Source organism: Miniopterus natalensis, chromosome 13, assembly GCF_054644295.1.
Source record: "Miniopterus natalensis isolate mMinNat1 chromosome 13, mMinNat1.hap1, whole genome shotgun sequence".
Lineage (NCBI taxonomy): Eukaryota > Metazoa > Chordata > Mammalia > Chiroptera > Miniopteridae > Miniopterus > Miniopterus natalensis.
In genome coordinates this window covers 41,277,507-41,517,761 of record NC_142093.1, presented here as the reverse complement: position 1 = coordinate 41,517,761, position 240,255 = coordinate 41,277,507, and the positions used below count along the sequence as shown (strand labels likewise).

The 240,255-nt window shown below is 45.0% G+C and overlaps 4 protein-coding genes and 2 pseudogenes across 17 annotated transcripts; 1 reads left to right on the top strand and 5 right to left on the bottom strand.

Annotated features, from left to right (window-relative positions):
- The first annotated feature begins 5,545 nt into the window (after positions 1 to 5,545).
- Positions 5,546 to 8,574, top strand: LOC107529198 (COMM domain-containing protein 6 pseudogene; annotated as a pseudogene).
- Positions 8,575 to 18,330: 9,756 nt separating this feature from the next.
- Positions 18,331 to 113,627, bottom strand: TET3 (tet methylcytosine dioxygenase 3). Of its 3 annotated transcripts, none has more exons than XM_087823642.1 (12): positions 113,608 to 113,627; positions 110,866 to 111,587; positions 96,348 to 96,404; positions 59,707 to 61,867; positions 42,944 to 43,034; positions 36,757 to 36,850; positions 32,983 to 33,191; positions 31,859 to 32,009; positions 29,346 to 29,435; positions 28,647 to 28,784; positions 26,737 to 27,073; positions 18,331 to 26,072 (listed from the first exon to the last, which is right to left on the bottom strand). In XM_087823642.1, exons 2-12 carry the CDS (start codon positions 111,166 to 111,168, stop codon positions 24,298 to 24,300), a joined length of 5,406 nt encoding a protein of 1,801 aa, XP_087679768.1. In that variant the 5' UTR covers positions 111,169 to 111,587; positions 113,608 to 113,627; the 3' UTR covers positions 18,331 to 24,297. The 3 variants fall into 3 exon arrangements, with proteins under 3 accessions (XP_087679768.1, XP_087679766.1, XP_087679767.1); XM_087823640.1 differs by lacking the exon at positions 113,608 to 113,627 and adding an exon at positions 112,410 to 112,497; XM_087823641.1 differs by lacking the exon at positions 113,608 to 113,627 and having other exon boundaries at positions 110,866 to 111,875.
- A 22,246-nt stretch (positions 113,628 to 135,873) lies between these two features.
- DGUOK (deoxyguanosine kinase) lies at positions 135,874 to 168,498 on the bottom strand. Of its 3 annotated transcripts, XM_016202573.2 has the most exons (7): positions 168,276 to 168,498; positions 157,729 to 157,841; positions 147,196 to 147,383; positions 143,175 to 143,322; positions 137,578 to 137,693; positions 136,563 to 136,662; positions 135,874 to 136,108 (listed from the first exon to the last, which is right to left on the bottom strand). In XM_016202573.2, the coding sequence occupies exons 1-7, from the start codon at positions 168,496 to 168,498 to the stop codon at positions 136,082 to 136,084; spliced, it is 915 nt and encodes a 304-aa protein (XP_016058059.2). In that variant the 3' UTR covers positions 135,874 to 136,081. The 3 variants fall into 3 exon arrangements, with proteins under 3 accessions (XP_016058059.2, XP_087679765.1, XP_087679764.1); XM_087823639.1 differs by lacking the exon at positions 137,578 to 137,693 and having other exon boundaries at positions 143,175 to 143,306; XM_087823638.1 differs by lacking the exon at positions 157,729 to 157,841 and having other exon boundaries at positions 168,276 to 168,355.
- Positions 168,499 to 172,428: 3,930 nt separating this feature from the next.
- Positions 172,429 to 183,131, bottom strand: ACTG2 (actin gamma 2, smooth muscle). 5 transcript variants are annotated; one of them, XM_016202574.2, is made up of 8 exons: positions 182,991 to 183,131; positions 182,475 to 182,603; positions 180,097 to 180,207; positions 179,752 to 179,836; positions 177,945 to 178,106; positions 176,942 to 177,133; positions 174,985 to 175,166; positions 172,429 to 172,588 (listed from the first exon to the last, which is right to left on the bottom strand). In XM_016202574.2, exons 1-8 carry the CDS (start codon positions 183,114 to 183,116, stop codon positions 172,445 to 172,447), a joined length of 1,131 nt encoding a protein of 376 aa, XP_016058060.1. In that variant the 5' UTR covers positions 183,117 to 183,131; the 3' UTR covers positions 172,429 to 172,444. The 5 variants fall into 5 exon arrangements, with proteins under 5 accessions (XP_016058060.1, XP_087679982.1, XP_087679980.1 ...); XM_087823856.1 differs by lacking the exon at positions 176,942 to 177,133 and having other exon boundaries at positions 182,991 to 183,116; XM_087823854.1 differs by lacking the exon at positions 180,097 to 180,207 and having other exon boundaries at positions 182,991 to 183,116.
- Positions 183,132 to 196,043: 12,912 nt separating this feature from the next.
- LOC107529199 (small ribosomal subunit protein eS26 pseudogene) lies at positions 196,044 to 196,360 on the bottom strand (annotated as a pseudogene).
- A 13,771-nt stretch (positions 196,361 to 210,131) lies between these two features.
- Positions 210,132 to 235,976, bottom strand: STAMBP (STAM binding protein). 6 transcript variants are annotated; one of them, XM_016202579.2, is made up of 10 exons: positions 235,938 to 235,976; positions 233,860 to 234,077; positions 224,343 to 224,418; positions 223,991 to 224,086; positions 222,492 to 222,855; positions 219,966 to 220,090; positions 218,957 to 219,094; positions 214,226 to 214,338; positions 213,550 to 213,649; positions 210,132 to 211,590 (listed from the first exon to the last, which is right to left on the bottom strand). In XM_016202579.2, exons 2-10 carry the CDS (start codon positions 234,060 to 234,062, stop codon positions 211,534 to 211,536), a joined length of 1,272 nt encoding a protein of 423 aa, XP_016058065.1. In that variant the 5' UTR covers positions 234,063 to 234,077; positions 235,938 to 235,976; the 3' UTR covers positions 210,132 to 211,533. The 6 variants fall into 6 exon arrangements, with proteins under 6 accessions (XP_016058065.1, XP_016058066.1, XP_016058063.1 ...); XM_016202580.2 differs by having other exon boundaries at positions 235,954 to 235,972; XM_016202577.2 differs by lacking the exon at positions 235,938 to 235,976 and adding an exon at positions 235,729 to 235,749.
- Positions 235,977 to 240,255: the final 4,279 nt, after the last annotated feature.

Below are 240,255 nucleotides of genomic sequence, written 5' to 3'. Positions count from 1 at the left end.
AGATTCAGTGACCTAGAAGCATGGAGCAGACGGAGGGATCGCAGAGGGAAGGCGGGGGCGGGGGAGCGGGTGGGGAGAGACGAACCTAAGAACTTCCACGCACATGTGCACAGCCCGTGGACACAGGCATGGGTGTGGGCAAGGCCTGGGGCCGGGGTCAGTGGGGTGGAGGGGGCCAATGGGGAAAAAGGGGGACATCTGTAATATTTTCAACAATAAAGATAAATTTTTATAAAAAACAACTTTAAAATTTTAGAGTTATAGAGTACGGTGTAGACTGTGTCAGAAGTGACAGGTGCAGATTGTTCCTGTCTACATTTGCCGTCTGAAATAAGGGCTCATGTTCAGGGGTATATGCGCTGATGTCAAGAACCTTAATTCGGGAAGGAGATTTTTCAATGAAATTTTCTAGAAGGAACTTGATTCCTGGGATTCATGGGTTGAATAGAACAAAAAAAACAAAACAAACAACAACAACAAAACAACACTTTGTTTTTACTCAGAAATAGTTGGCTAACTATAGCTACCTTTTGTTTACATTTTTACCTTAAAAAAGTTAGAAAAGGGACAAAATTAACCAAAGGAAAGTACAAGGAAAGAAAGAATAAGCGTAAAAGTATAAATTAATGAGGTAAGAAACAAAAGGTAGTAGAAATAATAAATCAAAATCCTGGTTCCTTGGGAAAAAATCAACAAGATCAACAAACCAGTAACTAAATGAATAAAGAAAAAAGAGGAAGAAAGCACAAAAATACAAAATAAGAAGTAGCCTAGGGAAATAGCCATTGGAATAGAGGAAACTAAAAAATGTGACATTATTTTGTATAACTTCATGCAAATAAATTTCAAAACAGATTAAAATGAATAATTTCAGAGGAAAATATAGTTTACCAAAATTGACCCCTGTAGAGATAGAAAGCATTAGCAGACCGATCTTCATAAAATAATAAACTTACTATATAAATAAACCATATATAGGGGGATTCTATCAAACCTTTAAATACCAGATCATCCCAATACTACATAAATTGTTCCAGACACTAATAAATGAAAGAAAACTGCCAAATTCTTTTGTAAAGCAAGTAAAAAATTAATCTATAAATCTGATGTAGCACTAAAATGAAAACTGTAAATCAGTCTCACTTAAGAGTTAAGTAAAATATTGCATTCCTAACTTAATAGCCCATTAAGGAAATAAATCTTCATGACCAAGTAGGTTGTGGGAAAAAAGCAGAAATAGTTCATATTTGGAAATCCATTAGTATAATTTACTATATATTCTCCAGGTATGCTGAAAAAGCCTTTTGACAAAATTTAATATTTATTTCTGATCAAAACAGTCAATGAAATAGTAATTGGTAGATTTTTAAAAGCACGATCATGTGTGTGTGTGTGTGTGTGTGTGTAAATTCTAGATACGGCATCTAACTTAGTGGGGATCATGAACAAGGGAAGGATGCTCATAATCTCTACTACTATTTAGCACTGTATTGGAATTATTAGCCAATGCAATTAGACAGAAAGACAATTAGAGCATAAGAATTGGAATAAAAAAGGTAAAACTCTCTCTATATGCAGATGGTATTGCATATCTGGAAATCCCAAAATAATGTATTTTACAGCTAACTCAAATAATGAAAGAATTCAGTAAATAAGCAATATACAGAATTACCATACAAAAATCAATAGCCTTCACCTATAAAAGCAAAACCAGTTAGAAGATAAAATAAAAGTGAAAGCCCCATTTATAGTGCAACATAAAAAGATAATATACTTAGGAACAAATATAACCAGAAACTTACATGAGGAGAACTTTAAAGCAGCCTCAAAGATATGGAAGCAAACTTGGAAAAATGGAAAACGTAAGTTTATTCTTGTGTATAGAGGAACTCACCAGCATAAAAATGTCAGTTTCAAGTAACTATAAATTTAATGCAGGTCAAATAAAACTATCAATAACTTCATATTTTTTCTGGCACTAGACAAGTTTATTCTAAAGTTCACATAGAAAAATAAACATAAAAGAATAGCCAAGAAACTCCTGGAAAATAAGAGCAATGAGGGGACACTAGCCCTACAAGATGTTAAAATACACTATAAACATTAATATTAAAATATACTATAAATATAAATATATTATACTATTAAAACACCAAGGTACTGGCACATGAATAGACTGACCAGAGGAACAGAAGAGAAATAACAGAGTATGGAAATTTGTATATAACAAGGTGGCATCTCAATTTACTGAAGAAAAGATAGACATTTTTTTACTAATGGTGCTGAGACAACTAGAGAACGATTTGGGAAAATATAAAATTAGATCCATTTCTTTTTCTTTTAAAATTTATCTTTATTGTTGAAAGTACTACAGGTGTCCCATTTCCCCCCCCCCAATTGACCCCCTCCACCTCACTCCCACCCCCTTCCCAGGCCTTCACCCCGTCATTGTCTGTGTCCATGGGTTATGCATATATGCATATAACTTCTTTGGTTAATCTCTTCCCACCCTCCACCCCCCTTCCCTCTTCCCTCTGAAATATGATTGTCTGTTACGTGCGTCAGTGTCTCTGGATCTATTTCGTTCATCAGATTCTTTTGTTCATTAGCTTCTTCTTAAAGAAGACTCTTCAACATTTCCTGTAGTGCTGGTTTGGTGGTGTTGAACTCCTTTAGATTTTCCTTGTCTGAGAAGCTCTTTTTCTAACCTTCAATTCTAAATGATAGCTTTGCTGGGTAGAGTAATCTTGGTTGTAGTTCCATGTTTTTCATCACTTTGAATATTTCTTGCCACTCCCTTCTGGCCTGCAAAGTTTCTGTTGAGAAATCAGCTGACAGTCCTATGGGTGCTCCCTTGTATGTAATTAACTGCTTTTCTCTTGCTGCTTTTAAGATTCTCTTTGTCTTTAACCTCTGGCATTTTAATTATGATGTGTCTTGCTGTGAGCCTCTTTGGGTTCCTCTTCTTTAGGACCCTCTGTGCTTCCTGGACTTGTAAGTCTATTTCTTTCCCCAGGTAGGGGAAGTTTTCTGTAATTATTTTTTCAAATAGGTTTTCAATTTCTTGCTCTCTTTCCTCTCCTTCTGGCATCCCAATAATACGAATGTTGGGCTCTTGAAGTTGTCCCAGAGGCTCCTTATACTATCTTCATATTTCTGGATTCTTTTTTCTTTTTGCTCTTCTGGTTGGGTGTTTTTTGTTTCTTCATGTTCCAAATTGCTGACTTGATTCTCAGCGCCCTCTACTCTACTGTTGATTCCCTGTCAATTATTCTTCATTTCAGTTTGTGTAGCCTTCATTTCAAATTGATACTTTATTATGTCATTGATTTTCTCAATTATTTTCGTCATACTCTTGCTAATATCCTTGAGCATTCTTATAACCATTATTCTGAACTCTGTATCTGTTAGCTTGCTTGGATCTATTTCATTTAGTTCCTTTTCTAGAGATTTCTTCTGTTCTTTCCTTTGTGACATGTTTCTTTGCCCCCACATTTTGGCTGCTTCCAGGTGTATGTATTAGGTAGAGCTGCTATGTCTCCTGGAATTTGTAGAGTGGCTTTGTGTAGTAGGTGTCCTGTAGGGTCCAGTGGCTCAGCCTCCCCAGTCACCTGAGCTGGGCCTTCTAGGTGCTCCCCTGTGTGGGCTGTGTGCACTGTCCAGTTGTAGTTGAGCCTTGGTTGCTGTTGGTGTCACTGGGAGGAACTGACCCGCAGACCAATCAGCTGCAACTACGGCCAGAGAGCTGCTGTGCTGGAGACACCCCTTTGGAGCAGGATTTACTTCAGTCAAGCTTTGGTGTTCACCAAGTGTGCCCCTTGAGTGTGTCACTTGTGGATGTGGTAGGGTTGTAATCCACTGTGGTCGAGTCTGAGCACCAGGTGCATTGTCTCTGGGGCCTCCCCGGAGGTGCAAAGTCAGCCTGTGCCAGGGCCTTGCCCAGGGCCACCCAGCATGAGCTACACAGCACACCATAGTTGGCTGCTACTTGTGCTGGGCTTGGAGGTGCCCAGGAGAGGCCAAGCTGTGAGCCAATGCAGGCTGCCGCTAGTGCCAGGCCTGGGGCCACTTATCAAGCCGTATGCGGCCCGCTGTTGCTTGTCTGAGAGATTTTAGGAAAGTCCTAAGCATGAGGCTTGGGGGCCACTTGCACAGAAAAGCCCCTGGAAATGGCCTGGATGAGCTGCAGGTGGGGAGGGGCAGGGCCTCCGGGAGTCACGGGGCGGGGGCCAAAGGTTGGAGTCAGGTGCTGGGGATTCAAACATGGCGGCTGCCTGCGGGCTGTGTGCGGGGAGGACTCGACAAAGGAGCCACCGCCTCTGCCAGCTCTTCTGCCTGGGAGGAAGCCGCCCCTCCAGCTCTCGCCCGGATTCCAGGCAGGTTAGTTCCTCCCCGGGGGTCCCAGGTCCTTTCCGGCTGCTGCCCGGCGCTGGGCTCAGAGGGAGCGTCCGAGTGAGTCCGTGCCGGGCCCTTCATGAGGAGCTGCTGGGGCTCCCGCAGCCTCCAGGTCCCTCAGGGACAGTCCCGCTGGTTTCACAGCCCGAGGTTGTGGGGCCGTCTCTTCCTGGCCCTGGAGCCCTGGATTGGGGGCCTGCTGTGGGGCTGGGACCCCTCCCTCCTCCGGGAAACCCCCGCCGCCGAGATTCCCTCCTGGGTGTGGGCCCGCGCCCGCGTCTCTGCGATTCAGCCCCGACCCGCCCGCGTCTCCACCCCTCCCGCCGGTCTCGGTGCTTCTTCAGCTCCCTGGTTGCAGGGCTCTGTTCAGCCAGATTGCAGGAGTCTCAGAGTGATGGTGGTTCTGTATTTTAGTTGTAATTTGATGTGGTTGCAGGAGGCGGCGGGTGTAGCTGTTGCCTACACGCCATCTTGTTTTCCGCCCCCAGATCCATTTCTTAAATATGCAAATGTATCAGATATCTAAATGTTAAAACGGTAATCACACAAGTAGTAGGAGAAAGCATATATAAAGAATTCATATAACTCAACAATAAAGACAAATAACCCAATTTAAAAATAGGCAAAAAAATTTTTTCTGGAGACAACCATCTTTATTAAAGATACTACCAAAATTCTGGCACACATTTGAAAACAGATTTGTAAACATAATGCTTCCCTTTTTAACTGGCAGCACTTTGAAAAGACAATACGGTAAGACAACACAACTTGAATCAACATTAGTTCAAAATCCTTATATTTTTGATACAACTTATGTTCCCACGTGGTAAACAAGTGATAGTTTAAACTAACGTCAATAGATAAACTCCATGAAATGAAAGTTTGTGCTGTTTGATGAATCACAGTATGTTATGGTTAAATATATCTGCTCTTTTTTATACTCCTGGCACCCAGGACAAAGAAAAAAATCTTTACATATACATTTCATGTAGGTAATAGCTTTTTTATATAGCTCTCCAAAAAATCCTTTATAGCAGTATGTAAATAGGTTACCTACATATTTAATTTTATAATTTTGCCCCAAAACTATAGATTTCTATTTTCATAATATATCAATTTTGCCCAACTATAAAGCTGACAAACTGTTGAAATGGAAATGCCTTTGTCTTCCAAAAAGAAGGAGCAGTTTGACAGAAAAAACAACAAAACCTACAGTAACTCATCAGTTGCTTAACCTGAGCACTTGGTCTACTGAGAGTAGCAGCTTTTTTCCCTTCCTGCATGCTCACATCCACAGCACCTCTGCACACGCACAGGTTGCCCACACACTTTCAGACGCTGGTAGGCCACAGTGTGTGTTCCAGTGTGTACTAATGATTAACCACTATGAACACAACTAGCAAACATTTTAAGGCAACCAATCATTGGGGGGCTAACTTGCAGGGCAGATTTACTGCTGTAGATGGAGTCAGCCTGTATAAATATATGTGTGTGTAGCTATACACATATACATACTTACACACTTTTCTATTTCTTAATCCTCAAAAAAAGTTTTAATTTTTTTGGTGTGTTTTGTGCAAATCTACCATTTAAGGCAAAGAGTTTGCATTAAGAAAGGTCAGAAAACAGGCTTATGTTTATCCAAAAGCATTTCACCTTGCACATTACTGTGTGTTTTTTCTTTCTTTCTTTTTTTTAAAAAAATATATCTTTATTGATTTCAGAGAGAGGAAAGGAGAGGGAGAGAGAGAGAGATAGAAACATCAATGATGAGAGAGTCATTGATCGAGCCTGCAACCCAGGCATGTGCCCTGACCGGGAATCGAACCCCGATCGTCCGGATCCTAGGTTGACACTCAACCGCTGAGCCACGCTGGGCCGGGTACTGTGTGTTTTTTTTTTAATGCACATAACTTGGAACTGTGGACACTGGATCCCCAATATCTAAAAGTCATTTTTAATTACAAGCAAGTTTTTAGAAAAAAACTGATTTGAAGTACAGATACTGGAACCCCAATATCTAAAAAAAAATTACTTCTTTTGACAACACAAGTCTTGAAGGGGGAAAAAGGACCAGTAAAAGCAGCTTCAAAAATGCAGGGAAGCAAAGAAAAATGGAAGCAAAATAAAAGGTAACTCAAATTTACAAGTATTGTGAATGTTTTTGTTTTTTGGGTATGTCGATGCTGTTGGGAATGAAGGCTTTCACTGTGGGAAAAGGGAGATATTGAGAGAGATGTAGCTCCTGACAGGCTACTTATAGGAAGAACTTTCTATATTTGGAAGTGAATATAAAAAATAAAAATAAAAAATACGGTACAAAAAAGGAAAAAATGGATTAATACTTTAAAATTACATTAATATATGTCTTTTTAAAAGGGGAAACCTAATAGTGCAATGAAGGCCTGGGGAGGGGGCAGGAGGAGGGTAGTGAGGGGGGGAAGGGGACATCTGTAATGCTTTCAACAATAAGGATTAATTTTCTTAAAAGGGGAAAACCTGTACCTACATGTTGGTCTGTCATAGTAATACATAATAAAATTATAACTTCTTTTTTAGTCTTCATTTTTGCATATTTGTCAATAACTTTGTCAAAACTGATATTTTGCATATTCATGCTCACCAGATGGCACAGACAGATATGTCAAACTATCTTCACTCATTGCTTATTAAAGAAATAAATGGGAAGAGTTGCGAACAAATGGATAAGTGGGGCAGAGATTTATGAAAATCCCATTTCGCAGTAAATCCCAGAAATTGCAAGAATGCCCATGTCTATTTTTTCAAGATTGATTCCAATGAGTTTAAATCATCTCTGAGTTAAAAATGTTAAACATACAGGAAAATTCCAAGGGGTGACACAGAATGACAGAATTGAAAGTAATCTAAGTTCTTCATTTCCATCTTTACAATCACTGAGCTACCATCATTTATTTCAAATGTACTATTTATTTAAAGGAGGGTGTGGGGAGGGTGGAGCTGGAGACACCTCAAAGCCAAAGGCGAAGATTCAGACTTTTACAAATTCTCTCTTCAAAGCCGGCAGCTAACAAAATGTAGCTTAATATTGGCCTGTAAAAGGAGTGAAATTGTGACAAGTTCTACAACGTGGATGGGCCTTCACGACATTACGTTAAGTGAATTCAGCCAGATACAGGACGCTTATTGTAAGGTTCCATTTATATGAAGTACAGAAGTAATCAAATGCATAGAGACAAAAAGTAAGAGGGCGGTTGCCAGGGGCTGGCGGAGAGAATGGGGAGGTGCTGTCTGGGGGACAGAGTTTTTCTTGGGGGTGATTAAAAAGGCCTGGAGAATTGCACAATGTAAATGTACTTGAGGCCACTGAATTGTAAACTTGTAAATAGTTAAAATAGTAAAATAAATTTTATGTGATGGACATTTTACAATAAAAAATAAATTTAAAAAATGGCTAAGTAAACAAAGCCAAGGGGAAAACCCACTTTAAACCAAACAACAGTAATCTTTTTTTTTTTTTAAAGCATGTGGCTGAGTCCACATGTTAGAGGCTGACTAGGAATTCATTTGCCTGCAGAATATAATGTTTATTAAAGAATAAGTCATTTAAAAATGTACTAATCTGAAGGATGCATATATTGTTAAAATGGTAACTGAAGCAATTGTTAGAATTTAGACCAACAAGGCTGCCTTCTCAGGGAGGCGGTCTGTCTGTAAGCACCCTGCCTAAAACAGAGACCCCAGCTTCAGGACCCCTACCTGCCTTCTGACTTCATGTTTCCTGCTTCTCAGCAGCACTTCTCACTGCTGATCCAGCAACCGGAGAGATGCTGTCAAAACACAGATCCCGAGCAGAAGTGTTGGTGGCCCGAGGACTGTCCACCTGCGTTGGTGGTGTGAGCCCTGGACACTTGCCAAGGAGGGTCTAACAAGCAGTTCCTGGATGCTAAGGCCAAGGTCACCAACCAGCTTGTAGCTTTTCAGTGGAAGCTGGGTATGGCTGTGAACTTGGACAGTTGCAGATTATCTAAGTATCCTTATGTTGTGGTGATGCTAAAAGTGGCAGATCATTCAGGTCAAGTAAAGATCAAGTCTTTTGAAATGACAATTCCACAGTTTCAGAATTTCTACCTATGATTCAAGGCAATTGCTGCAGTTATTGAAACTGTGAGAAAACTGATTACTTGGCTGATAAATTGAATGTACTAAAAGCTACTGGATTGAATACTTTAAAGGGGGAACTCAGTGGTATGTGAATTGTATCTCTGTAAAAAAATAAATCAGAAAAAACCCCCACACAGGTCTCATCAGGTCACTCCTATAACTCTTCCTGTCCTCTCTTTCCCACCCCCAACTCCCTTTTCTCCCACCCCAGTCAGCCCCTTTCCCCTTCTCACCTGAGCTAGGAGCCTCTGTTCAGTTTTGGTGCTGGCAGCTTTTTCCACATGACACACCGTTCCCTGTCCACACACAGAAAACCCTCCTTTTCTTTTACAAAACACACATTAATGTGATTTAAGTGTTAATTCCAGCAATAAAAAGAAACGAGTTATTAATCCATGAAAACACATGGAGGAAATTTAAGTGCACATTATTAAGTGAAAGAAGTCAATCTGAAAAGCCTATACATGGTACGATTCCAACTCTGTGACACTACTTACTGCTCAATTTTTCTATAAACCTAAAACTGCCCTAAAATAGTTTATTAATTTAAAAACAAAGTAAAAGTGCTAATTCATTTTTTCTTTTTTGTACCATAATATTTATCTCATGTATTCCTTTAGCAATGATATTGCTTAGAATTGCCAGCATGTAAGGATAATAAAAAAACCCAGCCAGACCTGTGCCCAGCGCAGCATCTGAGAGCAAGGCGCTCAGCGCTGGTTGTGGAGAGTGGATCTGAGACCTGTGGGTGGTGGGGCTGGAGCCTGCAACGCCTTGGAGGTATTGGTTCTCATCTGACCTCAGAGCACCCCCACGCCCCTAACTTTTATTACTGATTCCGAGCCATTTATTCCGTGTCCTTCATTGAGAACTCCCAGTATTCTCAAAAGGCATTTCCGTGCTCTAGTCCCATGGTCTTTTATGGCCGCATGAAGCTCCCTAAATATCCTTCGTGGCCAGTGTTCAATAGCTGTTTCCTGATCTGCTTTGATTATTCTGTTCTCTGCACATCAATTGTGCTTTTGGCAAAGATAATACTCAGTCTCTTATCTAGTAATCTCGCTTTTGTTGAGTAGCTGAGGTGTTCTTTTTAACCTTTTTGAAAATAGAGTGCAGTTGCTGTCTAACCTCTTACTTCTTGCAAAGGACTCATTGCTAGTCTTTGAATTCTTTTGTTTGTTTATTTATTTTTATTGTTGAGAGTATTACAGGTATCCCATTTTCCCCCAAAATTGATCCCTTCCACTTCCCTCCCACCTCCTTCCCAGGCCTTCACCCGTTATTAACTGTGTCCATGGGTTATACATATAACTTCTTTGGTTAATCTCTTCCCACCTGCCACCCCCCTTCCCTCTTTCCTCTGAAATATGATCGTCTGTTGCATGCATCAATGTCTCTGGATTTATTTAGTTCATCAGATTTTTTTGTTCATTAGCTTCTTGTTAAAGAAGGCCCTTCAACTTTTCCAGTGCTGGTCTGGTGGTGATGAACTCCTTTAGCTTTTCCTTGTCTGAGAAGCTCTTTATTTGACCTTCAATTCTAAACGATAGCTTTGCTGGGTAGAACAATCTTGGTTGTAGTTTCATGTTTTTCATCACTTTGAATATTTCTTTCCACTCCCTTCTGGTCTGCAAAGTTTCTGTTGAGAAATCAGCTGACAGTCGTATGGGTGCCCCCTTGTAGGTAACTAACTGCTTTTCTCTTGCTGCTTTTAAGATTCTCTCTTTGTCTTTAACCTTTGGCACTTTAATTGTGATGTGTCTTGCTGTGGGCCTCTTTGGGTTCCTCTTCTTTGGGACCCTCTGTGCTTCCTGGACTTGTAAGTCTATTTCTTTCCCCAGGTAGGGGAAGTTTTCTATAATTATTTTTTCAAATAGGTTTTCAATTCCTTGGTCTCTTTCTTCCCCTTCTGGCACCCCAATAATACAAATGTTGGGCTCTTGAAGTTGTCCCAGAGGCTCCTTATACTATCTTCATATTTCTGGATTCTTTTTTCTTTTTGCTCTTCTGGTTGGGTGTTTTTTGTTTCTTCATGTTCCAAATTGCTGACTTGATTCTCAGCGTCCTCTACTCTACTGTTGATTCCCTGTAAATTATTCTTCATTTCAGTTCCTGTAGCCTTTCAAATTGATACTTTATTATGTCATCAATTTTCTCAGTTATTTCCCTAACAGTTTGCTTAAACATCCTTATAACCATTATTCTGAACTCTGTATCTGTTAGCTTGCTTGGATCTATTTCATTTAGTTCCTTTTCTAGAGATTTCTTCTGTTCTTTCCTTTGTGACATGTTTCTTTGCTTCCGCATTTTGGCTGCTTCCTGGTGTTTGTTTCTATGTATTAGGTAGAGCTGCTATGTCTCCTGGAATTTGTAGAGTGGCTTTGTGTAGTAGGTGTCCTGTAGGGTCCAGTGGCTCAGCCTCCCCAGTCACCTGAGCTGGGCCTTCTAGGTGCTCCCCTGTATGGGCTGTGTGCACTGTCCTGTTCTAGTTGAGCCTCGGTTGCTGTTGGCGTCCCTGGGAGGAACTGACCCCCAGGCCAATCAGCTGTGAGGACCAGTTGCAACTACAGCCAAAGAGCTGCTGTGCTGGAGACACCCTTATGGATCAGGATTTACTTCAGTCAAGCTTTGGTGTTCACCAAGTGCACCCCTTGAGTGTCACTCGTGGATGTGGTAGGGTTGTAATCCAGCGTGGTCAAGTCTGACCACCAGGTGCACTGTCTCTGGGGCCAAGTCAGCCTGTGCCAGTGCCTTGCTCTGGGCCACCCAGCATGAGCTACACAGCACACCGTAGCTGGCTGCTACTTGTGCTGAACTTGGAGGTGCCCAGGAGAGGCCAAGCTATGAACCAATGCAGCTGCCGCTAGTGCCAGGCCTGGGGCCGCTTATCAAGCTGTATGGGGCCCGCTGTTGCTTGTCTGAGAGATTTTAGGAAAGTCCTAAGCATGAGGCTAGAGAGGTCACTTGCACAGAAAAGCCCCTGGAAATGGCCTGGATGAGCTGCAGGTGGGGAGGGGCGGGGCCTCCGGGAGTCACGGGGCGCGGCCAAAGGTTGGAGTCAGGTGCTGGCGATTCAAATATGGCGCCTGCCTGCCGGCTGTGTGCAGTGAGGACTCGCCAAAAGAGCCATGGCCTCCGCCAGCCCTTCTGCCTGGGAGAAAGCTGCGCCTCCACCTCTTGCCCGGATTCCAGGCAGGTTGGTTCCTCCCCGAGTGTCCCAGGTCCTTTCAGGCTGCTCCCAGCGCTGGGCTCAGAGGGAGCGTCCGAGTGAGTCCGCGCCGGGCCCTTTGAGAGGAGCTGCTGGGGCTCCCGCAGCCTCCGCGACCCTCAGGGACAGTCCCCGCTGGTTTCACAGCCCAAAGTTGTGGGGACGTCTCTTCCTGGCCCTGGAGCCCTGGGCTGAGGGCCTGCTGTGGGGCTGGGACCCCTCCCTCCTCTGGGAAGCCTCCGCGGCCGAGATTCCCTCCCGGGTTTCAACCACGGCACCAGGTGTGGGCTCGGGGCCGCGTCTTCGAGATTCAGCCTCGACCCGCCCGCGTCTCTGCCCCTCCCGCCGGTCTCGGTGCCTCTTCACTCCCTGGTTGCAGGGCTTCTGTTCAGCCAGATTTCAGGAGGCTCTGAGTATTTTAGTTGTAATTTTGATGTGGTTGCGGGAGGCAACAGGTGCAGTTGTTACCTACGCCGCCATCTTGTTTTCCAGTCTTTGAATTCTTAACGCTGTTGTTCAGTAGAAGATTCTCTTTAGTGTCAGGTAACCTGGCTTCCTGTTTATTTGTACTTCCCTGAGAAAAATTTTGTTGAGCTTTTTGTTCTTATTGATAATTTATTTGGAGTCGCTTATAGTTTATGTAAATATTTTAATGGATTTTAAAAGGAGCCAGTTCTTAGTGGTATTACTTGCACTGCCATTAGCTGGAAAGCCACTTCATATTTGAGAAGCCACTTGGGGGGTGGGGCATTGAAATAATCAGAGAAAGACACCAAGCGGCCTGCGGTGTTACTAGAAGTCAAGCTGGGGCCAGGTCCTGCAGGGTCCCACGACGAAGTTAGGATGTTGTACCTTATCCTGAGAGCTGTACCCCAAGGGGAGCATTGAGGAGCATTCTAGGGAAATGGTGTCATCCTGTCTGGTTGGTGGGAGATTATCTGGGCAAGGATTGATTGGCTTTGGTGAGGTGGGCAAGGAGATAAAATGGGGAATGTAGCCTTCAAATATCGGCGCCTGCTGAAAAAGCTCAAAAGAGCACAAGTCTTCCTGCCCATCCACCAGTGCCTCTTGTGTTTCCAGATCTCCAGGCTGCTAGCATGCCCTAAGCTCTGCTTATGGGTAGATTCCCGCCAGTGAGGACATTGTGTGTCCCTCAGGGACATGGCCCTAAAGATGCAAAAGAAACAGGAGTATGTTTGGACAGGGCATAGGCTTTAGTGTCAGACACATCCAGGTTTGAGTGTGGTTTCTGTCACTTAGCTGGATGGTCTTGGGCAAGTTACTTTTTTCTGTAAGACCTTATTTTTAGACCAGTAGGAGAGGCCTCTGCCTTGGGCCCCCATCTTTAGAGGACCCTGCTATGATCTTCTTCCAGCATGCACCTGCTCATGGGGGGAGGCGTCAATGCCAATGATCAAGGCCCACGTGGTAGCCTGTATGAATGGTGCTCCTCCAGACTTGCCTAGTGCACAGCCTGTGAAAATGCAGTGTAGGCTGCTAACAACAGTGGCAAGGAGGGCAGGATTGAAGGTGTTGAGGGGGTAGAATCCAGACTTGCAAGTGTCAGGATGTGACCAGGAGCATGATGAGGCTGTCAACGACCAGAGTGAAATTTGACAGAGTTGAGAAGTCAGTTTTAGGTATGTTAAGACTTTGACCCTCTAAATAGCCACCCAGAGCTATCTAGGTTCCTGAACTCATAGGGGAGGTCAGAGCTAGACACAGTTCTGGAAATCATCAGCACTGGGGTCATAGTTGACGCCTGGTAGCTGAACGAGGCCTCTGAGGGAAAGGCTATAGGCCATGGTGAGGATTGAGCAGATTCTCTTGAGGGCATCTGTATTTAAAATACATGAATGCACAAAGGGGCCATGAGAGGGGAAGAGGGCTTCAGGGTCCTGGGACAATGGAATGCTACTGGTGGTACAGCCCAGGAGTGGAGGGTTTCAGGGGTCAAGGCTTCAGAGGGGTCAATGAGGACAGGATCCTTGGCCTAGAAGACAGCTCTTTCTGGAGAGACAAGGGCACGGGTGAGTGGTATGGAAGTTGAAGCCAAGAGGTTGTCTACGCCTGCAGAAATGTAGCAATAGGAAGGAGTGAGAAAGGTGATGAGCATGAAGGCAGAGCAGGATCAGGGCGCAGACCTGAGAGCACGGTGGGGGGGCGGGGCTGCAGAAAGCGGCTAGTGGATGAAGCTTGTTCCAGAGAAGCCAAGGGTGCGAACCAAGAGAAAACATGGAGGTGGGGGAAAGTTAGCCCAGAGGAGTAGGGATCAGTGTGTGCGAAGAAAAAAGATGAAAATATGGGAAGATGTAGGGGAGAGAAATAGGGCAGCTCCCTGGGCCTGGGGTTGGGCTTCTGGGCAGAGTAGAACTGGTATCTGCCAAGGCTTCCAGAGGTAGCAGTGGGGATGGGCTTGGAAGGGCTAGATTTTGATGAGCTTTGGTGGTGTTCTTTGTGTGTGGTCCTCTTGCGTCTTCTGTGGTGGTCATGGCTCTGATGGAATGTGCCCTGTGTTGAAGGTATTTTCAGCAGAACCATGCCTTGGGGTATGAAAGAATTCATTTCCTCTCACAGGATGGTGAGTGCCTATTATTTTCAGAGTTCTTGGAAGACATAGATGACTGACAGTGATCCGAGGTTAAGAAGCCTGAAAGACTCCAGCTGGTGTGACTCAGAGGTTCGGCATCAACCTAGGATCTAGGCGATCATGGTTTGATTCTCGGTCGGGGCACATGCCCAGGTTTCGGGCTCAATGCCCAGTGGGGGGCGTGCAGGAGGCAGTCGATCAATGACTCATCATCGATGTTTCTCCTCTCCTTCCTCTCTCAATGAAATCAATAAAAACATATTTTTTAAAATCTTTAAAAAAAGAAAAAGCCTACAAGAGCATCAACAGAAGAACCTGGGATAAGGTTGTTGAGCAGGTTTGCGTAGCTGAGCAGGGAAAACTAATGATGACAAAATTAAGATTCAAAATGGGAGAGAGGATGAGATAAACAGTCCAGGTAAGATGGCTAGATATCAAGGGCTATGTGTAGAATTAAAAAGAAGATGAGCCCGGCCGGGCGTGGCTCAGCGGTTGAGCATCAACCTGGGATCCAGGTGATCCGGGTTCAATTCCCAGTCAGGGCACATGCCCAGGTTGTGGGCTCGATCAATGACTCTCTCATCATTGATGTTTCTATCTCTCTCTCTCCCTCTCCTTTCCTCTCTCTGAAACAATAAAGATATATTTAAAAAAAAAAAAAAAAAAAAGATGAATTGCATAAAGGCTGGGGTTGAGGGACCGGGCTTGGCAGTAGTTCATGTAGGTCACTATGTGGTTTCTGACCAGTCTTGGACACTTTAGTGCCCTATAGTTTTGTATATGTGACAAATAATAATGATAGCTTCTATTACCTGCCATGTCACGAATGCCTGAAACTTTTACGGCAGTATTTTTTGTATCGTTGTATCAGTCTTACATGGTATCATTAGCCTGTTTTATAGACAAAGAAAATGACATTGGGAGATGAAATGGCTCATCTCACATCACACACTTGGGAAGTGAGGGAGCTATGTCCTTTCCACTGAGCCACACAGCTCTCAGCACGACTCAGCTGCTTAAAAAGTTAAACCTGCCCAGCCAGTGTGGCTCAGTTGGTTGAGCATCATCCCATGTACCAAAAGGTTGCTGGTTCGATTCTTGGTCAGGGCATTTGTTTGGGTTGCAGGCTTGATCCCCAGTAGGGGGTGTGCAGGAGGCAGTGGGTTGATGTTTCTTATAGATGGGTCTTATCTCTCCCTCTCTCTGAAATCAATAAAATTATGTATTTTTTAAAATTAAAAAAAAAAAAGGTTAAACCTTGGTGTCTCTGTGCTTGACTTAGGCCAGGCAGATCCCATCTGGAACAAAGTGTTCATTTCTAGAAACCCCAATATAAGGATGCTGTAGGTGTTAACGACAGGAGAGTGGGGAGGGTAGGATAAGGTCTGGGGCTATGTCACATGAAAGTTCAGGGAATTAAGGATGTGGTCACATGGCAGAGGGATTAATTGGTATGCTTCTCTGAGTAGAAATTAATTCAGTGGGTGGGACTTGGAGGCAGATTTAAATTGGCTCAATTTGTAATTGCAACAAGTTGAGATTCAGAGTTCAATAATATTGTGGGTGATTAAATGCTTCCATATCCATACAATGAAATACTAGGCAACTCTTTAAAAAGATGTAGTTCTGGCCCGGCTGGTGTGGGTCAGTGGTTGAGTATCGACCCATGAACCAGGAGGTTCCGGTTTGATTCCAGGTCGGGGCATGCACCCAGGTTGTGGGCTTGATCCCCAGTAAGGGGCACACGGGAGGCAGCCCATCAATGATTCTCTATCATTGATGTTTCTATCTCTTCCTCTCCCTTCCCCTCTCTGAAATCAGTAAAAACATTTTAAAAAAATAAAAAAATTAAAAGATGTAGTTCTGTATCACTGATATTTAAAGATATATTAAGTGAATAAAGATTACAACAAAGTATTATTCCATTTAAAAATGTATGCACATATACAGTTATATTTACACACTCAGAAAACGTTTGCAACCAATAAATATGTGGTTCTCTTGTAGTCAGATTTCAGAAAAAATTTTAAAACTTTGGTCTTCTTATTTTTCTATATTTAACATGGAATTTGTATAAGAAGAGATGAAAGCAGATTTATAGTTACCCAGTAGTGAGTCAGCCCCTGCAGAGGCAGGAATGTCCTGGTCCTCACCTCAGGCCATGGACACCGGGCCAACACAACAGGGGCTGGGGAAGGGGACCGGACTAGGGTTCTTTCAACTCAAAAGATGTCAAGTGGGAAGAAACAGTTTACCAAACACAGTGTGGCCTCACTTTTGTAAAACACACAGCCGTGTGTGAGGATCCTGGATAGCTGTTTGTGCCCGGGCACCTCCAGGGGTTCCGTTGCAAGAGAAACAAAATGGGAATGAAAGCCTCTGAGCCTGTCAACTGGTACCCGGTTAGGATTGTGGGGTTATCACTCAGATCCCTCAGGGAGGCGCTCTCCTCTCTAGTGACCTAACAGGATGCTGGTATCAACTAGAAAGAATGCTGAGGTCTCTATGGATGGCTGGGAGCTTGTCTCTGAGATGTGGAATCCGTTTCAGCCAGACGTTTTAAGCAGGAGAGGACAGGTTCCCCTCCCAAGTGTCCTTTCTTTTGCTTTCCTTGATTTATAGTTCCCTTTTTAGGATCAGCCACCACAATTGGCAATCTGAATTGAGAGGTAGGTAGCCCCAAGCATGGGACCTTATGGGAAAGCTCCTTGCCCCATGGACAGCAGAAACTAGGCCCTATATTTGGCCCTCCCTACTAGACATGGGGTTCAGGCCATCAGACTGGATGGAGCAGGATTAGCAATCCTTTAGCAAACATAACATCAGAAGTATACAACTTTGATGGGGGCGGGGTGTTGGTCTCCAAATTGAATGATAAAAGGGAACAAAGATAAAAGGAAAAGAAAGCAAAAGGAGAAACACATGAGAAAAAGGCCGTCTCTGCTTCCCCCGTTTTAACAGCTGATAGCCTTTGAACATTACTTTTTGCAGGTGGCAGAACGAGACAAGGACAGGTTCAATCATTGCTATTAGTGAGGGCTTTGTTTGTGCATCTACAATCTGTGCTGGGCAGTTAGACAAGATCAGAGCAAGGATGATGGGCCAGGTACAGAAGGTCACCACCTACCAATGGGCAAAACTGGGGAAACAAGGACCTCGACCCCAGATGACTTTTCCTCCCCTAGATATCTCTGGCCATGCAGTTTAGACCCCCTGACCTTTCATACTGCTGGTCTTGCTGTTCAGATCCTCCCCTGGCCTTATGCTAGTCTTGCAGGTTAGACCCCCTTAGGGAACAAACAAGGAGGCCGAAGAATAGCCCTCAAGCATTAAGCCCCCAGGACAAATGAGGTTCTGGCCCACTTCAAATACATCTAGGCCTCAGCTGTGTTTCAGCTCCAGGCCCAGAAAAGCAGCAAAACCAGACAAGAGAGGCCGTGGCCGACCTCAGGACCAGTTGCACTAACCAAAGCACCCCCTGCCCTGGCACCAGCCAATCAGTGGTGACCGTGCCCCTGAAAGGACACAGCTGGAAAGCTGATGAATATTCTATTGAGATCTTCCCCTGGGACCTCCCATAAAATCCTGGCCCTTAAAAGTCCTGTGCTGGAGCACACCAGAGCCTTTCTCCTCTCTCTCTTCCCCTCAGGAATGTTACCTTTCCCCTTCTCTCTCCTAAACTCCAAGGGCCCTTTTGCCTCTGTAGCTTTTTTCCTGAGCCCATATCCTCTACTGCTCACTTCTTCTGTCTCTGTGACTTTCTAAATAAACTTTCTCTTATAGTTTAGTTTGAGTCTTGGCTCTGAATTCTTTCCTAGCCAGAACTCAAGTACTGAGGTTGCCGAACACAGGTGCAGTCTGACCCCACCTGTCTAACACCTGGTGCCATTCTCTCAGCCAACAAATCTATGGTATGAGAGTGGAATTAGAGTGAACCTTAAATACCCCAATCTGGGCCTGCTTCCAGGGAGGGAAAAGAAGGATCCACACTGAATTTGAGTGCAAAAAATAAATATAAAATTTATTAAAACACCCACAATATTTTAAAGATACCAGGAGTAATACAGTTCACAAACCCAGTTGTTTGTGTAAATTATAATAAAATACAAATCAAAAAGGATACATACTTGCAATTTCTAGGCACCCTAAATTAAATTTACTGAAACACTGGGGGAGAAGGGAGGGTAAGGAGGGGTAGCTCAGGAGGCAAACCAATAAAGTGGGAGGAAAAATATTAACAAAAAGGTAAAAATTATACAAAATAAAATTATCAGCATAAATTTACTGTACTAAGAATATCTACAGTTTAATAATACACATCCTATTGCCTTGAGACATTGCAAAAATCTACCATTCATCCATCAACCCCAGATAAACTTCATTTCAAGTAGCCACAGTTACAAAGTCAAGACGGAATATTCAAGTATGGTTGTTAAGTTCACCTCCATTGGAAGCCAAGTAACCAAACAGGAATTCAAAGAGAGAAGAAATAAAACACATCAAAAAGCTACAGGGATTCTAGAGTAAATCTAATGCATTTATATGCCTCAATACGACCTGACCTTGTTTCTTTTAAAATTGGAGTACATGAAAAAGAAACACCACCACTCCTGTTTTTCTCCTCCGTTTTCCCCTCACAACAAAAAAGTATTGGAACCAAGAAAATTTGGATGTTCAAATGAGCCAAATGGTATTTTTAAAATCCCCATGTGAATAGTGACAAGTTATCCCTGAATGATGGGTAGTCAAAATGAGAAAAGAGAGCAAATAATACCACTACACAAAGCATCCCTGATATCAGAATAGAAGCAGAGGAGGAAGTAGGCCACATCGCTCACTGATTCTTAGGCAAAAAGCAGCGTTAGACCTTGCGTTTCTTTCTGGGCTGCAGTCCGCTCAGGGGAGAAGCCTATTGCTTTGCTCTTGCCGGCAGCTCTGCGGGAGGAAGGGCTGGGAGCGCCAAGACCGGGGCCTCGCATGTAGAAAAGGCTGCAGGCGCGGGTGTGGGGCTGTATAACCTATGCTGGGGGCACGCACCTCAAAAAGTGTTCATTTTGGTCCAGGGTTATCTTGAAATTGGCCGTGTACTACCGTCGATGCAGGTGGCTAATACAACTAGGTTTTGAGGGAGTCATTTCAGATGACGGCAACAATGACTGAGAAAGCTCAATGAGACGGGCAGAGGAAATTCACATTTTATTGAAAAGCAAAACTTAAGAAGAAAACAAAAGTCAACCAAGCTCCTTCCTTTAGTAAGCGGGCTGCTGTTTTAACTGAAGAATGAAAAATGAAATGACCCCAGGTTCTTCAAGGTCAAGTACACCATCAAATGGACAAGCTGCAGGTATCAGACCCTCATGGAATCTACTTTACTGAAGTTGTCATGTTTTCGAGGTATTTAAAAAAAATTATTGTGACAGTGGATGACACAAAATGGAGCTTCCTGTTGAGTTTTTAAAACATCAACTTTTGTGGACCCAAGAAGAAATTTAGAATAGCACCAACTAAAAAGCAGCCTCAGTGGCATTGAGTGAGCAAAGCTCATTCCTTTAGTTTGAACATGAGGGGTGACCGATGAGAGGCAGAAGCAACACTGGGGCAAGGCTATGAGGAGCCAAGGAAGGAGGCCCTGCCCACCACGGCCCTGGCCAGGGCCAGGTGAGGAAGGAGATCCTCTGGCCCACCTCGGCGTGCAGAGCACCTGGGACTCTCAGAGAGGTCTACTTGGCACCCTGGGCTGCAGGAGAATGTGTGTCCTTGGCTATGAGAATGCCTGCCATGTCAGAAGAGACAGGAGACCCTGACCCCCTTCCTAAAAAAAAAAGAAAAAAAAAAAAAAGCCCTTCCTTTCTCATTAGGCCTGAGAAGACAGAAGTGGAACTAGAGCACCAGCCACACCAGGCAGGCCCACTGCCCTACGAGTCAGGGAGTAGCCGCCTTTGCGACTTGCCTTTCTGTATTTGGCCACCAAGGGAAGACCGATCAAACAAAACAGAAATACTGCTCAGAGCAGGTGACAGCACGGTAAACAGAGGTCTAAGGAGACAGCACCAAAATAGGGAGGGGAAAAAAAGCCAAGAGAGACTGGAGCCCACCTTGTTTTTGGTTGGTTGTGGTTTCAGAACCTTGATAGCACCTCAGCAGGACAGGATCGGGGACAGTCACATTAAAACACCATAGCACCATTTTATTGAGACTATTTCAATTCATAAAAATGCTTCCTAGTCCATAAAACACAACTTCAGTAACAAAAGGAAAGAGACTGGTTGAGGCACGTCAGGGATGTCATTTTAATGTTCCACCAGCTTTGCCTTGGTCTGAGATCTGGCGCTGGTTAACTGTCACCGAGTCTGGCGGGATTTCTCTCAATGAAATCAGGTTACCAACTACTCATCACCGACCGTCCTTGCACACCTACTGCTGCTAAGTACAAAACAGTGAAGCTCTGCTACTTCTTTCCTTGCTTTAGCACTTTAAAGATCCCTTGCTCTGCACACTACGGTATCCCAAAGAGGCTGGTGGAAGGACCAAGAGGGGGCAGGGTATGGCCTCTTTCCATGCACACCACTGTCATCTCCAGTGAGAAGGCAAAGCAGTGCCCACGAAGCTGGCGAGTGGGAAACTGAGGCCCTGCCAAAAAAACAAACCCAACATCAACAAAAACAAAACACCTCAAAATCCATGAAACACCTTTAGTCAAGATCTCCGATGGTTAAATAATGGTTTCTTGAGCTAGCACCAGTTATTTTGTGAGAACCTGCCGCGAAGCAATTTTTATTTTAAAAATCTCTTAGCACAGAACTTTGCAAGCACGTCCCTTGCACACACAAGACGGAAAAACTAAATGAAACGAAACAAGAGGAACCAATTGTTAGCACTGCATGTGGATGGTGTCTGTGGATGGGGCACACTGGGGAGATGACTAGAAGACATCGTTTTCTGTTGCTATAATATTACTCTTAAAACTTGGTCATGCTGTTAGGTTCTTCAGTTGCAATGGCTTTATTTTTCTTCTCGTGATAAAAATGTCTGTTAATCATCTTTAGGGCTTAAAAAATGATAGAGCCAGTAAAAAATAAAAGTTTGATTTTTCTCTTTAAGAAACCTTCAGCAGCAAGGGGGGGATAAAGAGCTGTGCATAGTTACTTTTTAAATATACGTCTAAAGCATGCTAATTTTAATGACTGAGATTTGAGGTAGGTTATACATGTAGTGTACAAATCAGCATGGGCTTGAGCATGGCCACAGCACCACCTAATTTCTGAAACACCATTCTCAGGGGATGGGGGCGTCCAATGGAGACTGCCTCTTGACTCACCTCTCAGCAGCCTGTTTGCTAATCTAGAAATTTATGCACCAAAGGCTGTTTGAGCTGGGGGGTTGGGGGGGGACAGACATCACATGCTTTGAGCTTGAATTGGATTCTCTTTTCATCTAATGGCTTTGCTACCAAAGGGTGGCGAGGGAAAGAGTATATTTAACATACATTAGGAAGATTCACACATGCCAAGTATCAGAATCACCTGGGTTACACTCGGGACCTTCCAAACCAACAGCCAACCTGGGGCTCTCCCGGGTCATACAGACGGTCACATTCTCCAAATGTTTCGTAAAATATTGTATTTCTTGCTTAAGATCATTTAAAATGAAGTTTTCAAGGCACCCCCGTATCTACCTAAGCACGGAGTCAAATGAGACCTGCATAAAAGTACTGATGCGATAAGCAAAATAGCATTTAAAGGACCCCATTTTCCTCAAAACTAGAAAATTAGCATGCTCATTAAAGACTCTGCTTCCTTTAGCTTGTCAAACTGAAGGTCAGAGGATTTCCTATAAATCTGAGTTCTGAATATTCTAAATCCTGATAAGCATTTGGGTATTTATTTCAAAAGCAATATTTCATTTTTGTCCGGTAAAATAAATGCAACTTTACAGAATATGGTAAAAGTGAAGGATAGACAAAGCACGTTAAATATTCAGCTATTATTTACAATTTCTCCCACAATTACATGTTAAAACATACTTTTTTTTTTTTCAAGTTGCTGTTTAAATCTAGGCAAAAGTGCTTAAAAAAATCTTTCACTATTTACAGTTAAAACCAGACCACATAAATGCTCAGGACGCGTTACAGTGACCCTCCGCCAGTGCACCCAGCGGGCGGTTCTCAGCTCTTACACAAGGCACCTGGAAGCTCAGGAACTTGCCTTTAGCATCGTCATCTGATTGTTAAACTCGTTTTCCGTTTTACGAAGACCCACATCTGAATAAAACTGCTCAGTAAATATCTGCCATTTATCTCAGGGCTTGCCATTCACTGTGTGGCCACATTCCCCTCTGTGTGTCCTGATGAAACCTCCCTCCCATTCACCACACATCCACATTGACACGATTGCTGCTAATATATTACCACAGGAAAAACAAACGCTCCAAGGAGTGTGACTTGCTGTCCACAAATGCTGCTTCCACCTGTCAGGCCCAACCTCTCTCAACAATGTTGTGAAAATTAAGCACCACATTCTCATTTCAAAGAACTGAACAAATGCACCAGAATTTTCGAACGAGTGTGTTAAAGTGGGTGGAGAGGGGAGGAAGGAAAGGAGAAAATGACAATAGAGAAATGGCACCAATTAGGGAGGAAAATCATAGCTACCAGTTGAAAACGTTTGACTCTTGCATTTTAAAATTAAGTGTAGGCCCACCCCCCCAAATGATAGCATGGGGGTGGGGTTCGGGTGTGAGGCATGCACCATTATCCAATGTGAAAATCCAGGAATAAGGGGAGATGTGTTAACTGCGGTTACACTGATGTGCTGAGCTCCCGCAGGACGCGACCTGCCCCGGAGAGTCAAGGAAGTCCCAGCACAATTCTACAGCACCAGGCTCTGCACAGCGCTGCACACAGGGCAATGCTGGCTTTTCACAGCTTGGGTTCAACTTCTTGTTTTTAAAGATACAGTAGCCCTTTTTCGGTATCAGTATGGACTTTGGGGCATTTTTTTGAAAACTGCCAATAAGACAAATTCCTTCAAGCCCAGTATTGAAAAGGCTCCTAAGGGCCTCTCAACTCCAGCTCCATCACCAGGTGCTGCCTAGGGAACCATGACTTCACGGGACTTGATAAATAACGGACAGAAAGGATTCAGTGTGGTGACTAGCAAGCTTGAAGCTGTCTACTTCCAACCTGGTTTCTGGGGAAATCTCCGTCAGCCTCTCAGGTGCCTGGCCTGGGATGCACCTGCCCCTCCTCCCAACTCCAAGCCAGTGCCTGGAAAAGAGACCCCAGATGTTTTTCTAAGGATTCTCCTATCCTACAGGAGAGGACAGAAGCCATCCTGAGGGCTCCCTCCCCCGAGAGGGAGGCATATCTGTCCGGAGGGATGGACTGGGTAGCTACAATCTGCACTTGGCTCATGAGGGGCAGATGGCTGAGAGAACCTCGTCAGCTCCCAGAGGGCCAGGCTTGCTGGGCCCAGAGAGCCTGGGCAGGAACGAGCACGTCTGGTCTTTCCTGACCATCCTTTACCATTACTATTGTCGCTTTTAAAAAATCCAATAAATACACATTTTAAATGGAATTTAAAACTACTCCTTTGTGAAAGGACACTATAAACTTTCTTTCCATTATTGTGATATACAAGGATAGAGTTTTAAAAACAAGAGAAAATAAAAGCCCCCCTAACAAGGGGGGGAAAAGCCAATGTGAAGATATAAATATTAAGATCACGAAAAAATCACCCGACAGCCGTAGCTTCTTCTTCAAAGTGCTGGGGAAGTTGGGGGAAGGGAGGGGCGGGTCAGTTCTGAGGTTTGGACCATAAATACATATATATGCGTATCTATATATGTATATATAGATAAAAAGACTTCTGCACCCCCAACCCGCCCCCAGGTGTGAGGGCAAAAGCACCACAGAGGCAGCTCGGGCGGGGCCCGACGCTGAGGTACGCTGGCACCCCGGCACCTAGATCCAGCGGCTGTAGGGACCAGTGACCTTCGTGTAGGCGTAGGAGGACACGGTGACCGCCGAGTCTGTGGGCACAGCCAGCGCCTGCCGGGTGGGGACAATCCCCTTCTCCTTATGCTGGGGCTCGGGGACCACAGCACCCCCCCACTTGCGCTTCTTCCCGTAGAGCTTGGCCTCCTGCTGGCCCAGGCCCAGGCGGGCGGCCTCCTCCTGCCGCGCCCGCGCCCTCTCCGCCAGCTGCTTCATCTTGGCCTCCCAGAGGGCCAGCCCGTGGTTGGGCTGATTGAGGTTCTTGTGCTGGTAGAAGACCAGCGAGATGCGCGTGGGGTGGCAGCGGTTGGGTTTCTTCAGGGGCGTGGTGGCGTGCAGCTCCCGTCGGGCGCACTCGATGAGGATGGAGCCGTGAGCGGGGGCCACAGCCACGCCACCGATGTTCTCGTCCAGGAAGTTGTGTTCACTGTCGGACCACAGCTCCTCCTCTTCCTCCTCCACACTGCCCTTCTCCTCCTTCACCGCCCCCTTGCTGGGGGGCTCCTCGGCGGTGCCCTCCTCCAGGCCGAAGGGATCCCACAGCTTCTCCTCGGACTTCAGGGCCCCGAACAGCTTCTCACTGGAGCCCAGGGGCATGCCTAAGGACTGCCAAGCTTTGTCCAGCTGGCTTGCCCCCGGAGTTGGAATCCGTCCCTCCTCCCCTTTCAGGGGGCCCCACAACTTGTCTTGGAACCCAGGACCACTTTTCAGGGCAGAGTTGAAATCCCCTGCCCCCAACCCCCATGGCTTCTCAGTCAGGCTGGACCCAGCCAAGGCCGAAGTGTTGTTCCCAAACTTGCAGGGGCTCCATGGTTTGCCTCGTAGCCGTCCTCCAGGCTGGGGGGCTGGCTGCTGCCCCTCACCAGGGAACAGCCCCCACTGGCCGTCTGAGAAGTGAGATGGAGTCAGGCAGCCAGCCCCAAAAGAATTGAGCTTATCGGGGACAATAGCAGGGCTCTCCGCTGGAGGGAACACACTCCAGCTGCCACTCACACTGTTAGTCCTCTTGGGGGACATGCTTGAGCCTCCTGAGTACTGTCCCCACAAGTGATTGGGTCCACCATTCTGAGATGCCTCGGGCAAAGGTGTTTTGACCATCTTACCAGGGTCTCTGGGTACAGATTCGGCCTGGACCAGTGGGTCTACTGGCTCTTGCTTGATGGATCTGTTGTAGCAGTTGGAGCTCTGTGCAAAAGGAGAGGGGCCCCTGGACACTGGGTGGATCTGGGGGGCCTTGGGAAGCAGATACTCCTTGGGGCCTGGATAAGCAGGCTGCTGGTGGTGAGGAGTGGGGTGGTGGGTGTCCGTGGGAACAGCCTGGCCAGGCAGCTCGGCAAACTCAGCACCACCGTAGGCCGGGCTCAGGCTGTTGTGCAGAGCGTGGAGGTCTGGCTTCTTCTCAAAACTGCAATTGCTGCCACTGTGCCCCCAGGTGCCAGGCCCCAGGAACTGAGAGGGGAAGACGGGGTTGCTGGATGGAAAGCTGTAGTAGCCGAATGACGGAAGAGCGTACTTGGAGTGGAAGCCATTGACGGAGGTCAGGCTGGGCTGTGCATAGTAGGAGTGGTAGGAGTACACACTGTTCATGCTGTAGGGGTCGGAAGGCCGGCAGTTGCCCAGCACCGAGTAGCTCTCCACCACCGTGTTGCTGCTGTACTTGAAGGAGCTGAAGTGGTTCTGCGGCTCCACCTTGAGCGAGGGCTTCAGGCTCTGCTGGGACAATCCACCCTTCAGAGACAGGCCTGGAGAGAACAGGGGTAAGACAGAGAAGGAGCAGATAGAACCACAGCTGGCCAAAGCCCTGGGCAGGACCCCTCCCCCCTGAGGTTTCCTCTGCAGGTCAGGCAAGACAGCGAGGCTGGACGTGCTCTGGGTGCCGCTCAGCATGGCCCTCCAGACCCCCTGAAGCCCTGGGGGAAGCGGCTCACAGAGCCCATGGCCCCTCTGCATCACTCCTCCTCCCCACCCCAGCAAACCGCACAAGTCCTCAAACAGCACCTCCCCTCACGCTGGCCACTGCAGGGACAAGGGCCAGGAGGAGACGGGGCCGGCCCACTCTGCTGGCCCCACTGCAGCCCACGTGCCTGAAGCCATGGTACCCGCCAGACTCTCAGAGAGAGAGGGCAAGCTGGAGGGAACCCCCAGCTCCTCTTTGAGAGGATACGATGACCTCCCTGCACTCGCTCCCAAAGTATCTCCTACCAGGTCTGGTGTCCTGGGGCTGCTGTGGCTATCACCCTGACAAAATTAAGATAATGGGATGATCCAGGTAAGCCAAGAGGGGCCCTGGGACTGTTCTGTCTGGAGTTCTCTCTTGAGGCAGAAATGGGGCAGTGAGGGAGCCAGCCGTCCAGGTCCACCACTCAGCACTAATGCCACCCCGGTGGGTGCCCGCTGCCCACACACCTGGGTCAGTGGAGATGCCGGCTATCTCCAGGGCCTCCTGCTTGATCTTCTCCGGGGTGCTCAGCTTCTCCTTCTGAATCTTCTTCTTCTCAGCTGCCGCCTTCCTGGCTTCCAGCTGCCGCTGGCGGCAAGACTTGGCGGGTTCTGGCAGGCGCCGGACCTCGCGGGGGAAGGCGGTGAGCACCTGGATGGCCCCGCTGCCCACCTTGGCGTTCTGGTTCTCCTCGCTGCCAAACTCATCGGTGGTGGCCATCTTGTACAGGGGGAGCACGTGCAACTGCTCGTCCTCGGGAATCTTGCCCACGCAGCGATTGTCTTCCTTGGTCAGGGTGCAGACCTGCCTCAGCAGACAGAGGAAGGGGCCCGGAGTTGGGGGAGCCCAGCACTGGGCAGAGGGGCTGAGCATCCCCCGTTGGTGAAATCCCTTCCCCACACAGCCCCTACGCCGGCCACACGCGGCCCTAACACTCCCTATTACCTCTTGGAGAGTCTGAAAAGCACCTGTCTTGGTTCACAGAGTAACAGTATCACCCACATTTAGTCGGCTCTAGAGCTTTCAAAGCATGCCCACTCACGCTGTCTCCTGTGATCTTAATAAGGCTGAGCGGGGATGAGATGACTGGCCCAGGGTCACATGGCTGGCAGGGGCTGGGTCAGGGCTGGGAGACATGCTCAAGCCCAAACCCCCTCTCTACACTCCCTCTCCCATTGACTGCGCCTAGCCTCGCGGCTCTAACCATGAACTATATGCTCTCCAGTCCCAAGTTCATTTCTCCAGATTCTTCCTCTCCCCAGCCTATTCCGTATCTCCACCCCGACATCCAGCAGGCATCCCAAAACAGAATTCTTGTTTTTCACCCCACAACTGGTCTTCTCCCATTATTCTGTATCTCAGTTAATAACACCAACACTCGGCCAGCTGCTCAAGCTGAAAACCTTGGAGTGGTCTTCTAGTCTTCTATCTTTTCATCCTATACCCAGTCCATCAGCAAATCCTCTCAGCCGTATCTTCAAAATCACCCAAAATCTGCCCAGTTACCCCCGACCCCCACTCTCACTCCTGCTCAAGCCCTGTCACCTCTGGCCTAGACAACTGTCCCAGCCTCCTATATGGTCTTCCTCTGACTCTCTCCCCCCTCCCCTCTCCTCCCATCCCACATACTTGATTCTCCGCCTGCAGGAGCAAGAGTGTGTCTAACTTTAGGAAAGAGACCTCACCATGCCCAGCTGAAGAGCCCTCCAGGGACTTCCCATCACATTTAGAGCACAGCCCAGGGCCCTGGGCCCTGCCTGCCCTACCCTCACTGCCCCAAGCCTCTGCCTGTGCCGCTCCTTCTGCCTGGAGCACTCCACCCCCAGACATTCAGCTCCTTACTCTGGGTTCATTCATGTCTCAGCTCAGGTGCCCTCCTCGGAGAGGCCTCTCTGCCTCTAAAATACCTCCCATCACTTCATCCCTTGCTCACGTTCCTCTTTTCCTCACAGGCTTCATCACTACCAGACAGTATGCCACATACTTGGGAAGGACTGCCTTTTATTCCCTGGTTTCTAGAGCCCTCCCTGGGCACAGTAAACCTTTGCTCAATGAGTGAATCAAGAGGGTATTTGGACTTCAGTCCAAGTGTTCACAGAGACCTGGGACTGCACTTTACGTAACTGGGTGGGGGGCTCCAGGTGCCCAAGGGGATGCATTCTGTAGCATCCACCTGATCATGGACAACAAGGCAAGCTCTGTCCGTGCACCTGGTGAGAGTTTTCTCAGAAAGGTGGGCAGCAGGGGGCAGTAGCAGAGTCTGAGAATCTGTCTCTGGGTCCCTCCCTACTTGAGCCCACCAGTCTGCACAGACTAGTTGGCCCTCTCCCAGGATGGACCCGTGGGTGGGGCTGTGTCAGGACACAGGCGTCCTTACCACTGTGCAGCCGTTGTAGAGGTTATGTTGATCCTTGTGGGCGTGGGCACAGAAGTCCATGCAGGCTGTGACTCCCGAGAACGGCCGCCCTTCCTTCAGCCCCAGGCGGCAGTCGATCGCTATTTCCTCGTTGGTCACCTGTGTGGATGACCATGGAGAGCCGCTCATGTTTCCTGAGGTGAGTGGCCCTGATTATGTACCTGGGTAGGCCAGGTCTTGGGGAAGGGATGTTAAGGATCACAGTCACCTTGCCTTTGGGCTGCAGGATGGAGGGTTTCTGGCCGAGAACCCTGCAGGAATTACTTCCTCCTGGGCTATCTCAAGTCCCCCTCAACTCCCCTGGGGGGCATTTCATGTGCCCCTTGGAACACATAAAAATGGTCTTTGCTTTTGAGTGCTGTACACTGTAGATTAGAGGCATGGCATGGGTGATGGGATAGAAACTCAAGCCTCACCAGCAGAAACCGGACTAGAGGTGGTGGAGGGGAATGAAAATGAGAGATGGAGGAGAGACGGTCTGGGATGCAGTCAGTGTGGGGTGGAAAAGGGACCTTATCAAAGAACTGCATCACTGCTCCACCTCTGGCTGGGCCTTTCCTGTAAGGAGCACAGAGGAGCTTATTCCCAGTTCCCTACTTTAGGCAGCCTGGGCAGAGATGTAGGTGACATGTGGGTGGAGAAAGGTCCAAGACTCGGTACCTGGTTCTGGTAGGCCTGGGGGGCCAGCCGCTTGTACAGGGGAGCGACTTCGGTGGCCAGGTCCTGGAAACTCTTCCGCAGCACTTCTTCCTGCGGAGAGAAGGGCCGTCACACATGCAGAGCAGCCCGCCTGTCCTGCCCCACACACTAGGCATTAGCCGGCACTCCAAGACCATCACTGGCTTCCACTGGAAGGACAGGAAGCCAGGTGCCACCAGGTGTTTTTACAGCACTCCCTCTGAGAGGGGTATGGTGCCATGTCTGTTTAAAGTTGGAGACACTGAAGCCCACCAGGAAAAGCTGCTGCCAGTCATCCTGGCTGCTAAGCTACTGTTCTAGCCCAGTGCTGCTCAGACCACGTAAAAATGATTCTTGCTTTCAAGTGCTCCACACCCTAGGTTAAGGGCGGCATGGTAGCATGTGAAAGCATGAGCAAAGAGTGTGGGTCCTTCCCATGTTACGGACACTGAGAGGGCGTTAAAGGTCTATACTTGGATTTCCATAGCCAGCCAGGTCCAGAGCCTGTCCTGAGCCAGGTACCCAGATTTCAGAGCTCCATCCTCTATACCTGCACCCTTAGGTGTGTTAGTCACAAGCCAGGTGTGGCTATTCAAACAGACATTAATTTTAATAAAAATTAAAATGCAGTCTGTCTGTTGCACTTAGCCACATTTCAAATGCCCAACAGCTTCATTGGCTCCCGTGGCTACTGCACTGGACAGCGGAGAACATTTCCATCACCACAGAACATTCCAGTGAACAGTGCTGCCCTAGATGAAGCAGCAGACCCTCAGCTACACTGAGTAGAAAGTTCTGGGTGTCTACAGGGTAGCGAGTAGGGCTGTAGAAGCCCCTAGCAGACACTGAAGAGTTTCCAAAAGTAGCATGAAGAGTTTTCATAGAAGAAATCAGGAGCAAGAGGGAAGGAAAAAAGAACCACGTTCATAGACTTAGAAGAGCAAGGCCAATGGCTGCCATCCATGACGGTACCTCTCTGGCTGCCACCCAGATGCTGCTGCCAGCTCCGTAGGCCCAAAGCCAGCACAGCACGAGGCAAGGCCCATAAGCTCTGAGGAGACCCAGGCCAGGGCTTAAACCCTGACTTCACCATTACTGCCATATGGCCTTGGACAAGCCACGTGCCTCGCCTGGAAAGTAAGGAGTAATGTGCCTAGGTCATCAGGGCATCGTGAAATTAACTGAGATACCTGTGAGGTGCTGGGCAGAGTGTCCAGCACTTAGTAAGTGCACAGGAAATAGCAGCTGATGAAACAGGGGAAGTATTTGTGAGAAATTAAAACAATGCATTTTCATTCCCAATATCTCCTAGTTCTCGGTGGCCCTGTGGCTCCTGCATTCATTGAAGCAACTGCATTTGCTACTTTGGGGAGAGCGGATGCTGTCCTAAATAAAAGCCCACTGTCAAATCAGACTATCAGACTAGCTCACACAGCAGTGTGACAGCCAGGCTTGGAGGGAAACAAGAGTTCTAAATTTGAAAATGCTTCCTTTTACTTCTGAAAAGCAAAGCTGGAAGTCTGAGCATAGAAGTTTATTTGTGGTATAGAACAGATGTGCCCCAGGGGAGTCCCCACTCATGCAAAAGGGGGAAGCCCCTCTGGTTCGAGGAGCTTGGAGAGATTTGAGATACAGTGTTTGGGGCCAAGGTGTTGCCTGGAATCCAGCGAAGAGACCCAGGATGCCACCCTTGCTCAGACAGGAGGGAGGCAGGGAGGCTGGAGGGGAAACGACAGAGCACCTATACAGGCCTGCACCTTCTTTGCATTTGGAATTCCGAGTAGAGACCACCTCCCGGGTGGCCTTCATCACATGGGCCACAGAGGGTAAGTGGCCTGACCTGGAGCTCCCACAGCCTGAGCACAGCTGGCAGTGGAGACCCAGAGGCCCCTTGTCACTGAGTTGGTAAGAGGCCTGGCCTCCAATGAGGACACTGCAGAGAGGAAGCCTCAGACCTACAGGCCATACCAAGTGGATGCCAGCCCAGTGCCCCAGGAGCAGGACAGACCTTTGGTAAAGAGTAAACTGGACAACTACACAGAGACTTCCTCCCAGCTGCCAGACGGGATAAGGGATGCCTTGGGAAGTCCAAAACTGGCCCAGAGAATGGCCCAAGGACCAGAGGCCCTCTTCCTGCTACATCTCCCACACCCAGAAAGAGGTCTTGGGAAGAAGAGAGGGAAGAAATTACCCTTTAAAAGGGTCAAATTCTGATGAGAAATTTGAATATTTACTTTAAAAAGATGGTTTTAAACTGGAAGAGTCTGAAGCACTTGTAAATGAGAAGCCTGATTTTTCACTTGTTGCACCTCTCCGCGAATTCCCCACATAACCTTATTTCACAGCGAGATAAGCTCAGTTAAGAAAAATGAAGCAAGGGCCATTTTCCGTCCATTTGAGCCATTGAGGTGTGTCAACCCCTCCTCCCACCTGGACAAGAAAGACACCAGGTGGGGTGAGTGGGAGAGTCCTGCTGCTCCCTGAGAGCTCCTCACCTCTTTGGGGTTGTCTCCCGCCAGGCGGAACTTGCGAGGTGTCTTGCTCCGAGCATATTTGCAGCCATTGAAGTACATGCTCCAGGAACAGCCGAAGGAGAAGGAGGCACCGCAGGTGTTGGGGTCTTTGCCTTGGCAAGCGCAGGTCCGGCTGCAACACACATCACGCGTTAGACACAGATACACTGTGTGTGTTGGTTCTAGAATCTTGGTCCTCCTGCGGGGGAGGCCCTGCTGAGGCCTGGCATCCACAGGACTCCCATGACTGGGACCACTGCCCTTCTGCACCCTCAACTCCTTTCCCAAATTTCCGTGGGTAGAGACCCGGCTCTCTGCAGCCTGTTCTGTTCCCGCTCCTGAGCCTGCTGTTGGAGAAGCATGTGGGATGTTTGAAACAGGTGGGGAGAATCTAGTCAAAAACCCAAATGGTGATACCGGCATGCAGTGGAATACTACTCAGCGGTGAAAAGGAACGGGCTACTGACACATCCACAGATGATGCTCGGAAACACTGTGCTCAGGAAACACAGACAGACTCAAAAGGCAGAACACTGTACGGCTCCATTTACATAACATTCTTGGAAAGGCAAACCAACAGGGGCAGGAAACAAGCCTGGTGGTTGCCGGTGTGGGGGGAAAGGCCTGCCTGTAAAAGGACACGGGGAGGGTTTTTTGGATGATGAAACTGTTCCATATCTTGATTTATGATGGTTGTGGCTACATGACCATAAACATTTGTCAAAACTCCACACTGTGTACCTCAAAGGATGAATTTTATTGTAAGTAAAAATACCTTAATTTAAAAAATGGGGAAAAAAAACACCCTGTAAGAGTAGATTTTGTGAATACCACTGATGCTCTATATTAGTGGGGCACTTACACATTTTTTTCACACTTTTTATCATTAGAGCCTCAGAGTTGATTGGGCACAACAACAAAGCTGAGTCACATCTGCAGGCCCTCCCCAGCCAGGACCAGAACCCAGGTTGGGACCCATGGGTGAGCATTGTTTCCACCCCAGGCCCAACTCTGCAGGACAAACAGGGCCCCGGATAGGACAGGTGCTTTCCCCAGGGTCCTGCCCAGAGTCCTCGCATCTGCTGCCCAGGGTCCTGCCCACATACTCGTCATTGAGGCCACATCTCCGGCTGGTCGGGTTCCCATACTTCCGGAGGGTGTCAGTGAGCTCCTGGTAGAGGGTGTCTCCAAGGCTGCGGGGGATGCCCTCCCAGGCCAAGATGAGGATGACAATGACGGCGTTCTGGCAGTGGTGGCCCGCCCGGTGCCGCACTAGGCAGAGCAGCTTTTCCTCCAGCGTGTGCCTGCGGATCACCTGCGGAGATGCGGGCGGGGCAGGCGCCGTTAACCCCAGGAGCCAGGCATCCGCGCTCCTCTGCGCAGAATGCTGCACACCCTCCCTCTGCCCACCAGACCTGGGGTGGCGTAGGTCTTTAGGGCAGTGTCCTGGGGGTGTCACCACCACAGAGGCTGAGACCATTATAATTAGGGAGTGAAAAACACAAAAGTTATTTTTTTAAGAAGAAAATAAATAATTATTATGAAAGCTAAATTATTAATGATTTATGTAGACTTAGGAATACAGAGATAAAATTGTAAGCCAAAATATACTGAGAATTTTATGTTGTCCTAAAACATCTGCAGAGAAAATGCTGCATATCTGTATGTTTTTGGTTAAAAAGCAAGGAGCCTGGTGCTGTGGAAAGCAGCTTTTGGCAATTCCTCAAAAAGCTACACATACAATTACCATATAACCAGTCAATTCCACTTCTAGGAATATAACCAGGGAATATATATGAAAGCAGGGACTCAAACAGATACTTGTAGCCCTGTGTTTCGAGCAGCATTATCTGCAACAGCCAAAGGTAGAAACAACCCAGTGTCCATCAACTGATGAATGGACAGGACAGACACAGTGTGGCATATCCACACACTGGAATATTATTCAGTCTTAAAAAGAAATGAAATCCTGACCCGTGCAATAACATGGATGAACCCTGAGAACATTATGCTAAGTGAAAAAAGCCAGAGGACAAACATTGTATGGTTCCACTTACACAAGGTACCTAGAATAGACTAATTCTTCGAGTCAGAGTAGAATGGCAGTTACCAGATGCTGAGGGGGAAGAAAAAGGGGGAGTGGTTGTTTAATGGATAGAGAGTTGCAAGATGGGATAATGAAGTTTTGGAAATAGACTGTGGTAATGGCTGTATAACAACATGCATGTAGTTGATGTCATTGAACTAGACACTTAAAAATGGTTAAAATGGTAAATTTTATATGTATATATATATATTTTTACCCGAGGATATTTTTTCCATTGCTTTTCAGAGTGAAGGGGGTAGGGGAAGGGGAAGGGGGAGAGAGAGAGAAACATCAATGTGAGAGACATACCGATTGGTTGCCTCCCACACATGACCCAGACTGGAGCCGGGGATCAAGCCCTTAGCCGGAATCGAACCCGGGTGGATTCCACGGGTCATTTCATGGGCTGACATTCTAGCCACTGAGCCAAACTGGCTGGGGCTGTTATATTTTAATACAATTATTAAAAATTAATAATGCCATATACCAAAACCCATGGAATTATATACTTTAGATGGGTCAGTAGTATGGTATGTGAATTATATCTTTTTAAAAATATATATATCTTTATTGATTTCAGAGAGAGGAAAGGAGACGGAGAGAGAGAGAGACAAACATCAATGATGAGAGAGTCATTGATCGAGCCCGCAACCTGGGCATGTGCCCTGACCGGGAATCGAACCCCGATCACCTGGATCCTAGGTCAATGCTCAACCACTGAGCCACACCCAACAGGGTTGTGAATTATATCTTAATAAGGCTGTTGACTAACAAGCCAGGGCCTTGAGCACCACCCTGCTTGGCTTCTCAGGAGCTGGCCACTCCCTTCCCCAGGTTCTCACCTCACCCCTCACTCACTCCTAAAACACTGTCCTGGCTCACAAGGCAGATGTCAGGGCAAAGAGTCCCCGGGAACCGGAGAATGTGGTGGCTAAATCTCCCCAAAGGATCCCAACTAATTCTGTAACTAGGTGAGACGTAGGTGCCTAGGAAGAGGGGAGACTGGGAAGGGCTCCGAGTGGCAGACTGAGGAACCAGGATTCAAGGTGGGGGTTCCAAGGACTCTAAGCAGGGAACTTACTTATGTAAATAGTTTCATGTTGCAGAAAGGGGAGCGGATGGTTGGGAGAGGGGGAGACTGGGAAAGCACAGGCATAACAACACAAGCATAAATGAAGTCCTAAACTAGGGCAGTGGGGAATGAAATAGGGAAAGGAATGGATTCCATTTAGGAGACATTTTGGGACCACTTGGCTCCGGGAATTGAGGGGCAGGGAAAAGTCTTAAATGATTTCCACGTTTTGTGCTGTAAAAGTGTGAGTAGCTGTTGTTTACTGGTTGTGTTACTGGTGGGTGCTGTTAGCGAGGAACATGCCACTGCTGAGGTCCTCTGGGACACCTAAGTGGCTATTTCTAGGAGGCCCAATAGAGTGGGTCTGGAGGACAGATGCCTGAGCTGGAGACAGACTTGGTCACGAGTATGTCAGTGTCGAAGGAGCATCTAGGAAGGTGATATAAACGAGGAAAACGGGGCAGATGTAAGACTAGGGAGCGGTGTGGAACAGGGCAAAGTGAAAAGCACTTGCATCTTCAAAGGAGGAAGCCAGGCCTCCTCTTCATCAACCACTGCATGCAGGGAATTCCAGCTCAATGCAGCTACCGCTTGCAATTTTGCAAGAAGAAAACAGAAATCCAGATTATTACATGAAATCTCCCTTAAAAAGATGTGAGTACCAAATCCATAATCTTTATTGTAGTAAAATATACATGACATCAAATTCATCATGTTAGCTATCTCCAAGTGTACAGTTCAGAGGCACTCCTCACCAGGCACGCTTCTACCCTCTCCTTGGCCTGTCTGACGTGGCCCTATATTCGCAGCCCCACGCACATCCACATTCTCTGGGAAACCTCGCCTGCTGCTCCTCCTGTCGCTCAGCTCCTCCTGCCCCTGACCTCCACAGCACCAAGTCTGCCTCTCAGAGTTAAACCTCGACTACCCATGCCTCTGTGATCTTATTACACGTCTTGACATCAGAGCAGTAGGAACATAGGGACAGAGCCTCCCATTTCCCCTGCATATCACCCTACTGTGCACCCAGCACAGTGCTGAGCTCAGAGCTCCCGATGACCTCACGGCTGCTCCTGAACACTCAGTCTGCAGTGGTTCTAGAAATCTCTTTGTGGACTAGAGGTGTAAGGTCAGGAAACTTTGTGGGGTTTTTTGTTTTTTAAGCCAGTTTTATTAAAGTATACTTTACATGCGATCAAGTGAACCAAGGAAACTTTGGGTGAAGGTGGGGTCTGAGTCACTGACATCTATCTCCCTGCTGAGCCACTCGGGCTGCCTTATCGGAAACAGTGGCTCAGAAGCAAGGCGAGGGGCAAGGCTGTCCTCAACCCTGCCTAACCCAGCCCATTCCAGACAGGAGGAAGAAACACCAGAAGCTCTGGGCACACAGACGGGGCAGAGGCATCAGTTGGCCACAGTAGGGCCCAGGCTTGATAAGACGCCATCTCCAGCTTCCCCTTTGCTTCTCTCCCTATGGCCCTGAACCCGGGGACAGTATGAGCTGAGTAAAATGACTGGAGCATTTCTGAAGCCAGCCCAGGATGCCAGGGGCTGGCATTTAAACATGAGAACAAATAGCTGGGGGTGGAGGGAAAAGGACCCCAACCAAGCACCAGATGCCAGCTCCAAGGTTCCCAGACAGCAAACACCTCTGCTTCCTCCGCACACCCCAGCCCTGGAGAAGGACGCTCTCAGCTGTGGCTGCGGGGCCACAACACTCACCCACTTTGCGATGGGGCAGCCGCGTGAGCTCTTCCCCTCCTTCCCCGTGTAGATGACCTTCTCGATCCGGATGGCTTTTCCCTTCTCTCCATACCTGCAGAGGGAGGCAGAAGCACCCTGAGCTCAGAGGAACCCAAAGAAGAGCAACTTACAGTGAGAAGGCAAGCCTCCGTGGGCTTCTAGTTACTGTGGGGGCAACAGAGACAAGAGAGAAAGGTGTAAATGTTTATTCGGTGCTAAGAGCCTCTGGGGACATCATGGCCATTTTCAGGTTCCCAGGCCTCTAATCCATCTGGCCCAGCGCTGTCCCAGGGAGAAATTCGGCAGAATGTCCCTGATTATTGCCTCTGAGCCTCCAGGAAGGTAGTTAAACCAAAGGCCAGACATAGGCATTTGTGTCTAGCCCCGTTAGCCATGTCACTCTAAGAGCTAGCTATTTATAAATTCGACAAACAAAAGAAAATAATCGGGGAAACCCTTATTGTGTTCTTTCAACAACTGCCGGCTGACATCCTAACATGATGAGGACAGCTAAGGACAGGAGAAGTTACAAAGGACAAACTGGCTCCAAAATGCCCCCAGAGAGTAAACAAGTACGGTTCTCACATACACTTCTGCCCTATGTGCACATGCTCAGGGATTCTGAGACCACCTGACCAACCAAAGCACCTTCAGAGGGGATGAGACTATGGCCCCCAGAGCTGAACTGACCTGTTCAAGGCCACACAACTACCTGGGGGTAATGCTGCTTAGAGTACAGTCTTGCAGGTCAGATAGGCTGGGCTTGGGTGCCAGCACAGCTACTTTCCTGCTACAAAGACTGTGAACAAATGACTGAACTTCTCCAAGTGTCAGTTTCCTCATCTGTAAAATGGAGATAAAAATGATTTCTTCCCTCTAGGCATGAAAAAAGATCAGATAAGGTAATCCCCATGGAGTGCATTATTTAAAGTGCTTTGAAGTTCCTGGCATGAGGGACGAGTCCAATAAACATTAATTATTCTTAATAATGTAAGAAGCCATCTTACTGAATTGTCTGTTTTGTGTGTGTTTTTAAGATATATCTTTATTGATTTCAGAGAGAGGGAGGGAGAGGGAGAGAGAGAGATAGAAACATCAGTGATGAGAGAGTCACTGATGAGCTGCCTCCTGCACACCCCCGACTGGGGATCGAGCCCGCAACCCAGGCATGTGCCCTGACCGGGAATCGAACCTCAATCTCCTGGATCCTAGGTCTATGCTCAACCGCTGAGCCAGGCCTGGCCAGCCCTGAATTGTCTTATTTTTAAGAGCTTTTCAGTTTTAGGTACAGGATCATAGCACCTGCAAATAGGGTCACTTGCCACCTTCTCCTTTCCACTCTCTATGCCTCTGTTTCAGTCTCTCGTCTCCAGTGCTTCTGAAATGCTAGCAGGCATCTTTGCTTATTTCCTGACTGTACCAGAAATGTTCCCAACCATTCATCACTGAGCACGAAGCTCACTGACTTTGGGATAGAGACAGGGACTTCCTTACTTTGAAAGGGTCTCCTGTTCTAAGAATTTTTAATCAAGAATTGATTTCCTTTATTAGCCAATGCCACCCAATAAATTTAATCAATTTTTTAAATGTCAAAAAAAGAACTGATTACTTTTATCAAATACATTTTTAGCATCTAAGGAGATAACTGGTTTTTCTCCTTTGGTCAATTAACCTGGTATGCTATTTTAACAGACTTCCTAAATCAAACTATCCTTGGATTTCTACAGTGAATCCAATTTGATCACAGCATATTATTTTAATATACTATTTAATAGAAGGGTAATATTATCAGAGCTACACTGTTATACATATTGTTAACATATATATAGTTACACATATGCTCTTATCACTCCACTTCTAGAAATCTCTACCTCAGAAATAATTATGCAAATACACCAAGATTTAGAAACAAGATATTCATTGTTGCATCAACACCAGAAAAATCAGAAACAACTTAAGAATAGGACTGGCTAAATAAAATATAACAGAATTTCCATACAATGGAAAACCATGTGGCCATGTAAAAGGATTTGACAGAATTACATGTACAGCATGGCAGAAATTGGGGGGGGGGGGGCAGCTGCAAAAACAGTGGGTACAGTATGATTGATCCCATTTGGTTCAAAATTTCTTTATATCCATATGTGCATCTTTGTAAATGCTTAGAAAAAAACTGAAAGGTAAACATTTTTTTAAAGTTTCTTCCAGGAAGGCAAATAGCTAGAGAGCTTTATTCACTCTAAACTTTTTTTAAAAGGCCTTTTATAGATGTTTTATTTTTGTAATTGGAAAAGAGAGCTAATATTTTTAAAACTGTTGGGCTAAGGATTTCTCTGTGTGTGTTCCCATTTCACTCCCGGTCTCAGTGAAGAGGCGAACCGTGTTTCTGGTCATTAGCACGCTGAAACGCCTCGGCTAGTCCCGTACGGAACGGCCCGCAGACAGCGCTCTGGGGCGTTTACACAGCGAGGTCTGGCTCAACGAGACAAGACCAGATAGTGCTGCTTTTGTTTGGGTCCCGGAAAACTTTAAATTCAACAAGATTTATCAGGAAGCGGCCCCCCCAGGGCAGAGGCTGGGCACCCGCTGTGTGCTGGGGTCGCTGGGGGAGGAACAGCCGGAGGTGACCGCACCGCTGTCACGGGAACGACAGGAAGGATATCGTGTTCCCCACAGGAGGGTGAGCTGAGGACACGGCGCGGGGCTTTCTGACCAGGACCTTCCCCACCATCCCACCCTTGTGAGAACGCTTCCTGCGGTGAACTTCAAAGTCCACAGCAAACAGAAGGGCCGAGCACCACCGATCAGCTAGACGTGTTTTTAAAAACCAGAGCTGTCTCAGTGTTTAAAGACAGCCAACCAATTCTAGATTTAATTCTTTTTTCTTAAACATCTCACTTCCCAGACTGTCGTTAAGAAGCCCTTTTCAAATACAGATGAATTCCTAGACCCTGAACAAAGTCTGCAACAGTCTGAAACCTTATTCCCAAGGGCAACCTGATCATCCCCGCCAGTGGCTCTTAAAAGGTGGTGCCAGGACCAGCATCCCTTGGAAACCTGCGAGGAATGCAGATTCCCGGGTCTCACTCCAGACCCCTAAGTTGGAGACTCAGGGCCGGGGCCCTGTGATCTGTGCTTCCACATGCTCTGCACACTCAAATTGAGGACCACTGGTCTAAAGTGGTGCTTCGTCAGGGTTCCCTCTGTCACCCGGTAATGAGACCAGCTCCCCAACACTTGGAGGAATAGCGCTGGTTCTTCATTTCTAGAATGAACCCTTAATGAGCCTCTAGGCTGCAGAGAATCCCCTTCCAACCAGAGGCCACGTGGCCCTGTGCAGCACACCATTCCAGGTATGGGTCTGAACAGCAGATTCCAATCATCAGCAAGAGTGAGGAGCTGGGTAGCCAGGAGGTACGGAACATGTAATAAATTGGGGTAATATTTTAGGGCTTCCTTCTGACTCCCCCTCCTTTCTCCCAATCTTTACCAGGTAAGCGAAAAGCACCAAAGTCTCCTTGATTTCAGTTTGCTTCCCCTCCTGCCTTTGGCCAACTCCTGGCAGTAGGGTGGTCTGGCAGAGAAAGGGGGTGGGGAGGGGGAGGGAAAGAGACAGCCTGAACCATTCACAAACTAGACCCTCAGCCAGGTTATTTTCATCAATCATTCATTCCCCTTCTTGCTCCAAAAGGAACTTAAAGAGATGCCTATATGATAAAAATAACAGGCGATGGAATCAGAGTAAAGGTGGAACAGACTGACATGAGGTTGGTACACAGAATGCAAATAGTGGGGTCTTGTATTTTTGAGATGAGCCTGGAACATTTTATCATATGAGAAATTAAGGAAGCTAATGAAGTCTCCTTAGGGTCCTGTCAAAAAGGAGTGAACCTGAATAGGCCCCCATGGGCCAACGATTCCTCCTATTGGGGGTACACAAATCTGGCTCTCGCTTATGAGCAGCCAACATAAAGATGCAAATGCAATCTGTTACATGATTTACAAGGTCCCCAAGATAAAAATAAACCAGTCGCTGAGGAAAAACACAAGTATTCCTGGTCTTGAGAGGAATTCCTCCCTTGGATCAGTTTCTGAAGAATCTATACTTGGCTGTTATTTTTAAAGCAATGAAACAGGAAAAAGAGGAAAAAAATCTCAACTTTATCACTATCTCTTAATCCTGGTTTCAAAACACGGTTTTCTATAACTAAAAGTTATTTAGACAGCTATCTAGAAATCTCATAAATTTGCGACCAAGAAACACACACACAAACACTGTCCCAGATCAAACTTGCACATTTTTTTGTTTAACGATATTAAAAAAATTTTTTTTTGAGAGAGAGAGAGGAAGGGGGAGGGAGAGAAACACTGATGTGCGAGAAGCCTTTTGGTGCAAGGGACAATGCCCAACGAACTGAGCCACACCAGCCAGGGCCAAACTTATACTTCTGACTCCCCAACAGCCCTCAACCTGCAAACATTAGTGTGAGAATTCCTTACAAAAGTCAATGGCCAAGATGATGCCCCTCCCAACCTTGACACTACAACACACACGCATGTGGGCACAAGCAGGCATGTGGGTACAACACGCACCCCGCTTTAAATCTGTTTCATCCTCATGGACTCAGAGGTGCCCTTTCAATCAGGCTTGAAGTTACAGATTGGGTCTCTGATCAACTGCTTTTCTGATGGGCTACTTTGAATGTAAATGTTTCCAGAGGATACAGGATAATTAAGAGTGATGACAGGAGATCACTGTCCTCCAGCCATCTTACCTTTTACTCATTCAGGGATGCTTGGAGTTATTCAGTTCGAAATTATGTCCCCTGCTCTATTAATGACAGGATTACTTCGGCTCCCCGGGTCAGATAAAATCTGGTTCCCAAATCTGTGGATATTTGGAGCTACTCAGCCTTCCACACATGTATGTGTATGTATGAACAAACATGTTTATGTCCACATAACCTTGGCGTTTACTATTGAAATACTAATGCTTATTTAAAAATGCAGTCAGTACATGTGTATATGAGGTAGACACTATGTAGTACTAATAGAGAGTGTTTTACATACAATTGATCTAGTTTATCCTCAAAACTCTCCTACAGCGTGTGCACTTCCATCATCATCTCCATTTTGCAGATAAGAAAATGGGGTCACAGAGCATCTGAGTGACTCCACAGTAAGTGGCAGGGCCAGGACAGACTGGACCACAGTCTTGCTCCAGTGTCCATGTGCTCTCAGTCACTGAGCTATTTTACCTCGCCATATACTGGAACTCACAGCATTTAATATCTGGTATGGACACATGCACAGACTTTAAAGTCTCTATCCATAAAAACTGCTTAAAAAAAAAAAAAAAGAGCTATTAAGTAAAAACCCTATATTCCTGAGTTTGAATTGGAAGTGTCAATATAAACTCATGATATATTTAACCATTAAACAATGACAAAAATAAAAAACCTCCACACACATCTTAGCTCTTTCTACTGAAATGGTCCAGAAACAGTGAGCACTCCAGTGGCAAGGAGCCTGCCTAGCACCCAGAGTCTGTTTTCTAAATTCTTATGCCCACAATAAAAGAAAGTGGCACTTTTTGGATAAATGCACAATGTGAGCCCAGAATATCTTGTCATACAAGAAATCAAGAAAGCTATTCAAGACTCCTAGGATCATGTTGAAAGGACTCAGGAGGCAAACACTGGCCAAAGATGGGACAGTACATTCCTCCTACTTGAGGTACACAGTAGTTTTGAAAAAAAGAAAGAAAAAAATCAATCTGATTTTGATCAAGCCTTTAGATCTAACTACCAATTTATTGGAATTAGGGGAGGAGACTGTGTTAAACGATACCACAGGAAAGCTAGCAGCAAAATCCAGACAATGGGAAATTCTATAGGACATACTGCCATTTAACCACATTTCTTCAATAAAAAATATTCCGAGAGAGAGAGGAAAAGGGGAAAGGGGGACCGATGGAGGGCAGACCTATAGATAGAAACCCAGAAGCAACAGGGGTGAGAATCCCACATTCCACCTTCCACAGCCTGAATATCAATATTCCTTTCTGTATGTTGTCTAGTACAAGGCAATGAAAATGAGAGATGCTTAAAATCCATATTCTATTAACAACTTGCCCATTTCTCCTTGGACATCTGCCATCACTCACCGCTCCTCCATGAGTTCCCGGATAGAGGCTACCGTGGGGCCAGATCCCAGGTGAGTGTAATACGGACCTTCATCTTTCTCCACTATTTGTTCTGCAGAAACACAGAGTAAACAGTAATTGGAGACACCAATTCATCAACATTCATTTGGAAAGACAAATCACCAACAGGAAAATTAATGGGCACATTACAAAACAGAAAATTCAAATGGCTTACAAACACGCGACTATGTGTTCAGCCCCATTAGAAATCAGGAAATACAAATTTAAATCACAATGAAATACCACTGCACGGAGGCCAAGTTGGCAAAATTTTTTAAATATGATAAAACTGTGTTGTCAAGACTGTGGCCCTACCACGCTGGAATTTAGTGTATCACCGTACATGTTTTAGACCCGGGGTCAGCCAACCACTCCACTCCAGGCATCCACCCAAATGGACTGAAAACAAGGACTCAACAGTACTCGTATGCCCATGTTCACAGCAGCATTACTCACAAGAGCCAAAGGCAAAAACAACACAAGTGTCCAGCAACAGATGAACAAAATATAGTCTAACCATACAATATTATTCTACCACAAAGAGAAATAAAAGTCTGGTACTTGATACAACACAGATGAACCTTGAAAACATGCTACGTGAAGCCAGACACAAGGAAAAATACTACATGATTCAACTTACATAGAACAACTAGAATAGGCAAATTCACTGAGATAAAAATGAGAGGTTACCAGGGGCTGGGAGAAGTGGGGAAAGGGGAGTTATTACCTAAAGGGTGCAGAGTTTCTGTTCAGGGTAATGAAAAGATTTTGGAAATAGACAGTGGTGATGGCTACATAATACTGTGAATGTAACTAATGCCACTAAACTGTACACTTAAAAATGGTGAAAATGGCCCAGCCGGTGTGGCTCAGCGGTTGAGCATCGGCCTATGATCCAGGAGATCGGGGTTCGATTCCCGGTCAGGGCACATGCCCTGGTTGCAGGCTCGATCCCCAGTCGGGGGCGGGCAGGAGGCAGCCGATCAATGACTCTCATCATTGATGTTTCTCTCTCTCCCTGAAATCAATAAATACTTTTTTTTTTTTAAATGGTGAAAATGGCAAGTTTTATGTTATGTATACTTTACCACAATTTTAGAAAGAAAGGAATGAAGTACTGATTCATGCTACAATGTGGATGCACCTCAAAAACATCATGTTGACCTAGGATCCAGGGGACTGAGGTTCGATTCCCGGTCAGGGCACATGCCCGGGTTGAGGGCTCAGTCCCCGGTGGGGGGCGTGCGGGAGGCATCCGATCAGTGACTCTCTCATCAGTGATGTTTCTCTTTCTCTCTCCCTTTCCCTTCCTCTATCTGAAATCAATAAAGACACGTTTGAAAAACAAAAACAAAAAAAAACCATCATGTTAAGTAAAAGAAGCCAGATGCAAAAGATCACGTATTATATGATTCCACTCATAGGAAAAATCCAGAACAGGTAAATCCATAGAAACAGAAAGCAGATTGGTGGTTGCCAGAGGCTGGAAGGAGGAAGAAATGGAAAGTAACTGCTTAATGGGGTTTTATTTGGGGTAATGAAAATGTTTTGGAGCTAGAGAGGTGGTGGTTGCACAACACTGTGAATGTACTTAATGCCACTGAACTGTTCGCTTTAAAATGATTAATTTTATGTTATGTAAAGCTCACTAAATTTTTTTTTAAGAAGGAAGAAACTATAGGTACATGCAACATGGATGAATTTTAAATAATTTTTTCTAAGTGAAAGAAAGGAGACCCAAAAGACTATTTAATAGTAACTCTGGAGAACAGTGTTTTGACTGGATACTATAAGCCTAAAAACAGAAAGAACTTTATACAAATACTGTACTACAGCTGGAAAGTTTGTTTCATGTCTAAGGAGACATGACAACTAAACCCAATGTGCTGTCCTGCACTGGGCCCAAAACAGAAATGAGACATTAGTGGAAAAATTGAGTTTCAAATGTACCATAATTATGTAAGACATTTACATTAGGGGAAGCTGGGTAAAGGGGATACAGGAACTCTCTGTACCAACTTTGTAACTCTTCTAGAAATGCAAAATTATTTCAAAATTATTTAAAAAAAAAATAAAACAAACAAAAACAAAAAAACTATGCAGGGGACCCTAAGCTGCTGATCATACATCCAGCCATGAGAACCGACAACTTGCAACAACATGGTTGAATACTTACTATAGTGAGTGGAAGAGGCACAGCACAGGACAAACACAGGAAGATCACACTGAAATAATATTCAAAACCAGGCTCAACTAAACTCTATTGTTTAGAGAGCCATAGGTGGGAAAATTACTAGGTTGAAATAAAATTGCAGATATTCAACAATTTTTTACCTACCAAAAAAAAAAGACAATTTCATACGGTTCAACCTCAAGATAAAAACATGGAAATCATTGTCACAAGTCAAAAGAATGGTTACCTCTGAGGGATGGGAGAGGAATGTGACTGGGAGAGTATACAGGGGACGTCTGGGAAACTGGAAACGGCCTATTTCTCAGTCTAGGTGTTGGTTACACAGGTTCTCATTTTATAAATTTTCAGTATATGAGGAATGTTCTGTGTACTTTCCTATACAGTATATGGAATTCACAAATTTTACAATGTAAAAAAATTTAATGCCATACCAATTCTATGCAGAACATTATGCTCAGCTTTATGGGGGAAACAAGACAGGATAAAAATTGGGTCCTTAAAAAGTTTTCATCTGGCTGGGTAGATAAGACCCACACAAAAGAAAATAACTTAATACATTTCAAGTCAACAGGGCAAGATTAATGTTTTAATGCATGGTATTGGGACAACCGGGGGAAAAGTTTGATCCATACTTAATATACCTTTATCCCAAAATACATTCCAAATGATTGAAAGCTTTAAATTAAAAAAATAAACTATACAATTTCTGGAAGAAAAACAATGGAAGTTTTAAAATAATCATGGAAGTGGTAAGATCTTCTCTACATATAACATGAAATTTAGAAGCCATGTATGTACAAACACAAAAAACCCTGATACATTTAACTAAAGAAAATTTTATAGTAATTACCACCAAAAGTCAAGCCAGAAGACAAATACCACACTGGGAAGAAGTATCTGAAACTCACACCAGACAAAAGGCTAATTTCCTTAATATATCAAGAGCTCCTACAGCTAAATAAGGTCAATAATACAACAGAAAAAAAAGAAGAAAAAATGGTTCTTTGAAAGGGAAATGAAAATGTAAAGGTACCAGCTTTACCGTCCAGGTGAGTCACCATAAAGTGGGGTAACTCCTGGTGTTGGTTAGGGCATAGGAACACAGGCACTGTGGAAAGTAACTCAGCAAGATATCAAGAGTACAACTGCCCAATCCATGTGACTCAGCAATTTCAAAGAATGTCAAATTCTTCTAAGAATTTATTTCTAGGTACTTGGATATACCTCCAGATGTACAAAATATGTATATACAAGAATACTCACTGCATCATCTGGAATGGCACAATATCAGAAAATCTAAATGTCCACCATAATACATGATGTGTTATAAATACATTATGGGACATTCATATCATAAAATACTAAGCAGCTATGAATAGGACTTAGGCAGCTCCAGATTTCCTAACAAAAAAGGACCTCTATTTTAAGTGGGGAAACAAGCAAGTTTCAGCGTAGTATGTAGAATAGGCTAGTTAGTGTACACACACAATCACATAGATATCAGTCTAAATGTTTGCATATGCAAGCATGAAGGTGCATACGCCATTACCACACTAACAGTAAGTGTAAGAGCAAGTTTGGCAATGGGGTGTGCAGCCCGGTGAGCTGATGGGCTTCCACTCACAGAGGCTCTTCGTCACCCCCTAATGTCCTAAGCCAGGCTCTTGCCTGAATTACTGTCATGGTCTCCTAACTGGTCTTAGTCCTTCTAAGTCATCCTGCCTACCACTACTGCTTATACTCCCCCAAACAGAAATCTGGTCATATCACTCCCACTGATGACTCCATGCTAAACGGAAGACAGAACCCAAATTCCAGAGCACAGGCCCCAAGGCCCATGCAGAGCCTTCTCTACATACCTCCCAGCCCTGCATCCTGCAATGGCCACCACAGCATCTTCCACACAGCCAGGCAACATCCTGTGTCTTTAAACATGTTTTCTCATGGACAACAGTGCCTTCCTTTATTTCTCTTTGGAAAACTAATCTCTTAAGGTCTACTTTAAATGCCTCCTTTTCTGGGATTGAAACCCTCCTGGACTTCTCAGGCTGGTTTTCCCTCTGGATTCCCAGAGCGCTTTGCATATAACAAAAATATCAAAGCACATATCACAGTACACTTTCACTGTTAACATGGAACAGCAGAATGAACATGGATTTTGCAGACAGAGACCTGGGCAACTGTGACGGGTTACCTTCCCAGCCTCTCCAATCCTTATGTCTCTCTCAGTCTACATGCAGTATTTGGTGCATTATATGAACTCAATAGGTAGCTGCTGTCCAGACTCTGCCAAACAAATTGTGTGACTGTACTGAAGTTACTATACAACCCTTATGAGCCTAAAGCAGTTAAAATAATGTCTTTACATTAAAGAATTGTTGAGTATTAGATGAGATGTAAGGCACTTAGTACAGTTCAACCAATGCTTAAACAAATATTTTCAACTAAAGGATTAAAATTACTTGCTCCAAATATACTATTTTGAACCATGAGACAGAATTACAGAAAGATGCAATGTGAAGTAGGGAAGGGGAAGAGACCGAGGGGGGATAGGGAAAGAGAATGTAAGAATGCGCGTGTTAGGCTATTACTCAGCATACAGAAAATAGAACTTCAGAACATGCCAGAACTTCTGGGATCTATTCCAGTTTCTATTGTCTGGAGAAAAGTCAAAGTAATGGATTGAATGCAGGGTCTTACACTGGGACTAGAACATAACAATGTAGCTTTTGGTGACTACCTTGTGCCCCAAATCAGAAAATCTCAAAACTTACACAGCTAAGAGCAGAGAAAGGAGAGTTTCAGGAAGATACAAACCAAATCCTGGCAACTCTATCCCAGCAGCTAGAAAAAAAGGTATGAAAATCCAAAACCAAGCCAATCTGGAAACTGAACAGTCAGGTTTCTCTGGGGAAGGCCACAAAAACACAAAGGGCAGACACGGTCCCAAGTGAGAAACAAAGCCAAAGTCACTCTCTCCTTCTGAGCAGTTTACAAGGCAGCCCAAGGAGTCTTATAAAAGTATTGTTTCTTTTAATTACATCCCTTACCCCAACATATATATCTCCCTTTCCTTAATTATATGTATGAGAGAGAAGGCATTCTATGGGAAGAAACTGGATTCACAACCAAGTACGCTTAGTTATAAATGTTTACATATTTAATTATCCTAACACTTACAAATTTAATCATCCCGATTTTTATACATATCCTTTTATATATGCATTATATATGCATGCTCTGAATCAGTGACCAATATGTGTTTCTGTTTTCCCACAGTGAAATAAGGTTTATTAACCTTTTTGATGCTGTTTAATGCCATTAATCTTAAAATCAATGGGTGAGTTTACCCTATTTACATTTATTGTGGTAACGTACACATGGTGTTCTGTCATTTTATGTTTACATGCTTATGTTTCCTTGTTTTCTTTCTTTCTTAGCTTTTGTTATAAATTTTTTACTTTCTCGCTCCTCCCCAACCCCAGTAATCTGGACAACCTATAGTATGCTTTTTGTGATGCTAATAGTACTTTTGAAGAGAAAGAAGTTAGCACCCTATTTCACACACCTCCTCCTTCACTTTACCTCCTGCTTTTGGTATCTTTGTAAACATGTTTCCCTCCTCTATTATAAAAGAAATATTTACTACAAAAATAAATTTACTTCAAGCATAGTATAAGTAAGTATATTACCTCTTGTTTTAGAGAAAAAAATAATTATCACAATCATTTAAATTTAGTCTTCCCTGCCAGCCTCTTCATACCACAACTTCCCCAATCTGTCACTTATTTGGGTAATCTTCAGAAAATTTGAGTTCTTGCATATTTGGAAATGTTTTTATGAAGGCTTTACATGTGAATACCAACTTTATTGGATACAGAATTCTTAGGTCAAACTTTTTACCTCAATATTCTGAAAACTGCCATACATATATCCAACAAAGACCTCGTATCTAGAACAAATAAACAACACACTTACCAAGCAATAAGTAAAAGACAGAAACACAAAAGAGAAATGAGCAGATGGCTTGAACAGGTACTCGACAAAAGAAGACATATGAAAAGCTGCTGAACTTCATTAGTCATCCAGGAAATGTAAATTAAAGCCACAGTGAGATGGGATCATACACATACCACAATGGCAGAAAGACTGTTCACAACCCCTGCTGGTGAGGATGGGGAGCACTGCCGGTAAGAGTTTCAACTGTTATAAACACTTTGGAAAATGGATAGTCCCTACTAAAGCTGAACACACAAGTTCTATCCTAGATATATACCCTACAGAAATATATACATGTATACATATAAGTACCAAGAGACATATGTAAGAACCTCTTATATTAGCACATTTCATAACCTCAAATTGGAAACAACCCAAAGGACTATAAAACCATCTAAAGGATAAATGGTATATTCATAAAATGGAATACTATACAGCAATGAGCATGAGTGAGCAACAGGTTCCACCACACACACACTGTTGAATCTCTCCCACACAACACTGAACAAAAGAAGCCAGAATACTTTAAAATGTGTGTGTGTGCGTGTATGATTCCATACATATGAAGTTCAAGGACAGGCAAGACTGACCAATGTTAGAAGTTAGAATAGTAGTTACCTTAGGACAGGGGTCAGTGAAGTTTTTATGTTAAGGGACAGATGGCAACCATTTAAGACTTTGCAGGGCACGCAGTCTCTGTGACAACTACCCCTCTCTGCTGATGTAGCGCAAAAGCAGCCACAGATAAGACATAAAAGCATGGCTATATTTCATTAAAACATATGGACAGTGAAATTTGGACTTCATATAATTTTTATGAGTCTTGAGGTACTTTATTTTTTTAACCATTTAAAAACCTAAAAATAGCCTGGCAGACGTGGTGCAGCAGTTGAGCATCGACCTGGGATCCAAGAGATCAGGGTTCAATTCTGGGTCAGGGCACATGCCCGGGTTTTGGGCGTGAACTCAAGTAGGGGGCGTGCAGAAGGCAGCTGATCAATGACTCTCTCATCATTGATGTTTCTATCTCTCTTTAACTCTCCCATCCTCTCTCTGAAATCAATAAAGGCATATTTAAATAAATAAATAAATAAATACCTAAAAATAGATTTTAGCTCACAGATGTGGGCCAGATTTGGTCCGCAGGCCACAGTGTGCTTGAGGGGGCCAGGTGCTATGACTCAGCAGGGGCCCACGGGAACTTCTGAGGGGCTGGTAAAATTGTTTCTTGATCTAAAACCATATTGAGCTGTAGACTTAAGATTTATTTACCTTTCTGTATGTGCATTTCAATTAAAAGAATGTTTTAAGTTTTTTTTAAGTAAAAAAAAAAAAAAAGTTTAAAAAACCAAGTATGTGCAACCAGCTTAATGTTTTGGTTAATTTATTTGTAGGCACTTCTTCATTCTTGAAATTCAGTAACTTCATCAGGATCATCATTTGTCCATTTTCCTTCATTTTTAATTTAGAGGAAAGTTTTTTATTCTATCTTTACTCTTGCCTTTGTTCAGTTTGTTCCAGGCTCTTTGCTGGGAACCAATGAATGGTCCCAACATTCCCACGGACTGAGTCTGTAACATCCCTCTGTATCCCTCGCTTATCTCCACTCTAGTGATGCTCATTTCTGTTTTCTTTTCCTGGTTAGGAGCAACCTTTCAAGCCTCTCTCTCCTCCTCACCGATTTGCTGTTTCTGTAACTCTGATTCTGCTTTTTGTAGCTTCTAGTGAGTTGCAAGGGCCCTGTGCGAAGGCATTGCTCCTTCTGGAATTCAATCCACACCTCTCGTGGTTCTCGGTAACTTTATTCTAGTGCCCCACCTTTCATTTCTGGTTTCACTGTGAACATTTTGTTCAACTTCCTTGAAGTTTGTAAAAGTAAGTAGTTCAAACTCTTCTTGTATTTTCTAATGTAAACCTTCATTTTGAATGTTATATTAATCCCTCGATTGAATGGGCTGCATGTTGGATTTTGTGTGTGTGTGCTTGTTAATCTTTCAGTGGAGTAAATTCATCTCCAGGATTTCTCCTGCTCGGCACTACTGACATTTTGGACTGGATGATTCTTTATTATGCGGGGCTGTCCTGTGCATTGTTGAAGGTTTAGCCGTATCCCTGGCCTCTACCCACTAGATGCCAGTAGGACCACACCGGTTGTGACAATTAAAAACGTTCTCAGACATTGTCCAATGTCCCCTGGAGGAAAGAGGGGTAAAAGAGCCCCCAACTGAAAGCCACTGGTCTACTCATTTACCCAAAAATACAATGAACAGAGTCTCCTCACATTTCTCTACCTGGATGCTGCTGAAATTATTCTCTTAGAAATTAAGCTAGAGAATCGGACGTTACAGAGGTTTCAATTATTAGTTCAAAAGTTCAGCAGCTTGAGGGAGGATGGGAGGCACTGGGGCTGGCTGTGGACTGTTGCAACTGGGAAATTTCATTTCTATGCCCTCGGTTCGTTGGGGCCAACACCTCTAATTTGTGTGCTGAGGGTTGGGTTGTACTCTGTCCTGGTGCCAGGATTCTGGTTTATTTCCTCATATAGGAGTGAGCTGGTCTTTCTGATAAGACATCGAGTTAAAATAAAGCCCCATGGTTTGCAGGACTTTTGTTGGGTGGCTCGGCAAGTATTTCTCTCTGCACAATGGCCTCTGCTTGGTGCTGCTGGCCCTTGGTTACAAAGCGAGCTCCTAGGATATGGTCTCCCACCTCTCCAGCCAGCTGTCCTCACCCCACACCTTATCCCCATCAGAAACTGGAGCAGAGGAAAAGGGGGCCTGTGTGCCATCCTGGCTTTCCAAAGAGCATGCCTTCTACTTGGGTGGTCTCCAGCCTCTCTCCAAGCTGCAGGATCCCCCTGAGCCTCCACGATTGTGCTGCACAATACTGGGGGTTGTGCACCCCATGTCATCCTTTATTTTCATTCAAATTGACCGTAAACTGGCCGACAGCCCTTGAAATTCATGTTTTAACACTGGGGCTATTTCTAAATTTCAGTTGGTGAAATTTCTCCTCTACTTTTGTTTCTTCTGGTTTCTTTCACCAGGTTTCAGGAAAGGGATATTTTGCTATCTTGCTGTTAAGTCACCAGTATAATATTTCTTCCTTCTCCATAGAGGTAAAGTGACAGAACAAGGAAACGACTCAGCCCTCCTTAAAGAAAAATCTGTTCCATGTCTCCCTTTGAGCAGTGAGGGCAGAAGTAAAGTGTTTTTCTAAACACTAGAAAGCTCTGGGATAGAGCTCAGGAGAGAAAAGTCCAATTTTTCACAAACGCTGGTTACGTGGCTCTAGGTGCTTTTCTTTGCCCTGTGCACTTAATTCTATACTCATTAAAATAGAAAATAAGCTCTGTTCCACTTCTGTGCCAGGCTGGGAAAGAATGCAATGTATCCTTTCTGCTATCAGCAAGAGATACTGAGCACAAGAAACTACTCCTTACTGCCTAACAGAAAAAGGGAACCTTAATTTCTAAATAAACCTTCCACCTTTCCCTCTCTCCACCGAGACTGGGACACCCACACTTCCCCAGTGGGGACCCTCATGCCAGATACAGATACTGACTGAGGAATTTCTTCTCTTTATGATGCTAATACAAAGAGGCAGTTGATAACTGGCATACAATTTATCTGTAGGTGTTAAGACCACACAAAGGTTTTAATAAATATAGCTATCTTTTTTCCCCAAAATAATCCTTCATAATGCCTCAGATTCTTTATGTAATGCTAGTGGACTTAAAGCCAAACAACTTAAGCTTATATAACTAATTAGGTTCCATTTCCATTGCAGTGGATGACTGCTAGCACCACACCTCCTGGCAGTCACAAATCCACGAGGAGAGAAGGCAGACTGTTGGGCCCTACCCTGGATCAGGTGTGCCAGAAGAACTTTTTTTTTAAATTCATATCTCTAAAATCTCAGGTCAGCTGCCTGCAAGTTCATGGGTAGCATGCTAGGCCTGCAGGTAGTAGACAGAAATATCTTTGTAACAATGCACATTCTCTGATGACAAAGATTAAAGGTAAGGGGATCATGCCTAAACCGATCTTATGTCTTTGTAGAGTTTAAATAGTGAGGTAGAATAAGGTTGACAAGTTAACCAAAAAATACGTATGTGGTGAACTTACCATATGTTCAGCACTAGTCTGGATGCTTTAGAAATACAATATTCAGTCCCTAATATTTTTTTAAATTCTCACCTAAGGATATGTTTTCATTGCTTTTTAGAAAGAGAAGGCCCTAGCTGGTTTGGCTCAGTAATTAGAACGTGGGCCCGAGGACTGAAGGGTCCTGGGTTTGACTCTGGCCAGGGCAGGGACCTTGGTTGCAGGTTCAATCCCTGGCTCCAGTTGGGGTGCATCCAGGAGGCAACCAATCGATGTGTTTATCTCACATTGATGTTTCTCTCTCTCTCTCCTTTCCACTCCCTACCTCCTCCCCTCATGCTCTCTGAAAAAGCAATAGAAAAAATATCCTCAGGTGAGGATTAATAATAATAATAATAATAGAAAGAGAGAAAGGGGGAGAGAGAGGAACATCGATGTGAAAGAGAAACATCTACTCGTTGCCTTCCATATGCCCCCTGACCAGGGATCGAACCTGCAACCTAGGTATGTGCCCTGCCTGGATATCGAACCCACAACCTTTTGGTATAGGGGACGACGCTCTAAACTGAGCCACCCGACCAACGTGGTCCCTATTTTTAAGGAACCTGGGATTTAATTGAAAAGACCAGTACACATGTAATAAGTAATGTAAGACAAAGAAGGATCCAGCATTAAATTTTGGCCCTTCAGTACTGGTGCTGCTAGTCCTCCCAACCTCCCAATCTATCAGTTGGTTCTTTAACCTAGCCTCTCCTCGATTTCTTTCCACATCTCTTCCACACCTCCTTCCTAGCCTCCTGTTGGAGATTCTCTCCCCTCATGTTAGTATCCTGCATTCTCAGGTCTCTTCTCCATTTACATATTCGTCCTGGTGAAATGACCCTAACTGCAAACTTCAGCTACCATGTTTGCTGAAGAACCTCCAATTCACAGATCCAACTGGATACACACCTCCAGACATCTCAAAGGCTACATGTCCAAACTTGCTTCCCTCCCAGTATTTCAAACCTTGGTGAATGGAACCACCATGCCACCCAGTCACCTAACCTAGAAGCTCAGAAGTCACCTGTGACTGCTTCTTCCTCCTTCCTCCCAAATCCAACTAGTCACCAACCAATTAATTATTTTTCTTAGTCTCTCTCTTATCAACCATTCCCCTCCTCTCAATATCCTTCTTAGTTCAGGCACCTATTGTTTCTTGCCTGAACTTTGCCTGAGCTTGCGAACTGGTTTCTCTGCCTTTTGTGCCATCCCCACTTACCCTGAAGCTTTCCTCTCCGGCCACTGCCAATCTCTCATCTAACACACCAGTCACACCGGAAGGACTTGTATTGCCCCATGTGTTCTCATCTCCATATTTTCATGGCCCTTTGCCTGGAACACTCTACCTTCTCCCACTTAATATAGTAAACATCAACTTAAGCCTTTAAAACTCAAATCAGACATCACCTCCAGGAAGTTCTTTCTGATACCCTCCTACCCAGAGTCAGATTCCCCACCTTTATACTGGTGTCCAAATATCCTATTCTCTTAAAAAAAATTTAAACAATGAAGTTCCTCTTTATCTCAAACTGAGATAAAGGGGGTAAAAGACATTCTCATAAAAACTGCAGGAAGTAGACTTGGCATGGTTGTAAACAGAGGTGAGTCTCTGTGTCCCCCATTCAGAACTGTGGTCCACACTGAAGTGACCCAGTGGATCCTGCGGTCAGCCACATTTGCAGGACAACATCCCTCCCTCGGCCAAACTTGACCGCATTCTAGGCAAAGGAGATATTTTTCTTGTATTGGTCTTTGGCTACTTTTTTTAGGGCAGGACGATCAACTGGATAAAAATACAGCACTTCTATGAAGGCAACCCCTAACATTTCTATCTCCCAATCTGCTTACAGCTGCGTGTGGCCTGTGCCTCGGAGACATTAGGACAAGACTTAAAAGTTAACACGGGCCTGTTTCCTTATCTATAAGGTGATAAGCAGATGATCTCGAAGGATGCTTTTCCCACTAAAATGTCCTCTGGACTCATTTCCTGTCCTAACCTGGCTCTCCTGGTGAATTTCCCCACTTCTAAGAATAGATAAACTACAAAGGGCCTAGCCAACAGCTGCTGCAGCTCACTGTCCTGTCCCTGACATGGTCACAGGATGGTTAGGTGGTTACTAGCGGAATCTCCAATGTGTGCCTCGGAATATCAGGAATATAGCAATACTCGCTTCCCCTAATAATTAAATGTAGAACTTCAACATGTGCTAACCTGTACATACCATAGTACCTTCTGGAGTAAGGCATGTCCTTTCACGACTTTTAAATTTTTTTCTTTAAAGCTTCAAAGGGTGCCTTTAATTCTAACATTTCCAGATTCAGAGAACAAGCCCCTATGAATCCCACCCACACCTTCAGAAACCTATGGTCTTAATAGAAGGATAAAACAAGGCTCTTGGTGTTTGGGTTTTGGTTACCTGATGATGCCCATAATGGCCAAAATTGCTTATTTGGCAAAAAATCACCATAGACCTTGACTATTATGTTTCTTTTGCTATGCTATAAAACCTTTTTATGCTTTTATAAAGTTGTTTCTCCAGTACTTATCAATCCCTTATTGTGAGCATTCCAAATTTCACTGTCATGTCTATGGAAAGTCTTCCTTACACAGACATGCAGTCTGCACCCCTCTACCTGTCACTGCTGAGGGGTGAGTTTCTGGAACAGAAGATGGATCCCATCTGACATGAGTCCCGGAGTGAGTAGCTTTATTCCTAACCCTTGTCCTGAGCCCAAGTTCACAAAGACAATTCTGCCATACCGGCTGAGGGAAGCCCCCATCTTGACATGGGGGTCCAGGCATTTCTGGAAAATAGGATGGCTTTCCCTAACAGGAACCCCAGCACCTCTAGAAACTCCCCATGTGAATCCCTTCTTCTTTGGCCCTCTGCATTCCTAATACCACTGCTTTTGTTAGGACTCATTTCCCAACTAAACAATCTCAGTCATTGTATGTCATGGGTTAAGAGTCCAACAGCCTAGGTTCAAGTCTTACTTCCACCATTTGCTAGCTTTATGGCCTGGGCCAATTACTTCATCTAACTTTACTTTCTTTATCATTAAGATGGACTACAGCCCGGCCGGGCATGTCTCAGCAGCTGAGCGTCGACCTGGGATCTAGACGACTGGGGTTCAATTCCCGGTCAGGGCACATGCCCGGGTTGCGGGCTCGATCCCCAGTCGGGGGTGTGCAGGAGGCAGCCGATCAATGACTCTCTCATCACTGATGTTTCTATATCTCTCTCTCCCTCTCCTTTCCTCTCTCTGAAATCAATATATATTTAAAAAAAAAAAAAAGATGGAACTACAGTACTGACAGCACCCACCTCATACAGATGCTATGAGCACGCAATGAGGTGGTCACTGTAAAGTACTTGGCACCATGCCTAGAACAGAGTAAGGTGATGACATTATTATTATTATTATTATTATTATTATTATTAGCTTCCTAACTGGTCTCTTGCCACAAGATCATCTCCCTTCACCAATCCATCTTCCATGCTGTCTCTAGAATGTACTTTCAAAAATACTTCTTGATTATAAAATACATATATTTCACTATAGAAAACCTATGAGGGAAAAGTCACCCAGAGTCTGACTCTGCTGATATATTTCCTTCTAGTCTTTTCTCTATTTTTTTTAACCTAGGTGAGATGATCATTTATATACTATTTATAGTATATAAATGCTGTTTTCACCTAAGCATTTTTCCATAATTTAACATTTAATAACACAAGGTAGGTTCAGTTCTAATTCTTTGTTTAGCATTAGACACGACTGGAGCAATAAATGATTGGCGGTGGGAATCTCCGCCCCCCCCCCCCCCCCATCTCTTCCCAATGCCCCTGGCCCTTGCCGTCTGCCAAAGCAACAGCTGCCAGCATTGCCACCACCAGGCTTCGCTGGTGCTGACTGTCTACTGCCTGCACTTTTGCTCAGTAGCTTCAAAGCTGAGACCTATCCTCTCGGGGGGGGGTCTGGTCCAAGGACTGTAGGAGACCGCTGAGAGGTCAGGTCCACCCCGTGCCACTTGGTCTTACATCCTGCTGCCCCCGAGACTGTGCTCATGCATTCCTCGGTCCGGAGGGGCCCCCTTCTTGTCTCTCCCCATCTGTGTTCACTACATTTTTCAAGACCCAACTCTGAACAAGAACTTGTTAAATAAAACATCACCCTCCATAATGACAACCAAGCCTGATGCTTCAGAGCACTCTCACCACAGTGTAGCCACTTCCACACAACAGCACAGATACCTGGCAAAATGTGTTGACTGGGCGACTGAATATTTTATTGTTTATACTGTCTCTTCAAACAAACCACGAAGTCTTTCAGAGATGAATTATTTCTCTTAAATGTTATTCCTATTGGTAGTTAGCACAGAGCTAGGTAATCAATAAATGATTGATGAATCAAGCAATAGCAAACATGTTCTTCCTTTGTAATATGTATATTTTTACTTTGTTTTCTTGCCTATTGCATTCAATAGGCTTGATAACAGCTAACACTTCCAAAGTGTGTACCATGTGCCAGACACGGTTCTCAGGGCTTCACGTACATTAACTAATTTACTCCTCACAACAGCCCTGGAAAGGGGCTACTATTATCATTTTTGTTTTATACATGAAGAAATGATGGAATTAAAATTCAAATTTTAAAAGATTAGTCTGGTCAAACACAATGCCCATATAACTGAATCTAACAATTAAAACTTTATTAAGGATCAACTGTGTCCTAAGCTTTAGGTAAGGATACTTCATACCCTGGAGGGGAAGAAACACCTACCAATGCAATAAACACAGGCAGCTGGGACAGGTACATACAAACGCAAAGACAGAAAAGGGCAAAGGGAGCCCACCTCCCATGATCAGAACAAGTCTCTCCCAAGTGCTGGGAAAAAACAAGGGCCATCAAAGTTATTTCCTTATTAGTTAAATCCAGGGTTAGCCCTTAGTGGAAACCACAATCCCAGGGCATGTCTGTGAGCATCTAGCAGGACCCTGCACGTCTCTTCACACCTAGATAGAAGCCCTGGGGCCAACTCTCCCTTGTTTCCCAAGTGACTCCTTGTCACTGATCCTCTGCTCTGCACCCCAGGAGTCTGGGGCAGCTGGACAGGGAGCAGAGCCCAGCTCCTCCTCATTGACAGGGATGCAACGTCTCAACAAACCACACGACGGACCTGATACTAATGTATTTGACAAACAGAGAAGACAGCCTTTTCGTAGAACCTGCCTGTGTACATAAAATCTCAAGAATTCAACATGCTCCTCACCAGCATCAACATGTTTTTTGGTCAACATCTGAAACATGTATCTTTTAGGGAACACTCCATAAATACCAGAGAGCTGGAGTCTAAGTGGAACTGAAGCCAGTGCATCCATGACCCCAGCCCCCCGACCCTACCCCCAGCCCCACCCGCCCCAGACAGCAGAAGTCCATGGGAGCAGTCCTCACAGGGCCAGGACTGCTTTTACTCTGGAAGGCAAGAAACAGACCCAATTCCTCAGTGCTCTCACCCACACCACAGCTTCATCCACCACCTGGACACTATGTCCCAACCCCTAACCCAGATTCCAGTCGCTTAGCCCCTTTCAAACTCAGCTTGTCCAAAAGAGCTCATTACCCTCCTCCAAATCTGTATTCTCAGTGACCACCACCAAGGTGGAGAGCTGAGCTGTCCTCATCTCCACATTCCCTCCTCCTCAGAGGCCCTCCAACCCAACCACTCTGTGCCCCTCACACACCCAACTCTTTCAGTCCAGACCCTTGTGATTTCTTGCTTGGCTCAAGACACCTTTCTTACAGGTCCCCCCACCAATCCTTCCTCTCCAACACAGGCCAGAATAGTCTTTCAGAAGCACAGGTTCATTACTTGCTTTATATGTGCTGCCAAAGCGAGCACATTCATTACTTGCTTTAAAACCCTCAGAAGCTTCACTATAAGATCAAGTCAAATGCTGGGCCCTGCAAGATCTGGCCCCTGCCTGCCTCTCAAACCACCTTTTGTTCATCCCCACACACGCCCCTCTCTTTTTGCTCCCCCCAGACCAAGAACAGTCCAAATAAACCCTACCCTCAGACAGCCACCAAGCTCAGGCCTCAGCACAATAACTACATCCCACAGGAAGACCTCCATGATGCCTTTACTTCAATCTGTGTGACAAAACACCTATGCCCACCTCTACTGACACTGACATGCCATGCACCACCAACCATCATCATTAGTTTCCTTCAATGCCTTCCCATTGGCCTGTGAGCTCATTTCTGTGTCTCCAGACTCCAGAGTCATGGCTGGCACACAAGAACTGTTTGCCAGATGAAAGCCCTAGGAGCCCGAGCCTGGGCCACGACCCTTTGCCCTCCCGACACCCAGGAGGAATTACCAACACAGTCGCAGGTGGGGAACTCAGCCTGGGCTCTCTTGGCAGGTGTGTCCAGCAGACTCTTGGTAGGTGTGTCCAGGTACTTAAGAGGCGACTCCAGGAAACCACTGAGGGTGGGTGTGAGTGGGTTCTCAGCCTTGGTAGGTGTGGTCTCCTGGCCTCCCTCCTCTGAATGGAAGCAGGTGGTTGAGAGCACAGTCACAGCTCCTGAAGACTCAATCTTGATTTGCTTGGGGGAGCGGATAGCCAAAGGGCTCTCAGGGGCTGGGAGACATGTTGGCTGGTTCTCGGGGTCCTGAATGGGCACAGACGGGGGGCCAGGAAGCCCAAAGCTATCCCCAAATTCAGCTTCAAACTGCCGGATGAGCTCTTCCAGCTTGTCATCGGCCGGGGGAAGAGGGCCAGCAGAGCCTGGCTGCAGGGTTGCCATGGGGCTGGGGGACCTCATTTCCTGAGTAGGGGGCAGCAGGCTGTCCCCGCAGGGACTAGGTGCAAATAGCGCAAGAGAAGGTTCTGGGGGGAGGGGGACAGCAGAGCCCTGTGAGGCAAGGACAGGGGCAGGTGGATGTGCCTGCGCATCCTCGGTGGCTGGGGACTTCAACCCTTCTAGGATGATTTGCCGCAGAGGTGGGAAGAGAGGCTGCGCTTCCCGGGGCCGGGATTTCTTGATCTGAATGGGCTTCCGGACACTGGGCTTGATCCCAGGAGTGGCTTTCTCGGTTGCCAGGGGACCTCCAACAGGTGTCAGGGGCTTCTTCTTCTTCTCCTTGGGTGGTCTGTCTGGAGGCCGTGGGACAGGTGAGCTTGATGGTGCCCACCAGCCGGGAGCAGGAGGCTCCGTGGGGGTGGAGAAGGAGGCATTTTGGGCCTGGTCCAGGAAGAGACTGCGCTTATGGTGGAGGTGCTGCTGCAGGGCTGCCTGGGCCTTCTGGTGGGCACTTGGCTCCGAGGATGGTGTGGGAGCCTCCCTCTGGAGAATGGGGGATGGGGCTGGGGCTGGGGATGGGGCTGGGGCTGGGGCTGGGGAGGAAGAAGGTGCCTCAACCTTGACCTTGGGCTTGGTGGGCAGGGCCTCGGGCCGCTTGAATACTGACTGGATATAATCACTGGCACTGCCCAATAACTGCTCTAGTTCGGCCATGGGGTCAGGGCTCGGGCGAGGCATGGGCCAAGAGCTCCGGGGAGTTGCTGGTGGGGTGTCAGTGCCCCAGGCTTCAGGAAACTCTGTTCTAGGAGTTGCTGGGGGGAAGGCAGGGCTATCAGGAGGAACAAAGGATGGGGACTCTTCAGGGGGAACCACAGGCCATGAGGGGGCCCGGAGGTAGGACTGGGAAGATCTGAAAGGGGCAGGAGGAGACAAGGCCTCAGGAAGGGGGCAAGAAGCCTGGGAGGTGGAGTGAGAAGGCTGGGGGAGGGCAGAGGAGAGCTGTGTGAGGGCTTCGATGGCAATGGCCGTCTGCAGGCTGATGTTTTTTTCCTTGGCGATACTCAGGGCATTCTGGGACAGAGGCAGGCCCTCTGGGGGAGGTATCTGAGGGACCTCAGAGCTGAGGAGTGGCCTGGTGCTTGGTGCTGGGAGGCCAGCCTCACTAGGGGGCAGAGTCCCTGGGGGCCTGGGCCGTTCCTCCCCTCCCTCCACGACCACAGACTTGATCTTTCCCTCCAGCCACTCGAGGTAGTCAGGGCATTCTGGGCCATCGCAGGTGCAGTTGGGTGGTTTCATGCCATGCCGAGCAAGGGCCAGGGCTGTCTGTAGCGTGTCAAGGTCTTCACTGCCAGCAGAGCAGCTCTCGGACCCTGACCGGGGTCCCCTGCTGTTGTTCCCAGCCTCGCGATTCATCTCACGGTTGAAGGTTTCATAGAGCCGGGTGCTAAGGGCCCCATAAGAGGACACAGCTTCGGCCACAGCCGAAAAGGCCACCAGATCGTGGGCATCTTCTAGCCGAGCAGTGTGAGCTGGGCCTGGGGTAGCGTCCCAGTCGGGCTTCTGGTCTACTCGCCAAGGACCTCCAGCCCCCAGCAGGCTGGGTCCAGCGGGTTCTCTAGCACCATTGACCGGCGCCCCTGAGGCGCTTAGCTGCCTTGAGTCCCCATGGTACACTGGCCCTGAGTCCATCGGACCTGGAACAGGTCCATCAACTGGGCTGAGCTCTGAGCCTGTCTGGAGAGAGGGAAAGGGAGAGAGAGAGAAAAAGGAAAAAGATGAGCTATAATATCTGAAAGGATTGTCCTGCTTCACGCCACTCACAAGCACACTTAAACCTTGCTTTTCTGGCAAACCCTCTGTCTCTGGCACGGCTTTGGACCTCCACTCATGGTCCCACATCTCCTTTCCCAGCCAGCTGTACCGGCAGACCTTCAATATCTCCTAGTGTGGAATTGAAGCAGACCTTCAATATCTCCTAGTGTGGAATTCTGAATGTTGCTCAGACGTTTTGGAGCCTCAGCTAGATCACACTGACAAGGCACCCCTGAAACTAAGTATTTATTAAGGGCACACAGAATGGTTTTTAACTCCCCATGACCAAGGTGACACCAGGACCACCTTGATTTTATTTTTTGTCAGAAGCAAAGAAAGCTACGCAAGCACACCAGGTAACAATGTGCCATAAGTGTAAAATATGTGTGACAAATTTGATTAGACTAATAAATTTAGCCAGGACAAAGGGTCAGCCATAGCTTCTCAGTGGGAAGGAACCCATAGTTTTTTCCATTACTGTGCTCACTTACACCCAGGCTGAGCTGAGTCTGGGACAGGATGACAGTCCCACTCCCAGTCCCAGGCCTGAGGGAAACACGGATGATCTGACACAGCATGTGTTTTGCCCCATGCTGAGCCAGTCCAGTGGATGACAAGCCCATTACTGCTTGGAAGGAGATCCAGGTCCCTCTCCAAGACCAGGAGGCTGATGTCCACCAAAGCACACAGCAGGGGGAGGGCACAAGAGAAAAGAGGGCCAGGGGCCCCAGTCCAGCCAGTTAAAAACTGATACAAAGATGCAGAACGAGTTTGCAAGATTCGTCACTCCAGAAAGGAAAGCTCTTCCTTACAGTAGAATGCCAATTAAGAAAATATATAGAAGGAATGATGGGTTTAGCAAGTCATCAGTGGATGCCACAACTAACAGATGAAAGCTTGATGAGGCACAGGATATATTCACAGTCTCAAAACATGTCCTCAAGAGTTACTTCATTACGATAGCAACTTCATAGTGGAGAAATCTGGGAGACGCCATCTTTACCAAATGATCCAAGTTGTCATCACAAATATCGGGACAAGCAAACATCATGTGCCTCTTGATACGATACACAGGGGATGTAATACCAGTCACACAGAACTCTAGCTAAAAACTACAACCCGAATCTAATCATGAAGAAACATCAGATACACAAACTGAGGGGATGCTAGAAAGCACCTGACTCTTCAAAAATTTCAAAAACAAAAAAGAAAAACATCTCTCCCAGCTTACATGAGACTAAGGAGACAGGACAGCAAAATGCATGCTCATGGGTTAGACCTCGGACTGGGGGAAAACAGCTATAAAGTACCTCACTGGGACAACTGATGAAATTTGAATATGGATGTGGATAAGACCATACTGTGTCCGTTTCATTCTTCTTGACTTGGATCATCACACCACAGTTATGTCAAAGAATGTCCCTGTCCTTAGGACACACACGCTGAAGCATTTAAGAGTAACGGTTCACAGTATCTCCAACTTAATCTCAAATGGTTCTGGAAAAAAAATAGTCACGTGCCATTTAATGACGGGGATATGTTCTGACAAATGTGCCATTAGGTGATTTCATCACTGTGCGAACACCATGGAGTACGCTTACACACAAACCTCGATGGTACAGCCCGCTACACACCTGGGCTATCTGGTACACCGCCATCGCATATGTGGTCCATCGTTAGCTGAAATGTCATTATGCGGTGCATAACTGTATATGCATGTATAAACACATATACAGAGAGGGAAAATTATAAAGCCAGTAAGGCAAAATGTAAAAAATCCAAGTATGGGGGAGTCCCAGGTACTCTTCTTGCATCTTTTTTGTAAGTTTTAAAATTCTATCAAAATTAAAAATTAAAAAAAAGAAATTGTCCCTCAGGTAGAACACAAGTGATACATGTCCCCAGTCTGTCAACCATGGTCGTCATGGGCCCCACAGTGGTGTTGGGAAGCTGGGATGTGGGGTCAGCCCTGTGGGAGGTGAGCAGAGGCCCCAGCCTATGGTTCCCGCCTCATCATCATCACTGCCCCAATTGTGGACACAAAGGACTTTCATGCTTTTCCAATATGCTTTTCTGAGCCTTGCTGATGCAGTCCTCATTGCCCAGAATGCCTTTCCCAGCCTCTGTGAGGTTACTCTGGCTTATCCTACAATGTCACCTTTTTCCTGACCTGGTTGGCAGAATTACCTATGGCTCCTTCCCCTGGGTCCCCATGGCACCTGATAGATGTCTCTATTAACACTTATCATATCCCATTGCTATTATTCAAGCAGCTGCCTCCCCAGCAGTTGGTGGTTCCTTCAAGACAGCATCCAAATTTTCCAGACTTCGGGGTCTCCTGCCCATAGCTAGTGTAGTAACACATTCTCAGTCTAGTGAAATGCGCTCCACTCCCCACAGGCCACGGGCTATGCCAGCCTCTCCCTGACCCTAGTGGAAGACTAGGAACTACCTTTCCTCTAGGAATGTGGCTGATCACCCAGCACTCCCTTCCTTCCTTCTTAGAAACCTAAACAAAGGTGGCTGCAAAAAAGGCTACAAAATCCAAAGTGGTCAAAGCTTACAAGCTCATGCATAAAAGCCAGAAGGAGCATGCGTAACCAAGAAGAGCATGGGAGAGCAGCATGGATTTACAAACAGTGCCAGGAAGAAGAATGCTACATGAGCCGAGGCTTCCCCCAAATGGTTAAGACAACAAAAAGGATTGAGAAAGTTATTTTTGGTGTGAGAGTAAGAACAAGGGGGGGGCTAGGCCAGCTCTTGTGCCTCTGAATTCCCTGGGAAGAAAAGTGCTCTTTGGACCAAAAGGAGAAGAAAAGAGTAGACACAGATGTGAGGGAAATGAAGGCAGGGCAGGTGGGAAGACTAAGAAATTCTAAATTCCAGTTTCCTGGCCAGCAGAACCCACTGATATATATATATATATTTTAAATATATCTTTATTGATTTCAAAGAGAGGAAAGGAGAGGGAGAGAGAGAGAGAGAAACATCAATGATGAGAGAGTCATTGATCGGCTGCAGCCCGCAACCCGGGCATGTGCCCTGACCGGGAATCGAACCCTGATCGCCGGGATCCTAGGTCGACGCTTAACCGCTGAGCCACGCCCGGCCGGGCCCCACTGATATATTCCTCACACTTGCAGGTGATCCTGGAGGAAACTTGCCATCAGGGGAAGATGCCAACAGGTGAGAAAAGGACAAGTGTTGTCTCCAATTTTCAGGACACTGAGTGAGAACAGCCCCAGGTAAGATTTCTGAGCAGGTAACTAAGAAACTACAGGAGTCAGCCCATTAACTAATCTTACTGCTTTGTGTCGTGTGGTTATTGCACCAGGAGATGAGGCTGACAGGTCACAAATTCAAGGGCTGCAGGCCAAACCTGCCACAGATCTGTTTTGTTTGGCCTACACAGGTATCCCCAGCTTTTTGAAAGTTCGCATTATGCCATTTCACTTTTATGAAAGACAGACGTTAGTACTTGTTTTCACTTAACTGAAAGAAATCCGCAGAGGATTTTAACTTTTATTTAAAAAGGCAAAAAGTGAAAACAGCATCCGGGGTTTGTTCTGCAGCGAGCCACTGTAGAGGCAAAGCGCACCCCGAGCAGCAGCAGTGGCCGAACCACGCTCTTTCCCCGGCATCCCAGCATCAAGCCGCCACAGCTCTGAACTGTGTCTGTGAGCATCTGGGCTTTACTTAGATTTATTTTTTGCACCCCTTAGCAAGATGTGTCCTAAGCTATGAGAAAAGCTTAAGGGAGCTCTCATGAGGGTGGTATACTTAGTGTAAAACTGGACATAATTCAGCGTATTTGGTATGATTTGGTAGATTATTTTTTGGATCTGGGAATACTCAAAATTTTTTCCATGTAAATTAATGATAATTTTTTGTTTTATGTCATTTCTGCTTACAATAGGTTTCATAGAAACGCTCTTTCAGATATCAGGGGAAACTTGGACAGTGTTGGGTTTTTGTTTGTTTTGCCATTGTTAAAAAATCAAATTTCACCGGGCTGGCGTGGCTCAGAGGTTGAGCATCGACCTAGGTAGGATCCAGGAGATTGTGGTTCGATTCCCGGTCAGGGCACATGCCCGGGTTGCGGGCTCAATCCCTGGTGGGGGGCGTGCAGGAGGCAGCCCATCTATGTATGACTCTTTCATCATTGATGTTTCTATCTCTCTCTCTCTCCTCTCCCTTCCTCTCTCTGAAATCAATAATATATATTTTTTAAAAAATCAAATTTCACATGAAACCCAGATTTTCTTGAGAGTCCACACTTCTGCCTGGCAACTCTGTCTCCCACTGAGCACTGGCTACCACTGCAGCTCACACCCAGCTTCACCATTCAGCACTGACTTCTAGAAACCAAGGCCAAAGGTCAGGGATTACTTATCAACTGCCTGAATTAATTGTCACTTTATTCATTTGTGTTACTTGCCAACCCCCTGTAGGCATTTGGGTTTGTGACTCCAGCTGTAGACCTTCAAGTTTCACAAGGTGGGCAGAGATCCCTTTGAGGGCCAGCTACAGAGAGTTACAGGCTGGGTGGGCTCACCACTGGCGGAATGACCATGCTCAAAGTGTGAGTGGCGTATCAACCAAGGGGGAAGTTTTTAGTGGTCTGCCACAGGGCTCTGTTCTCAGGACCGTCCTGTTCAACACAGTTATCAATAATGACAATGAGCCCTGGCAGGTGTGGTTTAGTTGGTTGCGTGTCTCATGTACCAAAAGGTTGTTAGTTCGATTCCAAGTCAGGGCAAATGCCCAGTTTTCGGGCTCAATCCCCAGTGGGAGGGCGTGCAGGAGGCAGCCAATCTATGTTCCGCCTCACATCAATGTTTCTCTTTCTCTCCCTCTCCCTTCCTCTCTCTCTCAAAATCAATAAAGTTATTTTAATAATGATGATGATAATTATGATAGCAGAGGCAGATGCTGAAAATGGGAGGGATAAACCTATGTTAAGTGACAAGACCAAGCCAAAAAGGTCAATGGAGATGTCAAAAAGAAAACCAAGCAGTTATTTGGTGATTGTTGACAAGGAGGAAGGACAGAGCTGGAGGAAGAAGGTGGGGGCTAGTTTAGGCCCTTTCAAATCCCCAGCTCAGACATGCCCCAATACTAAAACCCTCCACAGTTTCTCCCTCAATCATCACTCCCTTCTGGGCTCAGCAACCACCACTCTGGGGATGCTCCTCAATGCCTACCCTTTGTCTGAGCCTCTCAGCTGACCTCCAGCTAACTCCAACCCCTGGAAGTGAGGCAGCTTTTCTAAAATATAACTGAATTCCCCCTCCCCGCCTCCAACAGTTCCTTCTCCAACTCTCCTATTTTTTTTTCTTAATCTTCACCTGAGGGTACTTTTTCCATTGATTGTTGAGGGAGGGAGGGAGGGAGAGAGGTGAGAGATACATCGATTGTTTGCCTCCCGCATGTGCCCCAACCGAGGGAGAAGAATAGAACCTCCAACCCAGGTAAGTGCCCTTGACCAGGCATCAAACCTGTGACCTTTCAGTGTGCAGGCCAATGTTCTAACCATTGAGACATACCGACTGGGGCTCCAACTCTATTTTTGCCAGTGTTCTTGTACTCACCAATGTCCCCAACCCAAACATCATTCAGGTTCTTCCAACACACCCAGTCACCAGATTCAAAGAACTCTAAACGTAGATGCCTCTCTATCCCATCTCCTCCCTTTTAGTTCCTGCTCTCCTAATTTGCGCATTGGTGTGTGTGCACATTTTAAAATTTTCCAACCTAACAGTGGCTCCTTTAAGCAACTCTACACATCCCCAAGCCTGTTCTCCCACCATAAATATCTGTGCGCATGCACACACACACAGTCTTTTCTCAACCCTGCAATCTCTATTGTTGATCATATCTTGCCCTCCCTCAAGACTCCCAGCTACCAATTTTATAACTCTTCCTTGCTCAACCTTCATATTTTAAAAATGCTATTCGCAAGGACCCAGTGCTTAGCATGTGGCACAAGTTTTATTTTCCAAAGATGGCCACTACAATCCCTCTATCCCACATGCACTTCTCCCATGGAGAGGTGGGGTCTATGTTCCCTCCCCTGATTCCAGGTGAGCTTGTGACAATGGTGGAAGTGACACTACATGGCTTTTAAAGCTGGATTACACAAGGCAAGACAGCTTCTGCCTGGGTCTCTTGGGACACTTACTCTTGGAGCCCAGCCACCACACTGAGGAAACCCAGGCCACCCATGTAGGTGCCCAGCTGACAATTCCAGCTGAGGTTGCAGCCAACAGCTGGCATCACCTGTCAAATGTGTGAGTGAAGAAGCCCTTTGAGGATTCCAGTCCAACCTTTGAGTTAACTCTAGCTTCTGAGTCTTCCCAGCCGATGCCTTAAACATCAAAAAACAGAGACCAGCTACCCCTGCTATGTCCTTTCTGACTTCTGGATCTATAGACTCTGTGAGCATAATAAAGTGACTATTTTATGCCACTAAACTTTGGGGTGGCTTCTTACTGAACAATAGAACAGACTTTATTTTAGGAAAATCAAGAAGTTTATAAGGTGAAAGGCAACAAACAGACCTATGAACAAACAAATGCCTCTAAAGCATATCAGTGCAGTGAAAACAGTCTATACAAGGACCATGGGGTGGGGGAGGCACAAGAAAGGCACAGGGCAGGAGGGGGTCACTTCTCTCTGCGTAGGTGAACATGTGTGTCAAGAAAGGTTTCACCTAGAAGTAACCTTCAGGATGAGGCTCAAAAGATGGGCAGGTGTTTTGGAAGGGGAAGAAGGAGGAATTCCAGATGGAGGGCCTAGCATTGCAAAGTCACGGAATCAGAAGAAGACCTGGCAGCCTGCAGAAGGGTGAACTGTTGGCAGGGAAGGGTAAGCTGCCGGGCATATCTTGAGCATTAAGTGCAGGGAGGGCAGGCATGTGGCTAACAGCATGAACACAATAGAGCAGATTTACATTTCAGGAGGGGCACTAAAGTGTTCAGCAGAGCACGGCCTACGGAGTTCAAGGTCTGGAGACCATTTGGGAGACTAATGCCACTGTCCAGACCAGTGATAATAAGGGCCTGAACTAAGGCAACAGCAGAGAGCCAGGGATGAAGCGTGGTTCTGGAGGCAAATGATTAAATGTGGAAGGTGAGACAAGGAATGGAATCAACCCCCTGCTGATAAAGTCCCCCTTGACCAGGCCCGCCCACCACAGCGTCTGAACCAGAGCCTACAGTCAGCACACCTCCTGCTGGGGGTCTTTTCCTTAGAGTGTATTATCAACCACACTGTGAGCTCCTAAGGGACAAGGCTTTAGTTTAACACCATCACACCTTCAGAACCTAGCAGAGTGCTGTATGTGTTCAGAAAGAACTGCTGCTTCTTCCTCCTTGCAGCTGGCAGAAACAAGCCTCTGCACTCTAGGACTTTGAGAGGACGACCCACAGAAGCTCTAAAGCAGAGTGAGTGGTCCTCCTCTTTTTGGCACCTGTCACAGTGCAGACACAGAAGTCTCAAATGGCCAGTGCCATCAGGAATGCCTCTGCCACAAGGTACTCGGGAACCTGACAAGTGATCCTGGAACAGCCTGCCCCCCTTCCTCAGAGAGGCCCACCAAGGTGCCAGCTCTGGCCCTTCTTCTAGGTACAAAACCCTGCCCTGCCCCCACTGAGACCTGCACACCCAGCCTTACCAGGTCTCTTCCCTGTCTCACAAAAGCTCTGAAGGGCTCTGGCCCATCCCAGGCTTGATCTTGCCCAGGCTGGGGGTATGCTCTCCTAATCTGGGGGGTGGACGAAAAGGGGCCACAGGCTAACCTGACAAGCTCAGAGAAAGCCTGAATGGCTGCCTTGCAAACAGAGACCTAAAGTAGCCACAAAGGATGGTCTGAAATTAAAACTTTCTTAACAAAAGCAGTTTATGGTGGGTAGTCATGTCCTAGGCCAATATCTTCCCTGGTCAATCTTTACCTTAACTAAGCCTGTCTGTTGTCTTTCGCATCTGTGATAACATTCCTTTGGAATGTCAGGATAACTCTCCCTTTTCCAGACCCCTCACGGCACAACCAACTCACCAGGGGGGACCATAACTCTTCTCATAGTATGTTAATTGTTGACTGTTAACTATTTTGTACCCACATATGTAAAAGACATACGTTTCTATCATTTTACTTTTTATTCAATGCCAGAGGTTTCCCTGCTTTACTTTGAATGTTTCTTACGTTAAACAGGGAGCAGCAAGGGTTTGTTACTGGAAGACAGGCAGAGTAAATGCTGTTTTCAGCTCCAAAATGAGATCTGACCCTCCCCCTACTTCATGAAGAGCTGACTTGTGCATACAGCATTGCCACCCCCAGTCACAGGTTTCACCTCCAGAAGACGCTAGGTCTTCTCTGGGGGTCCAGGAACCTCTGTTGGAATCTGTCCCTGTCCCCTGCCCGGTCAGGACTCCTAAGGTCCCACCTGCTCTACAATCAACTCCTTCCTTATGCTCCCACAGCTGGCCCCTTGGACATCTACAGGTATTCAACAGCAGCAGCCTGCCCTCTCTACCAGAGGGACTCCAAAGCCCGCCCCCCCATGCCAGATAAGGCTGGAGAAATGTAGAATTCTACCCCACCCTCCAGACACCTCATTTGGTCCATAACACAGAGGTACAGAAACACCACCCAGTTTTCCAAGTCTTTCCCAACTCTCAGAGAATCAACACATCAAAACCAGATCAGCACTCTATGAAAGAGAAATCGAAGGGATGTACAAAGATAAAGACTACTATCTAGAGAGATCAAAGTCCTCACTGACAGTATCTTCTTAGGACTGCTAGGAAAGGGGAGGTTAGAAGAGCACAGAGTCCCTAGGGCTGTTCTGCTGACCCTCAGCAGTTAGGCACCATTGTAGAAGAAACAGGTCCAAGAACGTATTTTCATCCAGGATGAGCAAGTCTGCAGTCAACCTCCCAGTGGCCAGGAAGCAGGCCGGTCTGGGCACATCCTCTACAGTGGAATCTCCAAGAACGAATTCTCAGGGGACTTCAAGATAGCGGTGGCTGCTCCCCAGCCAGCTGGCCAGTAAATCCCACCAGTGCTTTCCCAGGCACCAGCACCACTGGCTCTGCTCCTCTATTACACCAGCTGCTGGCCAAGGAACTAAACTTTCCAGCTCCACCCTTTTCCCCAGTCCTAGCGGCTCAGTGTCCACCTCCACGCAAATCCCGTTTCTCCTCCCCCCCCCATGGGTAGCCCCACTCCTCTAACAGCACATGGGGTGATTCATGGCATATTCTGTCTAGATTTGATCAATTACTCATCTCCTAAGAGGATCTCCCCTCCTGGGATTTACTGATGAAAAAGCTGAGGAAGGAGACTTTTTAGGGGAACCTTTGAGAGGATTGCGTACCGGCCTGCTTTCTGCAAGTGTGAGTGTGTGCATGTGTGTATGCTGTCTAGCCTGGTCCTGTGTCTACACTCCCCACATCCAAACCCTCTCTGCAGACAGCAAATCTCGGAGAGTTAGGTCTAACTTCTCCAGACTGTCATGTGTTGGCAGAGGGTATTCTTGTGTGAGGTGAGGGGGGTTCTGGGTCTGGAGGTTACTATGTACGTATCAGTAAGACATTTTCTAACTACAAAATGGACAGACAGAGCAGATCTCTCAACAGCCAGAGTGATGCTCAGGAAGAGGCTGAACTGAGGCCAAATTCCCTGAGGTCATCATGTCTGGCAGAAGCACAGGACTATGACTGTTCATGCCCTCTGACCCAACAGCAATTAATATGGTTTCAGGGAAGAACGGAAAAGAGAGGAAGAGGAACTAGGAAAAGTCTCCACATGACTCTGATGGAGCACTCTTGTAATGCACTGAATATCGTGCTAAATACTGCACACTCATTTGTCTCCTCCAATCCCCACAAACTCCTACAAGGTAGAGACTGATCTCCACTGATGAGGACACAAAACGAGAGGTTAAGTAACTTTCCCAAGATCACACAGCAATCCAGAGGAGCACAGCCATTTTTAACCACTAAGTACTACTCTTAATCTCACTTCAGGAAATGTAAACAAAATATATGAGAGAAGAAATAAAAAAGTTACACGTGCCGCCAAAGACTTCCCAAGAAGTATTAATAGTAAAGAATTACAAGTGACCCAAGCACCCTACAGTAGAGGAATGATTTTAAAATGTTATGACAGTTCATGAAAAGAGAATGGAAAAGAAATATTTGAAAAACATACTCAGCTTCATTAGTAATCAGAGAAATACAAAATAAAAAACCACTGTAAGATTCCAACTTATATCCAGTATACAGAATTCAAGAGTAAGAATGTTCAGTTTGAATCTTTTTTTTTTTTTAAATATATCTTTATTGATTTCAGAGAGAGGAAAGGAGAGGGAGAGAGAGAGAGAGAGAGACAGAGACAGAGACAGAGACAGAGACAGAAACATCAATGATGAGAGTCATTGATCAAGCCCACAACCGGGCATGTGCCCTGACCGGGAATCAAACCCTGATCACCTGGATCCCAGGTCGACGCTCAACCGCTGAGCCACGTCTGGCCGGGCTCAGTTTGAATCTTGCCCCCACTGCTTACTAGCTCTGTGACCTTGGGCAAGTTACTTAACCTCTCTATGCCTCGTTTCTTCATCTGTAAATTTGTGGTTAACAGTTAACTTCTCTGGGCTTTATTTCCTCATCAGTAAATTAGGGGTTAATAAGAGTACCTAACCTCACAGGGTTGTCATGAGGCTTTAAAAAATTAATATATGAACACTTACAACAGTACCAGGTACACAGTAGGCACTGTAAAAGGGCATTTTAGTGGTTTTTTTTTGTTTTTTTTTTAATGTATCTTTATTGATTTCAGAGAGGAAAGGAGAGGGAGAGAGAGAGATAGAAACATCAATGATGAGAGAATCACTGATCCAGCCCGCAACCCGGGCATGTGCCCTGACTAGGAATCGAACCCTGATCGCCTAGATCCTAGGTCGACGCTTAACCACTGAGCCATGGCTGACAGGGCGGCATTTTAGTTTAACACCAAGTGCAGGTGGCATTTAACAGGAACTTTTTCTAAAACACCACTGGCAGAGGGCATAACAGAACAACCATTCTGGAAAGGTCTGTGATTCTACTGTCTAATGTTGAACATGCATGTACCACATGGTTCTGTAATTCCATCCCTAGAGAAACTGCACACATGCATCAGGAGATGTGGACACAATGCTCACAGCAGCATGACACATAAAAACCAAACTGTAGAAATACTCTAAGTGCCCAACAACCACAGAAGGGAAAATGGAATATTTTACAGCAGTGCAAATGAATGAACCACAGGAACATGAATGAATCTTAGAAACTACACTCAGTTTAAAAAAAAAAAAAAAAAAAGCAAGCTTCAAAAGATTATAGTATACCAATTCTAAAAAGCTCAAACAGCCTTGGCCAGTGTTGCTCAGTGGTTAGAGCACTGGCCTGCAGCCTGAAGGGTCCCGGCTTTGATTCTAGCCAAGGGCAAGTACCTCGCTCGGGCTCCATCCCCAGGCAGGAGGCAACTAATCGATATGTCTCTCTCACATCAATGTTTCTCTCTCTCTTTCTTTTCCACTCTCTCTGAAAGGCAATGGAAAAAATATCCTCTGGTAAGGATTTAAAAAAAAGCTCAAACAACAAAAAAAATTAAATGTGTCATATAAGAACAAAACATATCATTAAAACTTTTTAAACTTGTTTGAGATTTTCCTAGTTTCTTAAAAGCAAGGGAATGATAAACAGAAAAGTCAAGGGAGTGGTTATCTCTGGAGGTGAAAAGGGGGCACAGGGTTTGGGAAAGCACCCAGGTTGTTCCAGTTAGGCTGGCAACAGTCTAGTTCTTAACTTTGGTAGGGAATTCACATGTATTTATTCCATCTGTTTAACATACAGGCGTACCTCAGAGCTATTGCAAGTCTGGTTCCAGACCACCGCAATAAAGTGAGTCACAATCTTTTTGATGGTGGAGGGTCTTGCCTTCAATTTGTAAACAACAGCAGCAGCAACAAAAATGCAACATCTGTGAAGGTCAGTAAAGCAGAGCACAATAAAATGAGGTATGCCTACATTTAAGACACTAGGTCAAGGACAAGTTTCAAATGATACATAAGAAAAATTACAATATATATTATTTCATCAGATGGAGAAGTGCTTAAAATGATATAGAATAAGAACATATTAAAAACAGGGAAAAAACTTAAGGAAAAAAATGAAATTTAAGAATATCCTTGTGCTCATAAATAGATGTTGAGGGGTTTTATGACAGGGGAAGTGTTTATGCTATTTGAAATAGAAAAAAAGAAACAGGATTCAAAATGTTGCCCAATTTAAGAATCCCATTCCCTTAACAATGCAGACACACAACACTGAGGGGAAATGCACGGAAATGTTAACAGTCCTCGTCTCCGGTGGTAGAGAATGAGTACATTTTGTTATTCACAGTCTCCAGAATTTATTGCAGGTATTGCACTTTTATTCGGGGATGGGAGGGGTTTAAGAATAGAGTACCTAGGCCACATCTGAAACTGTACAAACTATGGGTGGCCCGGACAAAGACTGGAAGGGAGGGAGTCTCTGAGAGAGGAATTCCTGAATTTTTAATTGCTATTTCTGTTGTTAAAGAGTTGTTTGTGTTACAACACACACACACACACATAATCACACATATGCGGAAAGTAAGAAAAATTCTACAAGATGAGCGTCTGGTCGAGGTGGGGTACTGAGCTTGAAACCCCTCCCAATTAAAAGTTCTCTGTAACTTGCTGGGCTCCAAAGTAAAGCCCTCCAGCCCCAACCCGCGCAGAACCCCCTCCCCCAGCAGCCTGGTCCTCCCCTAAGGCAACCGCGGCAGGAAGGGGGGGAGCCCCCGCCTCAAGCAGCCGGCGGCGGCCAGAGGCCAGCGGGAGGAAATTGAGCCGACCACATCTGAGGCCTGGCGCAAGGCGCAGCAGCTGCCTCCAAAGCCGCCAGCACGAGAAGCAGGTCAGGGCCGTGAGGCGGCTCCGCAGCCAGAGAGCAGGAGCCCCCACGGCCTCGCACGCGCGCACACACACGTGCACACACGTGCACGCACACACGTGCGCGTACACAACCCCGCCCCGCTCCTGCAGCGCGGGGGCCATGGCCCGAGCCACGCAATGCACGTCTCAAGGCCAGAAAAGCCCCCAGCAGTTCCCAGCGAGGGCGGGGATTCCCACAGCTCCACCCACCCGCGCTCAATTCCAGTTCTCACCACCCACCTCCTACCCAAAAGTCTATAAAGCTAAGGACATGAGAAAGGAAACAGTGACAACATCAAGTCCACTGATCTTGACTAATGGCCCCATGCACTCTCCCTAAAGGTGTCCCAGACCCCACATAACCCACTGGCCGTTCAGGTGTGTCCAAAGGGCAGGAGCTAGAGAACGCCAATGATGAACAGCAGCTAACAGTTTTGAGCGCTGGGTGATGAATTCTAGATTCAGTAAGCACTTTTACAATTAAATGTAACCTTTCAATTCTTCCAACAAGCCAACTTTCATTTTAGCGGGTGAACGAATGAGGCAGAGAGAGGTTAACTAACATACTTCAAGGCTCATTATTGGCAAGCTGCAAACGCTCCAACACCGGAGCTGATCGTGGATGCCCACAGCCTCCCAGCTGCCAGGGTTCTCACATTCGCAGGAGACTCAATAACTATGGACTCCAGCCTCTCACTTGGACCCCTGCCAAGTGAGTTTGCCTCCATTCATTCCTTTCTCAAGGACTCAAGACGACTTAAATTTCTTCCATTCAAAGAAATGAATCTTTAAGCTACTACCCAAAAATCTGGAGAAAAAACAATTTTTGCCAGAGGAGCCTTTACCCATCAGACATAAAACCGATTTCACTCAGTGGGCTAGGACATGGAAAAGAGGGAAACTGCCATTTAGGGAAGCCTGGTGCTTGTCCAGAAGGCAGGAAATTAGGGACAGTGGATACATTTTATTTACCCTAAATCCCTGGAAAAATCTCACAACACACATCAGTGTAAAGTCTCATTATCTACAGCCACTGCTGCTCTCTTAGCCCAGAAAACTGAAAGATGTCAGTATTTTGGGTTCTCATACATGTTCATCTCAAAGTCTTGTCTGCAATGCTGGAGAAAAAAGGAACGGGAACCTCGGCCCCCCCCCTCATCCAGTATGTTCTCCCTGAGGGTCAGGGGCGATGAGAAAGGCCCTGGGAGCCCGCCTCCCTCCAGCCCCTCCGTGGCAGAATCCCACCTCCTGCTCACCCCCACACCTCCCTCCACAGGATCCTGGTCCTCCACCATTCTCTCCTTTTCCTCCCATACGTTCGCTCAGCAGAGCTGCTCTCCGCCCTTTGCCCCTGGCCCTCAGAGCTCTCCTGGAAACCTCACTTTCACCCACGGCTCCATGGCTCAGCCCACACCAATAGCCCAAAAGCTTCCGTTCCTGTGGACTGCGTTCCCAAGCTCTCCAGCTACCAGACACTTTTCCAGTTGGATGCAACTAAGACCAACACACTTAAAACCTTGCTTAGCATCTGTCCCCCTTTCCCAGCAACTCTTCCTCTGGATGTTCCTTCTATAAAATTCATGCGAATAGTCATCCTCCTGGGCATCTTGAGAATGCCCTTCCATCACCTCTGACGTTCTCCTCTCTATGCTTCCATATGCAAGCAGACCCTAGCCCTGACAACAGCTCCTATTGAGAGTATTTCAGATCTGCCTTCTTTCTGTTTTCCCCTCACTTATTTCTCACGAGACAATTGCAGTAGGAGGCTCTTTAACTGGCCATCCCCCTCTACTTTCACCCCAGCACACCGCTGTTGGAAACATATTCAATCCACTGAACCTCAAACCCACATCCCAGGCCAGGGTACCTGCTAATTCACAACTTCAATCTTCTCTTTAGGTTCAAATAGTAAACATAAATAAACAAATAGGTAAATAAATACACATAGATAGATAAATGTATCAAGGGCAATAAAGACCCTTCCATCTCACAGTGAGGCTCCTTGAAACTTAGGTTTATAAATCTGCACTCCAAAAAATCTTTTCTACACATTAGTGAAAGCTCAAAACTCAGGATAAGGGCAACAGTTAGGTAATGATGATACAACTCATTAGAATATTATATAATCATCAAAACCCATAAATTATAAACACTAAGGAAAAACATTGGATAAAATAGGAAGTAAAAATAGCAGATTACCACACCGTACATGAAGGTGATTACAACCATGTAAAACCATGCATGCAAATAACACAAGAGGGTACTTTAAAAAAAAGTAGAAATAGCTGTAGAAGCCCCATAGAATGATGAAATTTCACTTATGGATGCTATCAGCATGTATATCATACCTTTCACATGTGATATACATAATTATGCATTCATTCATTTATTCCTCCAACAAATAGGTATTGAGCATTTACTACCTGAGTTTCACTTTTAGGTACTGGGGATACACCAGTGAGCAAGCAGTCCCTGCCTCATGGAGAGAGACTTCCCAGATGTTTAGCTTGGTCTTGGGTCACATTCAAAAACAGGCTCCTTTAGGGTAGACACTGTACCACTATCTCTAAATATGTATAGCAGCCTAAATCTATGGTATGTATTCTGTGGCTCTGAGTATGTGATGAAAGCAATGAAACTCATAATGACTGTGAGCTGATCTCTGAGTGAAGCTGCTGCCCTTTGTGTAGTTACTGGTAGAATAACGAAAGCAGACAAAAACTCATTTCGGCCCGGGAAAACCCTGGTGGACCACCCAAGGTGATAGAGAAAGGTCATAAGCATCGATTGATAAGGAAGGTAAAAACAGTTTCAAGAGAAGATGCTGAGAGAAATGGGAGAAGAGGAAGTTCTGTCCCTGCAAAGTGGAAAATGAAGTAAAAACAAGAAACTCGGACTTCCCTGAGATGACCACAGTTCACATTTGGTGCCTTCTCTTTCCTATGCAACATGGACTTAATTTACAAAATGGGGATCACTGAGTATATTTGAGGTTTTTGTGTGTAAATTATTTTATTTATTATTGAAATTAGACCTTCACAAAGTTGTCTTATTTAGGGGTTTTTTAAATGCTAATTTCTTCTCTTTCTGTATCATGAGTATTTTCCATAGTCTTAACTCTTCAAGAGTTTCATTTTTAAAAGCTCAATGCTTTTCCTAGTATGCATATAGCATACATACAGCCCCCGAGGTTGAATGTCTAGTTTCTGTCATGTTTTGCTACATTCTCATGGCACAAAATGACTATTGGGATTTTTCTCCGCCTTCTCTCTCGTCTGTTTGGGCATGTGATTCCTTTGAGGACAGGGATAGAAAACTTGGCACAAAGTCAAGGTTCTGGTTGGCCAAATGGATGGACCAGCCCCAAAAGCTATAGGTCACAACCTTTATAATGACTGACAGGACTTTACTCACATTAGCACAGGGTTTCATCTCATTTGGGTGACAACTTAGATGTCTCTAGACTGCCTTTGGAGAGGAATATTATGCAGCCATAAAAAAGAATGAAGTACTAAGACATGCTACAACATGGATGAACCTTGTACACATTATGTTAAGTGAAAGGCTACATATTGTATGATTCTGTTTATATGAAATGGCCAGATAAGGGAAATCCACAGAGATAAAAATATTAGTGGTTGCCTAAGGCTGAGGGAGCTGGGGAGAACAAGGAGAGGTGAATGCTATTGCGTAGAGTTTCTTTTTGGAGTGATGGAAATAGACAGTGGTGAAGGTTGCATCATACTAAAAACCACTGAACTGTATACTCTAAATGGGTAAATTGTATGTTATGTGAATTATATCTCAATTTTAAAAAATCTTCAGGGTAAACCTACATTTTCAGCTCCATCTTGGTAAGGAGCTTTAAGACAAAAGCAGAAACCAAACACTTGCAGAAAGAGGGGGGCCAAGCTGGCAAGCCCATCCAAAGGTGAGAGAGAACAGAAGGAGTGACAGGAACATTATCCATCCCAAGTGTTTATCACTCCTTTTATTTCCCCATTCGATTATAAGTGAAAGCAAGAAAGGTCTTATCCCAGGGGAGGTGGTGGTGGTCAAAATGGGGAGACCACCTCCCACTCTGCTGCTGAGCTGTGAAGGGGAGAACCTCTCATGGCAGCAGGATGTGGCCATGGGCTCTGGGGTGAGAAAGATGGGCCCTGAAAAATGCATGGGGGGAAGTCCCTAAATCCAAGAACCAATGAAATAAAACCCACAGTCAGCTGAGTAGAGTCACAGTCAGACAGGAATTCTAGGTTGGTTCAAAATGTCCTTATTATTTAAAAAAAAAAAAAGTTGGGGAAGGGAATTCAAAAGAGATTCAGTAAAATTAAAAACAGCAAAGACATGAATATGTATTTATCAATTAACATACCCTTAAAAAGGTAAATGTGAATCCTTTTGTTGAAAAATGAAAAAAAACGAAAAAGGGATCATGTTTTTAATACTCACAATGGAAGAGGATGCTGCCCCGCAAGATAACCTTACAATTAGTCAATTATCTCTTAAGTGTCCCCCTTGTAATGCAAATGACCACTCCAGAACCTGCACAGAAGGACCTGGGGCAGGTGAGCAGGTGACCTGCTTACTCTGGCCCAGCCTACAGACATATTTCAGGCTCCCACTTCTGGCTTGAAACAAACAAGTCCCAGCCGCTAACCCCAAAACTGCCAAGGGGGGGTTAATACCCACACCCCAACCCCTGGGTGGCACTCCTCAGAATGCAGCAACTGTGCCCCACCCAAGGCAGTGATCCTTGTTCCTCAGCCCAGTTCTCAAGGGAGAGGCAGTGGCTAGACCAGTTTTAAAGGCCCTCTCTCTCCCCAGCTATGGCCTTGATCCCCAGCCAACACCTAAGCAGCAAGGAAAGGGGCGGAGGTGGGGTGCTGTGGCCTGGCATGGCAGACGGAGGGGCAAAAGGGAAGGGCAGAAGAAGGCAGTTCCCTGGGGAACCAGCCCCACCTCTCTGCCTGAGGGGTTGGCTGATGGTAAAGACCCAGGTGTTCACCTGGGAGCTGGGGGCGGGGGAGAGGAGTGTAACTAGGAGAGCACTTTAGCGGAGGCCAGAGTCACAGTGCAGCTCTTCTAAGACTAGCCTGCTGTACAAGCCCAGGACATGCCATTTTACTGATCTGGGCCTCAAATTCCTCATCTGCTTTTTAAAAATTATTTTTAAATCTCAGGAAAAACTGAGGCTCTGCCCCAGAGTAAAGGAGACAAAAAGCCTGACCACTGAATATGTGTGATCCTTGGATTTTTCTCCTACAAAAGAGGTTGTGACAATAGACAAGATTTGAATAGGTCTTTAAGTGGTGATATTAGTGTTCATAAGGCCTGTAGATTAAGTCCGCAGTGGTGGTGTATCCGTGTTAATTTCCTGATTTTGATCAATGCACTGTGGTTATGTGACTTTAGAAAGTCGACACTCAAGTATTCAGAAGTAAAGGGCATCATGTCTACTATCTACTTTCAAATAGTTCAAATAAAAATTATAAAGAGACAGAAAAGAAAAAGCAAATGTAGTAAAATGTTACTTTAGGGAATCTGAAGCTGAAGAGGCTTCTTTGTACTTTTTTTGCAACTCTTCTGAAACTCTGAAATTATGCCAAAATAAAATAAAAAGTTAAAAGGTATGTTACTAGGCCCTGGCCAGTGTGGTTCAGTTGGTTGGAGCATCGTTCTGTATACAAAAGGCTGCCAGTTTGATTCCCAGTCAGAGCACATACCTAGGTTGCAGGTTTGATCCCCAGATGGAGCACATACAGAAGGCAACCAACCAATGTTCTCTCTCACATCTCTCTTTCTCTCTCTCTTTCTCTATCCCCCCCCTTCCTCCCTCCCATCCCCTGTCTCTAAAAATCAATAAGCATTTCCTGGGGTGAGGATTTAAAACAGAAAAAGAGTTATGTTACTAGATGATCTCTAAGATCTTCCAGTTTCTGTGAAATGGTGACATTATCTGCATTTTACAGATGAGGAACAGGAAACAGGATGACGCTACTCCACAGCAGCAGGAGGGCTCTGCAACCCAGGGTCTCTGACTCAAGTCCCCTCTCCCCCAGATCTTCCAATGGGCGAGGGACAAGAGTCCCAGGCACCATCCCAGGCCCTGGACAAGAACAGAAGAGCAGCAGGCAAGTAAGGAAGGGGCCATCTGGGCAGTGTCCAGCCTAGCTGTCATCAGGAGAAGCCCAGAGCCTCAGAACAGGGGCCACCCCTACTCTTCTCCCAAGACCCCCCCCCCCCCCCACACACACACACACCTGCTCAGGGCTCGGGCAAACTCTTCAGGCACAGCCCAGGCTAACCCGAGGCTTCAGTGACACACACGCACAAGCTCGGCCAGAATGTGCAGGCCCACGTGGAGCACAGCACCACAGCCTGGAATGACCTGGACAAGCCTTCTCTAACCAAAAGAAACACAACATCTGGAAATCCTAAGTCAGTCTCCTAAAATCACTCCAGGGTCAAGGGGGAAAAAAATCAAAAGCACAATTACGTTTATTTCCAATCTGTTTATGTTAGTTGTACTTGTTATGGCAAGTACATACTTTAAATATCATTGATATGTAAACTGATATGAGTATAAAAATAGAGCTGTTTCTTTTGGGGGGAGTCACACTTACAGATCTGAAGATTAATATCAACGAAAACAATAACTATTAACAGAGAAAAAAATCATGCTTCTAAAAAATTTTTGTTGAATAAGAAGGAATAAAAATGAAGGTTTCAATCTAAGAAGCTAGAAAATAAAAACTAAGAAAGGCAGGAAAAAGGAATCACTAGAGATAACGACAAATATGTGATTAGAAAACAAAATGTAGTGATATTTATAAAAGAATCTAAGAGGTGGCTCTCTAAAAGACCAATAAAATAAATTTCTGGCAAGCATGATCATCTTAAAAAGAAAAACATAAACAAACATTATTAGAAATGTGAAAAGGAAAATAACTATGGCCAATAAATAAGACATGAAGTTCACTACTAAAAACTTTGAAAATATGGATGAAAGGATAATTTTCTAGAAAAAAATTGAGAAAAAGTAGAAATACTGAAAACACCAGTCATCAGAAAAGTCAGAGAACTACCCCCCAAAAAGGGTACCAGGCCCAGTAACCGTATATTACATTATTTTCCTAGCTCATAAAAAATGTTGATCTTTTTTATCCTTTCATTTAATTCTCCCAGATCCCTCTGAGGTAAGCACTGTCTCCCCATTTTAATGACAAGGAACCCAGGGATTCCGAAGGACCAAGGCACTGTCTCTAAGTCACATCTTGGCCAGCCAGCCAGATGTGGCCAAGCTGGGACTCAGTTCCACAGCCAGATGTCTCCAGGGTATAACCCAGAAAACTCTGTGTTCCAAATGCTCAAGTTCCTCTGTGATCATCCATGTTTGGAAACTTCTAGCCCTTGCTACTTAAAGTGTGGTCCAAAAACCAGCAGCATCAGCATCACCTAAGAGCTTGTTAGAAATGCAGAATCTCAGGCTCCACCCATTATAAAGAGATTCCTAGGTGATCTAGATGAACATTAAAATGTGAGACACACTGGTCTGGCCTATTACTGTCCAATCTCTTTCAATTCCTCTTGAATTTACAAAAGCAGTGCCTGTTTTATTTGGTAAAACAAACAAAAAAATCAACTTGATAAACTATCAGAACTAGCTCTGATCATAAAAACATGTAAAAAAAAGTTTGGCAAAATAAAACCAAAACATTAAAAAATTATAAACATTTGTAATATTTGTCAAGGTATGGTAAAGAGTTAATACCACTAATATATGAAACTCTCATGAATTCATAAGAAAAATCACACAAAAGAAAAATAGGCAAGTCAAATCAAAATATATTCGCAAAGAAATGAAGATCACAACAGAGCAGTAAAAGATTTGCAAATCAAAACATTTTACACCAATTTTATACCAAGTAGAAATAAATCATTTTTAAAATAAACATATTATTTTGATAATCAGGGGGGAATCGACAGATATTTAAAATTTAAAAATACATATAATTATTCTAGAAGGACCAAAATATTAATAATAGTTCTGAGTGGTAAAATTACAGTTTTATTTTCTCTATTTGCTTACATGAACTTTCTGGTTTTTCTGCAATGAACTTACCTTCTTTGTAATACACAACAAAGTTTAACTATTTCCTAGAATTTGATCGTATCTGAAATTTAACAGCCTTTACATTTAGTCTCTCTTGGCTTTTCATCTAGCCTTTTCACAAATCATGGTAGCATGCAAAGCCATGTCTTTTCAGTCCTCATCAGGCATGGGAATCCCAAATAAATAGAGCCTCTCTGACATTACTCCACAGACCGGCAGTTCTCAAACACCAGTGGGTAGAGGAATCACCTGTAGGGAGCTGACTACAGATGCAGATTCCCACGTCCCACCCCCAGAGATCAACCTTGTGTGTCTATGGTTGTCCCCGGACTGCCCTTTGACAGGCCACCTCCAATAACCCTATGAGGCTGAGGGTGAACATAGGAGAGGAGAAAACCAACTGGTTCAGAAATTGGGTGAACTAAGGGTCTTACGGGCTGGCAGGGGACAGCAGTCCCTCCATCCACCCTGCCATGCGCACTCACAGGCTCCACCAGTCAGTGGTCTGCTCTTTGAAAGAGGGCAACAGGTGGGAAGGGAGGCAGGTGGGAAAGGCTTTCTCCAACAGGTGAGCTGAAGCCCTGAGCAGTCCAGCATTGCAGCTTCACTGCCAGAGCTCGCTCTGCTCCGGGAGAAGTCATTTGGAACAACTCCATAGGATCACAGAGGTCCATCTGTCAGTTTCTGCTGGGCACCCTGAGAAGGCAGCTCCTCCAGAGCTGGCAGAGATACAGCTATGAGGGGCCTGAGGACTTGGCTTCGCAGGTAGGGCCCACAGTGACTGTCCCCAGTCCTGGGCTGTTCCCCAACCCCAGGTGGGCTCTAGGAAAGAGAGTAAAGACACCGATCGGGTGGGGCCGGACCTCTTGAGTGTATCCTTGGCTCCACTATTTCCCTGGTGGGTTTAAGTAAACTAGCAGAGGAGCCAGCGAAAATGTTTCTCGCTCCTCTGCCTCCCTGAGCATCGAAGGGGAGGGAGAGCACAACCTGGGGCTAAATGGAACCGGTCATGGCCACAGTCAAACAGAACCTGGTGACACACTGAACCAGATGCGTGAGGACCGTTACCGAGTGACTGGGAAGGAACTCACAGTCCACCTCTAATTGCTATTTCTTTTATACACGCACAAGCTAAGTTGATCCTCTCTCCCTACCTTCTTTTCAGGCAGGACTCCTGACCTCTGCTTAAGAGCAGCAGGGATCCCCACATCTCCAGGTCTGTAGCCTCCGTTCCCCAGAGATGAGAGGGCCCCTTGTTCCTGGGTCCTGGTGGACCCAGCCTTCCTAGGCAAGTACAGATCTCCATCTCCCTCCCAGTTCTGTGGCAGCAGAGACTGGGGACCTACAGGATGGCAGGGAGGCAAAGCAGAGTGGCTCGCACTGGACAGCTCCTTCAAGAAACAGGGTCTTTCATTCCCCAATCACAAGTACAAGCTCAAAATGCAAGCACAACAAGGAGGATTAGCACACTGACAGAAATAAAGTTTACCTAGAAATCACTTGGGGGGTGGGGAGAAAGAAAAAGCCACTACCTTTGAGGAAGACCAGGGACACAGGCCTGGAGCCAATGTCACCAGTGGTCTTTGCAAGCTCTGCTTCAGACTTGATGACGCCTCATCCCCCAAGAGCAGCTGCAGGTAAGTGTGTGCTGCTTTCAGGTGTCTGGGAACCAAGAAGGCAGCTCTCCCTACTAGTTAGTACTAATGAGGGTTAATGACAAGTGGGCTGTCAGTCCCGGGGTAATTAAGAGGTATCAGATCAGAGGGCTCCTCCCTGATGTCTGCCTGTGGGAAAATGCCAGGACCTTCCTTTTACTGTGGGAGCAAGGCAGGTGCCCCATCTCTGTTGTCCGGCTAGCAGCCCCCAGGGCTGCTTTAGATTCTGCTCCTTGCACGGGCCTGGGTTGTCACATTGTGGAGGTGAAGCTCATTGTCTCCCTCATCAATCTGATTCCACAGCATTTATTAAAAGGATTTACTGCATGCTAGGCTTTGTGCCAGGAACTGGGGAATGAAATTGAGTAAGATGAGCACCTCACCAACTAGGAACTCGTATCAGGCCCTTAAGTGTTGCTACAGAGGTAGACAAGGCACAATGGGCTGCCTGGGCCCAGAGGGAACAAGGGGCTGCTTGGGCCCAGAGACAGCATCACAGAGCAGCTGGCAGAAACGAGAGCGTTTATAATATACCAGCAGGAACAGGATAAAAACTGTAGCAAAAAAGACCCCCGTCATTGAAGCAACAACAAAACCTACAACATCCTAGCAATAAACGTAATGAGAAATGTGTAAGAACCATATGAAGAAAACTCTGATTCTGATGGACACACAGAAGGACTGGAATGAACAGAAAGATATACTTCCCATTTCCCAGATGGGAAGACTCATTGTAAAGCTGTCCATTCTGCCCCAAATAATCTATAAATCCATGTGATTCCAATTGAAAAATTCAAACATTTTTCATAGAACTTGACAAGTTGTTTATAAGCTTATTTGGAAAAGGAAGTGCAAAAGAAAAGCCAAAAAAAAATGTTGTGGAAAAAATGAGTTTTTGAGTTTTTTTAAACCAAACTGTTATATAAAAACTGCAGTAATTAAAACAATGAAATACTGACATAGAATCAGATGAATAATTTAATGGAACTGAAAAAAGGCCCTAAAAACCCATGGATATATGCGTATTTATAGAATGCTTAAGGTAGAATCATGAACCTTTTGGGAAGCAATAAATATTTTATAAATAGACTGGACATAAGAGGCCTTCTATTTGGGAAAAATTCAATCCCTATCTTACACTATATACAAAATAAGTCTCAGCTTAGAGATCTAAGTATCTAAAATAAAACTATAAAGTAAAAACTCAGATGCCAAAATATTCATGAATTCCAATTACAATTACAAAATCAAATTTCCATATGACAGACACAATGAAAAAAACCTGAGAGGCCACAATTTTTTCAAAATATAACAGAAGTTAATATTGATAATATTTAAGAAATTTATGGATCAATAAAAAGGCAATCTAATTAAAAGTAGGTAATGTACCTAATATGTGACACACAGAATAAATGCAAAATGGTTAACATTTTCTCAAGTTCACTAATAAAATAAATTAAAATAATAGGAGAAATTCCTTTTTACCTACCAAACTGCAAAAATTAAAAACTGATAACTCCTCATTTGTGTAGGTGGGGCAGTAAAGTTGATAGATATTATCAAATTTTCTTTTGGGAGGGTAATTTGGTAATGTTGATTGAAATTTCATTTGCATGATTTTGTCCTATACAAATACTTAAACAAATACCAAAAAAATATATTTATAAAAATGTAAATTACATTATTTAATTGCAGAATACTAAAACTGTAAATGTTCATCAGTAGGAAACAAATCATAATAAATCTATAAAATGAAAGACTCTATAGCCATTTAAAAGGTTAAGATAGATACACTGATCTGGAAAGATGTCCTTAACATATCAATGAGCAAATAAAAGAATACCAAAATTAAAACATCTGGTACAAACACATTTCTGTGGGAAAGACAGTAAGTTCATGTACACCAGCTTAGCTAGGCCATGAGCTCTGCATCAAATGCTTTCCCCCTTCTCTCTCGCTGTCCTTTGCATCTAGCTTTCATTTCTTCTGGTGTTAATGTGTGAGGCTTTTCTAAATACTACTAAAATTTCCATTTAGGCTTGGGAGATGCTCTGGTCCTAGGTAATAAATTCAAACTGATTTTGCTTCGGTTAAAAAAAAGTTTCTGCAGGCCCTGGTTGATGGTAAGCTATTACTAGGTCCCTACCAAGGGGTTTGGAGACAAAGCCCCCAAGAGTAACCAAGCACTACACTCTGGTCTTGTACTGTTCCAAGTACAGGGGTTCTCCATGAGGCCCTAGCAGGGAGGAAGGGGATCGGGCTACATCAGGACTTGGCATTCACACAGTAGGTATACCATCAGCATCTCCCCAAGAGCTCTGGCATACATAAAATATCAAACCGTGGACAATGAGGCCACAGTAGAACTTAGAGAAAGTCATATTTTTAAATGTGTTTGTGATCAAAGAAGAAAAACAGTGTCCTGAGGATCCATCTGAGAATCTAAAAAAAGCACGTACCAAGTGAAACTAATGAAAGACAATAAACATAAAGCCGAAATTAATGCTTTAGAAAACAAAGTACAACTGACAAATCTATGCACTTTTAAGTTACATAAAACTCTGGCAAAGTTAATGAAGGAAAAGAGAAAAAATTAATATGTGACATTAGGAATTAAGAAAATGAAAAAAAATCAGATACTAAGGAAATTGAAAAGGAATAACAGATTATGCTAATAAATCCAAAAATAGCTCACTTTCATGGGAAACACAAAGTAAACATTTTATACCAATAGCCACAGGAAAGAACAAATCAGAAAGCTGCAAAGATCCATCCCTCAAAAGGCACCAGGCTCAGACAGTTTCACTATCAGATTTTTTTCAAATCCTTATGGAATAAAATTATTATTTAAACTATTATTAAATTGTTCCACAGTATAAAGAAAGAATCAAAGCTTCACTATCCATTACATGATGTTATTATTACTCTCATACCAACATCTGACAATGAAAACACAAAAGGAAAATTATAGATCAATCTCATTAACAAACATAGATGCAAAATTCCCACATTAAGAGTTCAAATTAAACAGCGTGTTTAAAAAAATGCTCCATCATCAAGGATAGTATATTCAAGGAATGCAAAGATAGTTCAATATTAAGAAATGTATTAACACAATTCACCTTAACAAGAGACAAAGGAAAAATATGATTTCGCCTTTAAGCCACGCTGTTATGAGAACTAAGGGAGCAAACGATGAAAATGTGCCCCCCTGAGCCCCGCACAGAGGAAGCATCCCACAGACGGCGTTACAGCCAGTCTTTACGTGGGGAAAAGTGGGCTCCAACACAGCATAACTCCGGTTTTATAAACAGTACAGAACGAGGGCATGAACGCAGAGAATCTAGTCTGGAGGGGTGCTCCAGGTAGCAGTGGTAAACTGGGTTGTGAAACTGTGGGCAAATTCCTTCCCTTCTGTCTGTTTCTATTTCTTAATTTTTCCAAAGAGCATGTACTATTTGTATACTCAAAAAAGAATAAAAAGCCAAAAAATGAGAGAGATGTTTGGATTTAGCCAAGAGGACTGGCAAACCTAAAGGCATGCGAAGGTGGAAAAAAACCTAAAGGTGACAGGGAAGAGGGTAACTCTGGGGAGGGGGCTTGCAGGATTCCTCTGTCCTGAGCCCTATGGCTGCGAAACCCACTCAGCTCCAAGAACACGCGCACACTCACAGAAAGATGTTCCTGGCTGAGGACAAGCTAAAGTGCGCGGGGCCCACAGCCAGCATACATTGCCGTACTACACAGGGCCTGACCTGACTTTGCCCAAAGGCCACAGAAATTCTGGACAATGGGAACAGGGTGAGGGTACTCATTTTTCGATCCAGGTGCTGGTTGCACAGGTGTACTTACTTTGTGAACACTCAACCAAGCTGTACACAGTGGGCACTTTTTTGTGTGTATGCTATACTTTAATAAAGATTTTAAATAATTAAAAACTGAGAGGAGAACACTGAGTTTCTGTCATCTGCTACAGAATTTCCCTCAAATTCTGGTTTTAATAAATCTAAACTCATGGATCAGTCTCAAGGAACAGAACATTCAACCCAGTATTTTGTCTGACATATCTCATTGTCTTAATTTTTCCAGACTCTGGATTATCACTAAAATTACCAATGGGTAAGAAAAAATTATTGGGCTACCCCGGGGTATAGGAGACACATGGAAAGTCTAACTGGATGAGGGCAGTGGCTTCTCAACCCCGAGTACACATTCAAATCACCTGGGGAGCTTTGAAAATGCTGGGGCCAGGGCTCCACTCCAGACCAATTACATCAGACTCTCTGGGGCGTGGGCCCAGGCATTGATATGTTCTTTTTAAAAAACTCCCAGATGATTCTAATATGCAGTGCAACTGAAAACCACTAAACTAGCTGAACCAGAGGGACTGGGCACTGGAAACTCTCTAGGCAAGTTGAAGCGTGCATGGCCCCTGCCCATCCTGCTAGAGGCTGTGGGGGTGGGAGCTACTGTTTAGGGCTGAAGTGCCCTGGTAACCATCCAGGTCCTCCTCCACATCTCTCTTCCCCCAGACCTCAGGCGGAGACCCGGTGGGAACAATGCCCTCCACATGGAGGAGGCAGCCTCTGGAAAGTGAAGGGGAGGGCTTCCCAGGGGTTGGGCACAGAACCCTGGGCTCTGGCTCCCGGCGGGTGTTGAAACTGCTCTGGACCACTTGCCAGTACAACCCCAAGACATACACCACTCCAACCACACAACCCCAGAGCTAAGCCCTAACTACTACCCAGGGTCCAAATGACACCACTGGGAACCCACAGCTAGAAAAAAGGAAACCGAGGAGAAATAGTGGGAAGAAAGGCCACAGGGCAGAGGTCAGCAGAGAGCTCAAATCATCAGGTAGGACTTGGCTCAGCGACAAGTGGCAAGGTCAGTGAAGAGGGGGATGCCACGTGGCCCACCTGCCCAGAGCTTCCAACACTAATCTCTGGGGTCCCCATGCCGCCCTCATCCTGCATCCACTCTACCTAGCTGTGTAGCAGGAACCCATGGGTCTGACCCCAACAGATGGTTATCTTGGCCCAGCAGCCCCGCAGCATCTTTACACACACCCCTAGATAATTCTGATACAAAGAGCCCTTGATCTATGCCCCACAAAGCAGTCCCTCAGAGGCTCTCTCTGCTCAGTCTAGAACTTTGAGCTGAGCTCAAAGCCAGAGGGGTGAGAGTGGGGGTGGGCTGAGGCCATGAAGAGTGTCCTAGGATGGAGAGCAGAGAGAGAGGAGAGAGAGGGATCATAGTGCCAGGAAAACATGGGGAGCATCTCTTGGGCATAATCTCCAGCGCTCTACAGAAAATTCATTTCTGTATCTCCCCCCTCCGGCCCCCAGCAAGCACAGGGTGTAGGGCAACAATGAGTCCACTTGGGAAGGCACAGTCTTCCCTCTCTGGGTCCAACAGAGCCTGGTGCAGACAGGGGGCATCCTCTGCACCCCATCCTGAACTTGTTCAGGACAGCAGAAAAGTGACTTGGCCCAGGGGTCCCACTCAAGGGAGAAGGTGTGGCAGAGAGTCTGTCTGGGGATCCAGCCTGGGCACTCAGCCCAAACCCTTCTGGGGTTTCTGACTCTGCCAGAAGCTTCTAGCCTCCCTGGTTCTTCCCTTCTGCTGAGCGGCCAGCAGGAATCAGAAACAGACCTTCCTAAGGTACAGGAAGGTGGACTGGCAGAAACAGGCCCCTTCTGTAAACTCCACCTGCTTAGCAGGGCTGGGACCCAAGGCGCACAGGCTGAGAGCAGGCAACTGGGGAGAAGGAAGTTGGGGAGGGGGTATCGATGCTTCAGAGAAAGAAAAGCAGGAAAACTCAGTCGGCAAGACAGGGAGTTTAGGAGCTCACTGTCAGGGACAAGTCGCAAACCCTTTCAATGTCTTTGTTTCCTTTTGCAAAGCCCATGGGGTTAGGATTACACTGAAAAATGCTTGGAGGCGGGGTTGAGAAATCCAATTACTTAAGCACCAAGGGCACAAGAGTTCCAGGCCACAGAGGTAACCAGGATTTACTCAGACCCTAATCTTACTGGCCTTGGGATGTTTGCCTCTTAAGGAATATTTCTGTGGCAAGACTGTTACCTACCCCTTAGCCCCCCCATTCTCCTCCAAGATGAGGCAGCTAGGGGAGAAGCGAATTAGCATTTTACATTTTTGTCTAATCTTTAGCATCTCAAATAAAAATAAAAAAGCCAAAGATCCTCAGGCAGAAAAAACTTTGCAGGGGAAGGGGGGCGGAGATAAACTCATGCAATGGAAACTATCGGGATGTCTGTCCTTACAGACACCAGGACAGTTTGTGATCAGCCCTCAGAGGAAAAGGTCTCTACCTCCAGATTACTGAGAGCAGCCAAATGGGGAAAGCTCAAAATTCAGGGTGTCCTGCCTGCGGCCATGGAGCTTCCATGCCTTGCAGGGCCCAAGTCCACTCAGCATCTCCCAGAGACCTGGCCTTCCCCTTACCTGTCCCCTTCCTCTAAGTCATGCAGTTCACACACACACACACACACACACACACACACACACACACACACAATTATGCCCCTTAAGGGGACTCTGTAGGTCCTGACACTTCTCCATCAGAACCTGAGACTTGCAGAGATGAAAGGGCAATCAGGAGGCATCCTCACCTACATAAGCTGAGATGCAAGAAAATCTTTTCAGGGACTCAGAGAATCTCTGGGACAGCAAGATCTCTACTCTTCCAAGTGGTGCTCTGTCCCCAAGATGGACAGGACAGGAGAGAGGGGAAGTCATGTCCAGAAAAGGTTGGAGTGGTCAAAACAGAGACCCTCTGCTCTCCCAGAAGTGAAATTCAAAAGCAGTGCTGTGCAGGGTATGGCCCGTAAACTGTTCACCACCACCCACCACAACATAAACATAGGAACCAACAGTGGGCCTTCAGAAGCAGGCACCGCGATTTGAACCTGCACCGACACGCAAGAGCAAGTGTCCTGGACTCGCCTCCTTCAACGGCTCACAGACCAGTCAGAAAGTTTAGCATAGATGGTGCTGAACTTTCAAAATACACGTGGCGCAAGCTGCAAACTACTTGTACAAAGTAGGACTGTGTATCAGTCTGCAACATTTTAGAAATAAAAAAACACTGCCACATTTAGTTTGAGAAAAATTAACTTTGGAAGGCTACTACTTCATTTTACAAAGGAAACTGAAGACCAGGGACACTAAGTGACCTCCTCATGACCAACGACAGAACCCAAGAGTAGCAGAGTTGGGGCTAGAGAGGAAAAGAAACAGGACAACTGCACTTTTGCCACCTCCTAGTCTCAGCCAGAGGTGTCAGTGGGAGCCCCCCTCTCAAGCAGTTGAGGCTGCAGGGCCCACACATGCCCCATGCATAGAAAGCAATTTTGGGTTCCAGGTAAAATGCCCGGCACAGCCTTATCTGAATCTCAAACCCAACACAACTAAAACCAACACTTTCCTTTCAAAACTAAGCTCTCTTCCCAGCTATTCCATTTCCGACCCCACTACCCTGATCTGTAATTGCCGGATCCCAGAAATGCTAACTTATTGAAAACATGGCTGGCATGCTGCTTCTTGCTTCAAAGTCCCTTGATGTCCACTGAGCCAGTGATAAAAGCAAAGGTAAAGAGCTAGGCACAGCTGGGGGCGAGGGTTTGGTCTGCTGCACATGCAAGTTCACAGCCCAAAGCACAAAGATCAAAAAGCCTTCGTGGTATAAAAAACAAAACATGCCAATGCTGGTTTGCCCACATAGAGTTAGATTTTAGGTACTTTAGTCAGTGTCTCTTGCTTCCAGTGGTACTGTAGAGCTCAAATAATAATAATTTCTCTTATTTTTCAGGACCTAGTACTGTACCTGGAACATGGTAAATGCTCAGTAAATGTTGAAAGACAAAAGGAGAAAGGAAGAGAAAGTGAATGGGGGTGGAGTCATAGTCCTGGATAGCATGACAATCCAATCTACAGATCCTAACTGTCTGAGCCATCCCTGCCCCCCATCAGCCCAAAGGCTTCCAAAACTAACCCACAAGGAAGTCATCTCCTTCTCAGACGCTGCAAACATGCTGGGAACAAAGGGGGAGTCCTCGGCTGACTGCCATGCCAGATGCTCAAGTGTGAGAGGAAACAAGGCCCAAGAGGTCAGGGTGGGAAAGAGAACTGGAGAGGACTGGGAGACCCAAAAGCGGAGCCAAACCAAAGCCCCTCCCACATTCCCTGCCCCCACCCCCAGCCAGCCGAACCATTTGCTACAGCCTGGGGGATATGGGAGGGGACTGGCAAGACCACAAAGACCATTTCTAGCAGAACCATCCATCTGCAGCTGGAGGGAGCCCAGAGCCAGGCAGGCCCCTCCTCAGCGAGCCAGCAGGAGCCCTGCAGTGATCCCTGTGGGCACTACAGTGGGCAGGAAGGCTCCCTCAGGCCCACTCACCTGTCTATCCTGCAACATCCTCTCTCTCCCAGGATATATAGTTGGGAGTCACCAAGGAGTTAGGGCTGAACCCTGGGACTCTAACTCCAGTTCTTGTTAGGACTTGGGAAGCCCTCTCTCCCCCCCTGTCCTCAAACTCAACTTGAAATCCTTCTGGTTGGCTTGTTTCCTGCTCTAGCCTGACATGCTCACCTGCTGCTTACAAACGGCCCCCTCACAAAGGGCTGGAGAATGGGAAGAGCAGGCAAGAAACTAGTAGGAGTCACCCACGGTGTGTGGAAAGTCGAGGATCAGAGATCCTCAACAAAGAGGCATTTCTGCAATGGTCAAAAGCAGAGATAGAAGGCAGAGATCCTGGGCACAGTCCCAAAATAGTTTCCAGACATCTTCAGCCAATTGAGGATTCCCACGGGGCAGTGCGTGGGAGCAGCGTGGGAGCCCAAAAGTCGGGCGGCATGATGCTCTCGGCACCGGGCACTCACTCCTGCCCAGGCTGCCAAGGAGGAGGTGACAGCAACAGTGTGTGCTCTGGCGCATATCATGGGTAGGCATGTAACACACTAGACAGCACAGTGACAACTTGTGTTTATCAAGCTCAACTCCGCACACCCTACATCATGGATATTCTTGAAACCCTGGGAGGACTCAGCACGCCGTAGATGAGCATATTCCCACTGGCTACTGGACACCTGTCAACCCTAAGACTTCCAGTGTGAATTTCACCCATCCCATGAGAACAGACTGTGAGACCCCCCTTGTCCTCTGTCCCAGAGTCTTGGCCTGACCTCGGAATGAACTCATGCAGCAGACATCTTCCTACACCATGACCTGCTGACGGAAGAGGATCTGGCCAAACTGCCCCATCCAGGGTATGTGGGACACCGCACTGAACTTGTCACCCAAGAAAAGTCAGTATAGAGGGAAGGTGGCCCCCAGGGACAGAGGGCTTAGATCCCCATGCTTGCTGGCAGTGCCCAAGGCAGGCCCAAAGGAAGCTGTGATCCTCCAACTGAGAACTCAACAATAAAAACAAGCACAGACACAACCTCAGAGCTTTAAAAACAGAGCCAACTCAGGTTCCAGTCTGAGAAGGGGGAAAGAGAGAGACGCATTTGAAGGGCTTCTTCTGGTTTTCCAAGTAGCCCTGACACATGCCCACAACATTAAGGGTCAAGGTACTAGGCTGGAAGCTTCTAGCAGGACTGCAGGGCCAGCAGAATGCAGGCAGAGAGAAATGGAGAACACACTTGGAAAGAGCTGAAGAGAAGCCACCGCTAGGCGGGAGGGAGGGGGTGCTTTCGGGAGTAAACAAACCTGCCAGCAGTCCTTCCTCCCAGCAGAGAGGGAAGCTCTGGCTGACAAGGCCGGAGACACAGAGGAGGGAGGGAGCTGCCCCCTCCCTGAGCCCATCTGTCCTCATTCCCTTGTCCTGCTTTCCCCAGGGTGGGGGACAGAACAGGTGCACTCCATGCCATGATCTCTGTGCCCACAGACCTCAACAGCACACTCCCCGGTCAGCAGTGGGAGGCTAGGGAAGGAAGTGGAGGTGGAACCTGGGGTTTCTGCTCCGGAGAAGAGCGTGTGGAGTGAGCTCACAGCTTTCTCCTCCCCACCCACAGCACTGACAGTACCAACCTCCCTCTGCTTGCCTCAGGGGCCTCCCACAGTCTGGTCCCAGGTGATCACCCACTTCTCCCAGCCTCACCAAGGCATGCCCAGCTCCCCAGGGGAGCTAATGCCACCTGGCTCTTCTCCTTCCCCCAGAAGCTTCTCTAGAAGCAAATTCCTGCCCTCCCCCAAGTACTTCCTTGCCTCAAGTTCCTTGGGAAGAGGCCAAGGAACCACCCCAGCTTCTGATCCACCCTGCAGCCTCACCCAGGAGCCCCCATCCCACGTGGGGAAGCAGAGCCCCTCCCTGCTAGTGTTCCCACCCAGGCAGTGAGGTGGCAGAGTGCCACTTCCAGCACCCACGGAGCTTCCCACAGCTTTCCCAGGAAGCAGGAGGAGGATTTCCAGGGAGGAGCGTCTGGGGACACCAGCAGCACATCCACCTGCTACCCAAGCCACCAGAGTCCCCCGGCTCCCCACAGGCTCCAGGGGCCCACGGAAAGGTGGGGCTGAGATGGGCTAGAATGGGCTCCCTCCCTCCTAAGAAAAGTCCCATCCGGTCCTGCCCCGGCCCACCTGTCCCCAGCCTCTCTGTTCTGAACTTGAGAGACAACCACATAGAACTGCCTCCCGCTTTGTTTTCTCTGCCCCGGGCCAGCAGAGGATACTGCTGAGTAATCCCAAACTTACCCCAGGTCCTCAGCCCTGAAAACAGGGACAAAACCCAAGGAAACCTACTGATCCTAGTCCCTGTCAACCTGGGAGGAATATCCTAGTAATGGCTGATACCCCACCAGGCCCTGCCCTGACCCAAATACTCCCAGCCCTGACCTTCAGACAACCACATGGAGAAGCTCAGTGCCCCTTCTCTGCTTCCCACTCACCTGGTAACATTCCCTTCCCAGTTCCCCAGACACCAAGCCACAGAGTAACAGCAGCCTCCTCCCGGCTTCCCAGTCATGATGTTGCATCAGCCCCCACCCTACCCAAAATATCCTCACCCCCACCACCTCCTCTCCTCTCCAGCCATCTCCATGGTGACAGCAGCATGACTAATGACACCCTATCAGCTTCAGACTCAGGAGCACAATTTACCCTCCCTCCTACCCTCCCACCCCACCCAGGGATTTCTGCATTTTGGATGCAAACCAACAGTGCCAGAGACATTCTCAAGAGAGATTTCCAGGGGTAAGGGTGGGTAGTGGGTTGCATGTCTTTAACAACACACACACACACACACACACACCAAAAAAACACAGTTCAACAAACCCGATCCCAACTGCACCCAAACCATCCAGCTGAGAAAGCAAAAAGAATCCAAACAAAACCCACACAGGCCTGAGAATTCATTGGCCGCCCACACCCCCCGCCACCCCTCCCCCTCAGCTGCTGCTACACACACAGTGGGAGATTAAGGGATCACCCGAGGAGACCCTTTATTTTTATCCAATCCAGTCAAACACTTCACCCCCACCACACACACACACACACACACACACTCCCTCTCTCTCCCCCCCCTCCCTCCGTCCCTCCCTCCCTCGCGCTCACACACACACACACACACACACACACACACACACACACAAGGTACCTTGACAGCGGCCCCTTGTCCCCAGGGCCCGGCTCCTTCACCAGCCTTTATTTCCACCTGCAAAAGAAACCAGAGAGACAGATGAGCCAGGCTGACAGCAGGAGAGACTCCAAGTCCTCCCGCTGCACCCCCAGCACCGCTGCAGGGGAGGCGGAGGATGGGGGGGGAGCCTCGGGAAGAAAGGGCAGCGGGGACCATCTTCCTGCCTCCAGCTGCCGCGCAGACACGCAGTGGAGAGGCGCATTTGCCTTCCAGTGTGTTTTTGTTTTCATGCCTCCTTCTCCCACCCTCCCGAGATCCAAAGGCCACTGCCCCTCCTCCAGCGCCCAGCCGGCCTGTCCCTCCCCGCCCTGCCGCCCTACCTCAGCCGGCCTCCTCTGGTGCATGGGCCGGCGGGCCTCCCATTATCCCCGCCGGAGCGCGCGGAGGGAGGCACTGCAGAGGAGGCGGCGGCCAGCTGCCGGCTTGGCTCCCCTCCCTGCCGCCGGCGAGGCTGGTGTGGAGGGGGCGGCGCGCTCGCCAGCCAATCCCCGAGGCCGGCCGGGCGGGGGCAGGGCCGCCGGGGGCTGGACCTGCCCAGCCGGGAGGCGGGGGCGCCTCCGAGGGTGCCGCGGAGCCGCGTCCGCTGCGGCCCAGGCCCACCGCCTTTCCCAGGCAGGCCCGGGAGCCCGGGGCACCCCGTCTCCTCCGAGTAGGGGACCCCGAAGGTAACCCCAGAGGCACCCTCTGCATCTCCAGGGTCAAATGACAGACCGTGCCTGGGGTCCAGCAGCAGCTGGTGGGATTTCCTCTCCCACCGCTCGCGTCTCACCCCAGGACACCAGCCTCACCCAGCACCAGCGCTGCAAAAGCTTGAGGAGCAGTAGCCCCTGCAATCTTCGAAGAAAAAATAAAGCCTCACCAGTATGAACCTTTACCCTGTTTTGCAGATGAGGAAACAAGGCAAGCCAAGTGAAGTAACTTACCCAAGGTGACACTGCTAGAAAACAGCAGAGCAGGAACTCCCAGCCAGGTCTGTTTGGCTCTAAAGACCAGGCTTTTAACCATATGCAGTCCTACTCCCTCCCTCCCTCCCTCCAGCTTCCACCTCAGAAAACAGACTTCCTGAAGCCCACACTGCCTGTGGCTCAGAGCCTCACCAAGTCAGCCTGCCCTCCCCATGCAAACACCCACACCTCACCCTAGGATGGCTCATCCCTCTGCCGGAATATACCCCACCCCATCCAGACAGCCCCCCCATCACCACCACCACTCCACGATACTTTCTTCTCTCTTAGAAGAGCAACAGCAGCCCTTCCACCCCCGCCCAAGTGTCAGGGCTTCCCATCCCTGGGACCACAAGAGCAAGGGCCTCCAGTCACCAGGCTCTGAGCCTCTGAAAGCTGCAATGCCCAGGACACTGAAGGGCAGGAGAACAGGACAGGGCAAGGAAGACCCTGTACTCCACTCCTAGATTTAATTCCTGGCATCCCTGGGCACATTCTACTCCGCTCCATCCCTTCCCTGTAGCTGAATACCCAGAGCCTCCACCCCCCAGGAAGGGGACGTTACAGACTCTGGTCCCTCAAGTATCCAGTTGCGTTCCTGGCTCCACCACTACTAGCTGCAGGGCTCTGGTGATGGCACCTTAGCCTCACTCACTCTGCTCATCTGGTAAAATGCAACTACAAAGAACAGTGACCTGGAATACATGTGAAGATTCTGTGCAGAAATGCAGCGCATCCCCATGCACTGTAGGTGCTGCTAGCTACCATCACTTAGTTTCTGGGAGGAATCCTTCTGCGCTACTTCTCATCTCACAGATGAAGAAGCTGAGGCCAGAGAGAAGTGACTCAGGGCTAGTCAGGATGTGTAACAGCCCATTTCAGTGATGTGCTCTGCTACCAGGTCCACCACAGATGCCCAATCACTGCTCCTACCTGGTGCCCCAAGGGGGTACTAAGCCGGGATAAGCTGCCTTAGGAGAGAGCGAAAAGCTTGCCTCTGGTGAGGAGATTCCAGGAGGCACAGGGCCCACACCTTCATCACCCCTGGGGACAAAGGGCAGCACTGCTGGGCTACTCTCCAGGGCAGGTGACAAGGCAGGGCAAGGAACAGTGTCCTGAGTCATGGCTCAAGACGGAAAAATGGGCTCCTGCACCCCTTAGCTTTTACTTAGCCAGGCCAAGTAAAGTCCCTTCTCTACCCTGGTCCCCCAAACCCCAGCCCCACCTACCCACCCTACACACAGTCTGCTGCTAGATAAGGAAACAAACACTGCTTGGACAGGAACAATTAATTCTGTTGCTGCTGCGGCTGCCACAGTTTATCAAGCCCCTGCTATGTACCAGGCTCTGTGCCAACCATGCCAGTAGGAGCATCTCATTTGAATTACTTCACACACAACCCTGTCTCTTACGGGGAAAAGGACTTGTACATAGAAGTTGGTTATTAGCCTGTACAGCACACAGCTGGTGAGTGGTAGGCTAGAATTCCAATCTAGGCCTTTCTCCTCCCAGTTCTCTAACCCCTCTCTCTCTGCCAATCCCAGGGAAGTGCAAAGAGGGATGGGGTCACTTGAATTCAGCCACTTCCCTTTAAGCTACGGGTCTGAGAATAGTATCAGAAACTTCAAGATGCTGCTTCTTGCCTGGGTTCCCCACCCCTCCCCCACCTGGTGCAAGGAGCAAGGCTTAATCCAAAAGTCACTTCCCTCTGTCACTTTTCCAGCTCATCTAGCCTCTATGAGCATCACCCACTTCTCCCAAGGCCTTCACAGAGCAGCGCAAGGGCCTCTTCCAGAGCACCAATCACAACCAAGTTCAGTTATTTATTTACACGGCGGTCTTTCCCCACGTGGGCGGGGGCCCTGTCTTCCCCACTTTACTAGTCTCAGCACAGAGCTGGAATGTGCTGAGCTGAGTTTCTACGCAAGGAGGGAGGAGTGGCAGGGGGTTGGGCGATATTCAGAGGCCACTCTCCAGGTCGGCTTTCTCTCTGAGATCCCCAAATATCAGAGGGACACCTCCTCTCCTGGGAGGGCAGGACCTGCCACAACTAAACTAGAGCTGAGTCTCAGCCTGTTCAGCTCAGCCCACATCTTCCTCACCAGCCTGCAGGAGCCACCCTGACTTTCTGATTCACCAACACACACCCCCCCCATTGCTAACTCATTCCTACCTCAATTACAATCACCCGCCTACCCATGCCAACCCTAAGAGGAGCCCGTGGTCCCTGAGGAGGGCACCTGCTCCCATCTCTGTACCACCCTGGCCTCCTGCCCTTTCTGAGGCATCTGAAAAGCCAGGGCTCCAAGGACTCACAAAGGCACGTGCTGGGGCTACCCTGCCTCCAGCAGAGACACTCTCCATACCCAACCCTGTCCTGTCTCTATCTGCCCCTCTTTCTACATTTGGAGCTTCACAGTGACTGGCCAGAGGTACTTGGGACCCTTCCATATGGGGGCCAAGGGTCCTGTTCATCTTCCATGGTGACCTCTAGTTCCCCCTGCACTCCTACCAGGATTCCGGAATGGGGCCACAGTCCTCACCACCAGGGAGAGATGAATAGATTCACTCACTCTCAGAACACACAAAATACCCCAACACTGAGAGCCTCAGGAACATGGATATCCACAGGCCAGAACCCACACAGATATATAAAAACTAGGGAATAAGAACACATTCAGACATACACCGAGCACCAACCCCATGCCAGGCCCCATACTTGGAGCAAAATATATCAATATCTTATGTAACCATCAAAACAAAACAATGAGACCGGAATTATTCATGCCCATTCTACAAATGGAGAAATTGAAATACAGAGAGGCTAAGTACCTTGCCCAAGGTCATACAGCTAGAAAATTACTGAGCAGGGTTCTCGCTACCCCCTCATTTGTAGCTGTACTGTCAGTGCTGCTCTGTGTAACCCCATGATTTTCATAACAACCTACCTCTTCTAGAGTTGGCAGTGGGTAGACAGACTTCTCCTCCCTGGCCATGACTGTGTCCTGCACGAGTCACTCCCCCACAAAGCTTTATTTCAAAGCTCAGCTCAAGCCCACTTCCTCCAGGAAGCCTTCTCGGGTTACTACGGTCCTCTGCCAGCCGACAGCACTTCTAATGTTTCTCATTTGACACTTGTTACTGCTATTTGTCTCGCTGGGTGTGCTGCCTCTCCAACCAGAACGGCTGGAATTGTGCCTTTCCAAAGCCCCTGCGGGGTTTTACCCAACATTCCACACACTGAAGGCACCTGGAATCCACGCGGGGAAGTCTGCGACCTCCCTCTCTTCCTTCTTCATCACACAAAGGATCCTGCCAAGGAAACCCAACACCCCCTCCACCTTCAGAGCTATGTTTGAAGTCCCGGGTGTCCACGCATCAATTTCCACCCAAGTAATTGCAGCCCATCACACACATCATCCCCTATATTTGAAACTCTTTGCGGTTGTCATGGGAACTGCCTTTGCCTTCATTCACTGATCAGGCCTCACAATTAGCTTTGGCAGTGGAAGTCTGTGTCAACAGCAATCTCAGGGAGGAGGCTGAGGAGGAGGAGCAGCAGCAGCAGGGAAAGAAGGAAGGTGCTCCTCCTTGGAGATACAGCAGATCCAGACTGAACCCAGGCACCCAGCAACGTCCACGGGGAGAGGGTCAGAGCCGGCCAACTCCACCTACACGCTTCAGTACCAACAAACAGAATGCATCGTGGCAGCAGGCTGACAGGTGGCAGTTGTGGCTCCGCCCAAACTCCGCATGCCCTCCTAGGTGCTTGTGAGGAGGTCTTACAGTCTATGAACCTCATTAGGGTCTCCCCACCTCACATTCAACAGCCTGGGGCCACCAAATATTCCAGAAACCAAGTAAGTAACACAGGACCTTAAGAGGTGGGAGGGGAATGCTCAGTGGTTCAGACACCGGGGAGCAGCCTCTAGGAAAACTTCCAAGAGGAATTAACACAGAGTCTTACCTTCCACCTGCAGGATCCAGGAACACCTGAAGGTGGCCCCCTGTGACCTGTGTCCTTCCACACTCCTGCCACCAATGACAAGCATTCAAGCATTCGGGTAGCATCTCTACACACCTCAGACTCAGAGATTTCTCCCTCCTCCTGGAAGTCCGCCCCCCCCCCCCCCCGCAATCATTCACATATCGATAGACTGAAACTCTCAAAACATATCCCTTCCCTTTCCCACTGGGCTCTCTGGTCCCAAAGATGACTAAAGGCTGGTCTCTGCCCTCAAGGCATCCCTCCCCTGTAGCCCTACCAAACCACACTGTAATTATTTGTTTCCACGCTCATCTTCCTCCACAGACTGTGAGCTCATCAGGGACAGAGTACGCACTGCCTCCCCTTTACCCATAACCCGGGCTCAGCGGCAGCCTTGCACACAGCCAGGCGAGACTTGCTGAATGAGGCTGGGAAAGCAACTCACTGGTCTACAAGTTAAAGCAGATGACGTCCCGCTGCGGAGAAACTGAAGCAATGCCAGAGGGAGGAGCTTCCCCCCGGCACAGGTACTGTAGGTCCTGGGAGGGAGGGAGCATTCCAGGAAGGTGTCTCTCCTCTGTCCTAGCGTAAGCTCTCCTCCTCCCGACGGCTCCCTGCTGCAGCAGGGGACACAGTCCAGACAGGACCCAGCCCCTCACAGTGTGAGTCTGCCATCCCTCTTCTAGTGCTCCAGGGTGATTCTCAGCATCAACATGGGAACTGGGACACCCAGAGTTTACCCTTAAAGGGAATCAGCAATCAACAAAAAGAGAAAAAAATAAGACAAGAGAGTCACCCAAGGTCCTCACAAGGAATGGCTTAGAAGTGGAACAGCCTCTACTCCAATACCTTGATACTTTTTTTCAACCCAGCTCTCCACACTCTTACCTGAGGCTTCCTGGCCTTGATTAGGAGAGGTGGGAAGCTGCGGGGCACATGCAGCTCTCGCAAATGCCTCCAAGTGACTCTACCCAGTCTAACTTCCCTTCCATTTGGAGAATCTAGACTTGCTGCTTTGCCAGTGGTGGGAGGTACACTGATCTGTCTCTGGCTGGGTGTGGAACGTGGGGCACGACAAGAGCTGGAACTTGTGCAGGTCAGAGCCAGTAGGGCAGAAACAGAGCTTGTGTGACCTGAAGCAAGCGAGCAACCTCCCTGGACTTGCGGTCACCTAAAGGCCAGCCAGTCACCTAATACTGGGCTGCAGCTTTTTTTTCCCCTTCCTTAGTGACTAAAACTTAGGTTATCAGATTTCTTATGGAAATGACAGGAGATAAGCACGGAGGGGTGTGTCCACTCTAGGTATTCCAGCAGCCTCGGCCCTGCAGACAGGCTGTGCACAGACATTCGGGCAGAGGCCACAGCAACCCTTGGGAACTCTCCCCCAAACAGCCAGCCGATGAAGAGGTCCCTTCCTGAGCATCTTGCCCTCAGTCCACAAGGGAGCTGTAAAGAAGTGATGGGGAGCCCTGGCCAGGTGGCTCAGTTGGTTGGAGCATCATCTCGTACACCAAAAGGGTTGCAGATTCCATTCCTGGTTGGGGCACATACTAGAGGCAACTGATTCATGTTTCTCTTACATTGATATCTCTCCCTTCCTCTCTCTCTAAAAAAAATCAATGGAGCCCAGCCGGCGTGGCTCAGCGGTTGAGCATCGACCTATGAACCAGGAGGTCACAGGTCCGATTCTCAGTCAGGGCACATGCCTGGGTTGTGGGCTCGATCCCCAGTTGGGGGCATGCAAGAGGCAGCCGATCAATGACTCTCATCACTGATGTTTCTCTCTCCCTCTCTGTTTCTCTCTTTAAAAAAAATAAAAAAAATCAAATAAAAAAAATCAATGGAAACATATTCTCGGGTGAGGATTTTAAAAAATAATTTAAAAAAAGAATTGATGGGGAGGCGAGTGGAGAATCAGTGACAATGCCTGAGGCCCCTGATGTGGTCGTTTAACTTGCCTGGTCACCTCACTACCTTCGAGAATGAGACGCCCAAGGCACAGAGGCGACGATTTGGTTGGCATGGGTCTGCGCACAGGTAAGTTTGGGGCCAGAAGTAAACATGGTCAAGTTTCACTAGGGCCTCCGGTCAAGTCTGTGGGTGAGAGAGGCAACTTTCCATTGGGAGCTTTGGAGAAAGCATTTGGGTGGAGAGCCACACCTGACTCCTCCTGCTATTCCTTTCCCATAGCTGATTATTAAAACATGGCCATGCCCACAAGGAAAAGCAATGAGCTTCACGGTGGGTTAGAACCCAGGAAACCACTGTCCCCTTCCATATCCCTCACTTGGGGAGGAAACAGGAATCCTAACCTAAAATACCCTTCTGAGAGCAGCCAACCAGGATGGCTATTTCCCCAACCCAGAAATAGGTCTGGGTGAGGGTTCAGATATCACACAGGGCAACTCCATGTCCTACAGAGAACTTCCCACGATGATGGAAATGTTATCTGCACGTTCAATTCACAAGCTGCTAGCCACAGGCCGCTATGGAGCACTTGAAAGGCAGCTAGTGCAACTGAGCTGAATTTAATTTGAATTAATTTGAATTTAAATAGCCACACGTAGCTAATGGCTACCATAACTGGACAGCTCCAGTAGAGCATGCTTGTTAAATTTGGGGAGGTCATGAGTACTCTTGAGAATCTACTGAAAACCACGGACCTTCTCCCCTGAGAGAAGAAAGCCCTGCACATTCACAACATTTCGCTGAAGTTTTCAGAAAGTTCACAGAGTCTATTCCAAACTAGGTCTGAGAACAGGTCTACATATAAGATTCTCTGGAACTTGACAAAAACTTTATGGTCTAAAGGAGATGTTTCTTCTGCAACGTAGTTATCTGAGGAATATGAAAATAGACGTGCCATTATACTTTTATGTAGTCTTAGCAAGAGACGCCAAGTGTAACATCCCCACCAGTCAGCGCCCAGCCTCTACCAGACACAGGAAACGCACCACCGCTTAGGGCTTGCTCTTCAATCTTGGAACAGCTGCAAATGTTAAGACAATTCTCTTTTCTAACATGGGTTCAGTCTACCTGCTTATAACCACCACCCACCAAAAAATGTTCTGCACACTCCTCTACACCACGGAACTGACTCCGCCTTCCACACGAGAGGGGCCTTAGCCTGCATTCCTCTACCCATTTCCAAGGTGAACAGGCTGTTTCCTTCAATCGTCTCTCATGCAACCACTCTGACAGATCTCAGTATAGATTATCAACATCCCTTTTAGAGTTTCAGCTCTTCCTACCTTCTTGGAAGGCAGGGTTCCCTACTTGCGCATTTATTTCTTCGATTTTAAAACAAGTACAGGACTTTGGATTTATCAGACTGTACCAGTCTCCTTAAGCCCTTAATCTATATTGTTCAACTTAATACCTGCACCATCTCCCCCCCCACACACACACAGATCTGACTCACCTCCCTACCTACATCTTATGAAGAGGGTACACATGCCTTCGGCTGCATAAGCCTCCAGGCCCTTCGGTGAGTCCCAAGATTCTATGAACGTGACCTTTCTCTTCACAATCACCATCAGCTCCTCCTCCACGGGGCTCCAACACCCTGAGTCAGGCTCCTGAACAGCACACATCTGAGAGCCTTTTCCCAACTATTCTCAGAACACACACAGATTCCTAACGGGTTTTGATAACTCACGAGGCTAGCAGGAAATGGTCTCCAGAACAAGGGTAAACCTGGAATCAATCTCAAAAGGTACTGGTCTCCCTGGCCTACCTACAGGTTAAAGAAATGAAGTGGGTCACCCTCTTTAACCTTGATGGCACCTGGAGTTCTTTTACCTGTTTATCAAGACTTACTTCTGTTCTCTTCTCTACGCGCCCCCTCCCTTCTCCCAGTGGCCAGCTCCTCAAACTCTCCTGGACATACAGATCACCTGGGAGCCTGGTTAAAGTGGAGATTCTGACTCACTAGGTGTAAGGTGGAGCCTGACAGTCTGCATTTCTAACGAGCTCCCAGTTGATGCCAATGCTTCTGGTCCACTGATTAGCAAAGTGGGAGTATGGATGTGAACCATTCAGGTGCCCCAAGACTCAGGTGAGCAATTTACAGAAGAGTCCAGGTAGGTGCCCATCAGCTCAGCTCTCATCTGTATCAGAGGACTTGACTCTAACTACACATTAGATACACCTGGGAGCCCCAGCCCACCTGGGCTCACCAATTAAATCAGGTTCCTGGAGGTGGGACTCAGGTGATCCCAATGTGGAACCCCTGGTTCACATGGTTGATAAAAAGATTGAACCAGGGCAGTTATACCAGCACCATCTCATCAGGATGACTTTAAATTAAAAAACTGGCCCTCTGATCTGTCCAAGAAGCTGGCAGGAGATACCATCATTTATTTGCAGAAGTCCAGATATGTGAGTTTGACTAGGCTGCTTTGTAAAGAACCACGGGAACCCCCAAAACTCACCACTTGCCTTTCTAAAGCCTCACAAGCCACCTTTGTAACAATCTGCTCTAAAACTGTCAAAAATTGACGTCAAACTTTTAACTAATTTCCAAAATTTCTTTGAAAATGTGGACTTTTTGCCTGTCTCTGGTCTTTTGGCCCCATCTCAATCATCATAATTCATATAGATGTCATTCCACAAACATATCTGAAGGTGTTCAGTAGGGATCGAGGGAGCAAATGACTGAGACTCAGGCAGGGCAGCCAGCTGGCTCTGCTTTCCTAACCACACACGTTGTGGTCCTTCCCAGTTTACACCTCCTAACATAACAGGGACCCAATGGCTGCTTTCTCTGTGTCACGGGTTATGCTCCCTGAAGTTGTAAGCCTATCTCTTCCTTCTCTTTCTTGCTGGGAGTATATAAAAGGCTTTTATTGTCTTGAATATCTTCTACCAGCCTCAGCACATTCTGGTCACTGGAGTTCCTGACGCTCCTCCTAAGGGGTCAGACCACTCTCGAATCTGCTTTCAGTGTCATGCACCCTTTTCCACACGAGGAGCATGGTCTGTTACCCTCTGCACTCACTAGACAGCAGCCATGCAACACACAGCTGGTTCAGTTCCTTCTCTCTCCCACCACCTTCCTCCTTAGGGCGCCATTCAGGACTGTTCCATCAGCATTTCCTTTTTAAAGAGCAATCCTATCCCTCCAGCTAACTTCCCTTTCAGAGTCTGTGGCCATGGGGTTAAAAACTTTTTGAAAAACAATTGTCTCAAGTCTATGGCAAACACCTCTCCTTGCCCAGCCTTCCCTCTGGCCTCACAACCACTATGATGGGGTCCCTTTCTCTACAGTCTCATCAATTCTACTTCACCCATCAACTCTATTCCTTTGTTGGTTGAAAGGATCCCTCCTCACAGCCTCTATCTTCAGGACGATAGACCTACTGGCAGGCAAGAATCCATCAAGTGTTCTGACTTTGTTGAGAGATCCCTAATTCCAAGGTATCTCATCTCTTTTTTTTTTTTTAATATATCTTTATTGATTTCAGAGAGAGGAAAGGAAAGGGAGAGAGAGAGATAGAAACGTCAATGATGAGAGTCATTGATCAAGCCCTCAACCCAGGCATGTGCCCTGACCGGGAACTGAACCCTGATCGCCTAGATCCCAGGTCGACGCTCAACCACTGAGCCACGCCCGGCCGGGCGTCATCTCAAAACCAGCAAAGAGAGCTATTTCAACCACTTGCTTGAGGGTCAATGTCTCACACCACATATTTTCCCCTTTCTTTCCATTTTCACTGATAACATTCTCAGTCATGCTCCCACCCTCATGCATATATCTTCCCATACAGGTTTTTTTTTCCCACAAAGGGTTTTCCTCCTACCCTATCAGGTATTCACTTCCCTTGCCCAGGAGTAACTTTTCAGTCAGGACCAGAGTGGCTCCTTGCTCCTGATGCCCAGCCTCCTCCCCAGCAGAGAGGCTGGCAAACTCCTCCCTCCCTATGCCCGGCCCCGCAGTTCTTCTATGAGCATGTTAGGGAATGTCTTGAGATAAACGTTTAATATGAATTGCGTCTTTACAATTGTAACCCGGAGGCTCACTAATGCACAGTTGTTTATGCATAAAGATTAATTCTTTTCTACATGTTCTAGAACTGTTCTATAGCTATGCACTGATTACCTACTATGTGTCAGGCATTATGCAAACTTCATCTCAATTCTCACAGCAACCCTGCAAAGAAGGGTTACCCCATCTGACAAATGAGAAAACTGATGCTCAGGCGAGTTAAGTGGCACAGCTCTTAATTTGGGTTCTGAGGCCACACCCACCAAATCTGACTTTTCTATTCAGCTGTCCTGTGCTACGAGCCACCACTCAGGTAAAAAGAATGTAGAGATCAAACAGCCCAGGATCTAAATCCTTCCCAGAACTAGGAAGGAAGACCATGGTACAGGAGTGAACCCTGTCAGTACAGAAGCAGTCAACTGCATCTGGTGGGAGGGCCCACTCTGGGAGCCGTCTCTAGCCTTAAAATGCTGAACTTCTCCTCTGAGTAGAGAGGCTCCACAGCACTGCCACCCACCCCTTCCACTGAAAAACGGGTGAGGAACAGGGCAGGAAGCCGGGGAAACCAAGATAACGTTTACCCGATTACAGGATGATCCAAAGCAGCTGTCAGCAGATAGCTCAAAGAAAGCCAGGGAGAGGTGGAGACAGGATGGAAGTAAGGAAAAGGTGCCCAGAGGAGGAAATACCAAGAAGCAGGGATGCAAGGAGATGGTCTGATTCCCAGGAGACTCCTGGGATGCTGTCTTATTCCACCTGAAGAGTCAGGGCCAAATTCTAAAGTTCTACTCCTGAGCCAAAACCAAAGAAAACTCAGATGCCAGGAATGCATCCTCTCCCTTCCCAACTTCCCCAGTCCTGGAACTTGTTCCTGCGCCACATGGCTGCTCAGATCTAAAGGTGAAGGTCCCAGCAGTCCCCCGGGGGGCTGGTAAAAGCTGGGCTACTTCTGGAGCTCCTTCACTCAGGCTAAGCCTCTAGGCATGTCAGCTCTGCTAGAGGTGCATCCATTAAATGCAGTGTAGCCTGGCAGTGGTTCCCACGCTTTCAGCCTGCGAGGACCAATAAAAAGTATATATGGAGACAGACCCTGGCCGGGTAGCTCAGTTGGTTAGGGCATCCATCATCCTGATGCACCAAGGCTGTGGGTTCCCTGGTCAGGGCACATACAACAAATCAACCAATAAATGCATAAATAAGTGGAACAAATTGATCTCTCTCTCAAAAAAAACCACAACAACACAAAAAACAAACAAATAAACCCCATAAAAACATCCTCAGGTAAGAATTAAAAAATAAATAAAATTAAAAAACAATTATGGAGACAGATATTAGTTACCATTTTGTACTTTGTCAAGTAAAGTATTCTTTTAAAAAAAGATAGATCAACTTTCTATCAACACCTTCATTTCATAAAAGCAAGCACATTTTAAACATTAAGTAAAAAGATCCTATTATTAAAACAAAATACTCCTCTTTAAGTCAAAGAAAATTAGCTTTAAGAAAAAGCTCACTCCATTGTCTCCTTTCCATTGTTTCTCCAGAAACTGGGATACAGTCATGGACTGTCATGTGGACCTTCTGTCCTGGGATACCGCAGGCCACCAGCTGCACTTTCCCTGACCCTGGGGGCCTGGAGGGGCAGCCAACCATTGCAAGGTCCGTAGGGATGCAGACATCTCTCAGCAGGGTTGTCTCAAAGCCTTAGCCAACTCAGATCCCGCGTATCTTAACTCCGACCACCCGTCAAGTCCAGGCCAGCAGCTCACACACAAGGATGATGGGACTCTGGCCTCACTCCAGCCCCTCTCCCTCAGGTATGCCTGCCTCATCACTGCCGAAAGAAAAGCTTACACATGGTTCACAAGGGCCACTGGTTCCAGGAACATCCAGCCTAGAAAGCTCAGCCCCCCAGCCCTCAAATTTGATTACCGGAGGAATGGAGGAATGGAATTAGACAACGGGACGGAGAAGGGGGTGAACCCTGGAAGCAAGGAAGGAAGCTAAGGAACCCAGCTTTACAAAGTAGCCTGGGCTGGGTCTCCTCTCCCCAAAACACCAGGTCTCATGCCCAGAAGTAAATCTCACCCCTGATCCCACTCCCCTTCAGAAATGACCCACGAGGCACTGGTCCAGCAGGATGCCAACTCCCCCCAACACCACGAACGGAAAGGGGCTGGACACTTCTCTCAAGTTGGGGTGGGAGCTGCAGATGTGATCCAGATGTCCGTTTTAACCAGAGACCGGGGAAATAGGGCACCGAGTCTGAGATCCCCAGATGAGGATATACAGCTTCCACTGGGGTGGACAAGAGAAAGTGAGAGGGAGCAGAAATATCCCCGCAACACCCACCTCCCTGCCCCCAACACTTGGAATCATTCTTCCTAGCCACGGGACCACAGCCCCACCAAGCCCATGGCACAGCTCTGCACTCAGCGGTCAGGGAAACCCTGAGCACCAGCGCCAATCCATCGAAGCCACAGGTGCCCTAGCCCTCAGAAGCACAGCGGCTCACAGCTGGAAAGGGCTTCAAAGACCATCAAGCACAACCCCTCCATTTCCCTAGGGAGAAGACAGGCCCAGAGAGGGGACTCAGCTTTCTGAGCCCCGGACAAATCAGTGGCAGAGCCAGGGAGCCCCACAGACAGCGCAGGCCTCCGTCTCTGTCCAGCGCCAGTTCCGCTGCCTGGAGCAACCTCAGCCGCTACACGGCGCCTCCCAAGCTGCTCAACTTCACTCATCCCTATTTCTGCCAACTCTCCGCTGTCACGGCTGCCACCAACCTTGTGGAAGGAAAAAATGGCCAATGCAGGGTCACTGCCTCTCCACTTTCCTCCTCTGATCTCACCCCAACTCCTCCTTCCCTCCCTCTATTCCCATACTCTAAATAAAGGGAGTACCCCTTCCTGGGGTTGACAATGTCTCAAAAATACACCATTCATTCTTTCAATTAGTATCTGAGTGCTTCTGACACACCAAGGAACTAAGCCAGGTCCTGAAACACAGAGATAAACACTCTGACTTCAAGACGTACTTAGAAGGGGCACCCAAATCCTGGGATTCCCATTAAATTCCCTAGCAGTTTCAACTGGCTCTCGTGCCATCTTTCTGAGAAAAATGATGGTGCCCAAGAAAAAGGCTTATGGAAAGAAATATCCCACTCCACCAGGGTAGCATAAAACCACTCCAAATTTTCCTTTCCAGACCCATCAGCTTTCATCTCTTACCTGACACCATCACTCTTCACATCACCCAAGCATTGGTGTGACCTTGAAATACAACTGAGGCTTCCAGCAGGACAAGAAACCTCTAGTGATTAAGCTGGACAAATGCAAACATCAGAGATGAGAGTGCTAGCTCAGAGTCCTCTGTGACCCAGTAACTCCCTAATTGATTATCAGTCCAGCAAAGGAGCCCAAGCCAGCTTCCAATGACACTAACACTCAAAGTTGGACCAAGAGGCTCAGAACGAGTGGAAGGGCTTAACTGTCTTTAACAAGACGCTTGGGAATACAGCACCCTTGAGGGGACAGGGTGGCCAAGCACAAGCCAGCTTACCTCCTTGAGAAGCCCCACTTTTTTCTTCAGCACCTCACACTTGCGCAGTTTGCAGATTTGGTGTGTGCGGCGGTTGGTACAACTGGTGCAAGCCCCACAGTTTTCCAGCCGTCGGCAGGGCTCACAAGTACCACACCGTTTCCGTTTCTTTCGCCCATCTCCACCCCCTCGGAGTTGAGGTTCACTCCCAGCCACTGGGAGCCCAGGCCCCTGGAAGCCCCCTACCATTACCTGGCCCTGAGGGAAGTCATAAAGGCCTGGCAGTTCCGGCTGGACTGCCAGGGGCACCTGAAACTGGCTCATGACGCTGCCAGAAGTGGGGGCATAGGTGCCAGGGCAGAGCCACTGTCCAGCTTCCTGTCTGGCTACAAAGGCGACCAACAGGTCCTTCTTTCCTAAAACAGTCAAGAGCCTACAAGGTGAAGGCAATCAGCTCCAGTCTCTGGGGCGGGCGCCTCTTCTCAACCCCTCTTCACCTCCTCTGCAGCAGTCTGATAGGGCTCAGTTGGGGGCCAATCTCCCACTTGCTGGGGCCCAGGGTCTGGGGGAGGACAGCAGCAGCAGTACCCAGAGGAGGGATCATCTTGACTGGGTGGGCTCTTCACCCTCACCCACCCTGGACCCAGGCATGAGGTGGGCAGGTGTGTGGTGGGGGCACAGCAGGGTGAGGAGTTTCTCCTGATATTTCTCCTCTCCTGTCAGGATGATGAAGGCAACGCTGCCTGAAAAAGAGACAGAAAGGGGAAGCGCATCACCTGGGGCTCAGGAACAACTTTCACATGTTACCTCTTCCTGCTGCTGGGAAAAGAAAATGGGGGAAGAGAAGGGGCTTGCTTAATGAAGTTCTGCCCAGAACCCCTGGCAGGCGCGCTATCACCCACTCCCTGTCCGAGGGAGGGGGCTGAGGGTCTGGTGGAGTGTTAAGGGAACCTGGACGAGGAACTGAAGGAGGTGATAAGGTGATTTATAAGAAAGTTGTCCTCTGCCCCACCCCCACGGGCCTGGGAGAGTTTCACCCAAATTCCCACACACACCCCTCACTGGAGGTCGCTGGGGCCTCCCCAACGGAGCAGAGCTTTCAAAATAAAGTTTGCTGAAAGCTGCACTCGGCGGGGCTGCCCGGGCGCCCCCGGCACGGAAGCCGCCTGGAGGGGGGTCGCGCCCGGGGTAGCCCGCGCCGGCCGCCCCGCCGCGCCCCCCGCCCGCTGGCCGGACCGGGGAGGGCAGCCCGCTCCGCCGAGGGGGCGCGGGGAGGGGGGCGCGCTCCAGCTCGGCCCGGGCCGCGCGCGCGCCGCCGCTCGGGCTCCTTTGTTCTGGGGCCTCGGCCGCTCGGCTCCGGCGGCTCCGCAGCCCCCGCCCCGCCCCGCCGCCCCCGCCTGGCTCCGCTACACTGTGACCCGTAGCACCCCCGCCCTGTCCCCCGCAACAAAGTAGCGGCCCCTCCGGCCGGCCCCGGGCCGTCCCCTCCCCCGAGGCCGGGCCCCCCACGCCTCCCCGCCGCCCCTCCCCCACCCCGGAGCCGGAAAGGCACCGACTGCACCGACCTGCCCGCCGCCTCCGGGGCGGAGCGCACAAAGGGGCAAAGTTTCCCGGCCCGCGCCGCTGCCACCACCGTCGCGGCCGCCGCCGCCGCCGCCTGGGGCGCCCGCCTCCTGGAGCGCCTGGCCCGGCCGAGCTCGGCGCGCGGAGCCCCCCGCCCAGGCCGAGGAGGGGACGGCGCAGGAGGAAGGAAGAGGCAGCGGCGGCCGCGGCGGCAGCAGCAGCAGCAATGAAGGCGTCCGCGGGACTCCCCGCCCCCCGCGCGCCGCGGCACGTGCTCGCCCGGGGACTCCCCCGCCCGGGAGGGCGCGCACGTGCGGCCCCGCTGAGCCCCGCGGGCCTCGCCGTCGCCCCCTCTGCCGGGCCTGGGGCTGCGCGAGGGGGTTAGTTCCCGGGGAGGGGGAGGGGACGAAGCGGGCGACCCACGAGTGGGTGGGGGCAGGGTCTGGCCCGGCCGCCGCGCCTTTGCACCTGCAGGACCTCCCCAACCCCGCGGTCGGCCTTGCCTGGACCCGGCCACCACCCACGGGAGAGCCGCGCCCGCCCTCCGGTGTTTCTGCAGCCGAGGCGGGCTAGGCGGGCCGCACGGGGTGGGGCACGCGGACCTCCCAGCCTAGGCCCTCTCCGAGCCGGCCCGTTGTCCCCACTTCCTGCCACTCCCAGCGGGCCGGAGCGGTCTGGGACTGCCCCAGCTCCCTCGGGAGCCCACCCGACTGACCCCCCCCCCACTCCCTGCTGCTCGCTCGTTTCGAGGCAGGACAATGGGGGGCATCGAGGGTTTGCGTACCGAGTCAGCCCGGCTGGCAAAGAGGGGGTACCCGGGGACAGAGGCCGCGCTGGCCGGCGGCGGGGCACCTTCGCGGGGGTCACGGCCGAGCGCCCTGCCCAGGCGGCCCCCGGGACCCTGCCATCCCTAGCCTCCCCCGTGCGGCGCTCGGCTCTTTCGCGTCGAAAACAAAGACTAATCCGATACCCCCGCCCTGCCTCAGAGGAGGGGGAACGGGCGCGTCGCGGAGGGTAACCGAGGAGGACAGCGTTCAGGAGGGGCTCGGAGGGGACCGCAGCGCAACCGAGTCCTGTACCCAGGAGCAGACACTTTGAAAAGTCACCCTGGGATGTTTTCCAGGTGGGCGGCAAGGGGAAAGGCACAAGAATATTTCCAAGTTGCTAAACTGCCCCTTCTCTGTTGCTTTTTTCCCTCACCTGTTGTTCAGGCCAAGTTGAAATTCCAGGTTAGATTAATTCAACTCCACCCATCTGGCCTGACTGCTAGGCTGGTGCCTGCAGCTGCCTTCCACCTACCTGGGTTGCTGGGGGAAAAGGGTGGGTCTCTAACACACACACACAGACACACACACACACACACTCACACTCACATTTGAGGTCGCGCGCGTGCGCGCGCGCGGGCAAGTCCTGGCAGAAACCACCACCGGCGGACTGGCCTGACCAGTTTGGGCGGTGCTCACGGAGCCAGGTACCTGGCAGGCGTCCCCGCCAGGCTGAAGCTAACAAATCAGCCAGAACTGGAAAAAGAGCATTGGGCCGGCTATTTAGAAAAAAAAAAAAAGTAACTGATCTCTAGAAGCGCTGTCCAGAAAGCCCTAGGTGGTAGGAGAAGCCCGGGTTCTGTCTGGAACTTCCTTCCTCCCAGGCTTAATTTTGACAGCCTGCTCCAGTCGCAAGGTTGTCAGCTGTGGGGTGGGTGGTGAACATGGCTGCAATACCTACTTCCTACCCTGGCCTTTGAGAGTTTCTATTCAGGGAAGTCTAGAACTGAGAAGAGAAACCAATAGAGTGTAATTTTCAAACATGAGAAGAGTTATGAACTTGTAATTGCTCTTAATGTTATTAATGTTATTTTATTATAAATAAAATTATATTAAAGAAAATGCAGAAAATACAGAGAATTAGAAGACAAACATCACCCAAATACAACATGGAACCATTTGCTACATTTCCCTCTAGCCTTTTCTATGTGTAGATTAGCTTCCTTTTTTTAATAAAATGGTTGTATTCACACTGATTATGCAATGTGCTGCCCTCTTTTGACTTAGCATTTATACCATAAGCATTTCCCTATTTGTTAGACAGTCTCCAGAGAGACAGTGTGACAGTGAGGTAAACAAGGTGGCTTAGGAGCCAGAGAATTCTAGGTTCCAGACTTGGCTCTGCCACTTGCTAGCAGAGTGACCTTAGACCAGGTATTCACCATCTTCCAAGAGAATCCAAGTAAAGAACTTAGTGTAGGGCTTAATAATTACAGCAATGGTTGTTTAATCTATAGCACAGCCTTGTGAGGTAGGGAATGTCACTAAATCCATTTTATAGGTAAGAAAACAGGTAAGTAACTTGCCCAAGATCACTCAGCCAGCAAATTGTAGACTCAGAATTTGAGCCCGGGATCTCTCTTCCTATATTCTTTCCTGGTGAGTGGGACTAGCAGTTTACTGTGCCAATTTACTCTTCACCAGCTGTCTATGAGAGGGTTGTTTCACAAAATCCTCTGGGTTAGGTAACTAGGGGGGGTGCTGGTGCCATACAGCAGGACAGAGTACAGGAGGAAAGATGCCTCTGGACATCTGTGTGGAGATGAATGTAGAGTTGAGGGGGCACAGTCTGGGCTGGAACACACGCATAGGCCCTCATCAGTGAGTAGATTGTAAGTGAGGCCTCAGGTACGGAGGAGCTCATCAGGAGTGGACGTGGAGAGAGCCTGGGGCAGCCACGTCAGAGCCCCAGGGAACATCAGCTCCTGAGGGACAGCATATGACAAGGGGTCAGCAAAAGGGACAGAAGGAACTGCCATAGAGTAGAAGGGAAACCAGGCGCAGGTCTGAGACCTGCCTGCCAAGTCTTTCCCACTGGTGCCCCCTCCCCACCCCAAAAAAAACTTCACCTTGGCAGTCTTGTTGCTTTTTCCTTCTGTCTGGGGAAATCCCTTCCCCCTTCAGAGCCCCACCCCCACCCCAACTACCTCTTCTACCTGCCAAATTCTTAGTTATCCTCCAAGTCTCCGAATAAATGTCAATTCTTCCAGGAAACTTTTTCCTGCTCCTCCGATTCTGGAGCCCCGCCCTCCACCCCTCCACCCAAGTCTAACGCTCCCTCCCTGGGAACAGTTATCTGACAGGCGTTGTCATAAGCACTCCCCTCCCAGTTCCTAGGAGCTCCTGGAGGGCCGGGACTCTTGTCTTTTCACCTTTGCAACCCTAGGAGGTCAATGAAATATCCAGCAACACGGAGGATCCACAGGTTTCCAAGGTTTTTACCTCCTGCCTTCCTACTGGCACAAACCCGAGGCCCCCCCAAATAAAATCCAAACCCCTCGGGCCCTGTCTTGCGGGGTCTGCGGCCTCCTGTGCACCGGGTTATTTCCTATTCACACAATGCTCAGGGCGGGAGAGCTGCTGGGGCGGGCGTGGGGGGTGCGTGGGGGTGCCCAGCGAGCCTCTGTCCGCGAGTAGCATTAAGCTAGAGGCGGTGCGGCTCGCTAAGTGTGGCTCGAGGACCGCAGCATCGCCAGCACCGGGGAACTTGTTAGAAAGGCAAGCTCTCGGGCCCACCATAAATCTACTCAGGCAGAAACTCCGGGGGTGGGGCCCAGCGATCTGCTTTAACAAGCCCTTCAGATGATACACGCTCAAGATTGAGAAACTCTGGACTAGAGAAAGTGGGCCAGAAGCAAGTTCAGCACTCAGACCGCGGCCAGGATCAGGCCCCAGGCGCTTAGAGGAGGCAGAGGGAGGAAGGCTCCTCTGCGGCTCGGCGGCCCCACCCCCAGCGGCCCAGGGCTGAGCCCTTCAGGCCACTGCCTCGGTGAGGTCAGGATCTGGCGGCGCAGGTGCCCCAAGGGCTAGAAAGGGAAATCCCGTCGCTAGGGAAAGCCCAGACTGCAGGCGGTACTGTGTTGATGGAGAGCGCGCCCCTGGGTGGAGCTGGAGGTGGGGCTACGGAGGGCTCCTGCTCCAATGCTGGGCTGCAGTCGATTCAGCCCTGGGCCAAGGGCAGAAATTGGATGTGCGCTTGTGGTTCTTGGGGAAGTCACTGTGTGGAACGAACACTGCTGGGCGTTTGCCAATCTGCAAATGATTGACTGTGACTAACCACCTTTGAGGTGCTTGACCCCACTCCTTCTCTTTAGCTAATAAGCAATTTGTCCTGTTCGAAGAATGAGCTTTGTACTATGGGACCTTTTGCAGAAATGTAAATAGACCGATGGTCACACCTGGGCTTGGTTGTGAAGACTGAAGGCTTTGGGAAGTTTATTGGATTTGGGATGTTTCTTCTTCAGTCATGTATTGGTTAAAAGCATTACCAGCTAATATTTTCATACAGCTTTTCCAGTTCAAAACGCTTCCACACACATTATCGTCTGTCTGTACAGAGGTTAATACACCAAATGTTACTTTCCTTTTCTTTGTATGATATAGTTTTTATTATTATTATCACCATTTTGCAGATAAGGGAACTGGGGCTGAGAAAGGTAATTTGACCAAGGTCATTCACTACTAAGTGGCACAATCAGGACCTCTGAAATTAGTCTACCAATGCCAGGGCTGATACGGGGCAGAAGCTGGCATTTTGCTCTTGGGGAAAGGGAGATTCAATAGTGGGTTGCTTTTGGACATGCTTTGGTTAGTTTGACATATGTAGGGTATCTAGACTATGCTTGTGAATAGCTCAGTAAATGCTTTCATTTTTTATAACTATTTCTGTGACTTCATTTTGAATCTAGTTTAAATCAAATAGACTATGTAACTTACAAGGAGAATGCCAGAGTCCCCCTCATAATGTGAAAGAGATTAAATAACTTGGAAATCTTCCAGCCTAAGCAGGCTGAGCAGAAGGGTGGGAACTTTGATCAACTCATACACCCAAGTTGCTGAAAATTCAACAGGGATAAAGACCTTGGTGCCCCCAAACCTCTATTTGACTGGGTGTATCAGTCAGGATCAGTTACCTTGTGCTAGAATAACAAACAATCCCCAGATCGAAGTGCTTTGACATAACAAAATTTTATTTCTCAAGCATGAAATAAGTCCATCAACAACCACTCAGGGTCTCAGGCTGCCACAATGGACATGTGGCCTACCTAACCCTGAAGGCAGGAAACTGATCAAGCCCACAGCCCATGCATGTGTCCTGACAGGGAATCAAACTGCGATCTCCTGAATCCCAGGTCGGTGCTCAACTGCCTGGCCAGGCTCACAACACTTCTGCTCTCATTTCATGGGCCAAAGCAAGTCGGGGGCAGAACGGGGGACCAGAAAATGAAATAGGTGCAATGCTCCCATGTGCCTGGAGGGAGAAGCAAAAACATTTGGCTAAAAGTACTAATAACACACAGGGAATGTGTGTATGGGAGATGGATGTGTATGTGTGCATTTGAGGGATGTGTAAGTGCAATGAGTTCTGCCCATTTCCAGGGTAATTCTCCTTCCTGGGAACATGTGCTTGAAATTCTCACTCTAATGGGTTGTCATTTCTCACCCTAGGGCAGCTTCAGAAGTTTAGACTAGTGTGAAAAACCTGAGCTGAGGGAAGCATGGTGGAAGGGATAAGTGGCAGTGGGGCAGAGTCAGTAGAAATTAATTTATAAATAGAGAAAGAATCCAGCAAAGGAAAGAACTCGCAGTATATGTGTCACTAGGGGTCTGCCTGCTAAAGGAAACTTCTAAACCAGCATAGCTTTGGTAGAAGCATTTCCTGCCTTCTTGCCATTCACTCCCACTCATCCTTCCTGGCTAAACCCAGGTGACACTCCAGGAAGCCTTTGATAGCTGGGCCTGCCAATCACATGGTAAGAGAGCCTATGTCTGCCCCACCCACTGTCGGTGGACAGGGACCACATCTTGCTCCATGCTGGCTGTGGTATGGAGGTTGTGTTAGAGTAGGGTCTGCAAATGGAGGCAGAGAGACCAGCTGGAAGGCTGTGACAGGAGCCCAGGTGAGAAAACATGCTGGTCTCCACTAAGGTAGTGGAAGTGGGGATGGGGAGAGATATTAGAGAGAGATTTAGGGAGTCAAATCAACAGGATGGGTGTTGATTGAATGAGAGGGTAGGAAAGATTTCTGGAAAAGCAGCAGGATGGATGGTAGCACCACCAGGCCCAGAAGAGGAGCAGGTTGTTAAATGAGGTGAGCAAGGGCATGTCCCTTTGAGGACCCATGGGACATGCCCGAGGAGAGACCCAGGAAGCAGCTCATGTAGGGGCCTGAGGTTCAAGTAGAGAAAAACTGATTGGGCCAGATCCTATGATCTACCCCTTGGTTAAACTTCAGCAGCAAATCCTCAAAGTCATCATTTTTGAAAGGAGCTTGTGAAAGGAAAAAAAAAAAAAAAAAGTGGGGAAGGGGGAGAGGAAAGCAGAGAAAATAAAAATGAGAAAAATCCTGAACTACAAGTCCTAAGAATCCATCCAGAGCAGTGCAAAGGCTTTATAGAAAGAGCTGAGCATCCCTGGAAGGCTGCTTCAACTTTGGCTGGTTTGTCCCATGATCTTGTTTCCATGGGTAGCTCCTGTCCTGTCTCCTGGTAAGCAGGAGCCTGCTTGTCCCATGCAAGACCTGAACTTGATATCAACCCCTTTCATCTTGGAGGCTCCCCCTTCCTTCACCCCCTTATGGGTGGGGGTCAAGCCCCATTTGCAGAAACTGTGCATGCAGGGGACCAATCCTCACAGACCCTATGAGAGGCCTCTTGCTCGGCCATTGTGCCCCCTCCTTGATACCCCACATTCCCACACACTGAAAGGCTCCGTCTGGATTCCCTGACTTCGTTTCCCACTCCTCCATGTACTGATTTGTGACAGTGGGTGAAGTAATTCCCTCTCCTGGCCTCCTTCCCATCCCATGATGCCTCCTTTGCAGAGGACCGAGTGAACCACTCCATAGCAAAGTCCTATCTCAGACCTTGGTATACAGCAGGCGCTCAAACTATCCCACTCTCCCATCCCCACCCCTTCCCCTGATTCCTATTCCTACTTCACAGAGAAAGGATCTACAATATTTTAACCATATGTATCCATGACAACCAAAGTTAAAATGTATGCGTGCAGTTAGTGGGGACATTGTGTCACCTAAGGTAATGGAGATAACAATGTCCAGGTGCCCAGGATGAGGCTTGGCGCTGAGAAGGAGCCCCTACTCAGCCTCCCCAGTGGGAGACATATTCAGTCGGCCCACGGTCCTGTCAGCTCCACTCTAAACTGTCCTAAACTTGTCCCCTCTCTCAGCTTCCTGTCCCCACCCGGCTCTCTCCACTCCAGCCTACCTCCCTTGCCCGCACTCTGTGCCCTTGTTTCTCACTGACGCGGATCACATGCTTTTGATTCAGACCTCCTGGGCCCCGGGCAGTCCCACCCGAAGTCCCGGAATTAAAAAGGCCGGTGCCTGGGCCGTCCTGCAGCCAATGACGAAAAGTTTTCATCCTCTTCCTGCTCAGAGTGTGATCACTGGACTTGCAGCCGTGGTACCAGTGAGAGTTGGTAGAAGTGCAGAATCTCAGCAGGCCCCAGAGCTCTGGAATCAGAATCTGCATTTTAACAAGACCTCCGAGTGATTCGGAGGCGCCCCAGGGACTGAGAAGCTCTGCTTTAGAGGCCTTCAGGGGCTAGGGATAAGCAGGCTAGAGGTAAAAAGACTCAGATGCCCCCCACTGAGCCAGGAGAGCCAGTCTTGGTAATTCTTGCACTAATGGATCGAGTCACTTGAGGTCAGTCTAGAATCATTCCTGGGCTGATATACTATAGTCACAACATTGTACCCCCTAAAACAGGGAGGGGGGTACCAGTCGATGTCTCAGTCTTGTTGCCACTCTTTAGGACTGTCCTCATGGCTGCATGACTGGGCCACGACCCACATGCACAGGACACTCAGCCTCTCAAACCACAATAAAACTTGAATTTGAACACCCAGCCTTTGGAAAACAATCTAATTATTCATAGTCGATCAAGAAACTGTAAGACAGAAAATAGTATGTAAGACAGAAAATAGTAAAGGCAGAAAGAGGCCACAGGGAGCAAACAGATTGGCCACTCAAACAGGAACGTGCGGTGGGCTAAGGGCACCTGAGGGAGGCAGTGGTCCATGGGCCCCAAAGGAGCTTCACAGCTGCTAGGAGGAAGAACAAAGAAGCACAGGAAGCCTGAAAGCACCCATGAGGCCTGGCAAAGCACTCAGGTTTATAAGAACGCGCTGATCTGTGTAGAAAAGTCAATAGAGTGGGGGTTTTAAAAAATATCTCTATGGCCCTGGGAGGAGGCTCCTCGTGGCCCTGAGAGCCCCCTTACGTGTTATGCCAGAGGGGCCCATCTGTCTACTGCTTTCTGTGTGTGCCACTGGGACATAAGCCCCAACATTAATACTGAACAGAAACCTTGGGATTAGGGTGGCCAGATTTAGCAAAGAAAAAATACAGGACCCCCAGTTATATTTGAATGTCAGAGAAACAACAAATCCTTCTTAGTATACATATGTCCCGTATATTACATTGCCAGAGCAGCCCTACTCAGGATTGGAGTCTATCCCCAAGGCATGGGACCAGGGCAGGTTTGGGCTGAAGGACAATCTCCACCTGGGGCCCAATGGTACCATTCCTAAAACCCACTCCATTTTTTCATACAGAGCAGAAATGGACTTTGTTAGCTTTAGGGGTGGGGCAGTTTTTTGTGAGAGGTTATGCCATATTGTTTGCTTTGAAATTGTTTTGCCCTACAAAGTAGGTGGGAACTACCAACATGGTTTTGTTTTTTTTTACATTATTGTAATGTAATGTAAGGTAGGGTAGCTCAAGGAATGCATCCTATAAAAGTATTGTACCCCAGCTGGCATAGCCCAGTGGTTGAGTGTCGACCAATGAACCAAGAGGTCACTGGTTTGATTCCCCATCAGGGCACATGCCTGCGTTTCGGGCTCGATCCCCATTAGGAGACAGGCAGGAGGCAGCCAATCAATGTTTCTCTCTCATTGATGTTTCTGTCTCTCTATTCCCCTCCCTTCTTCTCTCTCTAAAATCAATAAAAACATATTTAAAAACAAAGTATTATAGTTTTGATAATTCCAAGTCAAGTTCCTATAGGAGATGGACTCTTTCCTACTTAGTTCAGGCCAATAAAATCCCGTTTACCCAGACAAATTGCTCTTATATAAGCAAGCATTTATTCATTGATACCCATGAAGAAAATGTTGGTAACTATTTACCTGACTAAGTAATCAAATCTAAAGGTATTTCTAAGCATAAAATCAATAAACCCTTCTGAATGTCAAAAAAACAAATTAGCCCTGGCCAGGTGGTTCAGTTGGTTGGAGCGTCATCCCATAGACCAAAAGGTTGTGGGTTCGATTCCTGGTCAGGGAACATACCCAGGTTTCGGGTTTGATCCCTGGTCAGGGTGAGTAGGGAGAGGCAACCAGTCAATGTTTCTCTCTCACGTTAATGTTTCTCTCTCTCTCTCCTTTCCTCTCTCTCTAAAGTCATTAAAAACATTAAAAAAACCCAAAAACATTTATTTGGAAGTAGACATCTTATGACGTTTGTTTAAAGCACAGTCACGTTTTCATGAGAACAAGGTTTTGACTTCTGGAGGTGAGCCACCTCTCAAAGCAAGATGACCATATGGTCTAAACCAACCCAGATCTATTGGCTGCTGTCCACTGTTCATGAGCCCTCTGGCTAGCACTGCCCCAGGCAGCCACATCTGACAGCACCTGCCCACAGGATCTCCAAATCAAATCAAATTACAAGATGGACACGGCTTAGAAACATGCTCATTTATTTGCATGGGTTCCCATGTTGTCAAGGGTATTTCATTGATCAAATATGATGGCTATCATGTGAGTTTCCAGTCTAACAACATATTCAATATACTTTCTATTTCATGCAGGGCTTTCTCATGTATCCTCTCCTTAAAGCCACACCACACCTCTTGCAGCAGGCATTAAATATTCCCATTTTGCATATAGACAAACTAAGGATCGGTTAAACGACTTGCCTAAAGCACATAACTAGAGAGGGTCACCCATGGGGCTTGAACCGAGGTCGTGCAGTTCCTCCTCCACCAGAGGACCGTCGCCTAAACTCCTTTAGAAACTCCTGTAAACAGCGACTCCCAGCCTGGTTGCACGTTAGACCCCCCCAACCCGGGTGGGACTGGATGTTGCCAAGGACACAAGGCCTGGGTCCCCATCCAGGTCCATCGATCAGAATCTGGGAGAGTGGGGCCTGGGCATCAATGCTCCTTAAATCCTCCAGGTGGTTCCAATGTGCAAAGTCATAAAGTTTGGTTAGTAATCAGGATTTACTTCTCTCTTAAGGACCTGCTTTAAGGCATTGATGTTCCACTTGTCTCTAAGTAATTTTCTATTTCTCAGTTATACAACTAATAACACCTATTTATTATAGAGTTTTTAGAAGGAAGGTATGAAGAAGAAAACAAAAATTGAGAGTCATTGCTAATATTTAGAAGTGTCCTCTTCCAACCTTTGTGCATGTTTACATACAAATTTTCCATAATACAATATATACTGATTATTTTCTTTTGACTTCATATGGTAAATATTTTCCAATGTTACCAAATATTCTTCAAAAACACTATTTTTTTGTAATCCTCACCTGAAGATTTTAATTTTTTCCATTGCTTTTTTTTTTTTTTTTTTTTTTTTTTTCAGAGAGAGAGGAAGGGAGGGGGAGAGCGAGAGAGAGAGAGAGAGAGAGAGAGATCAGTGGGAGAGAGACACATCGATTGGTTGCCCCCCGAGTGTGCCCTGACAGGGGCAGGGGATCTAGCCTGCAACCGAGGTACATGCCCTTGGCTGAAATCGAACCCAGAACCCTTCAGTCCACAGGCCAACACTCTAACCACTGAACAAGACCAGCTAGGGCCAAAAACACTATTTTAAAATTAAGACAGAAAAGATTTTTTTCCCCAAACTATAAGAGAACACTTATTTATAAAATCACAGAGACAGAAGAAGTAATTCCTAGAAGAAATAGGCTTAGGAAACAAGTTATAGAGGTAAAGGAAGGGCCCTTGGAGCTAAGGAGCGAGGAAGCTAATGGTAATGAGTAGGGGGAGGGGAGGGAAACGGAAAGGCCCTGACATGCTCCAGGGAGGACAGTAACAGTGATTGTCAATGGACTGCAGATTCTTTTCAGATTTTTCTTTTTGCTCATTTGTATATTTTTATCTTTCTATAATTAACCTGTATATAATGTTTAAATGTTTAAATTAATAAAATCATCATAATGGCTGTGTCATTTTCCAATGTACTCATAGCCCATAAATTAATCACTCTTTAATGTTGGATATTTAGGTTGTTTTTAATTTGTTGTTGTCTTCCATGAAGATCTTAGTACCATATTTCTGGGCATCACTTTCCCAGAAGTGAAATGTTGAGTCAGAAGGTATAAACGTTTTGAAGGTTATTGATAAACATTGATAAATTTCTTCCCAGGAGAGTAAAGGAGTTTAGAGTCCTATCAGTGGCACATCTTGGGAAAGAAAATGGTTACAGACTTTGCAAAATTGAGCATTATCATTTGTGATCTGTAGATTTGCTATTAATGAGGTTGAACTTTTTATATCATTATTGGTCACTTGTATTTCTTCTTTTGTGAATTTTCATGTCCCTTGCCTCCCCCCCTTTTGGGTACTTGTCTTTTTTTTCTTACATATTAAGTATGTATATAACACTTCTCCTGTTTATTTATTTTGTTTTCTCTCAGTTTATCATTTAATTTTTTAAAAAATCATCACCGGACATGTGGTTTGAGAGAGAGGAAAGGAGAGAGAGAGAAACATCAATCAGTTGCCTTCCATACTCGCCCCCACTGGGGATCAAACCTGAAACCTGGGTATGTGCACTGACTGGGAACTGAACCTGCAACCTTTTGGTGCACAGCATGACTTTCAACCAACTAACTGAGCCATGCCAGCCAGGGCCCAAATAAATGTTATCTAAATTGGCTCCTTGGGAGGTTATGTGACCATTGCTTAAAATGTCTTGGGAATTCCTTTTTTAAGATTGCATTTGTCTAAGCTACATGTTTTTCTGAGTATTTTCAGTCAGTGAATTCATTTTCCATCCTTCTAAGAGGAGCTTAATTTTAGAAAGCAGCAAAAATATCTTTCAGAACCAAACCTGATGATTAAGACGGTATTCAAACCTAGGTAAAACATTTTATTTTTTAAGTAAAGAGGGCACTTGTAAAGTATGTGTATATCTATCTTGCTACCCAGCATATCCCCAGCGCTCTGCCTAGCACCTGGGACCCAAATGTTGGGCGAATTCTTGTTGAATGATGAACAGAGCCCAGCTCTAACTGAGACCCATAAACTGTCTCCAAAGGTAAATCTGAGAAGGTTTTTGAGCAACAGCAGCCTCTTTGGGATTAATAAATTCTAGCTTGTATGCTGATTAGAAATCAGCCCCTTTTCTTTGATAAGTATGCTGTGTATACTTGATGCATTTGACTTAGGAGAAAGTGGTGCAGATCCTTCCCCTTACTGGGGCTAATACTGGATTTAGTCTCCTAAGGCAACTCTAATCAACAACACTGGGCAAATCTAGGCATTTTTGGAATTATTTTTGACGCCAACTCAATCCACAAAACATCCAAGCATGGTATTCTTAACAAGGACAATGCCTGAAACATAACTCACTTTTTCACACAAGGATTTCAAGACCCTAACATTAATCCAGACCCACAAATTAGCTGAGGTCCATACCTCCACACCCTAATAAGTTTGAGGGGTACAGAGTTAAGCATCTGTAGCCAGGACAGACAGCATGGGCAAGAGCTCCAGAGCTGTTCCAGCTGTGTGTGTGTTTGGGGGGCGGGGATCTCACAGCTCCCGCCTGAGTCTTTTTGCCCTTATCTGTACCATGATCTTGCACTCTTAAAGTCATTAATTCCAAACAGAACAATGAAGGCTGACAAGAGGCAAGGAGAGCAGATTGCTAACTGGAGACGCCCCACTGATACGCAAGGGAGAGAAAAGCTAGGTCCTGCTCAGGTAATGGGGGAGGGAGCTTTTGGAGCCACGGAAGCCTGTCTCCGCTGAGACAAAGTCCCCGCTTTGAAGGAGGAAGAAAGCCAGAGATGGAGCCCAACTGCTCCTGGCAATGAAACTGTTTCCAGGAAGGGAACACACCAGGTCATCTGAGGTCAAGTTCAGGGCACGCAGCCAGCCGCCAGGGCCAGGCGGGAAGGAAGCTGCAGTGAATGCCTGCCTGCCTGCTCTCCCAGCCCTCCACCTTCGGAACACAAGTGCTGCACCAGCCCCTTTGCCAGGGCCCCAAGGGGGTCCCAAGGGCTCCTTCCAGACCCAGGCACTCTGCTCTGGCCTCACAGACACAGCCCTCACAGAGGTGCTGAAAGGGCCGGCCTGTGTTGTCTTGGCCTCGCAGAGAAGAGGGGCCCAAGTGCTCTATTTTAAACATCTGAGCATTTCTCCTCCACTATTGCCCCCTCCTTCAGCCTCATGACCTCCCCTCCCCCAGACACACAGGACACTTTTTTAGCTCCCTGCCTTTGTCCATGGTGTTACTCCAAAGCCACTTTCATCCCAACTTTTTTTTTTTTTTTAATATATCTTTATTGATTTCATAGAGAGGAAAGGAGAAAGAGAGAGAGAGAGATAGAAACATTAATGATGAGAGAGTCATTGATCGAGCCTGCAACCCGGGCATGTGCCCTGACCGGGAATAGAACCCTGATCGCCTGGATCCCAGGTCGACGCTCAACCGCTGAGCCACGCCCGGCCGTCATCCCAACTTTTACTCTGAAAATCCTACTATCATTTAATGCCCAGCTCAAATGCCTCGTGATCCATGAAGCTCCCTTAGCTGGAAGAAGCAATCTGTCTTGTATCACACTCAGGGACATGCTGTCTCTCCCCATTTGGGACCACACTGTACCCACTCTTCCCCGTCATGTCACAGGCATTCCTTCCTTTGCCCCTGCTGCTCACCTGTCCGGCATGTCCTGCCATTCTGCCTCCCAACATATTCCTTATCTCACCCTTCAAGTCTCAGCTCAGCTAGACTCTCTTAAAGACTTTCCAAGTCTCTCCAATCTTTGCAACAACACAAACCTAGACGCTCCACTTACCGAGTGGATACTTTGTGCCCAGATGTTTGTCTACAGTGTTTCTAACCCCTGCAAAGTAGGTGCAAAGCTGGTTTCACTTTCAGGTTTAAAGAAAACAGAAGCTCAGAGAGGTTAAGTAACTTGTCCAAGTTGCACTGTAGGTTAGTGGCCCAGGCAGGATTGGAACCCAGGTTTGTTTGATGCCTAAACCCAAACCCTCCATCTATTCCATGCTACTTTTTCATTCATAAGGCAAATATTTTGAACATGAGACTGTATGGACCTTGAAGATCATCTTTTTTGTTTTCAAAGCAAGGAACCTAAAGAGGCCTGATGACTTGCCCAAGGTGACACAGCTTCTCCCTACACCCTTTCCTCGTTCCTGCCACGTGCCAGCACTGGTAGCCCAGGAACCATCTATCAGCCGCAGGGGGTCCCCAGTACTGGGTAATATTCCCAGTTACAAGCCATCTGACACACAGTTTCCTGCCTTGCAAGCAGGGCCCCAAACTAGACAAGAAAATGTTGCAAATAAGCTCAGAGCCACAGCTGTATGTAAAGATAAAATCCCAAACAGTAACAGAGTTTATAGCTTTTCCTTGTAAAAGAAGTCAGAGGCGGGCAGTTCAGGGATGTTGTGGTTTTACCGAGTCAGGGCCTGGGGCTTCTTCTAACTTGGGCAATTCCCTCCCCATGAGGCATTTCATGGTCCACAGTGGCCCCCAGGACCACTGAGGGGTGCTCTGAGAGCAGAATCAAAGTGCTCACTGCCCATTTGCCATTCCTTTCATTGACTCTAAGGATCACACAATCCTACAGCCTGGTGCAGAGGCGGAGCGGCTGCTCAGAGCCCAGCTGGGGGCTGACCGGGCACTTGGCAAGTATGTAGCAAGTATGTAGCTGGCAGCATAAAGGGGTAAGGGTGTGGGGGAACGTTATTGCTGAGGCCGAGGGGGCCCTCTCAAGCTCAGCCTACTTCTTCTTTTCTCCTTTCTTTTTTCTTTCCATCTGACTACTATTTACTGAGCTACTCACTCCTACGTGCCAGGCACTGGAGATTCAAAGAGGGCTAGAGGGCTCTGAGCTCTGACAAAAAAAATAAATAAATCATTTTAATGCTATGTGGTGAGTGCAACAATAAGACAGATGCAGAAGATACTCCACAGGAGCACAAAGGCAGGGCACAGAACCCAGCTGGGGAGGTGCCAGCAAGGCTTCCTGAAGAGGGTACGTGCTGATGAGACAGATCTGAGAAATATTAGGGGTAAGTGGCTAGCCCCAGGGTGCTGGGGATGAGTGAGGAGTCAGGCAGTCCTGGCGGTCAGAGGAGTGATGGGGCCACCACCGACAGAGAGCACGGGGTCTCCTCACAGAGACGGAGTGCTTTCTGGTCGTGGGGAATACCCTCAGCCTCAGAGTAGACTATCGCTTCCCCAGTATTTGCTCTCCCAAAGGTGTGCTGATGGGCCTGTTTCCCTTTAAGGGTTTTAATTCAAGTGCCCTCATGAGATGAAGTCCCCATGACCCTGGTCTGGTGAATCAAATACAGGAGCATAGTCTGCACCATGCAACCTGCAAGCCAAACCAAGCTGGAGTTTCGTAAGTGCCGTCTCAGCCCGATGGTCCCTAGAGGAAGCCTTGGCTCTAGGAAACCCACCTGTAGTGAACAGCTGCCACTTTGTGGCGAGCCAGAGAATGAATCCCCCACATACTTACCCACCTCCTCGCTCAGTGAAGGTGAAAAATCAGATACTATATTTCCCAGACATCCTCGCAGCTACTTGGCAGGTTAGGGGCATGCGGCCTAGGCTGCGAGTCAGATATCCCTACCAGAGTCCTGGGTCCATGAGGAACTTCCTGTGACAGCAGCCATGGTGCCCCCCCCCCCCCCAGGGCCTTGCAAATGATGGGCCCTGAAGCTTAAGCTTCATCGGGTTCACAGTAACTTACTTCTGGTTTGCAATTAAGGACCAGGATCGAGCCCTAGCCAGTTTTGCTCAGTGGTTAGACTGTCAGCCTGCAGAGGTCCCGGGTTCAATTCTAGCTAAGGGCGTGTATCTTGGTTGCAGGTTTGATCTCTGCCCCAGTCGGGACTCGAGTGGGAGGCAGCCAATCGATGTGTCTCTCTCACATTGATGTTTCTCTCTCACTCTCTCTGAAAGGCAATGGAAAAAATATCCTCAGGTGAGAATTAAAAAAAATTTTTTTTAAAAAAAAGACCAGGACCAATTCTTTGGCAGTTTGTCAGTCCAGGAGGGTACATGGCTAAGGCAAATGCACACATGAGGAGAGCACGATTTTGTACCGAGGACAGCAAGTAAAAGTATTTAGCTAGCACAGAGGGCCCTTTCACAGGGGCAGGGGAGATAAGGCTGGAGGACCGCCAAAGCTCAGTTAAGGAGCCTGGTCATCATTTTCAAAGGGGCACCAAAATTTTTTTTAAGTGAACTTCTGTTTTGGAATAATTATAGATTTATAGAAAAGTTGTAAAGATGGTACAGAGTTTCCAGATGCCCCTTGTTCGGCTTCCCCTAATGTGAACACCTTACATTACTTGGTACATTTGTCAAAACTAAGATGCCGTCATTCGTACATTAACTGAACTCCAGACTTGAACTAGCTTTTGAACTAATGTCCTTTCTCTATTCCAGGAACCACTCCAGGATACACTTCGCATTTAGATACCAACAGTAGCATGATTAAAGGTGTTTTAGGAGAATCGTTTGATAACATGCAGGTTGGACCCAGAAGTGGGATAGGAAGGCATTTTGTAAAGGCATTCCGGAACCTTCACCAAAATTCCAAATGCACCCCAAAACCCAGTACCTGAAGGGGCTCACCACTTTGAAGGTGCAGTTGCCAGGAAGAGGAAATCTGAGCCACAGGAAGCATCTCTGTGCCTGCTGAGGGCCCCAGGGGGACAAAGGCATATTTAGGGGGCCCCACCCAGCAGTGCTGATAAGTTAAGACCATTTGCCTGCCCAGGCAACCAAAGCAGGCTAATACATCTAGAGAGGCAGCCACAAAAATGCACTCTTGCCTTGTTTTCTGAAAGTCTAGTCTTGTCTCCCTCACAAGGTAGTTTGATGTTGTGGAAAGAGAACAGGCTCTAGAGTAAGGATGGACCGGGGTCGAGTCCTGGCTCCACCACTTATCCAGGGACCCGAGTGAGTTCAGTGTCCTCACTGGTAAAAACTGGGATCTTAAATTCCCTTCATGGGGTTGAGAGGATTGATTAACATTTTAAAGTGTTCAGTAGGGCAGCTGGCACCCAGCAGGCATTCAACAATCATCAGCTCCCTTGACAACTTAAAGGTGAGGTCTGGGCCAGTCACTTTCTTGAATATCCCCATAATGCTTAACACACAGGAGAGTACTTCGTAAATTGATGATTGTAATATGGAGCTCACAAACCCAGTGACCTCAGAAAGGACAGATCATGTCTCCAGTTACATCGTTCATTTATTTAACAAACCTATATTAGGCACTCACTAAATAGCAATACGTAGTAAATGTCAGGCACCGCACTAAGTGGCCAAGACATGGTGTCAAGAATGGCAAAGCCTAGGAGGGGAAAGACATCTCCAGGCAAATTCCATTCAGGTCTGATACATAGTTTGGCAGAGTTTAATAAAGCAGAGTGCCCAGGAGCACAAAGACTGGCTACTCTGTGTGGGGCAAGTGGGGAGCCTCGCAGGGAGAGGAGTGGTAGACTTGGGACTGGCAGAATGAGCTGTTCTTCCAGTAAAAAAGGGTGGGGTGAAGGTGAGAGGGAGAGAGGAGCATTCCATCAGGTGGGAAACACAAGGTATATTCTGGAACCGCTGGAAGCCTTGTAGGTTTTATGGAATGAGTTTGGGGAGATGAGGTTATAAAAACAGGGCAGGCAGCTCTACTACTTCTGCCCAGGAAGGGCTGAGGGGCAGCTATCTGGGGGCAGAGGTGGGGAGGGAGAGGTGTGCTTTTGCATAGCACCCTCAATTCTTTGTTGTACATGGTTTAGTTGGGGTGGCTTAGGAAAGCGATGACAACTGGTAGTCACTGGCGGCTGTGGGAAAGGTGGGGATTGGGCACCTTCAACTAGAGAAACTTTCTAGAAATGAGAAGCGGAGGAGATTTGAGAGATACTGGAGATGAATAGGCAGAATTTGGTGAGAAAGGGTGTAAGGAGAGAGTTGGAGGGACAACGATGACTCCAAGGCTTCTAATGTGGCCATCTGGGTAAGTGGAGCAGGAGAAACAGGATTTGTTGGCTGAGGTGGGGAACGGGTGAGAACCCTGTACCGTACACATGGAGCAAGAGCATGAGGGATATTCGGGTAATTATATCCACAGGGCAACACAGCCTTGGCTTTAAAAGTCACTTCCGTCTGGGATTTGCTTCAAAAACATTTGAGAACAGTGGGTAGGCTATAGGTGAAACAAAACTGGCTATGAGTAGATAACCAAAGTGGGCGAGAAAGTGAAAATTAGCTCAGGCAGGCTAAGAAAAAACGCTGACATTCATCAGGCTGGGAGGACAGACATAGGTACAAAGTTTCCATGAAACAATGTTCTTCCCCGGGGCAGCTGCAGCGAAGAGTGTCATACCCACCCCCTTCTTTGCGTGACTGCTGCTTTCTGACTCACCGAGAAACCTTGTTAGACCATCAGAAACTTTGCTGTTTGAAATTTTATCAGTAAAAATGAAACACCCCTCTGTTGCCAGGAGGATCTAAGTCACTTTGACACAGAAGTGGTCTCGATTTGCAACCTGGGTTTGGAGCTCCAGATAAGGGGCTTCTGACCACAATATTCCACGTTTGTCTTGACTTTGTACTTTCCAAGGAGATGAACCGGGTCTGCTGCGCAGGTCAGACCAGATGTTGACTCCTGCTTTGCTTTAGGCCTATCAAAACACGGCTGCATTTAATTTTTACCTAAACTCTGTCCTTCCCCCAAATCCTGTAACTGGCTCTTTGCCTTTTTGGTGAGACACCCCCCATAGTTCCTTTGTGTGTGGTCCCCTTTGTTGCAATGAGTTAATAAGTCTGATTTTGTCAGACTGCAGGTTTGTTTCTATGGTCTTAGGCTGTTTAAACCAGGACATGGGTAGTGGGGATACAGGAGATCTTTGTACTATTCCCTCAGCTATAGCAAATGATTCATTTTCTGTAACATTTCGAAGTTTTATAAAAGTCCTTACCCTGTGATAACAGCACCAGCCATGACAGTGTTTGAGATCTGTGGAAGGCAGACTAATAACCCCACAGACATCCGCAACCTAATCCCTGGCACCTATGAATGTTATCTTAATAGCAAAAGGGACTTGGCAGGTGTACTTAAGGCTAAAGACGGTGATGAGTATCCTGGAGTATCCAGGTGAGTTCAATGTAATCATGTGGATCCTTAAAAGCAGAGAACCTTTCCTGGCTGTGATCAGAGAGATTCGACACAATGGAAGAAGAGTCAGAGATGCAATGCTGCTGGTTTTGAAGATGAGGAAGGGGTCGTGAGCCAAGGAATGTGAGCAGCCTCTAGGAGATGCAAACCGTTAGGAAAGAGGTTTTCCTCTGGAAACTCCAGAAAGGAACACAGCCCTGTCGATTATGTGACTTTAGCCCAGTGAGAACCATGTCAGAGTTCTGACCCACAGAACTGGGAGGCAGTAAGTCTGCGCTGCTTTTAAGCCACATTTGTGGTCGTTTGATATGGCGGCATCAGAAAATGAATTCAAGATCGCCCAGAGGAGTGAGGAAAGAAATGAGCCAAGGGTGCCTGGGGCCACCAACACTTCAGAGGACGAGTCAGCCAAGGAGACAGAAAGGGAGACACCAAGCAGTGCAACGGCCAGAAGAGACCAACGAGGAACAGTCCCAAGGAGGAGAAAGCGTCCCGAGTGAAACTGCCTCTTCTTTAAGGGAGGGCTGAAGCAGGTCAAACAACCTTGGGAATTTAAAGCTCACGTCATTTCCTTGCTTCTTTCTCCCTGTGAGCCCAGCATTTGCATAGAACAAACAGCCTCTTTCCCCTGAAACTATCACCTTCTCCCTCATGTTGAAAGCCTAAGAGTTTGAGAACTTTCACAACCTCAACCCGTATTATAAACCCATTAAGGTAATATTCTGGTTCCAGAACAGTAGGTTTTAGCACATCGTAAGCCGGAAAGAAATGTAGCTATTTTTATATGTTAATTCAAGTTATTTGACTCTGGGGGACAGCCACCCAGACTGGCCTGACAGTGCAGGCCTGATCACCATATTTCAACATGCCTCCCACGCCTACCCTTCCCCTGAGACTTAAGGTCCAACGCTCCTTCTCATTAAAATATTTACTTTGTCTCCAGACCATCTCAGCTACCAATATGGAAAATGGCAAATTATTTCGCCCAGGTGAGACTGTTGATGGCTTTGACTATCTTAGAGAATATATACATTCTAAAACACAATGTTCACAAATGGATAGGAACGCTGGGTTTGTAGATTTTTCAGGCTTTAAGACTAAGTGATGAATGCACAGAGGAGTATGTTCTCAACTTAAACTCACTAACCTCAGCTGGTTTTGACAGTCTGGGCCTAAGGTCTCATTCTCACATGAAGACCTAGGCACACAGCTTTTTTCTCTACCTGAATGCTCTACCCCATTCATTCTTCAGAGCTCAGCATCTTCATCGGGGGCTGTCCCAGATTACGTGGTCCCTTCTGTTGTAGGCCCCCACAGTACACCTGTACTTCTTTTTGAAACACTCACCACCCCTGCAATTATTTGTTCTGTCTCTCACCTTCTCCGTTAGATGACAAGCTCTGTGAGGTGAAGACAAGGTCTGCCTTCTGCTGTATCCACTGCTATCTCCTTGGTCTCTAGCTCATTGTGGATGCTCATACTTGTTGAGGAATGAATAAATGAATGGAGGGTGAGGGCTGAATGCTCTTACTCTGGGTTTACAGGTGATTTCTACATTAGTAGTTCCTGGAAACTTAAATGGGAGTTAAACATTAAAGCTAAAGGAACAAAACCAATGAGTTTCCAAAATACACCTAACACCTTGTACTCAATCCTGGTGTTGTTCAAAGCCTGGAGCAGCAAACACAAGAACACGCGGGACAGATTTTCGACATGGTGCCAAGACAATTTAACAGGAGAAAAGATTAATCTTTCTAAAAACTAGATTTGCACATGTAAAAGAATGAACTTGAATCCCTTCCTTACACTATACACAAAAATTAACTTAGCCCAGCCAGGCATGGCTCAGCGGTTGAGCGTCGACCTAGGATCCAGGGGATCGGGGTTCGATTCCCGGTCAGGGCACATGCCCAGGTTGCAGGCTCGATCCCCAGTCGGGGGCGTGCAGGAGGCGGCCGATCAATGACTCTCTTATCATTGATGTTTCTATCTCTCTCTCTCCCTCTCCTTTCCTCTGTCTGAAATCAATAAAGATATATTTTAAAAAAAAGAAAAAAAAATTAACTTAAAGTGGGCCATAGACCTAATGGAACAGCTAAAACAGTATGGCTCTTAGAAGAAAATATGAGATGCTTGTGACCTTGGGTTATTCAAAACTTTCTTAGACATGACGCCAAAAGGAAAAGTGGCAAAATAAATTTGACTTCATCAAAATTAAAAACTTCTGTGCTTCGAAGGACACTAGCAAAATGAAAATACAGCCCACAGAATGGGAGAAAATATTTGTAAATCATGTATGTGAAAAGGACTTGTATCTAGAATATATAAAGCACTCCTGCAACACAACGAAAGCCAAGCAGCCCAACTGAAAAACGGACAGAAGGTTTCAGTAGGCATTTTTCCAGGTAAGATATACAAATGACCATAAGCACATGAAAAGATGCTCAACGTCATTAGCCATCAGGGGAATGTTATCAAAACCATGATGAGATACAGCTTTACACCTACTAGGATGGCTATAATTAAAATGACAGCAAGTGTAAGCTGGGATGTGGAGAAACTGAATCCTCACACTGCTAGAGGGAATGTAAACAATGCAGCCACTTTGGAAACGTTTAACAGTTCCTCAAAAAGTTAAACACAGAGTTTACCTTTGACTCAGTAATTCCATTCCTCAGGAAAAATTGAAACATAAAGCCACACAAAAACTTGTATATGAATCTTCAAGTTATTCATAATAGCCAAAAAGTGGAATCTGCATGTTCATTAACAGATGAAGAAAAAAAATAGAGTATATCCATAAAACGAAATATTTAGCTATAAAAAAAAAAAAGTACTGCTACACTACAACATGGTTGCACCTTGAAAATGAAAGACGTCAGTCACAAAAGGCCACATATTACGTGATTTCATTTATATGTCAAGAATAGGTACATCTATTGAGACAGAATTCGATCAGTGGTTGCCTAGGGCAGGACTGGGGTGACTGGGGGTTGTTGGGGGCGGGAGATAGAGAGTGATTAATTGGCATGGCATTTCTTCTTGGGCTGAGGAAACATTTTAAAACCGATTGTGGTGATGGTTGCACAATCCTATGACTATAGTAAAAACCACTGAATATTCACTTTAAAATGGGTGCCTTGTATATGGTATGTGAATTATATCTCAATAAGCTGTTAAAATTTTTTAAGTAGAATAAAGAAATGCTGTACTGTTATTTCAAAACATCACATTTGTTGGGAGCCCAGTCCCACACTCATTTTCCCAAGCATGAAGGAAAACGGGCTTCTGTCTTCCGCGACAGTCTAGAGTCCCAAGTTCACTCATCTCCCTGTGGGCCTGCACAGCTGTCAAGAGCTCAGGGTAGAAATTCTGCTCACTCATGGACCTGCACGCTTCTTGCAACAGAGCACCTTGATTTTATTGAGCCATATACTTTTCTCTCTTAATAATAAATTGTCCTTGAAGCTTGAAGTGCAGCATAAAAAATTTTCTTTCTTCCCAGCATAGACAGATCCCTCCATTACATCACCTGAAGCTCACTAGGTAAGGTGCTTGGAGCAGGCCACAGTGCCAGCATGACCAAACTCTAAATGTCAGATGCTGAGCTTTTGGGCTCCTGATCTGTTCTTTCCCCACATCCCTTTTTCCCTTTTGTCCAAGATCTAAATCTCTACCCCATCCCCCACACCAAGAGTGCCGGATAGAAAGAGATAGAGGAGCTTCCTGGAGTTTGGGCTCTACATCCTGGTTCTGGCGGCTCATGCTTGAGTACCCACCCACTCCTGAGCCACTTACTTCCCTTCTTCATGCCCATGGGAGGGCCTGGGTAGGGTCCTGGAAGCAATTCTGTTCTGTCATGTCCAGTTGGTGAAGCATTCAATACAAAGAAAAGCTAAGACTTTTCCCAGGTGAAAATGGCTATTTTAGAGGGGAGTTCAGAGCAGGCCAGTAGATACATGCTAAAATAAATGAACGGAATTAGCAAAATAAGCAAAACTTAAATAAACTTTATTTTAGAAGACTTTGAGATATAAAAGAAGACCATGGCAAAGTCTAAGGTAACAGAAACCGCACAGTGTCGTGTCAGGGCACTCTAGGAGCAAAAGGAGACAGGTGTAGGGATGGAAAGGTGGTTGACTCGGTGTTTTCTAGCTTCAGAGTCAGAGAGCCCAGATCACAGCCAGGACATCCTGGTATTGGTTACAAACTATTTACAAAGGTGTGTATCTGTGGGAAAGAGAAAACCCAAAAGTTAAATTTCACATTTTCAGTAGACTATACAATAGTCCATCCACAATGCATAGGTGGCCAAGGCCATGCATGTCTCTTGTGAAGAAGGGAGAACAGGTATAGAGGAAATGTGACCTGCCCAGGGCCACATGGCATCAAGTGGCAGAGCCAGAAATAGAATCCAGAAGTCTCAGTTCCCTAGTTCTAGAACACCTTAGAGGAGGAAGTTAGTTGGGAAGTATGTATTACAAGTCAATTATTTAACAATTATTAGCCCAAAATACTTTAGCATATTGAGATTATATCTGTAACTTGTACAAGGTTCCATAGGCTTTGGAATGTGAAATGCAATTTGAAGCATAAAGCACAAAACCCATTATATTGAGGTCTGAAGCAAAGATAAAAGTGCAATAAAGGAAAACCACTAGAAAGCAGTTCAGGTCCTTCCCACCTTTTTCATGAGTTCTTTTTGTTTGGTTACTTCTTCAGAAAAATCATCATTAACATCCAACACCAGCACTGGAACGTTCAATAGAGACTCAAAGTGGAGCCTATAAGAAGCATGAACATTTAGAAAACAGAAAAAGAAAACTGAGCCACGTTTCACATACTCACTAAGTCTTAATAATTCAGAGAACAGATCTAAAGTCACATGGTTTCTCAATGAAATGGCATGTAAACAGTTTTTAAAAAGAATTCATGAGGGGCTCAGTGAAAAATGTGAAGCAATTAAGCAAAATCTACCAACCAACCAACCAACCAACCCACAAAAACTTCGGGCACAGGCAACAGTGTGGAGATTCCCAGGGGGAGGCAGGGTCGGGGGGTAGGAGGGGCACAGGAGGGGTAAATGGCGATGGAAGACTTGCCTTGGGTGGTGAACACACAGTACAATATACATATGATGTATTTTAGAATTCTACACCTGAAACCTATATAATTATAGTAACCAATGTCACCCCAATAAATTCAGTAAAGAAGTAATAAATAAATAAATGAACAAACCAATTCACATATTTTAAATTGTGACCAGATGCAACAAAATTCTGTCACCTAAAGAAATATCATTTAGCCCTGGCTGGGTGGCTCAGTTGGTTGGAGCACTGTCCTGTATACCAAAAGGTTGTGGGCTTGATTCCTGGTCAGGGCACACGTCTACATTGCAGGGTTCGATCGCTGGTCAGGTCGGGGTGCACAGGAGAGGCAAGTGATTGATGTTTCTCTCTCACAACAATGTTTCTCTTTCTCTCTCTCCCTTCCTCTCTAAAACCAATAAACATACCCTGTAATCTGTAATATACAGATTACACCCAATATTAAATTTCTGAGTTGGATAATGCCTGACATTTCCAACCATTTCCAGTACATTCTGAACCGTCTCATGGAACTGCATGTTGAACGTGCTGTGTTTTAAGGGCTGGCTGTAGAGGCACGCCTCTCTGTCTGCTGCTTTCTCCTCCGCTTACTTGGTGGTCTTGTGAACAAGCCAGGCTTCGTGTTGATCATGAAGCTGCTCGAGATACGCCAGCTCAATTCCTCTCTCTTCTTCCCTGCCCCTCCGGTGTAGTCTCTCCAAACAAACCTAAAAGACAATCCCCAGGCCCTGCTGAGCTCATTTGTTTTCTTGGCTGTTACCAGGCAGGCTTAGGGGCCTCTCAGACCCACTCATGATGTCTGTCCTGGCACTGTAAGCCAAGACCTCACTTCTGCAGTCTTGTTCTCTTACTCAATCACAGGATAAGGGACATCATCATCCACCCCGGAATCTGGAATTCTCTTTTTTTTCTTCCTCCCAACCACATCTAGGAAATCCCTGAATGCTCTTTAACGTCTCTCTAGTTCATTTTCTCCTGGCTTCTCTCTCACCTCTGCCCTGGCCAGGTCCTTACCATCTCTCACCTGGACTACAGCAAGAGCCTTCTGCACTCTGCCTCCTGGAGATGGTGAAATGTATGACAAGGCCCTGGGCCTTAAAGTCAGAAAGTCCAGGATTAAATTCCTATCTCCACCATGCACTAGCAGTGTAATCTCTGTGGGCTTCCATGTCCTCACCCTCCACTCACCCACAGGTGACTGAGGATTCACCCAGGTAAGGCACGTCAAGTTCCTGGTCAAAGCTGGTCTTTCCTCCCAGTCTGTCTGCTCAGTCTGCCCAGTCTGCCCTTCCATAGGACTCCAGTGGCCTTACCCTCCTTGCCTAAAATACTTCACAGTCTCCTTATTGCCTACCTGGGGTCAAGGAAGTATGAGTAGCATCACATTTACAAAAGGGTAAGTAACTGGAAACATCTCTTTCAAATCACAGCAAACACTCACTACAGCAGAATGTACTGAGTCAAAGCACAGGTCAAAGATAAAGAAGTAAAAAAAGTGATGTTTGGAACTACCTCTCCTTCCCTCCCTGCTTCCAGAGTGCATATTTCCATTCCGCTTTCACATGGTAGAAAAGTGTGAAGCACAATGGCTCAGAGCATGTCACCTCCTTTACCTGTCACAAAGTCACTCCGAGTCTGGCCCACCCCTCCTCTGTCTCCATTCTCAGCTTCCTTAGCTCTTCTCCTGGACTCACTGCTTTAGCCAGATTTGACCTCCTGCCTGCAGTGCAGACCATGCTCTCTCACACCTCCAAATTTTTGCTCCAAATGTCTGCTTTGCCTAAACTGCCTTCCTTCCTCTCTGCCTGGCAAACAATTCATTATTCAATGTCATCTGTCCTGGAAGAAGAGGTAGATTAACCCACTGACTCGGGACTTCCCTTTTCCAAACACTTAAAAAACTATTTCCAAATGTAAACTTTACCCCCAAATGTACTGCACCATATTCCCAAAGATGCAGTCTTTGCTGTTTCCCTTTTGTCCTACTGTTTCTCTAACGAGACAAAGTCGTAGACACAGATTTCATTTATGATCTTATGTTCAACTGTGCAAACTGATTAACAGAGACAGATCTAACATGTTAATACTTTTAGAACTTATACCTCTGGCCTCTCCCTCTCCCCTGAATTAATAATTGTCCCAAACTCAGATGTAAGTCCTTATACTAGGAATTCTATAATGTAGTTAGATAATAAGTAAGACAAATTATGCAAAACAGTGACTCAAGTGCTAAACTGTGAGGCCTGGGTTTACGTGCAGCAGTCAGATAAGGGAGAGAGCAGTTGGGCTCCAACAGTCCGACAGGTGTTTCCTGGAAGGAGCAGGAGCTTCCCCTTTATCTCTGGTACCAGCTCACTGAGCACTGCTCTGGGAGCCAGGTGTTGTGCTAGGCCCTTGGCAAATGCAGCCCACCAGTGGCATTTCGGCTGTATCGGGTGACAGAGGGAGGTCTGCACAAGGTGCAAGGGCACAGCGACTGGGGGGAGACCAGAAGGCAGGCCAGAGTTCATCTTGTTCAGGGCTGAGCCCTGGGCCTGGCAGAGTAGGAGGTCAGTAAGTATTTGCTGCATGTGTTCATTTAATGTTTTAATATCTGACTTAGTCTCTTTCTATCCGTTTACCTTTTCTCCCACTTTATCTTTTTCATTTCTACTTTCCTTCACTCTGAACCTGCCTTTTTCCTTCTTTCTTTCTACCTTTTTGCCCCTACATCCCCACCCTACAGCTGATGGTTTCAAGACATTTCCCCCCAAAAACACTAACCCCCCCCACATTTCCCTTTATTCCCCTCCCTCCCTATCACACAGCTTTACACCCCTGACTTCCAGCTACCCAGTTCTCCACCCCACTGACAACCAACCAATGGGACTAACTTTTTGTATACTTTTAGAAATATTTTATACACATTCTTTTTTTTAAACATATATATAAAAGTTGTCCTACTATATATTCTGTTCACTTGGGTCATTTCCATTAATTTGCTCTTACAAACAATGCTACCTTGCACATGAGACACTTTGCCCATGTGAGAGCATATTTATGGAGTAAGTTCCAAGGAGCACAATTAATAGGTAAAAAGGCATGTGTACTCGCTAGTATATACTGTCAAACTGACTCCTTAGAGGCTAACCACTTTAAATGCCCACCAGCAAGGTAAGCTTCAGGATTTCCAAACACAGAAAAGCTACCTAAGTATCCTCTCTGAGAGAAAAATATTATCAGATTAATAAAAATGCATATTTTTAAAAATGTGACTTTATGTTTTCAATTATACACAAGGGGAGATCAATTTTTATAAAAGCTATATTTATTCATTCATTGCTGGCAGGCAAACATTGATGCTAAGGTCTCTCCTATTAAAAAAGCTAACAGTCCCCTTTTTACTATTAATTTGCTTAACAGAGCAAACTTTTCTTCCCTGTGGAAGTCTAGGTAAACTCCTATTTTGAGCACTTGGCATAATTCTTGCTTTACTGACATGGTTACAAAAATTCTTTTAAAAAAATCCTGTGCAAACAGTGCTTCAGTCTGGTCCCTCTTCACCTCAGTCCCCATGGAGAGGATACACCTGAATGTAGAGAGGAAAGGTAGTGTACATGCAAATGGTAAGGGAGGGACCCTTCTGCCCATCTGCCTCACTTTCCCTCACCCCTCAGGAAAAGCTGCTGTTCAGACTGCTTGGAGGCAAAGATGGGAACTGGATGGTGACTGCTAGTGGGCCAGGCCACTGTGCTTCTCAAACCCAGGTGCCATCTGTTCCCAGGCATTTCCACACACTGTCTCCACGCTGTGAAAGGTGCCAGGCAGGGCCTAGCTCTTTAAGGCACACTGGTTGGCAGCACTCTCTCTTCCTGAATCCATGGGGTTGGGTGGGGAAACTGAGGCCCAGCCATTTCTCTTCTAATGTTTTTTATTGTTGGCTTGATTGCTTTTGAGGGGAGAAGGTGGAAAGAAGCAAAGGAACTACTTAGGTCCATCTCACATGCTCTGAACTCAGTATTTACCACGGCTCTGCATTGGAGTAGTGATCACTTGCGCAGCTTTGTACACAGATGTTTTAACCTCTGTTCTGCGCTTCTCTTGGATATAGTTACCTCTTAATCTCACAGAAGAGGTCAGCGTGATTTCGGGAAAAGGCTATCCGGATTCCTGGGTCCCTGGCACTAATCACATCAAATCAGCACCAAAATCCCCATCCAATCTCAAAACAAACTGAACTATTTTTCTTTTTCTACCATTAGGCCGAAATAATCCTTCAACTCCCCTCATTCTTCCCCAGCTGAAACACCTCATTAGTCTCTCCAAAAAGATGTATCAGCCACAGCAGGATCATAATAATAACCACCACCACCGTCCTTATCATTGCCTCTTCTCACAAAGTCATCTGGATGCACAAAGAAGTGAGTAAGCCTTTGTTGCTTTCCTTGCTGGGTCCCAGTTCAATCTCAACTCCCCAGAAACAAAACCTCTGCAGTAGCCAAGGGCCCTGGTTCACTCTCAGGAATGAGTCCACCCGCTGACTTGTCACCAACACTGTCTTCATGACACTGAGTTGATTATGTGGAAGTTGTTTCTCTTGGAAGAAGTTAGGTCAGCATTCTCACTCCTTCTAATGCTTAGCTCCCCAACTCACTGCTTCTTGTAGCCAGCCACCTTATGACTCCTACAAGAAACCCGTCACCTCTGCAAACTCCAACCATAGTCTTCACTCAGTCCCAAGGTCCACAGCCTCTCACTCCTCCTTGGCCCAGGACATGAGCCCTCATGGTACCAGGACTTTCCTCTCACCCTGAATCCTACACTTAGCTACTGTAAGCTATCTTCTTTGGCACAGGTCTTCTTTCCCCTAATCACTTGACAACCCCCCCTCATATATAACCACCTTCATAATATGCCTCTTCTGCTAACGATCCCAGACAATGAGGACTATCTGAAGGAGGTCATATAAAGGTGACCCAGCCAGTCAACTTGCAATAAATGCATCTAACTTCAGCTTGTTTCTTTTTACCGAAGGTTCTCAGCCCTGGGTCTCACTGCATCTCTACCTCAGTTTCACTTTAAACCTTAGCTCCTATTCATTTCTGTGGAATCTTTATTTCCTTCTACGATCTAGCTTCTGCCTCACAATCTCCAGAAACTCCTGACACAAAGACCCCAGCATTTAGTCCCATCACACTCCTGGCCTCGTTCCTGGCTGTGACTTCCCAAGGTAAGGCCCTTCTTTCCCGTCCTCTCCTCGCTGGCTCCAGTGAGGCTATGTGATGGGCGGGGCTCTCCCACCTGTTTTTGGGCCCTACTCAGCTCTCAGGCTTCCTCCTGTCCACCAGGCTCAGTCTTGTTTCTAAAAAGCAAGGCCTCTAGCCTGAAGAGAGTTTTCCCTCCTGATTATGTGGTCTATCTGGAACTTGACTATACATTACATATATGTCTCAAAGGCTGACAGCAACACATCTCTCAAAAATACCTCCTGCCTGACTCAGAATCCCACTCCAGAAGAGCCCTCAGAGATCGCTAGTCTGAATCACTGCATTTAGCAGACAAGAACCCTCCAAGGAAAGGTTTCCAGGGGCTGTCCACGGTCACTGCCAGTCAGCAAAGGCCAAGGACCACTGCTATCTTGAGAGACTTTGGTGCTCCCTCTATGACGTCACCCTATTCTATGCTAGGCTGGCTCCATGGTCCAAGTCAGTCATGGAAAGCAACTTCTGTAGTCCATCCTGCCTCACACTAGTGATACCCTCAAGGTTCAAAAAGGGGCTATAAATCAGGGCAGTACCAGGATGAGGTGAGGAAATCCTCCTGTTTGTCCCCACAACCCATTCAGGAAACGGTCAAGACCACCACAGAGGGAGGGAAAAGCTGAGGCAATTGGCTATAGGTCACCTGTCAGAGGGTTCAGCCTGTAAACCCTGGGTGATAAAGATAATGCCCAATTTTCTCTACGTTTTTGCTACATCAAGAGGGACCCTTTGTATGCAGCCAATTACTTTAGCCCTCTGTTGCAGAAAGTCTGTGGGAAACAGGGTGCTCGATGCTAGAATGCGAGAGTATTTACCTATTGCTCTCTGTGCTCCAGATAATACCCACAGTCTAATTTCTCCAACCAGGAAATAAATCAGGGACTCGGGGAACATCTCCTCTCAAGTTTAATATGGTCCTAAAGTCAAAGGCTGTGGGTTCTGTATTACCTGTGGAGTAGCCTGAAGGTAGATGAAGCCGTGTATTGGAAGCCGGCTGGAAAACTCCTGCAGGAGAAAAGAATGCCAGTCCTGATAGATATGCCACTCCAAATCACTGAGGGAGCCATTTTCAAACAGATTCTTTGCAAAGATATACCTGGTTGGAAATGTAAGTGGGGTGGGGGGAGGAAAGAAGAATGGGAAATGGAATGGGCAAAAGAGAGAAAGAAGCAGAAAAATCAACAACCAACATACTCCATGTCTGTTCAAACCACTTAACCCTTTTAGCTCCTTATCAATTTTGAAGAAATCTGAATTTTTAACCTATATCCCCCTCCTTGCTCAACACTAAGATGGAAAATAGCATCTAGACTTAAGAGGCCCAAATCACAGCTCTCCAGATGGTGAATCCACTGGAAGAAAGGGGGCCCTGGAAGAGCGTATTTATCATTGGTTGCTAACAATTTCTCCTGCTGGAAACCAGTCAGAACATACAGCAAATGGTACATGCACACTCCAACTTTTGAGATTTCCTTATTCTTACCGTAGCAGGCACCCAAACAAAATCCAATCTAGCATAAAGCACCCACCACATTTCATTTAAAGACTGAGGGCTTCAGAGTGTCCAGGCCGCTGAGCCAGACTGCTGTTTAGCTGAGAAGTGGAGAAGGGACCGGATTTCAGTGGCATCACCTATGGAGCAGGAAATGTATTTCCTACTCACTGCAGGATTACCAAGAAAGCAGACTTTCCTCCAAAGCACACACGAGCTCTTATTTACTTGCTTCATCTGCTGCTGAGCCTCTAATCTAGATATAAGAAAGCTAAATCTAAAATCAACCAGTGTTGCCCCTTGCTTACTTCCACAAATAAAGGAGCATCTGGTAAATAGGAAATCAAAGCTGGCCAGAAACCATGGCTTCAGAAGGGTCAATTCTGCTTTCAAACTTCAGGCGCTTTTTTTTTTTTTTTTTATATATATCTTTATTGGTTTCAGAGAGAGGAAAGGAGAAGGAGAGAGAGAGAAACATCAATGATGAGAGAGTCATTGATCGGCTGCCTCCTGCCCACCCCTGACTGGGGATCGAGCCCGCAACCAGGGCATATGCCCTGACCAGGAATCGAACCCTGATCGCCTGGATCCCAGGTCGATGCTCAACCGCTGAGCCATGGCCGGCCGGGCAACTTCATGCATCTTGATACAAAACATAATTTACATGCAAAACAATGAATTGCAGTTTCTAAGGCAACACTCAGCAACTGACCACTTCTGAGAAAATGAAATTCAGAATCCTTGGGTACGAATGGCTCAGGGAAGTATGCGCTGCACGGCTGTATGTTGTGATTAGAGATTGGGCTGCAGAATCACATTCTTGAGTATGATCCTAGCTCCAAAAATTCACTAGCTATGTCACCGTGGGCACATCATCAAACTCTCTCAGCTTATTTCTTCCTCTGTTTAAAGAGTGAACAGTAGAACCTAACTCACAGAGTTGTGTGAGGCTTGTACATAATACTCATAAGTACTTAGAGGAGTAAATGGCACAGTATTCAAGGCACGTAGTTGTCATTATACTACTCCTTTGCTAGGCTATGAAGAAACCAATTTGAGAGCTCCAGTGGTCAACACTCCTAGCTGAATTTTAGCTACACCTGAGCTAAAAGTAAAAAGATGTGACTTCTGCACTGGCTGGTGTGGTCAGTGGTTAGAGCGTTGGCCTGCACACGGAAGGTCTCGGGTTCGATTCCCAGTCAAGGGCACATACCTGGGTTGCAGGTTCAATCCCTGGCCCTGGTTGGGGCATGTGCAAGAGGCAACCAATCAATGTGTCTCTGTTACATCTCTCTCCCCCATCCTTCCCTTTTATACTCTCTGAAAATCAAGGGGAAAAAATATCCTTGGGTGAGGATTACAAAACAAACAGAGGCGACTTCTTTAACTCAATTTCTGAAAAATGTTTTCAGTGTCTTCACAGGTAACATGGAAATTAGGATTTTAAAAAGAGAAATTAAGTATCTGTTATTAAGCCCTACAAAAGGGGCCCTTGCCTCCTGAGGATGAGCACTTCTTTATGCCTCCAAAGCTGGTGGTGATGGGGAATGCTGAGAGTAGAAGGGCGTGGTGCTGAGCGAGGGTGCTGCTGCAGTCGGAATGCAGGGGCTGAAGGAATCAACTTAAGGGCCTAGCCGGCAGGGTCCTGCTCTAAATCCACATGCTATTGTTTCTTTTAACTCAAGTGGAAAAGATTTAGATTTCTTCCTCCCTATCATCCACTCACCCAAACAACCTGTGTTCCTTCTTTGGAACACACGTAACACACGAGCACATGTGCAGTCTCAGAGTTCCTTGTTAGACCGAGGTCGTGGTGAAGGCAGGGACTGGGCCTGTTTTGCTTCCTGTTGCAGCCCCCAGGCCTGGCCTGGTGTCTGAACACAGGCGGCACTCAGTGTATCTGTGCTGAGTGAACGCACATGAATAAATTTTTAAGAGTGGAAAGGCTCTAAATTACCATCAGGATTAGAATGTGTAATTGGTTATCCTTTCCATCTCAAAAATGCTCCCTCAGAAGAAAACATCTAAGATGTGGTGGCTGCCTACAGTGCAATTAATTCTCATTTCTTCCAAGTAAATGATAAGATCTTGTAGCTTCTAAACAAACTATTTCTATTTCTGAGGGGTCTCTCAAATGCCTACCTCACTATAGGGCTGGAGATAAAAAGACTGGTGGTGAGTACACTTCCAAGCAGCACAGGTGATTCTATGTAATTCATCTTCCTAGTCCAGTAGGCATGGCTCAGGAGAGGGGACAGGAAAATAGGAAACAGTACACCCAACAGGTGAAAAAGAACAAAATCTAGAGCCCAACCATTTGTAATTCACAAATTTAATTTTATAAAGAGTAGGCTCTCTTGGGGTACATATAACCCACAGGGTTTGTTTTACACATCATGCGGCATGATTTTAGGTAATACTGTAACTGATTAGTACATGACATTTATTTTTCCCTCCAGGAGGCTTCATGGGAGCCCTAAAAAGTAAAACTACTCTGTCTAACTTGGAATTAAATGGGTAACCAACTTAGTGTCTTCAGAAGTGAATGGACAATGAAAATGCAGTTGTTTTCCATTTTGGTCACTCAAAGGGGCTTAAGATAGACCATCATACTTTAAACCACCATCTCACAGTGACAGAGGTCATTCATGGCCTTCAGATCAAAACAAAACAGCAGTATCCAGATCAATGCACCCCCACTTGTCTCCAAATGGTTTAAGTCACAGCCTGGTCTCATGGCACAGCCAGAAATTCTGGAGCCTAGGTGGACTAGCTCCTCTGGAACCGATGAGCTGAATTCCCAAGCCAGCTGCTAGCCTTCATTAAAAGCGACTCCACATCTCACTCCCTCAGATGGCCGGGGCAATGGCCTTCCTGTGACTTGACATAGGCAGTGGACGTCCATTACAGACTTGCACCACCAATAAGCCCTGTCACATAGCAAGGGTTCAAAGGATAAATCTGAGACAGAAGCCAATTTCACAGATGAGCTATTTCTTCTTAGAAATCCTTTCTTGGAGAATAAAAAAGGATGAATCTCTCTCTCGTATCATTTTAAAAACACACATTTTTTATTCTGTCTGCTTTCTTTTTCAAGGTAATAACCAACCACTGAGCCACCTGGTTTCCTAGAACACACACTGCTTCTTAAGTGTCTGTTCTGTGCCTGTTAGCATGTAATGTTTCTATCAGGTATCTACCAGCTTGCCTCTGTGCCAGAAAAGAACAAGAAAACATAATCAGTGGCAATGTGGGAAATTAAGTGCATTTAGTTTATGAAAAATACAATTTTCTTTCTTGACATATATGACAGCCCTGCGGAACTGTGAGTCTCAACAAATCTGTACAGTGTTGTCTTTAAAAAGATAAATTTTTTTTAAAGTACAATGTTCAATGAATGACCAGACTAGTGTAGGGGTCTGAGCAAAAGGAGAAAACATGCAGCACTGAGCGTGAGACTTCTGACTGGGGTCTTACCTGTCACTGTACACAGACCTCTCAAAGATCTGTACCACTTTCTTGGCTTGGAAGACTTTCTCGGTGGGGGGCTCCAGCTGCATTTTCAGGCGGCTCATAAAAGAAAACGTCTGGAATGTGTAGGACCATCGTGATGGCTCCTGGTACATCAAATCCAGCAAGTTTCCAAGATTTGGGGTATTGTAGGCCTAGAGGGAAATTACAAAAAAAAAAAAAAAAAAAAAAAAGGAGAATTTCCTAGAAGACATATTTACCTCATGATGTTTACTTTCTCCCCACCCCCTGCAGGTTTAATAATCAATTAGAGAAGCATTACAAAGGTTTCCTTTAGTCAATGCTACATAATCAAGGAAGAGGCTTGCCTACTTTATTAGACAAGAATCTGAGAGGGAGATGACATGCCACCTTCAACATACCGGAGAAGAGCTGAGGAAGGACCACACATGGAATTAGAACATTACTTAATGATTGATGGATTGCTGCAGTCTGTCTGAGGGGGAGTTTAACAATCAACCACCATCTACAACCCTACTTGGAAACAATGTTGTCCATTGTAACACTATGTTGCCTTCCTTTTGAGGGCCATTTGTGGCTATTTCTTTATAAAACTTCAACTCACAAGGGAAAGCAACTGATTACTTGAAAATCCCACCAACCAAATGGAAGGGCTACCATTTTTTAACATATAATACCCTCCTCCTTTCTACAGACTTTATGAAAGACATCTGAAGACCCCTTACTCAGCATGTGCAGGTAGGAGCATGTGTGGGACACTCAGGAGCCCTGGATTCTTTCCTGGGCTCTGCCACTGACTCAGGGCAAAAGTGAGTTTGTGCAGGCACTTTGGATTCGCATTCACTCAGTCACCATTAACTGAGGGCTATGTGAATGAGGCATTACATGAGCTAGGTGCTGAAAGGGGTACAGGAAACATTAACTAAGATTAATTTCTATGTTCATTGTGCTATGTTATCTCATTTAATTTTCAGAACAGCTTCATGAGGTAGGTACTACTGTTATGCCCATTTTCCTGAAGAGAAAATGCACTCTGAAAGGTTAAGTAACTTCTTTATCCCAGGTCTCATGGTGAGTAAGTGCTGAACGAGGGCGCAAACCTGGCTTCCTCTCACTTCTTCATTCTAGTATCTCTCCACATAGGGGAGGGGTCCCAGGCAAGACATGGTTCCCAGGCTCAAGGAGCTCATGATGCAAAAGGAAAGGGGGTGACAAGGATATAAAGACCAAGAATATAAGCAGAATATGTGAGGAAGGGTTGATTACTTATGGTGGAAGGAATCCGAGGAAATTTCTGGGAAAAAGTGGTATTAAGCTACATGGAATGATATGTGGAATTTTCACAGATGGAAATGGGGATTAAGAAGAAAGCATTTCAGGTAGGGACAGAGATATAGGAGGGGGGAAAGGGTCAGATAACCACAAGTGGTCCAGTACGGCTAAATATCATCCCTACATTCCAAAAAAGGGTCCCAACCCTTTGGAAGGTTTCAGCAAGAGCAATAGAGGTAGAGCAGAGTGAATCACAAAATGACTTCCCTCTTTCCAATCCGCCAAACCACAAACACACCAGCCTCATAAGCGGTCCCTGGCTAAGAGCTGGAGGTAGAAGCAGGGGGACAAATCCAAATCAACTGGAGTCTCTGATGTCACTAGACTGTTGTGTGCCACAGTTCTGAGATGGCATGGAAGCCCACTGAATGAGTGGGGTGCTGTGCTGACAGGTGTACTAGGTTGACTGGGTGGGGGCTATTCCACCAGCAGGCTTGGGCCACCAAAGGGAGACTCGTTTCAGAACAAAAAACTGCACAGGGGCCTATACAATTTCTGAAGAACCATCTCAGCTACAGAACAAATGCAAACAACACTTCCAACATATAAACAAATGGAGGAATAATCATTGGATATAAAAATATTCAGCAATTCAAAAGGAGAGGATCAATCTGTGTGCTCAAGACAAGCAGCCTTTTAGGAGACAGCTGTTGCCAGGAACAGGAAAAAACAGAAGAATCTCATTGAGATTCAAGAGATTGCCACATTGATAAAAACAGGCTGTCATAAAAAAAGGAGCAATATGAAAAGAACATTCTTCGTCTTAGAGGAGAAAAATACAATTTCCAAAACAAACACCCAATGAAGACAGTAACTAGTAGACTGCAAACTGCAGACTGCAGCAAACCTGATGACTGAATATCATATGAGTATCAGCTCAAGAAATTCTCCCTAAAGAGGGAGAAAAAAGCAGAAAATTATGAAAAATGAAAAGACATATATGCAGGTGAGAAAGACATCCAGTATATATTGTAGTACTGTGGTAGGGTTAGTTTTTCTTTTTCTTTCTTTACTCTGGAAAGATGCATCAAGATGTAACACCACCTGTACTATACCTCACAGCAATTAATTAAATTTAGACTCATTCGAAGTTTTGAACAGGGGCTAAAATGATCTAGAACTTCACAGTACTGGTAGCTTAGACAAAGCTACCCAATCAAGGAAACAACTTTTCTTTTTGTGTGACAAGAGTTCAATACAGAGAAATGAAATACAACCCCCAATAAAAAGAGAGATGAGCAGAGGAAGACACTCCTCAAAGACTGCACATCAAATTTTACATCACTGAGAATCACTGTCTAATAGAAACACTTTGTGTCTCTAGGTATTTAAGAACAGAAATAAAGCTTAAAATCATGGTACAGCTAGGAGTTATATTCAGAGGTAACTGACCAGATGAAAAAACCTAGTCAGTTAACTTAAAAATTTTCTTTAAAAAATTAAAGAAAATTTCTGAGACACAAGATTTTCCACCAGAGAAGTTCACTGAGTACCAGAAAAAAAAATTTATATATATTTATATATATAGCTTACACACACACACACCTGGACCTGGCAAAATGTCAACAATTCATAAAAATAAACAAAACTGTAACAAGGAGGAAAAACACAAATCTCAATCTCTCTCTCTCTCACACACATGGATCAGAATCACATAACACTTACCTACAACAGAAACTACTTTTTACATTCCAGAGCAAAAGAAAGGCCTCTTTTATTTTTAGACAAGCAATCACTCAAAAATTATTCCACCCACATACCTTTTCTGAAAAAAATATTTCTCTGAAATATATTTCAACCAATTAAAACATTAATCAAAATAAAGATTTAAGAAATGGGCGGATGTGGTAATGAGATAACAATGGTCAATGATCAACCACTAGAACAGAGTTAAGTATAAAATAACTATTGTTAATGTGGTGGTAAAGTTTAATGCCAATTTCTATTGTTAAAAGAGAAATTTCACAATGTAAACACATTCTGGAGCTCTAAAATTTCAGCTGACTTCAATTTGGCTGGGGGATGGAGTCTGGAGAAAATGGTAATAAAAAGAGTAGTAGAGTTGTGTGTTTTTTCTTTTCCTCCACAGAGAATCCATTGACATTGATAGGTAGGCTTAAACATGTGTATTTTAAAAATTTAAATGTTTATGATGGAATAAAAACTGTAAATTTGCCATACGAATGAAGGGGAGAGAAATGAAAGACAACTTCAAATATAGCAAAAAGAAAAAAATGGAGATGGAAGCAAAAAATAAGGTGGCAAGAATAAATTAAACATAATCATAATAAAAGAGAAAAATTTCCAGGAAAGGCAAACTCTAAGATTGGGTAAAAACTAAAAATCCTGTTCATAAAAGAAACACCTAAAACAAGATGACAAATTGGTTGAAGACAAAGGGACAGAAAAACCTGCCAAGTAGATGTAAATTTAAAAAAAGCACTTGTGGCAAAACTGTATTAAGAAAAAAGCATTAAATGCTGGAAGAGGTTTTTTTTTTTTTAATAATAATAAACCAATAATGAGTCCACAAAGAAGTAATGAACCTTTTTACATGGAATAATAAAGCATTGAAATACATAAATATAGGAAAAAGTCAAAAATATAAGAAGAAATGGACAAAACACAAAAGCATAAAGCTTTAAATAACATATTTCTCTACAATTTAATATAAAAAGTAGAATTTAATATAATAAGAACTTAGGGAATAAAACTAGAAACAATTTTTTTCACATATGTGAAACCAGGATATATCTTACAATGTTCACTAAATTAAACTTAATAGATATTGTAATTATTCCATAGAAGTTATTAAATTCACTGTGTCCTATGATCAATGGCATTTTAGAATTTACAAAATATGCCACATCGAACTCCATAACTTACAGATAATACATATTCTTCTTACAAGTCCAGGGCACATTTACCAAAACTGATCATATATAAAAACTAATCATATGTAAACCATGAAGAAAACCTCAGTAAGTTCCCTCAGTTAGAAACTATATAAGCCACACTGTCTAATCATAACAAAATTAGAGAGACACATTGATTGGTTGCCTCCTGCACAAACCCCGACCCAGGCCGGGGATTGAGCCTGCAACTGAGGTACATGCCCTTGGTTGAAATCGAACCCAGGACCCTTCAGTCCGAGGGCCAATGCTCTAACCACTGAGCCAAACTGGCTAGGGCTCAATTCATTTTCATAACTCTGATGGTAAAATCTGTCAAAAACTGTACACAAAATAGTAATGCCAATTAAACTTACAAATATACATGCAAAATTCCACACAACATATTAGTAAATTAATGGAACAGTACACCATGATCAAGAGCTCATTCTAGAAATGTAAGATGGCACCATTATCAAATCTATGACTAAGAGATTTATTTTTATTTATTTATTAATATATCTTTATTGATTTCAGAGAGAGGAAGGGAGAGGGAGAGAGAGAGACAGAAACATCAATGATGAGAGAGTCATTGATTGGCTGCAGCCCGCAACCCCGGGCATGTGCCCTGACCGGGAATCGAAACCCGATCGCCTGGATCCTAGGTTGACGCTTTAACCACTGAGCCACGCCCGGCTGGGCGACTAAGAGATTTAAAAAGAGAAACCCCATGGTTATCTTACTAGATGTTAAAAAGGCTTTTGATGAAAGTGCATTATCTGATTCTATTGCAATGAATAACAATATTAGAACGTAACACTGATACAGAATATGTAGTTGCATTAAAGCCAGAACAAGATAAGGGTGACTACCACCACGGCTATTATTTAACATTGTTCTGGAACTTCTACCCAATGAAAAAAACCAGAAAATACAAATGAGATATGGATATTGGAAAACTCTCACAAATGATTAGTAATTAGAGAAGAGGTAAGCAAATAAGGCAAAAAATAAAATAAATAAAATAAAATAAGAATTAAGTTACACAACACAAATACAACAATTGACTGCTTTCCTTTAAAATAACACTAATCAGTTCTGTTCCACTGGTCTGTGTGTGTTTTTCTGCCAATACCACGCTGTTTTGATTACTGTTGCTCTGTAGTGTAATTTGAAGTCAGGTAGTGGGATACCTCTGGCTTTGTTCTTTTTTCTCAGGATTGCTTTGGCTATGTGGGGTCTTTTGTGGTTCTATACAAATCTGATGACTTTTTCTTCTATTTCTTTAAAAAATGTCATTAGGATTCTGATGGAGATTGCATTAAATCTGTATATTACTTTGGGTAATATGGACATTTTTAACTATGTTGATTCTTCCAATCCATGAACACAGAATATCCTTCTGTTTCATTGTCTTTTTCAATTTCTTTTAATAATGCTCTGTAGTTTTCAGTATATAGGTCCTTCATATCCTTTGTTAAGTATATTCCTAGATATTTTATTCTTTTTGTTGCAATTGCAAAAAGGAAATTTTTCCCCCCCATTTCTTTTTCTGAAATTTCATTGTTAGTATACAGGAATGCAGCAGAAATAAAACCATATGTATATGGGCAAATAATTTTTGACAAAGGAGTGAAAAACATACAATGGAGAAAAGAAAACCACTTCAATAAATGGTGCTGGGAAAACTGGAAAACCTTATGAAAAGAATGAAACTAGACTACATTTGTCTCATGTACAAAAATTAATTAAAAATGGATCAAAGACCCAAATATAATATCTAAAACAATAAATTACATAAAAGAAAACATAGGTACTGAACTTATGGACCTTGGTTTTAGGGAAGATTTTATGAATTTGGCCCCAAAGGCAAGGGAAGTAAAGGCAAAAATAAATGAATGGGACTATATCAAACTAAAAAGTTCCTGCACAGCAAAAGAAACCACCAACAAAATAAAAAGGCAACCAACTGAATGGCAGAAGATATTTGCAAACAGCAGCTCCAACAAGGGGTTAGTATCCAAAACACATAAAGAACTCAAACAACTCAACACCAAACAAACAAACAACCCAATTAAAAAATAGGCCGAGGATATGAACAGATACTTCTCCAAGAAGACATACAGCCCTAGCTGTTTGGGCTCAGGGGTTAGAGCATCGGCCTGTGGACTTAAGGGTCCTGGGTTCGATTCAGGCCAAGGGCACATACCTTGGTTGAAGGCTGGATCCCTGGTGCATGTCCATGTGGGAGACAACCAATGGATGTGTCTCTCTCACACTGATGTTTCTCTCTCTCTCTCTCTCTCTCTCTCCCTTCCACTCTTTCTGAAAAAGCAATGGAAAAAATATCCTCTGGTGAGGATTAAAAAAATAAAAGAAGACATACAAATGGCCAACAGGTACATGAAAAGATGCTCAACTTCACTAGACATTATGGAAATACAAATCAAAATCACAATGAGAAACCACCTCATACCTGTTAGAATGGCTATCATCAAGAAAAGTAACAGAAAGTGTTGGAGAGGTTGTGGAGAAAAAAAGAGCCCTCATTCACTGCTGGTGGGAACGTAAACTGGTAGAGCCACTATGGAAAACAGCATGGAGGGTCCTCAAAACATTCAGAGTTACCAAGACCCAGCAATCCCTTTCCTGGATATCTATCCAAAAATTTTGAAAATATTTATTCACAAAGATATATGCATCCCTATGTTCACTGCAGCATTATTCACGATGTCCAAGACATGAAAACAACTGAAGTGTCCTTCGATAGATGACTGGGTATAGATGTGGTGCCTTTACACAGTGGAATACTACTCAGCCATAAGAAAGGATGAAATACTGCCATTTGCGACAGCATAGATGGACTTTGAGACAATCACGCTAAACGAAATAAATCAGTAAGAAAAAGCTAAGAACCATATGATTTCACTCATATGTGGGATATAAAATTGGTACTCACAGGCACAGACAACAGTGTGGTGGTTACCAGAGGGAAGGATGGGGGTGGGGTGGGTAGTTAGGGATAAAGGGGGCCAAATATATGGTGACAAAGATGATTTGACTTTGGGTGATAGGCATGCAATGTAATGTACAGATAATGAATTATAGAAATGTACATTTGAAACCTATATGATCTTATTAACCAATGTCACCCCAATACATTTAATTTAATAAGTAAATAAATAAAATAGCAATAACCAGGTTGAAAAGGATGATGGGAAGACAGATCCCAGTCACAATAACAACAAAATGTATAACCACTCAGGCACAAACTAAACAAGAATACTACTGGGACAAGTAAATAACTATTTGGGGAAAATTAGACTCTTATAACTTTTGTTTTTTAAGATCTAATTTGCTTTTTTAGCAATCATAAATCAGGCAGCATCCCATATAGCAAGTAGAAGGGCACTTCCTAGACTCCTACAACTTTAAAAATAAACACAGAGAGTAAAACCATAAAAGCAAGAGAAAGAAATGTAGGTGCATGTTTTTATAATCTTGGTCTGTGAGAGGTTTTTTAAACTTTAACATCAAAGGCAGCGACTATGAAGAAAAAAGAAAGATTTGAGTACATAAAAACTTGTTAAGTATTATATTGCAAAATACATCATATATAAAGATTTTTAAAAATGACAAACTGGGGAAAGTATCAGCAGTATATGACAAAGTTAAGATACTTAACATACGGTAAGTTCTTATGAAGCTATTACAAAAATGTAAATATCTTGATAGAATTTAAAAAACCCAAGAGGTTTGAATAGGGAATTCACTAAAGAATACTAACAAATGTCCGACAAACATAAAAAGATGTTAATTTCATTGGTATTCAAAGAAATTAAAATAGAACGACACACCATTTTCTTGCCACTCCCATTAGCAAGGATGAAAAAGAATAAATATCCAGTGTTGCTGAAAGTATGAGGAAATTGGTACAACTTTTCTGAAGGAAAATTTTGGAAATTATAACAAAAGTGTCAACAAGATGCATAATTTTTGTATATCAAAATTCCAGTTCTAGATTATCCTAAGAAAATACAAAGGGACACAAAATTTAGTTATTAAAAAGAATAAAGAGCCCGGCCAGCATGGCTGAGCAGTTGAGCACCAACATCTGATCCAGGAGACTGCGATTCAATTCCTGATCAGGGCACATGCCCGGGTTGCGGGCTGGATCCCCAGTAGGGGGCGTGCAGGAGGCAATGACTCTCTCATCACTGATGTTTTCTGTCTCTTTCCCTTTCCCTTCCTCTCTCTGAAATCAATAAAAACATATTTTTTTAAAAAAAGAATAAAGATGTAGCTACAAGGATATTCATCACTGTAACATTATTTATAATAGGGAGAAATTAGAAAACTAAATATTTAAAATAAAAGACTGGATAACTAAATGATAGAATATCATATTATGTAGTATGCTGCCACCATTAAAATGATATTACTATGAAAGGAAAACCTTGTATATAAAATGACATGCAGGTGACAATCACAATTTTTGTTTAAAAAGAGTAAATGTATATATGTTTTATACATTTATGTAAGTGGAAATAAATATATACATTTTCTCTGTAGAAAAAAATCTAAAAGGAAAAAATATTAATTTCACCTCTGGATAATGGAATTATGAAAGTATTAGTTATTTATTGCTGCATAACGTATTGTGCCAAAATTCAGTGACTTAAACAAAAACATTCCATTATCTCAGTTTCTATGGGCGAGGAATTTGGGACCCAGGTTAGCTGGGTGGTACTGCCTCAGGGTTTCTCATGAGGTTTCAGACAGGATGTTGGCTGAGGCTACAGTCACCTGAAGACTTGACTGGGGCTGAAGGATCCACTTCCAAGAAGGCTCACTCAACATAGCTGTTGTCAGGACTCAGTTCCCTGCTGTGTGGGCCTCTTCATAGGAGGGGATACTTCATGACATGGCAGTTGGCATCCCCAGAGCCAAAAGTGATCAAGAGAGAAAAAGACTAAAGATACAATGTCTCTTATGGCCTACTATAGAATGTCACACTGTTATTCATGCTACATTCTAGTTATTAGAAGTAAATTACTAAATCCAGCCCACCCTAAAGGAGTTAAGGTTAATCTCTTGAAGGAAAGAGTATCAATGTGTGGACATATTTTTAAATCCCCACAATAAGTGACCTGTGGCATTATCCAGAAAAAGAAACATAAAAACAAATATTCTCAATAAGCATTATGTGCCTGCCAAAAAAGGTAACACTCCTGAGTTGGAATAATAAAAAAACGGCACCCAGAACAAGTTCTATGATATTGCGGACCATTTAGATTACATCCAGAATGTCCTGTTCAGCTCTGAGTACCACTCATAGTAAATTCTAAGTGGAAAACTAACAAACTGGAACTCATTATCTAGATAAATTTACTTTAGAATGAGGAAAAGCCTGGAGGAAAATGGTGTTTGGCTTGGAAGAAAGAAGACTTGAGGGGGAGAAAGAGCAGGTGAATCACTGCCTTCAACTATATGAAGAGTTGCCATGTGGAAAAGTTAAAAGGTTTAAGAGGCAGAACTTGAACCAATGACTCAGAGTCACAGGTATGCAAGAACTTTCTAACTGTTGTCAAACACCAGAATGAGCCACTCAGTGGATGCTCCCCTTGGCTGCAGGGGGAGTCCTTGGCAACTGAGGCAAGATGCTGCCATACCCTCAGCTACCTCTAAGGTTCATGTCCAGACTGGTATTTCCTTACACACACTAATGTGGCTGGTGTTGAAACCAACCCGATAGCTTTTCCCAAAGCAGCAGACCTGACACAAGGGCCTAAGCCACAAGGCATAAATGAAACGTACAGTGCTTGGCACAATATAGTGCTTGGTACATAGCATATGTTTTATAAATGTTAGTTATATCTGCATTGATTTCAGAGTGTGACAAGGTGCTTTCTAAGGTCCTTTCCAAGTATTAAGACTTCATAAACAAGTTAAAATCACTATAATTAACTATTAATTCTGATGGTCAGCTTCAGGAATATACTTAGGGGTAGGAATGACAAAAGTAGTCTTCAAAGCCAGAATGGCTGGACATGCTTTGGGAAACCACACAGAACAGAAGCAGTCACTTATGCAAACATGTAAACACCACAAAAATCAAAACTAAACATATTCAAACAAGTCATATCCTCTCTGGTATACGTGGTCTGCTTTCTGGAAGGAAGGTATTTTAAAAAGGATACTCAAACTGGGCTACTTCACCCACTCAGAGCAAATTAGATTATTACAATTAGTTTACTCACCCATGCCTGCCAACTACCCACAACTGAAAACTTACATTTTGCGTGCCAGCAGCCTGGACATTCTGCCATGTTGCTACAGGTTCTGTAGCTACGTGCCACTCTGGGTAACTTTTCGTGAGTAACTTCACAAAGGTGGACTTTCCCACAGCTGCAATGCAAACAGCATGTATTGGGACACTTCCCAAACCAGGGCTGAAGGAAAAGGCGGCTACTCAATTCTGACCAACTCAAGGAACAATTAGCAGTTTTTCCAATTTCAAAACTCAGCAGCAGCCATGCCACTGTGAGACTGACAATGGGTCAGGCCACTCTAATCAGAGTCACCATAATGAATGCAGGCAACAGGAAGGAAAAATACTCCTAACATTTGATTTGAAAGTTTACTGTCCCAACTTCCCAGAGGCAGAGAGTATTTAATAACAGTTAAAAATGTCATAGACTGTCAAAAGTAGATGAAATCAGCTACATAAGTTGTAAAGCTTGAACCATAGTCCTATTTATTCTGTGACAGCGTAAAAACTGCAAGTTTTTCAAAATAGGTTATGACCCTCATTCATTCAACAAATCTGACCAATGCTCAGGACTGCCTGACACTGGGGGTATCATGATAAACACAGGGTGGACCTTGCCCTCACAGAGCTTATATGGAGATAGATACTAAACAAATACTCAAGGAACTAGTAACAAATTGTTAAGTGCTACATAGAAAAATGCAGGGTGGCTCTAATATAGCTCAGGAGGTCAGGGAAAGCTCCTCTGAAAAATATCTGAGGTAAAACCTGAAAGATAAGGTGTTAGCCAGGATGAGGGTAGGGGAACGGTAATCCAGGCAGAGAGAGCAGCATGAACAAAGGTCAGGAAAAGAGAAAGAACTAGGCACACAACAAGACATTAGAGAGGTCTATGTGTGGCCTTGAAAAAGCCAGTGAAGCTACAGTGTGGTCAAGTGAGGGGAAGTGTCACTCAAGATGTGTGTGGAGAAGCAGGTAGGCAGGCCGGGCGAGGTCATGCAGGGCCTTGTAGTCATAGTAAGAAGTTTGAATCTATTCTAAGGACAATGGGAAGTCAGTGGTGATGGGTTCTAAGCAGGGAGATGACAAATTTCCATCTCATTTTTATATTTTTATATATCTTTATTGATTTTAGAAAGAGGGAGAGAGAGAGAAACATCAATGATGAGAGTCACTGATCGGCTGCCTCTTGCACGCTCCCTAACTGGGGATCCAGCCCACAACCCAGGCATGTGCCCTGACTGGGAATCAAACCTTGATCTCCTGGATCCTAAGTTGATGCTCAACTGCTGAGCCACATCCAGCTGGGCTCCAGCTCATTTTTAAAAGATCACTCTGCCAGCTGTGTAAGAATGGACTGATATGGAAGCAGGCAGACCACTTAGAAGGCAACAGTAGCTAGAACCAAAGTGATGGGAGAGGCATAGAAGGTAGCAGGTGCTTTGAGAAATACTTTGGAGATTAAATCAACCTAGTACCATAACATTCAAGTTATCCTTTCTCATTTACACCAATGTCTGACCCCTATCTTCCTGAGCTGCAGACTTCACTACCCAAGAGCCCTCCAGACATCTCTACTTAGATGTCCCACAAACACCTCAAAGTCCATATATTCCCTAAATGAACTCATCATTTTCCCCACCAAACTTAGTTCTTTCCTTTCCCACACCTCAAGGTATGGCAGCACCATCCACTCACTGTCAGAACCTCCTTCTCTGCCAAACCTCAAGTGGCCACCAAGTGCTTTTTTACCCGCCTTTTAAATTCCCCCTTTCGGTCCTTTTCTCTCTATTCCCACCTCCTGCTTGAGAACCAGGATCTCATCATCTCTTTCCCCTCCAACTCTGGCCTTGCCCTCTTCAGCCCATCATTCATACTGCAGCTACAGTGAACACAAAATAACAGTTTAAAACTCTCTGACAGCTTGGAATTGCTTTCATGACAAACCCAACCCCACAGCGCGGCCTATGAGACACATCATGACCTAGCCCCTGCATATACCTCTGGCCTCAGCTTCCCTCCAGGGATCCTGAGCTCCTTCTGCACCAAACTCCTTACAACTCCAGTCATGCCATATTCTCTGCTGCAAGTGTGACTGTACATACGCTTTCCCGTTTCCTGGTACACTTCCTCTCCTCAGCTGGCCAACTCCAACTCAACCTTCAAAATCTGCTTAGATGTACCTCCTGTGTGAAGCCTTTCCAGACCCTGACACTTCTAAACTGAATTAGCTAATTCTCCTTTTGTTTGGCCCGGCATTCTGGGTAAGAGTCCATCACTGCCAGTGTAACTGCATTTCTCCAGGTAGAAGATGGGGCTCCTCCAGGGCAGAAACCAAAGCTCAGTGTAATGATCTGACTAAATAAATAAAACACTTAATACATTATTAATTTCAGTTCCCTCTGAACCCACATTTGTTAAAAATAAAAAATAAACCTTAAGAATGCTTTTGGAACTTCATTTCCTCTATTGGAGGTGACCTTTCTCAAGTAAGTTCTACCCTTAGGAGAAACCCGAATGGAACCAAGAGAAGAGAGGGAGGCACCCCTCCAGACAATTTTACCAGCCATTCATGGCTACTGATCAGGAGTGAAGAGATGTCTCAGCAGAAGAGCCCACACATCCAATATGTGACATTTATTACACACCACTCCAACTCCTCTCTGGAAACACAGGGTAAGAACAACATGAATCTATGCATTTGTACAGTCATGCTCATCTCTCAGTCCCACCACCACTTATGAGAGCTTTGCACATTTGCTCAGCCTCTGCTCTTCCCACACTTCAGTGATTAAATGACTTCCCCTGCTTTTCTAGGCCTGTCTAAATCACCTCCCCTACCAAGCCTAAGGTCCCACCCTCTCCCAAAGTTCAAGGCTTCTCTAACTTACACCAAATTCCTACCATACTACGCAGTTGAATCAGACGAAATATTTATTAACTACCTAAAATATGTTTAGAATTATTGTTTTGTTTTGTGCATCTTGATTCTGGTTTCCTAACAGGATCTGAATCTCTGAGGTTGGGCCCCAGAAATGTACATTTTAAAAGTATGCCCCAAGGGATCCTGATACACATTTATTCTTAAGAATGCTATCTAGAACAATCTGATCTAAATCAACAGAGGTAGTTTATTAAAAATGTAGATTCAGAAACTACACACTAGACTACTAAATAAAACCCTCTATGTTTGTCATGGAGTACCTAAGAGTGGCAGGAATTACAAATTGGCTGAGTTTGTATACTACCAGATACTTGCCTCTTCCGAGTAGTCCCTAGTTTAAAACATCTGGAAAAGATGGTCAATATTTAGATTGCAGATTGCTGATTAAGTCTAAAACATGGTCCCTGCTATCAGCTGAAAAGCTATTTTAATTATTAGCTGGGTGATACTGAATGATTTAGAATTATTTAAATATTAAAAACAATTACCTAAGAAACTAGTGCATATGGAAAGGAAGGGCACTGCAGGTTAGGGAGTGCCAACTTTACCTCTGAGATCAGACGCTATTAGTTCATTTAAGAGCAGTCAGGGCTCTCAGAAACCAACGCATGCCACTTAAACACAGAACCCGGAATGCCAACAAATTAGATCTAATGGGAAATACACAGTCCCAATTACTGGAACAATCACCAGGGCAACATCTCTGCCCTGCACCCCACTCCCCATTCCAAAGCTTTTGGAAAGCCAGTTGAGTAACCAGAAGCCAGTTTCAGCAAAGAACGACAGTAAGTGGTGGTGGAAGGTCGTAAAGAGTTGTGCCATCCACACTGCTGAAGGCTCGGAGAACATGGGTCATTTACCACAGGGCTTTAGTTCTTAAACTGCATTATAATGGAACTCAGCTGTGCCAGGCACTACCCACAGATATGGAATAATTTAAAAAAATTCAAAGTTATGTTTATATTAAAACCAGACACAGCATAACCTTTTTTTAATGCTATGATACCCAATCCTAACAGTTTTTTCTACCTGCTTGGATCTTGATTTTTTTTTTTTTTAAAGATAAATGTTTTAAAGTGTTGCCAGGGGCTTCCCAGTGGTGTTTCCGGTGGTATTCGCTGGCTCTCCACTGCTACACTGGCCTCCTCCTGGCGACCAGAACATTCATGTCCACTGAAAGCCACTCTTTCTCATGCAACACTGGACAAACTGATACATTCCTCCCTTTGTTTGGTCTCTGTGCAGAGCACCAGCCCTATGATATCATTATCACAATATAGTTAGATCCCAGCTTAATTGCTACCTTTCAATATACTTTTTAGTATCATGAAATTTGGGAGGTATCAGATCTCAGTATCAAACCTTCCCTTACAGCCTTGGCTATCCTTGCACTTTATTATATGTGCCAAGACTTGAAAAGGGGTGGGAGCTACTTTCTTAGCATATATTACTTCAGCGTGTTGATTTTTATTAGCACCAGGATTGCTGTTCCACAAGCTGGACCAGAGTTCTATTGTTAATGTTCATCTTATTTCTAAGTCATGGTTTTTTCCTCCCACAAATTTTTCTATAAACTACACTGCCTGCTATAATTACATTATGCTAAAATCTAGTATGAAGATACTATCTGATGTAATACCCAAAATAATACATTATTTTAAATTTAATACAGTTGTATTTCATGGGAGACTCTTAAATATATCATCACCTCCAAGCATTTTCTTCTCCAAAACAAAATGAAAAACATGAGGAAAAATCCATTTCTGAAACCTTCTACCAAAAAGCAAACAATGGCAGTAAATATAAAACCGTCTATCTTTAAACAAAAATTCTTCGAAGAAAATTAAAGCCTTATTTCACGAACTTCATTTGGTGCTGCATTCATTCACTTAGTCATTCAATCAAGAGATACAGCTACTAAGTGGTAGGTACTGTAACTAAAATGATGAACTAGGCTGAGACCCTGCCCTTAAGGAACTTATCTTCCAACCCTGAATCTAAGTACCCAGGATCATATAGGCTCTGGGCCTACAGGCAGTCTGGGAAAACTTTCAAAAATCACTCAGTAGGCTTAAAAGAAATTTAGTACATTTTTTCCCTGATTCTTTTTATTTTCTTTTTATGGGAAACTATGTTTACCAAAAAAAAAAAAAAAAAAAAATGTTCCTCAGGGCTCCCAAATACTACCCCAATCTTCCATTCTGCCCGAGGCCCTCGCCGATCAGGAACGCCCTCCTCCCCACCTTGCCCACCAGCTGATTCATCCTCTCACTGCTGCCTTCTCCTTGAACTGTCTCCAGCTCCTTTTCCTCTAGGCAGTTAATCACTGCCTGCTCCGGTGTACCAAGGTATTACACTATAATTACCTGTTGACTCATCACTCTCTCCAGCTGGACTGGAAGCTCACTTTTTAAGCTACAGACTCCCCTTATTCCCTTTATACCCTGAGTATCTAGCCAGGTACAAAGAATGGAGACGAATGGATGAAATGAGGTGAATCACAGAAAACAGACTGCAATTTATAATGTTTGGAATAAATAGCTCTTCTTCCCCTTAGGATTCTTTGCCCAACTGGTTATATTCAATAAAAGTTGAAGATGCATATTGGTGACCTTATATCACTAATCTTGAATGCCTGAGTAAACATATTATCAGGGAAGCTCTCCATTGTTTTAGTATAAGTCTCTAGACTGAAAATGTGTAAAAGTTTCCTCTTTTCTGGTGGGGTCTTTAAAATCAAAGTAAGAATAGTCTGAGATGACTCACTGACAGTATTTCAAATAGCGCTCCTTTCTTCAATTTAGGTTTCTAATCATAAAATAACTGGTTTGGGAAGGCAATACTACACTTTAGTGATGAATACACTTTAAAAAGATAGGCTAGGTATTTTATTTTTTATACAGTATTCTAGGTATCAAGCTTTTCACTTTCAATTACACATGGGGTATGGCTTCACAACTCATGCTAGATGCCATTAGTTTTTATTTCACTGATCCATTTCCCTTACACATGCTGCTGTCCACACCTGCAGGATCAGAATAACAAGATTTAGAGCAGTACGGTTACAAGAAAAGCCACTCTAAAGATGTCTAACTTTATTTAGGACGGGTTCACCTTGCCCTGTTCAGGTGTCCTAAATGGATCCTCTTATTCTGATTTGTTTAAAGATGCCACCTGTGTTTAGAGAACCAAAATAACTCTTGATTTGATTTTATTAGCAGTTTAAAACACTTCCTTTGTGGGTACCAGTGACTAACTTCCATATGGGTACCACAGCATAGGATTCAAGCAAGCTGGTAGACACTGAATGAGTACAGTGGGTCAGGCAGGGGGTCAGGTGCTAGTAACACAAAGATGACTAAGACACTAAGTGGCCAACGCAGGAAAGATGTTGAATGTGCAAACAATCTCTACAGAACTCAAGTGCTACAGCAGCTGTGGGTACAAAATGTTATGAGAACACACAGAGGAGGCAGTGACTAATTCTGTCTGGGAGAGTCATCATCGTGTGTGGGGTGATGGAGAGTAATGGGACAGGGAGAACTAGATTAAAGAACCCCAGTCGACTTCTCATTAGTCACACTTCCCTTGGGTAACTGCATTCACTTCCAAGACTTCAACAACCACCCCAAGTCAACAACTTCATATATGAAATCTCAGCTCCCATCTCTCCCTTAGCTCCAGGTACATATTCTAATCTACCTCAGAACATCTATCTCTATATGTCTGAGACATCTCATATAAAATACATCTTTCTTACCTCCCCAGACTTTCTCTTCATTCCCATCCTCAGTTTTCAGAGTTAGTGTCCAAATCATAAACTTCATGGTCATCTTCTATGTCTCCTCATCCCTCACCTCCAAGTGGCCACCAAGTCCTATCAATCCTACTTCCAAAATCTCTCAAACCATCACTTCTTCTCTGTCCCTCCATTCCTTCTGTGGAGGCCTGCATCCTTCCTCCCTCCAACTACTACAATAGCCACAAAATGAATCTATCTACTCCAAATTCTGTTTCTATTTATTCATTAAACAAACTGGATACAAGGCATTATGGGTACTGCAGCAAACAAGACATGCAAAGAAAGTGCCTGCTTTGTGGACCTTTCTTCCTATTTGCCCACTCTAGTCAATTTTCTTTTAAGAATTAATCTGGTCATGGCACATATTGGCTTTAGGTCTTTAATAGCCTATCACTGCCTACAGGAGAAACTCCTAACATGGCCCACAAGGCTGTTCAACATCTGGCAAATCCTACTCGTCTAACCTCTTGTTCTGCCATCCTCTCACGGGCCTTTTAAATTCCAGGCACATCCAGTTACTTCCCTATTATTAAAACTGCACGTTTCTTCAGGCTTTGCTTTAACAAATGTTACTTCCTGTGGCTGGAACACTTTTTCCTCTTCTCCCCCTTGGGAAATCCTACCCCAGAGATTCCAAGTTTCCATGCCCAAACGTTGCACTCATCACATGGTATATAAATCATGTTTAGAAGTCTGCTTCTTTCACTTGGCTGTGAGTTCCTAAAAGGACAGGAGCTGTATCACACATAAGTCCACCTTCATAGTAGACACTTGGTGACCCTTGGCTGCATGAGAAAGCAAGGAAGAACATAGAAATCGGAAAAGGTTAAGAAGCAAAGTCAGGAAAATTGGGAGAGGCAGCTCACACCTCACCTGATGTCCTGTCCAAAGTACTTATTTTGTGAAGTACTTTGTACCTCTCTGGGCTCTAAGGATAGAGCTTCCTTTGAGGGCATGTTTCTTAAAGAATAGGACAGAATATCTTTGAACACCATCAGGTAGATAGCAGAACCCACCCTTCTCATTCCTTTCAATGTTTCTGATTTGGCTGGAGAAACACAGAGAGCCATGAGTACTGGTGTCACTTTAAATTCATTACCACTAAGTCCAAGTGGATCCTTAACGCCCCTCAGAAATCCTACATTTCTCCCTTTCACTCACTAGAGTCAATACTCATTTACGTTTCATGCTCCCCATTATTAGATATAAACTGTGCTCCCAGCTAAGTCCAAACTTGCCCCACTTGGTCTATAGATTCCATTCCTTCCCGCTTACTAACATCACCCCAGCAATTCTATCCTCTCTTCTGTTTCATCGTTTTTCTCCTTCTCTACCAGACCATTTCTAATTTCTCTAACAAAAAAAAAAAAAAGAAAAACCATCTCAAACCCTCTTCTCATTTGTTACCGCCCCATGTCTTTCCTTTCTAGAAAAACCTCCAGTTGCTTAACCCACTATCTCCAATTCCTTACTTCCTGTTTTCCTTGAGCCCTTGCCAATCAGATTCTCACCCTTATAGCTCCTAAAAATTGTTCAAGTTCACCAAAGAGCTCCATTAAAGAGCATTACACAGCTGATCATTCCCTTCCCCAATCAGGTTCTTCTCTTAGCTTCCGGATATCATTTTCTTTTGGTTTTACAGTAGTCATTCCTTCTCAGTTTCTTCTGATGGTTCCTTCCCATCTCCCCAATCTTTTTAACATTTGTGTGCCCCAGGGCTTAGTCTTTCCATCCACACACATAGTCTCCTGGCTTTAAATACCTCCTACATTAGTAACTCCAGTCCAGGGAGACTCTGAACTCCGGGTTCATATATCCAACTGCCTATTCAACATCTCCAATTAGATACCTAATAACCATATAAAAACTAACATGCCTAAAACCCAAATCTTGAAACCACTCCCTGCCCCAACACTGTTCTTCCCATTCTCCTCCATTTAAGAAAACCAGAATTCCATCTTTCAAGTTACTCAGGCCAAAATGATTGGAGTCATCACTGACCCCTCTTTATCTCACTCCACGTCTGTTAACAAATCTAGTTAGCCCTATCTTAAAATGTAACTAAACTCCAATCACTTCTCACCACCTCCTCTATTACCAACTCACTGAAAATTAACATTGCCATAACCTCCTGACACCTTCAACCTTCAACATATCTGCCAGAGTGATCATTTTATAATTTAAGTCAAATCATATCACTTGACTGCTCAAACGTTCCAATGGCTTCCCATCTCAACCAGAGTAAAAACACATTATGGACTACAAGGCCTATATACAATCTGGCCACCTCTTATCTTCTGACCTTCTCTCTCTCCATTCTCCCTCTTGCTTACTCCACCCCAGCAACAATGGATTCTTCCTTCCTGTTCCCTGTACACACTTTCCACCTCAGGGCCTTTGCACTTGGTCTTCTCTCTGCCTGATTCTTCTCTCAGTTACCCACATGGTTCACTCCATCACCTTCTTCAAGTTTTGCTCAAATGTCACCTTCGAAGTCTTGACTGCCTTTTTTTTTTTTTTTTAATATCTTTATTGACTTCAGAGAGAGGAAGGGAGAGGGAGAGAGAGAGAAACATCAGTGATGAGAGAGTTGTTATTGATCGGCTGCCTCTTGCACTCCCCATATTGGGGATCGAGCCCACAACCCGGGCATGTGCCCTGACTGGGAATCGAACCTCGATCTCCTGGATCCTAGGTTGATGCTCAGCTGCTGAGCCACGCCTGGCCAGGCTGGAGTCTTGACTGTCTTGATTACCCCATTTAATACTGCAGCTTCCCTCAATACCTCATCCCTGAATTTTCATCACACTTATTACTACCTAACATATGTTTTACTGGCTTAATTTACGTTTAGTGTCTATCTCTCCCTACTTGAGTTCCATGAGAACAGAGATATTTATTTGTTCTGTTCAATACTGTATCCTCAGGGCCAATAACAGTGCTGGCATGTGGACATGGCTCAAAGGGTTATTTGTTGAATGAATAAAATGAGAAATTCTCAGTTGACTGCTAGTATGTCTTTGACACTCAACACTGCTAATGCCCTTTTCGGGCTCAGCACCTTAGCAGGTAAATGCATCAAGTCAGAATTTAGTAATATTAAATTGAAATGTTTTGCTTTCATTGCTTTTTATTTAAGATACTGGGTTTTCATTTGCTCTTTAAGAATCTTTAACTTAATACATGTTTTTAAGCTTAAAAAGTGAGTTTCTTCTAAGAAAAACATTAATAAACTATAGTGGGACTAGCAAAGAAACATGACAGAAATGGTGAAAGTGGTTATCTGAATGACTGAAGCTTAGCAACTCTCTTACGGTAGAGTTACCAGATAAAATACAGGACACCCAGTTACAGATAAATAATGAATGGTATTTTTAGTGTATGCCTCCAAATACTGCATGGCACACAACTGCACTAAGAAATTACTCATCTAAATCCTATTTTAAATGGGCATCCTTTTTACCCCTTTATAATCTGGCAACCCTCTCTTAGGAGAATAAAGAAATTACACCAAGCTTCTTGTCGTTTCCATTTAGATCTATCCGTACAAGCTAGCTGAACTCATGTCCTATCAACAGACTGCTTGGCTTTGATTCCCTGTGGGAGAGTATTGTGGAATGACGTTTTAAAACCAAAGAGGCAGAGGTCCACAGTGCATTTTGGGAGGGGAAAGGTCCTCAGAACAAGCAGCCCCGCCGCGTTAAACTGGAGGAGGAGGCAGGGAGGAGGGGGTAGCAGAGGGGTTGAGGGCCCAGCTCCCTTCCTCAGCCTCTCAGGCACCTGCTCAGCGAGGCCAAGGCTTGGCAGCCCCTTTCCGGCCCTTACCAATGTTGCCTTCGATGGAGAGCCTTCGGGGCCCGTGCCCCGCGTGCAGGCCCTTGGAGAGGGGCACGCCCTCGAGTGCGGTCTGAGCCATGAATCCGGAGGGTGCCCGCAGGAGCCTCAGAAATCGCCTGCCAGCGACCATCCTACACAGGATCCACGCAACAAACAGTTCCGCCGAGAGCACTTCCGCTCCGGGGAAGGGCGTCCATGCGTTTCGGCGCATCTCTGACGTCAAGAGACGGACGGGCGGGAAAGGGGAGGGGTGGAGCCGAAAGGACCTCCCTGTTCTCGCGATGTTTGTTGAGACGCGCTGTGAGAAAGAAAAATTGAGTTTGGGTTGCAGGAAAGTTTGCTGATGACAAGGGGCATGATTAACCTCTATTTGCTCGTTGGAAAATTTTATTTTATTTTATTATTTTATTATTTTATTTTATTTTATAGAGACATAACAATTCCATCGCTTAGCATTTTTTGTATAACTTTAAAAATTTTCATAACTAAAGACAAATTAAGGTGATTGTAATTTTAAACGAGGTTTCTTTCTTCCAGGTGTTTGTTATCTGGTGTAATAAAATGGGATGGATCGGACGGTTTTAAGTAGGAAAACGATGCAATCTGATGATTTACACAAATTAACTTTTTCCCGTTCCCTGTGACGTGGCAGCACAATGAGGGCGCATTATTGACTAAATCAACAAGTGGTTCGGTTACACCCCACTTCTTACTTTGTTTCTAGAGTAAATAAATAAACGTTTGCTCAACCGACGTGAGTCGTAGCCAAGAACCCCATCGGGATAAAGTGGGTGGAGGCTCGGGTGAGACAGGAACTGGTTTCTAAACTTGACAGATCGGGTTCTGCGGCGGCGGAGGGCGGGGCGGGGAGCGCTGGGGATTCCGAGTGGGTTTGCAAAAGGCAGAGCCAGGGCAGAGAAACTGAACAGCCGGCGTCTGAAATCGGGGTCTCGCTGTGGGTGGAGAACTGCTGTGCAGAGGAGCAGGGACGGTTCTGAGCTGCTGCTGCTGAGCGAGGCCCTGACTGGCTTTGCCCGCCACACCCAAACGTCTCACCGACCTCAGGTTTAGGACGTGCGGTCAGGGGGTGCTTCCGCCTGACCTCAGGTTTAGGACGTGCAGTCAGGGGGTGCTTCCACCTTCCCCGGTTAAACCGCAGGAGTCAAAGGCAAACCCGCCTTCGGGCAGCACGCAGAGGTGGGAGCTTTTAGGAAGCAGCGACCTGCTTGCAAGGGGGTGGGGAGGGGTCGGTGGCTGGGACACCTGTCTTGAAGCTGTTTGCATGGCAAGCACAGGTCCTTTTTCCTATAGTGATGTTTGTATATTAAACACATTATTTAAAAATATATATTGTAAATTTATTTAGGATAACCTGGGTGGAGGGCTAATGGACACTGGAACAGCTAAAGTCTGTTTCATCCCCCACCCTCAGCCACCTCTGTGTAAAAATACTACTTACATTTCTTTATCTGTGTAAACTCAGACTGGAAAAATATTCATCTAAAAAAGTCTGAGAGGCTCTCTGGGCCCCCAAGATCTCGCTTCAATGCCCTCAGATTCTCTGTGAAGGCTAAATGAGGAAGTTGTCAGCAGGCTTAGTGCAGACAGGCAACTAACCTCTTAAAAGTTAAAGCTCCTAAAAGTTATTATTATTTTTAAAATATATCTTTATTGATTTCAGAGAGAGGAAAGCAGAGGGAGAGAGAGTGAGAGAAACAAACATCAATGATGAGAGAGTCATTGATCGAACCCGCAACCAGGGCATGTGCCCTGACCAGGAATCGAACCTCGATTGCTTGTATCCTAGGTCGACGCTCAACCGCTGAGCCACGCCCGGCCGGGCAAAAGTTATTATTTTTTAAAACTTTAGTGAAGTATAGTATGTAGTGAAGAAAAGAATATGTATCATAAGTGTACAGTTTAATGAAAATTTTCACAAACTGAACACACCCCTGTTACCTGGATTCAGATCAAGAATTAGAGCATTATCAGCATCCCCAGAACCCATTTCTCATGCCAGTTTCTAGGTAACCAAGAGCCCAGCTTCTAACAGTAGACAATAGTTTTGCCTGTTCTTTCTAGAAATGAAATTATATAGTAAGTACTAATTTCATTCACCATACTACCTGTGAGATTTCTATATTATACATGTAGTTGTAGTTCATTCATTCTCATTGCTGTGTAGTATTTCACTATGTCACTCTACCACAATGTATTTCATCCATTCTACTGTTGATGGACATTTGAGAGTTTCTAGATTTGGGCTATTATGAATAGCATTGCTGTGAATATTCTCGAATATGTGTTTTGGTAAAGTCAAGTTTGTATTTCTCTTGGGTAGATACTTATGAGTGTAATTGCTATGTGATAGGCTATTTGTATGCTCAGCTTTAGTAAATATTCCTAAAAATAAATACTTCCACAGTGTTTGATTGTACCAGTTGACACTGCCACCAGCAATGAGTGAGTGCAGCTCTGGTTGTGCTACATTCTTACCAACAGTTGCTATTGTCAGTTTTTTTCACTTTTTTCATTCTGCTGTATATAATGGTGTCTTATTATAGTTTTATTTTGCATTTTCCTGATGACTAATGAAGTAAAACACCTTTTAATGTTTATTGTCCATTTCAGTAACCTCTCTTTTGAAGAACATGTGCCCATTTTTCTACTGGCTGTCTGTCTTTTACTTATTGTTCATTATATATTTTGCATATGAGCTGTTTGTGAATATTTTCTCCCTGTTTCTTCTAAAAGCTTTCATTTTTTAAATTTATGTTGTAAAGTAAGAAACTAAAATGTCTTTTGCCTAACTTGCCTGTCAATCATCTCAATATTAGTGATGATTCTTCTATTCCCCATTATTTCTTTATGCTTGTTTTATTGTTATACCATGCATAAAAATTCAATATCTTTCTTGGCCTTAATTCCAAATTCCCAGAAGAAAGGACCTGATTGGCCCAGCTGTGTCCAAAAGATAGCTCCAAACGTGTTAGGTCCCCACCCTTGTGCATGAGGAAGGGGGGCAATTAAAGGGATGGTCGTGCCCAGCCAGCATGGCTCAGTGGTTGAGCACTGACCTATGGTCCAGGAAATCGAGGTTTGATCCCCAGCAGGGGGTGTGCTGGAGGCAGCCAATCAATAACTCTCATTATTGATATTACTCTTTCTCTCTCCCACTCCCTTCCTCTCTCTGAAATAAATAAATAAATAAATAAATAAATAAATAAATAAATAAATAAATAAATAAATAAATAGATGGATGGTCGTGCCCTAGATAGTTTTGTTCAGTGGTTAGAGCGCCAGGCCTGGGGACTGAAGGGTCCCAAGTTCAATTCTGGCCAGGGGCAAGTACCTCGTTTGCAGGCTTGATTCCGGCTCCAGTTAGGGTACATGTGTGAGGCAACCAGTCTATGTGTCTCTGTCACATTGATGTTTCTCCCCCCACCCCCTGAAAAAGCAATGGAAAAAATATCCTTGGGTAAGGATTATGAATAAATAAATAAATAATTGTCGTGGCAAGGAAGACACCTAAAAAAGGTGGTGATCAGTTCCTCCTAGAAGTAATAAACAGGATGTCATCATCCCACCTCAAGGTGTTGGCCAGAGGACAGGAAGTAGCGGCATGTTAGTGAGCAGCGTTACGCCCCAGTTGCCTGGAAGACTGAGGCCACTTCTTGCTCCTGGGGGACTGTCAGATATCTGCTGGAGTTTATGAGTAAGAGCTGATTGCCCTACATGAGCTCTAGCCATTTAGTATCCATTTCTTCATTCAATATTTACTGAGCATCTACTATGTACCATGCACTCTGCTTAGTCCTTGGAGGTGGTATAGTATGAATACTAACTTTAGAGTCAACTACATTTGTGTTTTAATCTTGGTTCTGGGTGATCTTCAACAAATCCTTAACTTCTCTGAGCCTCCATTTCCTCATCTGTAATATGGAGGTAATAATAGTGGCTATCTCACAGGGTTATGTGTGGATTAGAAATAAGGTGTGCAAAGCCATTCGTGCTGTGTGTGAGACATAGTGTGTGCTGAGGGGCGGGGGGGGGGGGGCAGGAAGAGCTCCACACAGAGAAGTAAGGCTTGCAGGTTTTAATGTTTCATGATTGGTAACAGCAGTCTCAAGGAGATCCCCAGAGAATCTGTTCTGACTTTAGAAGCACTTCCTGTGGACAATGGAGGGCCCTGCCTCGTCATACTCTGGCTTGCTGATCCACATCTGCTGGAAGGTGGAGAGAGAGGCCAGGATGGAACCTCCGATCCAGACTGAGTACTTCCGTTCCGGGGGAGCAATAATCTGCAAAGAGTAAATGTGGTGAATCATGATCAGTCCCCAAGAGAACAGGAAGGTGGTTCAGGAATCATCTCACACTGCTGGGCTGCCCCAGAAAAGGACAGCCTCCGTGGTCAGAAAGAAATAGGGTAAACCTTGTGGTAGATTGGGTTATTGTTCAAATCTTCACTCCGTCCCCTCCCCCGGGGAGATTGTATTGTTTCGCCAAGTGACTTTGGGCTGGGCTCTGTGTTTGCTTTGGCCAATAAAATGTTAGCAGACAGGAGTCAAGTAGGAGATTCATTTGTGCCTCAGGCATACAGCTGGGCATACTCTCTTGTGCCTCTGCCATCTTCATGGAAAGAGCTCCCCTGAGGAGCTGCTGGCCCTTCAGCCTGGGTCCTATAATGTGTGAGAGATGTGGGCCTGACCTGAGCTGGCCGGACCTGCAGAGCTGCCTAGCCAAGCCTGACCTAGATTAGCTGACTCCCAGCTGGCCTGCAGGTACATAAGCAATAAATGCTAATTATTACATGCCCTATGATTTCATAGTTACTTGTTAGCCAGCAATAGCTGACCATCTACAGAGGAAGTGCTGTTCCGTTCTTGCCTGGAGTTGGATTCATGAGCAGCTCAGGCTGGGTTTCCTCCATCCCTGAGTATGAGCCAGTCTACTCAGACCCCGTCTTGAGCTTCATCTGCCAACAGCCACTTGTACTTGAGAAGTTCTTAAATTCCTCCACACATTGTTCATTCTTGTCACTGACCTTAGCCTTTAGAAACTGGTTGTCCTGTCAACCAACTTTGAACTCTACCTAAAAGTACATCTAGAATGATCTAAGAATCCAGTGCTAGAATAAACCAGAAATTAAATTGATTTTGGTTTTTCTGGTCTCCTTATAAATCTCTCTACATATTTCTTAAGTTACAGAGATCATGGGATTGCAGAGTAAGAAGGGTCTTTAGAAGCTTTCTTATTCAGGCAGACAAGTCACCCCATCTCTCCTTGGGTTGCTACCTCAAGGACTCGCACAGCCACAAAGAAGGTAACAGGTTTAATTGCTGGGCAGTTCTAGCTGTTAGAAAACTCTGAGCTGTCTTGGGCTGGAGCCCCACCCCCACCGGTGTCTCTTCTTCCATATTCTTGAGGCTTGCTTCGCCTCCCCCAATTCCTCTACACAAATTCTGCTGTCCAATTTGGCTGGGATGCTCATACAGGCACACACTCCCCTGAGCACTTTTGCTCACTCTGTTTCCCCTTCCTGGAGTGCCCTTTTCCCTCCTCCTGTCTTATTTAAGTTGCCCTTTCATTGATCATTTCTACTAATTAGGTCCTATTATTACACTCAGGGCAGTGGCTCACAAATTGGGATATGTATCAAATCACTGGTGTTCATGTATCATTGTAGGTGGTGGGACTACCTCAGACCTGATGAACTAGAATCTGGGGGTGTGAGGCTAGATGTGGCGTCCTGACACATGGTCCAGGTAAAAACCCCATGTGGCAGGCCTCAGTGTGGCTGCTCCAGTGGCTCCAGGCGAGGGGAAGAGCCCACAGGTTCTCACCTGTTTTCTGGTGGCCTGCTTTGCTTTCCTGTGCTCAGCACCATCTGCTAGGCAGAAGCAAGGCCTGGAGCAGCCTTTCTTTGTGAAGAAGGTTCTTAGAGCTGACATAGAGAATATACTTTCTTAGATCAGGCCTAGTCCCCAGAGACCAAGTTTATTGTGAGACTTTGTAACTTTCAACCTATTTGTTATCTCTATTCTACTCCCAACTCTTTCTAGACCTGTTAGCAGCAAAGTTCCTAGAAGCCCTTAAAAAGGACTGTATAATTGATTGCTTGGGGACCAGAGGTGGGGAGAAGCAGTAAGACAAGTAGGCTCTCCTTCCACCCAGGCCTACGAGGTGAGAAGCCCTGGTGAGAAGCAATGTGGGGAGGGCTATGGCCAAGCTGGGACAACGGGCCACCCAGGAATCAAGGAATGTCCCCTTGAGTCTGAACCAGCAGCCTGCCCCACAGCCAAACTTTCTCTTTGAGACTTTCTCCCTCCTCTGGGGTAACACCCAACTCCTCTTTAAAGTATAGAGATGCTGTAGTGTCACCTCCTTCTTTTCTTCCCCTCTATTACCTTCCACTTTTATTTTTTATTTCCCTTCTCTTGATTTCCTCTGCAACCAGCTCAATATTCTCTTCATCCCAATTCTTTCACTCCCTTCACATATGACATCATGTGATGATGTTTGAGTGTCTCCAACTCATCAGTGCCCAAGGAACTTAAGTCCCCAAAATGAAATTTGTCCCAGACCAGGATGATATTGAACCCAGGAGACCACTGAGTTATAGGCCTGGCAGCTGGACTCCCAAGTAGACAGGTCATTGTACAAAGAGCAGGACGAAAGGAACTGGGTGAAGACCCACCTTGATCTTCATGGTACTGGGGGCCAGGGCTGTAATCTCCTTCTGCATCCTGTCAGCAATGCCAGGGTACATGGTGGTACCCCCGGAGAGGACGTTGTTGGCGTACAAGTCCTTGCGGATGTCGATGTCACACTTCATGATGGAATTGTAGGTTGTTTCATGAATTCCGGCAGATTCCATGCCTGGTAGAGATCACAGTATCTAGTCAACATCCTTCTCTCATAAACACCCACACCTTCGGCTCCTCAAGTGACCCTTCTGTTGTTGCAACTACCCTGGTTCAGGCCCTCAGTTACCTCCCAAATGTATTACAAGGTCAGACCCTCTAACTACTCATCACCCTACCTTTAGATTCCCTCCGTTCTGATTGATCTTTCACATTGTTGCCTGAGGTATATTTCTAAAGGAACCCTTTCATTGCATCATCATTTTTCACAGCTTTATTGAGCTATAATCCACATGCCATAATATTCACCCTTTTAAAGTGTACAGTTTAGTAGTTTTTAGTATAATCACAGAGTTGTGCAACTATTGCCACAGTGTAATTTTAGAACATTTTTAACACCTCCCAAAAGAAACCCCATACCCATTAGCAGACATTTCCCACCTCTCCTTTTTCCCTTTCCCAGCTCTAGGCAACCACTAATCTACTTGCTGTCTCTATAGCTTTCCCTATTCTGGGCATTTCATATAAATGGACTCACACACTGTATGGCCTTTTGTGTCTGGCTTGTTTCGCTTAGCATGTTTTAAAGGTTCATCCATGTTACAGAATGTGTCAGTACTACATTCTCTTTTACTGCCACGTAATATCCCATTGTGTGGGTATATCCATCATATCATCTTTGATAGTCCTCCATTGCTTACAGGTTGACATTTAGCTACCTTAGCCTAGCACCAAGATCTTCCTACATGCCAAACCAGCTCATGTCCACCTACCTGGCCTCCCCCACCTCTCGTCTTTTGTCCATGTGGTATAGTTCCACACAGTAGATAGAAGAATCTTCCTAAAGTATAAACCTGACCTTGCTACACTGCTGCTTAAAAGCTTTCAGGGGAGCTCCATTGCTGATATGATTAACCCCCACATTCTTTCTGTGGTCCAGCGATTCTCTCCAGTTCCCCCTGCGTGTAAACACACAACACACATACGCACACACACACACACACAATTCTTCCATCCTGCCCCAAATAGAACATGGGCTTTCACACCTCCATGCCTTTGCACATACCATTCAATCGACCTCGTATGCCATTCCCTACTCTGCATTCCTTCCATCCCCAGATGCCATAAAATGACACTCATGCTTCAAGGTTCTGTCCAAACATTCACCTTCTCTAAGAAGTCTCCCCTGCTTTCTTAGGCTATAGCACTCTGTCCAGTTTGCTATTTACCAGTACACAGTAGATTGTTTGCTTACAGGCCCATCTCACCCTATACACTCCTCAACAAAGAGTTGTCCTTATATTATTCTTTTATTCAATCCTTGTTGCAATCCTACTTAGTAGGTACTATCATTTTTTCCACTTTACAGATGAGATAACTGAAGTTTGAATACAGGTAACGTGTCCAAGGTGACAGGGCTTAAAGAGGCAGAGTCAGGACTTAAAACTAGGTCTGACCCCCAAGCCCATCCTGTTTACTGCTATAAATTTCAACCTCATGACCTAAATGCTGAGCGATCCAAGAAGTGTTCTGTTTATTAACCTCATTCTTAGTTTCATATTACATTCTCTCTCCTGCTTTTCCTTCATCTTGATTTCCTTACCCTTTTATTTAAAATTAGATTTTATCTCATTGTATTGTTTATGTATTTTTGGTTCTTCCTGGAAAAAATACGGGCTATGTATAAACAATAAACAAAGTGCGCGTGAGTCCTGGTGTTTCTCTTTCCATCCCTCGCCCACCCCTCCGCCCTGCCCTCCTGGTGGGCAGGGGGCACAGATAGCCCCTCACCGATGAAGGAGGGCTGGAAGAGGGTCTCGGGGCAGCGGAAGCGCTCATTGCCGATGGTGATGACCTGCCCGTCTGGCAGCTCATAGCTCTTCTCCAGCGAGGAGGAGGAGGCGGCTGTGGCCATCTCATTCTCAAAATCTAGGGCCACATAGCACAGCTTCTCCTTGATGTCCCTCACGATTTCTCGCTCAGCTGGAAGCAGTAGAAAGGACAGAAAGTAGACACTCAGTTCTGTTAGTTTGGTTGTCCCATTTTGATCCCTATGAAAACCTCCTTCTTATTTCTTTTTGGATTCAATCTTAGGATGAGTGTTAATTTTTTCATTCCTCTTCTTAAAGTGGGAGTTCAAAGTCCTGATTCTCAAGAAAAATGTTGCACGGGATTCTCCCCTTGCTGTTTTCGCCCTGCCCTGACAACACTGCAGGCCTTCCTGAGGGCCTTGCAGGACAGATTTCTGGTCTAGATATAGGCTTATATGCTGCGATCTTACAGAATCTAGGGAGGCCCCCACCTAAATATTCTCTTTCCCAGGGTGGCCAGTGAGGCATGACACCTTCCCCTTAGATATTCAGACCTTATTTATTCCACATGTCCTCAGAAGAACTATCAATGTCTCTACATAATGAAATGCATCACCAGATCTTCCTACCATTCAGCACTGTTCAAAACCAGCTCTGATCCTGGAGTGGACATGGAGAGAGGTAGCAGGTCCCCGGGAAGGAGGGGATGCCGTGAGAGGGCACTTGAGGGGGCTCCGCCGAGTGCTGCTCAGGATAAGTAGGCCTAAGCCTCGTGCCCCTCCCCAGGGTGTACTGGTCGAGAACCATCCCCCTTAAATAATGTTGCCTTGACTATCTGGTCTTGTTCAGAGGCATAGCCTCAGGCTCGGGCCTCCCCGTCTACCCCAAAATAATCTGAAGACACAGAGCCGCAGACTTCTCACCAGGCCTGGCCCGAGATCAGGTTTGGTTCTGAGCTCAGAACCAGGAAGGGGGCTGGATACCTGTGGTCACGAAGGAATAGCCTCTCTCCGTGAGGATCTTCATGAGGTAGTCCGTGAGGTCGCGGCCCGCCAGGTCCAGGCGCATGATAGCGTGAGGCAGAGCGTAGCCCTCGTAGATGGGGACATTGTGGGTGACGCCGTCCCCCGAGTCCAGGACGATGCCTGCGGACAGAGGGGATGAGACCTATGAAAGCCTTTCTTGTCCTTCATCTGTCTCTTTCTGGGACCATATACCAATGATCTTCAGTGACCATATTTTTCTTTAGTGGCTGAGAAAACTCACCCACCATAAGAAGAATCAGTCATATTTTTGTGCACAGCAATTTATTTTCCCAAAGGAGACTATTGCCTACCGGAAAGCAAGCAGGTTGTCCCCTCTTCCTGTGCTCTTTGAAACACTTTCACAACCATGCATACTTGTTAATTTGCATCTAGACCGCACATTCTTTAAGTGAGACTGGATAATCTGTACACCTTTCAGGCATCAAACTAACACACATGCACATGCAATTAGAATGTTAGACCTGAAAGGGACTATAAAGACCAGCCAATGTGAAAAAAATTAACATGCCCTACTAATAAAACTTTCAGTAAACCATGAAAGGAAATAAGCTACCTCAGCATGGTAAGAAATCTCTCTTGATCCGATAGCCACATCATAACAGGAAAACATTATAATACTGTTTTTTTAGTTATTATTATTTACTATTGTCTTGGGCATTTTAGCCAATGCAATAAGACACGAAATGGAAATAAAAGGTGTTATTGTCAAAAGGAAACAGAATTGCCATTATTTGCAGATGATGTGGTTGTATACCTAGAAGACCCAAGAGACTCAACTGAAAAATGATTAGAACTAATAAGATGGGTTAGTAAGGGCCAGAGGTAAAATAAATATCCAGGGACCAGTAGCTTACACTTGTACAAGGCTGTTGATCATAGCATATTTTATAATAAAAAAAGAAAAATTGCAGACAACCTAAAGGCCCAGCAATAGACAAATGGTAAAATAAATAAACAAATTATAGAATTATAGACCCATCATAGAATGACTACCACGTGACCATTAAACAGGATGCTTACAACAAAACCAGGTTCAAAGCACAGGATACAAATCTGCATATACCCTGCACTTCCCTATTACTGTCCTTATCACCTGTAGTGAAATGATCTTTTACTCCTGTCTCTCCCCCACTGGATTGTTAGCTCCGTAATGGCAGGTCTGTCTTGTTGGTCAGTGGTGCAGTGTTTGCTGCATGGTAGGCAGGGATGGAAAATATCTGCTGTATGAATGAATGAATGAATGAATGATCAATGAATACATGAATGAATATTAGTAAGGGAAAAAAAACAAAGACTGAAAAAAGAATACATGAATGTATGTTTGAGTAATATTCATGGAAGCTGTCGAGTCCCTATGAAAAACTGCTTTATTTTGAAGCTCCTTCTGTCTCCCTGAGCACCTTTCTACACTAAAGACACATACTTGCATATCCATCACGGTTTTTGCTATTGCTGCTTCAGGAGCAGGAACATTTCAGAACTGTTGGAAAGTGTGCATAAGCTCCCGAACTGACTGCTGTGAGGGAAGTGGCCCTTGCTGGATTACTAGTCATGTTTATTCAGGTGAACTCTTTCCATCTATCTATGTTGGGCATACTTCCATCCACATGGACTTCCCTTCTGTTATCCCAACTCAAGGTTTTCCCTGGGCTTTGGCTGTCCCTTCGATTCTTCTGAGCAGGAACCATTTCCCCTTCCTCCTTCTGAAGTCAGGAAGGGAACAGATAACAACAGGGCTACTCACCTGTTGTGCGGCCAGAAGCATAGAGGGAGAGCACAGCTTGAATGGCGACATACATGGCAGGGACATTGAAGGTTTCAAACATGATCTGGAAGGACAACGAAGAATTAAAGACTGTCTGACAGAAATCACAGTATGTCTTGGCCCAAAGAATGGTTTGGAATCTTATTAAGGGCAGGAAATATGCTTATTTACTCACCTCCCACCTCCCATAGGGCCTGGCATGGATTATGCACACGGCAAGTTCTCAAAATGTTCTGTTATATTGACGTGTAAATGGGAGAAAGGAGCTGGCCGAGCATCCATGTTGCATCCTGTGCCAGTGCTCAAGTCTGGCTGGCCTCTTACCTGGGTCATCTTCTCCCTGTTGGCCTTGGGATTTAGGGGTGCCTCCGTGAGCAGGGTGGGGTGCTCCTCAGGTGCTACCCGCAGCTCATTGTAGAAGGAGTGGTGCCAGATCTGTTTGGGACAAAAGTCAGATGAGTCCAGCAGACTCCCAGTGAACTGGAAAACCCCCATTGACGTGCCCATGCTGACGGAGTATAGCTCGGTGCTCTTGGGTCTGGAGGGAACTGTCAGGCCTGGGAATTTCTGATTGAAATTTGGCAGTTATATTCCTTCTCAACAGGGCCCCAGACAAGACTCAGGTCTGGGGTCAATATACTTAGTGTGAGTGTATACTGTCTCCTACTGGGAAAAATGACAGATACGCTTGAACCTTCCCTGTATATTATGGTCCGGTTGGTACTTTAGAGCAGGGTTTCTCAACCTCAGCACTTTAATTTAGGTTGGATACTTCCTTGTTGCAGAGGGCTGACCGGTGCATTACAGGATGTTTAGCAGCATCCCTGGCCTCCACCCACTGGATGCCAGTAGCATCCCTCCAGCTTGTGACAGGCAAAAAACCATCTCCAGACATTGCCAAATGCCCCTGGGAGGCAAATCGCCCATGGAGAACCACGATTTCAAAGGAAGTTATTTCTCCCCTCTGTGTCTAGGTCCCTCTCCAGTGATCCAGGACCACAAAACAGGAGCTTTTATTTTTCAGTTTCAGAGGGATTTTATTTTTTATTTCAGAGGCATTCTGCAAAGAGTGCCAGGGACCTAAGGCTTTGATCTCCTTAGAGGTGGGGCACAGGATCATTTGATTCCATTGTACCCACATATTTATGGACTATTTCCAATATCACAGGACCAGTCAAAAGCAGATAAAACTTGAGGATGGCACAAAACTCTAGGCTTTGTGCTAGGATGGTGCTAAATGTAAGGAGAGCATATATGACCCAGACATGGCACCTAGATTTTAGATTCAAAGTCTGGAGGGGAGAAAGACAGGCCAAAAGGAAAATGCTAAGACATCCACGTTTTAAGTGAAGGACAAGGCAGAAGCAGTCCATTTACCAGTGGATTTAGGTGGGCCCTGAAGGCAAAGGAAGCCTGAAGAGGCTGAGAAGGGTGCCCAAGGCAGAGGGACTGGCACAAGCAGAGGCCCTGGATTATGGAAGTTTCACAAATGACACAAAGGATGTGGCAATCAGTCTGAATGAGGCGATGTTAGTTTTCTTCAAATGTGGGCCCCAGATGCCTTCTATCAGCATCATCTGGGATAACTGTTACAGGCGCAGGTCCCAGGCCTAGGATTCACAATAGTATGTGCCATTTATTGAGCATTAAGTATGTTCCCTGCCTTGGGATTATACTAAGTATTTACCTAATTCAATCTCCCAAGCAACCTAATGAAGAACGTATTTTTATCTCCACAACTGAGGAAACTGAGGGCTTAGAGGGAAGGATTTGCTCCCAGGTCTCCCTGTCACTGACTCACGTCTGTGTTCTTAACGGTTCCACTGTGTGAAGCAAAAGCTATTGTATTTTATCTATTTATCTCACATCCAGAGTGGCTGAATCTAGGACTTAGAGGAAAGTATAGTGAATTACAGATTTCAAATCAACGTTCTTTATTCCCAGTGACAGTCTGCTCAATAAGCCCTCTATTACATTTCAAAAGGCAGTCATTGCAAAACAAGGACTCTCAGACAACTGTCAGCAGAATTCATCAAAAGAATATTAAAAAGGCTCTATTAGCATTTTGCACACATAATGTTGTTGTGCAAACCACTATTTAAAAATTGTCCTTTCCCCACATTTTCTTACACACAAAAAAGCTTCTAAAAACCCCAATAGTATCTTACTGAAAATTTTCATTAGAGAATCATCATCACAGTATAGCATCGATGCACCTATCCGAGGTCAGGGCAGAGAAAATAAAAAGGAGGCAGCAGCAGCATTTGAGAGGAGGCAGCGCTGCTTTGGAGCAGAAGCTGTGTGAGGATGGAGCTGGGAACTCGGCAGGACCAGGTCCTCGGCCGCAGCCAGGAAGCTGGGAAGCTGCTGTTGGTTAGCGAGGAGCTACTGAAGCTTCTTGAGGGGGTGAGTCACATGCGCTGATCTGTTTTCAGCAAGAGAAGCTGTGCAGCAATGGAGGGAATTAACTGGGTGAGTGAGACAGGAGACAAAGAAACCAGTCAGGGAGCCACTGCAGTCGCCCTGTGACCGATGTCCCCATGCTTGGTTGAGTAGGGCCGTGCGGCTGGACACGGAGGAACGAAGGCTGTGAGGAGCCCTTGAGAGGAAGAGCGGACAGGGCGCAGGGGACTGCGGGCCCCGGGGGCCACGAGGGCGTATCAGGGTGAAAACGAGCGTGTGAGAGGGGAGTTCACCGGTACCTTCTCCATGTCGTCCCAGTTGGTGATGATGCCGTGCTCGATGGGGTACTTGAGGGTCAGGATCCCTCGCTTGCTCTGAGCTTCGTCCCCCACGTAGCTGTCTTTCTGGCCCATTCCCACCATTACACCCTGCAACACAGAAGAGGAGAGGCGCGAATTGGTCGAGGGCTCCCCTCAGGGGGACTGAGGCATCAGAGGGTTTCTGAGGAAAGATGAAGACAGGAAAAATGTCTTTCTTCAGGAAACAGAGAGCAGGAGGTGAGGGTGATGAGGTCGTGGCAAGGAGAGAAGGCGGAGGAGTTCTTGTGAGCTTGCCTCTCTTCTTTCTCCTAAGACAGTGCCATTCTCTGAGAGAGCAGAGCTCATTCAGACACTCCCTCTCCTTACCTTATGTTACACACACACACACACACACACACACACACACACGCATGCACACACACAGCCCAGCACAGTCTCCACAATGCGGCGCTTACTCCTAGTGGCTCAAAGCCTTGTGTCCAGATGAGCACACACCTGGTGGCGAGGGCGACCCACGATGGAAGGGAAAACGGCTCGGGGGGCATCATCTCCTGCGAAGCCAGCCTTGCACAGGCCAGAGCCATTGTCACACACAAGGGCGGTGGTCTCCTCTTCACACATGATGAGCGCGGCTGAGTGAACTGGGGGCGGGAGCACCTTGGGGGTTGGGGGAGAAGGGAAGCAGTCAGCTATTTGTCAAAAACATGTTGGAGACAGTCTTCCTTACTTTGGGGCCTGATCTCATCTGCAGTCAGGGCCCAGTTCCAGGAGACACAAGCGTGGACATGGCCTCCCAGTCCCTGGTGATTGGGCTTCTTTCCTCTACCCTGCTGATATAGGTCCAATTGTGTATTCCCAGATTCACATGTTGAATCCTAAACTCCAGCCCCTCGGAGTGTGACTGTATTTTGGGATAGGGCCTTTAAAGAGGTAAAGTAAAATGAGGTCATTGATCTAATATGACTGGTGTCCAGTACAACTAATCCAATAGGAAGGGTGTGTTTTCATAAAGGAGGCAGCAGCAGCCTTTGAGACAGAGACAAGCAGAGGGAAGACCATGTGAAAGGCAGCAAGAGGGCAGTCATCTCCAAGCCATGGAGACAGGCCTCAGAAGAAACCAATCCTGCCAACGCCTTCATCTCGGACTTCTAACCTCCAGAACTGTGAAAAAATTTTGGTTGTTTAAGCCACCAAGTCTGTGATCGTTTGTTTTGGCAGTTCTAGCAAACGCATCCACCTGCCTCTTCAAACCCAGAAGAGCTACAAAGCTCTAATCCAATGGAAAGAATCTTAAAAAACTTGAAGGGTAGGAAAGGAGTTGAAAAAATGTGCAGTACATATAACAAAGGATTATTATCTACTATATATAAAGAACTCTTACAAATCAATAAGAAAGAAGTAAACAGCTCCAAAGAAAAACAAAAATGATGCATAGATAATTGACAGGAAAGGAAATGCAAATACCCAATGAAAGGAAGTGAAATACCCAGCAGCTTCATGAAAAGGTGCACAGCCTCACTAGTTATCAGAGAAGTGGAGACTGTCTCCAACATGTGACAAGTGAAATAAGATTATTTTCACCCATCACAGTGTTAAGATTCAAAGTTTTATAATAGGTGTTAGCAAAGATGTAGAAAAACTGGCACTCTTTAATTAGAGAAAGATACAATTTGGAACTACCCAAAAGTCCAAAGTATGGGATACTGTACTGAAGTTAAGAGAAGAGTCAGGCCTGTCTTTATGGACTCACATGGCTAGGTTTCTAAACCAGTCCACCGAGAAAGTTGCAGAATAGAATGTAGAGCGTAAAACCATGTATGCAAGTTCTTTTTAAGATAGAAAAACCCCCCAATATGGTGCATTTTTCCATAATTTTCTATTTATGGAAATAACCACAGCAAAAAAATTCTGGAAAAAAGTCTAAGACTGATCATAGTGATTACCTCCAGAGGTGGTGGGAAGGGGCTGGGAGAGGAAGTACTGGGATACAGCTGTAATGTTTTAAATTTTTGCAAGGGGACTGTATTCATGAACAGTTTATAATTAAAATCAACATAACAGATTGTTAAGGGGAAAAGATGCAGTAGTTATAAGGGAAACATACAATCCTAAAGGTAGAAGCACCTGAGGAGGAAGGGGCAGCCTGAGAGGAGAGGAAAGCAAGAGATTCCTGATGAGACTCACTGCCCCCTGCTGCTTCGGATGGAGAAAACGGAGAAGTCTCTCTTCCCATACGGATACCTGAATTGGGACAGCTGCAAAGTGAGGAGGAAATTCAGTTTTCCAACATCTGTTGCAGGTTTTCTTTTCTTTGGGGGGGGGGGCGTGGAGATTGAAAGACATCTGACACATTCTTGGCACTCCATGATAAGAGAAGCAACAGACACTCAGGAGACAGTGAGCAGATTGCCTCCTAGCCTGGGAAACCCTGAGCGGGACCGCGTGGATGGAAGTGGGAAAGGCCCTAGCTGAGTGGTTACAAAGGCCAGCTTTCAGGAGTCCAGAAAAGAGAGGTTGTGGCATGGAAAGAGAAGGTGATGGCAGCGGAGAAAGCCCCAACCAAGCTTCATTCAGGTTGTGTGACCATAAGAGGAGAAGATAGAAACCTGTGACCTTAGCCCATCTTATGCTGAAGATGGACAGTGGCGACAATGACCAAAGCAAAGAGGAGACAGAGCCACAGGCCTGTGAACATGAGGTCAGTCTCTACATAAGTAGAGACTGAGCAGACGCTTATTAACAAAATTTTTTAAGGCTAAAAGGAAACCCTTTCCCATTAGGTTTGAAGCATGGTACACACTAAGGGAGAGGCCCTCTGTGACTTATTCAGTCCAGCTCTGCTCTGTCTCTGTTGATCCTCATGACCTCCCAAGCTCATGGAGGTCCAGTCCCAGCTCTCTAACCTGGCCCACAGGGCCATCAGGGCCTGGCCCTTGCCTGCCCCTCCAGGCTCATCCTGCCCCCTCTCAGCCGTCTCACTATGGTCATATGGAGTTTCCATTCTCTGAACGGTGTCACTTCCTCTCCCTTCTGAACTTTTTAGACGCAGGGGCTGGAAGACCCTTCTCCCCACCTGTTTGCTACTCCTATCACCTGTCAGGCCTCTGTGTTGACACTGCATTTTCTTGAGGCCTCTCTGGCCACTGGTCTTAGTGGTCCCTCTTCTTTGCCCCACAGCACCTTGAACTTGCACGAGCAACGATCAACTCTACGTAGCCTAGCTCACAAGGAGCTCCGTAAAAGCAGCAGCTGGGTCTGCCTCACTCCCCAGTGATGCTTCGGTGTGCCTAACATAATGTCCGGCACAGAGTGGGCTCCTAAATGTTTGTTATCAAAATGAATGAGTGGATGAACCAATGGCTGTCAAGGAGAAAGGTTTTCCCTGGGCCTGAGCAGTTTCAGGACTGCAGAGAAGATCCACCAACTTGGAAGAATGGAGAAGTGAAGAGACGTTAGAAGACTGGAGGTGGGCAAATGCTGTTCAGTGTTCAAAAGGGAAAGAAGGCAGACCTCTAAAACCTCAGATACTCTTGATATGAGAGTCAGTTAGGTTTCCAGAGGCACTGCTAAAGAAAGCATTTTAAAAGCAGTGATTTCTTATATTTGGTAATGGTTTACCAAGAGCAAATGTCAGAGTAACAGCCCTCCCTTTTCTCTGAGGACCGTGGGGCAGGAGAAGGTAGGAGATGTTGAGCTTAACTTGATCTTGGCACCTGACAGGGTCTCCTGTGACATCTCTATTGATAAAGCCAAGTGGGCTGAACAATAAATTACATGGACATATTTGTAGCTGCCTGAATTAGTCACTGAAAAGTGTTAATTGATGGATCAGTGTCAACCTGGAGACAGTGATATGCCTCAGGCTCTATTCTTTTTTTTTTAATCCTCTGCTGAGGATATATTTATTGATTTTAGAGAGAAGGGGAGGAAGAGGGAGAGAGAGAGAGAAATGTTTATATGAGAGAGAACATCAATCAGTTGCCTTCCATATGTGCCCTGACCAAGGACTGAACCCCCAACCTAGGTATGTGCCCTGAATGGGAATCGAACCTGCAACCTTTGGCATATGGGGCCAATGCTCCAAACAACTGAGCCACACTGGCCTGGCCCTCAGGCTCCACTCTTGGTTTTTTCCTCATGTGACATTTTAATAAATGAATTGGGTAAAAATATAGTGCACATGCTGATCAAATTTCCAGAGAAAACAGACCGGGGAGAAAGTAATACTAAATATGTTGGATGGAAGAACCAGAATTCAAAGCAGACCTCAAAAAGCAGAGAAAATAAGCTGAATCCAATAAGATTAAATTTAATAGAATAAACATGAGGTTCTGCATGTGAGTCTAAGTAACCAAACTGTGAAAACTCTTGTTCAGCATCTGTAAGCAGGACCTGGGTCGCGTTGACAGTCAGCAGTGTACTGTGGCCAGGGTGAAAGCTAACCCCACCTCTGGCTGGAGTGCTGTGTCCAGTGCTTGGGGACACTCTTATGGGAAAAAATGTTGGGAAGGGGGCTTGCATTCACTGCTGACGTGTCAAATTGTATTAGTTTTTGGAAGGGGAATTTGAAAATACGATTTAAAAGCCTTAAAATTAACATCTATCTTTTGTGTATAATGTATAGGATGGGCAAAAGTAGGTTTACAGTTGTGAGTACCTGAAATAGTTTAATAGTTTATTCTTGTATTATTATTTATTAAGTATTATATTATTTTTCATATGAACACCTGTACATATTTTTTGATATAAAAATAGCCTTAGCTGGTTTGGCTCAGGGGTTAGAGCATAGGCCCTCGGACTAAAGGGTCCTGGGTTCAATTCCAGCCAAGGGCACATACCTAGATTGCAGGCTCGATCCCCAGCCCCGGTTGGGGTGCAACCAATCAATGTGTCTCTCTCACATTGATGTTTCTCTCTCTCTCCCTCTCTCTCTCTTCCACTCTCTCTGAAAAGCAATAGAAATAATATCCTCAGGTGAGGATTAAAAATAATAATAATAAAATAAAATAAAATAAATAAAAATGTATATGTGGTTTGACTCCACAAAAGCACTTCTAGGGATTTATCCCTGGGAAACACTCGTGGGTAACTGGAAGGATTTGGCCAAGAGCTAGTTCATCACAGCTTTGTTTAAAATAACCAAAATGTGCCCTGGCTGATGTGGCTCATTTGGTTGAGTGTTGTCCTGTGAACCAAGAGGTCGCTGGTTCCATTCCCCGTCAGGGCACATGCCTGGTTGCGGGCTCAGTCCCCAGGAGGGGGTGTGTAGGAGGCAGCCGTAGGTGTTACCTCCTCACATTGATGTTTCTCTCTCTCCCTCTCCTTCTCCTTCTCTCTCCCCCTCCCTTCCTCTCTCTCTCCAATCAATAATAAAAACATACTTAAAATGAATAAATTAAATAACCAAAATGAGAAACAACTTTAATGTTGAAAAAGTTATTGAATAATAAATAAATTGGTTCGTAAACTAATAGCCAGAAACGTCCATACAATGGAAAGAGCAGAATGTTTTTAATGCAATGGAAAAGGTCCCGCTGCTTTGTCAGGTGAAACACAGCAGTACAGTCCCTGTTTCCATTTTTGGTAAGTAAATGTATTTTTAATTTGAAAAAAATGGTAGCCCTTCACATCTATTACCTATTGAATCCTCACAAAAGCCCTGAGAGAAGATATTTTTATTTCAGTTTTACAGATTTGGAGACTAAGTCTCCAAGAAGGGAAAGACGTAGCCTAATGTCTCCTAGCCGGGAAGCGGCAGGGCTGGCGTCGGCCCAGGCAGGTTCCAAAGCCTGGACTGGCCCCTTCCTCACCACCTTAGCGAAACTCTCATAACTTCTCCATGTTTGGTGTTTTCGCTTCTGCCTCTCTGCCTCTCTAGTGCTGTTGGCAGCAAAAGCCCTAAAACAAAAGGGTCTGTGTTCTTGTCTCTCTCTGAGTCTCTGGGCCCCTCCTATGCCAGGATTATGTCTACCTTTATGTTTATAAGCCCCTGCACTTGCCTCGGTGTTTAGCACAGAGTAGGTGCTCAGTTAATGTTGGATGACAACCCACCACCTGAGAGGCAGACCTGGTCTGCGCTGCCCCCGGTGTCCTCTGGTCCCCACAGTCCCGGATCATGACACCTTGATCACATGGGCCTGGTTTAGAACCACAGGGTGCGAGCTTTCTCTCCACAAGCTGTTCAGCAAGCAGTTATGTGCTCTAGCAGGGGCCCAACCCTGGAAGCTAGCAGGTGGCCAAGGGGCAAAGCCACACTTCCGTGACTGCCTTGCTCTAGGGTCCCCTCAGCTTTCTCTCTCTCTCTCTCCTGTGTGATTTATAGTTCAAGCCTGTCTGGCTTTTCAGTGAATCCTTTTGTCTCCCCTGAGTTCCCCACACACAAAAAGAGAGCGTTGGACTTTGTTTCCCAGCAGTAGAGACAAGCCACGGAGCATCTTACAGCTGTCAACAACGCCTTCTGCAGCACTGTGAGCGGATTTAAATCTGCCTTCTCCAAGGCGGACCCAAATGAAAAGCCAGGGAGGCGGAGGCGGGGTCAGGGCTGCGGGCCTGGAGGGGAGCTGCCCTGGGAAGAAGGGTTTTGCCCCAGAGCCAGGCTCTCCTGGAATGTCTCCACCAGCTGCTCGCTGGTAACTTGTGGCTGGACTGGAGCATGTCAGCCCAGCCAGAGCCAGAGGCACTGTGGTTTCCTGGGGTCAAACCGCTCTGCGCTGGCAAAGCTGAGCGCAGTGTCCTGGCTCAGTCAGCACGCACGACATCTGGGCTTCATTGAGGATTTCACGAAATTAGAAACACAGCTCCCCTCCCCTTCCCCAAAACCAAATTCGTGCGTGTAAAAAATGTCACACTCACTCATTTCCCTGGCCACGCCCCCCCCCAAGCAAATATGAAGACAGAGGCGGTAACCCCCCCGGGGTGGCCTCAGAGTTCCCTCCACCCCCCCTTTCTTTGCCCTTCTGCTCCGCCGGGCACCCTTTCCCATGGCCTAGTCCCTGTCTCCTTCTCTGGCCTTCAGTTTCCTCAAGCATGAAGTGGAAGCTTTAACATCTATCTGACAAGGCGATGGATCAAATAAAATAATGGAAATGAAAGTGATTTCTAAATTGTAAATCCGGGTCAGCAAACTAAGGCCTGTTTGTATGTGGCCCATGGGCTAAGAATGGTTTTGACATTTTAAAATGTCAAAAAAATGTTACAGGGAATTCAAATTTCAGTGTCTATAAATAAAGTTTTATTGGAATGGAGCCACACCCATGATTTGCTCACATACTGTCTAGGGCTGCTACTGCTACAGGGCAGGATTGAATAGTTGCTACGAAGACCTTTAGGCCTACAAAGCCTAAAATATTTCCTATCTGACCCTCTGCAGGAAAAGTTTGCCCATCCCTGTGCAAAGGGCTGCAAGAATCATTCTTCCTACCTCTCCGACGCTTCTCCGCTTGCTCCCAGAATGAAGTCTGCTGCTATTGGAAGGAGCTGAATGAGCCACTTCACAAATCAGTGATTATCAACAGTTGAATTTACGCCAGTTCCCAAAGACATTTTGGAAATTGGCAGAAAGTTTAAACCCTTAAAGGAAGGCTTTTCAGATGATGAGATTTCAAACAATAGTCGGGGAACTATTTTGGGGTGAGGGCTTTAAATGACACGTATGCAGCTGCCTGTTATAATTTGCACACACACACATATTTGTAGGATCGAAGAGCCTGGCAGAGAGAAATCATTTCCCGAAAAACATTCCTTCAGTGGAAAATTCTAGCGGCACCTCTAAATAACTTCAGGGCATCTGGACTTGGTTGATATATGTTAATTAAATTTAAAATGATTCCTGGTTAGTGATATTTCTGATCCCCAGGATTTTGCTGTTTGGACCTGCTCTGCAGGCCTTTACCTGGGCCTCTCATTCACTCTCCCAGCTCAGTCCAGATCCCTCTCCTGGGCTCCAGATACACAGAGCCAGCTGCCTGCTGGGCATCTATACCCCAATGCCCCCCCAGCACCTCAATTCCACCTTCAGGACTGCTCTCCTCATCACCGCCCTCTAAATTGGAATTGTCCCTCAGGGACTCGCACCATCCACCCTGGAATCTAGCCCTACACCCAGACTCCTCCCTCCTCCCTCCCAGCCAGTCCCCAGGATATCTTAATTCTATCCCCACGCCACCCTGTATGACCAACTCCCGACCACCTCAGACCGTGGTAGCACTCTTGCCCTGTTCCAGTCCACTCTCCTCACAGCTGCCAGGGCAGCCTCTCCAAAGGGCAGATCTCTTGCTTTCACACTCCTGTAGTCCCCCATTGCCCAATCCTTTAGTGTAGTATATAAAGCCCTGATAATCCAGCCCTGCCTGCCCCTCTGACCTTAGCTTTCCCTGCTTCCTGTCTTGAAGTCTAAATTCAGTAGAGCTGAGCCACTTAAAGAATCCCAAAGACCATGCTTCCTCTCTACCGGGACTACCACAACTCCAGGACTCAGCTCAGGTACCCCTTCCTCCAGGAAGGCTTCCTTGATAACTCCTGGGCTGAGTGAGGGGCTCCTCCTACAGTCTTTAAAAAAAAAAATTATCTTTATTGTTGAAAGTGTTCCAAAGGCCCCCTTTACCCCCATTGGTCCCCTCCACCCTGCACCCCCCCTCCAGGCCTTCACCACACTGTTGTCTGTGTCCATGGGTTATGCATATATGCGTATAAGTTCTTAGGTTAACCTCTTCCCCACCCACCCCTGCCTTCCCTCTGAGATTCGTCAGTCCCTACAGCCTTTTTATACATTTATTGACTCCAACGTTCTCATCTGTTTTTCTGCCTCTCTCAATGATTGCAGAAGTCCCTACACTGTCCCTAAGGAGCCGCGACAGTGTGTGGCACATAATAACTGTTCAATAAATGTTGGTGGGATGAACAAAGCGAAGAAGCAAAGAAATCGTGCCCCGCGGTCAGGATGTCATGCTGCCCATCTTGGTTTCCCAGGCCTGGCAAGTAGAATCTCTCAGCTCATTACAGTTTCTCCAGCACCCATTTATCTCTGTCATAAGGTGGGAAGCTCTCTTTTGAGCCCAAGGGATTACCTCCAAGTCTAAATCCATTCAAATAATAAAAGCAAGCACTTAGAGCCTCCCTATGCAAAGTACCTCAGCATCACCTGGGAGCTTATTAGGAATGCAAATTAGTGGGCCCTGCCCCAGCCTCCAGAATCAGAAACTGGGGTGCAGTGTAAGACAGTTTGTGTTTTAATAAACCTTCCAGGTGATGTTTAAAGTTTGAGCAATCAGGATCAGGCCCTGAAAACACTGAGCTGAGCACTTTACACATGCATCATCTCATTTAATCTTCACAACAGCACTGCCAAGTAGGTAGTATTACTATTGCTCCCATTTTACAGGAGAGCAAATTAAGGTCACTTAGTAACTTTGGTAGCCAGCGGTCAGCATCCAAGGCCTGCACCACTACACTATCTGCCTCAGCCATAAAGAGATGTTAGCAGACTCCGATCACAAAGTAGAAATTACCAGACTAAAATGACTGATTGCCCATTGGACCTCCCCACACAGAGGATGCTCCAAAACCGAACCCTGCCCCCGTCAGTGCTGGTGTGCCTCCTGGGTTCCCTACCCCAGAGACCTTCTCCTCAGCCCCTCGGTCTCGTTTTCTTCTCAGTTATTTGTGCCCATGTATTTGTGGGGGGATGTGTGTGTGGTGGTGGTAGTAATGACACTGGCAGATGATTTCACAGCGGGTGTATCTTTTGGACAAATCGCTTAACTTCTCTAAGGCTCAGTGTCTGCATCAGAGAATGAATTAGACAGAGAATGAATTAGATGGCTCCTATATTCCTCCCAGCCCTAAAACTGCTTGATGCCACACAACACTCGTCCTGTCCCACCTCTGACTTCCCACATCAACAATGACCCTAGAGCCTTCAAGGATGAGGCAATGTTCTGTCCACCTCAGCCAAGCACGAGTCAGAGGACAGCAAGACCAACAGGGGACTAAAGTAAATACACCCTTACTCCCAGCCCAGACGTCTCAGACACTGGGACCATCATCAGCTTTGACTCCAACACCCTGAGAAGAAGCAGGTTTTCTGAAAAGCATCTGCTCCCCTAAGACAGCCTCCCAGACATTCGGAGCTGTGACAAAGGACAGGAGAGCGTAAATCTGCGCTGCTCCTGGTCAGCAGGCTGAGTAGAGACTGTGGGTGTCACATCCCACCCATCACCCAGTTATGAGGGCAGGGAGCACCCATCCAGACTGGAAAAGCCCTTCCCCGGGATGCCCCGTGGCCAGAAGCAGGCACCAGTGTGCTCACAGGCACCGCTGCCCACTGAGGGCCTTGGCGGGTGTGACCCAGGCCAGCGTCACGGAAACCAGGCCAATCTGGAGGCGCCTCCTGCACCCAGGGGGCCAGGCAGCCCCAGGAAGGCAGAGCTCTCCAAGCTGTTCAGTACTCACCAGATGTATGAGAGGTCCTTCTCCCAGTAACTGAGGGCTGGTGTGTCTTTGGCATAAACACCAGAGCAATATAAAACCCCAGAGGCGGATCTTCTTTAAACAGAGTCCCTAAAAAGGCCAGCTGACGGTGTGTTAGCAATATTACCATATAAGGTGGTTTTTTCAATAAATCGGCCTTGGGGGGTGGGGAAGGGGGGTTGGGTAGAGTGAATTATCATTTGAAAAATGTATGCAAAAGGACTTGAGTGGCAACATCCCTGGTGCTGGTAGATTTGTTCCTTTTATGCTGTACTCACATAAACAAAACTCACACCAGGCCTTATAAGCTGCCCAGAGGGAGGCCAATGCAGCTCAGCTCCTGCAGAGAGAACCATACCAAGAATGGCAGTGGGTTTCCTCCCTCCATTCCTCCCTCCTCAGGCCCTGGTGCCTGCCATCCTGGGTTGGCCTGGGACACCCACGCAGTGTCCCCGAAGTGGATGCAATTGTGCTTGGTCTGGTGCAAGGCCAGGGCAGCTAACAGCTGAAGGGAAATGCCACCCACACCTGGAGAAGAGAGCCCCTGGGTCCTACTCTCCCGCTGCCCCTTACTCAAGCTCTAAGCCCTGGGCTAAGACGGCTGGGGGCCCGGGACACCTTAAGCTGCCCCTGGAATTTCACTGTCTCCTACCTTCCACCTTTCCTTGCTGGATTCCTTCTACCAGTCCCTAAATATTGGGAATTACAGCAAGGGAGCTGCCTTAAGGTTGAGGCACACCTAACAAGACTCACGGGCTTGCAGAATTTCCCCCAGTCCTGGGGTTCTTGCTTTTTATGTGTGTAATTCATGTACTCTCACCGGGTGGCTGTTGCATTTCCCACTCCACCAGCTACCAGCTCTGTGGCAATTACCTGTGCCTCCACATTTCCACAGTCCCCATACCTCAGGCCCCACCCAGACTAAAATTACCAATTGCCCACTGGACACCCCCCGGCAGAGGAACTCCAAAACTGAGCGTGCCCCACCATCAGTGATGGTGTGCCTGCTGGGCTCCCTACCCAGAACCCTTCTTGGGTTCCCTACCTCCTAGTCCTTCCCCTCGGCCCCTTAAGCTAAAAACCCCCGAGTCAATCTGAGCCCTCGCTCCCTGTCATGCTCCACAACCACCTGGGCACTTTCCTGGTGGCCCTCCCTTCGGAAATGCCTCTCCCCTCTCATTCTCCTTTCTGGCCCTTCTGGCCCATCGCTGCTGGCCTTGTCCTGCTTCAAGCTCTGGTCCTGTCTGGCCTGGAGCCGCCATAGCCCCCTGACTGGCCTTCCTGACTCTGCCCCATCTTCAAACCCAGCAGTTCCCAAAGTGTGGTCCCCAGGCCCACTGGGAGGCAGCATCAGCATGACCTGGGACAGAGTTAGGGATACAGGTTCTCAGGCCCCACCCAGATGGATTGAATCAGAAATCCTGGGGCTCAGCTATCTGTGTTATATAAACCTCCCCCCACCTAGGGCCCCGGGATATCTACCCTTCACTAGATGAAGCATGTATTGAGCACCTGCTAAAGGTGTCCTGGGGGCCCCAGGGGACTCAGGCACGGCTTAGAAGCCTGTGTGAGGGACAGCAGGTGAGCAGGACTTGGGATTTCTTCTCCAGGTATGGATGGCTTTTAGCTGACCCGGGACAATTGCACCCACTATGGGGACACTGCATGGGAGTTGTGGCTGGTTTCAGGTGTCCCGGAGCAATGGCTTGGTGCAGGTCTGATTCCCCACTAACAGAGGGGTAACCGGGGTGGAGGTGTGGATAAAGAGTGTCTGCTGCTGAGAGAACCCAGAGGAAAGATTAGGGAAGGCTTTACAAGAGGGCTTGTGCTTGTCCCCTTAGAGAAAGGACATTAGCTATCATGACATGCTGTTCCTCATCTTTTGACCACAGCCCTGAGTGCTTAGAGTTAAGTCTAAACTCCAGGCCTCCTGGGAAGCTTCCCTGAGCCTTGCAGGTCTTTGGGAAAGTCCTCACATGGTTGGTGGGGGCATCCAAGCAGCCACTGACACTGACTTAGGAGCTGTCCAGCAGGGACAGAGTGCTGTCAGTCCTGACTGGCAAAGGCAGCTGAGAGTGAGTGGCCCAGATCATGAGCTCCCCTTCCCCACAGGCTCCCTCCTTGGGCAGGGACAGGGTGCCCTTCTCCCTTGCCCTGATCAGTGATCTAGAGGGGTAGGTTTCCCTTCATTGTGTGAGGGTTGGCTCCCCTCCCTTCTAATCATTCAGCTCTGTGGCCAGGACATTCACACCTTGATCGGTACAATCAGCTGATAAACAAGAAAAAATTAGAAATGACCCAAGAGCCCATCAATAGGATATTGATGAAATAATTCATGATATATCCCTGTTATGGAAAACTATGGTAGGGTTTTAAAAATTATATAAACTGACTTGGAAAAACATCCAAGAGTATTATTAAGAGAATCTGGAAAGTTTCAGAACAGCTGTAAAAAACCTATGTTTATAACATAATCCCATTTTTATAAAGTAATATACATATATTACATAGACAGTAATATAAAAATGATAGAAAAGTTCTGAAAGACCACACATCATACTGTTAATGGTGGCCATCTGCCTGAGGCTGCAAGGGATGTTTGCTTTCTAAAATAAATATTTTTGTGTTCTTTGAATTTTTTGCATTGATTTTTGAAACCAGGAAAAAAACAGCAAAGAAAGAAATGTTAAGGGTGGGTTTGCTCATACTGGGGAAAAAAAAAAAAAGGAGTGCTCTGGCCCCTGGTTTAGCCTGCGACCTCCCGGCCTGCTTCTCGCTGCCGTCAAGGCGGGCCCTCCCTGCCTCCCTGGATTCCAGTTTATTCAGGCAGCCTCGTTTTCTGACCTCTGGGCTCTGCGGATCCCTTCACCGGCTTAACATTTGCTGTTCTATTTTGTCTGGGAGCATTTGCCTTATTAAAGTTTAATCAAAAGTCTTTCCATTTTTGTTGTCTGTGTTTCATAACATCCTCAAGAAGGCTGAGTCTTTTTTTTTTTTAAGTACAATTTCCATTTATTTTTTTCCAGAAAACTTTTCTTCAGTCCTTAAGGACTTAGCTCCTGGCATGGGCCGTGGTGGAGGTCACGGGGCAGCACCCGCAGGTCTAAATCGGGGTGGGGGTGCTCAGCCCTTACAGCTTCAGGAGAACGATCCCTGGGCACCTTGCTGGGAGTGGCACAGCTCACGAGTTTCACATACAGCTTGGGAAGCACATAGGCAGCAAAGACACTTGCTTTGGAAATGTCCCTAATGGCTGAGGCCTCTACTATGTTTCAAATGACCAGCCTCTTAATGGTCTTGTCCTTGGGCACCCATCGGGCGCCGTTGGTGCAACAAATAGGCCGCAAATGGCCATGGCGTTTTTTGGCACGATCGTTGTTTCTTCTTTTCTTGGTCATCTTGGAAATGAGGACCCCGAGTTTTTCTTTTTGATTGTGGTAAAATACACACAACCTAAAATTTACTATCTTACCCATTTTAAGTGTACAGTTTAGTAGCGCTAAGTGTATTCACTTTGTTGTCCAATATTCAGAACTTTTTCATCTTAAAAAATTGTTACTCTGGTGGGCACACAATACAACATGCAGATGATGTATCATGGAATTGTACACTGGAAACCTGTATAATCTTATTAACCAATGTCACCCCAATAAATTGAATTAAAAAAATAAAATTTTAATACCCAGTGCATAAAAAATTGGTACCCTGTACCCACTGAACAATATTGCCATTTCCTCCCCTCTTCCCAAGCCTTAGCAACCACTATTCTACTTTCCATTTTTATGAATCTGACTTCTTTTAATACTTCATATAAGTGGAATCATGCAGCATTTGCCTTTCTGTGACTGGCTTATTTCATTTAACATGTCCTCAAGATTTATCCATGTCATAGTACATTTCAGAATTCCTTTCCTTTTTGTCCTGGCCAGTTTTGCTCAGTGGTTAGAGCGTCGGCCTGAGGACCGAAGGGTCCTGGGATCGATTCCTGATCAAGGGCACATACCTCAGCTGCAGGCTTGATCCCCTGTCCTGGTCGGGGCATATGTGGGAGGCAACCAATCGATGTCTCTCTGTCACATTGATATTTCCCTCTCTCTCTCTCTCCTCCTCCCTCCCCTCCACTCTCTCAAGAAAGAAAAAAAAACCTTAAGGTGATGATTAACAACAAAGTTCCTTCCTTTTTAAGACTGAATAATATTCATATATATCTCCCACATTTTGTTCATCCATTCACCCATTTATGGACACTTGGGTTATGTACACCTCCTGGCTACCGTGAATAATGCTGCGATAAACATGGGTATACAAATATCTCTTTGAGACCCTGCTTTCACTTCCTTTAGGTATATATCCCAAAGTGTAATTGCTGGATCATGTGGCAATTCTATTACTAATTTTGGGGGGAACACTCATACTGTTTTCCATAGCAACTACACCATTTTACATTCCCACCAATGTGCACGAGGGCTCCAATTTCTCCACCTCCTTTCCAATACCTGTTATTTTCTGTTGTTGTGGGGTTTTTTATAGTAGGCATCCTAATGGGTGTGAGGGGGTTTTAAAAAATTAGATTTTATATATTTAGTTTTTAAATTTCATTGATTTCAGAGAGAGGAGGGGAGAGATAGAAACATCAATGATGAGAGAGAGTCATTGATCGGCTGCCTCCTGCACGCCCCCTGCTGGGGATCGAGCTCTCAACCTGGGCATGTGCCCTGACCAGGAATTGAACCGCGACCTCTTGGTTCATAGATTGCAGCTCAACTACTGAACCACGCGGGCAGGGCAATAGATTTTATTTTTTAAAGTAGTTTTCGGTTCCTAACAAAATTGAGCAGAAAGTACTGATTTCCCATATATCCCCTACTCCCTTCCCCCAGATGCACAGCCTCCCCCACAATCAATATCCCCACCCATAGTGGTACATTTTTTACAATCAATGAACCTATATGGACACATCATTATCACCAAAGTCTATAGTTCACATTAGGGTTCACTCTTGGTGTACATTCCGTAGGTTTTGACAAGTGTACAATGACATGTATCCATCATTATAGTATCATACCGGGTAGTTCCACTGTTTTAAAAATCCTCCATGCTCCACCTATTCACCCCTCTCCACTCACACCAACCTTAAGCAATCACTGATCTTTTACTGTCTCCATAGTTTTTACTTTTCCAGAATGTCACGTAGTTGGAATTATACAGTAAGTATAATGGCTTCTTCCATGTCTTTTTATGGTTTGATAGATCATTTCTTTTTAGTGCTGAATAATATTCCATTATCTAGATGCACCACAACTTATTCATCTAGTCACCTATTGAAGGGCATCTTAGTTGTTACCAAGGAGTGCAATTCCTGGATCATATGGTGAGAGTATGTTTCGTTTTGTAAGAAATCTCCAGACTGTTTTCCAAAGTGCTTGCACCATTTGTGTTCCCCCAGCAATGAATGAAGGATTTCTGTTATTCCACATTGTCGTTTTGATTTGCATTGGAGCACCTTTTTTTAATATCAAAAAATTTCTCTCACTTGACAGTTGTTGATCTTTTAATTTCTTTGAGGGAAGGAAATAGCAAATGTCAATTATTCAGAAACTCTTAAAAATGATTTTTTTGTCATTTTATTTTTGTCAAAATAGAAATTCATTTATTTTCTTTTGATTTAAAAAGAATGTTCATTCAAAATATTTCAGGGGGGAAAAAGTATGAAGTAGAGAATAAATATCACCATCATCCAGATAACCACCATTAACTAAAATCTTTCCAGATATTTTTCAATACATATACACATATACACAGTATCTTACTGTACACACTACTTGATTGATATACTACATTATCATGATTTATTTTGATTTTCATTATCTTTCCTTTGTCACTAGAATGTCAGCTCCAGGAAAGCAGTAATTTCGTTTCTTTTTTGGTCACTACTGTAACCCCTGTGCCTAGAGGAGGGTCTGACACATATGGGCAAGCAATCAGTATCTGCTAAATGAAAAAATATATATTCCATTTTAATCACTTAAAAATGTCTTAGAATTTCTTTTTTCTGTGTCCATTAATACAGGTTTTCAACAGAATTTAGTTTATTGGCTGCATATATTTCAATGTATTTATTGAACCAGCCCTTTACTGCTTGACTGTGTAAGTGGTTCCCAATTTGTCACTATTCTAAACCATACTGTAATGAGTATGTTTCTACTTATGTTTATGTAACTGGGATTATTGCCTTAGATCATTTCAAAAAGAGAAATTTCTTAGTCAAGTAGAATGCACATTTTAATTACAAATCATTTTGCTGAGCCAAACGTCCAGAAAGCAATTGGAATTGATTCTCCCATTCAGGTATGAGAGTATTCAGTTCCGTACAGCCCAGCCAGAGAGCATCAAACCTTTTAAAATTTGTAATCTAATATGTAAAAAATAGTGCTGCACCAGGTTCTAATTTGCATTTATTTGCTTCTTAGTGAGTTATGCATCTTTTCTTAGTTACTGCCCATTTATATTTCTTCTTTAGTGAACTGCCTGTTTGTGCTTTTTGTATTTTTATTAGAGTGCTTAATATTTTCTTGATTTACAATAGTTCTTTACATATTAAGATATTAATTAACCTTTTGTATGTCATGAGTTTTGCAAATATTTATTCCTACTTTGTCATTTCCTTTAAAATTATTTTCATAGTATCTTTCTCCAGACAGAAACTTTACTTATTTTTCTTAAGTTGAGGAATAATGTACATAGAGAAAAGTACACAAATTTTAAGTGCATAATGAATCTTTGTACCCACATAACCACAACCCAAATCAGCTTTCACGTAACCTCTCCCAGGGTAAATACTACTCTGATAGAGTTGTGTTTTTTAAAAAAATAAATATTTATTTATTTAAAAAATATATCTTTATTGATTTCAGAGAGGAAGGGAGAAGGGGAGAGAGAGAGAAACATCAATGATGAGAGAGTCATTGATCAGCTGCCTCCTGCACGCCCCCGACTGGGGATGGAGCCCACATCCCGGGAATCGAACAGCAGGTTCCTAGGTTGGTGCTCAACCGCTGAGCAACGCCCGGCCGGGCTCTCTGATACAGTTTTAACTTTTATCATGATATCTAGCTTTAGAAAAGCATTCCTCAGCTCATAATTATGTAAATATCCACCTACATTTTATTCTGGCACTTTGATTATTTAATTTATTGTATTGAAATCTCTAACCTGGGTGAAATGTATTTTAAACATATTCTAAACAATGAGATAGGGATCGAACTCTCCTGTTGTGTCTCTTCCCTCCCAGGCTACTTCCCAACACCATCCATTAACTAGCCAACGTCATTTGTAAATTAGGCAACACCACGTCCATGATTTGAAAGGTTCCCTCTTTCTATACTCCACTGTCTTCCTTTATTTGTCTGTTTATTTCTTCACCAGTATCTCATTGTAAATGTAGCTCTAGGTTTTAATGTTTGCGGAACTCAATATTGCACCATCACTCTCTTTCAAGCATTTCTCGGTTATTATTGCTCATTTATTCTCCCAGGAAAACTTTAAAATCATTTTGTGAAATTCTGTTACCACATCCTCTGAAAAAGCTGAGATCCTAATGGGATTTACATTGAATTTATATTCTAATTTAGAAAATGTTCATATCTTGACATTGTTTGATCTTGCATTTGTGTCTTTCCATTTACTTAAAACTTCATCTGCTTTCATCATATAGATCCTGCAAAGTTCTGTTTTTTTAAACTAGGTTTTTATATTTTTTGTTGCTACCATGTTAACATTTTTGTTCTATTTTCTGATTATTGGCCTATAGGAAATATATATATATATATATATAATATACATATATTACATTATTATACACACATATCTAGTCATCTTGCTAAACTCATTAGTTTGATGTTTTTCTTTTTTAGGAAGACAATATATCATCTGAAAATAATATTTATTTTAACCAATATTTCTACCGTTTTTTTCTTATTTTTATGTCACTATTTAGAACTTTTGAACAATGCTTGATGCTTTGCCCTTACAGCTGCCATCCTTGTCTTGGAATGAGAATGGCTCTAGTTCATTTTTCTTAACCCATCCCCTACAACACCCACAGGTTCTAATTCATTACATCTGAGATGAGACCCAGGCAACTCTGCTCTGTTAGTTACACAGATAATACTGAAGCGTGTTCTTTCCCAATACACCACTGAGGACTCTAGTCTAGTGTGTCCCCATTAAATATTATTCAGTATAATATGCAAGAAGCAGTAACTAAGAGACTGAGAAGCTCACCAGCACTTTTGGCAGACTTATGCAGCTGGGGAGAGAAATACTGGAGTTCAGAGCCCACTTCGGAGGAGGGGCACTGGTAAACATTCCAGGCTTTCCACCAGGGCCTGTGATGGTTAATTTTATTGTCAACTTAGCTAGGCCACAGTATCCAAATATTTGGTCAAATATTAATGTTTCTGTGAAGGTATTTTTAGATGAGATTAACATTTAAATGAGTAGATGTTGAGTAACACAGATTATCCTCTATAAGACCCAATCAGTAAGCACAAGCCAGAAATAGAACAGGCCTCAGAAAAACGGAACCCAGCTTTGAATATGCTCAGTACCAGATTGGAATAAGGTCATCTATCAGTACCTGCCAAATTCTAGAGTAAATTCTCTCTAGAGAAAGATAATACTATTAAGAGCCTTTACAAAATTTTGGCCACACTATCTGGCACTCAATTTAAAAATGATGAGGAACACTAGGAAATAGGAATGAAAGGGGAAAAAAAAGAAGAAAACAATAGAAACAGACCACAGATGACCTATGTTTTGAAAAAATGTAAAAAATACCAAAAAAAGAGAAAACTTTGGAATATGGTAAAAAGGTCTAAAATATGTGTAATTGCAATCCCAGAAGGAGAAGAGAGAGAGAATGGGACAGAAAGAATCTTTGAAAAATAATGGCCAAGAAATTTCCAAAACTAATGAAAGACATTAAGCTACAGGTTTAGAAGTACTCTCTCTGTATCCCAAGTAGGATAAATACAAAGAAAAGCATTCCTAGGCACATCATACTGGAACCATGGTATGTGGCAAGGGGATGGGGGTGGGGGGGGAGACTAAAATAAAAGAAAAATGTTAAAGCATCAGGGGAAAAATGTGTTATCTTCAAAAGAACAGCAATAAGACTTATAGCCAACTTTTCACAATGGAATAACATCTTTAAAATGCTGAATCAAAATAGATGCATTTTATGATTATATACCCTGTGAAAATATCCTGAAAAATGAAATAAAGACATTTCCAGAGAACCTAACACTGTGATAATTCATCACCAGCTGACTTCCCTTAAGGAGAATTCTTCAGGAAGAAGATAAATGATCCCAGCAGGAAGCATAAATATTCAAGAAGGCATAAAGACCAATACAAAGGATTAATATGTGCCTAAATCTGCATGAATACTAACTATACAAAACAAAAGTAATAATGTCTTGTGGGGCTTAAAATATTTGTAGAATTATAAGGCACAGTGACGGTGACACTAAAGTCAGGAGGGGGGATAGATAGATGGAGTTCAAGTGTTCTAAGATCCTTGCAGTGTCCTGGAAGGGGAAAAGTTACTACTTTACAGGAAATGTTAATAAGTCAAGGATGAATGTTATAATATCTAGGGTAATCTTTAAAAGAAAAAGAATGTATAACTATGAGCTAATAGAGGAGAAGTCAATTAGAATAATAAAAAAACACTGGATTAATCCAAAGGAAATCAAGAAAGGAGAGAAAAAGAAAGGTAAAACAGGTGGGGACAATAGAAAGCAAATGGTGAGGTGGTAAACTTATACCCAAATACATCAGTAATTGCACTGAGTTTAAATTGGCTAAATATTCCTATTTAAAGATAAAGGTTGTTGGACTGGATATTTGCTGATATTAAATCAACAAAGAGATGCACTTAAAATGCAAGGTTGAAAGTAAAGCAGTGATTAAAAAAAAGTTATATCAACATCAAAGTAACTTTTAAGGCAAGGAACAATCCTAAAAATGAAGAGAGACATTTTATAAAATAAAGGGGTGGGGACAAAAATTTCCTAAACAAAAAGGAGGAACAGAAATTTATGATCACATTTGGAAATTTTAACGCAACTTTCTCAGTAACTGATTGCACAAGGAGACAACAAATGAGGAAGGAGACAGAGGATTTGAAAAACATGATTAAATTTTAGACCATATTTGCCAATGACACATCGGATAAAGGGTTAATATCCAAAATATATAAGGAACTCATAAAACTTAACAAAAGGAAGACAAACAATCCAATTAACAAATGGGCAAAGGACCTGAATAGACACTTCTCCAAAGAGGACATACAAATGGCTAAGAGATATGAAAAAATGCTCAACGTCACTAATCATCAGAGGCATGAAAATTAAAACCACAATGAGGTATCACCTCACACCTGTCAGAATGGCTCCATCAACAAATCAACAAGTGACATGTGCTGGCGAGGGTGTGGAGAAAGGGGAACCCTGGTGCACTGCTGGTGGGAATGCAGACTGGGGCAGCCACTATGGAAGGCAGCATGGAGGTTCCTCAAAAGATTAAAAATTGACCTGCCGTTTGACCCAGTGATCCCACTTCTAGGAATATATCCTAAGAATCCTGAAACACTAATCACAAAGAACTTATGCACCCCTATGTTCATAGCAGCATAGTTTACAATAGCTAAGATCTGGAAACAGCCCAAGTGCCCATCAGTAGATGAGTGGATAAAAAAGCTGTGTCACATTTACATCATAGAATACTATGCAGCTATAAAGAGGAAGGATCTTTTATCCTTTGGGACAGCACAGAGGGAACTAGAAAGTATTATGCTAAGTGAAATAAGCCAGACAGAGAAAGACAAGTACCACATGATCTCACTTATATGTGGAATATAGTAAACAAAATAAACTGATGAGCAAAGTGGATCCAGAGACATAGGAGCATGGAACAGACTGAGGGATCTCAGAGGGAAGGAGGGGAGGGGTGTGTGGGTGGGGAGAGATTAATCAAAGAATTTATATGCTTATAAGCATAACCCATGGACATAGACATTTGTGTGGGGAAGACCTGGGGGTGGGATGGATGTGGGGTGGAGGGGATCAATGGGGTGGAGTGGGTCAATGGGGATAAAAAGGGGACACCTGTAATATTCTCAACAATAAAGATAAAGAAACAAAAAAATTTTTATCTGTGTACAGAATGTTGAATGAACATTTCTCTGTTTCCCTGAAATTGTCTCTATGGCCCCAACTGCAAACGCCAAGCTCTAGGAGATGGCCAAAAATGGGGCCCAATGCCTCCCGCCAGGGTTTCCTGAGAGGCAGCTAAACTGCTGGCTCCCACCCCGGGGGGTCTGTGCAAGAAAGCTGGGGAGAAGAGACTGAGTCTTCCCTTCCTAGTCGCCAGCCTACGGGGAGAGCAGTGAGATGGGGAGAGCAGATGCTTCCCTTTCTCTGTGGGGAGGGCCACACGTCCGGCCAAGTAAGGGGGGACTCCCAGAGGACACTTTGAAAGACTGAGGTGTCCACAATAGCTCTTCACTTGGGTGTTTTCTCCTGCAGCAGCTGAACTGATCTTCCCTGAGCCCACTGAGGTCGACTGAGGGAAGGCGATGAGACACTGGGCAGGCAGTGGCGATGGGGCAGACTGGCCGCCTCCCAATTTGGAGCTGCCTCACGGGGCCAGTGGGTCAGTACCTCACCCAAGAGAGGGGCTACGGGTGTCTCTCTGGGGGGTGGGGAGAAGGGAGGTTGAAAGTGTTGGAACTACACCAGCTTTCCCATATGAAGAAAGTGTGCAGTTTGGGGTTTGGGAGCACAGTTTGCACTACAAGAAAGCCAGCATTTGGACAGTCAGTGCTAAATGGAGGGGTGACAGCCAAAGGGGGAGACTTTGAAACCTCCCAACCAGCTAAGTAAAAAGACACCAGCCTTTCCCCACCAGCCCTCTGGGATGACTCAGCTCTGGAGGAGCTAGAAACAGACCACTCCTCTTTGCTTTCCAAGTGTCGCAAGCCTTGGGCTGGCCTGGGAGGTGCCCTGGGATCCCAGCTCCTTCCCTTATTTATCATCAGGCAATTCTCTCCCCAACTCCCACACTCCTCCTTCCTGGTAAGCCCTTGGGTTGTGGTGCCTCGGGTCCCGATCATGCCTGCACAAAGGAGTTACTGGGGGGCTGCGTGATGGGGGAACAGGGACTGGAGGGCTTTAAACGCAGGGTTGGCAGCCTCCCTGCTGGATGGGTCTTCTAAAAGTCGAGCTCTACTTGACGCTCAGGCCTGCACACCCAGAAGGTGGCCTTTTAACTGAAAGTATTTTATGAATAGGGGCTGTGTTTCCCTGCGAAAGGCCTCAGCATACGGGGACTCAGCTGAGCCTGGGTTGTTAGGATCCTCTGCCCATCTCTCTAGGCAAGAACGAGTCCCAAAGGGTGATTTGGAGCAGACTACTGGCCTTGGGCCTCGTTATTACTATTATTGTTATTATTGATAGCTGCCATTTATTGAGTTGCATCTATGTGCTATACATTGTACTAAGCCCTATGTATGCATTTTCTTATTTAATCCTGGTATTATCCACATTTTTTAGAGTTGATGGCTTTGAAGCTAGGGAGGATGAGACCCTTACTGAAGTGACAAGAAGCCAGGAACCCATCCCAGGTCAGTCTAGCTCCAGAGCCTGTTCTTACAACCCCAGCATCACGCCCGCTCCTAGCGCTGAAGGGAAAAACATACTTGCAATTTGGTGTGAGCTGAGAACTATTAGAAGCATCACTTGTGTTCTGACAGTAAGGTTCTCCATAACAACATAATGCAAATAATTTAGAACCAGTTTGAATTTCAAAACGTTACCGCAAATGCAGGTCCCGCTTTTCCTACATTTGGGGTAAGCATTGTTGGGTAGCCAAAATAACCTTGAACAAGTCCAATGACGAAACTGTGAAAAACCAAAATAGAAGTTCAAGTTTAGACATTTTTCACTGTCTTTAAAATACTTTACTTTGGTAACACCATGTAGTGAGAATGGAACCCAGCAACCAGGGCAGGCTCCCAAAGAGGTGCTGGAGCAGTTATCCTGGAAAGTGAGATTGTGTGAACCACCCAGGAAGTTCACTCCCTCCGGCTCTCGATGCAAGCCGACAAGTCCCAATTTTTATAAATGTGGGGCCAGTCTCTGACTAGAGCCTGGTATGGCCCTTCTATGCCCAGGCAATTTTTCAAACTCGAGCTAAATAAAGCACCCATGGGGACTTTTTGCCTCTAGAGCTGTCAATGCCGGGTGAGAGTTCTGGACCCAGATGCTTAAGGATGGTGGCCCGGGGTGTTCAGAGCTGTCCGCTGTGGCAAAGGGGCCAGCGCTGTAGATGACTGGACCGTGTTTTGATGGGATTGTGCTTGGATGTGATGCTGTTGGCTTTTTAAAAGATGAAGTGAGGTGAAGATCAAGACTGCCAGGGATGCAGAAGCTATTTACAGAGAATGACTTGGGAATAGCTAAGAATAGTCTCTTCTTTCAGTCCAGGTGATGTCTCCACTGTTTTCACCACCAATAACCCATTCTTGTTTGTCCAACAGCAGTAACATCTTATATTCTCACTCAGGCCCAGGAAAAAGAAAGAACCCCGGGCCATTGTGGGAGTTGTTGTCGCGGAGGAGGTTGAGGTGGGAAAAGTAATCCTTCCTTAGGAACTGATCACAGAAGAGACTGGCAAAGTCCAGATGGATACACTGAACTTCTTGAGGTCGTAAGCCCAGAAGTTTTCTCATTAGGCCATGTCCTTCCCGGCTCTTTAACCTCCAGGTTTTTGTCCAAAGATCTCTACTAGTCTTGCAGGCAAGGATTATGTTGAATAGATTCCAGTGGTGAGGTCATCCTCATGGAAGGTTTCCATATATGACAAGCCTCTGCTGCTGTGCCCAGGAGCATTCCCAGGGCCCTTTCACTGACTCTGTCCAAGAACAAGATCTTGGCTGGATTCCCACATTGAAGGAGCAGTGGAGCTCTGGTTTCTGAAAATAGTAGAATTGTTCTTTCTGTCCAATTATAAAGGCAATATGTGTTCTCTGTAGAATATTTGGAAAATTCAGAAAAAGTATAGAGGGGAAAAAAGATCATGCCATAATTCTATCACTTACAGATAACTAATAGTAATATTTTGGTGTACTTGTTTTGATAGTTTTTAGTAATGCACGTATCTATGTACATTTTAGGAGGGCAGTGTTGCATTGTGGTTAAGAATGTGGTTTGGAAGTCTGAGACCACTCAGAGTTCTGTGGGCTTCCGCAACTTAATCTCTTTAAGTTTTATCTCCTTCAGCAATAAAGTTTGCAAGTTCTTAGTCTAGCCCTCCACCAGTATGGTATTATTTTAACTTACAGGTTTATAATGAGTTATCTGGTAATAAAATTTCCCCCATCATTCTTCTTTCAATTTTAAAAAATGGTTATTTCACTTCTTCAAGATTAATTTTAGATTATTTTCAAGTTAAAAAATAAAATTTTTGTAGATTTACATTTAAAATTATGGATTAAAGCCCGCCCAGCCAGCATGGCTCAGCAGTTGAACATCGACCTGTGATTCCTGGTCAGGGCACATGCCCAGGTTGCGGGCTCGATCCCCAGCAGGGGCGTGCAGGAGGCAGCCCATCAATGACTCTCTCATCATTGCTGCTTCTCTCTCTCTCCCTCTCCCTTCCTCTCTCTGAAATCAAGAAAAAAAAATATTTTTAAAAGTTATGGATTAAAGGTTAACATCTTTAAAGCATTGTCTTCCCTCATGGAATGTAGTGAACCTGTCTTTCCATTTATTTTCTTCATGTCCCTCTATAGAGCTTAGTACTTTTCTTCATGGAAGTCTTGCGTGTTTCCTATTAATTTTGTTCCAAGGTAGTTTACAGTTTTGGTTGCTAGGGTGAATAAATTTTTTTCCCCTCCCAATCGCAACTGGCTATTATCTATACTAGAAAGCTACTTTATAAGTTTAATGTATATCTTTTACTGGACATTCTTGCTGCTCTCTCTTTTTAGGTCTGTTTTTCATGATTATCTTCAGATTTCTAGATAGATACTTACCTTGTAAAGCTGTGTCTCCTTTCCGGTAGCCAGCTCTTCATCCTGCTTCATTACAGGGGCTAGATTATCCTTTCAGGACACTGTTGAGGAACAGTGGTTAGATGGGTCTGTCTTGCCCTTGACAACATTTTTTTTTTTTTTTAAATATATCTTTATTCGTTCCAGAGAGAGGGAGAGGGAGAGAGAAGCATCAGTGATGAGAAGGTCCTCATGGATCGGCTGCCTCCTGCATGTCCTCAGTTAAGGATGGAGCCCACAACCCAGGCATGTGCCCTGACCAGGAATTGAACTGTGATCTCCTGGATCCTAGGTTGACGCTCAACTGCTGAGCCACACCCGGCCGGGGGACAACATTATTTCTTTAAGAATTATGCTGGGCATTGTTTCAGAAGATACATTTTATCATGTTAATGAAGCTTTTTTTCTTTCCTAATTAGGGGAGTTTTAAAAATAAAAAATAATATGTTGATTTTCATCTTCAAATACTTTATAATCTATGAGAGACTCTTGGGTCTATTATTTTCCTATGACCTACTTCTGTGATGTATTATATCAGTGGGTTTCTTTTATGGGGCCATCATTGCCTTCTCAACAAATTCACCAAATGGACCCTGGGTTCTGGAGTCAGGCAGACCTGGGCTGCCTTCCTAGTCCAGCACTTACTAGCTGGAGGGTCATGGGCAAGTTCCAAATGGGGATGCACAATATGCTGGCAGTTACGGCACATTATTCCTTTAGTATGTTGATGAATTTGTTAGTGCTTTATTTAGAATTTTTGCACCTATATTATTGAAAATGGTGTGAAGTGCATGTATGTGTGTGTACACAATTTATTAGGGATGTTCACAAAAATGAATTATACTGGTTTTCTTATTTTCCTATGATCTACAACCGTGCAAACAGCAAGAGATATTTAAACACTCATGTCCACAGCAGCACTAGCCACAGTAGCCAGGAAGTGGGGGCAACCCAAGAGACAACTGTGGGATGAATGGATAAACAGAATGTGTTGTATACATACAATGGAATATTATTCAGCCTTAAGAAGGAAATTCTGACATGCTACAATATAGATGAACCTCGAGGACATTATCTAAGTAAAATAAGCAAGTCACAAAAAGACAAATACTGTCTGATTCCACTTATATGAAATATCTAAAGAAGTCAAATTCACTGAGACAGAAAAGAGAAGGGCGGTTGCCAGAGGCTGGGGGAGGAGGAAAAGGGAGATGCTGTTCAATGGGTACCGAGTTTCAGTTTTGCAAGATGAAAAAGTTTTGGAATTCCTTTCATAATAATACGAGTATAATTAACACTACTGAATTGTACACTTAAAAAGGTTGATATGGCAAATTTTAGGTTATGTGATTTTTTTTTTTTTACAATAAAAAAATGGCATAAAAATGACCTGTACCTTGAAACTTTGAAAGAACTCATTCATAAAAGCATCTGGAGATGATACATACTTTTTCCACTTCTTCCTCCCTGCTGCCTTGTGGGCTGGCTGGATACCATGAGAGTCTCTCCGGCAGAGGTGGGGCGAAGAGAGAGACACCGAAGCTGTCCTGTGCAGAATGCCTCTGCCATGGCCAGACTGCAGCGGTGCAAAGAGGGTCACTGTAGACTGCTTTCCTAAGCCCGCCCAGCCACTGAGCTTTCTTATGCAAAGGTAAAGAGGCAAGAAAATGTGGCCATTTGGAAAACAGTAAGTGATCAATGTGGCTGCAACATATGATACATTTAGTTCACTTTGGTTCAACAAACACTTGCTGAATGCCTCTGATCTGCAGAGACTGAAAGGAGAGCACACAATTCTTAGGTATAAATGACTGGTGCACTGGTTTGCAACCCTGGCTGTGCTTGAGAATCCTAGCCGCTTTAGAGAAAGACAAAAACAAAACAGAAACAATGCCTGGAGCCCCCCCGATTTCACTGGGGTGGGGGTGGGACACAAGTATTTAAAAACTCAGGTATTTTAATGTGTTAGCTAGGGGCAAGAACTTAAGTGACTGTTAGAGTAAGGTGGAACTATCTAGGCTGCCTTGGGCCACAAGTAGGGAAAGGGGGACTGTCACAGGTGAGGTACTTCCCCACTCGGCCCCACATTCCTACCTACACTGAAACTGCAGGAGAAAGAACTGCCAGTATCTTTGGGGTTAAGAACCCAAGAATATAGAAGAACAAGAATATAGGGACTTGGCTTTCAGGGGAATAGTTCCACCACCACTAACCTAAATGATAAAGACTGAACATATCCAGGACATAAAATTTTTAAATGAAGCAAAATTTCATACATTTGCAGACTTTTCCCCACAGAATTTTGATATAAAAAGAAACCATTCCTCTCCTATCCAAGCTATTTACTCTTCTGCCCCCACCTGAGGGGTCACAAACAACACCATTATTTCTAGGCCACCTTCGAACCTAAGACTGAGCTCATACAAAGAAAAACACAGATCAACTGCAGCTTTAAACACCTTCCTAAATGTTGCCCAAGTCAGAAAAGAACAGTCAACACAAAAAATTGGTAGGGTGGGGTGGCATGGGAACGCAATCAATTACTTGGAGTGTAACATGGCACTCCAAAGAAAGGCTCTGTTACCTTCATCTGAAAGCTTTTAGGGCAGAGGGAGGAAGTGAATGGCATGACCTACTTGAGACAGCACCAAAACGAACAGATGACTTCACGGCCCTGGATGATGGCAACAGTTGGACACAAACACTGAATAATTACAAGTGAACTGGGACACACTTTTATGGCAGTACATCTCAAATTCCATATTCCCAAACAGCTAGACCTTTTAATTAGCCTGTTCAGACAATGCTTGATCAAACAGATCGCTCTAAAGCACACACACACACACACACACACAGGTTAACTGTTATTTTATTGTAGAGGAAAAAATATCCTGACATGTTTGTTAAATAACAATAATTCCTGACAAAATCATCCTTCAGGATTGTCAAGCCTCACCATCTGGTGGGACATGGTGAGCTGTCCCTGGCCCTCGTAAAAAAGTTCATTAATATTGCCATAAATTACAGGAAAACCCAGAGATTTTCTGAATGGCTTCCAAATTTCTGCATAGATGCCTTTAGTTAGTTCAAAGGTAAACAATAAACACGTTGGCAGAGAAATTAGGAGAGCTGAAAGAAAATGTTAATAATTGGTGAATCTAGAACAAAGAGTACATGGGTGTTCATTATACCCTTCTTTCAACTTAATTTCTTAGTTATAGGCAGACTGAAAAGTTGCTTTAGCATAATCATGCTATTTTCCAGACTTGCCTAAAAAATATATTCAATTATTTCTTTTCAAATCAAAAATTAAAAAATCCGTTCTCTCCCAGGTGATATTCACTTTCTGTTTTGTCTAAAAAAGGTTCCAGAGCTTTATGGAAAGTTTAAATTAAGGGGCTACAGTACACTGATGTGGTTTTATGGTTCTTGACAGGTGTTGGGGTCAAACTCTCATCGAAGATCAGTGATAGTCACTGCTCTGTCCACAACAGTCACGTGGCTGCAGCTCTGTAACAGGGAAAAAGAAAAAAAGGAGAAGTCCTGGAAAATTCTGAAGTTATTTTTTAAAGCTCTTTACTTAAAATGCTCATTCTGGCTAGTGGTTTCCAGTCTGGAGTCCGGATGGCTAATTACCTGGCAGTTATGTTAAAGAGTCTGAGAATCATTACTTCCACCAATCCCTACCTGTACCCTGAACCAACTTGGGCTCATCTATCCTCATTTATTTTTCAAATGTATCTATAGTCTAGAGTTGTTCAATATATGTTTATCTAAAAGAGCTGCTCACTTCATTGCTGTTTTGGGGTCACTATGTCAACCAGATAATAAAGCACACCCACTGGCACATAGGAGATGCTCCCTTTTGCCACACAAAAGGGGTCTTTATAACTGAAAACCTGAACATTTGGAGGGGATTGTGCAGTCTCTGTTTCAATACCCTGGCACCTAAACATTATTACATTCCAAGGCACACTAACCTACTTTTTTCCCAGTCTAATGTTTTTCTTTAAGGGTTTTTAACGTAACTTTTGCCTTTTTATTGAATTTATTGGGGTGTCACTAGTTAACAAAATCATCCAGGTTTCAGGTGCACAATTCCACAGACTAACCTACTTTTGAACAGATCTGTCGGAAAGTTGTTTCTCATTCTCAGCTGAAAACTGTCATTCCACAAGATCTTATTTTAGTTCTGGGAATCATAAGAAATACAGCCAATATCTTTTTATACAACGATTCTTCCAACATTAAAGTCAGTTCTCAGATTCTCCCTGGTGTTTCTCTTCTAAACACTCCCAGTTCCTTTTAAGTGACAAGGTTCTGAATCTTTTTTCCATGTTGGTCACTTTTCAGTGAACCCAAAAGAAATACTACTCACAGCCAGCATGGAGTGGAGCAACACCACCACATTAGGTTTGAGGAGCATACTGCAGCACACTGATCTTATCAGCAACTGAAATTTTGCATTCACAGAATTCAACTTAGGGGCAAAAACTTTCTAAGAGGGTCATAAAAATTCCTATTATCTAAGTAAAATTCCAGAATCAAATATACTTTACTTAAGTGGCTTTTTTCCTTTGATTTCAAATCTCTTATTGAACTACAGGCTTAGCAACTGATTTTTTTTTTTTTTAAATATATCTTTATTGATTTCAGAGAGAGGAAGGGAGAGGGAGAGAGAGAGATAGAAACATCAATGATGAGAGAGTCACTGATCGAGCCCGCAACCCAGGCATGTGCCCCGACCGGGAATCGAACCCTAATCGCCTGGATCCTATGTCGATGCTCAACCGCTGAGCCACGCCCGGCTGGGCAACTGATGTTGATGAAGAAAAAAACTAACAGTTAATTAGCCAGTTTACTGCCCAGACAGTTTGGTTCAGCGGTTGAGCATTGACCTATGATCCAGGAGATCGAGGTTCAACCAGGTTTTGGGCTCAACCCCCAGCAGGGGGCAAGCAGGGGGCAAGCAGGGGGCAAGCAGGGGGCAAGCAGGGGGCAAGCAGGGGGCAAGCAGGAGGCAGCCAGTCAATGACTTTCTCCCATCATTGATGTTTCTATCTCTCTTTCCCTCTCCCTTCCTTTCTCTGAAATCAATAAAAAAAAAATTAAAAAAAAAAAGCCAGCTTGCTGCACTAGGTACTTTCTGAATATTATCTCATTTAATACTCTCGACAACCCTATAAAGTAGGTATTATTATTATTATTATCCCCATTTACAGGTGAGAAAACTGGGGCCCAGGAAGGTTAAGTAGCCTGATCAAAGACACGCAGTCGTGCAGTGGCAGAGCTAAGACTCCAATCATTCCTCTTCCACACTGCTGCCCATGTATGTCCTTATTAGAAAGATTTGGGAAGACAGGTGCTAAGGCTCATCTGTGTGGGCCAGAAAGTACAATGGACCTCATCAGCTCTGGCTGCGCTCCCTGCTTGAGACACAGCCCCAATTTCTTCTACATAGATACATACACAGAAGAGTGGTGGGTCCTTGCTGTGCGGATGAAATCCTTTCTGGCGACAGGAAGAAATCTCCTTTAGTCCATGGTCAGTTAGTTTAAAGAATCCAGTTCTGAAAAAGAAAAAGCAGGCCCAGAATCAAGCAAATGTGGCCCCCTAATCCCTAACACACACACACACACACACACACGCACACACTCAGCAGGGCACAGCACATTTTGAGACTGCTTCAAGGGTTGGCTCATAGACTCTTCTCTGGTGAATGAATCAGAGTCAGAGAATGACTCATCACTGCCACCACACTAGTTTGCTGGGAGAATTCACAGTAAATAACAGGATTTAGAATGAAAAAGAAGTTAACAATGAGATTATCTGTTTGATTTTTAAATTCTCTAATCTGACATAAATCTCTTAAAACTCCTACTGCTTTAAGTCAAACACTTCAAATTTCTTATGTCCTTTTCTTAGCAAAGCACCTAAGTCGTTGCTTGGATATCTTTTCAAACAAGCGTACCAGGTTTATCAGGATATGGAGTTTAAAAGGAAGCCTTTTAGAACAGCCAATTAATACCACAATATATATTTTATAGAGAACAAGGGCTTAAGAATCCGGACCTTTTTCCCTGAGGCTTTCCCCTCATTCTCTCCTTGTAACGCCCCCTCCTTGAACCATGTCCTATGTACTTACTCCTGGAACTTAGGGGAGCAAACGATGGCTATTGACTCCGGCAACATCAACTGATAGGAGCAGTGAGTGTGTAGGTCAACACTGGAGAGGAATGCGGTCTGTGTGGGATGAGTCTGAGAAGAGGAAAAAAAGTCAGAGACCCCCTCAGTGAGAATACACAGCTAACCCTGGCCCATGCAGGGAGGCAGAGTCAAATAGTTCTCAGCAGCTGGCCACAGTCTCCTCAAGCACAAAGCCATTGCAGCCATGAGGGGCACGCCTGAAGTTCATGACAAGTAAGGAATTTCCTTTCCAGTAGTGTAAACAAGTGCCTAACACGAGCGAGTGAAGAGACTCATAATTTCTAACTGACCACCGTAACTTATTTAACTTCTCACGAGCTCTCTCTGCACAGTGAGAGTCCATCCATTCTGGAATATATGGAACAGCTGCCCAATAATATTTCAACATAGTAGAAGTCAAGACTTAACCACAGTTAGTGTTAAAAGGTCAAACATGAGTCTGGGACTCTACGGGCAAAAGTGGCAAAAGCTGTCCAGTGGTTAAAGCATATTGTCCAAGGATATAAGAGGCAGGGAGTGACTGGGATTTCAGAGGGTAGTTAAATCACACAAAGGACCCTGTCTTCTTTGGGAAAAAGACCAAGATATTGAAATCTGAGGGTAATCAGTTAGAGCACCATCCAAATGTACATTCAGTTTATCTCATTTAATGTTTTATTAAGCACACTCTTTGCATACAAATGAACAATTGTATAATGATGTATGTTCATCTTAGAGGGGGTATGATTTTAGGTAACAAGAATGGAAAAAGAAAGACAGTATGACTCAAAAAGACCACCAACCTTCACTGACAGAAAATAAATCAGTACATCTGACCAGAGTTTCAAACCTGCTGTGCAAAAAATGAAGCTCCTGAGGAGCTTGTCAAAAGCACAGGCTCGTCAGCCCATGCTCCAATGTTTCTCTCTCTCTCTCTCCGCCTCCCTTCCCTCTACTCTCTAAAAATCAATGGAAAAATATCCTCGGGTAAAAATTAACAACAACAACAAAAAGCATAGGCTCCTGCACTCTACCACTGGAAATATCCATCCTGAGAATGAACTTTTCTTTTTAAAAAAGCTCATTAAATGATTCTTGGTGCCGCCTTGTCTGAGAAGCACCACTCCACAGAATACTGTGGAAGAGAAGAGGTCTGCAGGACAGGAATGGGTTAGCTGGATGTTGATAGGAGACCCGCACACAGGTCCTCCCCAGGAAGGTAAGGATTTGGGTGACCACAAGGGAAAAACAATTTCTATCTGATAATAATATGATTCTACAGACTGCTAAGGACAAATGGCCTGTGCTGACACATTTTATCCCACGGTTAGACCAACGTATTCTAACTGGGAACAAATGAGGCCTACACAAGCTGATCGAGAAATCCTTTTATTCATTTGTAGTTAAGTTCCTTTGGAAGTCTAAACAGCAATTATTTTAAACTTTTCCCCATCTCCTCCAGTTCCTAATCCCCTGTGTCCCTCCCACTGGGCAGTGGATCTAGACTCCAACCTTGTTGAAATCAAGATCACCTAAACTGAGTTCCATCAACCCCTCCAAATATAACCTCAAAAATCTCTCTGCCCTGGCCAGGTGGCTCAGTTGGTTAGAGCATCGTCTCGTACACCAAAAGGCTGTGGGCTTGATTTCTGGTCTAGGCACATACCTAGGTTGTGAGTTTGATCACCGGTTGGGGTGCGTATGGGAGCCAACCAATCGATGTTTCTCTCTCTCTCTCAAAATCAATTTATAAAAATCATATCCTCTAATGAGGATTAAAAAAAAAATCTCTCTGTATCTTTCTCTCTGCCTTCAATTCTGTCTGGGAGGAATGAGTGTTTTCTCCCCCATATGAAGGTGAATGTCTGATTTTACTTTTGATTTGATACTTTCCTACATCCATGTTACCTGTCTCTCCTTTCCTCTAAAATCTCCTCCACTGGCTCACTGGTGTTAAAAACACATTCTGACAACTACAGACAAGAATGGCACCAAACTTTAAAAATGTTGAGCAAAAGAAGCCAGACACAAAAGAATACATATTACATAATTAAAAGTTCAAAACCAATCAAAACTACACATGGCATTATGAATACACATTTAGGTGGTAAAACTATAAAGTAAAGGATATCCAGAAAAAAAGGATATCCAGGAGAGGGAGGAAGTGTGACTGGGCAGGAGATGGGGGTGTGAGGGTCCTTCTGGCTCTGTTTCTTGAACAATGTTCTATTTCTTGTAGTTTGTGTACATAGATGTTTGCTAAATGATTCATAATTTAGTTTATGTAATTTCTTGTATGTGTTATATGTCAAATGTAAAGGTTTGAAAAAAAATCAAAGCAAAACATATTCAAGCTCTTCATACTAAACCATAAATCAAGCAAATCTCTCAACCTGGCTACTCCTTAAGCCACCAACCTATCCTTTCTTTTCCTTTCGAACTGAGCTCTTCAAAAAATTGGTGTGAATTTCACTATCAGTACAACCTTAATCCCCATTACTTCTTAAACCCTTACTAATCTATTTGTACCAGTCTAAAATCCCCTTAACTGAGGCCAGCAGAGACTTCCCAAATCCAACAGGCTCATCTAGGTTTCATCATTCTGGAGCTCTCTGCAGCTGTGACATAGTTAACATCCTGAAGTTTCTTCTTAAAACGTTCCTCCTCTTTTGGCTTCTGTGCCTTAGCACTACCCTCACCTTTCTCTTACATCTCTTTCTTCATTACTGCCTATTTCCTATGTCCCCCTAGGTACCTGTCCCCAGGCTGCCAGTGACTCTCTTCTTGCTCTGCACTCTCCTCCAGTTCAGAGGCTTTCAAGGTCAGCTCTGTGCAGAGGTTCCCAGATCTCTTTCCTGCCTTGGCCTTGCTCCTAAGCCCCAGCCACATTTCCAACTGCCTGATAAGTATCTCCACCAATTTAATGTCTCACCAGTACTTTCCATTCAACGTGCTCAGAACTGAACACCATTTACCCCACTTCCAAAGTAAGTTCTCCTGGAGCCCCTGTTCCTGCTTATGAGATGATCACTACCGCTCCCCCAGTCAGGCCCCAAATCTCTAAGTCATCGCTGACTTTTATTCATCACCCTCTCTTACTCATCCCCCACATCCTCTGAAACCCTCCGCTCATCTCCTCCTACACATCACAATGCCATCACGCCAGCTCTCGTTATTAGATTGTACCACCACCCTAATCTCTTAAATGATCTCCTTGCCTCAACTTCTCTTAAAATTGCCCTTATTTAAAATTTTCTAAAGTATGGCTTTGATCACACCATTGTTCTACTCAAAATGTCAAAGTACTATGTTGTACACCTGAAACTAATATAATATTGTATGTCAACTATGCTAATTAGAAAAGAAAGAAATCACAAATACAGGAAAAAAGAACCACTTTAGAGTTCTACACTTACTAAAAAGGAGAACTATTCTGCCTGTCTATCCAATGTATCACGTAAAGCTTATCTACTACCATTTCCGGGCATGAACCACACACTCCAGCAAACTGGACACTCAATGCTCCAGGAACACAGTCTGCCTATTCCAATGCCTTCCCCTCCCTACGGAACTCTCCCTTCACCCATCTTGTCAAAATTCTAGTAAGTCATACCACATGTAATCCTTCCCTCCCCTGAATTCCACAGGGCTCTCTTTGCTCCTCTTGAGGCACTTGGCACATGAGTTATAACTTGTCTATGTGTCTAATCTTCATGAGACTAAAATCATACCTTACTCAAATCTGTATCCCCTGGCAGATATGGAACAAGTTTTCTATCCAATGGGGATACTCAATGGAAGGCAAATATTCATGTAATTAAACTGAATAAAAAACAGATGCACATGGGACTGCCTCATAGGTCAATATTTCCCAAATTCTAACATATAAGTGAGAGTAATCTTCCCAAATCCGGAAGCGAGCTGGCTTGTTTGTATATAACCCTGGCACGCAACATGAAAAGCTTGGTCTGTGAGAGTGAGCAATTGAAAAGGAATAGAAAAAAAAATTAAGAAATAATCTTTAGGGATAGAATTCTATTTTACCTGAATATTAACAAAAGACTATGTAAGATATGCAGACACTTGAAAATCACCTATATTGGTGGCCATTCGGGTTTACATAAAGGTATATGCTGCTTTAAGAAAAATCAATCGCAAACATCTGAATTAACTTCCTTGGCTCATTTAAAATATTTTGATTTATACTTTTAGGAACATATATACTATGTATGAAGTAAGCATAGTCCATGTCCACTTATACAGGGTACCCCAAAAAAATGTATATACACTTTAACAACTGATAGCTCAATTTTGAAAATGAAATGTACTTTAATAAATACTACCTTTATAATTATTCAGAGTGTGTATGTACATTTTTTGGGGGGACATCCTATATTCTAGGCCAGCATCCCATCACCATTCACACTCACAAGGAAACTGGGACTTTAGGAAAACAAGTTCATTTTTATTTTTAAAAAGTTTTTTAAATAAAAATATTTAAAAGCCCTAAGTAGTTCCCAGAAATCAATATTCGAGTAGTCAAGTATGTTAGGGAAGTCAAGTCTGCATCCAAGGGAAACACAATCATCTAAATAATCTGAATGCAATTCACTTTGCTCAACGAAAAAAACTGGCAGTGTGTTTACATCAGGAGGGAAGAGACTGATCTTGAGTGCTCAGAATTGCTTACATGAATCCAGCCCATTGTGATGAGGCCCTGCTGATCCTGTATGAGGAAAAGCTCTTCTTCGTTCTCCGTGTTGCAATAATCAGAGCCAGCACTTTGCTTGGGGATGAGAACGTGGGTGATGGTAAATTCATTCCTCATCTGTCAAAGGAGAAAACAGCCCATCACGATTCCCTGGCACTTATGCAACCCCACTCTGTCACAGCAGTGGAAAGTTCAGTATCTGTGCAAGTGAAGGCCCTTCCTACCCCAGCCTACATCTTGTTCCCTCACTCCTCCACCTTGTGGCTCACAACCTTGGCTGCTCATATGCATTCCCTTGGGGGCACCCTGCAAAGTTACAGATGCCCACAGCCCCATGGAATTTCCTGCTGCGGTGAAATGGGTCTACTTGTTTTCGAGAAGTTCCATTCATAGTACCATTTTTCTTCCTTTGTTTGTGTCTAAAGAGTTTCCCTTTCACTGTTTCTCTAAGCCTTTCTCCTCCTTTAAGGGTGAGGTGAAGTCTATTCCACTTCATCTATTCTTTCAGTGGTTAGTAATGGATTCTGTAAGTGCCACCATTCAATGACCTTTCCTTCCTCAAAGGAAAGTGCTCATATTGTACATACTATTTATCTTTTGGTGTGTATCTCCAACCTTTCCAAAGTGCTTGGGTTCTTTCTGTGGATACATGTTAGTTATATGCCTTTATATATTTCATAACCCCAGGTCCTCCCATAAAGCAGATGCTTGAAAATGATATACAGATAATGACTAGATATTCCTACCAAGTGTAAAAGTAGGTATTTCTTACTACTAGCATTAAAATAATCAGTTCAATTCCAGGGATTCTGAAAATCAATCAAATACAGAGTCACCAAATTCAAAGTGACACTGCATTATGCTGTCCATGGTTCCTTCAGCAGAAGAAGCGGTGCAAAGAGTTAGTGACCCTGTTTATCTTCTCTGAGAGTCACAGGAGGCCAAGGGGGAAGAAACAGTTTCAGCTCAGAAAAGCATCTGTTTTTACCAGTTTTCCACAGAGAATTCCACATGTCTCTACTCCCCGAGCAGTGTTGGCACTGGCTAGTTGGAGAAACTGTGGGCAGAGCCTCCCGGGCACCACCATGTGGCGCAGTCCATCGATAGTAGGAGCTGTAATGGAGAAAGGGGAAAAGTCTGAGACCATGGACAAAGCCTCCGCAAGCAGTCTCAGAGTTGGCAACTGGGGGAGAGCAATGCTAAACCACAAGCACCTCGCTCCTTCCCAACTTCAGGCAGTGAGAGGGAATCTCATCCTAAATGGCAAAAGAGGGTTGTAAAGTCTCTTCTCCAACCTCTGGCCACAGCTGTTGGGAGTACATTATTTCAAGGAAAAAAAGAGGCTTCAATCATTCAAGACAAAGGTAAACTACTATTTAAAAGAAGTTTCTGAGCCCAGCCAGTGTAGCTCAGCAGTTGAGAATTGACCTAGGATCCAGGAGATTGCGGTTCAATTCCCGGTCAGGGCACATGCCCGGGTTGCAGGCTCGAGCCCCAGCAGGGGGCATGCAGGAGGCAGCGGATCAGTGACTTTCTCTTGTCACTGATGTTTCCATCTCTCCCTCTCCCTTCATCTCTCTGAAATCAATTAAAAAAAATAAAATATATATATATAAGACGTTTCTGAGCTATTCAGGAGTTCTCTGTCACCATCTAATACAAAAGATTAAAAAATAACCTCATTCAATTAAACTTTTACTTTTATTTTAAATCTCTCTTTTATCTAAGATAAGAATATCAAAGAATATGCCTTTCAAAGAAATACACCAGAATATATTCTAGATAACAGAAAGTAATATGGGTAACTACTTACTTCTGAATTTATTAATTTAGAAGAAAGTTCAAATGATAAAACAAAACAACAAAAAACATTCTGGTCCTCGAAAAAGGCATGCGCAAACAAAGCAGCTTATAAGCCTGGCTCAGAAGAATGGACCCAGTCCCTGAACACCAGGGAGAGACAAGTGAGAGCCAGCAGGCTAAAATCAGGGGGAATCTTTCACAGTCAAATTTTCATTAAAAAAAAAAAAAAAAGGTGGCCTGGCTGGCATGGCTCAGCAGTTGAGCACTGACCTCTGATCCAGGAGATTGAGTTTCCATTCCCGGTCAGGACACATGCCTGGGTTTCAGGCTTGATACCCAGTGGGGGGCGTGGAGGAGGCAGCCGATCAATGACTCTTTCATCATTGATGTTTCTATCACTCCCTCTCCCTTTCTCTCTCTGAAATCAATAAAGACATTTTTTAAAAAAAGGATGTTCTGCTTCTGCACACTCAACAGCAAGGCCTGGACTGCTGGAGAGGTAACAATATCAGCCCAGGAGCCAAGCTGTCACGTGGCAGTCTGATGACGATATCTGAGGATTCTGAATTGAGGTTTGGCACAGTCCTTTCCTTTCAATTCAGTACTCACTTGCCGAACAGACACTGTGCTCAGCCCACAGGGACATAGAAAGCAACAACACTCAAGCAAGCCCTAACCCTGCAAGAAGTTAAAATCTAGTTATTGATAAATGACTATACTATCAGGTCATGATATCAATTGCATTCTAGATATAAGAGCTCTGGGAGTTTAAAAAACAGAATCAATCTTATTGAAGGGAAGGAGATCTGGAAAAACTAAGAAAATCAGGGAAGGCAGAGATAGACAAAGGAGATTTTAGGTTCAGGGCATGTGTTAATAAACCTCTTTGGATAAGATAGCCTAGCGACTGTTCTGGGAATGTGGGAGTCCAATATGGCCAAAGTATAGAATACATATGAAGGAACACTAGTGAGAGGCATGTCTGCCAATATGTGGGGGAAAACTCTAAAGTCAGTCTTCCGAGTCTAGCACCCCTTGCCCACTCTTACACTGCCCCTTTAAGTGGATCTTCTGCAAAGCAGAGCTCCCTAAAGGACTACTTGAACGCATATTCCTACCCAAAAAGAGCTATTCTAATAATTAAGGTATATTCGTTTTGCAGCTATTGTTATTTTCTCAGATAGTCAATCACTGGTGAGAAGAGGAAAGACTGTCAATAGTTTTTATGGCTAGACTGAATTATAACTGACTATATATGATATTTACCTTGACTAAGCTCCTTAAGGATTAGAAATGTTTTCAGGGCAAGTACAATTCAGCAGTGCCCCCCGTCCCTTAAAGTCGCTGTTACATTACAAAGTAGTATAATAAATTTAAAGTGTCCTTTACCAAAGGCCAATAGCGGTGTCCAGTTCACTGAACATTTCGAATCTCTCTATAGCCCTTTTAAAGCTGAGGGTGGGACTTGCAAGGATATTATTAGTTCTTCAGAAAATTGATCAGGGCCCAGGTAAATTATATGGCTGAAGCAAAGGCCACTTTCATATTACGGTCAGTGTGACAGGATGCAGTATGGCAATACTGATTAATGGGTATCTGTGACCACAGCCTAATGAGTGCGATAATGGAGGTAATCTTAGGCAGAATGCCCCAAATGACACACTGTTTAGCTGCAGCTATGATGAAAGAGGACATGAGCAGAAGGACTCACTTTCTGAGTTGCTCAATGCTCCAGGTTTTAAGGATCTGTCCACCACAGGTGGTCTGGCAGGCCTCGCAGTTGTATTACAGTCTGAAGGCTGTGTGGATGCAACAGGTACCGTGGGGGACACATCTAGGGAGGGCTTCTCCAAGTCAGGCACCAGTGGGCCGCCTGGGCCAGGGTCCACCTTCCCAAACTCCTGTACAATTTTCAGCCGCTCTTTTTCTAGTTCCTGGTTCCGGATCATCTCCTCAAAGGCACTGAACTGTTCCTGCTCCAACTGTTGCTGCTTCTGTTGTGCTACCCTCTGTCTTTCCTTTTCCATCTCCTGTTGGATGGCCAGGTTCCGGGCAAATTCTTCCTCTTCCTTCTTCTACAAAGAAAGAAGAGGAGTTAGGCTAATACTACACTCAGGTGACTTCATACTTCAGGAGGACAAGGCCATTATGAAGGGAGTTTCCTAAAAGGTACTTTTGCTCTGGCCTGATTTCCAAACATGCGATTCATACTTCACTCAGTACCTCTACACACATAGAAGAGTCACCTCTCCTATCTATGTAGCCACCATATACCTTTTCTTCAAGGACAGTTAAAGTCCCAACCCTCTCAGTATGCTTCCCAATGACTCTAACTAATGTATTTTTTTCTTTACTGAAATCTCTATGCAACTTATTATCTGCACCTCATAACTGGTATCATATACAGTTTTATTCTCTAACTGTGCCATGCATTCATTCTGTATCCCAAGTAAGGCTATAAAATAGAACCAAATCTCAACTTATACCTGCAATGTCAAGGGTCTCTATTGAGTTTTTAACCCAAAATGAAGCCTCGGAAATTTTCTGGTGATCAGTTCAATACAGAGTGACATTTTTAAAGAACAAGAAATATTAAGTAATAATCTTCATTAAGGTTTTCACTCACTCTATGCCTTAGAAATATATGCCTCATAGCTGTTGGCCTCTCTGCTGGCTTTTATCAACAGAGTCCAGAACAGAGCTCAGTAGAGCATTGCAGAATAATGTGGAAGTGCCTGCGGGTGCACTCGTATCTGACTCAGACCATGAGTGGTGCCCTGGGAGCTCCTCCGTGTGCTTGAACTGACTCAGGTTCCCAACAAGAATGATTTGAAAATGGCTTGAAAAGAAATCATTTCAGGTATAGCCTGTTTCAGGTATAACAAAACGTGAATCAAACCTGCCAAAGTCTCTGACCTAAAAACCCATGTTTTAGTGAGAATTTTCAGTTTTTAGGCTCTCGCTCTAGATATTGCAGACAGGCGAGAGATTTTCTATCCCTCAAGCCACCCTCTTGGACAAGAAAGCTAAATCTGTGTTAGAATACTCAGCCTAGACACTTGCTTCCTACTTTTTTGAGTTCTGGACTTTAGTAAAAAAGTAAAGTATCACATTAAAATCACAGGACCTGTTAAAATATTATATTATAATTCCAGGGCACAACCTAAAAAAACAAATTAGTTTCCTCTTTTGTTGTTATTATATACTCACTTTTTCTTCATTATATTCTGCATATTCTTTGGTATATCGTTTTAACAGCTCTGCCTTCAGCTCTTCTGCTTTGGGAAATGCAATCTCCTTTAATTTCTGAGACATACACAAAAATACTGTGAATTAGAAAATTTTCAGCTAATTAAGCAGCCAAATTGGCAATGGCAACAATATTTCCAAAAACAATTTAAAATACCCCCTATAGTGCCATACCTGCTACTTCATACTGATCAAATGGCCTCACCTCCTATTGCAGGATCTCATGCTAAGAGGCAGACTACTACTTTTACCTTGGAGCTAGTGTGTGCCACTGCGAAGCTTTAGATGGGCAATAATAATAGTGAAGGCCCACCTTTACTGTGTCTTTCTTTTCAGGAATGACAGCCGATTTGTAATCTCGATGTTTTGGTAGTTTCTCAATAAAGAGCCTAAAGAAACAGATCAGAATGATTATGATACAAAGAAATGTCCACATGTCCAAAAGGCTCTAAAGCGATGTAACTCCGTATCCTGCAGCCACTGCATGACAGAGTTCCAGATGTGCAGGTGAGAGGGAACAGGCACACAGGTCGGCCATGTCCCCTCACCCATTTCTAGCCTGTAAAGAGCAACAGAGTGTATCTCTCTTCTCTCAAATCAGGCCCACAGCAGCAAGCACCAGACTCCTACAACAAAAAAATGGAGGAAAAAAAAAAGTCTATCCTCTGCCCAAAAATACACTGCCAAAGACATTCTTTTCTTGTTGGACGGCATTCAGGCTTCCAAAGGAAAGGGTCTCTGTCACAAATAATTCTTCAGAGAAGAGTTTGGCAGCCAAAGGCAGGAAGCTAAAGGAAAACCCATGTTCTATTTCTACTCATAGCCCCATATGACCTTTAACTTTGGCTTGTTTTCCTTTGGGATTCATGTTCCTTCAAAGAATACTCCTTGCATCATACTAAACACTAAGAAGCTTACACAGTACCTGTGTGTATAATTTGTTCATGTTACATGTATAACATGATTGTGATCTCTGATGAAAAGTGCTTAGAGAAACATAAGTGATAAATTTTCTCTTTCAGTTCTTGTCCTTGGCTGTGAAGCTCAGTGGGAAAAATAAACGGACTCAATTCACAGACCTCTAACATTTAGGATGTCTACTTCAGGACACTGGGGAAAAAAAAAAGGGAAGTCCAATATCTTGTCAGAGCCCAAAGTGGCGAGTTAAGAATCTACTCTTTTAACCACTACACCACACTGCCTCCACATGGCTCCTAGAATGTCCACAACTGTTGGAGGGGTTCTGAACGAAGGGATCTTTTAATAAAGTTGTAATAAATATAAGTCAACTGCCAAAACAAATAAATTGAGGGTAGCTTGCTCACGGCCTAAAATACTCTGCTATAGTTAGGATTAACTGAACTTCTTCCATTTCCTGCCTATGGGCAGGAGAAAAACAGAGAAGGAAGCCTCAGTAAGGGGAAAAGAAGACCCCCCACCCATCAAAACAAATCCTCTGTAGAAGACTCCTCCTCCTTTGGTTTTATATTTGGCACATGAAAACTTCCTTTCTGCCCAGCTGGGCGTGGCTCAGCGGTTGAACATCGACCTAGGATCCAGGAGATCGGGGTTCGATTCCGGGTCAGGGCACATGCCTGGGTTGCGGGCTGGGCGGCCAATCAATGACTCTCTTATCATCGATGTTTCTCTCTCTCTCTCTCCCTCTTCCTTCCCTTTCTTTGAAATCAATAAAGATATGTTTAAAAAATTTTTTTTTTCCTTTCAATCTAAGACCCCACAGGCTGGCATAAATTCTAAAATCAAAATGATTCTAAGAACCTTCCCTTTGGGTTCAAGAAAAAGATATAACAGTTTCCTTAAAGTATAAAACAAGTACATTTATTTGTTCAGTCACAAAGTCCTAAAAGGATATTAAAATAAATAAGACACAGTTCTTGTGTTCAAGAGACTTACAATTCAGTAGATCTCTCACCTTGGCCCTAAAGACCAAGGTTCATGTTCACCACCTCAGCAGGCTGAATGTGCTTTGTACTGAAGCTTGAATCAGCCAAGAAAGTCCCATGTCATACAAACACCTCACTATATTCTCACTTATGCTCTCAACCTGAAGAAAGAGACTGTAAAGTCCCTGAGGCCAGAGATTCCTTTGTATATTGTATGCTTCTTTGTATATTCCTCTAAAGCCAATACAGTGCCTGTATAAAGAGTCACTCAATAAATATCTGATGAATAGAATGGACTTAAAACCTCTGGATGAGAGGAGTGAAAAAAACCAAAGTGTAAATGAAAAAGTGTATATAGTATGCTTCCTTGCAGAAAGGGGGGAAAATTATATACATGTATATCCATTTATTCTGCTTATAAAAATCTAGAGAAACATGGAAAGTATATACAGTAACTAATAAAAGTAGAGGGCAGGGGAAACAGGGTGGATGAGACATGAGTGGGAGTGCCTAGCTGGGCGTGGCTCAGCAGTTGAGCATTGACCTAGGATCCAGGCGATCGGGGTTCGATTCCTGGTCAGGGCACATGCCCGGGTTGTGGGCTCGATCAATGACTCTCTCATCATTGATGTTTCTATCTCTCTCTCTCCTTCTCCTTTCCTCTCTCTGAAATCAATAAAGATATATTTAAAAAAAAAAAAAAGAGTGGGAGTAATAGAATCTAGTTTACAAGTAAGGATAAAACTTTCCAACTTATACATGAATACCTTTCCCTTGTTTCAACTGTTGTCTATTTTCTGAATGGCAACATATAAGAGCAGAAGGGTCTCTTGAAAACAGAGACTGGACAACATAACTCCTTTCCCACATTGGAGGAAACAGCTTAGTGGTTAGGAGGACAGGCTCTGGAGGAGGACAGGCTCTGGAGCCATCCTGCCGGGGCTCAATCCTGGCTTGGCCATTTACTGTGATCTCAGGTAAATTACTTAATCTCACCATCCCTCAGTTTCTTTATATATAAATTATATAAATGGAGACAAAATAGTACCACCTGATAGGATTGATAGCATGAATGAAATCATACAATATATTTTGTTCTACAACTTGTTTTCTTACTGTGATGCTTAAAGAGAGAGAAAAAGTGCTGAGCACAGTGCCTGCCATATGGCTAACATCTACTATGTGCTATTATGATTGTTTTTACTAATAAATAAACAAATAAAAGATGTAAGCAAGAAGAGATGAAGATGTTAATACCAGGGCTAGAAACATTCGAGGCACAGAATAGCTGTGGCCCAGATGTATACTGTTCTCTGGGGTTAGATCTGGTTACAGCCTAGAGAGAGGATATGTACCCAAATGAAGAAAGACGAGCCGGCAAAAACGCAAGCAAAACCACCTAATGGAACAATGGGGCAGGGGGAAGGTAAGGAGAAAAATAAATACAAAAAGTGAATAAGCATATGAAACGGTTTTTAACTTATCACAAAAGAAACTGAAATTAAGCTGAGATATCGTTTTCATCTTTTAGATTGGCAAAGGCTTAAAGGTTAATTATAACCAGTGTAGGCCAGGGTATGGGAAAATGAGTGTCCTTATACACTCTTAGCAGGACTATAATTTGATACTATTTTCTTCTTAGAGAAAGGAGGGGGTAGGAGAAAACTATTAAAAATTTAAAATGTGTTGATCCTTGAAACTCACAGTTCCACTTCTAGGAATTTATCCTATACAACAGTACAAAGGTATATGTGTAAGACTATTCAATATAGCATTGTTCATAAAAGCAGGGAAAATGAGAAACCTAAATGTCCACCAACAGGGGATTATTTAATAAATGACGGTGTACCCAAATGTGATAAACAACATAATCATCCATCCATTCAGCCAACAAGTAGTTACTGAGCACCTACTATGGTGCCAGGCATGATTGTAAAGGCTGAGGATCTGGCAGTGAACGATACGGTCACAAATTTCCCCCGCAAAAGTGTGCATTACAGTGGGGTAAGAGATAATAAACAAAATAAAAAGCATCTAGATAACCAAAGTAAGGAAAAGTCATTGCTAGAGAAGGGATATAGGCAGTGAAGGGGCTAGGGATTGAGGCTTTAGATTGGGCAGCTAAGGGCATCACTGGCAAGGTGGCAATTAAAGAAGGACAGGAAGAGAGTGAGCCATGAAGAATCTAGGATAAGACTGTTCCAGGCAGAAAAAATAGCCCCAAGGCAGTGAGATGAATCAGTATGTCCTGATATGGAAAGATAAATAGGACTGTTAAGAAAACAAGTTGTAGAACAAAATATATTGTATGATTTCATTCATGCTTTAAGAAAAAAGGTTAAATAGGTGAGCCTACAGGCTTGCATGGGCACAAACATTTTCTTGTATATAAGTGGTTACCTTTGGTAGGTGAGACTTTTCACTTTATGTTTTGGGGGAAAAAAGTTTTAATCATGAACAAATGTTAATTTTGTATAAAAATTACTAATTCAAAATGTCAAGCAGAAATTACATAACATGAATATATCGAGGACTCTCATTTCATTTCTTCCAATCTTAAAAAGTTAATCAGCAAAGTGAGCATGACCACAGATGAAGACCTCTTCAGTCTATAATCCCCAATCCCAGTAGTAACCATTTTCCGGGCAGGTGACAAACCATTTTCAGAAAGTGGGTTTGTGTTTTAGGAGGCTCACAGAGCAGACAGGAATTGCTGAAGTCTTCAGTAACTCCCTTCTATGTAGCCTAGTCAATGACCATAAAAAGCTGTGAAAGAATCCGCTGCCTGGATTACTGCCTGTGCTCATCATGAAAATATGTACTGCTTTAATATGCTGAAGATCCTTCTTCTACATCGGGGTCTGCAAAAGGCAAAGCATTCCTACAGCAGGGAAAACCTCTGAGGCGGGGAATGTGCTTGAGATCATTCAGATGCCTGAACTGCTCCAGGGAAAAGAACAAACATGCCTTTTAAACCCCTGAATTAAAGGATCCACAAAAGTTCTAGAACAAGAACAATGACTCTCAATAGTGGGGGAGGCAGAGGAGTGGTGACGTGGATGCCTGCCCTCCTCCCTCCTCTCTCAGATGTAATAACTGCCAAAGTGAGCCACTGTTACTGACAGAAATAGACCAAGTAACATGAAGTAGAAAAACAGAATGAGAATATTGAGCTAGAACATTTTTCCTACTCTTAGGGCTTGTTGGTTCACAGAATCAGAATTAGGGCCTTAATGATATGTACAAGAAAAATGAAGGTAGCTACACTTATTGATCCAGGTCAAGCCAATCCAACAAAATCCCAAATTAAACCCCAAATCTAACAAATTAAGTAAATGAGCTGCTACACATCCCACCTCTCATTCAACTCTCCTCCAAGCCTAGTTTATCATATTAAATGGTCCCAAAAGGGGACCCCTATACAGGGACAGACACCCCATATCAGTCTTGCTGTTAACACTAATACTCATGTCACTCAGAGTAACACCAAGTCACAGAAAAATATCAATTTCTTAAGAATCCCTGTACTCTCAATCCTATCACCCTCTTGCCTACTTAGGAGTTTATTGCTACAGTTAAACGCGCTCTTTTCTGTAACAGCAGCCTCTCTTTCTCCACGGGGTCTTTCCCATCAGCAAAAAAGATGCTCTAGAATCTCCCATCTTAAAATACACACCACGTTTTTACACACTCCTTGTCTCCTTTCAATTACATCCCCATTTTTCTACTTTACTTCCTATTCAAATTTCTACAAAGAGTTGTATAGGCTAGGTCTTGGCAAATTATGCCAGTGTGTCAAATCCAGCTCAGCATCTGTTTTTATAAATAAAGTTTCATTGGAACACAGTCATACCCTCTCATTCATGTATTGTCTATGGCTGTTTTCACATGACAAAGCAGAGGTTGTGACAGAGATCAAATAGCCTGCAAAGCCAAAAGTATCTACTATCTGCCTACTGGCAGTATATTCACTGTTTCCATGTGCTTACTGTCCATTCACCTTTCAACCCACTCTAATCTAGTATGTCTTTAATCCTTCTAGTGAAATTGCTTATCCAATCACCAATGACACCATGTTACCAAACCCAAATCCTCACCCATCTGATCCATCTGATCCAGCTGGCTCCTCTCTGAAAACACTGACCTCTTTTGGCTTTCATGGTACAACTCTCTCCTAAACTTCTTCCTGCCTCTCCAACTTTCCTTCAAGGTCTCCTTTGCTGGCCCTCTAATCAACCTCAGGGCTTAGTCCCACACTCCTTTTCTCATTCTACAGTCTCATTATCAAGGATCTTGAATCCTTTTATGTGCCGAGGATCCTTCTGGCATCTGATGAAGCATATAATTCCTCCTCGGAATAACTTCTTTAAGATATAACATAAAATACAAAGAATTACAAAAGAAGCAAATTCTACTGAAATACCTTTTTCAAAATATAAAAAATTGTGATATGTGCTTCTTTATTAATGTGCTCTTGATTAATGCATTTATTAATGCATTAAGGACCTAGTCACAGGTTTAATAACTCTATACTATAATTATGAGGTAGTAATAAGTGTAAATGCTACCTTGAGATATCAGTAAAAATTGTGATGTGATATGAAAATATCTTGATTTGTACTGGTGACAAAATTACAAATACACGCATACCTCATTTTATTGTGCTTCGCACATACTATGTTTTCATCAAGCAAATGATAGTTCGCATTTTTAGCAACAAAGTATTTTTAAATTAAGGTATGTACATTGTGTTTTTTTAGACATAATGCCATTGCACACTTAATAGGCCACAGTATAATGTAAACATAACTTTTAGATGCACTGGGAAACCAAAAACTTCATGTGACTCACTTTAGTGCACAATTTGCTTTATTGCAAATTGTGGAACTAAACCCACAATATCGTCAAGGTATGTCTATATTATTTATACTACTGTAAGTTTAGACCTATATTCAAAATGAAGGAAATGCTAAATTTCAGTTAGAGGTTATTAAAGAGAAGAAAAATTTTTCCCAGTCAAGTTCATGGACTCCAAGTTCTATCTATGAATCTATGGGGTTCCTGGACCACAGATAAGCAACCTCTGTGCTAGAAGGTCTCAGTGGTACTCATGGCTTCAGAACCATTGCATGCTGAGGACTCCTGCATTTGTATTTCCACCTCAGACTTCTCTGAGTTCAGACTAGTACATCCAACCTCCTACTGGGCCTCTCTACTTGCATATCTCACAGGCATCTCAAATTTAATATCTTAACATGTCAAAGAAAACCCAGACCTGAACTCTTGAATCTCCCCTTTTCAATACCACTCTCCCCATCTTAGTAAATAGACCACCACATCCTAAATCACAGAAGGAAGAAAGCTGAGGTCAACCTTGATACCATCTTCTTTTCCAAACTGTAAGTCCCACAGACTCTACCTCCAGTATACCAAATCCATCCGCTTCTTTCCTGGTTACCATGCTCCTTCAAGCCACCAGCCACCCTCCTGAATGGCTTTGTTTCCTAACTAATCTCCCTGCCCTCTCTTAACACTCCCTCCACCATCCACAACACAGTAGCCAAAATTTACATTTTTAAAAGATAAGTAAGATTAGGTCATAACCTCACTTAAAACTTTTCAATGGCTTTCTATTGCTCTCAAGATAAAACACAAACCTATATGGTTCTGCAAAATTCGGTCCTGCCTGCCTCTCTGACCTCATCTGGAGTCATCCTTCCTCGCTTGCTACACTCCAAACACAATGACCAACTCTATTGTATCCTTCAAGTCCCAGTTTTAAATTTTATATTCTCAGACAGACCTTACCCTGACTACTCTATTTAATTAGATATTGGTTATTCTCTGTCATAGCACTCTGTTGATTTCATAGCATTTTTCTTGTTTTATGACTACATAGTTATTTGATTACCTGTGTACTGTCTTTTCCCATAACTAAAAGGATACACCAATAAGGGTAGGGGCCATTTTATCTACTGCATATCCAGGTTCTAGTGTAGTGCCAAATATATAGGAGGTATACACAATATGTATTTGTTGAATGAATATAGTCCTTGTTGTCAAAGTACTTTCTATGTGGGGCAACAGGACCCAGAAGGCCTTTCAGAAAACACCTGGTAGAGTAATTCCACAATTCTATTAAACTCTCCCAAAGGAATTATGCCCCAGCGTCTCATTCTGGGAGAATTATCTACAAGATTACTGGAAATATATAAGAATACTATTTCTAACAGCAGCAAAGTATATGAAGAGAGGGCTAGTAGCCAAAGAAACTTCTCAGGAAAATAAATTTTGTGCCCAGGAATGAAAAATTTGTAACAGCAGAGAGAGGCCAAGATGTAACTATAATTCTATGGAACTTTATCAACATTGAAGCCACATGACAAGGCATGGTGGCATGGATGGAATGCAATATCTTTGAGAAAAGAGGCACTACTTCTAAACTTAAAGAGAAAAAGACAACGGGGTTTTTTTTTTCTTCATTATAAAATTACAATAGGAATCTTAGGCAGTCCCCTCTTAACTCCCACTTTTCTTTAGAGCACTGGTTCTCAACTGAGGCAATTCTGCCCCTCAGAGAACAGTGTGTAATGTCTGGAGACATTTTTGGTTGTCACAGTTGGAGGGGAGGAGGTGTTACTGGCATCCAGTGGATAGACTAGGGATGATGACAAACCCTGTAATGAATAGGACAGTCCCGGCAACAAAGAATTATTCAGCCACAGATAAATGATGCCAACTACCCTGCTTTAGAGTAGTATGGGATCAAAAACCTATTGTGACATAATTGATATGCATATAGCATCTCTGGGAGGACATACAGGAAATGAGTAAGAGTTAGTCTCTCTGGTTTGGAAAACTGAAGGTTTGGGAGGAAAGAGGAGTGGTAGGAGACTTAGTTTTAAAATATTTATACCCTTTTGTACCTTTGCATTCTGCACCATGTGATGCGTTACCCATTCAAAAACAAGAATAAAAAGTAGTAAAAAATTAGTCAGTGTGGCTCAAGATTATGACTTCAAAGAACAGAACATTACCAAAAGGAAAACAGAAAGAACAGAACCTACACTGGGTTTTGTCTCTCCAAACTGTGCAGCAAAGTATATCCCTAACCCCTGAGCTTGCTTCCCCATCTGTAAGAAAGAGGATGATGTGAGCTCCTAAACGCACACAGAGCTGTGAAAATCAAATGAAATAATGCAGGCGAAATACTCTATGAACTACTAAGAGCCACACGAAAACACTGTAATTATTACTATTTTTTCAAAGGTCCTGGTATTATTAAAGAAGACTAGGAATTATACATGAGGCCTTTTAACATTATTCTTTTCCTAAATTACACATCATTTCATTATCACTGGGGAGTTGGGAGTTGTTCCTTGTTAATTGTACAGAAATCTTTTATTTATACTGCCTACCCTAAGATGCTAAGCAGCTAAAGGGAGCCACACAAACTGTAGGTGGTCAATACTTATTTGACAATCTGCATCAAAACAGTTAAGAAAAAACTTTTTCTTGATTTACTCAATTTGCTACAAAATAAGTAGAGGTGAGAAATTTTGGCTCTGCAAAGCCTCAACACTAATCCTATGATTAATAGAGAGAAGAGAGGAAAAACACTCACCAGTACAAAACATGTACAGTTTAACCACCAACTCTCTTGCCTAACAGCTGGGCCATGTGGGCACAGGCCAAAGAGTTAGGTCTTTTACTCATGAAATTACTGAGTCATGATAATAACACTTCCAGTACTCATGTCTTTGAATGTCAAGGACAGCCAATATGTAGGAACTGCCAGCAAAAATGATTAATGCTAATGATGATGTAAAGTTCTCTAGCTTTAGCAATTCCGAACAAATATATGAGCACAAAAGCAGAATGAGTAAGGAATCAGTCACCGGAAAAAAGAAACTGAAGGTGTCTTACGTCATATACTTGTTATAGAGAATGAAGGCATGTTCAATGTTGCCTTCCTCAGAGTAAATGGATGCCATTCGGAGCATCTCAACTCCAGAGCGGAAGTACCGACGGGGTGGAATGTCTTCATTTATCTCCACTGCACTACCCATCAGGGAGAGAGTCCTCACCCGGTCTTCGGGAGGGAGGCTCACATCTCCATGGTCAGACATCAGGACCAAGAAGTTCTGAGACAGAAAAGAGGAAAAAGATGGTATCAACATCATGGCCCACATCATCCCAGCACAATCTGGCACACAGTGTGTTTATCTCACAAACCTCTACCTTATAAAGACATTCAGAGAAAAATACCATGTGTTGCGGCTCATATCAAATAAGGTCTCTCCCACAAGAAGACTGAGACCCTCAAGGAAGCCCATATCACAATGCTGAGAAGATTGGCAGACTCAAAAACCCAGTCCCTGTGCCATAATTAGGTGGTACAAGGCATATAACTATAATGGGCCACAGGGGGTTCAGTTCTACCCTTCATACTAATTATTCTGTCATTAGGTGGACCTTCCCTCAGCACCATAAAAGCAGAGACAGCATCTTGTATTTTTGGCATTTTTTCTCTTCCCAGCTACCCACTCCCATCTACCACGGTACCTGGCAGAGTATAACTCAATGAACTTCCATGATGATTGTTAATTGACTTCAAGTTTGATTACTTTTATTTAGTCTGAGAGTAATTGACATTTTCCTGCAGTGTAGTTATTCATATTTGAGCACAAGGTTAGTAAGGGAAACTGGTCTGGGAATGAATGCTCAGAATCCTAACTTTGCTCACTAAACCACTATTCCAGTCAATACATATCATTCATCATATCAGGGCAAAGAATTTAGATCTCGAAAACAACTTCCTCAAATCTATTTTCAAAGACTAAGCACTCTTTGAATAACAAAAGGGCACAAAGGTAACTTGGGAGCAAACAATCTGGGTGTTTTCCCTCCCTGGGTCTCACACTGCAGTAATTCTACAATCTTTCTAGATATTGCTGCTGTGAGAATCAGATTCCAGCTTCCAATGAGATATCACTCTACGTCATTTCCAAAAAGAATCTGTGTACTTCATACACACTGAATTACAGCACATCCTAACCAGCATGCTCTAGAATATACAAGCTACAGTAGAATTCATTTCGGAACTCAAGGCCCTATGTCACCTAGCCCCATTCTGCCTTTTCAATCTTAAACCTTATCCTTTCCCAAAGATTATTTGCTTCAATCAAGATTCTGATCTGCTCAGAAATCCTCACATTTCAGTTTCATTTGTCTATCCACTCTTTTTGTTTCCCACTCCAACCCCTCCCTCAGAGACATCTCCCTCCTGGCCAATTCTATCCCTAGGTCACATTTCCCCCACTAGGCTTTCTTTCTAAAACACCCTCACTAATAGTACCAAAGCTGTGGGTCCTACCAGGGATGCAAGGCATTCCATCTCCCAAAAAGCCTTTTTAGGGGCCCAGAAAGCCGCTAGCAAATCTAAAATCTCCCCAAGTTGCCTAATCAGTACACTCCATCCAGGACCCATTAAAGCTAAAGGAAGCAGGGGATGCTTGTTGCACCTCAGGACCTCTCGGGAGAGGATGTTTTGGGTCGCGAATGCAACCTCCTCCTGAGGCCAGCAAGCGGGGCCCTGTACAAGGCCGAGCAACGCTCCAGAGAGATCAGAATCCGCAAAAAAAAAGGGGGGGGGGTTTCGTAAAGGACTGAGGGGAAAGACCAGGAGGAGGAGAAAAGCAGGAGTGAGCAGGGAGGTAGTACGCTGTGGACAGGGACCTCCTGACGACTGCCTCAGGCCCCCTCCTTGAAGGCACTCAAGCCCAAATTGCCAACCCGGGGCAAAAGCATCCAAGGTCTTCGGGTCTTTCGAGTACGATAAGCGTGGACACGCTGGGCCTGGCAGGGGCGGGAGCCGGCAGGGGCCTCGCGAGCGGCGGGCCGGGCTAGGGGCCCGGGGGAGGCGAAGGCTCCAGGCCCCACACTCCCGGCGGCCGCTCCCCTTGAGTCAGACCGCGCTCAGAGCCCCGGCCCCACCACGTTACCGAGACTCTTCCCCACCTGTCCCTGCGGACCGCACTCGGAGCTTCCGTAAACGTCACATCCGGCGCCCGCCCCGCCCACTCCTGCTGGCCTCTTTAAACTACATTCCCAAGAATTTAGGGGGCGGGGCGGGGCGGGGCGGGGACAGGGAGACCTGGCGAGCTGATGGGCGGGGCCACCTGCTGAAAATCCGACCAATGAGGAGAGAGCTCGGCGGCGGCCATCTTGGTGAAGGAAATCAACAGGGAAGAAGGGAAACCAAGTAATTAAAGGAACCAAAGACCGCGCTACCTTTTGTTGTTACGATTATTTTGATTTGGGGTAGATGGCCCCTCTGTCACACTCACACAAATCCAGTATTCAACGAGGGATTGCTGACCCAGAGAACCTTTCTAAACTAACCAGGGTTTCTAAATCAGGGAAAATAAAACTCCTGAAATTTTCAGCTTGTTTGTGTTACTTTCTACACAAAATTGATGGCTGCAGGTATTAGGCAGTTGCTTCTATTGCCTCGAAAAGAACATGAGACTAATTTTTTAATGTGAGAGCCCAATAAAATGTATTGAAAATGAGTGTTTAACTTCTAAGGGTCGCTGTCCAAAGCAGTGGGACACAGATCTGCGTGGCGGGTTTTGCCCCGCGCCCCGCACAGATGGCTCCTGACACCGAGTGCGGGCAGAGCGGCACGGCCCGTGCGTGGGCGTGGGGCTGGAGGCGTGTGGGCACAGTGTCTTTCCGAAAGGCTCCGGCAAGCCCGCTCCTCAGTCTGTCTCAAGAGACTGTGTATCACCACTCTGAACCTTTATGTTTTGGTTTAGAGGTTTAATTCTCTTGGGGATACTTTACTCTGCTCCAATTTACCCGCCTCCAATTTTGGGAGCCTCCCTGCAAGTTTGTTAGTGATGTTAGTGGTTACAGGGCCTATCTGTCAAAGTCGAGCTTGAAGCTCCCACACAGGTGTGTTCTCTTCCACCAGGCCAGTGTCCAGATCTCTAATTTTTCTCCCTCCCTTTTGTGTTTATTGCTCTTAGATTTCCCTGAAGTGATTCCGTGTGGCCATTGGCTTTTCAGACTTGTGGCTGAAAGCACTTAGCAGATTCTTTCCCCCCGACAAGCATAAATATGCCTGTCAGTGCTAGGATCCACTGTCAATCCTCCTAGGTCTTCTGCAGAAGATAACTCTTGGAAGGGCACTCTCCTGTGTCCTCAAAACTCTTGTTTCTGTACTGCCTCTTTCCCGTCAGAACGTAACCATAGTGGGTTGAGCCTGAAGGAATTGATGCACTAGGGGTGCTGGTCATAGGGAGGGCATACAATGCGGGTGGGGGCCTGGCAGGAGACAACACAGGACAAAAACCAACCCATTCAGCCTCTCATTCAGTGACTATTTCTTGAGCATCTATTATGTGCCACTTTCTGTTCTAGGTTGTGAGGAACCTGGCAGTGAATAAATCCAGCAGGCGCATACTGTTATTGCCCTAGTACAGACAGGAGCAGAGCCACTGGGGAGGGGAGCGGGGCATCAGCTCCCATTGAGCACATTCTCCAAAAAATAGACTTTTTTGGTAATGCGTAACTTAACAAGTTAACACAGTTTACAAATGTGCTAGATGTTAAGATATGATGAAAAAGCTTTAAGAAACTATGACTAGGACGTACATAAAAGAGGGGTGTGCATAATCACAAACAGCAACCACCACACACATGCAGTCCTTGAAAATAAATATGCCCAGGTGATGGCAGGTTTTTAAATAATGGGTAAGAGGATATAGGAAGCAGTATCTGGTCCTTTTAGGGAAGGAATTTGTAAATATTGACTAGAGTTTTGAGCATCTGGGGCAAGTGGTAAGAACTCTTGGCTTTACAGGGACCAGAAACGACGGGCAAGAACACCCCAGCAGAGAGGCATATCTGAAATCCCTCACTTCCTAATTAACTGGGCAATTTTGTACATGCAACCAGGAAATTAAGGATATAAAAATTCTGTTGGTTACTGACATAAATGAAAAGACTATTCTACTAATTCCTGCCCCAAAGGTTGGAGGCCAGGCATGGAAGGTATTCTGTCAGCAAATGGCTTCAGTGTCTCACTTTGTGAGCCAAGGTCAGGTGAGGAAGTGAGGTGCTCTTTCCTTATGGTGCCCATGCCTAGCCATGAACACCTTCCCTGAACAGTCCCCATATGACCTCTCGCACACTCTGATATCACAGACTCCTGCACTCTTACATGCTTATTCCTATCTGCTCATTCCTCTGAAACATCAAGGGATTCCTAGAAGACAAAATTTTTGATACATAGCATTAGGATATAGAAAACTGTCTCAGATGAGCTCTCGGGGAGCAAGAACAAGGAAGATTCCAGGAAGATGTCATCTGCCTACGTGTTACTCTTGTGATAAGGGCCATACCTAGAGGGGCAATCTCATTAGTTGAGGAATAATACCCATTCTTACCTACTACAATGTATTCTTACAATAGCAGCTAATATTATTTTTAAAACAAAAATTAGATTCTATTGCTCCTGGATTTAAAATCTTCCAATTAGCCCAGACGGTGTGGCTCAGTGGTTGAGTGTCGACCCCTGGATCAGGCAGTCACAGTTCAGTTCCCAGTCAGGGGGCATGCCTAGGTTTTGGACTTGATCCCCAGTAGGGGGAGTGCAGGAGTCAGCTGATTGGTGGTTCTCGATCATCATTGATGTTTCCATCTCTCTCCCCCTCTCCCTTCCTCTCTCTGAAATCAATAAAAAACATATTTAAAAAAAAAAGAAAGAAAAAAGAAAAGTCTCCACAAAACAAAACAAATACACAAACAAAAAACCCTCCAATTAATTCCATGGCACTGCAAATTAAAAATCCAAACTTCTTACCTTGCTTACAAATGATTCGACCCCCTTTCTCTCTCTGACCTCATCTCCGACTCTTCTCCTTGCTTACTACTCTCTGCTCACACTGTCTAAACGTCTGCTCTTCCAGTCAAGACCTTTGCACAGCTGTTTTCTCTTCCTGGGTGATCTTACCCTGATCTTCACTCGGCTGGCTCCATCTTGTCGTTCATATCTCAGTTTACATGTCACCTCCTCAAAGAGAACTTTTCTGGCCACACACACTAAGTAGCCACCCAGTCAACCTCTATCATTAGGTCCTATTTGAATTCATTTTATAGTCCTTACCACTGTCTGCTATGGTCTGGATTGTTTGTTGTCTTTCATTGCCCCCTAGAATATAACCTACAGGAAGATAGGAGCTTTTTCTGACTTGCTCAGCTCTATTTCTAGTGCCTAGAACAGCGTGCAACCACAGATGACAATAAGGATTGTCGGATGTTCAAGTGTTGTTGAACTAAATGTCATTTCACTTCTCCAAAATGAATTACAGGGATAGGTAGCCAATTATGGTAATAACAGATGAACAATGAAAACGAGTGGTTATGATGCTCTTGGGACCAAGTCTTCTCCACAAGGCAGTTAGTATTAGGAGCAGAAATCCTCCAAGGCTAGATGCCTTATTAATTAATCAAATATTTATTGAGTACCTATCATGTTCATGGATCTATATTAAGTGATGGGTCTACATTAATGAAAAAGAAATCTCAGTACCTGTTTTTTTAAGGCCCTCATGGGTGAGTAAGTACTTAGAGCCACCAGAATGAAAAAAAAATTTTAAGATGATTAAGCTTCTCAAGGGGGTGCTAGGTGAGCTTAATGCATTGAGACACTAAAACAGCCCACCTTGAACATTGCTAGGGAATTGGAGTGCTCTGAAAACAGAAATGGGATGTTTACTAAAAACAAATTGTATTGTTAAAAGTTTTGCTGTAAACTCATTGGGCAGATAAAATGACAAATACAATTTGAAAAGTAAATACTTGGGAAGAAAAAGATGTGGGATCAGCTTTTCAAAATCAGGGAATACAGCAAGTGTACTGGGATCTTTTAAATTTGTGGTTTACGACTGCATGCAAATTATGTTCCTTTTCTGTTGAAGTTGGAATTACCTGATGAAGTTCCTCCTTGAGAAGAAGTCTACAGTAAAACCAGTAATATGATGAATCCGAGGTTTGGAGCTCCACCTATAGTTTGCTTGAAGACTGGTATCTCCCATCGACAAGGAAAAAAATTCTAGTTGGGAAAGTGAGTTCTTATGCGTGCTTCAAAAGTTTTCCAATGTGTGTGTATTGTTACAATTAGTGCTTAAATGTGTACATAAGGGGCCAATTTTATTTTAGGCATATTTTCTTCCTTTGTTACCCCCTAGTTAACTATGAGTTATATAATTTATTTTCTAATGACTCAAAAAAGCCTTTTGATTTAAGTGAGAG

Excerpts from the sequence above, each read along its gene's own strand:
- DGUOK (XM_016202573.2), bottom strand. The coding sequence starts at position 168,498 with ATGCGCCGAAACGCATGGACGCCCTTCCCCGGAGCGGAAGTGCTCTCG. Across the intron at positions 137,694-143,174 it reads ACCTTCAGGCTACTCCACAG|GTTTGTTTGGAGAGACTACA; the intron begins GTAATACAGAAC and ends ATTGTCTTTTAG. Across the intron at positions 136,663-137,577 it reads CTTGTTCACAAGACCACCAA|GCTCCACTTTGAGTCTCTAT; the intron begins GTAAGCGGAGGA and ends TGCTTCTTATAG.
- ACTG2 (XM_016202574.2), bottom strand. The coding sequence starts at position 183,116 with ATGTGTGAAGAGGAGACCACCGCCCTTGTGTGTGACAATGGCTCTGGC. Across the intron at positions 175,167-176,941 it reads CTTCCAGCCCTCCTTCATCG|GCATGGAATCTGCCGGAATT; the intron begins GTGAGGGGCTAT and ends GATCTCTACCAG. Across the intron at positions 172,589-174,984 it reads CCAGTACCATGAAGATCAAG|ATTATTGCTCCCCCGGAACG; the intron begins GTGGGTCTTCAC and ends TACTCTTTGCAG.
- STAMBP (XM_016202575.2), bottom strand. The coding sequence starts at position 234,128 with ATGATGTGGGCCATGATGTTGATACCATCTTTTTCCTCTTTTCTGTCT. Across the intron at positions 224,087-224,342 it reads AAAAGAAAGACACAGTAAAG|AAATTAAAGGAGATTGCATT; the intron begins GTGGGCCTTCAC and ends TGTATGTCTCAG. Across the intron at positions 213,650-214,225 it reads TGCTCCCCTAAGTTCCAGGA|AACTGGATTCTTTAAACTAA; the intron begins GTAAGTACATAG and ends TTTCTTTTTCAG.
- TET3 (XM_087823642.1), bottom strand. The coding sequence starts at position 111,168 with ATGAGCCAGTTTCAGGTGCCCCTGGCAGTCCAGCCGGAACTGCCAGGC. Across the intron at positions 96,405-110,865 it reads AAGTGGGGCTTCTCAAGGAG|GTGGAAATAAAGGCTGGTGA; the intron begins GTAAGCTGGCTT and ends TTTCTTTTGCAG. Across the intron at positions 36,851-42,943 it reads CGGGAACTCATGGAGGAGCG|GTATGGAGAGAAGGGAAAAG; the intron begins GTGAGTGATGGC and ends CTCCCTCTGCAG.